We start from the raw sequence: 288,358 nt of genomic DNA on the forward strand, positions 1-288,358 counted from the left end.
CTAGTAGACTTCTTTTGGTCAGGAATAACCACTTTGACGGATATAGCCTAATTTTCATTTACTTTTCGCATCGTCCGTCCCTATTATTTTGCTTCCAATGTACCAGAATGCGTAAACTTCTAGTCTGTGTTCACTGTTAATCTCCCTAGTCTCATTTCTGACAGTTTTCTTTATTATCGTGTCACTTCAGTTTACTTTAAAAACATTAGGCCGTTCCATTCAACAGGATACGCAGTTATTCTTCACTTTCACTGAGGGTAGCAGCGCCAACAGCGAATCTTATTATTGGCATCCTTTCATCCCGATTTTTAATCGTACACGTCAGCCTTTCTTCCGTTCCCGTCATTGCTTCTTCGAAAGTATAGATTGAACAGTAAGGCGGAAGACTGCACGTCTACAACATGCCCGTTTAAATTCGACTTCTTCTTTCTTGGTCTTCCATTCGTATTGTTTCATTTTGATTGTTGCACATATTGTACATCATCCGTCTTGTAGCTCACTCCAACTTTTCTCAGAATTTCGAATATCTTGAACTATTTCATATTCCACGATGACGCACTGCATGAACGTGTCTTGATTTCTGATAAACCTTGATTCGAAGCGCAACGTCAGAAGTGCCTCTCTTGCGCCAATACCGTTCCTAAAACCAAAGTGATCATCTTCTAACAGATGCTCAGTATTATTAGTCGAGTTAGAAGCAGCCTTGAAAATAAATCCATGAAAATCGTCGGTCCATTTAGCACTTTAGACTGAGCTGCGAACAAACTGCGGCTCAAACCTTACAAAGTGTTGGTAGTGCATGCACTGGACAATTTTGGTACGTCTACTGAACTGGATATTGCAGTCTGTGTAAGAGAGAGATGTTCGTCATGAAATGTCTTTTCTGATGAGTCATGGCATACATAAGAAGAATGTTCGACATCAGACTTCTGAAACTCATCATCACAATTTGAAAGCAGCTGTGTAGTCTGCAATTAGTGCCACAAAAATTATTGGAAACATCTTTCTCCACTAACCTCGGATAAGGGTGTGAACAACGTACTGCAAACCTCTTTCAGTGGAGCATACACTGCTATAGCGTCCGTGACTGTTATAAGGTCGAATGGACATAAAATGGATAACCACAGGAGAGGCGAGGCTAGCGAGACTGGAATTCACTAGAAGAATCTGAAGACAGTTAATTCATCAATGGCAGAGACACCATACAAAGCGTTCTCCTATCAATTAAGCATTGCATGGAAATCTTTCTACTTTACCAGATAATGCCAACAGGGCAGCTAAAGAAGATACAGAGAAGAGGTGCTTGGTTCATCACCGGTTCGTTGAGTAAGCGAGAAAGCACCTTCTACATCCTCGTCGAACCTCAGTGGTAGAATTTACAACAGTAGCCTGCTCGAAATAAGGAAAAAATTATGTAAAGCGATCCTGTAATTCTGAAGTACAGCAATACTGCTGTGGTACTTGATACAGTCTCGTCGATTAAATACCTAAGCGTAACGTTTTAAAGCGAGAAGAAGTGGAAAGAGTACGCTGCAGGGAAAGCGGGTGGTCGATTTCAGGTTACTGAGAGAATTCTAGGAATGCAACTCGTCTAGAAAGGACATATGTCAGAGAAAATTTGTGCGAGTCATTATTGAATACTAATCGAGTGCTCTGGACCCCTAGGAGATCGAATTAAAGGAAGACATCGAACCAATTCAGAGAAGCGCTGTTAAATTTGTTACCGGTGGATTTGATCATTACTGGAGTGTTACAGAAATGACACGTGAACATAAAGGATTTCAGAAGTGCGAAGACAATCTTTCTGAGAAACGGTACTGAGAAAGTTCATAGAATTGGTGTCTTGCGATTGCAGAATGATCCCACTGCCATCAACATATATCTCGCGTTAAGTACTTCGAAGAGTTTAGAGGAATAAGCGCTCGTATGGAAGCATGTAGTGTGTCTTTTTCTCTTGTTCTCCTAGCGAGTGGAACTAGAAAGGAAATGACTAGCATTAGTAGAAGGTAACCTTCGTCATGCACCGGTGTATACACCAGAGTTGGAACTTAAATAGTGGCAACTATTTATTGACAAGCGCTACAAAAGAGTTACATGTTTTCACCTGTTACTGCCTTTCAATGTAGTCTCCAGCGTTGTGTAGAATCCGTTGCCAGCGATGTGGAAGGCGTAGTATACCGTTAGCAGAGCCTGCTCTGTTGATGGTGTGAATGAAGTGGTCTACTGCCTGTCGAATCTCTGGAACAGTCCTGAAGCCAAAAATGAAACGCCAATCCAACAAATGGCGTCATTATGGGTCGGAGCGAAAGTCGAAAGCGTGTCACAGCCCCAGTATACCGAAAGTTATGGCGATTCTCGTGTACGACTGTGATGGTGTTATCCTAACGCATTACTTACCTCCACGGCAGACCGTCAACGCACAGTATTACTGTTCGTTTTTGGAGCATCACCTGCGGCCAGCTTTGCGAAAGAGGAGACGAAACTTACTGCGCAACCCAACCATCATTTTGGAGGACAATGCGCGGGCGCATACAGCGCAAGCCGTGGCTGCTCTGTTCGGTCGACGGCACTGGGAAGTACTGTACCCTCCACCATACTCCCCAGACTTAAGTCCTTGTGACTTTGATTTGATTCCGAAGATGAAGAAACGACCCCGTGGTATTCGGTTCAGAAATGTTCCACAGATTCGATAGGCAACAGGCCGCTCATCAACAGAACAGGCTCAGCTAACGGTATACTACGCCTTCCACATCGCTGGCAACAGGTTCTACACAAGTCTGGTGACTACTTTGAAGGACAGTGACAGGTGCAAACATGTAACTGTTTTGTATCGGTTGTGAATAAATAGTTGCCACTATTTAAGTTCAAAAATGGTACAAATGGCTCTGAGCACTATGAGATTTAACATCTGAGGTCATCAGTACCCTAGAACTTAGAACTGCGTAAACCTAACTAACCTAAGGACATTACACATATCCGTGCCCGAGGCAGGATTCGAACCTGCGACGGTAGCAGTCGCGCGGTTCCGGACTGAAGCGCCTAGAACCGCTCGGTCACTGTGGCCGGCTATTATTTAAGTTCCAACCCTCGTATGTAGATGTAGATATAGTTCAAGATGAGAGTAGATGTACGCCGCTACAAATGTTTCTATTAAAATTCTGTTAGCGAACGTTCCAAAAAGCATCTAAAAATATATTGTTTGCTTCTGTATTAATCTCGCAAAAGGACAACGACGATAAAGTTAGAGAAATTAGAGCTCATACATAGACTAACAGAAGGTATTTATTAACGCGTGCCGTTAGCGAATGGAATAAGCAAATGGCAAGGGACATAGGTACGAAAAGTACAAGGTAAGATGACTTGCTGAATGTAGGCGTATATTTGAACCGAGTAATTCTGAACAGCACGTGGAAGCCGTATGCAGCAATGTGGAACGGTGGTTTCGATAAAGAAGAAAGGGATTAAGTTTCAAGGACAGCCATTATGATTTGATCTGTATGACTTGCTTAAAGCATTACCTGAGATTACTAGGACGTTTTCTTCAAACTGGCAAATGGCAGCTGCCGCTTTGCTGCTCTCAGTCGGTGCCATAATGTGTCGTTGGACCGGCTCCATTGATCGCGTTTGAAAGGAAGGTCAAATGATGGTCTAGTGTTGCTGATCTCTCAACATTTTATACAGCCTTATCATAAAGCTTGTACTCGAGGCCGACGGAGCAAGACCGTATTCTGCATATGTCCTCCTCTCGTCAATGACAAACCTGACAGCGGCCTGCAGGCTTTCTCTGCTCCTGTTTGTATGTGATAAAATACCTGCATACAAACACTAAGCGGAGCCTGTAGTTGGGCGTGGCCCCGAAGGACAGCCTGCTTGTGGACAAATGAAGGGCTTCATATCAGCGCGCAATCTACCAGGAACATTGCGTCATATAGGACTGTGATGGACAATGGGGGCGGGCACACCAAACACAGTATGCACTCTGAGAATTGCTGTGAAATGCGTGGCAGAGGCTACTTTTTATCGTAACGCAAAATTTACAGACGCGCGAAATTTGACAGATGCCTTTAATAGGTTCCACAACGAAACATTGTCTCGAAATTTGGTAGAAAATCCGAAGAAATTCTGGTCGTATGTAAAGTACACAAGCGGCAAGACGCAGTCAATACCTTCGCTGCGCAGTGCCGATGGTACTGTTATCGACGACTGTGCCGCTAAAGCGCAGTTATTGATGGCAGTTATCCGATATTCCTTCACCAGGGAAGACGAATGAAATATTCCAGAATTTGAAACACGAACATCTGCTAGCATGAGTTTCTTAGAAGTAGATATCTCAAATCGCTTGATACGGGCAAGTCTTCAGGTCCAGATTGTATACCGATTAGGTTCCTTTCAGATTACGCTGATACTATAGCTCCCTACTTAGCACTCATATACAACCGCTCACTCACCGATAGATCTGTACCTACAGATTGGAAAATTGCGCAGGTCGCACCAGTGTTCAAGAAGGGTAGTAGGAGTAATCCATTTAACTACAGACCTATATCATTGACGTCGGTTTGCAGTAGGGTTTTGGAGCATATACTGTATTCAAACATTATGAATCACCTCGAAGGGAACGATCTATTGACACGTAATCAGCATGGCTTCAGAAAACATCGCTCTTGTGCAACGCAGCTAGCTCTTCATTCGCACGAAGTAATGGCCGCTATCGACAGGGGATCTCAAGTTGATTCCGTATTTCTAGATTTCCGGAAAGCTTTTGACACCGTTCCTCACAAGCGACTTATAATCAAGCTGCGGAGCTATGGGGTATAGTCTCAGTTGTGCGACTGGATTCGTGATTTCCTGTTAGGAAGGTCGCAGTTCGTAGTAATAGACGGCAAATCATCGAGTAAAACTGAAGTGATATCAGGTGTTCCCCAGGGAAGCGTCCTGGGACCTCTGCTGTTCCTGATCTATATAAATGACCTGGGTGACAATCTGAGCAGTTCTCTTAGATTGTTCGCAGATGATGCTGTAATTTACCGTCTAGTAAGGTCATCCGAAGACCAGTATCAGTTGCAAAGCGATTTAGAAAAGATTGCTGTATGGTGTGGCAGGTGGCAGTTGACGCTAAATAACGAAAAGTGTGAGGTTATCCACATGAGTTCCAAAAGAAATCCGTTGGAATTCGATTACTCGATAAATAGTACAATTCTCAAGGCTGTCAATTCAACTAAGTACCTGGGTGTTAAAATTACGAACAACTTCAGTTGGAAGGACCACATAGATAATATTGTCTCGAAGGCGAGCCAAAGGTTGCGTTTCATTGCCAGGACACTTAGAAGATGCAACAAGTCCACTAAAGAGACAGCTTACACTACACTCGTTCGTCCTCTGTTAGAATATTGCTGCGCGGTGTGGGATCCTTACCAGGTGGGATTGACGGAGGACATCGAAAGGGTGCAAAAAAGGGCAGCTCGTCTTGTATTATCACGTTATAGGTGAGAGAGTGTGGCAGATATGATACACAAGTTGGGATGGAAGTCATTACAGCATAGACGTTTTTCGTCGCGGCGAGACCTTTTTACGAAATTTCAGTCACCAACTTTCTCTTCCGAATGCGAAAATATTTTGTTGAGCCCAACCTACATAGGTAAGAATGATCATCAAAATAAAATAAGAGAAATCAGAGCTCTAACAGAAAGGTTTAGGTGTTCGTTTTTCCCGCGCGCTGTTCGGGAGTGGAATAGTAGAGAGATAGTATGATTGTGGTTCGATGAACCCTCTGCCAAGCACTTAAATGTGAATTGCAGAGTAGTCATGTAGATGTAGATGTAGATAATATGCTTTCTGACCCTTCCTTTCACTGACGTAGCTGGAATAACTGCCCGTACGACTCTATGCTAGCCGCCATTAACCTACTTCAGTCTGTCGTCTATATGGAGCCTCACGTGTAGGAAGCTGAAGAATACTCGCGGCTTATGTACTGAAAGAGAGTTTTTCATGTTTTATAAGCGAGTTTTTTCGGGACGTATAATATTTTTCCTCGAGTGTCTGCCAGTTAACGTTTATTCAACAATTCTTGTAATTTTTCCCCCTATCTATGTAGTTCTCAACTCGTTCGAGCAATCAATCATTCATGATAGGAAACACAGTCATAGCTCAGTCACTCAAAATGATTCTGAAATTTTACTTGTTAGAATGAAATCAGGCGATGATTCTTCTTCTCTGCAGGTAGTCGGGAAACCTCAGATCAAGCGCATATTTGGCTTTGATGAAGTTTAACCTTTCGAAGAAGTAATGGAGCTCTTGGATTATTAATTGCAGGTTCGTATCCAGTCTTTCGGAAGTTCCCTTCTGATTAACAACTACGCAATATATCGACGAATATCATTAATTCTCAAATGTCAAATACACACCTTTTGTATGGAGGAGCAATATATATATATATATATTTCCCTTTTAATAGTACAATTTCGTATCAGTTATCTCGTGTCATAAATCTCAATAATCAGATTACAGTTCTTCAAACAAAGCTCAGGGTAATCTGCACGAAGACAATCTCGGAAGCTTTTTTTTTTCTAACAACCACCAGAGAGACTACCACAAAGAATAATTATGCGCTCATGGCATAGCCACTGCATGAAACTATTTTGCGCATAGATTCTGCGAGTATGAAGACAAAAAATTTGTAAACGTCATTCAAGGGTAGAATTGTATCAGAATAATTCATCGAATATAAAGAGATATTACATTCTGTTAGACTCTCTGGTCAGAAGAACAAGCCAATCACTGATGAAGTTTTCAAGTGTAAAAGACTATGTCCATAGCAGAGTAAACTTCCACATATTACTTATAGAAGCTACTTCAGCAAGTTGTTTAACGTAGAAATACGTCCACGAAGTCGACATTCACAGTTTTCATCAGCATTTAGAAATGGCTTCCACAAATGAATGGAAAAGTATTTTGTATCTTGCTGCAATTAGTTTCCTAACTTAACAGTTGCTGGAAGTTTTTCTTGAACTTGACATTTTCTCTGTTCAACACCTATACGAAAACGTCAGTGTCGAAAAGGTGAATGGCTCGAAGAAAGGTAGCCCAAAACCAATGTACCCTTGGAATTCCTAAACATACATAAGTGCCTAACCGTCTCACTCTGTAACTGAGTGGTCAGAGTGTCTGATCGCAATGCAGCAGGTCCGGATTCGATTCCCAGTTAGATCTGACATTTTCTCCCCTCATGGACTGGGCGTGGTCCTCATCATCAACTAATTATCGTCGACAGCCAAATCGCCCATTGGGGCGTTACCTGAAAAGACTTGCAACTCGGAGGTCGAACTTCCGCAGGTGGGGACTCTGGGCATCAATGCCAATCGATCTTCCCAATTTTTTCGTTATACAGTCAGTCAAGGAACTGCAAAATTAATTTACTGATTACATTATTTCACTACAAGCAGAAGTAGAATAGCAACAGATGTTCTTCAGTATTAGTAGATATTTTTTATTAATCTCAAAAATTGTTACCAAGGCGGAATTATGTGATATTAGTTCATTGAACAGTATTTATCGACAACCGAAATATGTATGTCTCTATATCAATTACTTCACATTAACGCTTTTTCTCTTTAGTTTTTGTTTCCCACCAAACATTTTCTTTAATAAGTGTGCTTCAACAGCGATGAAGTTGCTTTGATTTTCAAGAGCAACACTGTAAATTTCTCCTCACCAGTCTCACGACTCGACTCTTGTGGAAACATTTTTCCAAGTGCATGCAGCAAGTTTCTGAAATTATGCCCAAGTGACTTGCAGAATTGTAGTTGGTCCAGCAGCTGTTATAACGTAACCACGTCAGTATGTAGATGCATAAGTTACCTTTGGATGCCATACGTGGAAGTTAAATCAAAATGTTGTTGTTGTTGTGGCCTTCAGTCCTGAGACTGGTTTGATGCAGCTCTCCATGCTACTCTATCCTGTGCAAGCTTCTTCATCTCCGAGTACCTACTGCAACATACATCCTTCTGAATCTGCTTGGTATATTCATCTTTTGGTCTCCCTCAACGATTTTTACCCTCCACGCTGCCCTCCAACACTAAATTGGTGATCCCTTGATGCCTCAGAACATGTCCTACCACCCGAGCCTTTCTTCTAGTCAAGTTGTGCCACAAACTTCTCTTCTCCCCAATCCTATTCAGTACATCCTCATTAGTTATGTGATCTACCCATCTAATATTCAGCAATATTCTGTAACACCACATTTCGAAACCTTCGATTCTCTTCTTGTCCAAACTATTTATCGTCCATGTTTCACTTCCATACCTGGCTACACTCCATGGAAATACTTTCAGAAACAACTTCCTGACACTTAAATCTATACTCGATGTTAACAAACTTCTCTTCTTCAGAAATGCTTTCCTTGCCATTGCCATTTTATACCCTCTCTACTTCGACCATTATCAGCCATTTTGCCCCCTAAATAGCAAAACTCCTTTACTACTTTAAGTGTCTCATTTCCTAATCTAATTACCTCAGCATAACCCGACTTAATTCGACTACATTCCATTATCCTTGTTTTGCTCTTGTTGATGTTCATCTTATATCCTCCTTTCAAGACACTTTCCATTCCGTTCAACTGCTCTTCCAAGTCCTTTGCTGTCTCTCACAGAATTACAATGTCATCGGCGAACGTCAAAGTTTTTATTTCTTCTCCATGGAATTTAATACCTACTCTGAATTTTTCTTTTGTTTCCATCACTGCTTGCTGAATGTAGAGATTGAATAACATCGGGGAGAGGCTACAACCTTGTCTCACGCCCTTCCCAAACACTACTTCCCTCTGATGTCCCTCGACTCTTATAACTGCCATCTGATTTCTGTACAAATTGTAAATAGCTTTTCGCTCCCTGTATTTTACCCCTGCCACCTTCAGAATTTAAAAGAGAGTATTCAAGTCAACATTATCAAAAGCTTTCTCTAAGTCTACAAATGCTAGAAACGTAGGTCTGCCTTTTCTGAATCTAGCTTCTAAGATAAGTAGTAAGGTCAGTATTGCCTCACGTGTTCCAGTATTTCTACGGAATCCGAACTGATCTTCCCCGAGATTGCCTTCTACTAGTTTTTCCATTCGTCTGTAAATAATTCGCGTTAGTATTTTGCAGCCGTGACTTATTAAACTGATAGTTCGGTAATTTTCACATTTGTCAACACCTGCTTTCATTGGGATTGTAATTATTATATTCTTCTTGAAATCTGAGGGTATTTTGCCTTCTTATATCTCTTGCTCACCAGATGGTAGAGCTTTGCCAAGACTGGCTCTCCCAAGGCTGTCAGTAGTTCTACTGGAATGTTGTCTACTCCTGGGGCTTTGTTTCGACTCAGGTCTTTCAGTGCTCTGTCATGCAGTATCGTATCTCCCATTTCATCTTCATCTACATCCTCTTCCATTTCCATAATATTGTCCTCAAGTACATCGCCCTTGTATAGACCGTCTATGTACTCCTTACACCTTTCTGGTTTCCCTTCTTTGCTTAGAACTGGTTTTCCATTTGAGCTCTTGATATTCATAAAAGTAGCACTCTTTTCTCTAAAGGTTTCTTTAATTTTCCTGTAGGCAGTATCTATCTTACCCCTAGTGAGATAAGCCTCTATATCCACACATTTGTCTTCTAGCCATCCCTGCTTAGCCATTTTGCACTTGCTGTCGATCTCATTTTTGAGACGTTTGTATTCCTTTTTGCCTGCTTCATTCACTGCATTTTTATATTTTCTCCTTTCATCAATTAAATTCAATATTTCTTCTGTTACCCAAGGGTTTATACAAGCTCTTCTCTTTTAACCTGTTTGATCCTCTACTGCCTTCTCTATTTCATTCCTCAAAGCTACCCATTCTTCTCGTACTGTATTTCTTTCCCCCATTCTTGTCAATTGTTCCCTTATGCTCTCCCTGAAACTCTGTACAACCTCTGGTTCTTTCAGCTTATCCAGGTCCCATCTCCTTAATTTCCCACTTTTTTGCAGTTTCTTCAGTTTTAATCTACAAGTCATAACCAATAGACGAAAGTGACGAAGATGGAAGAAAGTTAATGAACTACAGTGAAGCGTCAAAGAAACTGGTGTAGTCATGCATAGTCAGATACAGAGGTATGTAAACAGGTAGAATACGCTGCTGTCAACGTCTATATAAAAACTGGTTCAAATGGCTCTGAGCGCTATGGGACTCAACATCTGAGATCATCAGTTCCCTAGAGCTTAGAACTACTTAAAGCCAACTAACCTAAGGACATCACACACATCTATGCTCGACGCAGGATTCGAACCTGCGACAGTAGCGGTCGCCTGGTTCCAAACTGAAGCTCCTAGAACCGCTCGGCCACTCCAGCCGGCCATCTATATAAGATCTTCTAGCTGTTTTCGGCGCGGGTCGGCCAAGACATGAGCCGTTTGCGTTAGCATAATTGCCACGTGACTGCTGGCACAGAGGAGGAAAGACTACAGAATCGTAATGTGAAGCATTTTCAGTTTTTACGTTACGTACAGTGCTAATAAAGCGAGCTAATGCTCAGTATATTGTGTTTATTAATATTGTCATAAGACATGAATAGGAAAGTAAAAGGAAAATTTCGAACTGCAAATAAATTTCGATGGAGTGATTGTAAGGCATACGTGAGAACTTCAAATATAAAACTGCATACCTTTATTACTGTACAATTGACGATTTACACTTTCTGTGGTAATATCCATTGTATAAACAGGGAAAGTAGTAATTTTCTCTGCATCTTACACACGCTATAAACGCCGTATTTCTATAATTAGGTGGTTGTTTTAAAATTTGTTTATAAAAAGAAACATGTTTTACATTCATAAAAGAACTCTATCGTCCCACTGTTTGGCATCACGATTTCGCTAAAATAATATTGGTGAAGATGGCTTGTGATACACACTCCTGGAAATTGAAATAAGAACATCGTGAATTCATTGTCCCAGGAAGGGGAAACTTTATTGACACATTCCTGGTGTCAGATACATCACATGATCACACTGACAGAACCACAGGCACATAGACACAGGCAACAGAGCATGCACAATGTCGGCACTAGTACAGTGTATATCCACCTTTCGCAGCAATGCAAGCTGCTATTCTCCCATGGAGACGATCGTAGAGATGCTGGATGTAGTCCTGTGGAACGGCTTGCCATGCCATTTCCACCTGGCGCCTCAGTTGGACCAACGTTCGTGCCGGACGTGCAGACCGCGTGAGACGACGCTTCATCCAGTCCCAAACATGCTCAATGGGGGACAGATCCGGAGATCTTGCTGGCCAGGGTAGTTGACTTACACTTTCTAGAGCACGTTGGGTGGCACGGGATACATGCGGACGTGCATTGTCCTGTTGGAACAGCAAGTTCCCTTGCCGGTCTAGGAATGGTAGAACGATGGGTTCGATGACGGTTTGGATGTACCGTGCACTATTCAGTGTCCCCTCGACGATCACCAGAGGTGTACGGCCAGTGTAGGAGATCGCTCCCCAAACCATGATGCCGGGTGTTGGCCCTGTGTGCCTCGGTCGTATGCAGTCCTGATTGTGGCGCTCACCTGCACGGCGCCAAACACTCATACGACCATCATTGGCACCAAGGCAGAAGCGACTCTCATCGCTGAAGACGACACGTCTCCATTCGTCCCTCCATTCACGCCTGTCGCGACACCACTGGAGGAGGGCTGCACGATGTTGGGGCGTGAGCGGAAGACGGCCTAACGGTGTGCGGGACCGTAGCCCAGCTTCATGGAGACGGTTGCGAATGGTCCTCGACGATACCCCAGGAGCAACAGTGTCCCTAATTTGCTGGGAAATGGCGGTGCGGTCCCCTACGGCACTGCGTAGGATCCTACGGTCTTGGCGTGCATCCGTGCGTCGCTGCGGTCCGGTCCCAGGTCGACGGGCACGTGCACCTTCCGCCGACCACTGGCGACAACATCGATTTCATGTGGAGACCTCACGCCCCACGTGTTGAGCAATTCGGCGGTACGTCCACCCGGCCTCCCGCATGCCCAATATACGCCCTCGCTCAAAGTCCGTCAACTGCACATACGGTTCACTTCCACGCTGTCGCGGCATGCTACCAGTGTTAAAGACTGCTATGGAGGTCCGTATGCCACGGCAAACTGGCTGACACTGACGGCGGCGGTGTACAAATGCTACGCAGCTAGCGCCATTCGACGGCCAACACCGCGGTTCCTGGTGTGTCCGATGTGCCGTGCGTGTGATCATTGCTTGTACAGCCCTCTCGCAATGTTCGGAGAAAGTATGGAGGGTCTGACACACCGGTGTCAATGTGTTCTTTTTTCCATTTCCAGGAGTGTATAATGTAATATATATTGATGCTGTGTTCTTGGGATGTGGTTTCTATTCTCTCTCGGGAAATAAAGAGTAGTTTTGAAGCGTTTTGATCAAATTCTCTAGCTGACTATAAAAACAAACGTCAGCGGTTTGCATTAGCGGTGTGGTTTTGGCGGCAAGAGGGGGGGGGTCACTTTAATACTGTACAATGACAATTGTACCACGTCTTGAAAAATGATGTGGTGTAGTTGGATATGTTTGCTCTCCCCAAGAGTCAAGTAATAGAAGAAATTTGTTGCTCCGCATGTAGGCTTTCAACACATCAACTACACTACAATGAGCATTGTCACGGCTTACTTACAGGTGTGAAGAAGAGTTCAGCAGCGGTGACCTGTTCACTGCTGCCGGAGGTTGTCCTGATGAAGTGCTTTGCGTAGCTGAAAATTCTGACTGCACACAAGACGTGAAAGAGCATCCGAAAAACTGGTAGGGCAGGAGCTACTTCCTTACAATGGCGGACACGAATCAAGCATCCTGCCTGCTCAGAAGCCAGGATCAGAAACTTTACTCAAGTATGCCGTCGTAAAGAAGCGTATCGGAATGCCTCAATCTCTACAAAGGTGCACAGGTTCGTATCCCTGATCACAGAGACAGACGAATGATGCCGTTCCTAGTGGCGAAATGAGTACTTTTTCGAATCTAATTGTGAGACTGTTGACTGACGTCTTGCCGGTAATGTCTCTAAACAGTATCCAGCTAAGTGTGTCCTACGGACATCCACCAGAGAGTCCTCTCACCGCAAAGAGCCCATTTTAAAGAAATCTCGCCCCGTTAGTTCGAACTCTCCCTGTGGCCTCCGTTACAAATGGAATATCTCCCACTTTCCCAGTCATGAATCTGCCAACCATCCTCCTTCATATCATACTCAGTTCGGTTGAAACTTCTAGAAGAAATTGTGACCCACTCCTGCGCCTACAATTCAGCCACGTTTCTTTGTCTTTTGGCGAGAACGCGTCTTGGCATCCATCCTGAGAACTTCTGCGACCGTTAGCCCACACCTGCGTTAGACATGCCACGTGCATTCTCCGTGCTAAAAAAGGCTGGTCGCGGTGCTTGTAATATTCTATATCTACGATCTTCTCGTCTCTCCCCTGCCTCCTTTAGCTACCTCAGATCCGTCGAGAGAAGATCCTTTCCACTGACCCCAAGACGAGGTGGCAGTCTTAGGCTTTTCAGAGCCATAAAATTGCCCTCCTACAGCCCTTGTGTCGTGTCGGTCACGGGGACAGCAAAGGCCAGATTACATTCAAAGCATGCACCTCTGTAGGTTAGTATGAGGTTATCCGGTATCAATCAATAAATGATTAATAATTCGATAACCCCACCTAAAAGCTACGATTCCATACAAAGTAGAAGAAACATGAATTGTGATAATTGTTCATATATGACAGCAAAATCAAGCTGCCTTAAATACGGTAAATAACGCAAAAAACGGAAAACTAAACGAAAAGCTTCTTCATAGTGACTCCACCCCACGACAAGGGGATTTCTGTTCTGTACTGTTTCGGCTGCACCAACTGTTGCCCGAAAACCCGCTAACATAAATTACTCATGCCTCACCTGACTCACACCCAAAATGCTATATTTTTTGGACTCTTGTTCATCTAGAGCTCCTAATTCTGTCACTTGCGTTTCCGGCCAAACCACGGATATACCCTAAATTTGGACGAAATACGAGTAGATGAAGACGAGTAAGCGCGGTCCCATTGTTAGCTTTAATCCTGTATGCTGTACTCAGTATCTGCCCAATTTATTCTGTATGACTTTTACTGTGGCCACAGTTATCAGTTGTTTAACGAGCCATCGACAACGAGGTCATTGGAGACGGATCGCAAGTTCGGGTGTTGCAGATGGTTCATTTTCAGAACCACACGCATACCGGACAGGGCGCGCAGAGTGCCTGCGGGGTTTGAGGCACCCTGCCACGGATTGCGAGGCCCGTCCTCCCGGAGGTTCGAGTCCTCTCTCGGACGTGTGTGTGTGTGTGTGTGTGCTGTTCTTAGCATAAGTTAGTTTAAGTACTGTGTAAGTCTAGGGACCGATGATCTCAGCAGTTTGGTCCTTTAGGAATTCGCGCACATTTCAACATTTGAACAACGTCTCACCTGCTAGTTCGTTGATGTCGTCAGTATTAAAAAATTAAATTTAGTAACGAAGTTGTCGGGGCCATCAAACGTTGTTTATCAGCGTTGATTTTTCCCTTTCGTCTAAGAGTAAATAGAACGAACTTTGTGTTCATTTGCTGCCATCACCATAAAATCTGAAATAATTTTCGGTTCCTTCATTCCTTCTGTTATAATACGAAAACTATGTTTTAGGCTCTTACTCGAAAAAGAACATTAATGGGTCAGCCTGAAAGACGGAGAACTAGAGAGGCACAATTTTTTACATAGACTAAGTAATGGGAATAATGTGGACGTTGATAACGATAATCCTACAGCTGTTTTCGAAGATATATTGAAATGTGGAGTGACCGTAATTCCAAATAATTTTGAGAGTTATAACTGTGGTTTAACGAATTTATAGTGCAGGTTTTGTCATGCAAATAAATGAGCATTTGAGGTTACTTTACGCGATACAACGGCAGTCTCGTTGTGTTTGTCATAAGTTAATCTGCCGCCGTTAACACTTAATTTATTTTTCAACATACAGTATCAAGGACTCATATCAAATGGTGGAAAAGTTAAAGAGAAATCGAAGAATTATTTGAAGAATGAAAATTTCCCGCACATTAAAACTGCGTGCTGGACCGAGACTCCAACTCGTGACCGTTATATTCCGCGCGCAAGTGCTCTACCATCTGAGTTACCCAACCCCAACTCACGAGCTTTCCTCACAACTTCAAAAATATTCGTAGCCACAGTGCAGCATTTGCTATGGATCAGTTCTGAGGATAAAAGTTTGTGGGTTGTATCACTTTAAGATAAATGACAGTTTTTTATCACACAGATCAGGTCCACTGACTCAATTGATCGACTTTCGACCACAGGCAACGCGCCGCTAGTAATGAAACAAACCGATTGCCGAAAATAAATTATATCCAGTACTTAGAAGCCGACCTCGGGGAAGATCAGTTTGGATTCGGTAGAAATATGGGAACACGTGAGGCATTACTGACCTTACGACTTATCTTAGAAGAAAGATTAAGGAAAGGCAAACCCACGTTTTTAGCTTTTCTAGACTTAGAGAAAGCTTTTGACAATTTTGACTGGAATACTCTCTTTCAAATTCTGAAGGTGGCAGGGGTGAAATACAGGAAGCGAAAGGCTATTTACAATTTGTACATGAAACAGATGGCAGTTATAAGAGTCGAGGGGCATGAAAGGGAAGCAGTGGTTGTTATTAAATCTGTATATTGAGCAAGCAGTAAAAAGAACAAAAGAAAAATTCGGAGTAGGTAGTAAAATCCATGGGGAAGAAATAAAAACTTTGACGTTCGCCGATGACATTATAATTCTGTCAGTGACAGCAAAGAACTTGGAAGAGCAGTTGAACGGAATGGACAGTGTCTTGAAAGGAGGATATAAGATGAACATCAACAAGAGCAAAACAAGGATAATGAAATGTAGTCGAATTAAGTCGGGTGGTGCTGAGGGAATTAGATTAGGAAATGAGACACTTAAAGTAGTAAAGGAGTTTTGCTATTTGGGGAGCAAAATAATTGATGATGGTCGAAGTAGAGAGGATATAAAATGTAGACTGGCAATGGCAAGGAAAGCGTTTCTGAAGAAGAGAAATTTGTTAACATTGAGTATAGATTTGAGTGTCAGGAAGTCGTTTCTGAAAGTATTTCCATGGAGTGTAGCCAGGTATGGAAGTGAAACATGGATGATAAATAGTTTGGATAAGAAGGGAATAGAAGCTTTCGAAATGTGGTGCTACAGAATAATGCTGAAGATTAGATGGGTAGATCACATAACTGATGAGGACGTACTGAATAGGTTTGGGAAGAAGAGGAGTTTGTGACACAACTTGACAAGATGAAGGGACCGGTTGGTAGGACATGTTCTGAGGCATCAAGGGATCACCAGTTTAGTACTGGAGGGCAGCGTGGATGGTAAAAATCGTAGAGGGAGACCAAGAGATGAATACACTAAGCAGATTCAGAAGAATGTAGGCTGCAGTAGGTACTGGGAGATGATGAAGCTTGCACAGGGTAGCGTAGCATGGAGAGCTGCATCAAACCAGTCTCAGGACTGAAGACCACAACAACAACAACGCTGTACTATTACAAGAAGATGAGGGAATGCCTTGAGGTGCGATGGTCGAGATAGCTGCATGCGACAACGACGGAACGGCGCAGGTGTTGGCGGAAGTGATGTGGTCACCTACCGCTGTGGTTGCCTACCGCTGCCGGCGTCGGCCGTGTGTTCCCGTGTTGCATCACGCCGGCGGCAAGGGGAGAAGGAACCCGAGCAGCGGGCGGGGCACCGCCCATCGGCCAGAGCAGCCCAACCCAGCCCGTGATAGGACGGGGCGGCTCAGCATGCCACAGGACGGTCTTGGACGAGACCCGCCGCCGCCGAGGCCGGCGCGCCAGGTCTAGTATATAAGCGGTGAGCGCGCCGCTCGGGGCAGGCACAGTTCATTCCGCAGCCGCAGACATGAAGGTCCTGGTGAGTACCGGCAGCCACGCAGGACTACGCACGCCGCCACGCCCCGGGCGAACACGCCCAGAGTCCCTTTCACCTGGCGGCGGCCGCAGCTAGGCCGCTACTGACCTTGTCACGCCGACGCGTCCGTTCACGGACCACTGCACCACCTTGCAGACGGGTCTCTCCTGCGGATTGTTTTTAACACGTCATCTATCCCCTGATACCTGTCGAGTCTCAGTTTCTGCATATAAGAATCACCATAGGACATTTTCCCAGTGCAAACCACTAGTAGACTACTCCAAAACTTCTACTTGGCAGTTTGGAGTAAGGTTCTAAGGGACCCAACTGCTGAGGTCATCGGTTCCTAGGCTTACACACTAATTAAACTAACTTAAACTAAGGACAACACTTACACCCATTCCCGAGGGAAGATTCGAGCCTCCAACGGGGAGGGGGAGCCACACGAACGGTCAGAAGGAGCCACAGATCGCGCGGCTCTTCTACTTTCCCCTTTCGGGTACATCCTTATTGATGGCATTGTCTAAAACCTTCTCTATTACCACGAGGATTCCAGCAAGGAAATATTTTCGTCCACTTTCTCTCAACCGATAAGGCTGAATGTCATGTGTACAAATGTTCAAATGTGTGTGAAATCTTTTGGGACTTGACTGCTATGGTCTTCAGACCCTAAGCTAACGCACTACTTAACCTAAATTATCCTAAGGACAAACACACACACCCATGGCTGAGGGAGGACTCGAACGTCCGCCGGGATCAGCAGCACAGTCCATGACTGCAGCGCCCTAGACCGCTCGGCTAATTCCGCCCTGCTATGTTGCGTGTACCTCCATTTGTGTTTGCCCTCTTCTTCACCCACCAGGTTAGCCGAGAGTTCTAATGCGCTGTTTCCTGGACTCGAGTACGCGCGCCGGCCCCAGGTTGAATCCGCCCAGCGGTGTGCTGGCCAGCCTGGTTGCGGTTTTTAGGCGGTTTTCCACATCACACTAGGTGAAAACCGGGCTGGTCCCCACGTTCCGCCTCAGTTACACGACATGTAGACATTTCACACATATTCGCACTATTTCATGGTTTACACTCAGACAGCTGGGGAACACTGACTCCATCCCATGGGTACAGGGTGGCGACAGGAAGGGCATTTGACCACCCCTTCAATTAACATTGCCACAAAATCCGACCATAACACCCAGACCTCGCGGTAGCTCGAGCGGGTTTTAGATACAACAACAACTGCGATAGTTCAAAAATGTTGTCTCTTGACCACAAGTTTGTGTTTCTCCGCCTCCCAGCTAATCCCAACTTCCTTCTTTTCTGTTGCTTGATTCGAAATTCTCCTTAGACTGTGATAAAACTATCTATAATTTTCTACTCAACGCTAATGACAAATTCGTTTTACAGCATTTTATTTCGTTTCCCAAATTAATTCCAAATTATTCTTATGTTCTGTCAATTTAATTTCCAACTGTTCATTGGCGGCCCTAATTAAACGAAATAGTCAGTCGATTCGTTTTCTTTCTTCGTATTGCCTACATATCATTTACACATTCCTGTAATTACTTTAATATTTTGTGGTTTTTTATTTCTGTTTCTCCTATTATGTTGTTAGCCTCCTCCTGCAGCCGAATCAGAGAAAATAGAATCAAGAATCAACCATTCACATGCTATCAAAGGCAACAGTTCCGATTTCTCTCGTGGTATGAATCAGCATCTCTCTTTCGCTCATAATTCTGAGGTATTGACCGACTACTTGGATTGTTTGAAATCGCAAAATCAAGATAGATGTACTAGCTAGGAATAACGCTGAGGAGAAAGAAATTTGGTTAGCGTATTGCTGCATTATTTGATCTGCCTCTCGCCTCCTGCGAACTGATGGTCTGCTAAATTGGACCAAATTAGAAAAAGGGTTTGGAGCATACTGTCTTGATATTCTGTTCCAGAAAGTACCAACTGATTCGTCAGGAATAGGAAATAGGAAGGGCCAGGAACAGATATAATAAATTCGGAGAAATTCATAAACTGTTTGTGTGAGTAGCTAGAAAGAGATTTGGGTCCTGCTCTGTCTGAGTATGTTGTGAACTACATTGTAAACAACAGTAAGGAGAGGCGGGGTAAACAGTGGTGCAGCAGCTGTCGTCTGAGGGAAGCTGGACAGGAGCAGAAATCATTAGCGAACATGTAAATTCAGTAAACAGCAGTTTCACTTAACTCCAGTTGTTGCGAAGAAACATTAGACTCGCGACGCGACAGCTGACAGAGTCTACTGTGACACCGGTTGGGGTGGTATCGATCTACCATAACACAGAATAGCGCTGTGTTCCCTCATATCATAATATTATGATGCAGGCACAGGAGAACTCTTCACGAACTGATAGCTTCCCTTCATGTCTTTTGGCGTACTTCTTCGCGCTCTCTCTGATGGCCCGGATGTCGACAGGACCATCAATGTCTATCTCATGTAGCATTCCTAGACGCTTTAGTATTAAATTCGACAGAGCATCCACTGCCAGTTTCTTTCTACATCTACATCTACATCTACATTTTTACTCCGCCAGCCACCCAACGGTGTGTGGCGGAGGGCACTTTATGTGCCACTGCCATTACCTCCCTTTCCTGTTCAAGTCGCGTATGGTTCGCGGGAAGAACGACTGTCTGAAAGCCTCCGTGCGCGCTCGAATCTCTCTAATTTTACATTCGTGATCCCCTGGGGAGGTATAAGTCGGGGGAAGCAATATATTCGATACCTCAACCAGAAACGCACCCTCTCGAAACCTGGCGAGCAAGCTACACCGCGATGCAGACCGCCCCTCTTGCAGAGCCTGCCACTTGAGTTTGTTAAATATCTCCGTAACGCTATCACGGTTACCAAATAACCCTGTGACGAAACGCGCCGCTCTTCGTTGGATCCTATCTCCTCCGTCAACCCGATCTGGTACGGATCCCACCCTGATGAGCAATACTCAAGTATAGATCGAACGAGTGTTTTGTAAGCCACCTCCTTTGTTGATGGACTACATTTTCTAAGGACTCTCCCAATGAATCTCAACCTGGTACCCGCCTTACCAGCAATCAACTTTATATGATCATCCCACTTCAAATCCACTTTTAGGGATCCATGAAGAGTTTGGTCCAGATAGTTAGCACCGCCACAATCCGTGGTGTGTTGTAGAATGAGTTCGATAGTGCAGACACTCGTGTGCGTAGTACAGCTGAAATATAACCACCTACGTCGAGTGCCTTGAGGAATTAATTGCGACTAGGAATACTTGTCAGGAAAAGTCCTCCAACGACTCTGAATACTGTCGGAGTTTCTGTCGAAAATCCCTCTCTCTCAGCCATTCCTTCCACAGCAAACCTGAATTGTAAATTTTAATAGCCACAATCACGCCATAGTACCGTCCACACTTAACTTCAGCATCCCTTGCCAGACCTTGCCAGATACAACAGCAGCAAGACAGAGCGAGGTGGTGCAGTGGTTAGCACAATGGACTCGCATTTGTAAGAACGACAGTTGAAAACTGTGTTTGGCCATCCAGATTTAGGTTCTCCATGATTTCCCAAAATCACTCTAGGCAAATACTGGATATTTCCTTTGAAAGAGCACATACCGAGCGAGGTGGCGCAGTGGTTAGCACACTGGACTCGCATTGGGGAGGGCGACGGTTCAATCCCGCGTCCGGCCCTCGTGATTTAGTGTTTCTGTGATTTCCCTAAATCACTCCAGGAATGCTGGGATGGTTCCTTTGAAAGGGCACGGCCGTCTTCCTTCCCCGTCTTTCCCTAATCCGATGAGACCGATTACGTTGCTGTTTGGCCTCTCCACCTAAAACAATCCAATCATTTGAAAGAGTACCGCCGTTTTCCTACCCCATCCATGATACCATCGAAGCGTGTGCTCCGTGTCTAATGATCTCGACGTCTATGGGACGTTAAGCTCAGTTTTCCTTCTTTCCTTCCATTACCAACAGCAAGTGATTCATGAGGTTCTCCCGAGCAACATGCATACTTAAGGGGACTGTGCTCGGCTCCCTAGCGTTTACTCACCTTAACGTTAATTGCCTCTGCTCTTAGCGGAGCCTTCGGTATTGTTGTGGCAGATGTGCACGTATCCGATGATATGTAATGTCCTGAACACTGACCGATGCATTGCGAACAGTTCGGCCTACAGTCCATCACACTTGTGTTTTCTCTCAATAGCGTGGTCAAGTAGCAGGCATTTTCCCCCCAAACTCTGAAGGTCTGTAACATGGTAGTACGACGAATCCTGTCCTCAGTTTGTTCCTCATCACGCCCTCCTCAACTCCTCGAAGTTCCTCAATATACTTTTGTTGCGCTGTGAACAGTTGTGAGAAGAGCGTTCGCTCCCTGTGTGCCTGCAGGTTATCCTGAGCGCCGTCGTTGCCGTGTCGGTGGCCACCCCCGGCTACCTGGGCCTGGGCGTCCCCGCCGCCATCCCGGTGCCCGCCGACGCCCCCGACGTGGCGGCCGTGAAGGCGGCGCACCTGGCGACGCAGGCGGCGGAGGCGGCGCGCAACACGCTGGGCATCCCCGTGCCGTCCGTCGTGCCCGCCGACGCCCCCGACGTGGCCGTCGTCAAGGCGGCGCACCTCAACATCCAGGCCGCCGAGGCCGTGCGCAACACCCTGGGCGTCCCCGTGGTGCCCGCCGCCGCCCCCGTCGCCGCCGCCCCCGTCGTCGCCGCCCCCTACGCCTACGCCGCCGCCGCCGCCCCCTACGGCCTGGCCGCCCACCTGCACGCCAAGGCCGCTCTCCTCGGCTAAACCTGCCTGCTCTCCGTCACTCAATCTGTCGATACCTTCCCCGCTGTACAAAAATAAATTATGTACAAATTAATTTTTGCAAATAAAATTGTCTGCAAAAATTACAAACTGGGTTCTGTGTCTCCCATTCCGACTACTTTTGTTTTCATGAGATACATGAAATATGACAGGACACAAAGTAACACCGTTAAAACCATTCTATGCTCGATAAACAGCAATTTCCAAACGTCATGTTCACAGTTTTAAAATGGCTCCAATGACTCTGAGCACTATGAGACTGAACTTCTAACGTCATCAGTCCCCTAGAACTTAAAACTACTTAAACATAAGGACACCACACACATCCATGCCCGAGACAGGATTCGAACCAGCAACCGTAGCGGTCGCTAGAATCCATATTGTAGCGCCTAGAACCGCTCGGCCACCCCGGCCGGCTCACATTTTTTGCACCTAGATCAAGGAAATGACTTAACTGCTACAAACCCCAAAGGATCTTTGACTTCTGGCTAGCCAGTATGGACAGACATTCCTCTATAAGCCTGCAGACTTTCGCAGCATCATCATTAATGATAAATATATATATTTTTGAATGGGGTCCACGTTTAGCAAACACAATTTCGTTTTTTATCCCAAACATGTTTCACTGCAGTACCATCAGCTTCAGTGGGCTTTTATTTTATGGCTTTTTACCGCGTGGTGTGGTTTTCCGAATGTACCGGGTGATCAAAAAGTCAGTATAAACTTGAAAACTGAATAAATCACAGAATAATGTGGATGGAGATGTACAAATTGACTCACATGCTTGGAATGACATGAGGTTTTATTAGAACCAAAAAAACACAAAAGTTCAAAAAAAAATGTCCGACAGATGGCGCTTCATCTGATCAGAATAGCAATAATTAGCATAACAAAGGAAGACAAAGCAAAGATGATGTTGTTTACAGGAAATGCTCAATATGTCCACCATCATTCCTCAACAATAGATGTAGTCGAGGAATAATGTTGTGAACAGCACTGTAAAGCATGTCCGGAGTTACGGTGAGGCATTGCCTTCGGATGTTGTCTTTCAGCATTCCTAGACATGTCGGTCGATCACGATACACTTGCGACTTCAGGTAATCCCAAAGATAATAACAGCACGGACTGAGGCCTGGGGACCTGGGAGGGCAAACATGACGAAAGTGGCGGCTGAGCACACGATCATCACCAAACGACGCGCGCAAGAGATCTCTCAAGCGCCATCTGTCGGACATATTGTGAACTTTTTAATTTTTATTTTTATTTTTTTTTTGTTCTAAGAAAATCCCATGTCATTCCAAGCATGTGTGTCAATTTTTACCACTCTGTCTACATTATTCCGTGGTTTATTAAGTTTTCAAATTTATACTGACTTTTTGATCACCCTGTATTATGTTTTTACAGTGACACTGAAACTTCCCCGTTGAATGTAAAGAATGACTGTGTTGGTAAAACTTCTACGTTACTTCATTTACAAACTCCAGAGTGCAACTCAACGTACTCAGACAGTTCTCCCTTTACTTGTTCTGATAATCACTAAACTGACACACAATATTTTTAGAGCAACGCAATATCACGTTCAATAAGCCCTACAAAAGAAAGACCCTGACTAACAATAACCTATACCTTTCATGAATCATTTACCTCACAAAAATCTTTGTTACTCGAACTACTGCAATACAGCAAGATTCTAAGTACTGAAGGCACTAACTACTGATAGGCTTAGTTAGTAAATGAAAGAATTTGATAAAGAACAAACAATGTATTTACTTTAATAACGTTAAAAAGTCATTATATATATATATATATATATATATATATATATATATATATATATATATATATATATACCAGTTCATGACATCCGGTCTTCCAAATTTCCTTTTTCTGACGGACACACGTGCAGGTCGTCCGCTTATAGCAAACTCCCAAAACTCCGCCATCTCTCTCCCCACATCCACCACTGCTGTCGGCTCACCTCCAACTGCCCAACGCTACGCGCTGTTCACATCCAACTGCACAGCACTACACTATCGAATATTCCAACAATGACTCCAACCAGCCACAGACTGCACACAGCACAGTCACCGATTTTCATACAGAGCGCTACGTGGCGTTACCAACATAAAAATCTAGACAGCCTACTTACAACACCATGTGGCAAAAAGCTATAATATAAAAGCCCATTGATGCTGCTGGAACTGCAGTTAAACGCGTTTGGGATAAAAAACAGAATTGTGATTTGCTAAAGACAGACTCTTCCAAAAACATATCCATTGTTAAACCAAACACAGACAAAAGAACTTCAACCCCAAAATGATTATTAATGATAAAATCTGAGTCATTAGGCTTGTGCCACATCCCTCTTCATACTTTTGCAATAGTTGACGTTTCGATGCATCTGCTGGGGTGTCCTTCAGTATCCCACTGGTGTCCCTGGGTGGTTGAACAGGAACATCGCTTGAAGCCTGAAGAAAACTCCAACAGAGGCATCTAAAGGTCGAGCGAGAAGAAGGTTTGACGAATATTCCTATCTTTTGGCCATTCTAAAGATCAGGAAGATTTTATCATCAATGGTTCCTGGTAGTTCCCAACAGCGAGCATCTGCAGCTTTTAAGCTGTGTTCCATAGAAATAAGGTGGAACTCCACGTGAGGGATTCTAACTTAATGAAAAGAAATGAATGTATGGCATTGACAGCCAGGAGTCACCACCTGGGGAAGTTCGGAAGCCAAGTTGCAAGGCTTTGCAGTTGAACCGCACTTGACGACTTGCGTGTCAATAATGACGAAATGATGATGGGCACAATACAATAGTACAGAGAAACTCTTCGATCCACTGCGGAATCGAACCCAGGACCACTGCAAGGCAGTCAAATGTGCTGACCACTCAGCTATGGCGGTGGACTGTACCTTGATGGCTCCTTGGAAAAAAGGAAAAAGAATTGTCTAGGTGACAGGTTACAAACCTACAGGTCCCAGTTTAGATGCCAAGATTTTTGTCTATCACTTATCACTTCTCTTATCTCTGACAATGTTTCTTTGAACACGCTGAGCTCCATTATGGTCCGAGCTCACATTATACTTTATGTCCTCCTGAACGTGCTAGGTCAGTGGGTTCAAAAGTAGGAGAAAGCCAACGGTATACAGGGCGGAGAAAAGTTGCGTCACAAAATTTCAACCCTGGATGGCTGATGCCAGTAGGAATCAAAATTACTGATGTTGTGTAGCGTAGGTGGACAAGGCACCATTTTCAAACTACGTAAACTTTGGCGCCAAGCGCTCCGATTCGCCGCGGGATTGCCTGTTGCCAGATGCTCTGCATGACCGTGAATGCTTTGCCTGCCGAAATCAAGATGTATCCAAGGTCGGCGCACACTCGGTGGTAGCGCGCCAGCCTTCCACTCTGGGGGCTTGGCGGTGAATCCGCCTGGGTCGTGACACATCCATTGTAGTTTCATGATAAGGCGTACCGGGAAGAAATCTGTCAACAGCTGTTAGTTCGCGTACAGTACGTCTTTTACAAATTTGTCGGCCCTGAAAAGGGCCTTTTTTGTAGCTAGGACATTGTTTACTTAAAGCAGGTGTTCGAACTGGGGACCTTCTGACACAACACAAGCTTAACGTCGAACGGTGTGTTGCCGAACTCTTAGAAAGATTCCTGGCACTGCCCTAATGTGATTGGCTGCATTTTTGATGGGAACCATTCATTCCCCTTCGTTTCTAGGTGGTTTGCGTCCGGGTGTGTGAACCAGAACCGTGGAGAAGTCCGGTGGCGTGAAGTCTGGTGATCGCAGGGGGGCATGTCCGACGAACACCTCTGCCTATTACCCTGCCGTCAAAGATTTCTTTTAAAAACCCGCCTGCTAACGACTGTTATGTGAGGGCGTCCCATCATGCTGCAACTACATGCGTAGCCGTATGTCAAGGGAAACGACTTCCAGCTGGCTGGGTAGAATTTCTTGCAAAAAGTGAAAGTAATTTGCCATGATAAGTCGAGGAGGCAGACGGACCGGCCCAATCAGATGGTCACCCACAATGCCTGCCCAAGTGGTGAGCGAAAACCGTTCCTGGTGTCCGTGGACGTACGTGACGTGAGAGTTTCCCCTTGCCCAGTAATGAACGTTACGAGTATTGTACAGGTCATCCCGCTGGAAGGTGCACTCGTCGGTAAACAACACAATGGCGGGAAAGTCGGGATCTCGTGCATTACGTCGCAGAAACCAGCGGCAAAATCCTAGCCTGTGTCCGTAGTCCACCACAGGATTTAGGTCTTGGACAGGGTGGAAACTAAATGGACGCTAGCCGTCATCCCTCAAAACCGCCTAGACTAACGAATGAGTGACCTCCATGTCGTGTCCAACCGCTCGAGTACATCTCGTAGGGGCTTTCTCGAAGCACTCGAGATCTCTTCAAATGCAGTATCCCGTCGTATTCGAGATCTTCCAGCATCACTATGGTATCCTGCTAACGAGCTTGCTTCTCCAAGTCGCCGTGAATTGCTGTAAACGTTTGCGGGTGTGGGTGGCGTCTTGCTGGGTACCGTTCCTCATACACCCGTCCAGCTTAATGCGCATTACCGTCGCCTACTCTCGTTGCTCTTCAAAAGAATACTGTGTGGTCATACTGTATGACTAAATCGCAGGTGACGTGTGAATGCTCCGGAGCGAAGCTTACGTGTGCCACTGACGTGAGCTGTAGACAAACAGAAAGACCTATTCGACACGTGTGCGTATCAAGTTTGAGTAGCGACGGAGCGAGGGGGGTTTGTATGTGTGAACCGTAAACCATAGCTCTGCCCGTCAACTGACGAACGGCAATAGGGCAACAAGTTTCCTTGGTTTAAAAGTGGTGCGTTGTCGGCCTACACAACACTAGTAATTTTGGGTTCCCCAGGCATCAGCTATGCACGGTTAAAATTTCATGACACAATTATACAGGGTTTTACAGAAAGGTACGGCCAAACGTTCAGAAAACAGTCCTCACACACAAATAAAGAAAATATGTTATGTGGACATGTGTCCGGAAACGCTTAATTTCCATGTTAGAGCTCATTTTAGTTTCGTCAGTATGTCCTTCCACCTACGTTCAATGGAGCACGTTATCATGATTTCATGCGGGATACTCTACCTGTGCTGCTAGAACAAGTACGACGCAACATGCGGTTCATGCACGATGGAGCTCCTGCACATATCAGTCGAAGTGTTCGTACGCTTCTCAACAACAGATTCGGCGACCGATGGATTGGTAGAGGCGGACCAATTCCACGCTCTCCTGACCTCAACCCTCTTGACTTTCATTTATGGAGGCATTTGAAAGCTCTTGTCTACGTAACCCCGGTACCAAATGTAGAGACTCTTCGTGCTTGTATTGTGGACGGCTGTGATACAACACGCCATTCTCCAGGGCTGCATCAGCGCATCAGGGATTCCATGCGACGGGGGTGGTTGCATGTATCCTCGCTATCGGAGGACATTTTGAACATTTCCTGTAACAAAGTGTTTGAAGTCAGCCTGGTACGTTCTGTTGCTGTGTGTTTACATTCCATGATTAACGTGATTTGAAGAGAAGTAATAAAATGAGCTCTAACATGGAAAGTAAGCGTTTCCGGACACATGTGCACATAACATATTTTCTTTCTTTGTGTATGTGGACTATTTCCTGAAAGTTTGGCCGTACCGTTTTGTAACACCCTGTATATTCACACATGAGTATATAAAGGGTTACTAAATTAGATCCTGTTTGCTTACAGCAGGTCACAAGTAGAAAAATGTCCTATAAACGTTTGTTAAGAAACAAATACCTGTTGAGAGACCAATTCTGTACTATGATACAGTCTGGCTGTCGAACTGATGAGTGACAGATTATTTCACAAGGTTATACCCACCCTTTTTAATCTGTCGGTACGCAGCACGCAGACAATGCAGCAGCAATTATTTTTTACCAAATGTCTTGACACCATACATAATACATAAACTGTTAATTAATAGCTAACGCATGAAACCAATTTGAACATCCTATACTCACTAAAGGAGATTCTAAATATCGTTGTTACTAATTCTGCCACTCTGCCGACTCTTTGACCTAGTTCGCACCATATTACCAACTCTTTTCGACGATTCCTAGCTAATTTTATCTCTTGACAATGTCACTTCGGCTCTATTTAATGACGATATGTTTTAAACAGATCTGAAGATGATCGCTACGTACCAAAAGCGATAGTCAGACGGCAATGTTTTGGTTCAAATGGTTCAAATGGCTCTGAGCACTATGGGACTTAACTGCTGTGGTCATCAGTCCCCTAGAACTTAGAACTACTTAAACCTAACTAACCTAAGGACATCACACACATCCATGCCCGAGGCAGGATTCGAACCTGCTGTAAGTAGGCTGTTTACATTTTCTTATTGGTAACGCGACGTAGCGCTCTGCATGAAAAATCACTGGCTGTGCTGTGCGCAGTCTGTGGCTAGTTTGCATTGTTGTCTGCCATTGTAGTGTCGGGCAGCGGCAGCTGGATGCTAACAGCGCGTAGCGTTGCGCAGTTGGAGGTGAGTCGCCAGCAGTGGTGGACGTGGGGAGAGAGATGGCGGAGTTTTGAAATTTGTAAGAATTGATGTCACGAACTGATATATATATTATGACTATTAAGGTAAATACATTGTTTGTTCTGTATTAAAATCTTTCATTTGCTAACTATGCCTATCAGTAGTTAGTGTCTTTAGTAGTTTGAATCTTTTATTTAGCTGGCAGTAGTGGCGCTCGCTGTATTGCAGTAGCTTGAGTAACGAAGATTTTTGTGAGATAAGTGATTTGTGAAACGTATAGGTCAATGCTAGTAAGGGCCATGCTTTCGTAGGGATTTTTGGAAGTCAGATTGCGTTGCGCTAAAGATATTGTGTGTCAGTTTAAAACACAGTCGTGTATAATTTTTCTAAGGGGACGTTTCACTGCGACCGCAGCAGTCGCGCGGTTCCGGAATGAGCGCCTTAACCGCTAGACCACCGCGGCCGGCGGCAATGTTTTGAACATAGTCTGGAATAAAAGGAACAAATTCTATAGTTCTTAAACATTCTTCAGCGCTGTTTCTCAAAAAATCATGAAATCTTATGAGCATATCCGAATGCCCTAAAATTCGTTAACACGGACAAGACAGACTGTTTTACAATGTGTCGATTGGTGTGAAGAATACGAGTGTATTTAAATGACTCCGTAACAACAAATCGAAGTGGTTAAGGTCAATTGAACGTGGAGCTGTTTACCGCGTGGAACAACGAAACTCTTTTCTACAGTTGACGTTGTTCACCGTCAGTGGTAAAGATTCTATGCTGCGCAGACCCAGGAAAAAAAGATATTAATTTGTCCGTCGAATGCGTTTTAAAATATACAGCTTTTTAAAACTAAGCTACAGTGAATAGATACAAGTATTGCTATTTGTTAGTAAAGTGATATGCAGGATCGATTCCTGTTGATGAACTGGCGACATTTTCATCTACATCGATACTCCGCAAGCCAGCATACGGTGCGGGGCGTGGCGGAGGGTACCCCGTACCACTACTGGTCACTTCCATTTCTGTCAGCATCAAACGCCGGTTCTCTAAATTCTCTGAATAGTGTTTCTGAAGAAGAACGTACAGGGATTCCCACATGAGCTCCCGAAGCATCTCCGTATTACTTACGTTTTGTTCGAACCTACCAGTAACGAATCTAACTGCCCGCTTCAGAATTGCTTCGATGTCTTCCTTCAATCCGACCTGGCACTGACCTCAAACACTCGAGCAGTACTCAAGAACAGGTCGCACCAGACATCTCCTTCACAGGCGAACCACTCTTTCCTAAAATTCTGCCAATAAACCGAAATCGACTATTCACCTCCCGTGCCACAGTTCTCACATGCTCGTTCCATTTCCAATGCTTTGCAACGTTACACCCACATATTTAAACGACTTGACTGTGTGAAGCAGGACAGTAGCAATACTGTCTTTTTTTTTTTTTTTTTTTTTTTTTTTTTTTTTTTTTTTTTTTTTGCAGTCAGTGGGCCGTCTTCAAGAACAGAGCATCTCGTACAGTGACACGAGTGAGGCAATAAATAAACTCTTACTCAAGAAAAATAAATACGTGCGGTTAACAGTGGCGAAGTTCTGCAGAAGCTTTGAGGCTTAGCCTACCCAAAAATTTGCAGAATAGGTACAGTTAGAGTTACAATACAACAATGTACTTGAAACAGCGTACGTTTGCTTTGTAAGATGTTGATACAGTTCCATTCGACCCAATCGAGAGTCCACTGTGTTATGCTTGCTATCCAGTAAAGAGTTCACTGGAGACTTCTGCAAACAGCCTCTTCTTTCTTCGTGGCCGCAGTCACGTGGCAGTGAGACAAGGCTCGGCCGTGGATGTGTGTGTTGGTTCGCTCACTGTTCAGTCCTGGTTTAACAAAACTTGCTTCACTAGTATAATACGCGAGTGCAGGTGATTAACTGATTATCTTATGGCTTTTGCAGAGGGGGCACATCTGTCTTTATTAGACGAATTAGATGCAAATAATTTTCTAGCAGGATTTACGAAACAAAGACATGCGATTTGCGCCACACTTACACATTAAAATAGTTGAGGGTACAAATCAGAAAAATTCAATGTTCTTGATATAAAAAGGTACCCTTGGGATACAGACTGCTCTGTAAGAAATAAATTGTATTGTTACACAAGTATTTTGTTTGGTGGGTCTGGCATCGAAAAAGAACAGGTGTCGGCTTCTTCTGCAGCACGTGTGACAAAAAGATTGACAGAAAAGCGGAGAAACAGCAGAATTCGAGAAGAGATCTTCAGAATCAAGGACGTTTTTACTTGTTGGGTCATGGATGAACTGAGTATACAGTTTCTGGAGCAGTCATATAATATAGCGTCAAACGTGTAATACACTCTGGAATGTGGTTGTGAAACAAAATAGATTCGTAATCGAGAGACTTACTGATGTTGTTTGTTCCTTACGTAAGAGTTTGCACTCCGAGGACACTTTGAAGACGTAAGTTCTGGCAAGAAAGCCAATTATTTAGAATTATTGGAACTTTTGTCTAAACAGGTACAGTTTATTCGTCATCACTTGCAAAGCACTTCTACGTTCAAAGGAACATCAAACACAATTCAATATGAACAAATTTATATGGTTGCCGATGTCATTAAAATCGCATATGACTTTTCTGCAGTGCAAGCAGATGAAATGCTGGTTGTTTCTTGTAAGTCACGGATGAATGTTATTCTCAGACTTTGTCCACAAGACGGTCCCTTAGAAATATGTATTGGTTTTGACAAATGTTTCTATTGACAAAACTGCTTAGGGTTTATCAGGAAATACACTCCATGTACTTGATATTTGGGGTCTTACCGACAAAACTCTTACAGAGACAGATAAGCGCGGAGTTCAAAATTTTGTTAAACAAAAATGTCTGTGGGATAAATTTCTACATTGTGAAACTCATTTACTTAATCTAGCCCTTTTACATTATTCTAAAAATAGCAGTGTAGTTATACTTCTCATTTACAGTCTTGCAACATTCTATAAATTTTTAGCAATAACTCAAAGAGAACAGTAGTCTTAGAAAATAAAGGATTCACATAGTGTCAGACATGTAGTACACTCTGGAATTTCAGTTCGCGAGCTGTTCAGGAAATATATCTTAAATACCATGAGTTGATAGAAATTTTCCAAAATATCACCACTGATCATAAGGATTGGAATGCAGAGTCGTTCAGTAGGGCTTCCGGCTTACTTAGAGCTCAATACCTTTTTCTGCTGTGTCTGTACAAAAAAATATTAATGTATATGCTGATCATTTCTCTGCACTTCGTCAACACAAAAGTGGAAGTGACCCTAGTATGTGGATTGCTAAAATCAAGACGATCGTCAGTTTGTTAAAGGATATGTATTTAGAAACAACTGTGACCTCTCGTAGGGAAAACTGAAATAAGAATCTTCACAGTGAAATAAGTGTTAATGAGAGTGAATTCCAGTCCCTTAAGATGTTGTCTTACAGATCATAGATGACACAATAGTGCAAATGGTCATGCATTTTGTAGATCTTCAGAATACTTAGTTCATAAAGTAGGTTGGCAACAATGAGTGTATAAATTATAAATCAAATTTCCCAACAATGAAGCTGAATAGCCTTGTGACAATTTGCTCATTCTTCCACAATGGACGGCTGCAAAATGAGTTAGGAAACATTTACGTTGATAAATATAAGTATTTACTACCTACAGACCTTCTTAAATTGATAATGGACAATGACCTTCACAATATTTATAACGAAGTTTATCAAACTGATTTTTTAATTACCTGTCACTACAGCTTCTTCTGAATGAAGTATGACCACCCTTAAAATAGATAAGAATTGCCTTCGCAATTCTATGACAAATAAGGTGTTCTTTTCGCACATCTGCCACACAAAAAAAGACAAGGAATCAGAAATTTCAAGATAATGTGATTGATAGCTTTGCTACCAAGAAGAATCAACGCATGGACCTCCTCAATAGAAAGATATAAGGTAAACCTACCCACAATTAATCCATTAGCTTCAACACTGGCCGTTAAAGGGAAGTTCAGCAGAAAGGCAAATTCAGTTGATTGTAATAGCCCCTGACTACACCTATTGATAGAATTAAGTTGTTCACAACTCAGATATTTCATTAACCATTTCACACATCGTAACTCTGTTTTGACCCAAGTTAAATGTGGAAAATTCCTCACTAAATAACGTTTACTATCTTTTCATATCTATTTTAATCACAGAGATATCGATATCAACTTCGCTCTTTTAAATGGAACTACAGTACTTTCTTTTGTTAGTATCGTTATTTTAAAAGAGAAGAATACAAGGGTGTTTCAGTCTTCAAAATAATGTTACTAGTTCCAGAGCAATTACAGTATTTCGAACAAAGAATTTATATGTTTTGAACGTGAAATCGATTGATATCTTGAGCGGAAATTCGTGGATTTAGTTGATGTAGCCTGCCATTAAGACACGGCTATGGGTCACGTAGATGGATATAAATCACTTGTTTACGCAAAGAATCAGTGAGGAATTTAATTAGTGTGTAAGCTATAGAGTGGCCTGGGAGGAAACTCAGGAAGACACCAAACGTTTTCCGGTTCAGTACAGAATACTTAGTTATTACTAGGCATTTTAAGACTCAGGAAAGTACCATTGTCTGGTGAAGTTAAATGCAAAAGATAAAGGATGATGTATTCATGACAAAAATGAGAGTGGAACAGCCAGACAGGAAACAAACCTTTTTCTTTGTAGGTGAATATGATGGACAGATGAAAGCAGAGTAATGCCATCTGTCTCTAATGACTAAAATATTGCTCTATTAACGTAGGTGGGGTGCCACTGAAATAAACATATAATGAAGTTTAAAGAACATTTTTTGTAGTTGGTAACGGAAATCAGCGTAACGACACTTTATACCAAAGATGTGGTTCAAATGGTTCAAATAGCTCTGAGCACTATGCGACCTAACTTCTGAGGTCATCAGTCGCCTAGAATTTAGAACTACTTAAACCTAACTAACCTAAGGACACGACATACATCCATGCCCGAGGCAGGATTCGAACCTGCGCCCGTAGCGGTCGCTCGGTTCCAGACTGTAGCGCCTAGAACCGTACGGCCACTCCGGCCGGCCCAAAGGTGTGGACTGACGCGCTAAAGACCGGTGTGTCAGTTCGAGATAAATGGCAGACAGACTTTGGTTCGACATAGGAGGAAAGAAAAAAGATGTCTTGAGACAGTTTCGGATTTCCTTTGTGGGCTGCACAATGTCTGGCAGAGAAATGAACACTTCGGCTATGGTGTTCAAAACACCTCTGACAAACAGGGTTTAGTCAAGATTACTGTTTAGTCTTTGCATACTTCAAGCCACAAAACTCCTTGTCTGTCAATACTGTAAGCATGATAGAAATTTCCAGTGTCGCTCGACGCATGATTAATACACTAGTTACTCATAAGTTAGTCTGTTCCATATGTATGGCTCAGAACGATAGAGAATTATCGTAACCGTACTCAGGTATCCAGAAATATCATTCAAACGTCAATTAATTTTAAATATACTTACGTTTTCTGCATTTAAGCTCCGCAAACCACTTTACGGTGTGTGGCGGAAAATACTTTATGCACCACTGACACTTCCTCGATTTACCATTCCTGTCGTCAGTGTTGAGTGGAAACACTGTGCGCTGATTAGCCTATAATCTCTAAGATTTTACCTTCACGTTCTTTTCGTGGGATGTATGTAGGTGGAAGTAATGTTGGTTGACTCATCTATGAAAATAGGCACTCTTAAAAGTAAAACACATCGTGATTGTTCAAGCCTCGGCCTTGGAGTTGAGTAAGCGTGTCCATCGCGCTTTGGCATTGACTAAACACATGGAAAAATGTGTTGCTGTTTCTTGTATCTTATCTGTTTCCCCTATGCCCTACCTGGTAAGAGTCCTGCTGGACAAGTATTTACTTCTCAGTTAAACGAGGGTTTTGCGAGCTCTTCTCCCATCGTGGGAGAACTCTTCTCCTACGATTAATTTGTGTTATCGTTTTACTTTAAATCGCTCTGCACACATACTCACTAACCGTTCCAGTGACTTCTCGGAGACTGTATAATTAAAACCATTATTTTCAGCACCAGGATTTCCTTCCACCGACTCTGATAGGAACTTTGTGAATGATATACCTCCTTCTCTCTCCATTGCATCCCACGTTACTTCTTTCCTCTTGAGATCTTCACTAATCTGGCTTTTGCATCTGTTCGTAGACCACAGAGCCGGTCTATTTCCTGGTTGGTCCAAGTATTGAGTCAGATGCATTCCCTTTACATGACCTAATCAGTACAATCTTGCAACGCTAATTCTTTCTTTCCTCCATCGTCAAGGACAAGTGATGATATATATATATATATATATATATATATATAGAGAGAGAGAGAGAGAGAGAGAGAGAGAGAGAGCTGACCCAAGAAACTTCATTTCACATGCCTGTATCTGACTCTATTCTTTTCATGACACAGGACTCCTGACTATACGTCGTCATTGAAAGGAGATAGGTTTTATATGTAGTCTGTTTAGCTCTTAAAGGAACTCGGTTGCCCCAGATTAGGTTTCGTACTTGGTGGAAGAAGCTGGATCACTTTACTGCTCTGTTTAAAACTTTGACACTTCCATCACTTGATATGACACTACAGATATAATTGAAATTTTTCACACATTCAACCTTCTCTCTTCCAAAATGATGTTATAGTACAGGTGTCCTACTCATCTTCAATAACTTGAATTCTTTAAATTTGTATTCCATTAATCCAGTCTCCTCTGCACCTCCATTTTCGTCTCTTCTCAAAAGGCGATGTCATCAACAAAAGCAAAAGCACTGAGGCATTCATTTCCTAGTTCTTTAATTTCTTTCAGTATTGTGATCATAAGTGTAAGGAAGGGTAATGCTGAATGTGAACTGCCTTGCTGAACACATCTCTTTGACTTAAATAATTGAAAACGATTGTGATCTTCCACCTCCTACTTGTAAACTACTTTCACAATCTTCATACATCATCTGAAATTTTTTAATTAATAGATCAGGATCGTTATATTTTCTCAACCATTCCCATATTTCACCACATGGTACACTGTCGTATTCCTTATCCAACTCCTGGAACACTATTATCAGACCCTTTTCTTTATGCCAATATTTCTTCATTAACTGACGGAGGGAAAAAATAAGGTGTATCGCACCCCCGTTACTTCTGAATCCAAGCCATTATTCCCAAAACTAATATTCTAGGATTTTTCGCCGTCTCGTTTCTATGATCTTTTCTCTGATCTTAAAGCAATTTGATATCACTGGGAGTCATAGTTAGTACACTTCTTACTAATTCCTTCTAGCACAATGGTAATATAAGTCCCTTTCTCCAATCATCCTGCACTTCGCTCTCTTTCCACATCATCCCCAGCATACGATGTAGCCATTGTATCCCTTGGATTCCAACTGCCTTCATCATATGCGCTATCAACTTATTTGCTTCTGCCACCTTCACGCCTCTCATCTGTTTCTAGGCATTTTCAATTTATGCTTAAGACATTGTATGCTGTTTCTTCTCTACTTCAATGACTTCTGTGGCACTTCGTTGTTCATTTTCCCCATTCAGTAAGATTTCAATACAATTCTTCATCACTTCCCTGATGCATTCCATGTCCCTGATAATATCCCCATCTTTCCACATGTCTATTAATAATACGTATAATGCAAATAGACTAAACCTTTCCACTCTACTATCGAAATACAGTAAAAATAACTAATCTAGGTATTTTTGTAATCGTAACAGATTTTTCCCTACAACCACTACCGCAGGGATCAGGACTTGTTGTTCTGCTGTCAGAACGGCCTGACTCCTCCCACTCGGAAATTTCGTGCTCGAACGACGGTCGTGGATCTCAGGAAGCAGTCAACAAGAGACCAATAGTTGAGCAGAACACATTTATTAGGCAGATTTGTGGGGACGGTATGCGCCCACGTCCGCGACGATGTTTGCCTCCTGCAAGTCAAGGCTGTGTTGCAGAGCTCAGTCTGAGCAGCAGCTTTAGCCATGTCTGCGGCTGACTCAGCGGCACGTTAGACCCAGCTGAAGCCAACTTGGCGGCGGTGGTGGCTGGCTGCCGTGGCTTCACAGTCCCGGGAAGCTTTCTGTGCAAACGGCGTCTGTGTTACTCATCGGCAGGGGTTTGGGGAACCTGCGAGGGCAGTGGAAGAAGGAAGGAAGAAGAAGGTTTGATGTCACATCGACACCGTGATCATTAGAGGCGGAGAATAAGCCCAGATAGTTTCATGGACATGAAGGAAATAGGAAGTGTCCTCGCGAAGGAAACATCCAGCAATCTGAAGTGTCTTAGCGAAATCGCAGAAACGCGAACGAATATGGTCTGATGCGAATTTGAACCGTCGTCTTCCCAAACGCACAACGCCACCTCACTCGGTCGGCCCAATGGAGGCCGAACAGATTGATGACCTGGCCGCACGGCGGCAGAATAACTTGAATGTGTGACCCATTTTGTGGATTCCTAGGCTGCACTGCAGCCATCCATGTGGGACGAGTGCCGATTTTCCCTTCTGGCTACATGTGCGGCGTGCGTCTGCGGAAAATTTTGGATGAGAGTGCAAGATTCAAGGCCAGCCAGTTTCGATTTTTGTTACAACTGATTCTGTAAGTTTTGCAAGTGTCGTGCTCCAAGAACTAAATTCGGCAAGAAGTGAATAAAACTTATTATATATTAAAAGGCGGATAATTATCTACATAATATTTTTAAGGTAGACTATTTTGGTGCCTAAACGGTTTGCATATTTCAGCTGCTGACGCAAGGTACATCTTTCTATGTTATTAATACGAATATGGGTACAGCAGTAGATGCAAAGTACACCTGCTTATGTTATTAATAAGAATATGAGTCTATTCCAAAGATCTGAAATTAAATCCTCATACAGTTAAATCTAGGGTATCCCGCAAATTATGAAACGAAGGTAGAAAATATTCATAAAATTATTTTTTGTACTCCAGTATCAGGCTGAAATTAAAAATTAAAAAATCTGAAACAGGAAAAAATAATTACTCAATGAAATCGAGCTATGTTTCAGCAGAAATGTCACATTAATACCTCTAGAAGTAGAGAAAAATGGAATAACCATGTACAGCACTTTTATTAAAAAGAAAGAAAATCTGTTAATGTTAACGGATTTATTGTATTACTTCCCGGATTCCTATTTTTAAGTGTCGACTGCATCGTAAGCTACATTTTCCTTGATTAGTTAGGTAAAGTGTAGACTAGGTTTTGTATATGGCTAGATGAATGAGGAGAACATCCCAAAACCATCGTCAGATTGGTTGGTGGAATCAAGTTTCAGGTGTAGAACTGCACCAAGGTAATCCTAGTCCCACCAATTTGACAAATTATTGTGCTACATGCCAAAAATCACACGGAATTCGTAGCTCTATGAATGCATTTGGCGCTGTGTTGCAGCCATCGACTTTGAGAAGTTTCTAATCCTGGAGGGATTCGCAACCTTCACCTCCCTTCTGGCACAGAAAATATTTATTTTTCAGACTGATTTGTTTGAAATAAGTATAGATGCACATACCCACAGTACAGCATGGCTGTGCTCTTCCGAGTGTACTCCAATAGATCTGTGGCGTAAAACAGAATGCAGAATCAGCAAGCCATCATGGTTTTTCTTGTTCCACAGACAAGTCGTAAACTATTTCTTTGATTCGATTGTGCATCAAGGGTAGAGGGCGTCCTTAAGGGAACTGGGAACGGACGACGCACGTATACATCTGCTAAGCTTATATCTTGGGAAATGATGACAAAATCCTTGCACTTGAGTGTTAAACCAGTGCGACAAAAAAAGGTGGATGACATTATTTCGGCGCCGTCTGTTAAGGTTCGTATCCATATTGACTACGGCCCTGAAATCGCAGCCGTACCATCAAATCGGCATAACTTCTTGTGAAAAAAGTGATAACTAAGACAAAAATAGATATTTTCTGGTTGCTAAAGCGCTATTTCTCGTCACGCTCGGCAACGCTAAATCTGTATTTTAGTGGAGTATCAGACAATAACCGCTAGAAATTTTTAGAATTCTGAACAACAAAAACAGGGGTCAGACGGACCTCAAGTACTGATGGACAGGGATCGTCTAGCACTGCGAAGCGTGGTTGTAATCCATCTCTTAAAATCAGGGGAAGATATTACTGTTGAGTCGTGGAGTCCTGCCAGCAGTCCAGCTAGAACAGTGATAGCAAATAGGGATTTAAAAAGAATGAGGTGCAATTGTATATCAACTCCTTATAAGCTACACATTTCTGCATTCAGTGGTAAGCGGCGCTTACCACTGGTGTTAAACGTATCTGGACTTAAGATGACTGGAAACGTCTGATCTGGAGTGATGAATCAGCTGTACCCTGTGGCAGTACGAAGGAGGTGCCTCAGTTAGGCGAGTGTCTGGAGAACGTCAAGTGCCATCATGTGTGGTGGCAACAGTGAAGTGTGGAGGAGGTGGTATTACGATATGGGGGTGTTTATCGTGGTTACGATGTGGCCCCCTAAATATAGAAAGATATAAACACGTTTTGGCTCTGAGCACCATGGGAATTAACATCTGAGGTCATCAGTCCCCTAGCACTTAGAACTACTTAAACCTAACTAACCTAAGCAGATCACACCCATCCCATGCCCGAGGCAGGATTCGAACCTTCGACCGTACCAGCAGCGCGGTTCCGGCTGAGGCGCATTAAACCGCTCGGTCACAGCGGCCGACTAAACACGTTTTGCAGCTTTATCTACTGCGTACAGTAACACTTCGGAGACGATGGTTGATAGTATCAGCAACTGAGGACGTTTAACTGAAGAGCACAACACGCTTCAATAAACAGAACACAATTATTAACTATAAGCTGGGCAACAATGGACTAGAAAAAATTAGGTTAATGAAGAAGAGTGCTCCTTATACAATTTAAAAGTTGTCAAAAGGATTTTATACACGAATTCTATAATCTGTATGGACAACTGGAGAGCAAATATCCGGATGCAGTCTCAGACCATACGATCAGACTAGGTGGCCTTCTATTACCGAATTGATGTACCTGCAAAAAAAAAATTGGTCTGCAGGAGGAGAAGAAAAAAAATTGAAATTTTCACTGCCAGTATTTGGTCTGCAAGAGGAGGAGAGGTGGTTCCTAATCACGTCTTGTATCCTGGATTAAACACCACACTTCTGAACAGTGTCTCATGATGTGAGCGCACGTGACACTGTTTACGATAATCCATCTGTCATATGGGAACGTTAAGCTTGGCCCCCTCTCCTTGCTATTCGAAAGCAGTAGGCTGGGTGCAGGCACCGGGTTTCATCCTCTCCTTGCCCTTCTCAGCATCATCATACGAAGCAAACATTACACTACACCATACATGTATCCATTAAACCCACCTGCACTCCACAAGTAAACATAAGACACTACTGAAATACACTATATGATCAAAAGTATCAGGACACCTGGCTGAAAATGATTACAAGTTCGTGGCGGCCTCCATCGGTAATTATGGAATTCTGTATGGTGTTGGCCCACCCTTAGCCTCAATGACAACTTCCACTCTCGCAGGCATACGTTCAATCAGGTGCTGGAAGGTTTCTTAGTGAATAGCAACCCATTCTTCACGGAGTGCTGCACTTAGGAGAGGTATCGATGTCGGTCGGTGAGACCTGGCACTAAGCGGGCGTTCCAAAACATCTGTAGAATTCAGGTCAGGACTCTGTGCAGGCCAGTCCATTGCAGGAATGTTATTGTCGTGTAACCTCTCCGCCACAGGCCGTGCGTTATGAACAGGTGCTCGATCGTGTTGAAAGATGCAATCCGTCCCCGAATCGCTCTTCAACAGTGGGAAGCAAGAAGGTGCTTAAAACATCAGTGTAGGCCTGTGCTGTGATAGTACCACGCAAAGCCCCGTCCGTCAAAAACTTGACCACGCCATAACATCACCGCCTCCGAATTTCATTGTTGGCACTACACTCGCTGGCAGATGACGTTCAACGGGCATTCGCCATACACACACCCTGCCATCGGATCGCCACATTGTGTACCGTGATTCGTCACTCCACACAACGTTTTTCCACTGTTCAATCGCCCAATGTTTACGCTCCTCACACCAAGCGAGGAGTCGTTTGGCATTTACCAGCGTGATGTGTGGCTTATGAGAAGCCGCTCGACCATGAAATCCCAATGTTCTCATCTCCTGCCCAACTGTCACAGTATTTGAACTGGATCTTGATGCAGTTTGGAATTCTTGTGTGATGGTTTGGATAGAAGTCTGCCTATTGCACATTAAGACCCTTTTCAACTGTCGGCGGTCTCTGTTAGTCAACAGACGAGGTCGGCCTGTACGCTTTTGTGCTGTACGTGTCCATTCACGTTTCCACTTCACTATCACATCGGAAACAGTGGACCTAGGCATGTTTAGGAGTGCGGAAATCTCGCGTACAGACGTATGACACAAGTGACACCGACTCACCTGACCGCGTTCGAAGTCCCAGAGTTCCACCGTGCGTCCCATTCTGCTCTCTCACGATGCCTTAACGACTACTGAGGTCGCTGGTATGGAGTATCTGGCAGTAGGTGGCAGCACAACGAACCTAATATGAAAAACGTATGTTTTTGGGGGCGTCCGAGTACTGTTGATCACATAGTGTATGTAGCTGTAGGCGCCTTCAATACAAAGATGCAGCTATCCTTGCTACTCCATCTTGTGCAAGCGTCTTCATCTTCGAATAATTACTGAGCCTGTGTCCGTTTGTATCTGCTTTCTGTATTCTTCTCTTTGTCTCCCTCTACAATTTTTACCCTCCCACCCTTCCTCACTTCCCTCCAGTAATGAAGTGATGATTCCTTAATATCTCAGAATGCGCCCTATGAAACTATAGTTCTTTTAGTGAGGTTAGAACATAAAGTTTCTCCAAATTCTATTCAGTACGTCTTCATTAGATACGAAATCTACCCATATAATCATGAGCATTCTCCTGTAGCAACAGGTGTCAAAAGCTTCGTGTCTCTACTTGTCTGAACTATTTGCCGTCCACGTTTCAGTTCCGTGCAAGACCGCACTCCAGACAAACACCTTCAGAAAGAGTTCCTAACACTTAAATTTACATTCGGTGTTAACAATTTTCTGTTCATTAGAAATGCTTTTCTTGTAATTAACAGTATACATTTTATATCCTACGCTGCAGCAGTTATTTTACTGTCCGCATAGCAAAACTCATGTACTAGTTTTAGTGTCTCGTTTCCTAATCTAATACCCCTAGCGTCGTTTGCGTTAACCCAACGTATTTCATTATCCTTGTTTAGCTTTTGTTTATGGTCGTCTTATATCCTCCTTTTAAGACAACGTCAATTCCATTCAACTGCTCTTTGAAGTCCTTTGCTAACTCTGACAGGAATATTATCTCATCGGCGCAACTGTTAAGCTCTTATTTATTCTCCCTGAGCTGTGATTCCTTCTCCTTCTTTGGTTTCCTTTACTGTTTGCTTAATGTATACTTTGAGTAATATCGGGAATGGGATACAACACTGCTCCATTCTCTTCTCAATCACTACTTTCCCCTCACGCCCTTCCACTTTACAAATGCATTAAACGTATGTTTCAGTGTCTTTAACCGATCTTCTAAGATAAGTCGTATGGGCAGTACTGCCTCGCGTGGTCCTACATTTCGAAGAAATCCTCCTCCGTGGTCTACTTCTACCACTTTTTCCATTCATCTGTAAATAATTCGAGTCAGTATTTTGCAACCATGAACTGAATGGTTCGGTAATATTCACGTCTGCCAGCACGTGCTTATTTGGAATTGTCATTATCAAATTCTTCTTGAAGTCCGAGGGTATTTCGCCTGTATCACACGTTTTGCACATTAGGTGGAATAGTTTTGACATAGCTGGTTACGAACGATATCAGCAGTTCTGAGGGAAAGTCCTCTGCTCCAGGTACAAGTACCTTGCTTTCAGTGCTCTATCACGTTCTTCTCATAGTAACATATCTCGCTTCACATCTTCATTTAATTTCCCCCTTACAGTAGAACTGATTTCAAGTTCAGTTCCCTTGTGTAGCCTCTCTATATTACATTCATGTTACTTTTCTAATTATTCTTGTTTCTTAGAACCGTTTTTCATACAGTTACTGGTGGTCTCCAAACGCCTCTTTAGTTTCTCCATAGGCGGTATCTGCCTTTATTCTAGTTATAAATGGTTCTACAGTGTTGCATTTGCCCTTTGGCCTTTTGTGCTTAGTCATTTCACATTTTTCGCTAATAATATTCTGGGAGGTCTGTATTCCATTTCGCCAGCTTCATTTGCTGTATTTTTGTAGTTCCTCTTTTTTATCAGATAACTTCAGTATCTCCTGTGATACTCAAAAATATCTGCTTGGCGTTCTCTCCTTGCCTATTTGATGTGACGATGGCTCCACCGTTCCGTTTCTTAAATCTATCCTTTCGTCTTGTCGCCTCTTTCAGTCAATCGTTGCCTAATGTTCCTCCCTTTGAAATTTACAACCTCTGTTTCTTTTAGCTTATCCAGATCCAACTCTTCTTAATGTCCTATTATTTTGCAGCTTCTTCAGTTTGAATCTATAGTTCATAAAACATAATTTACAAGAGACTCAACAAGTTTTAAAATCTTGCTAAGAAATCTCTGCCTTACCATTATGTAACCAGTCTGAAACCTTCCAGTTTTCCAGGTCTTACCCACGTATACATCCTTGTTTCATGATTCTTAAATCAAATGTCGATCTCAGCAAAACTCCACGAGGCAGCTTGATCTTTCATTTATTTTCCACACTACATATTCTCCCACTATTTTTTCTTCTCTTCCTTTTCTTACTAGATATCCAGTCCCCATCACAATTAAATATTTGTGTCTTTTAACTATCGAATAATTTCTTGTATCTCATCATACATTCTTTCAATCTCTTTATCGTCTGCGAAGCTAGTGGGCGTATAAATTTGTACTGTTATGGTGTGTTTTGACTTCGTATCTATCTTGGCTACGACAATGTGCTCATTATGCTATTCATAGTCTCTTACTCGCATTCCTATTTTCTTATTAATTGCACCTATTCCACTTTGTATTTATAGCCCTGTACTCACCTGCCACCGACCTTCAGTAATTACCACCATATCTAATATCGACCTATCCAATTCCCTTTTTAAATTTTTATAATTTACCTACCTGATTAAGGGATCTAACATTTCACTCTTCGAGCTCTAGAACACCAGTTTTTTTTCCCTGATGATGACATCCTCATGTGTATCCCCGCCCAGAGATTCCAATACAGGACTATTTTACCTCCGGAATAGTTTACTCAAGAGGATGCCATCATCATTTAACTTTACAACAGAGCTGTATACCCTCGGGAAAAACAAGCGCTGTAGTGTCCCCTTTCTTCCAGTCATTCGCAGTACCACAACAGCAAGGCCATGGTGACCTGTGGTGTAAGGTTACATCAGTTAATCATTCCCTGAAACTACCGAAAAGGCTGCTGTCCTATTCCAGTAGCCACATGTTTGTGTGGACTCTCTACAGATATCCTTCCACTGTGGTTACACTTTTGGCACCACTATCTGCATCGTTGAGAGGCACAAGCCACTCCACCTCGGAAGGTACGTGTTACATAATGGAGTGAAAATCCGCAAGGGAATGGATCAGTGTACGTGGAAAGAGAAAACCCTATCAGATAGGTAGCTGAATCCATCCCGTGGATATCCCAATCAACTTCCAGATTACATCTGCGCTTTGAACTCTTTAACTCAGTTTTAAAGGTATGACCATGAATGTCCTTCAACAAATCCATTTATGGAGAAATATTCACTCTAGAACTGTAATTGAGAACAACGTAATCGAGCACTTTAGCGTCCAACACAGGCCAGTTTTACTCTTCTGTTCATTATACTGACCATACAATATACAATTATTTGCATCTGGTCCTAAATTCAAATAGTCACCGGTTAGTTCTACGACTTCATAATAACATTGATTTATGTAAAATTTGAGAGTCTATAAAATCAGAGACCTACAGAGTCTTTTCCCATGTTCAACTTGAAAAACCAATTTCAAGGCATCGTTTTATGGTGGATCTTGAATATTCAGTGATATTCAAGAACTGAACTTGACATATGGCACCCTGTACTTGTTACAATCCATAAGCACATAATCAACAAGTAGTTTCTAAATTCGACCAAACGCTGTACACCCAAATTAAGCTGAATAATGTAGAACAACGCCAACTGATACTAACTACATGACACCTATATTAGATTATGTTGACGATGATAAACATCGGTATGATCGCCATGTTTTTTTTCTTTTTTTTTGTCATCAGTCTACTGACTGGTTTGATGCGGCCCGCCACGAATTCCTCTCCTGTGCTAACCTTTTCATCTCAGAGTAGCACTTGCAACCTACGTCCTCAATTATTTGCTTGATGTATTCCAATCTCTGTCTTCCTCGACAGTTTTTACCCTCTACAGCTCCCTATAGTACCATGGAAGTCATTCCCTCATGTCTTAGCAGATGTCCTATCATCCTGTCCCTTCTCCTTATCAGTGTTTTCCACATATTCCTTTCCTCTCCGATTCTGCGTAGACATTCGTCTATAGCACCACATCTCAAACGCTTCGATTCTCTTCTGTTCCGGTTTTCCCACAGTCCATGTTTCACTACCATACAATGCTGTACTACAGACGTACATCCTCAGAAATTTCTTCCTCAAATTAAGGCCGGTATTTGATATTAGTAGACTTCTCTTGGCCAGAAATGCCTTTCTTGCCATAGCGAGTCTGCTTTTGATGTCCTCCTTGCTCCGTCCGTCATTGGTTATTTTACTGCCTAGGTAGCAGAATTCCTTAACTTAATTGACTTCGTGGCCATCAATCCTGATGTTAAGTTTCTCGCTGTTCTCATTTCTACTACTTCTCATTACCTTCGTCTTTCTCCGATTTACTCTCTAACCATACTGTGTACTCATTAGACTGTTCATTCCGTTCAGCAGATCATTAAATTCTTCTTCACTTTCACTCAGGATAGCAATATCATCAGCGAATCGTATCATTGATATCCTTGTATTTTAATTCCACTCCTGAACCTTTCTTTTATTTCCATCATTGCTTCTTCGATGTACTGATTGAAGAGTAGGGGCGAAAGGCTACAGCCTTGTCTTACTCCCTTCTTAATACGAGCACTTCGTTCTTGATCGTCCACTCTGATTATTCCCTCTTGGTTGTTGTACATATTGTATATGACCTGTCTCTCCCTATAAGCGTACTCCTACTTCTTTCAGAATCTTGAAGAGCTTGCACCATTTTATATTGTCGAACGCTTTTTCCAGGTCGACAAATCCTATGAACGTGTCTTGATTTTCCTTAGCCTTGCTTCCATTATTAGCCGTAACGTCAGAATTGCCTCTCTCGTGCCTTTACTTTTCCTAAAGCCAAACTGATCGTCACCTAGCGCATTCTCAATTTTCTTTTCCATTCTTCTGTATATTATTCTTGTAAGCAGCTTCGATGCATGAGCTGTTAAGCTGATTGTGCGATAATTCTCGCACTTGTCAGCTCTTGCCGTCTTCGGAATTGTGTAGATGATGCTTTTCCGAAAGTCAGGTGATATGTCGCCAGACTCATATATTCTACACACCAACGTGAATAGTCGTTTTGTTGCCACTTCCCCTAATGATTTTAGAAATTCTGATGGAATGTTATCTATCCCTTCTGCCTTATTTGACCGTAAATCCTCCAAAGCTCTTTTAAATTCCGATTCTAATACTGGATCCCCTATCTCTTCTAAATCGACTCCTGTTTCTTCTTCTATCACATCAGACAAATCTTCACCCTCATAGAGGCTTTCAATGTATTCTTTCCACCTATCTGCTCTCTCCTCTGCATTTAACAGAGGAATTCCCGTTGCACTCTTAATGTTAATACCGTTGCTTTTAATGTCACAAAAGATTGTTTTGACTTTTCTGTATGCTGAGTCTGTCCTTCCGACAATCATATCTTTTTCGATGTCTTCACATTTTCTGGGCAGCCATTTCGTCTTAGCTTCCCTGCACTTCCTATTTATTTCATTACTCAGCGACTTGTATTTCTGTATTCCTGATTTTCCCGGAAAATGTTTGTACTTCCTCCTTTCATCAATCAACTGAAGTATTTCCTCTGTTACCCATGGTTTCTTCGCAGCTACTTTCTTTGTACCTATGTTTTCCTTCCCAACTTCTGTGATGGCCCTTTTCAGAGACGTCCATTCCTCTTCAACTGTGTTGCCTACTGCACTATTCCTTATTGCTGTATCTATAGCGTTAGAGAACTTCAAACGTATCTCGTCGTTCCTTAGAACTTCCGTATCCCACTTCTTAGCGTATTGAATCTTCCTGACTAATGTCTTGAACCTCAGCCTACTCTTCATCACTACTATATTGTAATCTGAGTCTATATCTGCTCCTGGGTACGCCTTACAATCCAGTATCTGATTTCGGAATCTCTGTCTGACCATGATGTAATCTAATTGAAATCTTCCCCTATCTTCCGGCCTTCTCCAAGTATACCTCCTCCTCTTGTGATTCTTGAACAGGGTATTCGCTATTACTAGCTGAAACTTGTTGCAGAACTCAACTAGTCTTTCTCCTCTTTCATTCCTTGTCCCAAGCCCATATTCTCCTGTAACGTTTTCTTCTACTCCTTCCCCTACAACTGCATTCCAGTCGCCCATGACTATTAGATTTTCGTCCCCCTTTACATACTGCATTACCCTTTGAATATCCTCATACACTTTCTCTATCTGTTCATCTTCAGCTTGCGACGTCGGCATATATACCTGAACTGTCGTTGTCGGTGTTGGTCTGCTGTCGATTCTGATTAGAATAACCCGGTCACTGAACTGTTCAAGGTATCACACCCTCTGCCCTACCTTCCTATTCATAACGAATCCTACACCTGTTATACCATTTTCTGATGCTGTTGATATTACCCGATATTCATCTGACCAGAAATCCTTGTCTTCCTTCCACTTCACTTCACTGACCCCTACTATATCTCGATTGAGCCTTTGCATTTCCCTTTTCAGATTTTCTAGTTTCCCTACCACGTTCAAGCTTCTGACATTCCACGCCCCGACTCGTAGAACATTATCCTTTCGTTGATTATTCAATCTGTTTCTCATGATAACCTCCCCCTTGGCAGTCCCCTCCCGGAGATCCGAATGGGGGACTATTCCTTAGTCTTTTGCCAATGGAGAGATCATCATGACACTTCTTCAACTACAGGCCACATGTCCTGTGGATACACGTTACGTGTCTTTAATGGAGTGGTTTCCATTGCCTTCTGCATCCTCATGTCGTTGATCATTGCTGATTCTTCCGCCTTTAGGGACAATTTCCCACGCCTAGGACAAGAGAGTGCCCCGAACCTCTATCCGCTCCTCCGCCCTCTTTGACAAGGCCGTTGGCAGAATGAGGCTGACCTCTTATGCCGGAAGTCTTCGGCCGCCAATGCTGGTTATTTATCAAAATTTAGGCAGTGGCGGGGATCGAACCCGGGACCGAAGTCGTTTTGACTATGAATCAAACAACGGGCACCTAGAGCCATTAAGGAGCTGAAACAACGGTTCAGTAGTGACGCAAATGCTGGAGAAAATTGATAAAGAAAATAGTAAACAAAGCTATCTATGGAAAAAAAATCGTTAGAATTCCCTTTTAGATAAAAGAAGACAAGAGGGTGCAGATGAAAGACAGACGAAGAGAGAGAGAGAGAGAGAGAGAGAGAGAGAGAGGGAGAGAGAGAGAGAGAGAGAGAGAGAGAGAGGACGAAAGAGGGGGAAGGTGAAAGGTGACGACACATTTTATGCAGATTACAATCGCGAATTCACAAGCAGGTAATAGTAGAACAAGACACCTCAGTATTGCTTGTGTGGACTTATTTACGACACATGTTAATCCACATCCTCACTTTCTATGAAAACGTTTGACGGATCAAGTAAGTATGCATCACACAGAAAGGAAGAAGGAATTGAGATTAGAAAAATCACGTCACCGATTGTTTGGCCAAAGGGAAGTAACTACTAATGGAATATTCCAGTTTGAAGTAAGACTACAAATTATGTCATTTTTTGCAGCACTGCTGGATTATTTCGCAAAAGAGCACCATCCTTGCAAGATTTTTTGCTGTGCAACTATCGGAAAGACTTGGAATAAAGTGCCAAAGTATCTAAAACTGTTATCGAAGATTTAAGTTCTTAAAAACAATTTCCTTGTTCAATCTTTACAATAGCGCGTTGCCCATGGCGGTTAAACTTCGGATTACGTGCACAGTTCGGACCCAGCATTAATGAAACAGGCAGACAGAGATACTTCTGTTGCGGAATCTACATAGCTGTTGTGACATTTGTTCCACAGGAAACTATCTCGCCAAGTCATCTCCTCTCAGAAATACCTTGTCTGCTAACGATTTCGCAGTCCTTCTCGTTTCGAAACGGTGTCCGTGAAACTTTTTCTGTAGATGTCCAAAAATGTGAAAGTCATTCGGCGAACGTTCCGGACTGCAGGTCTGGTGATGAAACCATGTGGAATGTCACGGAACGACATTAACCTTCTGCATGATAAAATCTGTCCACAGTTTTCGAAACTATTGCAGGATACGCTTCAGATATTTTCGTGAGAAACACTCGTTCCGTACACAGAAGATACAAAGAGCAGGCAAACGGATTCAGTTAGGTAAGGAGTATTAGAAGTGTGGGAGTTTCATGATATAGGAAAAGTCAATAACATAAATATATTACAGTGTTTCACATGTCTGGACTAAAAGAGGCGTCGCTAATAACCAGAGGGACGCGATGTTTCTAATCTGTCTACCAATATACGCAGCTACCTCGCTGTTGTTTCTCCGCAGTTCCCTTACAAGGAAGTTATAATCATCAAGTAATATTACTCAAATAAGGTAAAAAATGCTATTGGTGATGGGACTAGAAGTATAGCCCTGTATTGTCTGCTATTGAAGTTAACGACATTTGATGGAAGCTTTCTGAAACATGCTATGCATACTTTCAAGGCCGGCAGTTTCGTTCCTGGCGAAATTTGTTTAATGGACGGTAGGCTTTGGTCCAAAATATAAATTTCTGTGCTTAATGTTCCGTCTTACAATCTGGAGACATCGTCAGAGACTCGGAAGAGATATAAGACAGAGAAATATGCAGAGCCGAATGTCCATAACACTAAAATTTCCGGAAACAGTACGGTAGGCTCTGTCAAGGTCATTTCTCCTTAATATCTTCTCTTCTGGGAGCGCTAAAGCCGTATGATAGGAGAGCAGGAAAGCCTCTTCTAAGTTTGTGAAGCAGAGGAGTGAAGTGTGAGCCTGGATAGTTTAGTCGATAGCAACATTACCCTAGAAAGTGAAAGTTGCGAGGTTCTATCTCCGCTTGGGACGTAATTTGAGGTAATGGTTACGGGAAAATAACCGATTGTTTGACCCTAGACGTGTCTAACCGTATGCGAATTAATTTATGGTAATATTTGTGGCCGGAGGAAATGCTCTTTTTAAAAAAATTCTGTCATTCTTCACGCTTGCTTAATGAAAGAAGTACATGACTATTGCTTGCGTTAATCGCTGTTGGTTCCACCAGAGTTGGATTCGTGAGTCCTACGTGCTTCAGCAGGAATAAAAAACTTATATAAAGCAAGCAAACCACTGTTCATAGAGCTTCCCAATACGTGGTTCGATTTCAAAGTATTGGCTTCGCCACTGTCCACGGTCAAACTACGCATATTTCGCATATAACCCTAAATGAAAGCAGTCAGAAATTTATTAAAATTTCACACAGGAATCTGCGGTGAAATAATGTTCACTTTTCACAGACTGAATTTATTCCAGAAAAAAAAAACGAAATACGTTTTCACGCTATTCACAACAGTTGCTTAGCAAAATAATATCTGTCAGTAGGAGAACATAAGTAACTCGACCAGCATCAAGTGCTCGTTAAACCTTTACAAATCCACGAAAATTATTCGAAATGCTTCAGCACACTTTTAAGTTCAAGTTTTGCAGTTGCGAGCTAACGGTATCTCTAATTGCAGATCACCATGAAACTTAACTGCAGAACAGTTCATAGATGTTTAGACAAAGTCGCCTAACTCAGTATTGTTCAGAGTCCAAGCGTTGAGCAATGTTCTCAAACTCTTTTGGATGGAGACTCGCGATAAAATTACAAGTCACAACTAACCGTTCATGCGACCTGAATTTCTTCTACGTACGAACAAGCCAAAATTACTTTTACTAGTCCCAACCGAGAATTTAGGAAATATTTCGGTTTCACACATGAGGCGACTTCCAGTTCCACATACGACCGGTCTCCAACTGCATATCGAAATCCAAGTGTCGGGCGAAAATGGCGATGAATGTGAATCAAACTCAAATAATTCCGACTTTCGAAATCATATATAACTATAAATTTAATTTTAAATAGACATATTACAAATGAATTTAGATGCAAATTTCATATGCTTTTCAATGCTGCTCATAGTTTTTGTGTAGTTCTCATGGCCTTCACAAAAATAGTGGTTTTGCTTATACGGACGTGTCGATGCATCACAAATGAATATTAAAAATTGAGCTAATTACAGTCATACATCTCTGATTATCCCTATTTACTAATGCAGCCACTACTTTTCGATTTTAGTTGTCAGAAAGTTCACTTTTTCATGCACGGGAAATACATTCCGGACTCTAATTTCAAATATGGAATATTTACAGAAAATCTGTTTAAACGATTCAATAGTTCTCATTGAGACCTATCCATTAACACTATATTTGCCCGAAGCGCCTAAGGTGTTAGTGGGTTATTAATTTTTAAAGATCATTTGATATCCAAAATATTTAACATTTAATACCTTTTAAACTAAATAGCGTAGCTAGAGCGCGACTTTACTCACGCACTCTTCTAATTTCTCTCTTTAATGCCATGCGACTGGTTTCTCTCTCACTGCTTTGGTTCAGTTATTAATTAGAGGATTGGGATTTCCCCTCCACATTTTCCGAGCGGCGGGCTAGCTAGCCCGCAGTTAGTATTTCTCATACTTGTGCGTCAAAGGTAATGCCATCTATTGACTACGCCGCAAAGCTCGTCCGGCCTAGCATGGCCCATAACTGTCAAACCTCGTTGTCCTGTCCCTCAAAACACCTGTCAATTCAGCTGCCAGCGGTATGATAGATAGAGCACGCACGGCCCCGTATGTTAAAGTTCTACATACATATTTCCGGGATGTGCCACTTCACGGTCCAGCTAACAGTTTTAATTTGCAAGAAAGCTACAGCCGGCCAGAGTGGCAGAGCGATTCTAGGCGCTACAGTCTGGAACCGCGCGACCGCTACGGTCGCAGGTTCGAATCCTGCCGTGGGCATGGACATGTGTGATGTCCTTAGGTTAGTTAGGTTTAAGTAGTTCTAAGTTCTAGGGGACTGATGACCTCAGATGTTAAGTCCCATAGTGGTCAGAGCCATTTTAACCATTTTGAAAGTTTCAGGACTGCACACACTCTTCTATCGAGTGAACGATCCATTCCGAATAATTGGAAACTGTTGTTTCTTTGAAAATTGTTGTATGTATGAATTCCTAAGGGACCAAACTGCTGAGGTTATCGCTCCCTAAGCCTACACACTACTTAACCTAACTTACGCTAAAGGCAACAGGCACACCCATGCCCGAAGGAGGACTCGAACCTTCGACGGGGGCAACTGCCCGGACCGTGGCTAGACGCCTCAGACCATGCGGTCACCCCTTGCTGCGAAAATTGTTAATAAATGAATTTTTATAACGATAATTATAATAAACAATACAAAGTGTTGGTCCAGTGATAAAGCACATGTCTGGAAACAGAGCTCGCTGGATCGGATACCAGTCAGACACGGAATTTGTCAGTATGTCTTTAACATAGCTTTCACGTCTCAACTATGCGAGTAGTCACAAGGAATGACATATGCTTCGCATTACACCTTAGGCCGAGGGCTCCTTTGCCTGGTTAGATAGCTGGGTTTCATTAGGAACACGCAAGTCGCCGAAATGGCGGTCAAACTCGAAAGAGCTGTAGCCTGCCGTTGACCCACACGAAACAACAATGAGGATCAGTAGGAAAATCAACCCGTAATGTTCAGATACAGCATTACTAGTGTAGTGCCTGACACAATCGCGTTGAAACACCTGAGGGCAAAGTTGTAGGCGGCATGAAATGTAACGGGCATCTGAGGACTGTGGTAGGGAAGGCAAATGGGCGACTTCGCTTTATTGGGATAATTTTAGGAAAGTAAAAATCCATGCAAATAGAAATGGGAAAAGATGAAAACCTAAAGAAAGCGTAACTAGCGTAACACTAATTACGTTGAAGACAATACGTGATCTGTCTGGTATCCATATACAATCAGCCTGATATGCACCGTTAGGAAGAACCACGAAGGCCGTGTTGAGGTCGTACGCGCTCCAGAGTGTGTGTGCAGCTCCAGGAAATCACGGTCACCAAGGTCGTCTTGTTGGACAAGCTTACGTGGGCAGAGATCTGTTCCGAACATTCGCTCTTACTGCTAGAATAAAAGCAAACATGGACGTTTAACAAGTTAATTAAATAGTGTGAAACGAAACAAATGGACATATGAGGATGAAGTGGATGATCACCGAATGATATGAAATGACACGTGGAAGCCGTTCGGATATACTGAACCTGCGAAGTAATGTGTAATAGTAACAACCGAACGTTTGTGGTAGACTGGGAACCGAATTAGTAATTCCTGCTCACCATGCGCGATGGCTCTTTGAGCTCGCTTTCAGCCCCGGCTCAAACTTTCATTCCCACTTATGATTTCGCCTATGTTTTCCGCACACTACCAGGGGTTCTCTCATCAGGCGAGCCACTCGTGAAAAGCAGGAAATGCTTGTTCCAGTCCGTGACTTTCACAACTGCCGCTACCTGCTCATAACAGTATGGCTTCACGTGTTATAATATCCAGAGCTACTATGCCGTAGTCGCACGAATTTCTGGTTCAAATCCAAAGTTTCGTACCCGTCTGCAAAGGACATCTTCAGGGATGGTTGCACATCCTGGCTGTCGTTGTACCACTTCACATTCCCATCCTGTAGGCCAAATAATGTTGATAAGAAATTGTTAATCCTTCAGGATTGGACCAGCTACAAGTAACACAAAATGAACCCTAAAGACCTAGGCTGCACTTCACTCAATAGAGTTAGTCTTCTGCATAAAAACCGTCTCTATCAGTACAACATTTAGCAGACTCCCTGCCAGTTACGAAACTCTTCCGTAAAGCACCTGTAAAGTGGTCTCGTGCTTAAGTGATACACCGCTTATACTGGTAAGGAACAAAAATTAATCCGACGATACACAGGATCAGTCGTGCTATCATAAGCGGTAATACTCGATATACTGCATCTTCTCCTTTTCCTTGTTCCTTTGTCTCGCGTCGGCACAAGGTCGGCATGGCTATTAACGGATTAGACATGTTTAGTCTATAGAGTGGACGGATGTCCTTCCTGTCTCCATCCCGATACCTTCCGGGACGGAATACGTGTGTTTAATCAAGTGAAATTGTGCGAAAGTTTTCTAATTGTTTGCGAATCGTGTAACTGTGGCTCGACTTCGGTAACAGCTCGGTACTCGTCTAGAGGGACATGGAAACCACCTAAAAACCACAGACAGGCTCGTCAGTACACTTAAGCTCGTCATTAATCAGCCGCACAGATTCGATCTGGGGACTTGGCAATTCCCCGTGCCGGAAGCGGCGCATTACGAGGATGCGGGGCTTTAGCCGGTAGTTGATAACAAATAGTGGGCATCTGAAAATGTTACTCAGGAATGATCAAAAGTTATTTAACTAATCAGGACTGAAGTCTCGTAGATCTGAACAGACATTTTTTATGCACTGCTGCGTTCACAAGAAACAATGACACCCCCTCTGTTACGCCAGGAAATCGGAGCACGATATCAGAGGATACCTAGAACACATGTCCTGGAATCTTTTGTATTCTGGTGTTCATATCGAATAAAAAGATGAACTGGATCATCAGTTTATACTATGTATTTTTTGACTTATACTTGACTACTTTGTACCTATTTGAGAATATATAAAAAAGAAAAGAAAAAGTAATAGTTTTGTTACGCAGTAATTTATTGAATGTTTTTTAACTTGTTTCTATATCGGCACAATAGTAAATTTCAGATTTATTATTTAATAGTAAATTAATATATTGCGATGTAGAGCCAAAGAAACTCGCATACCTGCCTTATATCGTGAAGAGCCCCTGCAAATATGCAAAAGTGCTGCAACATGACGTGGTATGGACTCGACTAATGTCTGAAGTAGTGCTGGAGGGGAAATGTCACCTAAATCCTGAACGGCTGTCCATAAATCCGTAAAATTATGAGGGGATGGAGATATCTTCTGACCAACATGTTGCAAGGCCTCTCAGACAATCTCAATAATGCTCGCGTCTGTGCAGTTTGGAGGACAGTGGAAGTGTTTAAACTCAGAAGAGTGTTCTTGGATCCACTCTGTAGCAATCCTGGACTTGTGGGGTGTCGCATTATCCTGGTGGAATTGCCCAAATCCGTCTGAATGCACAATGTAAATGAATGGATGCAGGTGAACAGACAGGAAGCTTACGTACGTGTCACCTGCCATAGCCGTATCAACGGTCCCATATCACTGCAACTGCACAAGCCCCACGCAATTACAGAGCCTCCACCAGTTTGAACAGATGGATTCACGAGGTCGTCTCCATACCCGTACATGTCCATCCCCTCGACATAATTACGAAAGATACTCGTCCGACAAGGCAACGCATTTCCAGTCATCAACAATCCAACTTCGGTGTTGACGGGCCGAAGCGAAGCTTAAAGCTTTGTGTCGTGAAGTCATCAAGGGTACACGAGTGAGCCTTCGGTTCCGAAAGCCCATATCGATGACGTTTTGTGGAATGGTTAGTGCGCTCACATATGGTGATGGCCGTGCACTGAAATCTGTAGCAATTGTACTTCTGACTCGTTGAACTATTCTCTGCGGTTGTCATTGGTCCCATTCTGGCAGGACCTCTTTCCGGTCGCATCAGTGTCGGAGATCTGATGTTTTACCGGATTCCCGAAATTCACGGTTAACTCGTAAAATGCTCGTGCAGGAAAACTCCCACTTCAACGCTACCGCGGAGATGCTGTGTCCCATCGCTCGTGCGCCGACTACAGTACCACGTTCAAACTCTCTCAGATCTTGAAAACTTGCCATTCGAGCATCAGTAAACGATCTAACAACTGTGACAGTCATTTGTTGCCGACCGCGGCGGTATATTGTGCCTGTTTACGTATCTCTGTATTTGAATGGGCATGCCTTTACCAGTTTCTTTGACGCTTGAGTGTAGGTGAGTGAATAAAAGCTTTACTTCTATTTGTCCTGCTGTTACTACATAATGCTTAATGCCAAAGGATGGCCAAAATGGATATAAACTTTTTGGAAAAGTTTCAGATGTCATTCACTTGTGTAATTTGCTACAGTCGATGTAGATGTAGATGTATTTGAGTCGTAATGTATCTGATAGTGTAACCCATCATATTATAAATAAATAAATTAATAGTCATTATATTCTGACGATTCTATTAGTTATCAATCACGATGGGGTTAAAAAGGCCGGCTGCTATGGCCGAGCGGTTATCGGTACCCCTGTCCGCAACCGCGCTACTGCTACGGTCGCAGGTTCGAATCGTCCCTCGGGCATGGATGTATATGATGTCCCTAGATTGGTTAGGTTTAAGTAGTTCTAAATCTAGGGGACTGACGACCCTAGCTGTTAAGTCCCGTAGTGCTCAGAGCCTTTTTTTTTATTTTTTTGTTTTTTCTTAATAATAAGTTACGCGAGTCTCATTGGAAGAGTGTGTGTGGAGGAATCTTAAGGAACAGTTCTCCATCTAGGGATCTCTTAGAAAATTCTCTGTCGATGTATTCTTGAGTATTGCTCGCCACACTACGAGGCTCGAGAGCGTCGTTATAATAATATTCAAGGAAATCTAAAGTGCAACGTGTGAGGAAACGGATATCTAATTAACAAAACTTCTATCGAAAAATGACCGTGGATGCTTGAAAATTTTGTTGAAATGACCTTTCAGATAAGAAAAAAGGACTTTAAATGAAATAGAAACAGTTGTAATGACGAAGAAAATAACGAAGAAACCTGGTTCACTAGCACAACTGACTCCCGACTGCCTGAAATTAACTCAGCTTAATGGCTGATTCAGTATGTCACAAGCGTTCTCCTAATACTTCGCGTAAATATCACAAAAGCTTCACATCCAGAATGAGATTTTCAATCTGCAGAGGAGCGTCAGCTGGCAGATTAAAACTGTGTGCAAGAGCGAGACTCGAACTCGGGACCTTTGACTTTCGCGGGAAAGTACTCCAATACCTGAGCTACCCCAAGCACGATTCACACCCCGTCCCCACAGCTTTACTTCTGCCAGTACCTCGTCTCCTACCTTCCAAACTTAACAGAAGCTCTCCCTCGAACCTTGCAGAAATAACACTCCTGAAAGAAGGGACATTGCGGGGACATGGCTTAGGCACAGCCTGGGGGATGTTTCCAGGATGAGATTTTCACTCTGCAGCGGAGTGTCCGCTGATATGAAACTTCGTGCCAGATTAAAACTGTGTGCCGGACCGAGTTCGAGTCTCGGTCCGGCACACAGCATTAATCTGCCAGGAAGTTTCAAAAGCTTGACATGTTTGATTTTACTAACATTTAGAACAGTAACATTACAAGCAATTAAAAACATATACTTAGAAATAAAATGGCAAAAAGCTGCAAATTAAGTGTATTCTACTAGAAATTTCGAGAAAGCAAATGACACAAGGAAGAAAGGACGTTGATAAGGAATTATATCTGTAAAACGGACTTAGATGAGTGAGAAGGTGCTTGAAGAAAATGAAAATGACTTAAAGAATCGTAGTTCAAACGACATATGAGGATATAGCAACGAGAAAGTTTACGATAACAGAAAAAGTTTCGTATATTTGGTGATTAAGTTTATATATAAAGATATTTCTTAAAGGCACGGTGAGCGTTTAAGTAAGTTACAGCATTGTGTAAGGGACATGTTTAATAGTAGCGAACATTTTCAGTGCAAATCAATTAGCTGGCTCAGTCAGCGTACCAATTTCCGATTACGGCGTACAGCATATTCTAATGCATTGTGCGTGTCCGTAACAGATACTATGAACGAAGGTGACCTATGCTGTAGGAAGCTGACATCTGAAGGTGCAGTAGAAAAGGTTTGTAAGTTTCTGGTAGGTTGCAGTCATGTGCTATTAACGGTGAGCAACAAATGCGCTCGGCGCAACTAACGAAATGTTTGAAACTTCCTAACAGTTTAAAACTGTGTGCCGGATAGAGACTCGAACTCGGGACCTTTGCCTTTCGCGGGCAAGTGCTCTACCGACTGAGCTACACCAGCACGACTCACGCCCCGTCCTCACAGCTTTACTTCTGCCAGTATCTTGTCTCCTACATTCCACTTGCCTGCGAAAGGCAAAGGACCCGAGTTCGAGTCTCGGTCCGGCACACAGTTTTAATCTGCCAAGGAGTTTCATATCAGTGCACACTCCACTGCAGAGTGAAAATCTCATTCTGGGAACAAGCTGCTTATCACTAGTACGAAAAGTTGATTTGGAGCATTCAGTACTCCGCAACATTACTCACATAGTTTTTGGTCTATACGTCACACCAAAAGGAAAGTAACTAGTGTCCAAAACTTAAGGATGAAAGTAACTTTCGTATAATGTGTCACTGCCAAGTAACACAGCTCGATGAAACTCGGACCGTGCACAGCAAGAACTGCTACCAGTATATTACAGAAGGTAACTGAAAAATGTACGCAGTGACATGGACTCAAGGACAATAATTACACTGATTACACAGTGCTTCATGATGATTCCCAGACATCTCAACAGGCGGGGCATGGCTTTTAATAGTGTGTGTGATCACCACGGACGGCAATGCATGCACTACGACGTGCTCCCACACTGGCGGCAAAGTTGGTAGGGATTTCTTCGGCTAGAAAGTTCCGTTCCTCCACCAGACCGGATGTCAACCCCTGGATGGTCGTTGGTTCACGTTGACGTGCTGTAGTTCGTCTCCCCAACGCATTCCACACGTGCTCGATGGGATATACTTCAGGGGAAAGAGCAGGCCAATCCAATCACTGATTATCCTCTCGTTATAACAGCTCCTCCGCTTGTGCCATTCGATTCGGTCGCTTATTGTCATCTATAAAAATGATGTCAATAGCGAGTGCACCCCTGGAAGGACGCACATGCGGAAGGAGTACCTTGTCCCATCAACTTAGACAGGAGAGTGTGTCGTGTTCACAGAATTGGAATTCAGTACGCAAATGCTACATTACGCCTCCACACACCACAAAACGATAATGTTCGGCAATGGTCCCGGATTCATTGCGTGCAATCATACGGCGAGATGTTGAAGTACGTGATGCATCGCGTATAATACATGTTTGTCTTATGTATATAATTTCTGCCTTACATACTGATTCCAGATATGTTACTGTGTTACAGTTTCTTGTTATTCACATATTGTTATCTGAGCAACAATATGGAGCGCATTGTTGCTACTCGGTTCTACTTACGGTTTTTGGGATCTATGTTGCCACATGTGTCATCGTGAAGTTGTACTTAGTTGGCCGATTTTCGGTGATTTCGAAGGAATTTCAATTGGTCACATCTCCAGGAATATACACTGACGAGCGAAAGAAACTGGTACAACTGCCTATTACAGTGTAAGGCCCTACGAGCAAGCAACGCGTCATGGCATGGACTCTACCAATGTTTGATGTAGTGCTGGAAGGAGTTGTCACCATGAATCCTGCAGGGGTGTCCAGAAATCCGCAAGACTACGAGGGGGTGGAAATCTCTTCTGAGTAGCACATTGCAAGGCTTTCCAGACTTGGTGAATAATATTCGTATCTGGGGAGTTTGGTGGCCAGCGGAAGTGTTGAAACTCAGAAGAGTGGTCCTGCGACCACTCTGTAGCGATTATGGAAGTGTGGAGTGTCGCATTGTCCTGCTGGAATTGTCAAAGTCCGTCGGAATGCACAATGGGCATGACTGCATGCAGGTGATCAGACGTGATGGTTAAGTACGTGTCACTCGTCAGAATGGTATCTGGACGTATCAGGGGTCCCATATCACTCCAACAGCAAACTCACCACACGATTACAAAGCCTCCACCAGTTTGAACAGTCCCCTTCTGACATTCAGGAACCAAGGATTCATTTAGTTGTCTCCATATACGTCCACGATACCATTTGAAACGAGACTCTTCCGACCAGTCAACATGTTTCCAGTCATCAACAGTCCAATGTCGGTGTTGATGGACCTAGGTGACGCGTAAAACCTTGTGTCATGGTACGCTAGTGGCCTTCGGTTCCGAAAGCTCTTATCGATGATGTTTCGTTGTATGGTTCGCACACTGATGGCCGAGCATTTAAATTAGCAGTAATTTGCTGAAGGGTTGCACTTCTTTCACACAGAACGATTCTCTTCAGTCGTCATTGGTCCGTTCTTGCAGGATCTTTTTCCGGCCGCATCGATGTCTGAGATTTGATGTTTTGCCGGATTTCTGATATTCACGGTACACTCATGGAATGGTCGTATGGGAAAATCCCCACATAATCGCTGCCTCGGACATGCTGTGCCCGATCGCTCGTTCGCGGCTATAATACCACGTTTAAACTCACTTAAATCTTGAAAACCTGGCATTATAGTAGCAGTAACCGATCTAACAACTGCGCCAGACACTTGTCTCATATACGGAGTTGCCGACCGCAGTGCCGTATTCTGGCTGTTTACATATCTCAGTATTTGAATACGCATACCTATACCAGTTTCTTTGGCGCTTCAGTGCATGTTTCCATATGTGTTGTCGTGAATTTGTTCTTAGGTGGCCAATGTTCGACGATTTCGAAGACATCTCACTTGATCATATCTCCAGGAATATAGAAGCAACTAAGGAACGACAGGAAACATTAAACTGGCTATAAGTGTAAGCTTTTAAACGTCTTGTCGGCAGAATGGTACAGATGGAATATCAGTTGAATTCTAAAGGGGTTGGGTTAAGTATCTGCACTGCGCTATCGAAGAAAATTCCAGGGATTTCTGATGAAGCGATTGATGACGTGGTTCGCGATGGCAAAAAGATGACTAGTACTGTGTACTTTCGGAATGTACTTCAATGCCTTAACAAGTGCGTGACCTCGCTTGACGGCTATGCCCAAGCGACCCAGAGGCGTTTTGGAGGTAATGGAAGACGACATAAAGAATGAAGATTCGACTTCTTTTTCGAGTTTCATTTTCGACACCGTTCAGGAATCGTTGGAAAAACAAACACGACGAGAGGACAGTACGAGTAGAGGGAGGTGGAGTTGTAGTAGTAAGTGGAGAGCAACGACTTTGGCGGGCGACGCCCATCGCCGATGACCGGGCGGTTTCGTAGGGGGTCCAGGCGGCGGGATGTGGCGGGGAAGACGAGGCCGGCCCGCGCTATATAAGCCGCTGGCCAGCCACACACTGGGCAGGAACAGTTCAGTCCGACGCAGCAGCAGCAGAAGACATGAAGGTCCTGGTGAGTAGCCGCCAGCGCACAGTGGCGGGGGCGTTGACGCTCCGCAGGCACGGGTCACATGGCCGTGCGTCTACCTACATGGTCCACAGACAATATTAAGTGTGTGGGAGCGTGAAAGGCAAGAGAATGGTAGAAGGATTGCTATATTTCAGTACCATCCGCAGATCATATTCAAGTGCATGGATCTCATCTGGGATGCAACAGTATTTCAAAATTCATATTACTTACCGCTAGTGATTCTCACATAGATAGCTTTAGAGCATGAAGTTCCGTTCAAAAATTTTAGTCTGTGTAATGCTGAGGCGTTTGTAGTCTTAAGTAAAGACAAGAGTAGGAAATCGTTTGTCTCTCCACCATTTACGAGATTAGCAACACTTCCGTCTGAAAGGTAATTTTATTTCACAGTGGATGACAAGTGTCACCATGAAAGTACACACTGTGAAATCGCGTGAACTGAAGCAGTAAAAGAACGACCTAGACACACCAAAGTAGAGAAATAGTTTAGTACTTATGAAACTAAGAGTAACATTCAAATGACAACATCAAAAGCGCCTTATGGTAGAAACCCAAGCATTCCAGGCGGATAACCAGAGAATACAAGCTATACATATTTAGCTGCTGACGATTTATAAAAAAAAGTAATTGTCCTATCCAGTCATTAATTGGTTTCTTATCGAGTTTTGAAATAAATAGTATGATTGATACTCAATGGAAGAAAAAATTGTCATGATTGCAACAATGATATTGATCAAATGAGATCACTATTACTTCCCTGGCGAATTTCGAGGGTATACAGGTGTAGCGTTACCGTCAATCAACTCAGTCAGAAAGCTGTAGCACTTGAGAGTCTAAGGGGTACTAATTATTTGTTTCTAGGAGTATACATTTATCACGGAATAGGATAGATACCTTTTACACATCTCCAGTATCGCTGAAGAGAATGGCATCAGTAATGAAAGATCTGGACAAATCAAAATTATGTGTTTCTACATTAGTTACGGGCTGTCCCTCCACACTCGTGAGTATACATCTCACGTACTGAAACCCAGGCACTTATAAGAATCTCATGCAGACTGTAAATCGCATAGCGATCCTTATTTAATAAATTATGTAAAACAGTTAGAAAGGGGTACTTTGTTAAAAACAGAAGACCTTGTATTTCTTCAGTCCATCCTGAACAGTGTCCTGTATCGATGAAACTTCCTGGTCGATGAAAATTGTTTGCCAAATTAGACTAACTGGAACCTTGTCATTCACTCCAAAAAACTTCAAACCATTTATTGTATTAGAATTTTGTATATTAACGTGCCAAAGTTAGGACCATCAGGTCATCATACCTAATCAGGCATTCTTCTATATACTTCTATATACTTCGTACCAATGAGCTGCTACGACATAAAAGTCGACACAGAAATAAAATGGATTCCTGAACGCTCATTATACAGATGGTGATCTTGAAATGTGGTATGTATTTGCAGCAAGGGGTATGAAATTAGATTCAGGCTGTCATAATTTCACACAGTAAGAAGGAAAGAGACATTCAAAATATTTGATAAATAACTGAACATGTCTCACCTTGCATGATACATGTAATACATTTAATAGAAGTACACTCCCACAAACAGCACAACACTTCTTCAGGCGACTACACTGTCACAACTTCGGGATAATTGAGGGTTCAAATGGCTCTGAGCACTATGAGACTAAAACCTAGGTCATCAGTCCCATAGAATCAGAACTACTTAAACCTAACTAACCTAAGGACATCACACACATCCATGCCCGAGGCGGGATTCGAACCTGCGACCGTAGGAGCAGCGCGGTTCCGGACTGAAGCGACTAGAACCGCTCGGCCACAGAGGCCAACTTAACTGAGGGTGGCAGCAGTCTGAAACAGAGAACAGACGACATGAAGTGTTGGAAATGGTAGTAGGGAACTGTCAGGAAATATATGACAACCTTAATGTAGCTGATCTATTGCGGTTTCAGAATGTACTACTTTGTATGGCCATCAATTGACTCTTAATAAAGCTTGACAACGACTAAAGCTGAAAAATAAAAATTTCATTAGAGGAACAGATTAGACATTTTGTTAGCCATTGCTGCGATAGTGTTCATTCAAAACAGCAACACAATATATGCCCAGCTTCTAGAGAGTTCGGCGATGTCTGATGCACACGCTGCCTGCAGGTGATCCTGAGCTCCGTGCTGGCTGTGGCGCTGGCCAAGCCCGGCTACCTGGGTCTGGGGGTCCCCGCCGCCATCCCGGTGCCCGCCGACGCCCCCGACGTGGCCGTGGCTAAGGCGGCGCACCTGGCGACGCAGGCAGCGGAGGCGGCGCGCAACACGCTGGGCGTGCCCGTGGCCTCCGTCGTGCCCGCCGACGAGCCCCACGTGGCCGTCGCCAAGGCGGCGCACCTCAACATCCAGGCCGCAGAGGCCGCCCGCAACACCCTGGGCGTGCCCGCCATCGCCGCCGCCCCCGTCATCGCCGCCGCCCCCGTCATCGCCGCCGCTCGCTACGCCGTGGCCGCCCCTGTCATCGCTGGACCCGCCAACATCGTCATCGGACCTGGCGGCGTTCCCCTTGACACTCCTGAGGTATGTGCTTCTACACCGTTTCCTTTACCCCCTCCAGAACAGTACACGTACCATGTAGTGAGACGGTGTTACTGACAAGGCGCTCCTCCCTTCACAGGTGGCCAGCGCCAAGGCCGCCCACGCCGCCGCCCACGCTCAGTCCGCAGCCCTGGCCGCCGCCACCCCCGCAGACCCCGTGTCTGGGCTGCCCCTGGCCGCCGTCTACGCTGCCGGCATCCCCGCCATCCACCACGCTGACGCCATCGCCCACCTCCAGTACAAGGCCGCCCTCCTCGGGTAGAGGATCACTGCTACAAAAAGTCATGTATAGCTCACACACTTGTAAATAAACTATACTTTATATAAACCTCTCTGTGGTCATCTTTTCACATATCCTTCAAGAACCTAAATGTCGAAATGAATTAATGAAAAGGTTGAAACGTCCCCTTAGAAAAATTTATACAAGACAGTGCTTAAACTGACACACAATATTTTTAGCGCAACGCAATCTGACTTTCAAAACTCCCTACAAAAGGATGACCCTGACTAACATTAACCTATACGTTTCACATATCACTTACCTCACAAAAATCTTGGTTACTCAAGCTACTGCAATACAGCGAGCGCCACTACTGCCAGCTAAATAAAAGATTCAAACTACTGAAGGCACTAACTACTGATAGGCATAGTTAGCAAATGAAAGATTTTAATACAGAACAAACAATGTATTTACCTTAATAGTCATAATATATATATCAGTTCATGACACCAATTCTTACAAATTTCAAAACTCTCCCCCCCTACGTCCACCACTGCTGGCGGCTCACCTTCAACTGCACAACGCTACGCGCTGTTAGCATCCAGCTGCCGCTGCCCAACACTACAATGGCAGACAACAATGCAAATCAGCCGCTGACTGCACACGGCACAGCCAGTGATTTTTATACAGAGCGCTTCATGGGGGCGGCGTTACCAATAAAAAAACCTATACAGCCTACTTACATAGCCCCCATGCTCCTCACAAAAAAATTTAGAAATTGTTTTGGGCAGTGGCCAATAGAGATTTGAAAATTTTTTTTTCATAATTACAATGACAAAGAAATGAAATGCACACAGTTATCGATACAATGTTGGTCAAAAGCTAAAATTTTCTCACAGTCCATAAAGACAGTCCTGATCATTCATCAAAGTATAATTGCATTGTTTTTCTCAAAGTCTGGGTAGAAAAGAAAATGCACACGGAAGTAGTGGATTTCCATGCAGTCTTGAAGAAGTAGTGTTGTCCTTCCAACGGAAAGACAGTGCTGTCTCTTGACATGCAGACAGGTAATGGGCCACAACAGAGCAAACCCACAGCAGAGTCAGTCGAAGTTTTGAAGAATATTGGTAGGTAGTTGATCACAGAGTAGACCCCTTGTAGTCCTGGTAGAGATTACGGTATTGGTGGGCCACCAGAGATGCAGACCCACTGTAGACCTTGTAGAAATAATGGTATTGGTGGGTCATCAAAGGTGTAGACCCACTGTAGTCCTTGTAGAGATAGCGGTATTGGTGGGTCATCAAAGGTGCACACCCACTGTAGTCCTGGTAGAGACGGCCAGCAGCCATCTGTTGCAACCGTGCAGGTGCACAATCATCATCGAAGAGTCTTGCAGAGAAAATAGCAAGTCCATAAACCACCACTTGTCCACTCACAAAGAATTTGTTTGAAATGTCCTTAGAACCAGCAATGCTGTTATCCAGTCCCTTGCTGAATTATTAACACACGTGCAAACACTATCAGTCCCTACTTCTCACATATTGTCCATATACTATGACCAACAGAAACGTCTGCAGTGAAATGTAATTTACAAGTTACTTAATTTGATGAACTGGTGTCAATTACAATTTTATAACATAAGAATACAATAACAAAGGTACAAAATATATCATTAAAGAACATAATAGTACAGATAACATTTGCAGTAATACAGGCTTTACAAAAGAATCGAAACAACAAATAAATCAGTGTTACAAAAATTATGACATAAGTACAGACATAAAAGATCAGAATAACTTTTGAAACATCAACTTCACACATGAGCATTAAAACAAAACAGAATAAATAATATCTAAACATCTTTACAAAGTAAATAACATATTATCAGAAAAATTCTACAACATAACTATCATCATATAAACACATAAAGAGAGGAAGAACACAAATATCCAAGGGTACACAGACACATAGTGGGATAACACAAGGAAAGGGCAGGGTTTGTTTTACTGCAGTATTTTGCAAACAAAACTTTCTTTACTTCTCGGAGATCTCCCTTCGCTCTTAATTATTTCCAAAAAGTCCTATCTATACCTGCTTTCTGTACTTTTCTCATATAACCTCTCAGTGCATTTCTTCAAATCCATCGCAACTCATTCTCTTATATAGGCTACCCCCTCTTAAGCTAACTTAAATCTACTGAGCTCAGACGCTTAACTAATGGACGAGGCAATGCAGCAGCACACAATGATTAATACAAACAACAATGAAATAAAATGGAAGTTGTCAAAGAAGCAGCAATATTAAAACTAATATAAGGCAATGCACAGCAAGCAAGAAAAATAAATCCGTAGTAAAACTGGCTTAACAGAGTAATACAAAGTGAAATTCAGTAGCACTATGCCTGGCAAACAGCAGCAGCAAATGAAGTAACTTATATCTAAACATGACAAAGCTGAAGCAGAAAAAATTTTACAGTAAAAATGTTTAATACCTATGTCACATCTTAACATTAGAGTGATGCATCACGAGAACATACGCTAGCAGATAAGTTACCAAATCGTAAAAAAATTATTTTTGCAATTCCTGTGAAGGGAAATGTCTATTTGTGCTCTCTTTTCTAAGAAAGTACATCATGCCCACTATACGCCCTCGCTCAAAGTCCGTCAACTGCACATACGGTTCACGTCCACGCTGTCGCGGCATGCTACCAGTGTTAAAGACTGCGATGGAGCTCCGTATGCCACGGCAAACTGGCTGACACTGACGGCGGCGGTGCACAAATGCTGCGCAGCTAGCGCCATTCGACGGCCAACACCGCGGTTCCTGGTGTATCCGCTGTGCCGTGCGTATGATCATTGCTTGTACAGCCCTCTCGCAGTGTCCGGAGCAAGTATGGTGGGTCTGACACACCGATGTCAATGTGTTCTTTTTTCCATTTCCAGGAGTGTAATTATATCCTCAGGTGTTACAGATAACAGCAATGGAATGAAATGTATCACGGAAAACCTTTGTATCATAGTACTTCATATACAAAATTAATCACTCAAATACGTGTACTGTAGCGCTAAACTGTGCGTCTTGTTGAAAGATAATCTCTGTGCTGTGGAAGTGTCGTAGTTATCGTCCTCCGAAAGCTAAGTTCTGCAGAAGTCAATGTACTTACCTCATGATGAACAAAAGTGAAATGCTTTGCGTATAGATATCGTAGTTACTACGCTTATTGCTGTGATGAAGTAAGTACTGTACTATAACGTATTGTTGTGCTACGGAAAATGCTGTTTTACTTTCCAGAATAATATATAAAACTGTGCAGACGTAAAACAGAAACACCGCAAAAGCAACATTGTAAATTGTCACTCATTAGTAGCGTCGTGATATAATCGTGTAGATGTCACATAAACTAACCACTGTGTCATCTGGTATCTTGCAGAAAGTACTTTAAATTCAGAATGTATTTTCAAGTAAACCAAAATGTTGCATTAAAATCTCATTAGCAGTATATGTTCTAAGTATGTAAGCCTTATAGTCGTTACGTAATCGTGCAACTAACAAGGCAGAATGTACAAATAACAACACTGTGTCGTCTGTTCACTATAACAAAGCATTCGTAATTTCTGTTAAAATTGTTCCCTAGGTTCTAGACTGGATAGTTAACTTCAAAACATTGTTACATGTTAACAGTTTCTCAGTGTGACAAATTGTTCTAGTAGCGTGAAGTGAAAAATTTTATGGCAAAGACAAAGTTAAAAAGCAGATTATCTTTCAATAAACGGTTTTACATGTGAAATGTGGTGTAAACCTTTATTCTTCCTAGTACGCAGACTGTCAACTGAAAAGCAATTATCGTGTGATTACGTCGGTAAGGAACACTGGAATTCTGCTCAAGGTTAACTTATGTTATTTTTCTCTGAGCCAGCCGGCGCACGCGGCTGCCTGCGGTGCGAGTCATTGTTTCTTTGTTGGCGTGCGTCGTTATTGGGATTAGGAGACCTAACTTCTACCAGTTCACCTTGCCGAGAGGGCCCTGCTCTGTTTGAATCCCGCCAGTTCTGATGCAATTCAGGTCTGTCGTTAAGATCATATCGTCTGTCGTCATGTCGGTAATTTCTGTAATTAATTTCTTGTCGGTCACGTGGTGGAGAATTTCTCCCTGAATCGTAACTTCGCGCTGGACCGTTGCGTCTGAAGTTATTCCGTCTCCCTTGATAATAATTATTTTGGTTCCCGTACTGTCTGTTTCTCTGATTGTCTCTGTGATATTCATTACTACGGAAATGCGATCTTTCTCTGTAACTATTATTACTCCGCCAGTGGTTGTCATATAGGTGGTGTCTGTTTTGGTCACGATTTGCGTTATAAGAAAAAATGGTTCAAATGGCTCTGAGCACTATGGGACTCAACTGCTGTGGTCATATAGTCCCCTAGAACTTAGAACTACTTAAACCTAACTAACCTAAGGACATCACACACATCCATGCCCGAGGCAGGATTCGAACCTGCGACCGTAGCAGTCGCACGGTTCCGGACTGCGCGCCTAGAACCGCGAGACCACCGCGGCCGGCCGTTATAAGAATAGACTTGTCGTGACCAGTTATCGTTTCTGTTTTCACGGAATTGTGACGGATGTGAAATGTAGTGATTGTTTTCCTGTTTTCGCATCCCGCGACTGTCTGTGTCAATTTCTAATTCTTGTAAGAGTCCCTCAAAAGCTTCAATGTCGTCTTTGCAACGCCCTGCCAAAATAATATTCCTTAAATGTTCAGGCAATTTCATTATGCAAATGCGGATGAGTTCTGAAGGGCTATGTGGGTCTTCATGCAACATGTCTTCAAAATATTTGACGAGACTGGAAAATTCAGATTGTTCAAAGTGTTTCATCATCATGATGCTATGTTTTACTCGGTCTTGTGTGGCTTGAGACCAATATGCTGAGAGGAATGTCGTTGCCAGAATTCTTAAATGTTTTGAATTTACGTGCAGTAATGAACAGCTTATAGTCAAAATCATCGTGTCGGCGAGTAGCATATCGGTCATTGTTACGTCGTGTCGGCGGTTCCATCTCAAAATTCGGTGCACCTTGCCAATTTCTTTCATGATTTTCGAAATGCCCTGTGTTATTATTTTGTGGCTTTTCCGTATTTCTAAGTTCCTCTTCCCGTGTTGGAGCGCAAGTGTCCTCTGAAATATGTAATTTTTGTATTACCTGCGTCAACTGATCTTGTACTTTCCGGATTTCTCTTTTGTATTGCGTATTAATTTGATTCTGATTTTGTTTGAATTTCTTAATTTTTTCATACTCTTCTGTGTCAGTGATGGATACAGGTCTTGTGTCATTCAGATCATCACCTACCTTTGCAGATAAATTAGTGAACAGATCCGAAAGTTCGGCTACTTTCTCCGATAGTGAACACATTTCCTCAGTGTGTTTTTCTGAAACAAGTTTCAGTGTGTCCATTTGTGTTGAAATTGAATCTACTGTGTGCTTTACGTTTTCCTGAGTTCTTGCAAGTTACGTAACCGAATCGGTGGATGCAACTGAGTCCATTTTAGCTTGCAAGGTGTCGTGATTTTCACGAACAATAGTTTGTAATTCTTTTATGGCTGCTTCGTGATTCTGTAATGCATTTTCATGCCGCGAAAAAATAGGTTGGAAATGCTCACAAATTTGTGTTTTTACATTACAGATTTTTTGACATTTCGATTCAATGTTATGTAACTCAGTAGTTAAATCTTCACGTGTTTGTTCAAGTGTGGTGTCTAACTTCCGAAGATTTTGTTCCATTGTGTCTAACTTTTGAAGATTATGTTCCATTGTGTCCAACTGTTGCTGTGTTTGTCTCTGGTGTTGTTCCATTGTGTCTAATTTTTGAAGATTTTCTGTGTTTGTCTCTGATTTTGTTCCATTGTGTCTAACTGTTGCTGTGTTTGTCTCTGGTGTTGTTCCATTGTGTCCAACTTTTGAAGATTTTGTTCCATTGTGTCTAACTGTTGCTTTGTTTGTCTCTGATTTTGTTTCATTTGTTGCATTAATTGCAATAATAATGTATTAGTGTCTGGAATCTGTTCCACTATGCTTTTCGGCAGTGCATTTGCACCGGCAACATTCACATTTTGACAAGCAGAAAATGTGTGTTGACTTATTTGAGAAAACGGTGAGGACGCAAAACCTGAATGTACAGTATTTGCAAGATTGTGTCCTGTCATTTCGGATTCCTGACGCGAGCTGTTGCGACCGATCGATCGATAATGCTTCCCTGTTCACTAATTGTTTCACTGCCTACACCATTATTTGCAGCCATTTCCCTATGCACTATTACCAAATTACTACTTTGAACGTTAGTGAATTCATTACATGGTGATGCTAACACACTGCTTTCGTCTTCACTGTCATTTCTCAGTTTACTTTGGAGCCTAGTATTACGTTTTTCACACGCCATTATTGTCACAATATTTCACACGACAACACAGAAAAGCACAATTTCAAGAGCAAAAATAAGAGAACACATTAACGTAGCACTGAAAATAATATCTAGTCAATTGCAAGCGCAGCTGCGAAATAGTTGGCGCAACTCTACATGCATGCCACAACTGTTGTACTGTACAACAATGAAATACTACAACTACAAAGGAGATTCTCTCTACAATTACGCGCTAGCTATAAACAAAATCTACACTAATTACACGAACTACTAGAAAAAAATCTGAAGATTCCAGTGAGGTATCCTCCGCTAAGGGTCGACATATGAAACGTCCCCTTAGAAAAACTTATACAAGACTGTGCTTAAACTGACACACAATATCTTTAGCGCAACGCAATCTGACTTCCAAAAATCCCTACGAAAGAATGGACCTGACTAGCATTAACCTATACGTTTCACAAATCACTTACCTCACAAAAATCTTGGTTACTCAAGCTACTGCAATACAGCGAGCGCCACTATTGCCAGCTAAATAAAAGATTCAAACTACTGAAGGCACTAACTACTGATAGGCATAGTTAGCAAATGAAAGACTTTAATACAGAACAAACAATGTATTTACCTTAATAGTCATAATATATATATCAGTTCATGACACCAATTCCTACAAATTTCAAAACTCTCTCCCCACGTCCACCACTGCTGGCGGCTCATCTCCACTGCGCAACGCTACGCGCTGTTAGCATCCAGCTGCCGCTGCCCAACACTACAATGGCAGACAACAATGCAAACCAGCCACAGACTGCACACGGCACAGCCGGTGATTTTTATACAGAGCGCTTCGTGGGGGCGGCGTTACCAATAAGAAAACCTAAACAGCCTACTTACAAGGTTAATCTCTCAAATGCCCAGACAGACTCTCAAAGAACGGATACTGTCTATGTATTCTGCTTAAGACGCCCGTTAAACCTGCTGGGCAGAACAGGTGATTAGGATAGTGGAAAGTGCCAAATAAGGTGTCGGTCAGGTTCACTCAAAATTGTAACTGACTGTAGTTTAACAACACCTTTAACCAGAACGGCACATAGCCTAACCTTTAGAACTACGAGTTTGAAAAAAGGCAATTATTTCACGGCTGAAGGCCTTCAAACAAGAAATCTTAAGGCAACAAGATCAATCTCAGCTTGAAGAAACATGCAGTTAAAACTGCAAATAAAATAATTAACATATGTATACACAGCGAGGCTCAGAGCCTCAAGGCAATGGTGAATAGACAAACATAAACAAGATGCAATGCAAACAGATGAAGGCCAACTATAAAATTGTCAAGATTTTGAAATAAATTACCATAACCTTTCAAGGCAAAAGGCCGCATGTTTTTCTTTTTAGAATAAGGATTTAAGTGGCTGAAGGCCAACAACTGATTTTCCAAAATTCAGAATTACATAAAATCCAGTAAAATCAAGAATTTCTTAAATCATTGGCTATGATAGATTATAAACATACAATTAAAGACCGGTGAGAAGGACAATAAAGAGAACGGTAGTTAGAAGCCTTGAGGGAGGTCGGTCTGCCCTCGTTCAGTTAGGCGAGACAGGTGGTGAGCCCAACTACACTTCATCCATCGGAACCCAACCAGGGGATCGCCACGGACCGACCGACAAAACGACTTGCTTGCCACCAATCAGTACATGAGAACTGGTTCAAATGGTTCAAATGGCCCTGAGCACTATGGGACTCAAATGCTGTGGTCATCAGTCCCCTAGAACTTAGAACTACTTAAACCTAACTAACCTAAGGACATCACACACATCCATGCCCGAGGCAGGATTCGAACCTGCGACCATAGCAGTAGTAAGACACTGAATTTGCATTTGGGAAGGCTCCAGTTCCAGTCCTAATCCTGCCGTCCACATTAGGATTTGCTTTATTTCTCTGAGTCAGTTAAATGCCAAGATGGTTTCACTGAAAAGTTATGGTCTAATTCCTTCCTCAACTTTCCTCAATGTGTGCTTGTGCCCTGTGTCTATTGACTAATGAAGTCATTGTTGATGAACTGTTAACTCCTTGTTTTCCTTTCAAATTAGTCTCTCAGGCGATTTATTTATTGTGTATATTTGTAGACGATACTTGTTTGTCTTCATGCCACAGTGATAGCTATTACTGATAGCCCACCTGCCTTGCGAAAGTTTCCTGCTGCTCTCCATATTCTTATCCCTTAACAACCATTTTATCTCTTGTAACTGCTAGACTCTACCTCTTCTGTAACCTTATTTTATAATTCTGGTCTTTGCCCGCCCAACTATTTCTTTCACTCTTCTGCTCTTTCCTGCGCCCAGTATATAATTTCCGGTATTTTTGTAGTTCAGAACCTTACTGTTGCCCAAACGTTTGAACTTTCTGCGGTAGTACTAAATTTCAAATTCTCCAGCTTTCCGATTGCCCAGATTTCCCTAACATACAATGTTGTACTACAGTCATACACATTTAGGAATTTCTCCTTACCTCCATAACTGTTTTCATGCCAGTATGATGTTTTTACTGAAGAAAGCTTTCTTCCTTCACCTGTGGGTCTACTTCAGAATCCTTATCCTTGCTCGTCCTACCATGTTACCTATTTGAGAGTATTATTCATTTCTTCCTTTTTTTGTCATTTTTTACGGTCGTTGAACTGGGACCAGAACAGTTCGAGAGACCCAACCTGTCAGAAGCATAAGAAGAAGAAGAAGAAGAAGAAAACCAAGTCGTCAGTTTCCTTTATAATATTCACCATTTCAGTTTTTCCTCTGTTTGTCCTCAGGCCATATTCTGCTCTAAGTTATGTTGGCCCTCCCTTTCTGTAGAGTTAAATCTTCCTAAGGGCTTTTGCATATACATAATTCAACATTGCTGTTTGTTCTCTTTGAAATTTTTTTGCTCTTTTAATATTTCACTTCATTTCCTTTACTGGTAGTTGGATGTTGAAGTTGAGCTGCAATGCTAAAGCCTCCCTTACACTTATACTAATACAAATTTAGTTTTCTTAACATCCCACTGTCACTATTCTCACTTCACGAATTTCTCATCACTGTAATTTTGTACTTGGAGTGGTGCAGAGGAGCTTCGTGATGCAACAGTACCAGTACAGTTGAATACGTGGATAATTTTCATTTGCCTTCCGGATATATCTTCATACTAATTACCACATAACGCAACTACGTAATTTTCGTCTCCCTCTTGCAACAGTTCGATTCAATAATCTTCTTCTCGGTTTTCAATGAAGTTTTATGCTTGAATGGACAGACTGAAACTAGTGACACATACACATCCGGAGAATTTCTTTGGTGTTAGCGTGGAAATCGGTTCTGTGTGCATGTACATTATTATTATTATTATTATTATTATTATTATTTACATTTTGTGGCCTTCGTTGGACCACTCTGGCCAACTTTATACGAAGAATTTTCCAGTTTTCTGTTAGCCCAGTACTTCTTCATTCTTTCAGATCTTATCCTTCTTTCTTCATTGGAAATCACCCTTCTCATTGGCGCGAAATCCTGTAGATGACTCAATAACACAATAACCTCAGATCACGGTCACATCCCACTACAACACACATGCACAATACAGCAATCTTGGGAGTCTTCCTCAACAGAGATATGATATCTTTTCGGCACATCATAAACAGATGTTCTTGTTGTTGTCCATACCATCCAAAATTGCAATACAATAACCATAAAATATTATTAATGAGATTAATATAATTGCGCGTCCAGCAGATATGCCAAAAACTATAAATCTGTTCTTCAGGTAATTTAAAATGAAGTAAGTTTTGTGTCTGCATTATCATAAATTTATGTTTTTACGAAGGCTGCTGCTCTGTAAACAATAAACCATTTCTTGAACAGAACTGCGCAACTAGTAGCTGGCATATAGCTATACATAACTTTTGATCTAAGCTGTTGCAAAAATGGCAAGTTCTTCATCACAAGATTATGTTAAGAATATGATATATGGAAGATTTATTTCTATGTTGTGTCTACGAGAACTGGCAGTTAGCTGCTGACATGCAGCAATAAATAAATTTTAATCGAAACTGTTGCAAAATGATGTGTTGAATTAGTATCTGTATAACATTTGTCGTATGAGAACTGTGCAAATAACTGCAGACGTACACTGATCAGCCAGAACATTATGACCACCTACCTAATAGCCGGTATGTCCAACTTTGGCACTTATCACAGCGGCGACGCATCGTGGCATGGAAGCAATGACGCCTTGGCAAATCGCTGGAGGGATTTGTCATCACATCTTCACATACAAGTCTCCTAATTACCATAAATTTCTGGGAGGGTGGAGATGCGCTCTGACGCCACATTCAGTCACGTCCCAGGTATGTTCAATCGGGCTCAGATCCGGTGAAATGGGGAGCCAACGCATTAATTGGAACTCTCCACAGTGTTCCTCGAACCACTCCATCACGCACCTGGCTCTGTGACATGACGCAGTATCTTGTTGAAAAATGACAATGCCGTCCGAAAACATGACTGTCCAAAGGGGTGTACGTGGTCTATAACCAGTATACGATACTCCTCGGTCGTTATAGTGCATTGCACGAGCTCCACTGGACCAATGTATGCCCACATGAATGTTCCCCACCCACCAATTTGTCTAAGTCCAACAGTACAAGTGTCAAGAAGCTGTCGCCCTGGAAGCTGACAAATTCGCGCCCACCCATCGACATAATAAGAACGCCCAGAGCCAATATTCAGGTTCCTAATTCAGTCGTATTTGCCGATGTCGTAGTGTTAACATTGAAAAACGCATGGGTCGTCGGCTGCAGAGGCTCATCGTTAGGAGGGTTCGGTGCACTGTGTGTTCAGACACACTTGTGTTCTACTCAGCATTTAAGTCTGATGTTAGTTCGCTGCCTGTCCTGTTTCTACCAGATTGCACACCCTACTACGTCCGACGTCTGTAATGAGGGTCGGCCGCCAAAACCCACGACGTCTGGATGTGGTTTCACCTTGGTTTCACCACATCTTGAATAAACTCACCACAACACTCCTCGAACACCTGAAAAGTCTTACAATTTCCAAAAGGCTTGCGCCGAGCCTCTGGGTTACCACAATTCCGCCCTCGTTCAAACTCAGATGGATTGCGCACCTTCCCCGTTGTAGACATGGACAGCACGCTGATTGATACTCCATGCACTGTGCTTGTATCTAAGTAGCCATCGTTCCTCGTCAGATTGTCGCCTGGGTGGTCATAATATTCTGGCTGAGCAATGTTCATTTTAATCAAAGGTGTTGCCAGAATAAAAAGTTCTTCATTTAAATTATGTTAATATTGTGATATGTGTAAGTTGTATCTATACAAAATTTGTTGCATCGACGTTAAGCTTATAAGCAGCTCAATCTAGAAGGAAATGTTTTACGTAAAAAAAAAATCCTAAATTCATTGTCAAATAATTGTGCTACGGACTCAGTTCCTTTCAACAGCTTTAATGATTAGTGCGAACTGTCCTCCCACTGTAAAGTATTTACATAACGGAGAAGATACGCGTCTGTGTGAGGGAGGTATTGCAGTGATACCAACATCCTTGTGAGCAGAGTGAAGTTAATGGTATCTTAGTATTGTATGTAATAACAGATCAATCATGGAGGAAATATCTGAATTTGTTACTATGTGTAGGCTCTGAGCACTATGGGACTTAACATCTTACGTCATAAGTCCCCTAGAACTTAGAACTACTTAAACCTAACTAACCTAAGGACATCACACACATCCATGCCCGAGGCAGGATTCGAACCTGCGACCGTCGCAGTCCCGCAGCTCCGGACTGAAGCGCCTAGAACCACACGGCCACCGCTGCCGGCTTACTATGCATAGCATTAATTATATGTTAACTAACGTTTATCACAGGGGGCAGAAGCAAAGTTATTCTAGGAGCACGCTCAAACTCGATATGGGCACATATTACATATGTTGGAGACAAACAGAGCTGATCTTTTAGACAGAAAGTTAATCTAGAAGAAGGTATTAGCGACCATAACTTCGTTGTGGTTTCTATATCAGTGGAAGTTGCAAAAAAGATAAAAATAAAAAATAAAAAAATGGCGTTATGTTTTATTATTTGGGAAAGCAAATCAAAGTGTCACTAATGAATATCTTCATAGTCAGCTTCAAGCTTTCATCGCGGGGCACAAAGACATTGAGCACGTTTGGCTGGAATTTAAAAGTATTGTCCACCACGTGCTAGAGAAGTATACCCCTAGCAAAAGTATAGGGGAGGGAAAGATCCACCTTGGTACAAGAGACACATTAGGAAGTTGCTGAGAAAGCAGAGAATTTTGCACAGTCCTTTTAAACGTAGTCACTGACCCGCTGACAAACAGAAATTGTACGAAATAAAAGCTGCTGTCAAAAGGAGGATGAGGCATTCTTTTAACAAATTTAAATTAGGAAATTAGGAAGCAATACTTTTCCCCAGCCCGGGTTCCCGGGTCCGATTCCCGGCGGAGTCAGGGATTTTCTCTGCCTCGTGATGACTGGGTGTTGCGTGATGTCCTTAGGTTAGTTAGATTTAAGTAGTTCTAAGTTCTAGGGGACTGATGACCATAGATGATAAGTCCCATAGTGCTTAGAGCCTTTTTTTTTTGGTAATGTAACCGATGATGATAAACAGAGTGGTAGAGGACTGCAGCACCATTCCCCCTTTCAATTATCAAACAGACGCAAGGATGGCTGACGTACTGTTTAGTGTATCTGGAATTGTAAAACAGTTAAGATCCTTAGACGTCAGGAATGCATCTGGCCCAGACAGTATCCTCGTAAGATAATATGTTGACTATGCTACAAATATAGCACCGTTGTTATCCATTATCTATCAGTGATCACTGAAACAGCGGAACGTTCCACGGTACTGGAAGAAGGCCCAGGTCACAGCAAGCTATAAGAAGGGCGGAAAATCGGATGCACATAATTACCGACCATTTTCACTGATATCGATTTGTTGTAGAATCATGGAACATATTTTGTGTTCAGACATAATGACCTTTCTAGACTCTGAGAAGCTCATCTGCAGAAACCAGCACGGTTTTAGAAAACAGCAGTCATGCGAGACACAGCTGTCCCTCTTTGTACATGATATACAACAGGCTCTAGATAGCGACTCCCAGGTTGATGCCATATTTGACTTTCTAAAGGCGTTTCACTCAGTTCTGCACAGTCCCTTTCTCCAAAAAGGTTTCGAAAAAGAAGATCGTGAGAAACCCAGCTCGCGCTAATCGTCCACGAGACTCAGAGGGCCACAGACACTGGTTCCCAGGTAGATGCCGTGTTTCTTGAGTTCCGCAAGGCGTTCGATACAGTTCCCCACAGTCGTTTAATGAACAAAGTAAGAGCATATGGACTATCAGACCAATTGTGTGATTGGATTGAGGAGTTCCTAGATAACAAAACGCAGCATGTCATTCTCAATGGAGCGAAGTCTTCCGAAGTAAGAGTGATTTCAGATGTGTTGCATCGAGTGTCGTAGAACCGTTGTTATTCACAATATACATAAATGACCTTGTGGGTAACATCGGAAGTTCACTGAGGCTTTCTGCGGATGATACTGTAGTATATCGAGAGGTTGTAAGAGAGAAAAATTGTACTGAAATGCAGGAGGAACTGCAACGAATTGACGCATGGTGCAGGGAATGGCAATTGAATCTCAGTGTAGCGAAGTCTTCCGAAGTAAGAGTGATTTCAGATGTGTTGCATCGAGTGTCGTAGAACCGTTGTTATTCAAAATATACATAAATGACCTTGTGGGTAACATCGGAAGTTCACTGAGGCTTTCTGCGGATGATACTGTAGTATATCGAGAGGTTGTAAGAGAGAAAAATTGTACTGAAATGCAGGAGGAACTGCAACGAATTGACGCATGGTGCAGGGAATGGCAATTGAATCTCAGTGTAGCGAAGTCTTCCGAAGTAAGAGTGATTTCAGATGTGTTGCATCGAGTGTCGTAGAACCGTTGTTATTCAAAATATACATAAATGACCTTGTGGGGAACATCGGAAGTTAACTGAGGCTTTCTGCGGATGATACTGTAGTATATCGAGAGGTTGTAAGAGAGAAAAATTGTACTGAAATGCAGGAGGATCTGCAACGGATTGACGCATGGTGCAGGGAATGGCAATTGAATCTCAGTGTAGGGAAGTGTAATGTGTTTCGAATACATAGAAAGAAAGATCCTTTATCATTTAGCTACAATGTAGCACGTCAGTAACTGGAAGCAGTTAATTCCATAAATTATCTGGGAGCAGGAATTAGGAGTGATTTAAAATGGAATGGCCATATGAAATTCATCGTCGGTAAAGCAGATGTCAGACTGAGATTCATTGGAAGAATCCTAATGAATTGCAATCCGAAAACAAAGGGAGTAGGTTACAGTACACTTGTTCGCCCACTGCTTGAATACTGCTCACCGGTGTGGGATCCGTACCAGATAGGGTTGATAGAAGAGATAGAGAAGATCCAACGGAGAGCAGCGTGCTTCGTTACAGTATCATTTAGTAATCGCGAAAGTGTTACGGAGATGATAGATAAACTCCAGTGGAAGACTCTGCAAGAGAGACGCTCATATGTCGGTAAGGGCTTTTGTTAAGGTTTCGAGAACAAACCTTCACCGAGGAGTCAATCAGTATATTGCTCCCTCCTACGTATATCTTGCGAAGAGACTATGAGGATAAAATCAGAGAGATTAGAGCCCACACAGAGGCATACCGACAATCTTTCTTTCCACGAACAATACGAGACTGGAATAGAAGGGAGAACCTACAGAGGTACTCAAAGTACCTTCCACCACACACCGTCAGGTGGCTTGCGGAGTATGGATGTAGAAGTAGATGTAATTGAAGTTCTTCATATTAAAGTTTTGTGATCTCTTAAAGTTACTTGCTTAACCTATCTTTTGAAAAGTAAACAACTGAGATGATAACAAACATATAACAAACCATTTTGAGCTCAGTTTGAAGTAAATATTCTTAATGATTGGTTTAAAAAGAAATACCTAGTGAACGTATTGACTGTAGAATCAGTTAAAAATTCACACAAGGTGAGTCAATTTACAAACAACTGTTTTACTAAGTTGGCGTTCTTTAGATTGTTCATGAAAGTGTTTTTAGTTTTCTTTTCTATAGTCGTCAAGATTAGCCCCCCCCCCCCCCCCAGTGAAATATGCTCAAAATGCACAAAGTCACTTTATTACAAGATGTTCTAACTGCCCTTGAAATTTATGTTGAGTTTTGTGCACATTGTGTGTTAAAAAATGTCATATCAGTTTATGAGCACCCACTTACCGTTTTATTCTCACTGAACGTAAAGTTACTACGAATTCGATTATTCATGAAAACATTTACTTTTTTGCTTTTAAAGAATAGTGTGAATCTTACTGCATATGAATTTTATTTAAATTTGTACTGTGTACAAATTATCTGACAAAATAAAACTAGACGCATGCCCAATTTCCCGTTAGTATCGGCTTGGATTTGTTGTGTTGATGAAGTTACTCAGGTTTGACAAAGTATTTAAATTGATGAGTGTAAGTGTCTTTTGTGTTTGTGAGGACAGACATGTTTTACAATAACTGTTAGTATCCATTTTACCACCCTTTTTCTTGCTTGTGATTGGTTTCATCGCACTTTCGTAGGAAAAAAGTGTAGATTGTATTCTTCCACCAAAATTGTTTACTTTTTATTTAAAAGAAATGTTACACATTTCTATGCCTAATTAGATTTGTGACCATATTCTATTTAATTTGAGTAAGTTTGAGTAGTTAAAACAGTTTATTAATTAAATCCGTTACTATCTGTGTAATATCGTAAATTTAATTTCAAGTCTGATAAGCAAAATCTTTAGGTATTTCACGGTAAAATCTGTTAAAATCCTCTCAGATGGTAACATTAGCTGCATCCAAATACCAAAATTGGTTATAAATATTATACGTGTATACTGAACGGTGCAGTATAGTGTTATAGGTGTATGTGTTCAGTAATAGAAATTGGACTAAAAATTAATCATTACGGAAAGAAATTTTTCTTGACGACTAACGCCCAGAAGAAAAGAAGGAAACAGACCGAAAAGGAAAAATCTGCACAGATAGAAATGGGAAAGGATGATAACCTAAGGAAAGAATAAGTAGCGTAATGCTAAATGCGTTGGTGTTATCGAAGAGAAAGTATGTAATCTGCCTGGTAAGCATGTATAATCCGTCTTGTACGCACCGTTAGGAAGAACCACGAAGGCCGTGTTGAGGTCGTACGCGCTCCAGAGCGTGTGTGCAGCTCCAGGAAATCAGGGTCACCAAGGTCGTCTTGTTGGACAAGCTTGCGTGGCCAGAGATCTGTTCCGAACATTAGCGCTTACTGCCAGAAGAGACGCAGACAGGGAAGTTTAACAGATTAATTAAATGGGCTGAAATGAAACAAACTGACAGATGAGGATGATATCGATGATTATCAAATAACGTGAAATGACATTTAGAAGCAGTTCAAGTATGCTGAAATTACTGTGTAATACGTATGAGTGAAAAGTACGTTTGTAGTAGACTGGGGAACGAATTAGGAATTCTTACCTACCACTTGCGGTGCCTTAATCACTGGGCTATCTTTCAGGCTCAGCTCAAACTTTCATTCTCAGTGATAGTTCCAACTATGTTTTCCGAACTCTACTACCAGTGGTTCTCTCATTAGGGGAGCCACTTGCGAAAAGCAGGAAATGCTTGTTCCAGACTCTGACTTGCATAACTGCCGCTACATACTCATAACACTGCAACTTCACGTATGATAATATCCCGGGCTGCTAAGCCGTGGATGGACGCATTTCTTGTTGAAGTCCAGCGTTTCGTCTGATCTGCGAGGGACATCTTCAGGGATGGTTGTAGCTTTTTCAGACTATCGATGCACATCCTGGCTCTCGTTGTGCCACTACCGATCATCATCTTGCAGGCCAAATACTGATGATAAGAATTTGTTAAACGTTCAGGATTCAACCAGCTACCAGTAACACACAAAGCACTCTAGCGACCTAGGCTGCATGTTACTAAACGGAATTAGTCTTCTCCATAGAAACGCACTCTATCGATACAAAATTCAGCACATCCGCTCTCTGTTATGGAACTGTTCCTGTACAGCACCTGACCTTAAGGTGGTCTAATGTTTAAGTGATACACTGCTTATATATGAAAGGAACAACAATTAATGCGACGCAACAGACGATCAGCCGTGATGTCATGAGCGATAATAGTGCACATATATTCTTCTTCTTTTTCTTGTTCCTTTGCCTCGCCTCGAAGCAGGATTGCCATAGCTATTAAAGGATTACACATGTTTAGTCTAGGGGTGGCCGGATGGTCTTCCTGTCGCCATCCCGCAAACTCTTTGCGGCGGAATATGTGTAGCTATTCATGTGAAAGTGTGAGAAAATGTACTAATTGTCTGGGAATCGTGTAATTGAGGACCGACTGCGGTAACAACCTGGTATTCATCTAGAGGGACGTGGAAACCGGCTAAAAACCACAGACAGGTTTGCCAGTACACCAAGCCTCGTCGTTAATCAGTCTGGCGGATTCGATACGGGGACGTCGCATCTCCCCCTCCCGGAAGCGACTTTAGCAAGAACGAATGTAGGTGTACCTGGTAATAGTAGGCACATGAAAATGTTTCTTAGAAATGATCAACAGTTATTTAACAAATCAGGAATAAAGTCTCATAGATCTGAACAGACCTTATCTACCCACTATTGAGTTCAGAAGAAACAATGACACGTACTCTATTACGCTAGGAAATCGGAGCACGATATCATAGGATACCTACAATACATGACCATAGGTAATAGGCTGGAATCTTGTATACTCTACTTTTTGTATCGATAAAAAGAGGAACTGAATCATCAGTTTATATTAAGTCGGTGGTTTTTGACTAATACTTGACTACTTTACACTTCTTTGAGAACATATAAAAACAAAGAAAAAGTAAGAGATTTGAAATGCAGTAATTTATAGAATCTTTTTAACTTGTTTCTCTATCTGCAAAGTAGTAAATTGCTGTTTTATTACGAGCGCGAGTCAAATGAAAATATTAAATATTATTTATTGTGCGGAAGTGATACAAAGCTGACCACTTCTCAACATAATCTCCCCCATGCTCAATGCAAGTCCTCCAGTGCTTACAAAGTGCATAAATTCCTTTCGAGAAAAATTCATTTGGTAGGCCGCGCAACCACTCATGCACCCCATGGCGTACCTCTTCATCAGAACGGAACTTCTTTCCTCCCATTGCGTCTTTGAGTGCACCAAACATACGAAAATCACTTGGGGAAAGGTCTGGTGAGTATGGTGGATGAGGAATACATTCAAAATGCAGGTCTCTGATTGTTGCAGCTATTGTACGGGCAGTGTGGGGCCTTGCATTATCATGTTGCAAAAGGACGCCCTGCTGACAGAAATTCGCGTCTCTTTGATATGATTGCAGGCCCCAGATGATTACCAAAAGAGAGTCAGCACAAACTTGGCGCCATTCCTTGCTCGCTCTCTTCGTTTCTGGTTGGTGGAAGTGAACCCAGGTTTCGTTCCCAGTAACGATTCTTGCTAGGAAGCCATCACCTTCTCGTTCAAAGCGCCGAAGAAGTTCTTCACAAACATCAACACGTCGTTCTCTCATTTCAGGAGTCAGCTGCCGTGGCACCCATCTTGCAGACACTTTGTGAAACTGGAACACATCATGCACAATGTGGTGTGCTGAACCATGACTAATCTGTAAACATGCTGTAAACATGTCAGTCGGCGGTTTTCTTGTACTATGGTTTCAACTGCTGAAATGTTCTGACCTGGAAGAGGAGCATCTTCCTTTCAAGTCACACCATTTGGGAACTTCCTACTCCATTCGTAGACTTCCTGTTGTGGCAAACGTGCATCACCATACTGATCCTTCATTCGTCGATGAATTTCAATAGGTTTCACACCTTCACTACGCAAAAACCGAATAACAGAACGCTGTTCTTCCCTGGTGCAAGTCGCAGGTGGGGCGGCCATCTTTATACTGATACTGCGACGGTATGTGTGCATCTGCACTATGCCGCTACCTACACGCCATTCTGCACTCTGTTTGTAGCACACTTAACAACTTACAGGATAACGGGGCAAAATTTCGATTTGTTATTACAAATTTAAGGTTTTCATTTGAATCGCCCTCGTATTTAATAGTACATTAATATATTACACTGAAGACACAAAGAAACTAGTGCACCTACCTAATGTCGTGTAGGACCACTCTGAGCACGCAGAAGTGCTGCAACACGACGTGGCATGAAGTCGACTAATGCAGGGAACTGATTCCATGAATCCTGCAGGGCTGTCCAGAAATCCGTAAAAAGTACGAGAGGGTGGAAATCTCTTCTGAACAGCATGTTGCAAAGTATCCCAGATATACTCAATAATGTTCATGTCTGGGGAGTATCGTGGCCACTGGAAGTGTTTAAACTCAGAACAGTGTTCCTGAAGCCACTCTTTAGCAATTCTGGACGTGTCGTATTGTCCTGCTGGAATTGCCCATCGAAATTCACAATGAGCATGAATGAATGTAGGTGTTCAGATAGGATGTTTACGTACGTGTCACCTATCACAGTCGTATCTGAACACATCAGGGGTTCCACTTCACTCCAACAGCACGCGTCCTACACCATTACAGTGCCTTCACCAGTTTGAACAGTTCACTGCTGACATGCAGGATCCATGGATTCATGAGGTTGTGTCCATAACCGTACACGTCCATCCGCTCGATACAATTTGAAACATGTTTCCAGTCATCAACAGTCCAATCTTGGTGTTGACGGGCCCAGGTGAGGCGTGAAACTTTGTCGTGCAGCCATCGAGGGACGTCGTCTGCGAAAGCCCATATCGATGATCTTTTGTTGAATAGTTCGCATGCTGACATCTGTTGATGACCTATCATTGAAATCTGTAGCAATTTGCGGAAGGATTCCACTTCTGTCACGTTGATCGATTCTCTTCAATACTCGTTGGTCCCGTTCTTGCAGGACCTTTTTTCTGCAGAAGCGATGTCGGAGATTGGACGTTTTACCGGATTTCTGATATTCACGGTACACTCGTGAAATGGTCCTGTGGGAAAATTCCCACGTCGTCACTAGCTCGGAGATGCTGTGACCCATCGCTCGTGCGCCGTCTGTACCATCACGTTCAATCTCACTTAAGGAGAGGATCCACGCTAGGAAGTCAAAAAAAAACCCGATTTTTTACCTCATCGAACGTTAGCTTAACTATCAAAGAATACGCTGTCACAATTTCAAAGGGGACTCAACTCCGAAACACGGGAAAAATAAAAAGTTTGGTGGAAAAGGCAAACTCTCAGAGTCATTAGTGAAAAAGCTCAGCATTTATTATGGACTAGTGATTCGAAAACATATAGATACTGTGGAAGACATGCAAAAAGCAATTACGGCGGCATAATATCATACGATTTCCACGGATGAAAGTCCTCGACACGAGTATTGCCCAGAGGGAGAAAACAGCCCTTGGTACAGAACATGAACCACAAACCGCACTCTAACCCATTGCACCCCGACGTACAGAAGGAAATTCTTCCAATATATGAAGATTTATCAAGGAATGAATTACTCGAGAGATGTTTAGGTGGCCACACACAAAATGCGAATGAAAGTTTTAATTGCACTATCTGGCGATTAGCTCCTAAACTCATGCACTACGGTGGCCGAGCGGTTCTAGGCGCTACAGTCTGGAACCGCGGGACCGCTACGGTCGCGGGCTCAGCTCCTGCCTCGGGCATGGATGTGTGTCATGTCCTTAGGTTAGTTACGTTTAAGTAGTTCTAAGTTCTAGCGGACTGATGACGTAAGATGTTAAGTCCCATAGTGCTCAGAGCCATTTGAACCAACTTGCACTCCGGACTAAAAGTCGTTGAATTGGCATCGTGTTTAGCAGCGGGCTTATTCAATGAAGGAAATTCATCGCTTGTGATGGTCATGAACGAGGCTGGGATTTGAGTAAGCATGTGAAGCTTCAAATATGCCGAACAAAAGGATAACCAGGGCGTGAGCCGGCAGAATCGACGTAGTTCATTGGAATCGAAGGAAGGTTGGAAAGTCGGGAAAGCACTGCTGCAAACGCAACACGAAGTCCATGAGGGAGACGGATCACTATATCGTGTTGGAATCGCAGATTAATGGCTAAGCATTTTACATAATTGATAACTTCCTTGAATTTCTAGTTTCCAAAATTTATTTTTAAAACTCGTTTATCTCGAAATGACTTTTTACACAAATGGGTGCAGTCTAACTCAAAAAGTTAGAACCGATCATTATGATAATTGACAGTATGATTATTTATAAAATTACAAATTATAAGAACCATCTTGTGAGTTGTTGTTGTTGTGGTCTTCAGTCCTGAGATTGGTTTGATGCAGCTCTCCATGCTACTCTATCCTGTGCAAGCCTCTTCATCTCCCAGTACCCACTGCAAGCTACATCCTTCTGAATCTGTTTAGCGTATTCATCTCTAGGTCTCCCTCTACGATTTTTACCCTCCACGCTGTCCTCCAATACTCAATTGGTGATCCCTTGATGCCTAAGAACATGTCCTACCAACCGATCCCTTCTTCTGGTCAATTTGTGCCACAAACGTCTCTTCTCCCCAATCATATTCAATACTTCCTCATTAGTTATGTGATCTACCCATCTAATCTTCAGCATTCTTCTGTAGCACCACATTTCGAAAGCTTCTATTCTCTTCTTGTCCAAACTAGTTATCGTCCATGTTTCACTTCCATTCATGGCTACACTCCTTACAAATACTTTCAGAAACGACTTCCTGATACATAAATCTATATTCAATATTAACAAATTTCTCTTCTTCAGAAACGCTTTCCTTGCCATTGCCAGTGTACATTTTATATCCTCTCTACTTCGACCATCATCAGTTATTTTGCTCCCCAAATAGCAAAACTCCTTTACTACTTTAAGTGTCTCATTTCCTATTCTAATTCCCTCAGCATCTTGTGAGATGATATCATAATTTTAAGGTTTTTTTTTCATAACTAGAGAAAAAAATCCTGAAAATCGAAGTAAATTGTTCCAACGCCTGCAAAATTTTTAATTTTCATTACTCTCACATGCATTGAGGTTCATTTCTTACGAAATAAGTCATTAATGTCAAATCAAAACCTTTTTGAATTCAGATGAAAATTGAAATGGCTACACTGCACGCAATTGGAGAACTATACTCACAATCTTCATCCAAAATGACAGCGTAACTTTTTTATTTTCGGCTGAAATTATTCAAAAAAATCTGTTCGAAATATGAATGATGTCAAAATATGATTAAATTCTAATTAATTCTTCCCACCCACTGACCGGAGTGGCCGAGCGGTTCTAGCGGCTACAGTCTGGAACCGCGCCACCGCTACGGTCGCAGGTTCGAATCCTGCCTCGGGTATGGGTGTGTCTGATGTCCTTAGGTTATTTAGGTTTAAGTACTTCTAAGTTCTAGGGGACTGATGACCTCAGATGATAAGTCCCATAGTGCTCAGAACCATTTTTGAGTAAGCATGCCTATACGAGTTTCTTTCGCGCTTCAGTGTATGTTTCCATATGTGTCGTCGTGAAGTTGTACTTAGCTGGCAGGTTTTCGGCGATTTCAAAGACATTTCAATGAACCACAGCTCCAGGAATATAGAAGAAATTAAGTGACGGCTGAAAACCTTAAAGTGACGATAAATGTTAGCCTTTAACATCATGTTAACTGAAAGGCACAGACGGAATATCATCAGAGTTCTAGAGAGTCTGGGGTTAAGGATGCGTGGGGTTTTATCGAAAAAAATAAAAATAAAATAAACAACATAGATTTCACCTTAAGTGACTAATGACATGACTCACGATGACGAAATGACGACTCGTACGGTGAGATTCGGGAATATGTTTCAATGCCTTAGCAACTACGTGACCTCGCTGAACTGGTATGCACCAGCGACTAAGTGGAGTTTTGAAGGTAATGGAACACAACATAGAAAATGAAGATTTGAGTTATTTTTCGGTTTTGATTTACGACAACGTTTCGGCAATCGTTGGAAGAACAGTACGAGTAGAGGGAGTTGGAGTTGTAGTAGTAAGTGGAGAGCAACGACTTTGGCGGGAGCCGCCCAACGCCGATGACCGTGCGGTCTCGCAGCGGGTCCAGGCGGCAGGATGTGGCGGGGAAGACGAGGCCGCCCCGCGCTATATAAGCCGCTGGCCAGCCACACACTGGGCAGGAACAGTTCAGTCCGACGCAGCAGCAGCAGAAGACATGAAGGTCCTGGTGAGTAGCCGACAGCGCACACTGGCGGGGCCGCTGAAGCCAAGGGGCCAGGGGTCACATGGCCGTGCGTCTACCTACATATTACACAGACAAAATTAAGTGTGTGGGAAAGTAAACGGCAAGAGAATGATAGAGGGAGTGTTATATTCCAGTACCACCCGGAAATCATATTCAAGTGCATGAATCTCATCTGAGATGGAACAAATACTTCAAAATTCGTATTACTTACCACTAGTGATTCTCAGAGAGATGTAACGACAGTATATCTCGCTTTGGAACATGAAGCTCTCGTCAGATATTTTAGTTTCTGTAATGCTAAGGCGGTTGTAGCCTTACGTAAACGGTAGAAGAGTAGATAACTGTGTTTGTCTCTCCACCGTCTGAAACGTAATTTTCATACACAGTGTTGCTGATATACGGTCGAAACGTATCACTATACAAGTATACACTCTCTGATATCGTGTAAACTGAGGCAGTGAAAGAACGAGCTACAGACCAAAATAGAGAAATAGTTTACAGTACTTACGAAACTAAAGGTCACATTCAAACGATAACATGAAAAGTACGTTATAGCACAAATCCAAGCAGTATAGGTGGATAACCAAATACTAACAGCCTACACACATTTAGTTGCAAATATTAATTGGTTTTTATCCACTTTTAAAATAAATAATATGACAAACTCGTTGGCAGCAACATTTGTAATGTCTACAGTTATTATGTATGTAAAATGACATTACTGTGACTTCTCCGGCCGAATTTCGTGTGTGTATATAGGGATAGTGGTACGGCCAATCATGTCAGTGAGAAAGCCACAGCATTTGAGAGTCGAAGCAGTACTAATTATTTTTACACATTTCCAATATTGGTGTTTCTCGCTACAGTAGAATGGGATCAGTAATGAAACATAGGATAAATCAAAATTATGTGTTGGTACAGTAGCCATACGCTGTCAGTTTACACTCTTCAATACAATTCTTATCTACTAATACCCAGACACATATCAGAACCTGATGCAGACTACATATCTCCTAGGTGACTCTTATTAGAAAAAGAAATGTGCTAAAGCAAAATTAACGAAGGTAGGAGAAAGGAAACCATTTTAACAATACTACAGAATGATTTAAATTGATTAATAAAAGGAAAAATATAAAATACTGTTTATAATACACTACTACCCGTTAAAATTGCTACACCACGAAGATGACGTGCTACAGACGCGAAATTTAACCGACAGGAAGAAGATGCTGTGATATGCAAATGATTAGCTTTCCAGAGCATTCACACAAGGTTGGCACCGGTGGTGACATCTAAAATGTGCTGACACGAGGAAAGTTTTCAACCGATTTCCCATACACAAACAGCAGCTGACCGGCGTTGCCTGGTGAAATGTTGTTGTGATTCCTCGTGTAAGGAGAAGAAATGCGTACCGTCACGTTTCCAACTTTGACAAAGGTCGGATTGTAGCCTATCGCGATTGCGCTTTATCGTATCGCGACATTGCTGCTCGCGTTGGTCGAGATCCAATGACGTTTAGCAGAATATGGAATCGGTGGGTTCAGGAGGGTAATACCGAACGCCATTCTGGATCCGTAGCCCTCGTATCACTAGCTGTCGAGATGACAAGAATCTAATCCGCGTGGCTGTAAAGGATCGAGCAGCCACGCCTCGAATCTTGAGTCCACAGATTGGGACGTTTGCAAGACAACAACCACCTGCACGAACAGTTCGACGACGTTTGCAGCAGCATGGAATAACAACTCGGAGACCATGGCTGCGGTTGCCTTTGACGCTGCATCACATACATGAGCGCCGCGATGGTGTACTCAACGACGAACCTGGGTGCACGTATGGCAAAACGTCATTTTTTTCGGATGAATCCATGTTCTCTTTACAGCATCATGATGGTTGCATTCGTGTTTGGCGTCATCGCGCTGAACGAACATTGGAAGCGTGTATTCGTCATCGCCATACTAGCGTATCACCCGGCGTGATGGTATGGGGTGCCACTGGTTACACGTCTCTGTCCTTCTTGTTCGCATTGATGGCACTTTGAACAGTGGAAGTTACATTGCAGATGTGTTACGTCCCATGGCTCTACACTTCATTCGATCCCTGCGAAACCCTACATTTCAGCAGGATAATGCACGACCGCATGTTGCACGTCCTGTACGGACCTTTCCGGATACAGAAAATGTTCGACTGCTGTCCTGGCCAGCACATTCTCCAGATCTCTCACCAATTGATAACGTCTGGTAAATGACGGCCGAGCAACTGGCTCGTCACAATACGCCAGTCACTACTCTTGATGAACTGTGGAATCGTGTTAAAGCTGCATGAGCAGCTGTACCTGTACACGCAATCCAAGCCCTGTTTAGCACAATGCCCAGGCGTATCAAGGCCGTTATTACAGCCAGTGGTGGTTGTTCTGGGTACTGATTTCTCAGGATCTATGTACCCAAATTGCGTGAAAACGTAATCACATGTCAGTTCTAGTATAATATATTTGCCCAACGAATACCCGTTTATCATCTGCATTTCTTCTTGGTGTAGCAGTTTTAATGACCAGTAGCGTATTTTTTTTGAGCTGTTATATGAAGAAATTACTAGTAATAGAAAGAGGAATCGGAAGTGCTCTAGTTTATGATTGGTGATCTAGAACAGCGCTCGTGGAAAGGCCGCCCAAGGGCCGCTCACGGTCCGAATCAAGCGTTCGTACGGTCAACGATTATCGGCCTTAGTTTCCAATACTCGTAGTGTCCATTCAGCAACTATTACTCGAATCCAGGAACATCAGTAAAGGTATTGTTAAGTGGGGGGGTTTTCATGACCAGCAGGAAAGACCAACTACTAACAGAGAAAGTAATTCTTTAGGTACGCTCAATTTTAATGAAATTGGTGAATTCGTCCAAAAGCTAAGTAAAGTTGGCTACTTACTTCAGGGACAGAAAGGTAGGTTGCACAGCAAATGTGGGATTAAAGGATGTGGGGGTGGGGGGGGGGGGTGTTTTATTGGTAACGACAGCTGAAAGGCGTTCACAATTCGTACCAATGAGCTGTTGTGGTATAAATGTTGACACCGCAATAACAGGGATTCGTGAATACGCATTACAGAGGTTGTCATCTTCAAATGTGGTATAAACTTGAAGAAGGAATATGAATTTAGATTCTGGCACTTGTAATATCACACAATAAGAAGAAGGAAGAAGACCTTCAAAAAGTTTGATAAATAATTTTGATCTGGTCTCATATTGTATAATACATGTAATACTGATACAGACAGCACAACACTTCCTAGACAGTTACAGTCACGACTTTGAGGTAACTGAGGATGGTAGCAGTCTGAAACAGAGAAAGTCGCCTTGAAGTGTTCGGATTAGTGCCTAATTTTAACAGTCTGTACTAGAGGGTTGTCAGGCAAGTTACTACCCTGTTTTGCTGGCCGCGGTGGTCTAGCGGTTCTACGCACTCAGTCCAGAATCGTGTGACTGCTACGGTCGCAGGTTCACATCCTGCCTCGGTCATGGATGTGTGTGATATCCTTAGGTTAGTTACGTTTAAGTAGCTCTAAGTCTAGGGGACTGATTACCACAGCTGTTAAGTCCCATAGCGCTCAGAGCCATTTGAATCATTTGAACGAACTAGTAACACGATAGATACATATACGGCGCAAGATACCACCCCAAGATGTCAGTAGTGATTCTTAAGCGATAAAGTTTGATGACGACTAATGCTGAAGAATAAAAATTTCATTGGATGAACAGATTAGCAATTCTGTAAGCCACGACTTGTGATAAGCAGAATTCATTCAAAACATAGCAAGTACGACAATGTCTAATGCACACACTGCCTGCAGGTGATCCTGAGCTCCGTGCTGGCTGTGGCCCTGGCCAAGCCCGGCTACCTGGGTCTGGGGGTCCCCGGCGCCATCCCGGTGCCCGCCGACGCCCCCGACGTGGCCGTGGCTAAGGCGGCGCACCTGGCGACGCAGGCGGCGGAGGCGGCGCGCAACACGCTGGGCGTGCCCGTGGCCTCCGTCGTGCCCGCCGACGAGCCCCACGTGGCCGTCGCCAAGGCGGCGCACCTCAACATCCAGGCCGCAGAGGCCGCCCGCAACACCCTGGGCGTGCCCGCCATCGCCGCCGCCCCCGTCATCGCCGCCGCTCGCTACGCCGTGGCCGCCCCCGTCATCGCTGGACCCACCAACATCGTCATCGGACCTGGCGGTGTTCCCCTGGACACTCCTGAGGTATGTGCTTCTACACCGTTTCCGTTACCCCCTCCAGAACAGTACACGTACCATGTAGTGAGACGGTGTTACTGACAAGGCGCTCCCTTTTCAGGTGGCCAGCGCCAAGGCCGCCCACGCCGCCGCCCACGCTCAGTCCGCAGCCCTGGCCGCCGCCACCCCCGCAGACCCCGTGTCTGGGCTGCCACTGGCCGCCGTCTACGCTGCCGGCATCCCCGCCATCCACCACGCTGACGCCATCGCCCACCTCCAGTACAAGGCCGCCCTCCTCGGGTAGAGGATCACTGCTACAAAAAGTAGTCATGTATAGATCACACACTCTTGTAAATAAACTATACATTACATAAATCTCTCTGTGGTCATCTTTTCATATCTCCTTCAGGAACCTGAGTGACGAAATCAACACATAAAAAGATCCTAAATGCCTAAAAAGATTCTTGAAGAACTGATACAGTCTGTGTCTTACGCTGTAGAATACTTTAAAGTTGCAATGAAACTGCATACAGGTTAGCTTCCATTCGGAAAGTGGTGCACTCAGCGGCTGTTATGTGACATAAATTATAGAGTGCAGCAATGAGACGTATTGTTTTTTTTTTATTTTCTTACGCAAATCCAGGTTTCAGCTAGTAGCTAACTGTTCTCAATGCACTATTTTCTATTCTCAATGCATGTAAGTCCCTGTTGTTCGGGCGTCAGTCATAGTTCTTTGAATCTGAATCAGCGTTGAGCAAATGTGATACGTATGCATTGTTGTTGTTGTTGTTGTGATCTTCAGTCCTGAGATTGGTTTGATGCAGCTCTCCACGCTACTCTATCCTGTGCAAGCTTCTTCATCTCTGAATAACTACTGCAACCTACATCCTTCTGAATCTGCTTAGTGTATTCATCTCTTGGTCTCCCTCTACGATTTTTACCCTCGCTGTCCTCCAGTACTAAATTGATGATCCATCGATGTCTCAGAACATGTCCTACCAACCGGTCCTTTCTTCTTGTCAAGTTGTGCCACAAACTCCTGTTCTGCCCAATTCTACTCAGTACCTCCTCATTAGTTATGTGATCTACCAATCTCATCTTCAGCATTCTTCTGTAGCACATTTTGAAAGCTACTATTCTCTTCTTGTCCAAACTATTTATCGTCCATGTTTCTCTTCCATACACGGCTACACTCCATAGAAATACTTTCAGAAACGACTTCCTTACACTTAAATCTATACTCGATGTTAACAAATTTCTCTTCTTCATAATATATGTGCATAGGTACCTAAACAGTCTGCCATTCTCTCCTTTAACCAAATGTTCTTGCTGCACCACTGTAACCATTCTAGCCTCGTTTGTTTCAAACGCACACTGTCACAGTCTGTTTACCTCTCGACGTTAGCATCGTCTATGGTAAGGTCATGTTTGTGGTAAGGACACGGAATTAATGACGAAAGCCTACAGCGAGTTAAGTTACTTAAAAGGAAAATTTAATGAACCTTTACGCTTTTGTGTACATTGGGAAGAAAATGAAATTTTTGTTGAAGTCAAAGTGGCCCTCAGTATGTATCACAAGTCTGCGGTCACAGTGACAGCGACGAAGTTCGCCATACGTCTTTGCCAGAGGTCATCCGGTGACTCCAGCCGAAAGCTTGGTCACACGGCATCCGATCTCCTTAGTAATTTCTTGGCGGGATGAATTCTATGACTCTCTTGAAACTAATGTGGGTTGCACCATACACTCTTTCTTCAGTTATTGGGAGACGAGAGACGCTTCGTTAATATACACTGACGGAAAAAAATCGCAGCATCATAAAGTAGTAAACATTTAGCAATGAAATTCGAGTATGCATGGGCTACTTAACATATTTAAGTGATTAACACTGCAAAATCACAGTTTAATACATGCACGAGACAAGGCATTCCAAATGTGAAATGTTGCTACATTAAACGGTGTAACTGTCAGAATGCAAACATGCAGACGTGCATGCACTCCGATGTACAAGTGCTGGATGTCAGTTTGTGGGACGGAGTTCCATGGCTGTGCTACTAGGTCAGTCAGTAGAAGGACGGTTAATGTGTTGTCGTCCGACAATGTCCCGTATGTGCTTGATTGGAGACAGATCTGGTGATGAAGGAAGCCAAGGCAACATGTCACACTCTGGAGAGCATGTTGGATTACAAAATAGTTATGTGAGTGACCGTTATCCTGTTGGAAAACACGCCCTGAAATACTGTTTATGAATGGCCGCACAACTTTTCGAATCATCAGATCGGCGTACATATTTGGAGTCAGGACGCAAGCGATAACCAATGGGGTGCTGCCGCTGTCATACGAAATCGCAACCCAGACGTTAACTCTAGGTGTAGGTCCAATGTGACTAGCACGTAGACAGGTTGGTAGCATGCCCTCAACTGGCCTCACACTGTCATCACTGGCACCGAGACAGAACCAGCTCTCACAAAAAAAACGCAACAGACCTACACCCTTCCCTCCAATGCGCTCTCGCTTGACACCACTGAAGTCGCAAATGGCTGTGGTTTGGGGTTGGTGGAATGCACACTACAAGGCATCTGGGTCGGAGCTGTCGTTGAAGTAACCGATTTGTAACATTTCGTTGTGTCACTATGCTGTCAACTGTTGCTCAGATTGCTGCTTCAGATGCAGTACGATTCTCCAAAGCCATACACCAAATGCGATGGTGTGTTGGGGCATGTGGCTCTCCATAGCCCAATCTTCCTCCAACTGTACCTTCTCGTGATCACCGTTGCCAACAATCATGTACAATGGCTCGATTCCTGCCACATCTTTCCTCAGCTTTACAGAAGCAACATCCAGCTTCTTGAACCCCTGTTACAGGACCTCGTTCAAACTCAGTGAGGTGTTGATAATGGCGTCTGTCCAGCAATAAAGGCAGTCCAAATTAACGCTCACGATCGTTACAGCGTGTGTTTAATGCAAAACTCCGCCACTCTTATGCGATTGGTGCAAAATTTGAATAGACATCATCTTTCAGATGTATAAACATGCGAACTATTTTTTTTTATATCGCACAACTTCTTGGTGCTGCGACTATTTTTCCGTAGTGTATTAGATGAAGTGAGTAATGTTCTATTACATACTCGAGATGATTTGTCGTGACACAGAAAGGAAAAATACAAACACTCTGTTGCAATATCAAATAAATTCAGAAAAACTGGCATATGGTAATTAACCTATAATGACTGATATACGGTTTAGGTGTGAAAGGCAAACAAATTTTAAAGTAAGGTACCCTGTACATCTAAACATAGAAGAATCGAAACACATACTCGGCTTTTTCAAACCACCTCATATAACAGAATCACCACCCTATTGGGTTAGAAGTACCAGAAGGCACAAATGACAATTCGTAGGAAGATAATGTCCCGTACCATAGCCTCTACTATAACTTTGAGCAGCAAAATGAAAATACGCCATTTTTCTCACTTGCACATGTCACTTAGGAGCTTGTATTATAGCCCTAAAGTTTCTGCCAGAGATTTTGCCTGCGTTGCATGAGGTGCATTAAGTATAGACACGAGACGGAAATAGCTTGCCACAGAACAAGCATAACGTAATAAAAGGTAACGTACAATTAATTATTGTAGCATTTTTAAGTTGCTAGAAATTTGTCCTGTGTAGTAAGTAGGAATTTCGGGTCTTGGCATATTCCTATTATATTTCTCATCCTCAGGGTCTCATAAACTCCTTTGTTGTACTTAATTTATAAGTTTCTTAGAATCCATGCTACGTATGCATGGTGTATCATAGCTTTATTCGACCGAAGAAAACGAATTGATCTGAACTTCCTGACCGTCATCCACAGTGTGTGCGTACGAGTGTTGTGGTCGGCTGCTCTGAGCCCGTGCACCGACTGTCGCACTGCTCCCAAAATACCGGCAGTATTCGGCTGACGGCAATCGACGGCGGAATTCCCTGACATGGGTGCCTCTGAGGCCACAATCTCACATCACAGGGGTCCAGGCAGTATAGAGTGAAACCCTATTTTCTACTACTTCGTGAAAAAGTAGTCAGTAATTTCAGTACTGAAGAGAGGAAAGCCATACTATCGAGCTGAGATAGAGGAAAGAGAGAGAAGTAAGTATACATGTGCACATATGTGACATTATTTGAAAATATCGTTAGTGTTAGTAACACATTACGAAGTTTTGATCTCGATATTAACTATTGCATCCGAAATAAAGGATGAAAATCAGAATTTATATAATGACGCTGCAGCGAAACTGAGCGATCACATACCTCTCAGAATGGCACGTCCTTTGAACGATGAAGAATTTGTGAAACAATACTTCGTTTGTTAGTTAGTTTACTGGTTTGTTACATTTTCCGTAGATCATTTTAATGATTATTCTACCGAAATGATGCGGAAAGAGTCAGTTTACAGAAGATGTATACAATATTAGTATTAACACTAACGAACACATTACCATTTTATTCCTACTCATGCAATTACACTTAAAAGCTCGTACTTTTTTTACCAGATACCAGTTTTTAAGTAGAAATTCACGAACGGAGTATAAGGGTTGTCCAGGGGAAATTATTCTGAATTAGATTTAAAACTTGCTTGGCTACATGTCAGTCATTTTATGTTATTGGGCAAATGAACAAAAGTTTTTATTGCTGCATATTGAACTTCTCCCAGAGAATCACTCCATAATTCTTTGGAAAATAACGTTTACTAATTATCCTGTTGCTTCCTCGCTAATGGGATTTATTGTAACACTAGTATCGCCTGCAAAAAGTACCAATTTCACTTGTTTAATTTTAAGTGAGAGGTCATTCACATACACCCCAATAGGAGTGGATACAAAATTCAACCTTGTGGGACTCCCTTTGTGGTTTTATCCTAGACACTGAAATTTTCTACTGCAATAGTTTTATGCCCAGAAGAAATTCCTGTTTTGTTAACAGTTCCTCTGTCAATGAGAGCAGTTTTCAAACGAACTGAAGAAATGTTGAAATACAGGAATAACAATATTTTTTCCTCTTCGACTGAGGACAAAATTACTAAGGAAACCAATGTTGTTCAACGTACCGCGCTTCAGAGAGGAGTGTTGACGCAAAGTTCAGTGTGATGGGAGAATTCCTTGATTTGGTTCCAGTTACAGTTGTGGAACTAATACAGGTGAACGAAACCTATCACAAGTGAGAGTAGATTGCAGTAGTTTTGCTGGCAGCTTTCGTCAGTCAGTTACCTCATTACCTGTACATCAGGTGTGTTGCAAATCCATTGAGCGTTACCTCCTCTCGATATCTTTGTTTGCGTATGCGATCAATGTCTTACTATACTATCCTAAAAACCAGAAGCGGTGAACAGTACAGAAAGTGAGTGAGGATATATATAGGGTCGTGTACTCTCAGGAACATTTTTGTTCTACATAGTTATCTTCCTGCCTGTTATTTAACAATAAACAGTATTTATAGCAAAATTGAAATTTTCAATTGTTAAATCAGGATTTTTTCGGAAATTGTGGATTTTTAACTTGAAACAGGGGGATTTTGTAGTAAAGATAAAGGAAACGAATACATTTATTATATAGCAATAGAAAACGCGATTTCATTAAATAAAATTATACAGAAACATTTCAAACGTCGTTTCAATATTTCCTCGAGCTTATACAAAACATATTTCTGTTAATCATATGCAGCTTTCGTACTTACCAACAATATAAGTAAGTTCTTGCCTCTGATAATAATGAAGAACGTTCTAGTGAGTAAAAAGTAACAATATTTATAGGGGTATTTTATGCTTGTGGATGTAAACTATACTTGCATCAAAAGCAATTGCATTGATTACTTTAAATGCGCAGAAGTTACAAGATGAACTACTTTTTGTTACTTGTAAAACCAAGTTTAAATTTTGTAGAGAAATTAGATACAGAATAGACTAACACGCCACGAATGCGGATTTAATTGTGCGTAAAACAAAGAAACAAAAAACGAAGAGATGTCGTCAGCTACTAGTTTCTCTGGTACACATTTATGTTTCTTTTCCTACAACTGCTACCTATAGTGTTGGTAATCTTACCATTTACTACCAGACGGCCGTTTTGGTACAGAGCAACTCTATTCCCAATGTATGGCAAAAATCCTGCCGACAACTTAATTTCTTGTTTAGAGAAGTTAATCAGCAAGCATGATCTTTGTTAAGAGAAACTTTCGTCGATCATAATGGATGGAGTTGTTGCAGTGATCGTTCACGTATCTGTTGTGATTGCTGTCGTGAGAAAAAAGCTAAATCACTTGGTATCAGGGAGGATACAACAGTAATAAACTACATTCTACATGGCGTTAATCTGTCTGCTGGCAAAATGAGCCAGCGTGAATCGTGTTGTTGACGTGGCTATCATTGACAAGCATTATACTCAGAGTTCACTGTTGAGACCATCGTCAGGTCACATCGTTCCTGGAGCAACCAGACTGCGACTGTAGCAACCCGCCTTATCTTTGTGAATTATACTGGTTTCAACATTTTTACAACCTCTGTCACTTAAATCCCACAGGTAACTGAGAACTTTGGGCTCAAGTGCCACTCAAAGATGAAGAGGTTGGCATAAGAGAGGAACTAGTGGCAGGCTGCATATCATTCAGAAGACTGTCGAAAAAATCCGGTCTTTGAGTAGAGGTGTATTCGAACGTTTTTTCTGTAGGCTTTAAGTCTCCGTACTATTCATTGGTATGAGAGGAAAGCTGGTAAACCAGTTTGAGAACTCACGGTACCATTATATTTTGAATTTTTGCAGTAGAATAAGTAAATGGAAGGGCTAAGTCGAGGTGGGTATGATAAATGTCTTTCAAATTGCGTTTCAATTTTATTGCATCGAAGACTCCATTGAAAATTGAGAAATGTTAATAACAGAAAGTGTCATCCATTTACAACGATATCGCAATTCAAGACCACATATAGTTTTAACCGCTTAAATCAATACACCTCAAAAACTTCTCAGCAAAGAGAACACAAACTACGATAATTTTAGAAAAACCACCCTAATGAAACAATATGCTTAAAACTCATAATTTATAATTCCCATTAGCCAGGCTTGGAAAGTACTGCCGTCACATGAATTGCATTAAAACTCCATAAAACAAATTTTCACACAGAAGAAACAACCATTATCACCACAGTTAATGAAAGTTAAGTAATGTGCCACATGAACTGTGATTTATCGGAGCTATGATTAAATACAGCACACCGGAAGGAGCGGAGCCACCGTCCTCATGAACCTTTGAGACAATCGGTTTTCCTTAGGCCGGTGACGTCAGCTGTTTTCCGAACAAAGGCGATAGCCTTTGTGGGTAATAAACAAGTCTACCTAGTACGTCGCCGCCTCAAGCGATGTATACTTGGGCTCACAACCCGGAACAGACAACCATAAATACAATGGATCACCCGTTGGCAGTACAGCCGTTGACGACACGGGGTAAGGAAAGCAGCAGGTCCAGGGTGTAGAAACGCTGTCCTCCGGCTAGAAAGTCCCATCGACGGTCGTTAAAGGTTGAGAGCTGGAAGTGCAAAAAGTCAGCTGTTGTCAGCCACAGCAGTCAGTTTCGCGTAGGAGGCGTCGCAGTTGCACTGACCACACGTGGTGGAGGTGAGCACGGGAGTTCAAATGCACGCAACGGTGAAGGCTTTTGAGTTTCAACCTGAGCTGACCAAACACCTGGTGTCTTAAACGCTGCAGTGCAAACAAAAACAAATTACCGACGTACATGACAAACATTTTCTTTTTAAGAGGAAATTACTGTTGTGAGTAAAACAACTTCGAGAAACTTCAAGTGTATGGATTCCAGACATGTGACTGTAAGTAGAAAAACATTTGGAAAAGGAGACACTGAACGAAAATTTCTGTGGAACTGCTACTGCGCTTCAAGCTATGAGTAAGATCTGGCATTATATCACTCAGGCTTTCGAAAGCACCATAGTACAGCAACTGCATTAATCAAAGTAACTGATGACATTAAACATGCTATGGACAGACGTGAAGCTACCATCCTGCTTGACTTTAGCAAGGCTTTCCATACAGTTGACTTTGGTATATTACTAATTAAAATAAAATGAAACAGCTGAATTTCTCAAACAGCGCAATACACTGGTTCGACAGCTATCTCAAAAACAGAAGTCAACAAGTAATTTGTGGGTCGGAAAAGTCATCATGGAAAAACGTGCGCTCTGGAGTTCCCCACGGCTCCGTCCTTGGTCCATTACTCTTCTCACTGTATATTAATAATATCTCTTCAGTTATTCACTCCTGCAACTACCATCTATATGCCGACGACATCCAACTGTACAAAAGTGCAAGACCCAAGATTATTGCTGACGCAGTAGCGAGTATGAACGCAGATCTCCGCTCTGTTTCTCCATGGGCACAGAACCTAGGTCTGGAACTAAAACCCAAGAAATCACAGGTCATACTTATATCTCATCCAAAGTTAATCAGCCGGTACTTTCGTGAAACAGTCCCTCAAATACTCTTCAATGGTACCCAACTACCAACCCAAAAACAGTAAAAGACCTTGGAATAATCTTGGATGAACACCTAAACTGGGAAGAACAAACAGTCACAGCTTGCCAGAAATCGCTCTCCTCCCACCATGCAATTCAGAAGTTTAGAAAAATATTTCCAACCCATGTTAAACAAAAATTAGTCCAAACACTAGTTTCGCCTAATCTTTACTACTGTCATGTAGTTCAACACGGCACAAATAGTGAAAATTCGAGATGCCTCGAGCTAGTGATGAATGCTTGCGTTAGATACGTGGACAATATACGGTTATATGATCATATCAGTCCTTCATACGCCCAGCTAGGTCGGATACGACCACATAAGGCATGCGATCTCCACACGATGTGCTTACTTCATTGATTTCTTAGACACTGTAGCCCCCAATACTTATCTTCTCACGTTAAACACCTATCATCATTCCACAACCGCAATAACAGATCGGATGCGTCTAGCACCTTGCCTGTACCTTTCCATAGCACAAAATCTTTCTCCATGTCATTCTCCATCTCAGCCATACGACTATGGAACGCGCTCCCCTGTGATCTGCGTCTTAACCAGAACCACTCAACATTCAAGAGGGAACTCAAAACCTACATATTAGGGACGGTAAAGCCACCATTGTTGTGCCCCTCTCATCTCTCTATTTCTCCTCTCCATCATAGCTTCGAATTTGTCCATTCTATTTCTCTTCCTCTAACCTAATCTACCTCTTCTATATCTCTTTCACCCCATTCTATCGTCTTATGTCTCTGCTCGAGGAGAATAACTCACAAGCTGCGAGAACATAACGAGAAAATTCCCAACTTGCAATAGGACTGACATTCGTAAAAGAAAAATTTGTTTACTTTCATATACATAGTCATTACTATTATTATTATTATTATTATTATTATCATTATTATTCTAGATTGTTGTAATTATTTTTTGATTGTTATATTTATCATTGTACTACTGTTATAATTTCTATTTTTTTCTTTAACATTAATTTTGTATAACACTTTATATGTCCTTAATGTTCTGTAGAAACTGTAATTCGTTCGATCTGAGTATGCCTGGTTAGGTGTAAGAGAGGGCTCGAAGGCCCTAATCTTGTCAGATAAAATAAATGCATAATAAATAAATAAATATTTCATGACCTAAATGAGTTTCAATTTGATTTACAAATTTTGGAACTTCTTTTCCAGAAGACATTTAAAAGTGGCCTGTTGAAATCATGTTGGGGCTCATAGACTTCCAATATTATCGTGTGGTGATGGAGAGGCTTCCTTCTGGAGAAAATGTGGAAATCTTTTGTAAGAATATTCTTTTGCAGAGAGTACCCGAACTTCTTTGAAATAGCTGCTCGAGTCTACAACACGTTCAGAGAAAATAAATATATGGAGTTTTGGAATAGTCTCACTTACCTTCATCGGGCTGGAATAATCCGTTTGATGACAAGTAGTTTCACTATCAACATCGAGTTGTTCTCAAAAAGATATTACAAATATGTTCAGTGATATAAAACAGTGTTTCGATCTTTTAACATCTGACACGAACTATTTACAGAAAAATGAAAAAAACTGCTAGTAAGAGATGTTTGGCGAGATCAGATTGGGTTTAGGAGAATTGTAGGAACGGGCAAAGCTATACTGATGCTATGACTTATTCTAGAAGATAGGTTAAAAAAGACGCTCCTACGTTTATAGTATTTCTAGATTTAGAGAAATATTTGACAGTGTCGCCTGGGATACAATATTTGAAATTCTGTAGGTATCAAGGATAAAACAAGCGACCGAAAACTTAGCCAAAACCTGCAAACAAACCACATTTGCAGTTATCAGTCTAAGAATATGATACTGAAGCAGCAGTTGAGAAGACAATCAGAGAGGGTTCCAGTCTATCCTCAATGTTACACAATAAATAAATTGAGGAAGCGGCGAAGGAAATCAAGAAGAAATTTGGGAAAGTATTCACAGTGAATTTGATTAGGAAATGCCACATTAAAAGTTGTAAATGAGTTTTATAGGACGCAAAACGAGATGACGGACGACCCAGAAAGCATAAAATATGTAGATTAGCAGTAACAAGAGAAGCGTTTGCGAAAAAGAAATTAGATAATTATCAACATACACACTACGATAAAAATTAAAACAGACACACCACGATTGTATTATCTGAATGGGACGGAAATCGATAGATGTGATCTCCACGTACAGACAAACAAGCGATAGCAATTTCAGAAAAAATAGAGGATTTATTGAAGAGAAAGAGCTTCACAAATCGCTGGTCCACCTTTGGCCCTTAGGCAAGCAGTAATTGGGCTAGTCATTGATTAATAGTGTAGTATAATTTCCTCCTGACGCATATCGTGTCAAATTCTGTCCACCTGGAGCGTTACATCGTCAAAATACCGAGGTGGTTTGAAGGCCCTGACCAAAATGCTCCATTTTTCCTCAAATGTGGAAAGGCCCTTCTATTTTTCTGGCCAAGGTAGGGTTGCCAAGCGCGAAAACAAGAAGTAGAAACCCTCAGTGACCGGAAACCTAGGTTCTTAGCTCTTTTTATTGCTCATGAAAACCACACATGGCATGTTATACCTCCATACACGGAGACTTTCAGATGTGTCGGTGCAGACTGCTGTACGAATACTCACTAGCACGTCCTCTTGCATTGATGAGTGCCTGTATTCGTCGTGGCATACTATCCACAAGCTCATCAACGCACTGTTCGTCTAGATTGTCCCACTCCTCAACGGCGATTCGGTGTAAATACTGCACAGTGGTTGGTGGTTCCTGTCATCCATAAACAGCCATTCTCAATCTATCCCAGGCATGTTGCATGGGGTTCATATCTGGAGAACATGCTGGCCACTCTAGTCGAGTGGTGTCGTTATCCTGAGGGAGGTTATTCACTAGATGTGCACGATGGTGGCGCGAATTGTCATCCATGAAGACGAATGCCCCGTCAATATGCTGTCGATACGGATGCACTACCGGTCGGAGGATGGCATTCACTTATCGTACAGCCGTTACGGCGGCTTCCATAACCACCAGCGGCGAACGTCGTGCGCACATAATGCCACCTTAAAACAGCAGGGAACCTCCAACTTGCTGCACTCGCTGGTCAATGTGTCTAAGGCTTTTAGCCTGACCGTGATGATTCCAAACTCGTCTCCGACGATTGTCTGGTTGAGAGAACATGCAACACTCATCGGTGAAGAGAACGCGATGCCAATCCTGAGCGGTCCATTCGGCATGTTGTTGGATCCATCTATACCGCGCTGTGGATGCAAAAATGGACTTCGACATGGATGTCGGGAGTTCAGCTGCGCATCATACAGCATATTGTGCACAGTTTCAGTTGCAACACGACGTCCTGTCGCTGCACTAAAAACATTATTCAACATGGTGGCGTTGCTGTCAGGCTTTCTCCAAGCCATAATCCACGGCAGTAGTAGCCCTTGGGCAGCCTGAGCGAGGCGGGTCGTCGCCAGTTCCTGTCTCTCTGTATGTCCTCCATGTCCGAATAACATCGCTTTGGTTCACTTCGAGACGTCTGGACACTTCCCTTGTTGAGAGCCCTTCCTGGCACAAAGTAACAATGTGGACACGACCGTCCTTGGTATTGACCGTCTTGGCAAGGTTGAACCACAGACAACACGAGCCGTGTACCTCCTGCCTGGTGGAATGACTGGAACTGATCGGCTGCCGAACCCCTTTCGTCTTATAAAGGCTGGTCATGCATGGTTGCTTATATCATAGGGCGGGTTTAGTTACATCTCTGAACAGTCAAAGGGACTGTATCTGTGATAAAATATCCACAGTCAACGTCTGTCTTCAGTTTTGGGAACCAGGGTGATGCAAATGTTTTTTCTATGTGTGTATAAGCCCAGGACGGCTTGTCAGAAGTGGCATAGAATACCGTCGACGCACCGATGAGCTGTAGTGGCGTTGCGGATGACAACCAAAGAAGTTCTGCTACGATAAGAAATGGCAGCCCCCCACCATTGGTTGTTGGACTGTATGGCGGGCGACAATAAGGTTGTATCCCACCGCTGTCTGCAGACAGGGCATCGGTCTGGAATCTTAGTGACTGGAGTCGAATTGTCTTCAGTGATGAGTCCAGCTACGAACGGACTAACCAATTTTTGTGAAATTATAATGATTTGTTAGTCTGTACATATACATGCATCATATTTAATCATCTCCGTCTCGTTCGTATCATACTTTCGTTGTTGCAACTTTTTTGGTATCAGAGTGTAGACATAAATGCTAGGAATTGTTTTCTGAAGCTATTTGTGTGGAATGTAGCCTTTTCTGGACGTGAAAAAATTACATCGTATAATTCCGTCAAAAAGAGAATAAAACGATTTGAAACTTGATTTACAGAATAACAAAAAACAGTACATGGATAAATAGAGCAATGAACGAATATTCTATCGTATTATCGAAAAAAAGAAATTTATGGAGAACCTGACAAAAGGAATGGATTTCTAGACAGGAAACTTCCTGAGACAACACATATTCGTCAATTTGGTATATGAGGGAAGTGTAAAAATAAAAATTGTAGAAGAAAACCAAGAGTTGAGAACGGATGTACGCTGCAGTTGTCATGCAGCGATGAAAAATATTAATACAGGATATACTGCCGTGGGAAACTGCATCAAACCAGTCTTCGGCCTGAAGGGAACATCAGCTTCATGCTTCAATTGTTACATCACAAATTGTGCATTTCCTTTTTATGTGAACAATAAGTACCTTTCGAATAGTTCATTTACATCCTTCATTTTTATTCCTATTTTGAACACACCCCGATAGGTGAGTTATGAAACCCCAGCTAACGGGCTTCAGTTGCTCCATTGCCCCGTTAGTGTTCCGTGCAACACAGTTTTGTGTGGCGACTGACCGAGCATCGTCATTAGAGGGTCAGTCGCCTTCTCTTCCAGTTCTACTACCCTTCGTAATCGTATTTTACTTGGCAGTGACAGGACATTTGAGAACTTCTAGAAACCAGACTAGTTTATGGGCAAAGTATTGAATCCTTGGTGCAAATGTACGAGCAACATACGTCCTTCGTCACTTTATTAATAAGTTACAAGTCCAATTATTGACTAATGTTAGGAACTCTGTTTCATGTTATACCTACGTTGCAGTAATGAGATAATTTTTTTTAATGTATTAGAGCTCCCGTAAACAACAAATAGAGGCCGAAGAATATGAGAAGTGGATGAAAGATGGAAGCAAGTTAAGCGTTTAATGTCACGTCGATGACGAGATGACGAGCTCATTAGTGATATAACTGGAGATCCGTTTGCATAATGGTCCGAGACGATTGTGACTATGTCCTTTGTAAAGGAACCATCGGAATATTTCCCTTGTGCGAGTTTAGAAAACCACAGAAAACCTACAATCTGGAGGGCAACAATTTAAATCTCCGTCATTGCCAATGCAACTTTTGGTGTCTTAGCTTTGCTACTGCGCTCAGTAATAGGAATGTAAAAGATGGTCGTTATTCTTAATATCAAAAGAATATGTTCAGTTTTTTATTTCTTATGGTGACAACACAACTGATATACTAGTTTCTCATTTCATGGGACAGACTTGGTGATGGCAACTCAACCAACTATTGTCGTGATGTTTCGGTAACATCGCAGTGTGCGAGCAAAAATGTACCTCTGTCGTGATTAGAATAACAAATTGAACCATTTGTGATAGACTTACTCAAATTTATTTGTGAAGACTGAAAAGTATACATTAGTGGGCCACCGTTGGATTAACGTTACTCACCGTCGCAAGTATTAACGAGTATTTGGGGTAGGCAAGACCCCTCAGTAATTTTCAGATGTCTTAAATAAAAACTGGAATGGAACAAGTTACAAGCTCTACTCGTCCTTCTACAGCTTTTTTTTTCAAAAAAAAGTTATTCCGTTTACTAAGAGAATCAGAATTCTATTATAAGGGGGTCTCTTAAAATTTTGAAAGTAAGACTCTTTTCAGAGCATTCCGCTTAATGCTTCTATTAATCATTTTCATAATTTCCTTTAATCGAGCTTGATAAGGGTCCTCGACAGATTACTGTACTAATTAACATGTTGAACACCGTTTTCCTGTTGATTTCCGTCACGGATAAATTACACTAAATTACAGACTGGTATTAGCATTCCAATGACCTGTTTTTATGTACTCGTCCCACATTGAATATGTCTGAGCTGATACACCTAGCTGCATTATATTTCTGACTCGCTTCAGTCCCAAGGAATCTAGTCTTTTAAACTATAGGGAATTAATAAATTAACTTTTTTGCAATGTTTTAAAGGTTACACCTTAAGCTGTAAAGTTATTGTTGGCCTATGTAAAGTCAGCGTCCCAACCCATAGGTGGACATCCCGAGCTACACATTCATGTTTTAAATACATCGTGTATTCCATCTTCTCGATAATATTTTAGAGTAGAGGTTACAAACAGTAGTGGAGCTGCAGTTCGAAGAGCGCAATACGTGTTCAGGCCAGAAAAGTGAACAACAGACCAGAACTTCGGTGTCTGTGTGTTGAAGGAGGAATGCAGACACTGAAGATTAGGTGTGCAGTTCGGATCTTAGTGTTCCATAATATCGAGAAGGCAAAAGACTGCGAGAAAAGAGGAAAGACCTGGGAGTGCATGAGGAAGAGAAGAGTGACCGAAGAGTTATGAAGGAATACGAAAATTTTATATGAGCACCATCGTAGCTGTGTGAAATTTGGAGAGCGTGCAAGCTGGTTTCCGAACAAAAGTGGGTGTCCAGCACTGTAGTGGACCATTGCCACATTTATCACTATCACAGATGATATAATAAATTAGAGCATAAAGAAACCCTTGGCTTTCGCTAACAGTCTTGTGAAACGGGAGAAACAAAATTGGAAATGTAGCTGAGGATTCTGGACAAATGGGTGGACAAGTTCTAGAAATATAATCCCAAAACAAGTGAAGAGAAGACAGTAGTAATGGCAGTCAATTTGAAAGGGTGTCCAGGAACCATATCAAGTCTGGTAATACTCCTACCTCCCGTGGAAAAAGTGGAAAATTTAGCTTCCTTTGACAGAGCATCTCGCAGCAGCCATGAAAGTGGTAGAAAATAGGTTTCACAAGTGCTCCTGCTTCTATCAACATGTTACACCGATCCTATGGGATCACAAGGCGCCCAGAGAGGCAAAATGAACGATGTACAGGAACTACTTCAGAACAGTCCTAACATATGCCTTAGGAACATGCACTCTCATAAGGGGTGACTCAACATGGCTATTGGTATCGGAGAAGAAGTTATTCATCCACGACACAAAAAACAAAACCGGGCAAATTAAGAAATGCAGAAGGGAGAAAGAAGGCTGTGGTTAAGACAGCAGTACCAGAGCTAGTCAGCATATTTAAACTCAAATCATTTGGGTACAAATTAAGGAAGGAAGGGACGAGGAGAGTTTGCCTAACTCTGGAGAGAGAAGCTGAGGGAACCCGGCGAGACGTACGACAAAGGAGAACACGTTGAATGGACACTGTAAAGGTGGACACGGCAGCGGCAGGAGGACCACTGGAAGACATCATGAAAAGTATGATTTATTTTGAGAAGAATATATGGAAGAGGCTTGTACACAACACCTGATGACGCGTCTTTTGTACATTTAATATAAGGAAAAAAGTTAATGTTCTACTAGACCTTCCGTCCATTCGTGTCCTGAACCGTCAAGTTATCGCCTTTGTACTTAGAACAAAGTGAATATAAGTTCTACTGTAACAGAACATTCTGTGATGACCACAGATACGATAAACGGACAGTTGTCAATTAGTTTTACATTAGGTAATTATATTTCTTATAGCTCATAATTTTGTGATTGTAATTATGTAATAGGCGTATTTAAACTGTTTTAGCATGTAATTATCTGAACTGTTTCTTATTTAAATTGTTTTGTTAATTAAATTGCATTGTGTATTATTGAGAAAGAGCGGGAAACCGCGCATAGATACATTTTGAGAAAGAGCGGGAAACAGCGCGCAGTAATACATCTGTAATGGTAGCAGGGATTGTCTGCACCAAAAACCATTGTTGGCGGCGAGACCGCACTTTTGTAGCATTGAGCGTTGGAAGCGAGCAGTTGCGAGTAAGATGTGAGACGAGGCAGTCGTAGCTAGCGAGACATGAGAGGAGGTCGCTGTAAGCGAGGTATGAATTAACACTTTGAAAGAAGCGGTGTGCTCGCCAGCCACTCGCTATATGTAGCGCAATGCTAGTTTTTAAGAATTTTTGTAAAGAACTATGCCCCTTGTAATTGTTTGTCAAGATCGTTCTCAGAATATAGTTAACTTCTACCAGATTAAATGCATTAAGAATTTTCTATCCCAAAATCATTCACGTAAATGCTTTACGGAATTTATTGTTATCTTAAAAGAAAAGTCTAAACTGAGCTTCAGCTTTTATCAAATCTAAATTAACTTCAACTTAAAGAATTCCAGTCACAAAGTATTATGAAACTCCACCAGCAGCTTATAATTATGTTAAAGAGAAGTAAGTATATTCATTCCACAGTTTGCTGTAGCAGTCAGATGGCGATCCAGTATAAATAATTAAAGGTAAGAATCAGTCTTAATAATTTCAGGTAACGACTGAGGGCCACGGCGACAACACATTTTATGTTTCGTCGTAATAATCAGCAGGTAGTCTTGACAGAGCAGCAGTTAAAAGATTTTAAGAGACGCAGCGTTCAGTCAGCAAGCAAACGTTCATCCAATATTAGACGGGAAGGTTTCATGATAAATCACTTACGTATTATTTTATAGAGCTGATGACGTTTATACAAACCGAAAATGAGCATCTTCTAATCGACATGCAATCGTGAAGACATGCAAACTGATATTTCACATAAAATGTGTTCCTTATTTCTTCTTCTTTTTCTGTTGCTGCTGCTACTACTACTGCTACTACTACCATAACTATTGTACCATCTATCGAAATGGTGACTCAGGTGAAGCCATCATTAGTGATCCCGCGGGTGATAGTTTATTTACTTTTGGTGTCCGATAAAACTGGAATTGCTGCTGTGGGAAACTTGCAAGTAGTGATGTTGATGCTGCACGTTGGGGGTTGTTCAGTGGCCATGGAGTAAATCATACAACTCCGGGCCTGTTCTCATCAAGTGTACTATAGACGTTCAAACGGTTCGCATAAGTCTCACTGTCCCCCATTGTTTCTCCATTCTTACTTCGTCTATGACAAATTCGACGCCGAGCTTCTACTTCCCCCCTCCCAAGACGATGAAACTCAACTCTGGGCAACTGTAACATCTCCATCCTACATCACTGCTGAGAACGTGAAGATGTGGACTCGTTGTGACAGCACAAAATTTCCCTTGAGCGGTGTAGCTTGGCTCTGAGCACCACGGGACTTAACTTCTGAGGTCATCAGTCTCCTAGAACTTATAACTACTCAAACCTAACTAACCCAAGGACATCACACACATCCCTGCCAGAGGCAGGATGGGAACCTGCGACCGTAGCGGTCGCGCTGTTCCAGACTGGAGCGCCTAGAACCGCTCGGCCACCCCGGCCGTCACGGTGTAGCGGGAGATGTACAATTCAAACACAAGTCGCGGAAGTTCGGACTCATCTTGCATCCTCTACAGCCGTGTTCCTAGTGCAGAAGATTTCCCACGGTCGGAGATTCATTGACTTACATTCATAGTGTCTGCAGATGTTACGAATCTCCTTACAGCAGGCCACGAATAATTACGTATATTTTTGAGGACTGCGCAATATTTTTATTTGAAAGGTGCAATGTGTGCCACACTTCATCACAGTTACAATTAAATGACTACGTACAGTTCTAATTGAATAAAGACGCATTGTTTCACTATGTATTTCTTTGTCAGTGGCCACTCCTGCTTACGCCGGCGTTCGTCCTCAGAACTAACGACATCCTTTGGTGTTAACTCATTCAGAAGCCTCTATCCACGAATTCTTACCAGTCAGCGACCAGAAAAGGTAACACATTTATAGCCGTTAAATTCGACATCTCGTGGACACCGCACTTGGACCAGGCACGTGGTAGACTCGATTCATTAGAAGGACAATGAGGAAATGCAACTTTTCTTCGACGGAGGTAGCTTACAATACTTCCGTGTGACCCATCCATTGCTCAAGCATGTGGGATTTACACCAAACAGGACGACAGGGAATATTAAATGCAAACATAACAGGGCAACATGAGTGACCACAGGTTCGTTGGACCCATGGAATCGGTGAAAAACCTGAATTGGCAAAAATCTTGAAGATAGACTCAACTTAACCACCAAAACCTGCAGATCAATAGCTAAAGAACTTACGAATATACTACAGCCTGCCATGTATCGTTCAGTTAGGGACCGTAGAGAAGAGAATAGAATAATCGGAATGCACACACAAGCATTTAAGCAATCATTCTTCCCGCACACCATTCCCGAATAGAACGACACTCTGGCATGTAGTTTCGCAATGGTTTGCACAGTGTGGATGCCTATGTAAATGGAAACAGTTGTAAAATCTATCCGCCTACCTTCCACACCACAATAATTTGGACCTGAACAAATATTTTAGTTCTCCTTTGAAGCTAAACTTCTTCTTATTGAACAGATCATCGATGAACGTCTCACGACTTCTTGATGAGCAGTTTCGTATGTCGCAAGGTTTATGAAATGGCCATAGCACAGTGACCACTCAGTTCCCAATGGCAGATGTCTTAGAAACGGGGAACTAATGTCTTGTAGCACAGAGACTAGTTTTGTATCTGTACTGTATAGACGTGATTGTAAAATGGTTCCCTAAACAGATCATGGCAGCATGCCTCCTTCCCACATATTCTGTTATGTGGTTTCATCTAGAAGCCGTCGTTGAAATTTTTACTCTTCCAAATCTTACCATTTTGCGACTCGCTTCGTTATGTAGGGATACCATCATATTCTGCTGTAAATACTTCACATCTTTCCCCTTAATAGGAAAAATGGTGACCTACCTACCGTAATTGGACTGTCAGTCTTAAAACGGGTTTTTCTGGGTTGTAGCTAAATAAAAGACGGACAGGGTACTAAGATGCCGGATTATTGTGTTTTCCAGAAGTATCGCGTGAAGCGGGCTGCCAATCAACAACTCAAAAACACTGAAAACGCCTTTCTAGTTTGATGGCTACGAATAAACGGACCTTTCAGCTGCTTGTGCTGGTACCTATTTTACGACAGTAATGTTGCTTTGCCCTTAATATTTTACCCCATATAATTGTTGTTCGTTTCTTGCGCAATATTTTGAACTTTATTCCCACTTTCTTCTAGTTTGCACCTTCAGCGTGTTGTTTCTACTTACATAACACGTTTCGGAATATCCCAGCGTCAGTTACAAACCTTCATATAATGTGTCAAATCATAACACTGACAACTGTGTCACAAACGAAAAACATTCTCCATAGTTTCCGATGACTGATTAGCAATATTGCCATGCTTTTGGCCCCAACTCGTATTGGTATTGCTCCTAAATTATAATGAATTATGATGCTGTGGAGACAAATAAATTTGCAGACTAGCTTGATTTGTTACGTGGATTATTTGGTTTTTTAGTAATAACTGAGCAACACCGAAGTAATACAAAGATGCCAATCTGCTCGTGGAAGAAGTATAACCCAAACACAGAGAACATTCGCTTCACACAACTGAAGACATACACGAAAATCTGATAAAAATCAGTAGAATACCTCTACCATCTTAACTGGTGATGTAACTTGTGCGTGCGTAGTTTTATTGTCGTTTGCAGACTATGGTGTTGCTTTGTTTGACTGTCAGAGTCTTTACACATTTTCATAGGACGTCTTCTGTTTCGATAGTATTAAGCAAAACATAATAACAAACTAAGACAATAGTAAGTTCCCTGTGAAACAGACACGAAGTTTAACATCGTTTGAAGCAGCACAACTATACAGAGCGTTTCAAAATGAATGTACAGGTTCTAAGGCTTTGTAGCATTTATTACATTCAGCTTACAGTTATAAATAATACATCACATGAAAGAGAAGCTGAAAAAGTTTTCCTTACAGGTGTTCACTTAGGTGAAATGTCAAGTCATCACTGAAGACGACAAGATCCAGAATATCTTCTTCATCATGCAGCAACATTTCATTTGCAATGTTGACACACAAACCGTACGCTGTAGGCTTTCTACAGCTTGCAACAACTGCAGATGGTAAGGACATAGTTGTAAGCATCTCCTTAAAGGTCTCCACAGAGATATCACTGGAAATGCTAAATCATGACTATCCAACTGAACTGATTTCTTGGTGCTATGTGTGCAAGGATCTTACTCATTCAGCACATTTTGCAGCCACTCTTGGCCATTCAAGTCTCTCCCCTTTGGGTATAGGTATACAAAACAAAACTGTTTGAGTTGCTCTCATTTGTGATGTATTATTTATATTTGTAAGGAGAACGTAATAAATGCTACAAAGCCTTAAAACCTGTATATTCATTTTGAAACACCCTGTACTTCCGTTTCAGTATTATCTTTTGTAGAATGTAAATTCTAGAAAAGTGATGGAGTTACAAGGATACCTTGTAGCATTTTCAAGAGAGATGTAGAGTGAAATTTCGTGAATACATTGAAATCCCTCAGTTCATGTCAATTGTTTTTACCTCAAAAATCTCTGAAACAGTAGAAATCTCTACAGCAAAAATTAAACTCACAGATTTTTACAGTACTAAAATTCCTATCGTTCCCATGGACAAAAGTAAAACATTTGAAAAGGGATGTCAAATCTTAACAGTCTATTATCAGCAGTGTTGCCGGGATTAGACTACCGGAAAAATAGTACCTAGGGCATTATAGCAGCTGCCGATCACCCAGACACTCCTGCTAGTTCCGTCCTCAGAAGATCGCCGAAAACGTCACACGTTACTAGGTTGGTATGTTCACAAGCTTGCTTCAAGTTACGTTTCCAACCTGCTACAGATATCTTTCAGTAGCGTCTCTAATGACCCAAATGACGACGGAACGTTAATCTCTAATCTAATTACTTCTTTCTTTCCGTCTGGTAAACTCTTCCCTCTGGTCCTGATCCCTCAACAGTCATGTAAGACTCATCCCCTTTTGATCACTAGGTAACTGACCTGCCACGATATCTCTGGTAAAGGGCCTGTAAAATTTGTTCCTTATTAATTGAAAACTGTAACATTTCAGTACGTACGCAAGTCAGGTGCGTCAACGCATTGATTTTCTGATGTGTAGAACCTCTTTTAGGTCCATAGTAGATTCATATGCATTGATTACACTAACAAACAAGAATACTGTGGGCCGATATCTTTGTATCCAGTTTGCTAAGAAAATTGAAGATCGTTGATTCATAGTATTCAAGCCACTTCTATTCATCATCTAACATTTTGAGATATGATATCAACCATTTATTATGTTTAACTTAATATCAACTCAAACGACATATAGACAGTAGCTTCACTAAAGCATTTATTACTGTACGGAGAGTTAAGGAGCATAATAACCTACAAAGATAGCGAAAATTCAACATACGCTATATATACTGTCCAGTGATACACTTGCAAGTGTAATACAGAAACAAAATACAAACACAAGTGGATAAAGCCCCACGAGCTTACGGCCAAGTGCTCGCGGGCCATCTTCAACAGGTGACTGTTGTGAGACTGCTTCTATCGTCCTTAAATATCTACATCTACATACCTACTGCGCAATCCATCATACGGTGGGTCGTGGAGTGTACCTCGTACCTCAACTAGCATCTTCTCTCCCTGTTCCACTCCCTAACAGAACAAGGGAAAAATGACTGCCTATATGCCTCTGTACGAACCCTAATCTCTCTTATCTTTGTGGTCTTTCCGTGAAATATAAGTTGGCGGCAGTAAAATTGTACTGCAGTCAGCCTCAGATGCTAGTTCTCTAAATTTCCTCAGTAGCGAATCGCGAAAAAAACGCCTCCTTCCTCCAGAGACTCCCACCCAAGTTCCTGAATCATTTCCGTAACACTCGCTTGATGATCAAACCTACCAGTAACAAATCAAGCAGCCCGCCTCTGAATTGCTTCTATGTCCTCCCTAAATTCCCAAACGCTCGAGCAGTTCTCCATAATAGGTCATATTAGTGTTTTAAAAACGGTCTCCTTTACAGATGAACCACATCTTCCAAACATTATACCAATGAACCGAAGACGACTATCCACCTTCTCCACAACTGCCATTAAATGCTCGTCCCACTTCATATCGCTCTACAATGTTACGCCCAAATATTTAATAGACGTGACTACACTACTAATGGAGTATTCAAACATTACGGGATTCTTTTTCCTATTAATCTGCATTAATTTACATTTATCTATATTTAGAGTTAGCTGCCATTCTTTACACCAATCACAAATCTTGTGCATCCTCCTACAGTCACTCAACGACGACACCTCCGCATACACCACAGCATCATCAGCAAACAGCCGCACATTACTATCCAGCCTATCCAAAAGATCATTTATGTAGATAGAAAACAACAGCGGACCTACCACACTTCCCTGGGGTGCTCCAGATGATACCCTCACCTGCGATGAACACTCACCATCGAGGACAATGTACTTGGTTCTATTACTTAAGAAGTAATAGCCAAGCTCCTGCTTGTGAAATCGCTGAAAGCCAGTTCAGATTCAAGTAAGGTAATATTTTCGTTTTAAGATCACAGTGCCAACTCCTACTTCCAAGTGACCGGGTTGCTGGCTGTGTTTAGCCACAAGCTACCGTCTATAGAGCGTGTTCTCAGAAACTTTAATCTCGATCGTTCCTTTGATAACGCTATCCCAGAAACCTGTTGTTTGTTTAACAATAGATGTCTCGGCGAATAAAATTCTGTGTCTGTTTTCCAGAGCACGCTCTGCTGCCGCTGATTTCTCAGCATACCGTCGGAGGAAACACCTCTATACAACGTTGTGTTGCGCACAGTCTGTCCGACAAGGATTGTCCACACGAACTGGGAATTCGGTAGTACTCTACCGTTATGAGGCCTACATCATCTTTCACAGGCCTTATGAGGCGTCTAATTTTTGCTGGAGAACTAAATTAAAGTAATACCAGCTAATCGTTCGTTTTACGTAGACACAGAACAGAAAAAGATACAAATAAACAAATACTTTCTGGGTATTCTACTAATGAGTCGATGTTGAAATGGCTTCCGATATTTGTAGGATTGTTGTACCCATTTTCTTCCAAACATTTTCCTTAAGTTGCTCAGTTTCCTTAGCAGGTTTTAAGCGTTAGAAATGGCTTCCGCTCGGTTCTAGGCGCTTCGGTTCGGAACCGCGCTGCTGCCACGGTCGCAGGCTCGAATCGTGCCTCGGGCATGGATGTGTGTGATGTCCTTAGATTAGTTAGGTTTAAGTAGTTCTAAGTTCTAGGGGACTGATGACCTCAGAAGTTAAGTCCCATAGTGCTCAGAGCCATTTGAATCATTTAGCTTCCGCTCGATGCACCTATGTCCTCGCAACAAAGCGTTCCTGCCCTGGGTGGAGAGTGTGTGTGTTTTTAAGTAAGGTCCGTTTTGTTGTAGACTCTAGTAGTCCACGCACATACCTCAACGACCGCGTGCGTCGTGTACCGGTATGCCTCGTGAACAACTGCGCTCAGTTTTGGCTCTCTGGCTAAACTGTACGGTCCTGTTCTGTGACTTCAAAAGGCTTAACACTATCAATTCGCCCGCCGTGTGTGAGCTTCGACAGTGATTCGGTTTTTCTCAGCAAGGGACCTGTCAGCTGCAGAAATTCATCGACAGATTTTCGAAGTGTACGGTGATATTGTTATGAGTGAAAGCAAAGTGCGTAAGTGGGTGCGAGAATTCAAAGATGGCCGTGACAATGTCCATGACGCTCCGGTCGCTCTTCTTTGCTTAGAGGCGATTTGGTGGCTTCAGTTAATGCGAAGATTCGTGAGAACAGGCGCCTCACAATAATAGGTCTCTCAAACGAATTTCCTGACGTGTGCTTTACAACATTGTTTTTGAACACCTAAAGTTTAGGAAACTCTGTTCCCGCTGAGTCCCGAAACTCCTAACAGAGGACCACAAAAACTAAAGATCTGAGTGTGCGATGAAGTTCTTGACTCGTTATCACGAAGAAGGTGACGGCTGCTTGAGTCAGATCGTAACTGGAGACGAAACATGGGATTCGCATATCACGCCCGAAACGAAGCACCAGAGCGTGGAACGGAAACACACACACTCGCCTATAAAGGTGACTGCCAAACAGACTATGTCCCAGCGCAGAATCATGGCGTCGGTGTTTTGGGATTGGGGCGTGGTGTTTTGTTAGTCGACTTCATGCAACGAGTAACCACTATCAATGCAGAAGCATACTGCCAAACCCTGAGAAAGCTACGCAGAGTGATTCAAAACAAGAGACGTGGCATGCTGACAAAGGGAATTGTCCTTCTCCATGACACTGCAAGACCTCACACTGCAGGTCAGACCCGCGATTTATTGGCCAGTTTTGGCTGGGAAGTCTTAGACCACCCACCCTACAGTCCTGATGTTGCGCTCAGCGATTGCCATCTATTCCTCCACCCCAAACAACACCTCAGTGGCAACCATTAACAATGGTGGCGACGACGTGAAAACGGCAGTGAACTCTTGGTTATCGGAGCAGGCGGCAAGTTTTTTTGAAGAGGGGGTATTTTAAAATTGGTTGAGAGGTATGATACGTGTTTGAACAAACTTGGCAACTTTGTCGAAAAACGGAGTGAAGTATGTACTTTCTGAAAATCAATTTACTATTTTGAAATAACCTTTAGTTGTGTACTTATGTTCAAACGAACCTTTCTAAACGAACACGCTTCGTAGTTGCGTGCAGATACCTGTCCATGTGGGTAGGCTTTCGGTAAACTCTATGGCTGCGACGCCGTATTACTTCTAGGCGGATTTAACATTTTTAATGTTCGGATAATAAGTTGCCGTCTCTTTATCTAAGAATAGATGATGAAAGCAGCTAGCCGCTGTCTCTGTGTAATGTCTTGTTTCTATAGGCGTGTATGTGTTGCCTTTAAGATCCCTTCACCTTCACACACAAATCTATCCAGTAAAGTTAGGCCCTCCCAGTTCTTGGCTGATCCGTGATAAGACAGGCGAAAAATTAGACTAATGGAGGATTATTAGTATTATCTCTATCTTCATTCGCTCTCTCTCTTTCTCTCCTTTAACTATGTACAGTTTTTAATATAATATTTCATTACGTGAATTCAGCCAAATAGGATCTTTGGTGGAGTCCTTCGTCTTGGTAATCAGCGGCTGGCTTGCTATAAGAGATCTTTACATTTATTATTAATGTTAAACACTGCAGTCAGTCGGGAGAATCAATCGTTTGGACAATTTGTTCCTTTTACGAAAGATTGCGAATTCCAGATGTGTACGAAGCCTTTTTGGACGATTTGACACAGACTCAGTGATTGCAGGTTCTCTTCGACACAGCTGAAACTTCCCCACTGATTACAGGGCCAAAGTGATCATCAAATGACTCAGAAAAAACTCATTCGTTCATTCACTCCAGAACAAAAAAGTCACAAACCTTATTTATGGAGGAAATTGTGTATTAAATCTATCTCCATTACATGTCCAGATCTCCGATGATTCCACGCCTTAATTATTTTCCTTATACAGTCTCTTGCTCTTCAAACAAACCGTTAGCGGCACAAATGTTAATTGGCTCGCTTTAGCGAGAAGAAAAGCACAATATGTATCTCTCAGAAACACATCAATCCCTCAACAGATACTCCAGAAGCTGTCCTCGTTACCACTCTAACAACCATGGAGAATGCATATATGCATCTCCGTTATTTCAAAGAATAAACGCACTAGAAAATACTTTGGCGTCGACGAGCTGTCGCCTCATATATTACGAGAAAATCAGATCAGATAACTTTTCCAAAGTGAATGAATGTGGATGGTTTGATTGAAAATGATTAATTGGTGCGTGGTAGAGGGTATTTGCTGTGGGGACATTACACGGACTAGACCGCCTATCTCCTACGTTGGGGCGATGTGTTCTTTCTTGTTACCGATGTGGTTCTGCTCTCCCAGTTTTACGTCCTTGAGGCCAGAAATGAATGAGGCGTCGATGTACTATAAACACAACTAGGCTTTGCAGGAAGTGTGTCCAGGTCGATGTCGTCAAAATATTCCATAAAAGGAAATGAAATTATGTAGGAACCATTTTATGGAAGACAATAGTTAAAAATTTGGAAAGCTATAGAAATACCATGGAAAACAGATCTTACGGGAGCAAGTGAAATGAGAGAAGAAAAAAATTGTTTCCCTTGGAATCTGATAACCTCGTCTCAGAAGTAAAGCACCGTTAGGAGGAACCACGGACGCCGCTGCCGAGGTCACGCTAAGGCTGTATGAGCCCGACAGCAGTGGACATGGCACGTAATACGTTCAGGGAAATCACCAAGGTCGTCGGGCTGGGCGCGTCCGATATGAGCGACCATTGACCCGATGCCAACCGAGGCCCCTTCGGGCAGCGATGACGCGGTCTCCTGTCTACGGTTACCACAGCCCAAGGCTACCGAAGGCCACATCCATTACTGGCCAGCCGAGATGCCAAAACCATGCCGACATTCAGCCAGTAGTCGCGCACTATCGTAACCATCAGAGAAATATGATGCAGAAGATCCCACTTCCTATCGTCTCCTTCTCTCCCCGCTTCTTGGTCTGTATCTTCCTTTCCTCCTTTCTCCTTTCCTACACTTCTCTCTCTCCCTTCTCTGTCTCTCTCTCTCTTTCTCGATCCTCCCTCAGTTTCCTCCTCCCGTCTCTCTCTCTCTCTCTCTCTCTCGTCCTCTCTCTCTCGTCCTCTCTCTCTCTTTCTCTCTCTCACTCTCTCTTTCTGTCTATCACTCTCTCTGCCTCTTACTCTTCCTCATCCCACACTATTCTCTCTCTCTCTCTCTTATCATATGGTTTGGAATCAGAATGTGTTTTTAGGTAAATTAACCACATTATGAAAAGGTAGACATACAGTCAGATTACCAGAAAACTGATATCGTGCCAATATCAAAGAAGAGATAAGAGGGCTTGATAACGATCAGATTAGGCTTGTCTACTGACCGCTGCAAATATATTCAAAATAATGCACGCAGCAATTAAAGAAATGCTTAAAGTGTCACTTGGATTTCTAAAATCACAATGAAACCACAGAATCAATGTAATGAAAAAAAGTAAGGAATTAAACTGCGACCCTATAAAATGCTTTCGATATTATGAGGCGCAGAACTTCATATGGTTGTCTTGAGTATAATGAAAATGAGGTATAAAGATAAGAATCTAATCTACAATACCTATGAAAACCAAATGAGGTTAATAAATGTGATAGCTCCAGAACGACAAATATGTCTTAGAAAACCTTTAAAGCAAATTTAAGGATCATATTTTATTGTGTCTAATATCTTCCTATGCTTCCGCCGAGGCCAAGGTAGGAAAGCGGGTGGGGGGGAGATTATGTGGGGGAGGGGAGGGGGGACGTGCTCTACCACCAGCTCTGATACTGCATTGTCAAAGAGTGGTTCCTCCACATCCCACTGTGAGTTGTCTTGGTGCCCAACTTAACGTCTGTTCTCAGCCCTCACGTCGGAAAAAATTCTATTATTTTTATCCAGCGTTTGAAGTCTTTGTGTTTTGGTAACTCTTACTGGCTTGTGGGCGTTGATGCAGTGTCTCTTTTTACCGGGGCTCCTCTTGAAAAACCTTTGATTTTAATTAATGAAAACCTGGAGATGAAAAGGCGTAGTTTTGCCACCATGTGTTGACGTAGACATATTCTTTACTGAGTGACAATATACTCAACAAATTAACGGAGTGGCTTCTTGGAGCTCATTGTCCCCCATACTCATCAGTTAAGCTATGAACGTGCTGAGACCGGCATTTTTAAATGCTATCAATTCTTAGAGAGAGGTCCACGATATGTGTATTGTTGGGCACATGGAATAGGCGCTCTGAACCGTTTCCTAGATCATTATAGTTACCTTCATACCAGCATCAGGTTCACGACGAAAGTCAAAAGGGATGGAAATCTTCTTTCGTAGACATTCTAGTTTCCAAAAATGACGTTGGGGCTCTGAGACACAATGTTTATCGAAAACTGAATTATGTGGACCAGCATATGCGTCAAACAAGTGGTCATCCACCGTACCAACACACGGGTGTTCTGCGGATATTGGCAAAGAGGACTAACGGCATCTCAGGCACAGAAGAACTGGAACATCTTAAGAACGTGTTCAAACAGAATGTCTACAAAGGGTAGACAGGTTCATCGTACCTTCGAGTTTGGATCTTCGCCATAACCGCTAGAGCATATATGTACATCGGCAACTTTCGCACCTTATTCTGGTGACGTATCTTCAAAAATAGGAAGAACTTTAGAAAGATATAACATCAAAAGAATGTTTCGCCCTCCAGCCAAGATTAGAGCTCTCCTTGGTTCGGCAAAAAATGACCTAGGACTGAGGGAGTTCACAAAATCCCTTTACACGGTAGAAAATCGTATATTGGCGATTCAATTCACGTTATTCAACACAGGATCTATTCAGCACCATCGCCACCCACGGTTGATGAAGCCTGACAAATCTGCGCTGGCAGAGCACCGTCTACAGAGGTGCACAGAATGTTGCACGATAAGACACAAATGGCTACCCCGGCGTCTCGCCATTGTGAGTGCGTCTTAAGGGAAGTTATAGAAATTAGACTGGTAAATAACATTACAAATTGAGACAAGGGTTACCTTTCAAGCAAGATCAGGAACCCTTTTACATCTGACAACGGTCGATCACTCGGGCGGCAGAATATGTTGACAGTGGTAGACGCAAACGGTTCATCCTTTTTGCCGGCTTTCACCCCACCTGTCACTGTATTTTTCACTTGAGTTATGGGGGAAGCAACGCGTGTTTCTAGCCCACGCGCTGTTGGTCTTCCGCAACGTTTAAAGGGACCACTGTTCACGGTATGAATTAGTCCCAGTAGGATTATCATAAAGTGTTCTTACATGAACAAACGGCCAGGTGGAACGTGCCAATACTGTTTTCAGATGACTTACTGAACCGGCAGCATACCCGAGAAGAATATCAACCGAAACGTGATATTCAAGAACTATGTTTTAAGTAAAGTGAACACAAAGACGTATTAGCACACATTACTGTGTAGAAAAGTCTAATGGTGAATGTGCAAAGGCATTTTAAAACTACTTCTTGTGACATGAGGGCGGAGCAAAGCTGTAAATAAATGGTATACTGTTCAAATGGCTCTGAGCACTATGGGACTTAACGTTGGAGGCCATCAGACCCCTAGAACTTAGAACTACTTAAACCTAACTAACTTAAGGACATCACACACATCCATGCCCCAGGCAGAATTCGAACCTACGACGGTAGCGATAGCGCGGCTCCAGACTGTAGCGCCTAGAACCGCTCGGCCACTCCAGCCGGCTTGTGTACTGTGTATAACTGGATATCGAGGATATACACCGTCTGGCCAAGAAGTTCCAATACTGATTTATTCCTGGCGTATAAGCTGTGTTAAAGCAGTAACTAGAGCAGTAACTACGGCGGCACCTTAAACCAACAACTGTAAGCATCAGGTGTGCAGTCTCGATACCACTTTTCGAGAAAGTAGTGGTAAGCACTGGACTTGTGGCCGTAGTTTCTCAACGTTGTTGTGGCACAAATCGCAATGGAGCAACATTCTCCAGCATGTTTTGAAGAAGGAAAAAGTGTGTGTTTCTCTCACACACCTTGACTACCGAACAAAAACGATATCGTGTGGGCACCTACCCAGTACTATTCTTTTCTAGAAAAAAATCACCACAGGTGTTATCAAACCGAAAAAGAAGTGCAGAAATTCACATGCAGATTCAAAGTTTTGAGGACATAACCGACATTCAAGCCCGCATTACCCCCTAGTACGAAAGAAGGATCTTTCTGACAGTTTGCCATGACTGTATGAACGTTTTTTACTCAAGTGGAGAGAGACTATGTAGAACAAATGGTTCAAATGGCTCTGAGCACTATGCTGAGGTGATCTGTCCCCTGTACTTAGAACTAATTAAACCTAAATAACTTAAGGAGATCACAGCCAACCATGTCCGAGGCAGAATTCGAACATGCGACCGTAGCAGCAGCGCGGTTCCGGACTGAAGCGCCTAGAACAGCTCGGTCACGGCGGCCGGCTCTGCAGAACAAATGAAGCGTTAAAACCATAGTCTTAACTTTTCTCTATTATTCGCTAACCCAACCTCGAAACATTTTTGGCTGACGACGTAATGCATAGTGCATAAGTCGTAATGTATAAACTAGAAACATCGTGAACAGCGAATTACTACACCCTCTCTCCCTCCCATCTCTAAACCAAAGACAAGCAGATAAAGAACAAAGCAAAACGGGTTGGGGATAAAAGTAGTTAGAAAAGAGGAATCTTATTGCACACCATAACTTAAAACGGTTCGATTACACATCACTGATAAACCAACAGATAGGGACATTTCACCAGACATACAAACGTAAGTGAACAAAAATCGACTTATCATTAAGCATGCCATTGTGACATTTGATTGTAAAAGATATCAATTTGTCTGGCGAATCATGATAAATATTCTCATCCGTGGTGAAAATGCACTGCTCAACCAGATCACTATGATCACTACCCACCACCAAAGTGAATGCCGCTTGGTGCCGTTGCGGACTCGTAAGGTGCGAGGAAAATATACACATATCCAAAAAAGTTTGGGATCACCCCGGTTCTCAGAATATCTGGATGTTGTATCGCAGACACAGTCACTTTGTCTATTCAGAGATGCCACTAAAACTGCCCAGAGACGTAAGCAACCACGTATGAGCAGCGCCTATTAGACAGAGGGGGGGTCCGACAGCCGATCAATTCCAGACATTCCACCAGGAAGGAGGCACAAGGCTCGTGTTGTCTGTAGTTCAACCATGCCTAGATGGTCAGTACCGCAGTTCGATCGCGTCCACATTGTTACTTTGTGCAAGAAAGGGCTCTCAACAAGGGAAGTGTGCAGGCGTCCCGGAGTGAACCAAAGTGATGTTGTTCGGACATGGTGGAGATACAGAGAGACAGGAGTTGTCGATGACATGCCTCGCTCGGGACGCCCAAGGGCTACTACCTACGGATTTGGCTCGGACAAACCCTGACAGCAACGCCACCATGTTGAATATTGATTTTCGTGCAGTCACAGAACATCGCGTTACGACTCAAACCGTGCGCAGTAGGCTGCATGATGCTCAACATCACTCCCGACGTCCATGATGAGGTCCGTATTTGCAACCACGACACCTTCCAGAGCGGTAAAGATGGGCCCAACAACGTGCCGAATGGACCTCACAGGATTGGCATCATGTTTTCTTCAATGATGAGAGTCGGGTATGCTTTCAACCAAACAATCGTCGGAGACGTGTTTGGAGGCAACTCGGTCAGGCTGCACTTCTTAGACACACTGTCCTGCGAGTGCAGCAAGGTGGAGGTTACCTGCTGTTTTGGGGTGGTATTATGTGGGGCCGACGTACGCCGAGGGTGGTCATGGAAGGCGCTGTAACGGCTGTGAGATACGTGAATGCCATCCTCCGACTGATAGTGCAACCATTTCGGCAGCATACTGGCAAGGATTTCGTCTTCATGGACGACAATTCATGCTCCCATTGTCCTCATCTTGCCAATGACTTCTTTCAGGAAAACGACATCGCTCGACTACAGTGGCCAGCATGTCCTCCAGACACGAACCCTATCGAACATACTTGAGATAGATTGAAAAGGGCTGTTTATGAACGACGTGACCCACCAACCACTCTGAGAGATCTGCACCGAATCACCGTTAAACGTAAATGTAAATGTCGTGTGACTAGGGCCTCCCATCGGGTAGACCGTTCACTGGGTGCAAGTCTCTCTATTTAGTGACTTGCGAGTCGATGAGGATGAAACGATCATGGTTAGGACAACGCAACACGCAGTCCCTGAGCGGAAAAAATCTCCGACCCAGCCGGGAATCGAACCCAGGCCATTAGGACTGATATTCTGTTACGCTGACCACTCAGCTACCGAGTTCGGACCGAATCCACCTTGAGGAGTGGGATAACCTGGACCAACAGTGAATTTATGAACTTGTGGATATTATGCCATGACGAATGCAGACATGCATCAACGTAAGAGGACGTGCTACTGGATATTAGAGGTACCGGTGGATACAGCAATCGCGACCACCAACCCTGAAGGTCTCGCTATATGATAGTGCAACATGCAATGTGTGGTTTTCATACGCAATAAAAAGGTCGGAAATGATGTTTATGTTGATCTCTATTCCAATTTTCTGTACAGGTTCCGTAACTCTCCGAACAGAGGTGATGCAAAGCTATTTTGATGTGTGTATAAAAGGAGCCGAGGCAAATGGGGAGTCATTTTAGCGATGACATCGGCTACAAATGGCGAAATCCAGTGACAGAAGCGACGTTGACGGAGGGCAGGTTTTTATGGTCCGGCGGCAGGGATCCAGCATCTCGGTAACGGAGGAGTTGGTCTTGTGCACGCTTGCTGCTGTCGTGTTGGAGCACTGTGAAATCAAGAGAGGGCGACATGGCACGGACGTCCACGCTATCAGGAAACGACTCCTGTGTGTCCCACGTTGATCCAAAGACATAGCTAATTACGATCTCAGAAAACATGGGATTAACGATATTGCATCGTGGGTCAATGTGTTACTTGTCGCTTGGGAGGATGAAACAAGTTTCTTGTCATACTCCGGTCCAGAAGCGCCCTCGTCCTGCTCACGGCTTCGGTGTTATTCTGTGGGGCACTAACAGGGGATTCCATGGGATCTACAGCAACAATCGAAGGTAACGTGACAAATGTGAACCATGTGAATATTTTTGCCGATCACCTTCATTCCTTCATGCTTGATCCCTGATGATGTTGGAGTCTTCCAGCGGGAGAACTGCCAGTGCCAAATGGCCTCAACGTGTTACAGTGGTTTATGGAGCGTGGTGGTTAAATCAAGTTGGTGTCTTGGCCACCGAATTCGCCTGACCTGAACCAAATGGAACACGTGTGGGACAGTATCAGGCGTCAGTTCCTTGCCCACAAGTTACGCTCCCGTAATTTAAGGGAACTGTATACCTGTGCGTAGGCATCTGGTGCCACACACCTCTCTGAACGTACCAAGGACGTGTTAAATTAATGCCAAGGAAAATAATTGCAATACTGCGTTCAAAACACTGACCATAATGTATTCTCTCAACAGTTTATGTAGTCTATGGTATTATGGTCCAACATCGATGCTGTCCACTATTTAGTTCAAAGGATTAGATTCTTTTGTGCAGAAAAAGTATACACTTCAAGAACTATGATCTCTTAGGCTACTAATGAAAAATATGTCTGTAAATTGGTTCTGTTGCAGAATACTGTATACTTTTGCAAATGGTAACAGAATCTAGTCATCATACTCTTCTTTTTCAGCAATTCTCTAACGATCTGAGAACTACTTTCGTCATATTTTGTGGTCCCTAAATCCCACTGTGCACTTCTCATAGAACGGCACTTAGTGTCATTTCCCTCTCACCTCCACATCGACTGTGAATTCCACGTTTACACGTTGGATCTCTTCTGCACGAAAGTTGAAAGGAAAATCTACGCACTAGAGGGAGGGGTTTTGAAATCTAATAATAAACATTGAAGAAGTTACAGCAAAGAAATAACGAGACATGAACAGTGAGACTTACCGAGATCAAGAGCACGCAACACATTCACGACCACAGATGTGGATTTTAAACCGTTTCCTGTGTTGGTTTAGGCAATTGCTGAGCTGGTCTGCAATCTCCATCTAATAAAACTTGACTCGCCAACAATAATAATCCTACTGGAATGACTGAATCACAAGCAGCACAGACTGAAGAGTGGAAGTGACAGGAGTTTGTGCTGGCTTATGCGTTTCTTAGGAAAATATGCTAATTATGAACAACACAAACACCAAAAACAAATCAAACAGGCAACAAACTCTTCTGTTAACAAATGTATTCATTAATCATAGAACTTTAACAGAAAATCTATTAAAGAACTTCACCATGAACAGAAAAAAACCTTCAGTGAAAGAAAAGTCTACACTTGTGATTCAAAAAACAGCAATTAAAAGCATGCATAACACACAATCAGTCGTAGGAAGACTTGTAAGTGCAATGTAAACACCTGCGATTCTCATAACAGTAATTAAAAGCTTTCTCAATGAATCGGCAATGACCACAACAAAGGGTTTAACTTGAAAGATTATTACACTTTCAGCTGAAACTATATAAGCCACAAAGTAACTGAGCTCTAGCTGACACTCTCAAAAGCCTCACAGACAAAATGCAACAATGAAATTATAACTCGAATGAATAACGTAACCACAGGCGTCCACAAGAGGCACTTGCCCTTCCCCGGCTTCACCTGGAATGTGAAGTACAGAACTTTTATTCATTACATAAGATTTCACACACATCTGAACATTCTGTAACCCTGTATACTAGTTCTTCCCGCGTATCTACGTCTACAACCACACCCCGCAAGCCACCTGTCGGCGTGTGGCAGAGGGTACCTTGAGTACCTCTATCGGTTCTCCTTTCTATTCCAGTCTCGTATTGTTCGTGGAAAGAAAGATTTTCGGTATCTGTGGGTGGGCTCTAATCTCTCTGATTTACAATTTAGCACATTATGAAAGTTTTCTCAGAAGAAAAACATTTACAATCAAAAGTCACGTTATGCACATGACCACGTCCGGTTATGTAGCACTCACAGATGATTTTTAAAGCTTTCAAAATCACTGTATATAGTACAATGTACGCTATCACATCTGTTTAGGCCGAGCGGTTATAGGCGCTTTAGTCTGGAACCACGCGACCGCTACGGTCGCAGGTTCGAATCCTGCCTGAGGCGTGGATGTGTGGTGTCCTTAGGTTAATTAGGTTTTAGTAGTTCTAAGTTCTAGGGGACTGATGCCCTCAGATGATATGTCCCACAGTGCTCAGAGCCATTTGAACCATTTTTGAACATCTGTTTACGTTAGCTTGGCATCTTCCACTAATATTGATTATCTACCTTATACGGCGTATATGGTGAGTTGTCCCAATAATATTGATGATCTACGTTAGAAGCCGTATATGGGGAGTTGTACAATATACGCCGTCTACGGTGAATCATCAATATAGAAAGTTTTTTATCGACTAAAATAGATTACTCCTTCTCATTTTCAACGTGAGAAAATTCAACAGACTTCCTTAACTTCGCCTAGCTTGAAGTCTCCAACTCTTATATGCTAACTGCTACCCTCATTACTTTCCTCATTACTTTCATCTTTCTTCAGTTCACTGCCAAACTAGTTATATCTATACTCCTTACTCTGTTCATCCCACTCAACACTTCCAGTAATTCATCATTACTGATTTATAAAATTTCAGTATCCAGAGATGCAGAAAAAAATTAAAAACTTACAGATGCAAATTTGCTTATGCATATGCATATGCATTTGCATATGTGATGTGGATGCGAATATCATACCCTTATTTGCGCAAACGTTTATTCGTGGAGTCTAAACATATATGTAGAGAACCCACTAATTTCAAATTATTGTATTACGTTGTGTTTCGAGCGACATCGATGACAACTACATAAAGCTTCACGATGGATAGCAATCCATTTCCCATAAAGTTCTACACTCGACGAAAAGTATGCAAGATGAAACCGAAAAGTGGTGCACGATAAGGAGGTGGAAGGAGGGGGTAATGTGTAGCGGGTTCGGCGGGCACCGCCCATCGCAGGAGACAAGCCGTTCTTGGAGAGCGCCGTATGGTCGGATGTGGCGGGGAAGACGAGGCCGGTCCGCGCTATATAAGCCGCTGGCCAGCCACACACTGGGCAGGAACAGTTCAGTCCGACGCAGCAGCAGCAGAAGACATGAAGGTCCTGGTGAGTAGCCGACAGCGCACAGTGGCGGGGGCTCTGAAGCCCAGGGGCCAGGGGTCACACGACAGAGAGCACGACACGCCTGCCTCGTCTACCGCCGTTACAATACACAGTCTATCACCAAGTCTATTCACACGACATTACATTTGTAGTTCTGTCATAGAAAAGAACCGAACTCAAAGAAAACTTGACGTAGAATGTTCATTGAATCAGCCACGAACCACACATCTGCTTCCAGTTTGGAGAATGTTTCTACGCGAATATTTCTACATTTTACATCCAATCAAACGACCTTCATAGTTACATACTCAGTTGCACTTGCAATAAACAATTCGCAGAATAATGCTGCCTTCCTCCGTGAGTTTAATTGATGAACCGTTCTGAAGTATTTTTCCCATGTGTAAATAAGCTAGGGACAGTGAATCAAAAGTGTTCTCTTTGTCACGAATACTGTATCAGGACGGCAAAATATATCACGAAAAATAACACGTCTTTTTTAACGCTTAAAAAGAATGATTCCTTCGCAGCTTATAACCATGTCGATAATCATAATGCAACTTAGGGATGTAAAACAGTGGTGGTAATAGCGATGGTGGAATTCAAAATTGGAATTACAAAATTGATCGACAAAAAAAAATCTTCGTTCGTAATAATTATAGATTCGGAGAAAGTTTTCGACAACTCTTTAGAATTTTGGAGTTATCCGAGAAAAAAAAAAGTACTCCGTCTTCAGGCCACGAGTGGCATACCGGGACCGTCTGACCGCCGTGTCATCCTCAGTGGAGGATGCGGATAGGAGGGGCGTGGGATCACCACACCGCTCTCCCGCTCGTTATAGTATTTCTGACCGAAGCTGCTACTAATCGGTCGAGTAGCTCCTCAATTGGCATCACGAGGCTGAGTGCACCCCGAAAAATGGCAACAGCGCATGGCGGCCTGGATGGTCACCCTCCCAAGTGCCGACCACGCCCGACTGTGCTTAACTTCGGTGATGTCGCGGGAACATATGAGATAAAATATAGGGAGAAAAAAGTACTTCGCAACTTTTTCAGAAATCAGATTGCATCCAAGTGTCTAAGAAGGTGAAATGTGGGCTGTAGTTGAGAAGCAAGGTAGACAGCGTTGTACTCTATCATCCATTTTGTTTATGCACAGAGCAAATAGTAAAAGGAACCATGACACAACCGGATAAGTAATTAAAGTTTCTGGAGAGAAAAAGAAACCTTAAACCTTGCCAATGACACCGTAATCCTAAGAAATGCATTTTCTTGGCTCATCAGTGAACTGTGTGTATAGCCCCTTGAAAAGAAGATACAAGGTGGACATTAACAAAAGTAAAGGAAGGGCAATGGAGAATAATAGCGTTGACAAGATCCAATGTAATTTGTTAAGAAGTCTTTTCTGAAGTTCTCTGGCATTGTACGCATATAAATCATGCACGTTCAACAGTACAGTACAACAACACTTTACCAACGACTCTCGCCTGTATCTCTGCTGATGCGCTGGGCGCACGTCCCTTTTCAGTGTACGAGACGGATATAATCTACAGACTTCAGAAAGTTGTGCCCTGTAGTTCAGATCTTCGTGTTTACTGATTTAAGTTTCATAATACGTTCTCCAGTTTAAAGCCTTGTTATAAATGTAGTCATTCCTTCCCCACTACATCTTCCAAGTGTTTGCTTTATTCATAACTTCTCTTACTTGGGTTTCAATTTCCTTTGCATTGGTCATTCAGCTTTTACCTGAATAACTTTTACAATTCAATGACCAAATGATTGCATAATGAATCTGTAGGTACCATCCTGTCACTTATCCGACTGCTGTTGTCCTTTGATAACACTCTTGTGTGCGACCCTTAATTTTCTATTTTTGTGAGTTACACTATCTACACTGTTTAACGTATTTTTATTTGTCGGGATATATTATGACTAGTGCTATCATCAAATCTAAAACTCAGAACTCACGAAACAAGGTTGAGTGTCAGTTTCGAAAGTTGCCAATGAACTTTTTTTCAAATGCTTAAAGTTTTAGATCTAATGGTAACACTATTCAAAACATGTACTAAATAAAAGTATACTAAGTTATTCGCAAAAGTTCATTATGCCTAGAGCCTTATTTCAGGAAATTGTTTTCTTTATTAATAAATATTCTCATGTCACCTACTATTCAGAAAACTCGTCCCCACACAGTCAGAAAGTTCTTTCTTGGCATTCTCCTTTCAGTGTCTGTAACTGATGATTTGCCTGTGGCAGCATTCATAGTCTAGAGTCGCTGCACTTCAGTCGATGTTGATTCGAATGCTAAGAGTTAGCCACACAGCCAATATTCGAGTATTTCATTATTGAAATTCGAAAACTAGAAACCAAATTTACAGTTATTTCTGGTGCTTTATGGTATAGAAATATAGAATAATACTTTGAAGTTTGGGTGCTGTGGTGCTCTGACATATGTGATGAAAGTGATTTTTTGACATGTATCATCTAAAGCTGCTTGTATTAGTTCTATTTATTCAATCACTTTTACTTCACAGGATTTAGGTATTAGCCACCATTCATCTGTGGCTAGAGCATATATAGTCGATAAGTATAAAAATAAATCATCTCTTATTATAGGTATAAGCTCTTATGTACAGCTTCATGAAAAGGGTGTTTGAAAAAGAACTCACTAATGTTAGGTATAAATTTAATGGGAAAATTAATGAAAAATTACTTCAGTGAGTAGATGTCATGAAAGAGAATTTCTTCAAGTTTTGTTTAGTGTTAGTAGACTTCAACGTGGGATCCATTTGTTGCCCTACACACGTCGAGACGATATTCGACTTCTCGCCACGTATTTACCAACATTTGAGGGGTAACTGTCCTATCCGCTGCGACGATTCTTTCCCGTATATGATTGATGTCTATGATCTTTTCACTGTACACAACATTTTTTATGTGGCCCAAAAAGAAAATCTCCAGGGGGTTAAGTCTGGGCTTTGTGGTGGCTAGCACTACCTAAGTAACAGTTGCAATTTGTAGGCGAGCAACGTAAGTCTTTTACGCACATCATACACCTTTAGGCACCCCTAATTGCAGACTAAGTCTGGCCAATTATTTGTCAGGCTCTTCAGAAGTTCTCGGTCGACCCAGTGATTTTGCTTTTAAAACACTACCGGTTTCCTTGAAATGCTTTAGCCAATGACGGATAGTTTTTGCTGTAGGTGGTTCACCACCATACTGACGTTTCAAATTGCGTTGCAATGTTATAGCTGACTCAGTTTTCACAAGGAAAATAACACACTGCACTTTCTGTTGCAGAGTACATATTGTTGCTAAGTTGCTCTGCAATTAACTGCAAGCACGACTGGACTGAACTGAGGGAGCAGAGGGGGGAAAAGAACATCACTGGTGTCGTCTGAGGGTGAAGTAGACCTGCCAACTGCAGGGGAGCCAAACTTGGAGAACTGATGACCCAAAAACCACAAACTAGAAAAGTGTATATCACTTTGTACAGATACTAGGACACATTAAAACTAGGAAGTCCTTTTTCAAAGACCCTGTATTTAGTTGCACACAACAACATACTGCAAAGTGTCTGGACTACGAACGTTATTGACTTCCACTGACATTTCATAGCACGTCATTGTGAATATCTCCCAGCCATAACAAACACATTCAAATCACTTCATAGCAGTTTCTTCCACACATGAAAACAATAGATCAGAAAGTGTACATAGAGGTTACAGTATAAGATTAATAGATTATGCATTTTAATATCCTTTGACGATGTTTGATATAGGCCACAGATGGCAAGTGTGAATGCACCCGCCAGGGTAGCCGAGAACGCTAACGCAAAGCTTCCTGGACTCAGATAGGCGCGCTGACCCCAGATCGAATCCACCTGGCGAATTAACGACGAGGGCCGTTGTGCTGGATGTGATTTTTAGGCGGTTTTCCACATCCCGCTAGGTGTATACCAGGCTGGTCCCCCTGTTCCGCCTCCATTACACTGTTCGCAGGCATCTGAAAAATTTCGCACTATTCCCTGGCTTACACTCAACGCAAACAGTTAGGGTGAACCAATTTCTTCCCAGGGGGTGCAGGAAGGGCATCCGGCCACCCCTTAACCATAACATGCCAAATCCGATTAACGATGGCTGACGCTGCATAACTGCGGGACAAGGCTCAAGTGATAGAATGGTGCTAATGCCTGTAACTGTCTTAACAAACAATTTTGACCAAAACATCACAAAGTAAATAGAAACAAGTTTTGTTGAGAGTTCTCCAACAAAAAATCTTCGTCATTGCGTACAGCAACACTTTTTCACAGTATTATTTCTCAGAAAGTAGTAGCCCTTCAGAGTTCATTTTTCAATATCCAGGTCTATCTACTTCAGAGCTCATTTTTCAATATCCAGGTCTATCTACTCTTAACATCCGGCGCATTGTCTAATGCGTACGCTGCCTGCAGGTGATCCTGAGCTCCGTGCTGGCCGTGGCGCTGGCCAAGCCCGGCTACCTGGGTCTGGGGGTCCCCGCCGCCATCCCGGTGCCCGCCGACGCCCCCGACGTGGCCGTGGCTAAGGCGGCGCACCTGGCGACGCAGGCGGCGGAGGCGGCGCGCAACACGCTGGGCGTGCCCGTGGCCTCCGTCGTGCCCGCCGACGAGCCCCACGTGGCCGTCGCCAAGGCGGCGCACCTCAACATCCAGGCCGCCGAGGCCGCCCGCAACACCCTGGGCGTGCCCGCCATCGCCGCCGCCCCCGTCATCGCCGCCGCTCGCTACGCCGTAGCCGCCCCCGTCATCGCTGGTCCCGCCAACATCGTCATCGGACCTGGCGGCGTTCCCCTGGACACTCCTGAGGTATGTACTCCTACATCGTTTCCTGTACCCCCTTTACAACAGTATACATACCATGTAGTGAGATGACGTTGCTGATGTGCCCTCCCTTCACAGGTGGCCAGCGCCAAGGCCGCCCACGCCGCCGCCCACGCTCAGTCCTCAGCCCTGGCCGCCGCCACCCCCGCAGACCCCGTGTCTGGGCTGCCCCTGGCCGCCGTCTACGCTGCCGGCATCCCCGCCATCCACCACGCTGACGCCATCGCCCACCTCCAGTACAAGGCCGCCCTCCTCGGTTAGAGGATCACTGCTACAAATGACAGTCATGTACCTTTCACTCCTGTAAATAAACTGTAATTTTATGAAAAGCATTTAATATTCATTTGCCCTTTCCATTAGAAATAACTAAACAAAGAACCTCGATGATGAAGCCCAAAGGGCCACACTATGTCGCTGGTTGCCACATCTCCTTTTGCCATACAGCACCATTTGGATTCCATATGGGGAGAGAATGGATCATCACACTCGTCTCCAAGCCGTAGTTGGGGTTCCAGACTTCCAAACTGTTACATCTCGTTCAAGTAATTACTCAGACGAAATTGTGAGCCTCAGTGGATCCCACTCCAGTCCTCCCACTGAGAAAAATCCCTTTTATAACTTAACTGAATACTCCACATGGTAATCAAGGCACTGAACACTGAGATACAGAGGATTAACTGTAACAATAGCTCACAGGAAAAACATGAAAAAGAAATATCAGTTTCATTGTTTTACATCATTTGATTCCAAAACCAAACTGACATTAGAAAGAAAGCAAAATGGTTACCAAGAAAGCTACGAATTTGCCCCCAGTGGGGCATAATAGAATATTTCCAGAACGAGAATTTTCACTCTGCAGCAGAGTGCGAATATGAAACTTCCTGTCTGATTAAACACTGTGCCTGACTGAGACTCGAACTCGGGACTTTTGCCTTTCACGGGCAAGTGCTGTACCATCTGAGCTACTCAAGAACTACTGATGACCCAACCCTACAGCTTCAGTTCTGCCAATACCTCGTCTAGTGGCTTCCATACCTCACAGAAGATCTCCTGCGAACCTTGCAGAATTAGCACTCCTCGAAGAAAGGATATTGCGGTGACATGTCTTAGCCACAACCTGGGGAATGTTCCAGAATGAGATTTGCACTCTGTAGCAGAGTGTGCGCTGATATGAAACTTCTTGACAGGTTAAAACTGTGCGCCGGACCGCGAAAGGCAAGGGTCCCGAGTTTGAGTCTCGGTCCGACACACAGCTTTAATCTACCAGAAAGTTTCATAATAGAATGTAGTCGACTTTATACTTAAACGAGAAATATAATATTTAGTTCACATCTGACAAATGCAGAACTACCCTGGTTAAAGCTCTCGGAAATGTCTTTGGACACCCTGTATAAGGATGCAAGAAACATGGATGGGAAAGTGAAGGCCATATATCACAAGTAATTTGTTTCTTCCCAAAGTCCAACAATCTTTTATTGCACAGATACAATAAACGTTGATTAGCTACAGATGATTCAGACGGATACTGCAAAATTTCTTCAACTCAACGAGTTGATGATTACTTAGTTAATTTAAAAGAATAAAATGCACCAATTGTGGAAGGAACACGTATTATGTTCAAGTATAATGACTTTTCTGGAGACTACAAATCTACTCTGTATGAATCAGCATCGGTTTGGAAAAAGACGATCGTGTGAAACGCAGCTCGCGCTATTCGTCCACGAGACTCAGAGGGCCATAGACACGGGTTCACAGGTGGATGCCGTGTTTCTTGACTTCCGCGAGGCGTTCGATACAGTTCCCCAGAGTCGTTTAATGAACAAAGTAAGAGCATATGGACTATCAGACCAATTGTGCGATTGAATTGAAGAGTTCCTAGATAACAGAACGCAGCATGTCATTCTCAATGGAGAGAAGTCTTCCGAAGTAAGAGTGATTTCAGGTGTGCCGCAGGGGAGTGTCGTAGGACCGTTGCTATTCACAATATACATAAATGACCATTTGGATGACATCGGACGTTTACTGAGGCTTTTTGCAGATGATGCTGTGGTATATCGAGAGGTTATAACAATGGAAAATTGTACTGAAATGTAGGAGGATCTGTAACGAATTGCCACATGGCGCAGGGAATGGCAATTGAATCTCAATGTAGACAAGTGTAACGTGCTGCGAATACATAGAAAGAAAGATCCTTTATCATTTAGCTACAAAATAGCAGGTCAGCAGCTGGATTCAGTTAATTCCATAAATTATCTGGGAGTACGCATTGGGAGTGATTTAAAATGGAATGATCATATAAAGTTGATCGTCGGTAAAGCAGATCCAGACTGAGATTCATTGGAAGAATCCTAAGGAAATGCAATCCGAAAACAAAGGAAGTAGGTTACAGTAAGCTTGTTCGCCCACTGCTTGAATACTGCTCAGCAGTTTGGGATCCGTACCAGATAGGGTTGATAGAAGAGATAGAGAAGATCCCACAGAGAGCAGCGCGCTTCGTTACAGGATCATTTAGTAATCGCGAAAGCGTTACGGAGATGATAGATAATCTCCAGTGGAAGACTCTACAGGAGAGATGCCCAGTAGCTCGGTACGGGCTTTTGTTGAAGTTTCGAGAACATGCCTTGACCGAGGAGTCAAGCAGTATATTGCTGCCTCCTATGTACATCTCGCGAAGAGACCATGAGGATAAAATCAGAGAGATTAGAGTCCACACAGAGGCATACCGACAATCCTTCTTTCCACGAACAATACGAGACTGGAATAGAAGGGAGAACCGATAGAGGTACTCAAGGTACCCTCCACCACACACCGTCAGGTGGCTTGCGGAGTATGGATGTAGCTGTAGATGTAGACTAACAAGCAGGTAGTACAATGAAATTTAACTCAAACAAGAGCTTAGCGCTGGGCAAACAATGACTGCAATGATGCTATAGAGTACAATTCCAACATTTGGCCGGCCAACGGGGACGCTTAGAAATAACATTAATGAACATAGCTTACAAAAAGTAATATAAAAGTACACAAGTGTGGTATAAACACAAATATCCAATATTTGATTCATCGGAGAAGCCTATTGGGCATAATCAAGATACTGGCGTGGAAAAAGAATAATATACCTCTTAACAAATTGAGCACATACCAATATTGAAACTATTACGTTATAGACCAATATTAAAATTGTTAGTTAAAAGCATCTTCAAACAGGAAAAACATGGAAAGGGCAGGTACAGGCAGCCAGGTCTGAGTAAGATGGTTTAGAATAGTGATCATTACTGGTTAAATTAAAGCCTGATAGCTACGAGACAGAAACTCAACTTATGAGGGATACAAACCAGGAGGCTGCAACGTCTCAGAGGCTACGTTGAGCAGCGCGGAGTGGCCGTGCGGTTTGAGGCGCCATGCTCGGATTGCGGGATCCCTCCCGCCAGAGGTTCGAGTCCTCCCTCGGGCATGGGTGTGTGTGAAGTTAGTTTAAGCAGTGTGTCAGTCTAGGGACCGATGACCTCAGCAGTTTGGTCCCTTAGGAATTCACACACATTCGCTACGATAAGACGGGATGCGGTGCACCGCCCGAGCACACATACACAGCCCGCGCGGTCAGGCTGCGCCCGAAGAAGCGGCGGGTGACATAACATCCCGGGGAAGCGCCTCCAAACGCTGCGAACAACTCGGACAGCCGAGAGCAAACATATAAATGATGCGCAATAATCCTAGAACATATTAAAAACATCAGACCAAGACAAGAAGCACAATGTGAGCGTGGCCCCAAGCCCCAACCAAACCTTACGTATTACAACAAGAATTTTACAATAAGAATAACTACGAGGATTAACCGGTTAATCTCACAATAAAAATGCAACAACACGTTAATGTAATAACCAAGAAATCACAGAGTATTCAAACACAGTTACTTAAGTGACTTAAAAGGTAACAGGCAAATCTCAAGGTCCAACACTCAGACAACTGTAATAGTAGTTATATTTAAAACAATAAATATAAATTTTCTGCAAAAGGGCCAACTCTTACCCAAATGAGCCAAGATTCGTTGGGCCGCTAGTGTTTACCTACCGTGGCCGTAGGCAATTGTACAGGGTGGTACATTGATCGTGATCAGGCCAAATATCTCACGAAATAATCGTCAAACGAAATGCATGTGCAAACATTACGGAAGGCGAACTACTCGCTGTTGAGAGGAATGTAGTTACATGTATTGCCAAATGCACTGAGGTTGACGGACTTCATTTTGAGCATTTATTGCATTAATGTGGTGTTTACAGGTAATCATGCTTTAACAGCATGCTTTCTCAGAAATGGTAAGTTCGCAAAGGTACATGTATCATATTGGAACATCCGAAATAAAATGTTCAAACGTACCTATGTTCTGCATTTTAATTTAAAAACCTACCTGTTACCAGCTGTTCATCTAAAATTGTGAGCCATATGTTTGTGACTATTACAGCGCCATCTATCACAAAGCGAAAAAAGTGGCCCAACTAAAACATTCATATTTCTTTACGAACTACACGAATATGTAAAAAAATTGGGGTTCCTCTTTAAAAAAAAACGCAGTTGATATCCGATTGAACTATGGCAGCGCCATCTAGCGGGCCAACCATAGCACCATCTGGTTTCCCCTTTCAAGCTAGACGAGTTTCGTTTATTGTAGTTTTTTCGTTTGATGCTTATTTCGTGAAATCTTTGGCCCGGTCACTATCAATGGACCATCCTGAATAGTCGCTACATTAATCACCGAAGCAACAACTTCCAATACATATAAGAAGCAATCTCGACCTCAGTGGTCACTAATACACTTGCCGGCCCAGAACATATGACACTTAATTTCAGGCCCGAATGAAAAGATAATCACATACTGAACAAGCTACCATTAAAGAAAATTTTAAAACACATCAGATAATTGGAAACAGAGGCAGCACAAGGTAAATTTAACACCTAAGACAGGGTGATGTAGAACCATAGGAAATCCAGCGCAGCGGGAGAAACTTCAACATAGCGGTTACCTTATACCTTATAGACGGCGCCATAAATGAACAGCAGTCCAACACCCACATCTGGAACTATGCCTTTTTAATCCAGGGTAAATCAGCTGCGTCGACATTGGGCCCAAGTTTTGCCGACCACCACAACTCTACCGACCACCGGCTGCCTAGGCAATCGTGAGCCCGTAAGCTCAGTGAAGAGCTCACCGTACGTCACATGTGCCTCTTGTGTCTCTTTCCCTGACTGCGACCGACGGCCCATTATTGTGGTCAACAAGCAGCTCCAAATTCTGCAACCAAAGACCCAACTAAAAGGCGACTAAGTGCAAACTGGCGACTAGACAGAGACGGATAGCACCAGTAGGGTGCAAAACATAGAATGAGCCGACACGGCTCACTCATGCACATCAGAAATGAAGTAAAATGAAAATAATGCCAGGATCACCCAGCTCTTGTTAAAATTATAATGTTGGATTTTGACAGATGAAACGTGGTGGTGACTTACACATCCAACTATACATGCCCTGTATAACAACCGCCAGGTTTAGATAGCAGGAAAAGATCAAACAAAAAATCCTTGGAAATTCTGGTCATATCTAAAGTCAATGAGCGGAACCAAAGCATCCATAGCACCTCTGGTGTGTCAGTCTTGTACTGAAACTGAACACAGTAGCCACAGATAGAAAATATTACAATTTCAGTTGAGGATTCTACCATAAAGTCGCACATTCATAAATCTAAGCATTTTGAAATAAGCATATCCGGTACAGAAAAACAGTTGGGGATACTCAAAGTGGAGAGGGCTCCAAGCACTACAAAATTCTTAGTAGATTTTATATTGAATACGCTACAGAATTAGTACCTTTAGGTTATATTTGAAGTGAATATCTTCTGAAGAGTAGCAAACCCATGTTTCTATCGAGGATGAAAGAACAGGTGTCAATAATGACAGACCAGTATTGGTTACGTCGGTCGTAGCACACCAGAGCATGTTTCAAGCTTGAAGACTGTGGAATTACTGGAGGGTAACAACCAAGAGGAAGGGAAGGTTACGTTCTACCACTGCACCATCTCGCTCAATACTATATGAACGGTCTCGCAGGATCACAACTTTTTCCGTAGAAAACCACTCACATTAAATACTACCTACTTACGCTGTGAACAGATATATTGTCTTCTAAGATTCGCGGAATGGATGACATATTGTAGACTAATAACCAAGATCATATACAATATCTTTGCAATTTTGCTCGATGGCTTGTGCTCAATGATAGCTTCCCTTCGGATTGGCCGAGCGGTTATAGGCACTTCTGTCTGGAACCGAGCGACTGCTACGGTCGCAGGTTCGAATCCTGCCTCGGGCATGGATGTGTGTGATGTCCTTAGGTTAGTTAGGTTTAAGTAGTTCTGACTTCTAGGAGACTGATGACCTCACGAGTTAAGTCCCATAGTGCTCAGAGCCATTTGAACCATTTTGAACCTGAATACTTCGGTGTTATTTAATCTCTACACAGCAGACGTTCCGAAACTCACCTGCCATAAATTCCAGTACACAGATGACGATAAAATTTTATATCAGAGTGAAGATCTAACAAACAGCTTCGCTAAGCTTCATGAATGTTGTAAGACATGACGTCTTAAGCCTAAAGTTTCTAAAACGTACGTACACTTCTGATCGTTTCCGGCGGGACGTTTCCGCCAGAGTTCAGGCCGGATGGCGGGGTATGGCCGGAAACTAGACGTTCCCTGCAGCCACAGCAGCCGGTCCATCAGAGCGTCCACGCTACTGCATCCCCCACCATGGTCGCACTCCACACACGACAATGGTGTGTCGCTTTGGGGGGGGGGGGGGTGAAGGAATGTTCTGGCGTAACCACAAGCCCAACGGTATGCGGAATTGGACCGCGCCGCGCCAGGAGCGGCACCTGGAAGTAGGGGGTATAAACGGCGTTCCTGGTAACCTCCGCCGCACCTATCGGCACGGGGTCGCGGACGTTAGTTGGCAGTGACGTGTGTCAACTTGCCTGAATAGTTCACATATCAAGGACTCTAAATTAGAATGCAGTGCCCCTCGTTTGCGATTACTATTTGTAAATCTCCAAAGTTAAGTATTGTCAATTGTTTTCTAGAAATAAAACTACTAATGTATATGTTTGAATTGTTGTATATCATTCCGAGAACGCTGCATCCCATAGGCACCCTATTAGCGACGAGTGGGCAAGACCCCACAGAATCGGTAAGTAGGGTAGAATGCTCCAAATTTTTTGGAGTACATATTCATGAAAACTTGAAACGGAAGGAGCATATCACTGAGATGGTCAGACAATTAACTTCAGCTAGATTAAAACTGTGTGCCGCATCGAGACTCGAACTCGGAACCTTTATCTTTAGTGGAAAAGTGCTCTAGCAACTGAGCTACCCAAGCACAACTCACACCCCATCCTGACAGTCTTATGCCGGCCTGTAGCTCGTCTCCTACTTTCCAAACTTCACAGAAGCTCTCTTGCGAACCTTAGAGGACTAGGATTCCTGGAAGAAAGGATATTATGGAGACATGTGAGGAGGAGGCGTGAGTCGTGCTTGGATAGGTCAGTTGGTAGAGCACTTGCCCGCGAAAGACAAAGGTCCCGAGTTCGAGTCTCGGCCCGGCACACAGATTTAATCTGCCAGGAAGTTTCATAGCAGCGCTCACTCCGCTGCAGAGCGAAAATCTCGTCAATTACCTTTAGCTACCTCTGAACATTTCAGCTCAATAATGTCGTACGAAATAGTTTTCTGGTGAAACTCATCACTCAGAGAGAAAGTATTAATTGTACAAAAGCAAGCAGTAAGATTAATCATTTAGTGTTCCTCCACAGACGTCATGCAGGTACCTATTCAATGAGTTAGGCACATTAACTGTGCCAGCACAATACATTGTCAACGGCCTTGCTGTAGTGGTAACACCGGTTCCCGTCAGATCACAGAAGTTAAGCGTTGTCGGGATGGGCTAGCACTTGGATGGGTGACCATCCGGTCTGCCGAGCGGTGTTGGCAAGCGGGGTGCACTCAGCCCTTGTGAGGCAAACTGAGGAGCTACTTGATTGAGAAGTAGCCGATCCGGTCTCGGAAACTGACATACGGCCGAGAGAGCGGTGTGCTGACCACATGCCCCGCCATGTCCGCATCCAGTGACGCCTGTGGGCTGAGGATGACACGGCGGCCAGTCGGTACCTTTGGGCCTTATTGGTCCTGTGTGGGAGGATTTTAGTTTAGTTTTAATCACAACACATTTATTCGCTATTGATGTTGGTCATTAATAACCCATCACAATTTGAGAAGAACAGCGATGTACATATCTACAACACTAGATGGGAAAAAACCTCTATTGCTCATTGTTAAAAGTGTTAGTGGCTCATACAGGAGATCATTATGCAGCAACGAAAATTTTTTGATCATTTACCCAATAACATAAAATGTCTGACAGGTTCTCTTGGACTACTCCTTCTACTCCACTGACTAATTTCTACTTAAGAACTGGTAACCAGCACAAAAATATTAGTGTAATTGGCTAAGTAGGACTAAGAATAATAATGTGTTCGTCGATGTTAACACCAATCATGTATAAATATCCTGCAGACTCATTTCCACATCATTTCGACAAGAGAATCGTTCGGATGATCTACGGAACATGTAACTAACTGAGAAACTAACAAATAAATACTGTCCGTTCCATCCCGCTGGGCATGTGTCGAACCATCGAATCATTGAGCAATCAACCCTCATAATGTCAACTCCACGCGTAAGGCTGCCACGATTCTACCGCCATCGTGACTGAACGGGTCCAGAAGCCACAGGATGGGCCGAGAGCCGAACTCAAGCCCGGCCAGCCCTCAGGCGTGAGCGGGTTTCGGCCGCCTCTTTCGCAACATAGGAACACCAGACCACCGTGAAACTTCCTTGGGGAGCACCGTCGTAGCACGCCGGTAACGAAAGCGCACCGTACCGCTGGCCACGCGGAACGTAGCAGCTGTCTACGTCTTCACGAATACACTCGCCGCCGCGGTCCGTGAGGTCAACCCTGCGGGTCGCGGACATCGTGGATCGATGTCAGGTTGTACTGCCTCATAAAGAGAATGCACACCTGCAGCTGCTATAAGCTGGCTGAAACAGTAAAAAGTTTTCTTGAAGGCTGCCATTGGCGCTGCATTTACGTCACTCGTCTCTGACGGTCTCCTGCGGCCCGCAGCAACTCACCAGACCCATGACGCTCAGGCAAGATCACAGAACATGCTGCCACTAGAAGAACGGCTCTTTCACCACTTTGTAGCAGTCATAGCATACTATGCCGCTGAAGTATCGTTATCAGGTAGGCATGATAGCACATACCAACAACAAAATTAGAGATGCGCTGTTAAGATGACATGTTCTGGGAACATATGTGTCAAACTTCGTTCTTGAGGAAAGCTTTTAGGAAAATTTTGCTTATCGGTACCTTGGAAGACGGTGCATAAATTTTGCTGCCGCTCTCGTAAATCCTGCATAGTAATCTTGACAGTAAGAGAAACAGGCACGTACAGTGAAATGCTGACAATTTTCCCTTTCACTAAATTGATGGAATAGGATTGAAAATCGCTGACGCACATCACCATAGAGGCTTCAGCAGGTTTCGTAGTGCTTATGTGGATGTACAGATGTAGATAGTCTGGGTGATACAAGCTGAAACGCCAAAGAAACTGGTGTAGGCATGCGTATTCAAGTACAGAGATACGCAAACAGGCACAACACGGCGTTGCGGTCGGCAACACCTGTAAGAGAACAAGTGTCTGGAGCTGCTGTCAGATCAGTTACTGCTGCTGCAAAGGCAGGTTATCACGATTTAAGTAAGTTTAAACTTGGTATTGTAGTCCGCGAACAGGCGATGGAAAACAGCATCTCAGAGGTATCGATTAAGTGGGGATTTTCCTATACGACCATTTCACGAGTGTACCGTGAATATCAGGAATCCGGTGAAACACCGAATCCCGACATCGCTGAGGCCAAAAAAAGATCCTGCAAGAACGGGACCAACGACAACTGAACAGAATCGTTTATCGTGACAGAAGTGCAACCCTTCCACAAAATTGCTGCAGATTTCAATGCTTGCCCATCAACAAGCGTCAGCGTGCGAACTATTCAACTAAAGATCATATCAGCCGAAACACTGCTGCAGAATGAAAACCTCATTCTGGAATCGTCGATATGGGCTTTCTGAGTTGAAAGCCAACTCGTGTACCTTTCATGACGGCACGGCACAAAGCTTTACCCCTCGCCTGGGACCGTCAACACTGACATTGGACTGTTGATGACTGGAAATACACTCCTGGAAATTGAAATAAGAACACCGTGAATTCATTGTCCCACGAAGGGGAAACTTTATTGACACATTCCTGGGGTCAGATACATCACATGATCACACTGATAGAACCACAGGCACATACACACAGGATACAGAGCATGCACAATGTCGGCACTAGTACAGTGTATATCCACCTTTCGCAGCATTGCAGGCTGCTATTCTCCCATGGAGAGGATCGTAGAGATGCTGGATGTAGTCCTGTGGAACGGCTTGCCATGCCATTTCCACCTGGCGCCTCAGTTGGACCAGCGTTCGTGCTGGACGTGCAGACCGCGTGAGACGACGCTTCATGCAGTCCCAAACATGCTCAATGGGGGACAGATCCGGAGATCTTGCTGGCCAGGGTAGTTGACTTACATCTTCTAGAGCACGTTGGGTGGCACGGGATACATGCGGACGTGCACTGTCCTTTTGGAACAGTAAGTTCCCTTGCCGGTCTAGGAATGGTAGAACGATGGGTTCGATGACGGTTTGGATGTACCGTGCACTATTCAGTGTCCCCTCGACGATCACCAGAGGTGTACGGCGAGTGTAGGAGATCGCTCCCCACACCATGACGCCGGGTGTTGGCCCTGTGTGCCTCGGTCGTATGCAGACCTGATTGTGGCGCTCACCTGCACGACGCCAAACACGCATACGACCATCATTGGCACCAAGGCAGAAGCGACTCTCATCGCTGAAGACGACAAGTCTCCAATGGTCCCTCCATTCACGCCTGTCGCGACACCACTGGAGGCGGGCTGCACGATGTTGGGGCGTGAGCGGAAGACGGCCTAACGGTGTGCGGGACCGTAGCCCAGCTTCATGGAGACGGTTGCGAATGGTCCTAGCCGATACCCCACGAGCAACAGTGTCCCTAATTTGCTGGGAAGTGGCGGTGCGGTCCCCTACGGCACTGCGTAGGATCCTACGGTCTTGGCGTGCATCCGTGCGTCGCTGCGGTCCGGTCCCAGGTCGACGGGCACGTGCACCTTCCGCCGACCACTGGCGACAACATCGATGTACTGTGGAGACCTCACGCCCCACGTGTTGAGCAATTCGGCGGTACGTCCACCCGGCCTCCCGCATGCCCACTATACGCCCTCGCTCAAAGTCCGTCAACTGCACATACGGTTCACGTCCACGCTGTCGCGGCATGCTACCAGTGTTAAAGACTGCGATGGAGCTCCGTATGCCACGGCAAACTGGCTGACACTGACGGCGGCGGTGCACAAATGCTGCGCAGCTAGGACCATTCGACGTCAACGCCGCGGTTCCTGGTGTGTCCGCTGTGCCGTGCGTGTGATCATTGCTTGTACAGCCCTCTCGCAGTGTCCGGAGCAAGTATGGTGAGTCTGACACACCGGTGTCAATGTGTTCTTTTTTCCATTTCCAGGAGTGCATGTTACCTGGTAGAAACAGTCCCGTTTCAGACTGTACCGAGATGATGCCCGTGTACGAATATGGTCACGAATCCATGGACCTTCAATGGCAGTTGGAATGATATGGGACCCCTGATATGTCTATATATGAATCTGACAGGTGACACGTTAGTGAGTACTCTGTATGATCACCTGTATCCATTCATGTCCATTGTGCATTCCGACGGACTTGCGCAATACCAGTAGGACAATATGATACCCAAACGTCCCTAAATGCTACCGAATGCCTCCAGGAATACTCCTGTGAGTTTAAACACTTCCCATGGCCACCAAACTCCCCATACATGAACATTATTGAGCATATCTTGGATGCTTTGCAACTTGCTGTTCAGAAGTGATCACTACCCCCTCGTACTCTTACGGATTTGTGTACAGCCCTGCAGAATTCGTGGTGTCAATTCCCTCCAAGACTACAGAAGACTTTAGTCGAGTCCATGCCTCGTCGTGTTGCAGCACTTGTACGAGCTCACGGGGGCCCTGCACGGTATTAGGTAGGTGTACCAGTTGCTTTGGCTCTTCAGTATAAGTTAAGCTCATAGAGGAAGAAAATGACACAGCAGCCTACCAGAATTAAGTTATAAAATGCTGTGTTACCTATTCGTGTCACAGATTGAGCCATATGACAATAAAACGGTTCTCATAGATCTACTTTGCGTTATTTAGGCCGTAAATTTCGATTATGAACCATGGACCTTGCCGTTGGTGGGGAGGCTTGCGTGCCTCAGCGATACAGATAGCCATACCGTAAGTACAACCACAACGGAGGGGCATCTGTAGAGAGGCCAGACAAACGTGTGGTTCCTGAAGAGGGGCAGCAGCCTTTTCAGTAGTTGCAACGGCAACAGTATGGATGATTGACTGATCTGGCCTTGTAACAATAACCAAAACGGCCTTGCTGTGCAGGTACTGCGAACGGCTGAAAGCAAGGGGAAACTACGGCCTAATTTTTCTCGAGGGCATGCAGCTTTACTGTATGATTAAATGATGATGGCGTCCTCTTGGGTAAAATATTCCGGAGGTAAAATAGTCCCCCATTCGTATCTACGGGCGGGGTCTAGTCAAGAAGATGTCGTTATCAGGAGAAAGAAAACTGGCGTTCTACGGATCGGAGTGTGGAATGTCAGATCCTTTAATCGGGCTGGTAGGTTAGAAATTTAAAAAGGGAAATGGATAGGTTAAAGTCATATATAGTGGGAATTAGTTAAGTTCGGTGGCAGGAGGAACAAGACTTTTGGTCAGGTGACTACAGGGTTATAAACACAGAACAAATAGGGGTAAGGCAGGAGTAGGTTTAATAATGAATAGGAAAATAGGAATGCGGGTAAGCTACTACAAACAGCATAGTGAACGCATTATTGTGGCCAAGATAGATACGAAGCCCACACCTACTACAGTAGTACAAGTTTATAAGCCAACTAGCTCTGCAGATGACGAAGAAATAGATGAAATGTATGATGAAATAAAAAAAAAATATTCAGATTGTGAAGGGAGATGAAAATTTAATAGTCATGGGTGACTGGAATTCGAGTGTAGGAAAAGGGAGAGAAGGAAACGTAGTAGGTGGATATAGATTGGGGCTAAGAAATGAAAGAGGAAACCGTCTGGTAGAACTTTGCACAGAGCGCAACTTAATCACAGCTAACACTTGGTTTACGAATCATGAAAGAAGGTTGTATACATGGAAGAACCCTGGAGATACTAAAAGGTATCAGATAGATTATATAATGGTAAGACAGAGATTTAGGAACCAGGTTTTAAATTGTAAGACATTTCCAGGGGTAGATGTGCACTCTGACCACAATCTATTGGTTATGACCTGTAGATTAAAACTGAAGAAACTATGAAAAGGTGGGAATTTAAGGAGATGGGACCTGGATAAACTGAAAGAACCAGAGGTTGTACAGAGTTTCAGGGAGAGCATAAGGGAACAATTGACAGGAATGGGGGAAAGAAATACAGTAGAAGAAGAATGGGTAGCTTTGAGGGATGAAGTAGTGAAGGCAGCAGCGGATCAAGTAGGTAAAAAGACGAGGGCTATAAGAAATCCTTGGGTAACAGAAGAACTATTGAATTTAATAGATGAAAGGAGAAAATATAAAAATGCAACAAATGAAGCAGGCAAAAAGGAATACAAACGTCACAAAAATGAGATCGACAGAAAATGCAAAATGGCTAAGCAGGGATGGCTAGAGGACTAATGTAAGGAAGTAGAGGCTTATCTCGCCAGGGGTAAGATAGATACTGCCTACAGGAAAATTAAAGAGTCCTTTGGAGATAAGAGAACCACATGTATGAACATCAAGACCTCGGATGGAAACCCAGTTCTAAGCAAAGAACGGAAAGCAGAAAGGTGGAAGGACTATATAGGGGGTCTGTACAAGGACGATGTACTTGAGGACAATATTATGGAAATGGAAGAGGATAGTGATGAAGAAGAAATGGGATATACGATACTGCGTGAAGACAGAGTACTGAAAGACCTGAGTCTAAACAAGGCCCCCGGACTAGACAACATTCCATTGGAACTACTGACAGCCTTGGGAGAGCCAGTCCTGACAAAACTCTACCATCTGCTGAGCAAGATGTATGAGACAGGCGAAATACCCTCAGACTTCAAGAAGGATATCATAATTCCAATCCCAAAGAAAGGAGGTGTTGACAGATGTGAAAATTACCGACCTATCAGTTTAACAAGCCACAGCTGCAAAATACTCACACGAATTCTTTACAGCCGAATGGAAAAACTAATAGAAGCCGACCTCGGGGAAGATGAGTTTGGATTCCGTAGAAATATTGGAACACGTGAGGCAATACTGACATTACGACTTATCTTAGAAGCATTTGTAGACTTAGAGAAAGCTTTTGGAAATGTTGACTGGAATACTCTCTTTCAAATTCTGAAGGTGGCAGGGGTAAAATACAGGGAGCGAAAGGCTATTTGCAATTTGTACAGAAAACAGATGGCAGTTATTAGAGTCGAGGGACATGAAAGGGGAGCAGAGGTTAAGAAGTGAGTAACACAGGGTTGTAGACTCTCCCCGATGTTATTCAATCAGTATATTGAGCATGCAGTAAAAGAAACAAAAGAAAAATTCGGAGTAGATAGTAAAAGCCATGGAGAAGAGGTTCGCCGATGACATTGTAATTCGGTCAGAGACAGCAAAGGACTTGGAAGAGCAGTTGAATGGAATGGAGAGTGTCTTGAAAGGAAGATATAAGATGAACTTCAACAAAAGCAAAACGAGGATAATGGAATGTAGTCGAATTAAGTCGGGTGATGCTGAGGGAATTAGATTAGGAAATGAGACACTTAAAGAGGTAAAGGAGTTTTGCTATTTGGGGAGCAAAATAACTTATGATGGTCGAAGTAGAGAGGATATAAAATGTAGACTGGCAATAGCAAGGAAAGCGTTTCTGAAGGAGAGAAATTTGTTGACATCGAGTATAGATTTAAGTGTCAGCAGTCTTTTCTGAAAGTATTTGTATCGAGTGTAGCCATGTATGGAAGTGAAACATGGACGATAAATAGTTTGGACAAGAAGAGAATAGAAGCTTTCGAAATGTGGTGCTACAGAAGAATGCTGAAGATTAGATGGGTAGATCACATAACTAATGAGGAGGTATTGAATGGAATTATTGAATTTATGGCACAACTAGAGTAGAAGAAGGGACCGGATGATAGGACATGTTCTGAGGCTTCAAGGAGTCACCAATTTAGTACTGGAGGGCAGCGTGGAGGGTAAAAATCGTAGAGGGAGACCAACAGATTAATACACTAAGCAGATTCAGAAGGATGTGTGTTGCAGTTGGTACTGGGAGATGAAGAAGCTTGCACAGGATAGAGTAGCATGGAGAGCTGCATCAAACCAGTCTCAGGACTGAAGACCACAACAAGAACAAGTTCAAAAGAACCCGTTTCGCTTCCAAAGTTAACGAAACTAACCGCATGGCTATAAGTTCGTTAAGTCATAACTGTAAGAGCCGTACAAACTCGAAACAAGTCATATGCACGTCGTAATAGAGCGTGTTATTGAATATAAAAACGTAGCTGTTAGCTGTCGTATTAAATTTCCCAGCTATGGCGTACCTCGCAGGTCTTCCTGCATTGCACAACAATTTTCCAACGTTGAGACCTATCTCTACACACTGTGAAAAATAATGGCCCTATAAGACTTCCTTGGGGCATTCCCGTACACTCCTTTCGGTTCAGAATGACATGCCGTGTTCTGTTTGCTAGAAACACTTCAATGCAATCATACAGCTGATCCATTATTTCGTAGTTTCGTATTTTCTTAATCAAACCTGCATTGCGAAACTGTATCGAACGCCTTCCGGAAGTCAAGGGACACGCCACCTATCTGGGCGCCCGGTACATACTGCTGTCTAGGCCTCGTGAACGAAGAGAGCGAGATGGGTCTCTCACAGTCGTTACTTCGGAACCCAATTTGATTCCTGCAGAGGAGAACTTCATCTCCAAAAAATGGCTCTAAGCTCTATGGAACTTAACATCTGAGGTCATCAGTCCCCTAGAACTACTTAAACCTAACTAACCTAAGGACATCACACACATCCATGCCCGAGGCAGGATTCGAACCTGCGACCGCAGCAGCAGAGCTGCATCTCCAGAAATGTCATAATACCCGACGTAAAACATGGTCGAAAATTCTACAACAGACCCACGTCAGACATATAGGACTATTGTTTTACGCGTCTATTCGAAGGCTCTTCTTAAAAACGGGAATGATCTGTGCTTCGCTCCTCTACAGAATTGCGTTACACGGCTACTATAAGAGGTCAACTTCTTTCGCGCACTCCTTGTAGAATCCAGTTGGTATTTCGTCAGATCCTGTTGACTTTTCTCTGCTTTACTGTCCCTTAATACCTTGCTTCGGTACTTGTCATTTTATCTTCTGTGTTCCGATTTATAGAAGGAACTACATTGCCACCTTCTTTTGTGGAACGTTGCTGGAAACAGACGTTTGGTATGTCGATCTTTTCTATAGCATCCTCTGTTTCCACGCCAGTATGGTCAGAGAGTGTCTAAACAAATGGCTTCGACCCGTTTACTGATTTAACTTATCATCAAATCTTCTCAGAATTACCTTTCAATTCGGTGTATAGAATTTTACTTTCGAATTCACTGGAGACTTCACTACTGAAACAAAAATAAATAAATTAATAAATAAAATAAAAAAATAAAAAAGAGACCGATTAACAGAAGTGTAAAGGTAAGTAGAAAATATATGTTGCTATGTTACCAACACGGGGGCCATTTCGGAAGTCGCCATCTTTCCAAAGTCCGCTCCCACCGCCTCCCAGACGTCGGTTACTACTTCGAAACGGAGCAGTGACGTCACACAGTCGGAAAAGTAGTCATGTGACATGCCAAACAGAGAATTACAAGAGAAAAACAACGGTACCTATAATGTAAACAGGGCTTAATCATTCTCCAATTATGACTGATGTTTCCTCCTTACAGGTAATGTGAAAGGTGAAGGCGTCAGTACAAACCGAAGGCACTGAGATCATCCTGATATCGGGAGAGAGGAAGCCTATATTATCGCAAAGGATTTCGACCAATGCCACACAGACAGACCACCGACCACTAACTGAGTGTCGGTGAAACATCCACCGAAGTCCTGTGAAATTGGCTTTATTTCTAATAAACCGAAAGCTGGATGATCGAAAACGCTACGAATGAAGGAACAGCGACCAATGCTATGGCATCGTTCAATTAGAGTCCACTGCACACTACTCGCAGTATCTCGCAGTAAACTGGAGTCAGACATCTGCAATGAGCATTTTCACCACACATAAATGCCATCATTACAAACTGCAAATATTACATCTGACCGACGACGATCCAGATCGTCGCGTTCAGTTAGAAGAACAGATCACAAGCAAGCTGGACGAAAACCATTGTTCACCTTGTAGTGTTCTGTTTACGGATGAAGCTAATTTCTAAGTGAACTGAGGGGTAAATAAGTAGAACCACAGATGCTGACCTAATGTTGGTCACAGTGGATGGATCCATCGAAGGTAGTGAGTGCATTGAAAGTGATGGTCTGGTGTGAATTATGAGGATTTCGTATTGTTGGATCTCCTCCTTTTTTTCCTCCTTTTTTTTCTTTTTGACTTTCTTCATTGAGGGCGTACTGACAGCCGTTCACTAACTGTTGTTGTGCGTAAGGTCCAGTGCCACCGTCCTTCGGTTAGTCAGTTGACAATGTCCCACTAGCACCACAAACTGACAGAGCAGCAAAGGAGAGTACATACGAGACACGATACGCCACAAATTAAACGTCTTGCTTCTGCAACATTTATTTATGCAAAATATCTTTATTTTTACAGAAAGTATTCGCAATTATCTTTGGCGTCTGGGACACGGATATGATTGTTTGATCCTGCCAATAATGGTATGCTAGTAACGGTTTGTTCAGCACAAGGCGTAAAGAGAAATAAAAGTGCCGTGGATACGCAACGCTTATCGATGTTGCGTAGCAGGAAGGACATTTTAAATCCTTCCTAAAGTGGCAGAATGAATTATAGCTCCCGAAGCCTTAAAGAACGCGGCCTGAAAGGTACATTAAAATGCAACCCACTAACGTGGTTGATTTTGGGGCGGACTCCATTAGGCAGTGGATAGCCATGAAAGCGGAGACAGCGGTAGCAGCGGCCGAGGCCAACGCTGCGGGCTCCGCGTTTCGGACGTCCTGCCAACTTTCCAGAGGCCACCGACAAGGGGACGGCAGCCTCTCTGGTGAAAGTTGTCCCCCCAGTTGCCGATCAGCCTAGCTTTTCGCCTTTGCCAGCCAATAATTAATTTTCACGGTCGGCGTCAGTCTACTTTACACATGTCGGAACGACACCCAAGAACATTACTGTGATATCGTATCAGTATTTGCCGTTATTTGAATTCTATTCGTTCCATTTTAGGAATGTAATATCTTTAACGCCTCTAGAAGAGCGTAACCTTCCAAAAGATTGGAAAAGAGCACAGGTCATCCCCGTTTTCAAGAAGGGACGTCGAACAGATGTGCAGAACTACAGACCTATATCTCTAACGTCGATCAGTTGTAGAATTTTGGAACACGAATTATGTTCGGGTATAATGACTTTTCTGCAGTTTAGAAATCTACTCTGTAAAAATCAGCAAGGGTTTCGAAAAAGACGATCGTGTGAAACCCAGCTCGCGGTATTCGTACATGAGACTCAAAGTGCCATAGAAACGGGTTCCCAGGCTGATGCCGTGTCTCTTGACTTCCGCGTTTGATACAGTTCCCCACAGTCGTTTAATGGACATATGGACTATCAATCGTGTGGTTAGATTGAAGAGTTGCTAAGTTGCTAGATAACAGAATGCAGCCTATCATTCTCAATGGAGAGAAGTCTTACCAGGTAAGAGTGATTTCAGGTATACCGCAGAGGTGTGTCGTAGGACCGTTGCTATTCTCAATGTATATAAATGACCTTGTGGATAACATCGGAAGTTCACTGAAGCTTTTTGCGGATGATACTGTAGTATATCGAGAGGTTGTAACAATGGAAAACAGTACTCAAATGCAGGAGGATCTGCAACGAATTGACACATGGTGCAGTTAATGTAAACTGAATCTCAATGTAGACAAGTGTAATGTACTGAGAATACATACAATGAAAGATCCTTTATCATTTAGCTACAACATAGCAGGTCAGCAGCAACTGGAAGCAGTTAATTCCATAAATTATCTGGTAGTAGGCATTAGGAGTGATTTTAAATGGAATGACCATACAAAATTAATCTTCGGTATAGCAGATGCCAGACTGAGATTCATTGGAAGTGTCCTAAGGAAATGCAGTCCGAAAACAAAGGAAGTAGGTTACAGTACACTTGTTCGCCCATTGCTTGAATACTGCACAGCAGCGTGGGATCTGTACCACATAGAGTTGATAGAAGAAATAAAGAGGATCCAATGAAGAGCAGAGTGGATCGTTACAGGATTATTTAGTAATCGCGAAAGCGTTACGGAGATGATAGATAAACTCCAGTGGAAGACTCTGTAGGAGAGGCGCTCAGTAGCTCGGTACGGGCTTCTGTTGAAGTTTCGAGAACGTAACTTCACCGAGGAGTCAAGCAGTATATTGCTCCATCCTACGTACATCTCGCGAAGCGACCGTGAGGATAAAATCACAGAGATTAGAGCCCACACAGAGGCATACCGACAATCCTTCTTTCCACGAACAATACGAGACTGAAATAGAAGGGAGAACCAATAGAGGTACTCAAGGTACCCTCCGCCACACACCGTCAGTGTGGAGTGTGGTACATGTATAAACGTGGAAGATCTCGTATACGGGCTACAGAAGATCAGAGGATGGAAGAACGCAAGAAGACGTATGACAAGCTCTTGTCGTTCATTGTTAACAGCATAAGGAAGGAAAACTGTGAGTATAGGTTAACTGTTTCATCAACTGTGCGGTTACACTGTAACGGACATACAATGGTCGTATTTCTCAGTAAACAACCAGTCGTTCCACGCTAAGACCACTATTCAACAGGAATGTCGAATAATCAAATGGTTCAAATGGCTCTGAGCTCTATGGGACTTAACAGCTGAAGTCATCAGTCCCCTAGAACTTAGAACTTGTTAAATCTAACTAACCTAAGGACATCACACACATCCATGACAGAGGCAGGATTCGAACCTGCTACCGTAGCGTTCGCACGGATCTAGACTAAAGCGCCCTAGAACCACTCGGTCACACCGGCCGGCTGTCGAATAGTGAGAAGATAGGTCACGTTTCGCGTTTCCTGCCGACAAAGTTCATTGTATAAGAGGGTGCGAGTGAAATGGAGCAGCAACTTCAGTCAGTCGTACTCCATAGTTGAAGATCATGGGACAGAACGATTATTGTCGGGAAAACGTCTAAACTGCACACATATCCACTGGAAATCTTGCTGTATGTAAACCAAATGGAGTGTCGAGGCCGCTCGTAGTGAAACGGTGCTAACAATTTGGCCAAGGACGCAAAAACATAGTGCTGTGGCATCTGAACAAGACACCGTCAGGTCAAAGGCACCACAGGCGCAAAGATTTGAGTTGGTGCCAGTGTCCTAGAGTCTCGCCACTTGCTCGAGTTCCACCAGCGCCACGGGCAGCGCTGAGGATGAAGGTATCGACTTCGTCCCGGCCAGTTTGCGGCCGAGTACAATCCGCCAATGACCGGACGACAACGGACAGAAGTCTAGCCGCAAGACAGAAGAGCAGCTCTCGCCGACTTGATTGTAGATCATCGTCCCGGGCTGACTTGGACAGGGAATGTCGTTTAGTGAATTCTTAGAAGTGGGCAGACAGTTGTTAATTGCATTTGCTGTGTACTGTGAAGTTTACCTATGATTATTTGCACGTAGCCATTGAGGGCCTTCTTTGTGTTATAATGCGAGCAGTGTTACAGACTTAATCATTCAATGAATCACAAAGATAAGCAAAACTTTTAAACTCATTTTTGTGACTTTGCTACTAATTTGTTGGAGTGTTGTAGAACCTTCGCTCTCCTATTCTGTTACCTGGCCCCGAGGGCACAGGTGTGTAACAGCGGCAGGAAGAAATTGTGTTAGCGGTGTAATACACCAGAAGCCGTTTCACGAACTTGCAAACTCTTACCTGCAGTAACAAAAAGTGGCAATTCGGCCTCCGCAGCAGTAGCGACAGCCTTTACCAAACTGGAGAAAAGTTTTTACAAATCATAGGTTATATGTAAACTCGAGGTGGAGGGGAAGAAAGGAAGCGAAAGGGTAAAGACGAGTAATGCCAGCTGCATCGGGACATGAGGCAGTATCAGCGGCGACGTGTGAAAATGTGTACCAGAGCGGGATTTGATTTTCACTCCTCGCCGCTGATTCTGTATCGCGCTCCGATGCTGCTGACATCACTCGTCTCTTCCCTTTCGCTTCTTTCTCCTCCTCCACCTTGAGTTTACATATAATGTATCACAGCTGTGGATTCCGCCACCATTTCATACAAACGGGGGTGACGCAGATCTTGTACCGAGCGATTTCCATCTTTTTGACAAGTTGAATGAATACCTGGAGCTAAGAGCTTTTCCAGCGATGAAGACATTCAGACAACTGTTCTCGCATGGCTGCGTGACGAAATAGCGAAAGTGCCCAGATTAGAAAGTATATATGACAGGGCTGTAGATCTTCACCGGAACCGTTCAATCTGTACATCGAACAAGCAAAGGTGGAAACAAATGAGCTGAAGAAGGATTGAAATTCAGTACTAAAAGATATCAATGTTAAGATGCGATGAAGACAATCGTGCCGGCCGGAGTGGCCGAGCGGTTCTAGGCGCTACAGTCTGAAACCGCGCGACCGCTACGATCGCAGGTTCGAATCCTGCCTCGGGCATGGATGAGTGTGATGTAATTAGGTTAGTTAGGTTTAAGTAGTTCTAAGTTCTAGGGGGCTGATGACTTCGGACATTAAGTCCCATAGTGCTCAGAGCCATTTGAACCATTTCAAGACAATGGTATTATCATTGAAAGTGGTGAAGAATACCAGGGACGAACAGTTAATGAGCGTACACTATGGACTGAGAATAAGTCGAAGGTAATGAGGCGAAGTAGAAATGAAATCAGCGATAAACTTACCATAAAAATTGGGGACCACAAAGTAGACGATGTGAAGAAACTGTGCTGCCTTGGAAGTAAAAATGTAAAAGTGACACATGAAGAATGGTGCAAGAAGGACACCTGAAAACCAGACTAGCACGAGCAAAGAGGTCATTCCTGGCCAAAAGAAGGCTACTAGCATCAAATTTCGGCGTTACTGTGAAGAAGAAATTTCTGAGATTGTACGGTCTGAATTCAGCTTTGCATAGTGAACTGTGGGATATTAGGAAAAGAAGGGATGTACTGCTGTGGAACGACGTTGAAAATTGGATGGACTGATAAGAAATGAGGATCTCTGCAGAATCGACTCGGAGAAGACTATATGAGAAACATTAATAGCTTCCGTGGTAGTTGAGCGAGCTGCAGACCTTGAAAACTGTAGTGGCAGACGTAGAGTGATTTATATCCAAGCAATAATGCAATAGAGGATGCTGGGTTCAAGTGCTACTCTGAGATGAAGACGTTGACAGGAGAGGAATTCGTATCCTCATCAAACTCGTCAGAAGACTGATGACAAAATAAATCATATGGCCGCAGTTAAGTTACTTAAACCACGTGATTATCCGAGACTTGGAGCTGCTGTGTACTACCGTGAGGTACCCGTCACCAACTGCAGTATCTGGTGTTGGGTTCCTTCAATAGCAATAAATATTTAATATTGACTACGTAAAACTCTTTGGATTAAGAGTCAAATCGATTTGAAGAAGAAAGCATTTATTTTTACAGAACGATACTTTTTCTATTTTTCAACGTATGCATTTATGCACTTGTTCCAACGGGCCACAAGCTTTTTTATTACGCCTGCAAAGAACTCTTTATCTTGATGTTTCAACCAATTTCCCATAAACATTTTCACGTCCTCGTTGTCCTGGAACCTCTTCCCAGTAATGCCTCCTTCAGAGCACCAAACAAATGCAAATCACTAGGTGCTAAATCACAATTGTAAGTGGGATGAGGCAGTACTTCCGAGCCATTTTTGTCGACTGTTTCAAGGGTTAGTTGAGCAATATGAGGACGTGTGTTGTCTTGCTGGAGAAACACACCTCTCCTCTGAGATCCACGACGTCTCTCTCTCTCTCATGGTTGGCTTCACCTTGTTTAAAGGAAATCAGAGTAATATTTGCTGTCCACTGCACGTTGCTCTTGGAGATAATCACAAAAAACTGGACCTTCGACACCGTCAACGCGATTTTTCTTGCTGATGCTTGGTTTTTGAATTTTTTCATGACAGGTGAGTTAGTGTGCAAGTTTCACCACAACTTAAAATTTTGTTGAGGAAGTGCTCACCTTCTCTTTCATAAAGTTCCTTTAGCTCTGTGCATACTCTCAACCTTGTTTCCTTGAGTAGCCGCGTCAACTCCTTTGGGACCTATCTTGCACACGTTTTGCGGTACTTCAGCTGGTTGCAGATAATGTAATAAACTTTACCAGTACTAACTTGAATCTTATCAACTATCATTTCCACAGTCACACGTCGGTCGGTACGAAGAAAGTCATCAATTCGACTTTCAAGTGAGGGAGTTGAAACTGCAACCGGTCGGCCAGAACTGTGTACGTCAGTCACTGAGTCGCCACCATTTCTGAACTGCTCTACCCACTTACAAAAATACAAACTTCACCAATAAATTTAGACATTCCATAGTATATATTCACTAGTTTCTGGCAGCCAGCAAGAAAAAAAAAAGAATAACGGAACCTTGTTCAATTAATGTGGAAGTTTCAAGTGGGTGTGGCCGAGCGGTTCTAGGCTCTTCAGTCCGGAATCCGCTGCTGCTAGGGTCGCAGGTCCGAATTCTGCCTCGGGCATGGATGTGTATGATGTCGTTAGGTTGGTTCAGTTTAAGTAGTTCTAAGTCCAGGGGACTGATGGCCTCTGACGTTAAGTCCCATAGTGCTTAGAGCCCTCGCCCCCTTTGTTTTAAGTGGACTCGTCATCTTGAATGCCTTTTTGAGGTTATAAACAAAACAATGTTGATACATAAGCCGATGAAGGTTCAACCCAGTGATGCCAACGTAAAGCTATAAAAGTACCAAACTTGGCCTACTATAAGTTTTTCCCCCTTCGAATTTTGTTTTTTAAATTATTGATTGACCCTCGCAGTTCAAACATCGTACGACTTGCAAAATCGAACATTACCATCAGAAATTCAGAAAATCATTTCGTTGCAAGTGTGAGAACTACAAGATAATCAGACATATGGTGTAAGAACCAAAATTTCCGAGCTGCTGGCCGAAATTCATTTTGGATACACTAAACGTAAATACACAAAATAAGAATTCAGTGAAGGAAACTTGACTAAACGATTTCCGGAATCCAAAGAAATATACAGATAAATTAAAATTTTGCTAGCTGAAACATGTCAGTTCAATCCGGCTCATAAATTTACAGTGTGTCTGGCAACTTCCTTTACATGGTGGCAACGCTTAGCACGTTTATTATTTCACTCTGAAGCAACTCATAGTAGCCTCTGGAAAAGGGAGGAGCGGCTTTGTTTCGTTTATTCACATCTGCATGGCCAGCTTTCTTCCTACTCTTCCGTGTCAATGTGTATGTGAGTGAATGGTAGTGTGGGAGTATTTTGATAATGCCTTCAGCAAGAGCAAAACTCACAATGACTATCCAGAAAACCGCGAGTGTAAAGTCACCGTACGCTGGAACTGGTTCGACACCACTCAGCGGATTGACGAGTGTCATTTACCGGCCACCATTCCCACCGTTCGCACGACCTTTTCGGTGAACACCAGACCGGTATTGAAATCCGACCTCGGTTGCACGATGTGCAAACATTTACATACCCTTTTCTCATTTTCACATGAAGAGCACTGCTCAGAGAGAGTTTGGATGCACATATTCTATGCCGGAAGGGGAGAGGAGGGAGGGTAAGGGATGGTGACAGGAAGGGCATCCAGCCACCCCTTAAGTTAACCATGCCAAATCCAGTGCCGATGCTTAACAAAGGCACAAGAATAAGAAAAGAAGAAGAAAGCCGGAGCTCATGGAGATGTGGACTAGTGTAACCAACCTAACTCAGTAGTTAGAATGGATGGAAATCAGAGAGTTGGGATGATATGATCGTAGGACATTATTGACCAGGAGACCCGATCGGGGTCAAATGAACCGATCGGGGGTTCATCAGCAACCTGTTGCAAGTGTGTCTATTGGATTCGGCTTCGCCGATGTGCGTGTTAATGAAGAATGAGATGAAATAATGTGGATATCTACATCATCACTCCGCTAGTCACCAAGCGATGTGTGGCGGAGGGCACAATTCGCGCCAAAGTCATATTTCCTCCCTCTGTTCCACTTGCGGATCGCAGGAGGGAAAAACGACTGTCTGAACGCCTCAGTACGAGCTCTTATTTCCCTTATCTTTGAATGATGATCATTGCGCAATTTGAAAGTTGGTGGTAATAATATATGCTCTACATCCTCAGCTAAGATCGAATTTTGGAATTTAGTGAGCAGCCCCTTCTGTTTAGTGTGTCGCCTATCTGCAAGTGTGTCCCACTTCAAACTTTCTATGAGATTTGTAGCGCTCTCGCAATGGCTAAATGTACGTCACTAATCTTGCCGCTCTTCTTTGGACCTTCTCAATCTCTTGAATCAGACCGAACTGGTAAGGGTCTCATACAGACGGACAATAGTCTAAGACTGGACGAACTAACGTATTGTAAGTTATTTCCATTGTTGAAGGACTGCATTGCTTCAGGATTCTACCAATAAACCGCAATCTAGAGTTCGCCTTACCCGTTACTTGTGTAATCAGATCATTCCATTTGAGATCATTTTGAATAGTCACACCGAGATACTTGACTGATGTTACCGCTTCATTTATTTTGTCCTCATACATTAATGATGATTTTCGCCTTGTTACACGCAGTAGGTTACACTTACTAATATTGAGAGATAACTGCCAGTCACTACACCACGCATTTATATTCTGCAAATCCTCATTGATTTGTTCACAACTTTTGTGTGATACCACTTTCCTGTAGACTACAGCATCACGGCAAACAGTCTAAGGCCGCTCTCAATACCATCAACCAGATCGTTTATGCAGAGGACTCATTACGTTGCCCTGGGGCACACCTGAAGTTACTCTTGTTTCTGTTGAAGTTACCCCGTTCAGGACGACATACTGCTCCCTGTCTGTTGGAAAACTTTCTATATAACCGCATATGTCATCGGGTAGGCCGTAAGCGAGCACTTTTTGTAACAAGCGACAATGTGGAACTGAGTCGAACGCCGTTCGAAAGTCGAGAAATATGGCATGAACCTGGCAGCCGGCATCTAAAGCCTGTTGTAAATCATGCACAAAGAGGGCCAGCTGTGTCTCGCATGGCCGCTGTTTCCTAAAACCATGCTGGTTTCTGCAGATGAGCTTCTCAGAGTCTAGAACGGTCATTATGTCTGAACACAAAATATGTTCCATGATTCTACAACACAAACATCCAGTCCCCAAGTGAACAAAACCTCCGAACCACCTGGAATAGAGTGCGGGACCCCTCTATGTAGGTACTTCAGACATTCCTAAGTTTCGTCGCCCAAATCAGTACTGTCTTCTCGTCAACGAAGTACTACCGTTCCATCACTAGTTACTGTCATCCAAATTGACTGGGCCATAGGTGTAATCTTGCACTTTGTTATTGCCTTACTCCATTACTCCCTTAATCTGTTACTGATTTCATGTAACCCATGGCTGTACCTTTACACTCTTCTCAAGAACCGTTCTTCCACTCAGACCAGGTTGCACTTGACCCGCTTCATTATATTTCTGCACCATTCCGTATCAACGCGATGGTCATAATTATCCATCTACTGGCCAACATTCGGAAGTGTATTACTTCTATGGCGTGCTTGGCCTTGACCGGACGCCTCTTTCGCGTGTTGACCAGTATTAACTACGGGCTATAGCCTTGACAGGCCTTCAAATGATATCAAACACTCAGCTGCTTCCAAATGCGTTATTGTGTACAAATATTCTTGTTTGCCTCATTGTTGTGTCGACTGTTGGTACACACACGTGTGTCTGTCATGAAGCTCTGTTGAAACTTTTCCAATTATATTCTGACAATTAATTAAAATATTCCTCGGTCGTGAAAGTGTAAATCTCACGCACAAATCCACCTCATGCTTCATGAGATTCTGGTACGGTTAAATGGTGTTTTCAACCTGCAGATCATACAACATAGTATTCAACGAATATCTGCAAGTGCCCTGAATATCCCCTATTTTCACAAATTCTGAAATTACTATCGTGTAAATCTCGACCCCATCACTTTACATGGCTCATCTTCTTTAGTAAAATGCCTGCCTATTTTAGTGAGGAAAAGTGCTTTCAATTGCTGATCTTTTTGTATGTTGATTATGGAGACACTTCCTAGATTAGATGCATGTCCCTGACATTCTTCATTGCTCTCTCGTCATTGCAACAACAGTAAATCGTGGTGTAAATTTTGTTGGGCGTCTGCATCTGTTCACATATAAATGATATGAGTGCTCTCCATTCTCTCCATCATGTAGCTCCCCATTTCCTAAAACCGGGCTATGATATTTTCACCAGTTTACCTTACCCTAGTGCCTAATAAGGGACATTTATGAAAAGATTGATTATAGAGCCCAGACGTCTGACAACAACCGTACCTCTCGACGCTGTAAATATATGATACTGGTATGGGAGAAGTGCTTTTGATATTAGCGTGTTTGATAAATTAATATTGATATTATCTAACCTCGCTCTATTGGAAAGTCCTAATGTGCGTGACACCTCACTTGCTTAATTTGAAAGTCACGTATCCTCTATAACGTCACTTTCTTCCTCCTCCCCTTCACACCTCTATACACCTCTATCGCAGATTAAGTCACTTCCACCCGAGTTATCCGATGCATGTAAGAATAGTAACATAATTTTAAGTATTGTGACGGTTCTCCAACATAAACCTAATTAATTTGGAGGACATGCGCGGTTATGAATGTGACGTAGAACAGTGCAAATGCAATCCCAAACGACCCAAGAGGTTTGAACAGAGCAGCAAAAGTAACCTCTAACGAGAAGTGTATCTTTAAATCTTAAATAAAGCAAATAAATGCGCTGCAAATAAAACAATGATGGAAGAGTAACCTACAACATTTAAAAGAACTAAATGACACTAACAACAGTATAAAACTTAAAAATATATCAAGAGCGAACTAGAGAACTACCGCTCCTTCTCATGCGACCTCTATATCGATTGTTAGCTGCAATCTAAGGCCTTTTTCTTCCTTTTCCTTATATTTTGCTTTCAATATTTACGAATATACATTTGTAAGTCTATAATGTTCTGCACGTGAAAGGTTAGGAAGCTTTACTTTCTTAGATACAAGATTCGTAGATAGTCTGAAAAGAAACTTTTTCCCGTCTTTGACGCAGTTTGTGTAACTTGGCTGTATGTTTTCTTAACCTCTTTTACTCGAGAAGATAAGAGGGACGCCAATGCACTGAGCCATCTGGCACAATCCTACCACAGTGTCTGTCAAATTATGCCGTCCGTGAATATTTATTCTTGTAATGTTTGCTCGCTTTTGTTTTAGACGAGATACAGTACGTTCCATACAAACTACAGGCATATTCTCTCCTCCCAGAATCACAGCCGAAGCCACAATATTTGGATAAACACTGACGTATGAAATACCTTCGAATCCCATATTTTCCGGTAGACATACCGTTATAACGCCATTTATCAATCGGCATAGAGACTGTCAGTTGTCTCCGACACTGTTCTCATGTTCTGCAACGCCCTCCCAACATGTGATAAGTATCTCAGCTTCCAACAGCGACTGACACAGGGTTTCACTGAGATATTCACAATTGTTTATGATGAATAGTGAGTGTCAGGCAACACCTTACTGTCCTTGTTACTCCACTGTTCAAGATACCTATCAAAATTTTTTTATGACAACGAAGCTCATAGTAAGTAATACGGTAAACATGTAGATGGTTGTCTTTCTTACAACTAATAATTTGTTATACAAAGCTTCTTATGTTAGATAATGAATCTGGTTTCAATGCCAACTCTGAAATTTTGTGACTTTAAAGAACAGTACAGTTCATCAGATAAATTTTCTGTTCCTAAACGGCAAACAGCATTACCTTGAGATAACTTGTTCCAGTAACATCAATGCTCGTACGGATTTAGGAACGCATTTAAAGTGATCTCCAACCATAAAGACTAACATTTAATGTATATATTTTCGACGAAGGACGACGTTTAATGCTTGCGGACAGTGTGAAACTATTGGGATCAGTTTGTCGAATAGATCTGATATCTAGTACTGTACATGGACTTCCATAGAAAAGAGTGTAGCGCAGCATAAATGAAATATTTATTGTTTTAAGGCTTGTACGTAATATAATGATTTCCCTCCATAGCAGTCGTTATTTAACAATTATTATTTGTATCTCCCCTATTAAAGGTTCTGTAATTTAAGAGTGTTTTACATCACTCGCATTTCGATTTCACTTACAAAGGGTCATGAATGATCATTCTGTAAATATAGTACAGATAATAAGTATCTACATTTTCCTGTTTGTACATTATAGCGAGATTTTCTTTACAAATTTGATGTGCAAACTATTTACGTCCTATATTATTCTTTTCTTTTTTATATGTTGTGAAATCGAGACGTTTTTAACACGTTGTTAGCGTGGGATGAAGTAGGAAAAACCTTGGTTCCACTTTCAGCCTGCACGTTTTCTTCGCTTCTAGAAACCCACTTTTTCTATTGCAACATTTGCACCTCATTTTTATGAAGTTTAAAAAAACTTCATTCCTGTGGCTTCATTTTCCCGGCCCTCAGCGATTTTGCTTATGTGTATTCATTTCTCTTCCGTGTAGGTCATGAGTACTTCGAACTTAACACCTTAGATTTCATGGCTACTTCGTAATGTTTACTAGTCATGCAGATAAATTTCATAAATGAAGGTGCAAAATAGGAGTGAAAGACTAAAAGAAGTAGAGTCCACATACGGTACTGGAAACTGTACAAAAAAAATTTGCCTTTCTACCTATTGATGAGTTTATATATGTGGGTCTATTGAAGGTAATGAGCGTATATGCAAGGAAAAAAATAATAACTGAGGAGAAGAAATGACCGCAAATGTTTTTGGTAAACTTCATAGAATTTTTAAAACCGATACCTGTATGTTTCAAATAAAATTTACAGAAGAATATGTCATAGAATTTCTTCACTGGATTCTCAACGTTAAGTAAAGGCTGAGGCATCCGGGACCAGCGAAGCTGAAAACCGTAACAATGGACGTGGAATGCATAATTATAATGATGAAGGAGCAATACTGGGAAAAAGTGTCATAATTCTGTCGTGTTCGAAAATGACGTGCCCTAGCAGCAAGGGCGCCCGAACTAGATTTCGCAGTTGAGGATAGCGTTTTTCAACGCCATGAAATGTATATTACTTACTTTCAGCATTTATGTTACAAATTATTTAATTTGAAGCTGCACTTCCAAAAAAATCAGACCTGTAGCAGTGTAGTGTCGGTGTCTTTCACGAGTAAACCCGAAATCTAGTGGCTTATTTGTAGTGTTAATTATAGCGTCAGTGAAGATAGAATGCCAAACATGGTCATACAGCAGTCTATTCTACTCGATTACTAGCTATGGGGCACGAAAGATTGTGGTTGTAATTCGACAGATGAATTGTCATTGTGTTCCATTACTCTACAAGGGGTGTAAACTTTAAGTTGACAAACCAGAATAACTCGAAAAATAAGCTTCACACGAAAAAATGTGTAGAATCCAAAGTTGATCATTTCAGAGGGGAACATCTGCTAGTGCTAAAATTAGCCCACAACCACAGCCCCCTGGGGGTGGAGCGGGAGGCAACTTTAAAATTTCAAATGGGAACCCACATTTTTTATTGCAGAATCAGATTCTACATAAAAAAACTACGTACATTTTGTCTTAAATATTTGTTTTGATTCTTGGTAGTTGGCACTATAATTGAAAAAAATCCATGTTCTCATTTTTGCGCGGAAAATGGTTACGGATAAATAAAAAATACTTATTTACTTCGCAGAATGTTTGATTAGCTAGTTAGCTTGTCAGATGATTTGTTTGATACTTAAAAGTTGTGTGGCCTCGTGATCACGAAAGAAACAAAACCTATCCGAGGCTGCGGAAAAAAATTAATATATGGTTCAGCATTTGTAAAACTCTAATTCCTCTCTATCAAACCCCACACTAAGGGGGGATAGGGAGAGTTTTAGTCTTCGCGAATCAAGTAAATAAATAATTGGGAAACATGTTAATGTCAGCAGCAAAATTAAATTCGTTGGTCGCGGCACACGGAGCGTAGTGTTTTTCGTCTCCCATTTCCAAAACTTCAGTTACAGGGGTTGGACATTTCCGTGTCCAAAACGGAATAGGAAAACCATTGGCACTCAAAACAGCTCCCAGTCGGCTCTCCCGTATGGTTTTTACGGAAATGTTACAGCATTCATCATACCAAATGTGGCACGATCAGGAAACGATGATGGAGGTGGATACAGATCACGAACGCTTCTCTCCAAAGTGTACCACAACGGCTCAATCATATTTCCATCTGGTCACTGTGGTGGCCAAAGCAGGTGCGACAATTCAACCTCATGCTCACTAAACGAGTTAGGGACCATGCAAGCTGTGTGGATAACAGCTCCGTCGCCTTGAAACACAGTGTCTCCGTTTGCGAACAATCATTGTACCATGGTGTGGACCTGATCAGCCAAAATGGCCACATGATCGTTGGCTGTGATGCGAAATTACAGGGTAACCGTGGGGCCCATGGAATATCACGATATGGCATCGCAAATCATCACCGCCATGTTTCAGTCTTCGGAGTTACACTCGGTCAGTGGTTGACACATTGTCCAGGCTTTATGGTGTCATTACCACTTTCTCCTATTGTTTACGTCACTGATAAGTGGTTTTGGAATTCCAGCTGACCCTGCCACTCGTTGCTTATAAAGTTCCCTCCGTCTTCAAAATGTTCAAATGTGTGTGAAATCTTATCGGAATTAACTGCTAAGGTCATCAGTCCCTAAGCTTACACACTACTTTACCTAAATTATCCTAAGGACAAGCACACAGACCCATGCCCGAGGGAGGACTCGAATCTCCACCAGGACCAGCCGCACAGTACATGACTGCAACGGCTAAGACCGCTCGACTAATCCCGCGCGGCTTGTCTCTGTGTTGTTCTTGGTGATAATCTGAGCAGCCCCCTTAGATTGTTTGCTGATGACACTGTAATTTACCGTCTAGTAAAATCATCAGACGATCAGTTCCACTTACAAAATAATCTACAGAGAATTTCTGTATGATGCGAAAAGTGGCAATTGGCACTAAACAAAGAAAAGTGCGAGGTCATCCACATGGGAACTAAAAGAAATCCGATAAATTTTGGGTATACGATAAATCGCACACATCTAAGGGCTGTCGATTCGATTAAGTACCTAGGAATTACAATTACGAGCAACTTAAATTGGATAGACCACATAGATAATATTGTGGGGACGACGAAACAAAGACCGCGCTTTGTCGGCAGAACACTTAGAAGATGCGACAAATCCAGTAAAGAGGCAGTCTACATTACACTTGTGCGTCCTCTGCTGGAATATTGCTGCGCGGTATGGGATCCTTACCAGGTAGGACTGACGGAGGACTTCGAAAAAGTGCAAAGAAGGCAGCTCATTTCGTGTTATCGCGCAATAGGGGTGAGAGTGTCATTGATATAAGAGTGTCACTGATACGAGAGTTGGGGTGGCAGTCACTGAAACAAAGGCGGTTCTTTTTGCAGCGAGTTCTATTTACGAAATGTCAATCACCAGCATTTTCTTCCGCATGGGAAAATATTTTGTTGACACCCACCTCCTAAGGGAGAAATGATCATAATAAAATAAGAGAAATTACAGCTCGAACGGAAAGATTTAGGTGTTTTCATTTTTTCCCACGCGCCTTTCGAGAGTGGAATGGTACAGAAGTAGTATGAAAATGGTTCGATGAACTCTCTGCCAGGGACTTAAGTGTGAATTGCAGAGTAACCATGTAGATGTAGACGTAAATGTAGATGTTTTGGTGGTAACTCTGTTCGTAAATGCGACATTCAGCTATGCACTGAATTTTGCAACTGTTGGACCCTAATTTTTCGTTACATTCCTCTTCAATGACTGTCCGTAAGTAATCACTCAACACACATTTTCATCAGCTTTGTAATTTAGCGGATAGCGTTTTTCCGCTTTCCCAATAAGCGGTACAAATCTTCCGTATGGTACCTCTTGAAACACCGTACACCGTTATGGAAGCATCCAGCAGACGAGAACAAGTAATTTTCCAGTGTTCTAATCAATCAGCTCCGAAATAAGCACTGACAACTACATACGACTTTGATCTGATCACAACTGACACTTGCAACCTATTGCACGGGTGTCGTTCGTGGAAAAAAGGCAACAGCGCAACCTGCAGACTTAGCTCGCATCAGCCTTCATGTTCAAGCAGGTATTTCCCGTGGTGTTCACATATTTATGTTCAACCCCTCCACATAATCACAGTTACAAATAACCGATATAATTCGAGTCTTCTAAGTGCTGCATGACGGCATCCGTGATTTCGCGATTCCCGTTTCAACATACTCTTAACTTTTCGTATGAATACTTAATGAAGGATTTACGTGCGTTTTAAATATGTCTCGTACTACCAACTATTAAACATAGACGGGCGGTGTGGCCGTGTGGTTCTAGGCGCTTCTGTCTGGAACCGCGTCACCACTGCGATCGCAGGTTCGAATCCTGCCTCGGGCATAGATGTGTGTGATGTCCTTAGGTTAGTTAGGTTTAAGTGGTTCTAAGTTCTAGGGGACTGATGACCACAGATATTACGTCCCATAGTGCTCAGAGCCATTTGAACCATTAAACATAAATAAATATTAATACTTTGTAGTAGCTCATCTGGGAGTAGATCACTCAAGATTTTAGTACACCACAATGATAGAAGGCTTGCTCAGTACTCATGAAACATTCTCTCTTTTGATCAGTCTTGTATAAAACGTGAACACTATCATTTAAGTTATGAAATAGGCAAGCTTTCTGTGTCGTCTTTCATTTTCTTGTATTGTTATTATTAGATATTATTTAGACATTCTGTTTATGTCTGAGTCCCACCAGAAGCCATCATCAGATATCTAAATAAACATGCAGCAAGCGGAATGTAACGTTCGCGTTGTGCAGTCATCATAAGTAACATAATGACGACTAGCTTGTCGAAACCAGTAACTGAACATAGAGTCACTTCTGTGATGTGAGATTCAAGTTTCTGCTGATGACATCCTGGCCGGCCAGTGTGGTCGAGCGGTTCTAGGATTTTCAGTCTGGAACCGCGCGACCGCTACGATCACAGGTTCGAATTCTGCCTCGGGCATTGATGTGTGTGACGTGCTTAGGTTAGTTAAGTTTAAGTAGTTCTAAGTCTATAAACATCCTGGTATAAAACATTCTCGGTTTTCTTGACGGAGCATATTTCAGCAAACTCTAACTTTCTACGAAATTCTGCTCCGTCATCGTGAGGAACAACTGACAGTCACTAGCTCTTGACGAAGAGCATGGAGTATTTCGTCGAAAACTGAAAATTTTACACTGATTTGACGTGGCAAGAAAAATGAGAAGGTTTTATACCTCAATAATGGTTGTCGCTAGAGAATAATGATGTTAATTAGTGAGTCACATAGTCTCTGCTGACAATCTGTCATTTTTCATTAGGTCTCCTTTACATTGATGAAGTAATGACAATACATAGTAGATATATCAGATCGTTTCTAGCATTTGAGACTTAGAGAAAGCTTTTCACAATGTTGATTGGAATACTCTCTTTCAAATTCTGAAGGTGGCAGGGGTAAAATACAGGGAGCGAAAGTCTATTTACAATTTGTACAAAAAGCAGATGGCAGTTATTAGAGTTGAGGGGTATGAAAGGGAAGCAGTGGTTAGGAAGGGAGTGAGACAGGGTTGTAGCCTATCCCTGTTGTTATTAAATCTGTATATTGAGCAAGCAATAAAAGAAACTAAAGAAAAGTTTGCAGCAGGTATTAAAATCCACGGAGAAGAAATAAAAACTTTGAGGTTCGTCGATGACATTGTAATTTTGTCAGAGACAGCAAAGGAGTTGGAAGAGCAGTTGAACAGAATGGACAGTGTCTTGAAAGGAGGGTATAAGATGAACATCAACAAAAGCAAACGAGGATAATGGAATGTAGTCGAATTAAGTCAGGTGAAGCTGAGGGAATTAGATTAGGAAATGAGATACTTAAAATAGTAAAGGAGTTTTGCTATTTGGGGAGCAAAATAACTGATGATGGTCGAAGTAGTGAGGATATAAAATGTAGACTGGCAATGGCAAGGAAAGCGTTTCTGAAGAAGAAAAATTTGTTAACATCGAGAATAGATTTAAATGTCAGGAAGTCGTTTCTGAAAGTATTTGTATGGAGTGTAGACATGTATGGAAGTGAAACGTGCACGATAAATAGTTTAGACAAGAAGAAAATAGAAGCTTTCGAAATGTGGTGCTAGAGAAGAATGCTCAAGATTAGCTAAGTAGATCACATAACTAATGAGGAGATATTGAATAGAATTGGGGAGAAGAGAAGCTTGTGGCACAACTTGACTAGAAGAAGGGATCGGTTAGTAGGACATGTTCTGAGACATCGAGGCATCTCCAATTTAGTATTGGAGGGCAGCGTGGGGGGTAAAAATCGTAGAGGGAGACCAAGAGATGAATACACTAAGCAGATTCAGAAGGATGTAGGTTGCGGTAGGTACTGGGAGATGAAGAAGGTTGCTCAGGATAGAGTAGCATGGAGATCTGCATCAAACCAGTCTCAGGACTGAAGACCACAACAACAACAACAACAACATATCAGCAGCGAGTGTGGTATGAAGTCGTTTTCCGATGATAACGAAAATAAATGAAGAAGATGTGGGATTAACTACTTCCTTTGTTAGCTATTATAAGGTTCCATATAAAGTATGTTTCAAGATTGGAGCACTGTTGAAGGTAGTACCGATCTACAACTATGCCCTTGTGTGAGGAAAACTTCATTTCAGACGCCGTGAACGTAATTATGTGCTGGAACTTTGCTTAGTAAAACGACGATCCCTGTAACATGGAAGCTGCGTGTGGCAAGGCAGAAGCAAAAGCTGTTGCACTGCCGAGTATTGCATCAGACAGATTGAAGAGGGGATGCCGCCGTGGTAGAGGGCACCGCCCATCGCCGAAGACCACGCGGTCTCGTAGCGGTCCGAGGCGGCAGGATGTGGCGGGGAAGACGAGGCCGGCCCGCGCTATATAAGCCGCTCGCTGCCACACACTGGGCAGGAACAGTTCAGTCCGAAGCAGCTACAGCAGTAGAAGACATGAAGGTCCTGGTGAGTAGCCGCCAGCAAGCTACCCACGTGGTCGTGACACCTGTCAGAGATTCGATCATACGGAGTACCTCCGCAAGTACGTACTGGCTTGACGGATATTCGACTAATAGGACCCAATACAATATACTGGAATGCGGAAGTTCCACAGAAACGAGAGTAACGTCGTGTATGCCCCAAGGCAGTGTACACCTCCTCCTCTGTCAGAAGAGGCCTCGGAAGAAGCAAGGTACCGACCAACCGCCGTGTCATCCTGTCTACTGGTTCCCAAGGCAGTGCACTGGGACCTCTAATGTTTCCAAAATTATAAACAGCTTATCAAATAGGATCAACAGCATGGTAAGACTGTTCGGTGAGGGTGTGGCTAAACACAGGTAGTGTAGTTGGACGGCCATAAGAAATTGCAGAACGATTTGGAAAAAAAGTCCACTATGTGTAGTGAATGGTAGCTGTCTTTGAACGTAATATAATACCTATGACAAAGAGGTATTATTTGATAACAGGATGAATATCTGGAGCACGTCAGATCTTATGAATACCTACTTTCGAGTATCACTAAATGGGACGAACATGTTCATTCAGTGTTAGGGAAAATGAATGAAGTACTTAGATTAGTTGGGAAAATAATCACTGCATCTGTAAAGGAAAGCACACATGCGCCGCAAAAGTGACCAGTTCTAGAGTACTGTTCCAGTGTCTGAAACCCTTATCAAATAGACTTGACACCGCACTTACCCGGAAACATGCTGCAAGGACCATAAAAGGCCGGTATAGTTCATATGAAATTGTAAAAGAAATGCTTGGGGAACCTGAATAAGAATTCTTGGAAGAAGTCGACGTCGCTCACATGAAACCCCCTTGGGTAAATTTAGAGATTCCGTTTTCGAAACAGACTACACGACCATCATATTGCCGTCAAAGTAGGAGAAAAAGATAAGAGATATTAGGGTGCGCAGGGAGACATACAGACCGCTGTTATTCGCTCGCTCAGTACGTAAGTGAATAAGGAAAGGAGGCAATAAAGGTAAGATGTGCTCCTCGTCATGCACTTCACAATGGATTTCGGAGGACACACGTGGATGTAGATACAGATAACAGCGGAAGTACCTTCTCCATTGATGAGACAAACAGATTACATTCCGAAATACTAGTGTGTAATTTGCTCTGCGTAACGTACAACGCTGCTACTGTATTGTTAAATGGAATAACAGTTTCTTTAGTATCACAATGGACAGACAATAGCACGTAATAGACGTGATTTTAGTCTCATGAGGAATTTTATTAGGCTTGAGCACTCCGTTACCATTAGGTAGACATAATGTCCTAATAACAACAGTGTTTTATTTTTATATTCGGCCGTAATGGCTACGTTAGTCAACCGCGACTGTGTGGGATAAATATGTATTTGTAATTTCTGCTTCCAGTCACTCTCTTGGCTAGTAGCAGAAATTAAAAATAAATAATGTTTCTTTTTTTGTCTCGCTCGAGTCTTATGAATTCAGATTGACGCAAACAGCTTCAATAATAAAATTACGGCACAACGTAAAATACTCCAACGTTTCAGATCCATATTTTTATCATCGTGACGATGATCTGTGTTCCAAGTCAGATAGGAAGAATTTATGTTACATAAAACGAAATCATGTTGTTGTCGAAGAATTGTGCTGTGATACTATACAGGAGTAATCACAACGGCGTACTACATCTACATACATACTCCGCAATCCACCTTACAGTGCGTGGCGGAGGGTACCTCGTACCACAAGTAGAATCTTCTCTCTCTGTTCCACTACCAAACAGAAGGAGGGAAAAATGACTGCCTATATGCCTCTGTACGAGCCCTAATCTCTCTTATCTTATCTTTGTGGTCTTTTCGCGAAATATAAGTTGGCTGCAGTAAAATTGTACTGCAGTCAGCCTCAAATGCTGGTTCTCTAAATTTCCCCAGTAGCGATTCACGAAAAGAACGCCTCGTTTCCTCCAGAGACTCCCACCCTCGTTCCTGAAGCATTTCCGTAACACTCGCGTGATGATCAAACCTACCAGCCCGCCTCTGAATTGCCGGTCTCCTATACAGATGAACCACATCTTCCCAAAATTCTACCACAGTTATATTAACACTGTGGTCTTGCGCTAGCATTCTCGCTTCCCGCGCACGGGGTCCCGGGTACGATTCCCGGCGGAGTCAGGGATTTTCTCTGCCTTGAGATGACTGGGTGTTGTGTGTCTTTCACCATCTTTTCATCCTCATTCACTCGCAAGTCGCCGTAGTGGCGTTAAAGAACTTGTGGAGCGGAGGCCGAACCGCCCCGCGAGGGGTCACCTGGCAACCAATTCCATACGCTCATTAGTATTACTGTATAACTATCAGTTTCGAAGGATACTATTCCGAACGTATCACGCGAGTCACACGTTGTACCAATAATTATTTCTGTCACATTAAAGATGACAAGTATAGGTGGTAGGCACTATTAGGTGCAGAAAGGCAGATCCGAAGTTGTGCTATTACAAATTTATATGGTCAGATCCGTGTAGTCTGCTTGCCCATAAATCTAGGGCACAGATAGCACATAGGAAATTTTAAATCTCTGAGTAGACGAAATTTTACAAAACTGATGAAATGTTTTAAATATTTTCTTACTCAAGAGGCTTGTTTTTTTCAATATTCTAGGGGTTCAGAGTGTTTGTTTTCCTTATAGAGCATCCTAGTTCGAAGCCTCGTATTATCAAGGAGTTTTAATGAATGAAAAATCTAGAAGGAAGATTCTGAAACGATAAACACAGCAGTACATTAAGTACCTGGCTTCCAGAGAGTTCGACCATAACTAATGCACACACTGTCTGCAGGTGATCCTGAGCTCCGTGCTGGCTGTGGCGCTGGCCAAGCCCGGCTACCTGGGTCTGGGGGTCCCCGCCGCCATCCCGGTGCCCGCCGACGCCCCCGACGTGGCCGTGGCTAAGGCGGCGCACCTGGCGACGCAGGCGGCGGAGGCGGCGCGCAACACGCTGGGCGTGCCCGTGGCCTCCGTCGTGCCCGCCGACGAGCCCCACGTGGCCGTCGCCAAGGCGGCGCACCTCAACATCCAGGCCGCAGAGGCCGCCCGCAACACCCTGGGCGTGCCCGCCATCGCCGCCGCCCCCGTCATCGCCGCCGCCCCCGTCATCGCCGCCGCTCGCTACGCCGTGGCCGCCCCCGTCATCGCTGGACCCGCCAACATCGTCATCGGACCTGGCGGTGTTCCCCTGGACACTCCTGAGGTATGTACTTCTACACCGTTTCCTGTAACCCCTTTAGAACAGTATACATACCATGTAGTGAGACGGTGTTACTGACAAGGCGCTCCTCCCTTACAGGTGGCCAGCGCCAAGGCCGCCCACGCCGCCGCCCACGCTCAGTCCGCAGCCCTGGCCGCCGCCACCCCCGCAGACCCCGTGTCTGGGCTGCCCCTGGCCGCCGTCTACGCTGCCGGCATCCCCGCCATCCACCACGCTGACGCCATCGCCCACCTCCAGTACAAGGCTGCCCTGCTCGGCTGAAGGACCTGTCCTACGACTGTCTCAGTCTATCAGTCGAACCCAGATGTTGTACAAATTATTTTTGCAATAAACTGAGTTCCTAAATCACATGTACTTTATTTTTATTCTCTCCTTTCCACAGATTTTAGTAGCAATACTAGTAGTGACTAGTCTGGATAACATGAATGTGAGTCAAGAAGTACTGTATTATGAACCAAAAAAGGTTTGTCTAAATCTTCATAACAGGTCTGCCTGACACTCACAATGAATTCTACATCTTTGTTATCTCTGAATAGCAATTCCACCACATTATCCTCCTTGGAAAGAAACTGATCATTTTGAACGTCATCATGGATATTGGTTTATTTATTTATTTCAGATTCAAGAAAATGGCTCTGACCACTGTGGGACTTAACTGCTGGGGTCATCAGTCCCCTAGAACTTAAAACTACTTAAACCTAACTAACCTAAGGGCATCACCCACATCAATTCCCGAAGCAGGATTGGAACCTGCGACCATAGTGGTCGCGCGGTTCCAGACTGTAGCGCCTAGAACCGCTCGGCCACCCCAGCTGGCATTTCAGATTCAGTTGCCACTCTTGCATCAACACGCAGAACATATTGAAGTTGACTCTTCCTGTCCCTCATACCATGGAGCCAAAGACACTTATAAACAATGCGACATGCTCTCGTGGTTATCGAACCACAAACACTCGAAAAGTACGGCACAGTCCCAAGTGTAGTGTATTAAAATGATACTACAAAGCACCCAAAAGGATTTCCATGGGACTGACAATGGGTGTGCCGGCCGCTGTGGCCGAGCGGTTCTAGGCGCTTCAGTCTGGAACCGCGCTGCTGCTATGGTCGCAGGTTCGAATCCTGCCTCGGGCATGGATGTGTGTGATGTCCTTAGGTTAGTTAGGTTTAAGTAGTTCTAAGTCTAGGGAACTGATGACCTCAGATGTTCCCATACTGCTCACGGCCATTTAAACCATTTGACAATGGGTGTACAAGCTTACATATTTATATCGGAGTATTAAACAGTTTTGCTGAGACTGAAGATTAAACCAATGTGGTCTTCATATGCAAACAATAATCATTTACAAGTGAGAGGGAAAAATAAAGACTCTGATCAGGCACCAAAGCATCGACCACAAATCTAGGTAACTTTACACTGCATAGTACAAAGGTCTTGTTCAATAGAAACTAGCTTTGCATGCTGATCCTGATAAGGTTGTTCAGTTCTAGTTACTGCTACGTTATCATATGCCAATGATATCAATCACATGTAGTATATACTGGTTTGGGTGTCAGCACATAACTCTCCAGGTCGTTATCTTCTTCCTGTGCCTTGGAGTCACAACTTCTCAAGCCATGCCGCAAGTGTCTGAGAAGAATGAGTGAATCTCATTTCTGTTCTGGTACCAGTAAATTCAGTAGCAGTACTGAGAACTGAAACCGGGACCTCGGCATTGCAATCAGGTGTTCTGCACACTCAGTAATGGAAGTGGACCCTATAGAAGGTAATTTATTGTTTTGTGATGGGAATCAAAACAGTGCAGAATAATCCCACTAGTCTCATTTTCTGTGTCAATCAACTTCTCTTTTGCGCATTAAATATGAGGAAGTGTTACATTAATGACTCTTATTCAAAACTTCCTACAATATAGGTTCGAGTCCAGCCACTGTTTAAAACTTTGAATAAAAATCATCAGCAATTGCAGCTGAAGACTCCCCTTATAGGGAGTCACTCTCTTTCTGCCAACAGCCAGAAAATCTTTCCCTTGGAGTGGGAAGTTGCCCCTAAAAGGTAGAAGAACAATCAATGATCAACGGGATGAGGTTGCAGAAGTAAATTAAAACCACTGCATTAAAGACACAATGTGTGTCCTCAAAGCATGTCGCTTATAATTATAAAAGTGCGTGATGATCACTCCATTGGCAACAACCCCCAGTAGGCACTCGTTCAGAACTCTGAGATGGGACTGCCAATAGGGAGGTAACTATAACAAAAAGATAGAATAACCAAGGAAGGGATAGGTCTGAGCCGTGAATGTCAAAAACTTGAACGAAGTAGCGAAGCCACGAAATCTGGAAAAGGAAATGCAAAGGCTCAGTCTAGATATAGTTGAGGTCAGTGAAGTGAAATGGAGAGAAGATACGGAGTTATGGTCAGATGATCATTGTGTAATACCAACAGAAATAGAAAATGGTGTAAGGAGTAGGATTCATAACGAGTTGAAAGGTGAACTTGATAGTGAGGTACTGAAAATAGTTCAGTACCAGAAACGACAGAAAACCAGCGCCAATAACAGTATTTCAGATGTACACATCAACGTATCATGGAGAAGATAAAGAGACAGAGAAACTATTCCAGAGTATTTAACAGATAATTGGATACACCAAAGAAAACGATAACCTAATAATTGTGGGCAATAGGAACGAGGTAGTACGGGAAAGATCAGAAGAAAGAGATATGGACGAATCTGGACTCAGCAATAGGGATGAGAGAACAGAAATGCAAACTGAGTCCAGCAACAAATTTCAGCTAACAATAGCGAATACATTGTTCAAAAATCACAAGAGGAGGAGGTATACTTAGTAAAGATTTGCAGGTACAGGACACTTTCAGCTGCGTTTTATGATGGTAAGACAGAAATTCTGAAATCAGATATTGGTTTTTAATGTGTTCCCAGGAGCAAGTATAGACGGACACCTCAATCCAGAATGAATAAATGTAGGGTAAAGCTCAAGAGACTCGTGCAGAAGAACCACTGTGGAAAGAATTGGGACATTGTAGTACTGAGGAATGATGAACCAATAGATACTGCGACAATGCATACGACTGTTGGTAGTTCAGTTAATGAGGAACGGACATCTATAAAAAGGGCGATCACAGAAGCTGGACGTACAAAGATACGCACAAGGAAGATAACTGCGGAGAAACCTTGGGTACTTAAGTAATCGAAGAAAAAATAAATTACACAAATATTCATGCAAATATTGAGATACGGAAATATAAGTCACTTAAGAATAAAATAAAGAGGAAGTGTAGTGCAGCCAAGGAGAAATAGCTGCAGGAAAAATGTGAAGAAATCGAAAAGAAATGGTCTCCTAAAAAACTGATTCAGCATGTAGGAAAATCAAATTAACTTTTGGAGAAATTAAAAGCAAGGTCGTCAACATTAAGAGTGCAATGGGAATTCCACCGTTAAGCGCGGAGGAGAACACCCTCTGCCAGCAGAGTAGTGACGTAGATGTAGATAAGGGGTTAAGAGTACACTGAACGCCTTTGTGGGGGAGGGAGGGGGGAGGGGCGAGGAATCGTCTGATTAAGTGACTAAGGAAACAGTGGGATTCGATAAGGAAGACAGAGGGGATTCACTATAAGCCTCAGAATGTAATTAAGCTTTGTAAAATTAATGAAGCTTTGGAAAACTTGCGATATGATAAGGAAAAGGACCATATAAGTATCCTTCGAATCTTCTTAAATCACTGGTTTAAGTTGGTGTGTAAAATCTACGAATCTGGAGACACATGACCAGCTTTTCTGAAAAATATCAACCTACGCCGTCTTGAAGCAAGGACATATTAGTGCGAAAACTAAAGCACAATCATTTTATACATGCCAATGATGCATGTCCGAAAGAACACATACTATTGATTCGATTAGCAGCTGTGTGGAATACATAACGAAAGAAATATTCGGCATTAGATGCACTTGGGCATTGAGCGAAACCAACAGCGACAGATGAAAATTTGAGCTGTACGGGAGTCGAATTTTCTGCTTTAAGTGAGCAATCGTCTTAACCACCTTTTTAAGGAATAGTGGAACGATGGGGCTCAGGGAACAAAGTGGGCAGGGTCGAAACCAGAGGACCCTCTCACAACCACCGGGCCTGTGGAGCACAGGAAAGTGGGAGACACAGTAATCAACAGAAGTAGAAGGCATTGCTCTTGTTTATTTATCTGCATTTTTGTTTTTGTAATATTCACTATCATTATGAAATTATGTGTTACATCCATCAGCGACAGAGAAAAAATATAAATGCTGGGTTAAGGAAAAGAAAAGAAAAAGGAAATGAAATAAAATCCGCGCAATCTACAACGTGCTCTCCCTTCCACGCAGGCCGGAGGTAGAATCGATCATAGGCCGCTTAAACTCAGACACAGCCAAGGGGGGAGGCGGGGAGGATGGATGGTGCCCCAGCTCCAGGCACCCCCCCAACTTAGTGGAGATCCAATGAAGACCCCTCGAAAATAGTTAGCAAATACTGTTCGTTAAAGTGACGTGTTGTCGAGTGCTGCATGGGCCAGAATTCGAGACGGGATTAGGTCCCTCATGAAAGAGGTAAGCGAAAGCCCAACCCTTGACCCACTTAGTGACCTGGTATTTGGCGGCGGGAAAATGTTTGTCCTCCGGGCTTCCAGGCGGTTCGATCGTGTCTGGTGGCATTCCCAGATAGCAGGCCATAATTTGGTGCACGAAACGCCAGACATCTTGCGATGAGGCACATGTCAGACGGTGGTCATTAGTGTCGAGTTGCTGGAAAATAAGAGAAAGAGGGGAATCCGACAAACCAACGTTGTGCAGTCGCTGTTTCGTGGCATATTTCTTTTTGGCTATGTGATACCACAGTGCCCGGACATCTGCAGGAAGTTCGAAAATGCGTATCGTACACGCACCTAAGCCCGCGTGATCGAAGGTTACCACCACCACACTGACATGAGCATGACAGAAGAGGAGCCCCAATTACGTCTCACGAAGGATGCGTTCGCACGCCACGTCCTTAACGATTAAACATAAAGATGCAGAAGGTAAATATGCAACAGAGACTCCCTTCTCCCTTGACCGCGACAGCTTCTTAACGGAACTTCACGCACACGATTCCGGTTTAACAACTGTATCTCAGATGATCCGTTAAATTACCTCTTTCAATAAGAAAGAAAATGTCGGCACTCTTTAGAACAGCAGATGAGACAATGCACCCAACTTCTTCACAATTTAGTGACTCTACGGAATCTAATCATCGATGAACGGCTTCAACTGGGGATGTCATAAGTGAAGAAACTTGTGGAGTCAGCAATTAAAGTACAACGGGTCCCAGCTTTGTGCCAAAACCGGAAAGTGGGAATCTGTAACAACGATAAGTCGTTCATTTTTATAGCTAATGCGAAAGTGACTGTAGACTTCTGGATTGAATAGACGTGTCTTTAACCAAAAGTAGGGAGAGAGCGTTTGTAATGACAAGATAGAGTGGTGCATTACTTGTCAGCAAATCACTCATCCTCTAATAGCACAAATTTTCAGAATGTATGTAATGAGCCAAAATATTTTGACTCCCTGCTTAACAGTGCCTCGAAAACAGTGACTTAGCGTAGCATTGTTTTGACGAGTCCTTGATAGGTTTTTGGAAGTATGTTGCATCACATCACGCGATTCTCGTAAATTATGGGCCCGATGGCTTTTAGGGGCTGATTGCCGCCCGATATCATACTGGATGTATTCCACGGAGTTTATATTAAACAAATTTTGTGGCGAAGGTAGGAAAGCGAGTTACTAGCATGCTCCACAAACCACCGTAGCACGATTGTGCCACGGATAGCTGTGATGCTGGAAGGTGATATCGACTTCCGGGAACACCTCAAGCAAGATGCGATCGATACGTACGATACGTACAATAATACGTACATCTCCACACCTGTCATGTGTCTTTAATTACTGTCGCATGTTCCGTGGAAGCCCAGATAAGAGTCCCCCATAACATAAAACTGGTCCACAGCTTTGCGACCACGGCGCGGTGCCTGTTTTGAACAGCCGTTCTCACTGGTTGTTGAAATGCAGAGGAGGAATGGTATTTCGAAGTAACTGCAGGTAATCTCAAAATATAGCCCCGAAATACTTTCGCAAACAAAATTATGGTTAGAAATAAATTGATTTGTTAACTCGCCAAGTTAACTCACAGTAACAACCTTCAACTGCAGATGTCAAGCTGCCAATATCCAATAATATTCGAAGAGTACTACATAGCCGAATAATGTAGACTAATTAAGATAATGACAAATATAGACAAAACTGTTTTTAGGGTTGATTTTGCCAGAATAATTATTACTTAGAACACGTTAACATTTTACAAAACTGAATAAAGAATACCAACTGACATGAGCACATAGTTTATAAGAAAACCAGTTTGCGTAACAGGTGGATATGGCATGCAGTAATTTTGCCTAGAAACAAGGCTTCTGCAAGAATTGTAAAACCAAATGATGAATTAGATTTTTTCTTACACTGGACTGCTAGTTATTATAACAATGCACCCAGTGTTCACACTCAACATACTCGTATGTTTGCCATAATGTTTTCATTTAACACAGATCATTCCAGAAGGAACACATTCCAGTTATTCTGCCAAGATACTGCCTCAGAAGTCAGTATCCTTGAAACCCGTTGGCAGCCAAATACGGTGCGTTGGGTGGTTTCGCTGGACCAGAGAATCAGCACATAAATATGAAGCTAATGTTTTTAAATTGGCTCTACATTGTGTGGGTTTTGTCTCCGAACGTAGAAGTAGCTTCTTAGTTGTAGAAACCTGTCTAAGCGTCGTTCGTTAGCTGCGTGAATGATGATTCAAGAATCGAAAGTCTACGCATTATTACTTCAGTCACTGTAGTCTCTTATATATGTTTGCAGTTCGTGTGTCGGTTATGTTTCCTAATTGGTACTTTCGGAATGTGTATACCATCGTACAGTTCGCGTATAGAAAGAAAAAACGTCTTTGCAGTAGGAACGTGAAAAATCGACAGGTTAAAAGCGATACCGTCAGTTTACTTCCGAATAACCGGTATTTTTCGCTATTTATTTGGTCTCGGTTATAAGAGGTGTTTCTCGCTTTTTACTAACAACCCGGTAAAAAAGCGGGATATCAAATTGTCATAGCAGCAGTGCTAAATTCTTTTGTTATTAAATTACACTTCTTTTAAAAACGTAGTCAAAGCTTTACAGACAAACAAAAGTTAAACAAAGCCAAAATTAGCTTAAGGACATCCATGCGTAAGGCGTTCAACGAATCCGAAAGTACAATTGTCAAACGAAATGATAGAAAATTCTAAGACGTTTTGGTCTTACATTACATCATTTAAAGGATCGAAGTCATCTGTCCAGATTCTCTGTGGCCAAAATGGTAGAGAAACGGAAGACGATATAGAAAACGCCGAAATATTGAATGTCTTTTTCCCGAAACTCTTTCACAGAGGAAAATCCCACTTCAGTGTCTCTTTTTGTACCGTCGCATACACGACAAATTGGCTGATGTTGAAATAAATCACACGGGATACAAAAGAAACTAAAATTCGTCAAAACGGGAAGGCGATAGGGCCTGACGGAATGCCATTGTGATTTTACATAGAGTATACAAAAGAACTTGCCCCCTCTCCAGCAGCAGTGTATGGTCGGTCTTTGGAAGAGCTACGTGTTCCTGATGATTGGGAAAAAACACACGTCATTCTAGTTCTCAAGTTATCGAACAGAAGCCTCTATTTCTGAAGTCGATCAGTTTTACGATTTTCGAACATGTTCTACGCTCGCGTATTACGAGATTTCTGGAATCCGAAAATCTCCTCTGTAGGACCGTCATGGGTTCCGAAAACAACGGTCTTGTGAAACCAAGCTCATTCAGTTCGCCCACGAGATCCAATGATTAGTAGATACAGACGGCCAGGTAGATGTCGTTTTCGTTGAGTTCAGGAGGCATTCGATACATTTACGCGCTACCACCTAATGAACTAATTACTAGCGTTTAAAATATAAGACCATCTGAGTGTGGTTGTATTGAAAAGTTAACAAGCAATATACAGCATGCCGTTCTGAAAGGGGAGTATACGCTCCGTAGGCATATTCCTTGGAATATTATGGAAGTGCCTGCTTCCAATCATGCGGCAATTATGTAATCATACAATAAAGGGTCTTTGTGCCTATGTATTTGCCATAAGTGATATTTGTTAATGTTGAGGGTGAATTGCAACTTTCTGCACCAAGAGTCTGTCCTCTGTAGGTACACCTGCCTAATATCGTGTAGGGCCCCGCGAGCACAAGTGCCGCAACACGACGTAGCGTGGACTCGACTCTCGAGTGATGTCTGAAGTAGTGCTGGAGGGAATTACAATGAAATGAACAGCCTTAGCTGCATACAGGCGTTGATATAAGTCAACGGGCACAGTTGACAATGTGTGCCGCGACCGGGACTCTAACCCGGGATCTCCCGCTTACATGACAGACGGTCTGTCCATCTGAGCCACAGAGGACACAGAGGATAGTGCGACTGCAGGGACTTATCTCTGGCACGCCTCGCGTGAGACCCACATTCTCAACTTATTGTCCCGCACTATATTCATAGTTCCTCTGCCCATCATACTCATTACTCGCGGCGTGTTGACGAATCCCGTAAGAGTTCGGGCACCTTTTGTGCATCTGCACAGAATACGATGGTCAACTGGCCGGTGAGTCTTAACTATATATACAAGGTGTCCCAGCTATCTTGTCCACCCAAAATATCTCTGGAACAATAACAGCTACTGGAAAACGACTTTCACCGGTATCAATGTAGGGCTGGGGCCCATGAATGTACATATTTGGAAACATTCTAAAACGAAAGCATATGTGTTTTTTAACACAAACTTATGTTTTTTTAAATGGACCTCCTACAGTTTTTCTTCAGCAATCCATAGCATGACAAAGCACATACACAATGGCGTTGATGGCATCGTAATATTCCCATTACATCCCGAGATATTAAGAAGCGAAGTTGACGCTTGAAACACCCGACATGCGCTGCTAGCGCACGTCCTGAGGCTCAGGCGTGAACCCCATGCTGCCCGTAATCGCGATGTGATTGACATGTGTAATCACACTTCCATACTTATCAAGAGGTCCGAAAAGAATAATACGGTCTGCTGCCATCCTGCATTAACGTCGTACTTTCCTGCAGGTATTTATCCCATAGACTAGGGGTGATGCGGTTCTGTAACATATCTGTGTACCGCAGCGTTAGTCACAAAGTTAACTTCGCTTATCGTTAATCCGTTACTAAAAAGGTAATGCCATTCATCGTTAAAACTTTACTTTACTATAGATCTAGCGCAAGTGACAGTTAATCATTCACTCGTAATAGTAAAATTCATGTTGATGGTATTAGTGAAACGAACAAGTGGACTAAAAGTCTTACCGTTGTTTAGGTAAAAATGTTTTGATTTGGGAAGCTCAGGTAGGACATAGAAGATGAATGTAAACATGTTTAACCAATTAGTTTTATTATCACATAATTATCAATGTTATGTTTATCTAATGCGTTAAATGACAAATTGTTGCAAACAAATGTTTCTTAACATCAGTGGGTAATATGACCCTTTGGAGAAACTTCCACTGTGATACGAGCGCTACATACTGAACATAGCGTTCACAGCTCATGCTCAAAGTGATGCCCATTGGCTTGCATACATAGGGTCACTCTGCGGATGAAGGATGCCCTACTTCGTGCTACTGTTTCCTCTTTGATGGCTCTACAAGCATCAATAATGCGTTGCTTCATGCCCTTTGGTGTTGTTGGTACATGTTGGTAAACAGCATTCTTCACTGCTCCCCAAAGAAAATAATCCAGCGGTGTAAGGCCCGGAGACCAGGCAGGCCTCCTAACTGGGCCACCTCGTTCAATCCACCTATCAGGGAACTTATGGTACAGAAATCGTCGTGCTCGTAAGGCGTTATGTGCAGGGCATCCGTCATGCTGATACCACATGACCATTCTGCGGTTCAGATGTGCGGTGTCCAAGAGAATAGGAAGATTGTGTCGTATAAATCTGGAGTATAGTCTGCAATTTTGGATGCCATTCATAAAGAAAGGTCCGATAATGGTATCTCCAATAATCCCACACCAAACATTAACTTTCCACGGACGTTGATGCTCTACCTGTTGGAGCCATTTTGGATTGTCTGCGGACCAATAATGCATATTCCTCATATTGACAATTCCTTTGTTGGAGAATGATGCCTCGTCGGTAAAGAGAGCATATGCAAAAAAAAATTGGATTAGTCAGAAGTTTTTGCCGAGCCCACCGACAAAAGGTTACCCTATTGCGGAAGTCATTTCGATGAAGACCCTGGTGTAAATCAACATGGTAATGATGAAATTTATGACGTTTAAGAATATGCTGTGCACTTGATTTCGACACACCAACTTCACGTTCAATTTGACGTGTGCTGATCTGAGGTTTCACAGCTATGGTAGCGAACACAGCAACTTCAGCACGTTAATCTGTGCGTGTTCTAGGACGATGTCGAGGTCTTGGATTTAAGCTTCCCGTTTCACGTAGACGAGATGTGAGACGACCAAACATCTGGCGCGAAGGCGACGGCTTGCCAGGGAATCGTCTTCTGTACAGTCGTTCTGCCTGAACAGCATTTCGTCCACCTACAACAGGGTACAGTACAGGTACGTAGAGTAGGGTAGAAAACAGACATAGTAACTTAATAATCACAATGTTCGCTAACAGTACTATCAAAAAACAAGCAATCTCAAAACGTATTTCCCGTCAACGTTGTCCCGTCTCAGTTGTGCGACTGGATTCGTGATTTCCTGTCAGGAAGGTCGCAGTTCGTAGTAATAGACGGCAAATCATCAAGTAAAACTGAAGTGATATCAGGTGTTCCCCAGGGAAGCGTCCTGGGACCTCTGCTGTTCCTGATCTATATAAATGATCTGGATGACAATCTGAGCAGTTCTCTTAGATTGTTCGCAGATGATGCTGTAATTTGCCGTCTAGTAAGGTCATCCGAAGACCAGTATCAGTTGTAAAGCGATTTAGAAAAGATTGCTGTATGGTGTGTCAGGTGGCAGTTGAAGCAAAATAACGAAACGTGTGAGATGATCCACATGAGTTCCAAAAGAAATCCGTAGGAATTCGATTACTCGATAAATAGTACAATTCTCAAGGCTGTCAATTCAACTAAGTACCTGGGTGTTAAAATTACGAACAACTTCAGTTGGAAGGACCACATAGATAATATAGTCGGGAAGGCGAGCCAAAGGTTGCGTTTCATTGCCAGGACACTTAGAAGATGCAACAAGTCCACTAAAGAGACAGCTTACACTACACTCGTTCGTCCTGTGTTAGAATATTGCTGCGCGGTGTGGGATCCTTACCAGGTGGGATTGACGGAGGACATCGAAAGGGTGCAAAAAAGGACAGCTCGTTTTGTATTATCACGTTATAGGGGAGAGAGTGTGGCAGATATGATACACGAGTTGGGATGGAAGTCATTACAGCATAGACGTTTTTCGTGGCTGCGAGACCTTTTTACGAAATTTCAGTCACCAACTTTCTCTTCCGAATGCGAAAATATTTTGTTGAGCCCAACCTACATAGGTAGGAATGATCATCAAAATAATATAAGAGAAATCAGAGCTCTAACAGAAAGGTTTAGGTGTTCGTCTTTCCCGCTCGCTGTTCGGGAGTGGAATAGTAGAGAGATAGTATGATTGTGGTTCGATGAACCCTCTGCCAAGCACTTAAACGTGAATTGCAGAGTAGTCATGTAGATGTAGATGTAGAACGTACATTCTCCATAGATCAGCAGCATTTCTACCATATCTTCATGTGTGTACATTATACTGTACAGTATAAGTTCCACAACACAACGTTTATTCACAATGTGTACTACCTCCGTGCCGTCACTAGATTACTCTGATGCGCGACTACACTGGCAAACGGTGTACTGCACGCCAAAGCAACAACAAATCGGATGCCTGGAGGGTGGTGGAGTACAGGAGTTTGCATGGGTCGCAAACCATAAACAAGGCGAAGTGGTAACTGTGGCAGTAGTGGGAACTACGTTGGGCACTTGACTAGGTAGAGCCAGGCCCTGCGCGACAGGCTCAATGGGTCATATAACGCATTAGATAAACCTTATTTTGGGTGTGCAGGGTAAATAAGACAACCTGACGGGTTTACACCGATCGGTACTGGTTCATATTATGTATGTAGATACGTAAAACGTGCAAGAGGGAAACCATTATGTGCTTATGAGAGTTGGTGGCAGCAGACCGTATTATTCGTTTCGGACCTGTTGATAAATATGGAGGTGTGATTACACATGTCAATCACATCGCGATTACGGGCAGCACGGTGTTTACGCCTGAGCCTCAGGACGTGCGCTAGCAGTGAATGTCTGGTGTTTCAAGCGTCAACTTCGCGTCTTAATATCTCGAGATGTAATGGGAATATTACGATGCAATCAACGCCATTGTGTATGTGCTTTGTCATGCTATGGATTGCTGAAGAAAAAATATAGGAGGTGCATTTAAAAAAACATAAGTTTGTGTTAAAAAACACATATGCTTTCGTTTTAGAATGTTTCCAAATATGTACGTTCATGGGCCCCAAACTTTCAGGAAACATTCCTCACACACAAATAAAGAAAAGATGTTAGGTGGACATGTGTCCGGAAACGCTTAATTTACATGGAGCTCCAGCGCATTTCACTCGAAGTGTTCGTACGCTTCTCAACAACAGATTCGGTGACCGATGGTTTGGTAGAGGCGGACCAATCTCATGGCATCCACGCTCTCCTGACCTCAACCCTCTTGACTTTCATGCATAGGGGCATTTGAAAGCTCTTGTCTACGCACGCAACCCCGATACCAAATGTAGAGACTCTTCGTGCTCATATTGTGAACGGCTGTGATACAATACGCCATTCTTCAGGGCTGCATCAGCGCATCAGGGATTCCATGCGACGGAGGGTTGATACATGTATCCTCGCTAACAGAGGACATATTGAACATTTCCTGTAACAAAGTGTTTGAAGTCACGCTGGTACGTTCTGTTGCTGTGTGTCTGCATTCCATGATAAATGTGATTTGAAGAGATGTAATAAAATGAGCTCTAACATGGAAAGTTAGTTAACATATTTTCTTTCTTTGTGTGTGAGGAATGTTTCCTGGAAGTTTGGCCGTATCTTTTTGTAACACCGTATATATGAAGATGGTATCCTTTCGGACATGTTCGAAAGAACAAATACCATCTTCGTATATACTGGAGGGAATTGACACCATGAATCCTGCATGGCTGTCCATAACGCCGTAAGAGTACGACGGGGTGGAGATCTCTTTAGAAGGACGTTGCAAGGCATCCTAGATATGCTCAATAATGTTCATGTCTGGGGAATTTGGTGACGTTCAACTTTCATAAATGTTTAAACTCAGAAGAGTGTTTCTGGAGCCACTCTGCAGGAATTTTGGAATTGTGAGGTGTCGCATTGTCCTGCTGGAATTGCCCAAGTACGGCGGAATGCACAATGGACACGAATGGATGCAGGGGATCAGACAGAATGCTTATATACGTGTTACCTGTCAGAGTCGTATGTAGACGTATCACGGGTCTAGTACCACTCCAACTGAACACGCCCGACACCATTACAAAGCGACCACCAGCTCGAACATTCCCCTGCTGACATGCAGGGTCCATGGATTCATGAGGTTGTCTCCATACACGTACACGTCCATCCGATTCGATACAATTTGAAACGAGACTCGTCCGACCAGGCAACATGTTTCCAGCCATCAGCAGTCCAGTGTCGGTGTTGACGGGCCTAGGCGAGGCGTAAAGCTTTTTGTCGTGCAGTCACAAGGGTATACGAGTGGGCCTTCGGCAGCGAAAGCCGCTATCGATGATGTATCGTTGAATGGTTAGCACGCTGACACTTGTTGATGGCCCAGCATTGAAATCTGCAGCAATTTGCGAAAGGGTTGCACTTCTGTCACGTTGAACGATTCTCTTCAGTCGTCATTGAGCGAGTCCTTGCAGGATCTCTTTCCGGCCGCAGCGATGTCGGATATATGATGTGTTACCATATTCCTGATATTCACGATACACTCATGAAATGGTCGTACGGGAAAATCCCCACTTCATCGCTACCTCGGAGAGACTGTGTCCCAACGCTCGTGCGCTGACTGTAACACCACGTTCACACTCACTGAAATCGTGGCAACCTGCCACAGTAGCAGCAGTAATCTACCAACAACTGCGCCAGACACCGAATAAAAATCTGTTCATTCGTCCTGTATCCTCCTAAAGTCATTTAAAGACGACACTGTTGCGTACACAACAAAAATCTTAGATTGCAAGTTTCGTTTTAAGCGAATCGAAGATTTTTACTACGCAGTCAAAAAGCTTGAATGTATGTAGAACATATGGAGTTTAGCTTCCTATTCTTAGTTAGTCGTTCGTTTCATCTTATGGTATATATATATTAAGTTAAACATTTTCTTTCCCCACAAATAACTTTATGATTGCAACTTGAACGTAGATGGATTGTGATACAGTGTGTTTCGGTGTTAGACGATCTGCAATAGAGATTCAAGGCGACAACTCTTCATGATATGTAATAAATGTACAAAAGATATAAAAGACTTCATGTGAAAATGGCCAGTACACTAATACACGTTACCAACTTCTGCTGTCCTGAAATCAGTAACATTAAAACAAGGAGTGAGTTCTGAAGCTTTTCGCATATCAAAATAAAGGAAATAAGGTTGAAGTTTAACGTCTTGTCTTAACCTATGTCACTGGAGGTGGAAAAGGTGTTAGCAACAAAAATTCAGTAACCTGAAACCCCTCATGCACCCTACCGATAGACAGAAAAAGTGTCCACATAACTGAGTTTATAGAGTTTGATTGTATTCGCTTAAGTACCGTGATATATCTTCGTGAAAGCTTATAACTATATTACCATGATGCCGGATACTTCTCTCAGGACTGCGCGGCCCTTCCCGCCGTAGGTTCGAGGCCTCCCTCGGGCATGTGTGTGTGTGTGTGTGTGTGTGTGTGTGTGTGTGTGTGTGTGTGTGTGTGTGTGTGTGTGTGTCTTTGTGTGTTGTTCTTAGCATACGTTAGGTTAAGTAATGTGTAGGCGTAGCTACCGATGACCTAAGCAGATTGGTCCCTTAGGAATTCACACACATTTGAACATTTGAATTGCTCTCAGGGTGAGATAAACAAATCTGTTTACTCTGAGCAAACGCAGCACGTATCTTAAAATACAGTATCAGGAATGAATAGCTATCTTAAAAAACAGTACATGAAATGAATAGTTATCTTAAAATAAAGTACATGAAGTTAATAGTTCAGAGTGGTTGGCTAGGGAAAAAAGACCAGCAAACATCAAAAACAACTGGAGATGGGCGGTGGAGGCGAAAGAGTAAGGTTTTAATATGTTCGTTAACGACAACCGAAAGCAAGCGAAAATGGTATCTGTGATAAACGTGCCATCGACGTCGACGACGAGATCGTTAGAGCTGGAGAGCAAGCTTGGATTGGGGAAGGTTGGGAAGGGAATAAGTCGTTTCCTTTTCCAAGGAAAATCACCTTGCCAATTGCCATAAGCGATTTAGGGAAACCACAGTAAACCTAAACCATCTTCTGAAAGTCCATCCTTCTCGTGGACGTGGAACAGCGGCTGACAGTACGAGTAATAGAAATGGAACACCATAACTCTAATTTCATAGCATTAATTACTCAGACGACTAGTTACAATCATTTGCGTTATCTTCAGGTCCAACTATTAACCAAATAAGTACTTAAAACCACTGGCCCATGTATCATAGGATCCATATAAAAACTAGGTGGCGTTGACCGTTATTCATCAGAATTATGTATTCCGAACGTGTAGTCACTACTGACACGTTCGGAATAAACACGCTCGGAATGAACAATACTGATGAACAGCTGTCTACGCCGCGTAGTTATTTAATGGCTCCTATGATACATGTCAATGGAGACTACACGTTCGAAATATACAATCCTCATGAATAGGGGTCCACGGCAACTAGGTATTGTATGGACCAATGACGAAGTACTTGTGTGGCTAACCGGTGGACCTGAAGAAGATTCAAAAGTAGTGTTGAAACTAGTCGTCTGAGCAATTAACAATTTGAAAATACGGCTGTGGTTGAGCTGTATTGCTGCTCAAATTACGTGCTAGAGAAACCAAAATTGCAATTTAACCACAGCTACTCAAAGGACATAGGAAGCTAGGTTCAAATGGCTCTGAGCACTATGGGACTTACCATCTGGGGTCATGAGTCCCCTAGAACTTAGAATTACTTAAACCTAACTAACCTAAGGACATCACACACATCCATGCCCGAGGCAGGATTAGAACCTGCGACCGTAGCGTAGGAAGCTTTGCTGATGAACCAACTTGTGGTTGGTACATAATTTTAATTTCGACTAAAGAACAAATTTCATTATTACAGAATTACAGAATCAGAACAACAATATAAAAATTTAATTCGGACCTTTGTCCCTTAAGAGAATATACAATCTGCGCGCCCCCTTTTTTTTAGACAGTCACCCCCATAAGCACATTATCGAATTGACTGCTTAAGTAACCAAAATTTACACGACACTAATGATTCAGGCTCCAAGGCAGGACAGAAAACTCGCCGAACACACACACGATCTCAGCCTGCCCGACAAGGCGACAAACCCCACCTGCCCCACATACCAGACCATTTCAGCAACAGCAAATTACACTCGTGGCAGACAAATTCAACTCGTGATTCACCTTTCTGAAGACCATGCAGGGCTTACTAACTACGTGACTGTAACATAACTGAAAACCAAACTGAGACGTTTAGCGAATAAAAGGACAATTAAAATTTCACTAACTTGACAAAAGCTCACCCTTCGTATTAAAAGAAATAATAAAACCAAAACTGGGCGAAGAACACAGTACTTAACACATTACATCAAATTAAAAGTGCAAGGAACCTTTAAAACAAGCAGTAAAACTCTATTCCCTTTTGAATTTGCCGAAGTAATTAGACTCTGCTCCGCGGAAACACTTCAAAGCCTTAGACTTCGTAAGTTACGTATAACACGCTCTTATTCAAAACCATCCTTAACTGATCTCTGGTATATACAACGTGCCACCATAAGTTTCACAAATCTTCACAGGTTAACAGCAGAATATGAATCAGACGTAACTTCATGCTTCCAGTTACGCGATGAGAAGATGTCCAGCCTGAGATGACGGACCCGCCACCATTTCGCACTCAAACGTGTCGACTAATCAGCACCCTACAGCCGGCGCGCGGCAAAACGGCGAGGACGGCGAAGACGGCGAGGCCCAGGCACAGCGGATCGAGACGAGGGCCCGCCTTCAAAACATGTTGCCTCGTTGGACGCCGACCGGAGGGAGACCCCGGCCAGACCCCAACCCGGTAAACCAAAGGCGAAACAGTCAGAGATACTATACCAGACGAGTGTCGGTATCAGTGACGCAAGTGGAGCATAACTAGCGCCAGTCGCCACGGCTCAGTGGCGTTCCACTTCCATTACGGAGAGTAAAGCACCCTCCTGTGGATGCGTCTCTTAAATCTGTATCACCTCGCTTTGTTGCAAACCTGATTTTCAAGCGGCAGAGACATTTGAAAGGGTATGATGAGTCAGCACTGAGCAGCACAAATATTTTAGTGAGAAACAGGGGACCCTTAAGACGTCCAACGAATGGGTAGACAGGCAACAGCTCTGACTAGAGTCAACATTGTAAGTAATGCTAAACAGGTTGAACACGATCGGAAAATGACATCTCGAATGATTGTAGAAGCACTATACATTCCCTGTGCAGTTTACATTTGGACAGGTGGAACCTCTGTATGAGGTTTTTCTCGTTTTTCTCAGGTAGTGTGTAGCGGGAAATAATAAACGATCATGTTTAGTCAAGACATGTTATCCATTATTAACGGCGAAACGAATTTCTTAGAAAAAATTGTTGGACATTTCACACGGTGTGATGCGTAAGACCCTCTAAGTTAATCTTAGTGTTTTGGACATGGGGGTGAAACATCGGCTACGCTGAAAAAATGCGCTTATAAAAATCAAGGCAGCCAACGATGCTGATCTTGATTTTAGAAAAAGGTTGTCCTATCTACAAAGACATCGGGTTAGTACTATAAACCAGGAAGTAATAAAACGGTTGCTAGCTCGAATCTATGGAGTTCGCCGATTTATCGTTTAAAAGCAAGGCCGAAGTCCGTGTCATGGTCACCACGTTCTTATCTCGGGACTGTTTCGTTTCTCAAAACTGAAATTCATCTCGACTCAGCAGATATCAAGAGGTCAGATGGAAACCCAGTTCTAAGCAAAGAAGAGAAAGCAGAAAGGTGGAAGGAGTATATAGAGGGTCTATACAAGGGCGATGTACTTGAGGACAATATTATGGAATTGGAAGAGGATGTAGATGAAGATGAAATGGGAGGTACGATACTGCGTGAAGAGTTTGACAGAGCACTGAGAGACCTGAGTCGAAACAAGGACCCGGGAGTAGACAACATTCTATTGGAACTACTGACGGCCTTGAGAGAGCCTGTCCTGACAAAACTCTACCATCTGGTGACCAAGATGTATGAGACAGGCGAAATATCCTCAGACTTCAAGAAGAATATAATAATTGCAATCACAAAGAAAGCAAGTGTTGACAGATGTGAAAATTACCGAACGATCAGTTTAATAAGCCACAGCTGCAAAATACCAACGCGAATTCTTTACAGACAAATGGAAAAACTAGTAGAAGCCGAGCTCGGGGAAGATCAGTTTGGATTCCGTAGAAATGTTGGAACAGTTATTCAATCTGTATTTTGAGGAAGCAGTAAAGGAAACAAAAGAAAAATTTGGAGTAGGTATTAAAATCCATGGCGAAGAAATAAAAACTTTGAGGTTCGCCGATGACATCGTAATGCTGTAAGAGACAGCAAAGGACTTGGAAGAGCAGTTGAACGGAATGGACACTGTCTTGAGAGGAGTATATAAGATGAACATCAACAAAAGCAAAACGAGTATAATGGAATGTAGTCGACTTAAGTCGGTTGATGCTGAAGGAATTAGATTAGGAAATGAGATACTTAAGGTAGTAAAGGAGTTTTTCTATTTGGGGAGCAAAATAACTGATGATGGTCGAAGTAGAGAGGATATAAAATGTAGACTGGCAATGGCAAAGAAAGCGTTTCTGAAGAAGAGAAATTTGTTAACATCGAGTATAGATTTAAGTTTCAGGAAGCCATTTCTGAAAGTATTTGTATGGAGTGTAGCCATGTATGGAAGTGAAACATGGACGATAAATAGTTTGGACAAGAAGAGAATAGAAGCTTTCGAAATGTGGTGCTACAGAAGAATGCTGAAGATTAGATGGGTAGATCACATAACTAATGAGGAAGTGTTGAATAGGACTGGGGAGAAGTTTGTGGCACATCTTGACCAGAAGAAAAGATCAGTTGGTAGGACATGTTCTGAGGCATCAAGTGATCACCAATTTAGTATTGGAGGGAAGCGTAGAGGGTAAAGATCGTAGAGGGAGACCAAGAGATGACTACACTAAGCAGTTTCAGAAGGATGTGTGTTGCAGTGGGTACTGGGAGATGAAGAAGCTTGCACAGGATTGAGTAGCCTGGAGAGTTGCAACAAACCAGTCTCAGGACTGAAGACCACAACAACAACAACACAGAAGATACAAGCGTTTGGTGAGAAACGCAAGACAATGACAGAAGAATACTTTTCTGTCACAAGAAACAAATTCCTAACGACCAACCTATGGTATTAAATGGATCCTGTTTTCCATAACTAAACAGTAACAACTCCTTTGGTTTTGAACTATTTTAAACTGCGCTGTAGACTGTGTTGAGCCCTCACTGTAAAAGGATCACTGGTATCTTAACAGCGGGATTTTTAGAGAAGAAAAATTGCAAGGAAAGACGAAAATGACAGATAATTGTGAAAGGGGGCAAGAGTGAGTAACAGATATGAAGAGTTAAGAAATGGCACACAGATACGAAGAACAAACAAGCTGAGACTACATTTTCATCTACATCTACATATACATCTACATGGATACTGTCCAAATCATATTTAAGTCCTGGCAGAGGGTTCATCGAACCACCTCCACAATTCTATATTATTTCAATCTCGTATAGCGCGCGGAAAGAATGAACACCTATATCTTTCTGTACGAGCTCTGATTTCTCTTATTTTATCGTCGGTCCTCCTTGTGTAGGTCTGTGTCAACAAAATAATGTCGCATTCGGAGGAGAAAGTTGGTGATTGGAATTTCATGAAAAGATTCCGTCGCAACGAAAAACGCCTTTCTTTTTAATGATGTCCAGTCTAAATCCTGTATCATTTCTTTGACACTCTCTCCCATATTTCTAGGTAATACAAAACGCGGTGCCTTTGGACTTTTTCGATGTACTCTGTCAGTCCTACCTGGTAAGGAATAACGAGTTCCTTTTAGCACTCATGTGGATGACCTCACACTGTTCCTTATTTAGGGTCAACTGCTACTTTTCACACCAATCAGTTTGCAGTTTGTTTAGATCTTCTGATGGCTTTATTTATCGATAAACGACAGCGTCATCTGCAAACAACCTAAGACGGGTGATCAGACTGTCTCCCAAATCCTTTATATAGATAACGAACAGCAAAGGGCCTATAACACTACCTTGGGGAACGCCAGAAATCACTTCTGTTTCACTCGATGACTTTGCGTCAGTTACTACGATCTGTGACCCATCTGACAGGAAATCACAAATGCAGTCACATAACTGAGACGATATTCCACAAGCACGCAATTTCACTACGAGCCGCTTGTGTGGTACTGTGTCAAAAGCCTTCCGGAAATCCAGAAATACAGAATCGATCTGAAATCCCTTGTCAGCAGCACTCAATAATAAATGAATAATTATAAAGAGATACTTGTGTTTCACAGAAACGATGTTTTCTAAACCCATATTGACTGTGTGCCAACAGATCGTTTTCCTCGAGGCAATTCATATGTTCCAAAATCCTGCTGCATATAGACGCTAACGATATGGGCCTGTAATTTACTGGATTACCCCTACTCCCTTTCTTGAATATTGGTGTGACCCGTGCAACTTTACAGTCTTTGGGTACAGATCTATCGTCGAGCGAACGGTAGTACATGATTGTTAAGTATGGAGCTAATGCATCAGCGTACTCCGAAAGGAACCTAATTGGTATACAGTCTGGACCAGAAGACTCGCTTTTATTAAATGATTTAAGTTGCATCACTACTCCGAGGATGTTTACTTCTACGCTACTCATGTTGGCAGCTGTTCTCGATTCGAATTCTGGAATATTTACTTCGTCTTATTTTGTGAAGGCATTTCGGAAAGCTGTGTTTAGTAATTCTGCTTTGGCAGCACTGTCTGCGATAGTATCTCCAATGCTATCGCGCAGAGAAGGCACTGATTGTTTCTTGCCGCTAACATACTTCACATTCGGCCGGAATCTCTTTGGATTTTCTGTTAGGTTTCTAGACAAACTTTCGTTGTGGAAACTGTTATAAGCATCTCATATTGAAGTCTGCGCTAAATTTCGAGCTTCTGTAAAAGATCGCCAATCTTGAGGATTTTGCGTCTGTTTAAATTTGGCATGTTTGTTTTGTTGTTTCTGCAACAGTGTTCTAACTCGTTTTGTATGCCAGGGAGCGTCAGCTCCGTCGTTTGTTAATTAATTTGGTATAAATGTCTCAATTGCTGCTGATACTATTTCTTTGAATTTGAGCCACATCAGGTCTACACTTGTATTATTAATTTGGAATGAGTGGAGATTGTCTCTTAGGAAGGCGTCAAGTGAATTTTTATCTGCTTTTTTGAACAGGTATATTTGATGGAAACAGGAATAGTTAAAACCGCAAGAAGAACGGAAACGCTTTGTGCTGTTCGTTCTCAGTAGAGTCACATACAAGTTTTCATTCACTGTGTAACAGAACAGCAGTAAGAAACGCATCACATAAAATTTGCGTGAATTTACTTTAGTACTGAGCTATGTGTTGTTCGGTTATTGCAGTATTAAATATTTCAAACAAATATTCTTTAAAGAGGTGCTGTGTTCAAAAAAACAACGACGCAAAAACTAGCATCTTTCAAGAATTTTCATATTTTAAAAGGAAATTTTACTAACTCCACTCTGTCAAGCACCCTGTCCAGAGCACGATCTGCACTTGGCAATAATTATTGGCAGGCTTTTGGCAGCGAAATCTGTTCACGTCCTTCCCATTACCCATAATGTATTCATTCTGGAAAACAGCCAGAGAGTTGTTGTGCGCCATGTCTATTTATAAAGCAATGGTTTTGTTAAAATATTTTTCGGAAGCTGTGCTCTGACGTTTTGATATAATTAATGAATAACGTGTGACACACAGTAATTTTGCTCAAATGTTTTATCGCGCAGTTGGGCCTTCAGACGACCAAAGAGGTAAAAATCAGACAGGGCCAATTCCGGACTGTAGGAAGGATAAGGACCAATTTTCCAACACATTTTACTGATTTTTCCCCTGCGTCATAAGGGCTGTATGGGGTTTGGCATTGTGATGGTGTAGTCTGATGTGCTGACCCTGAAGCTGTGGTCCGTGGGTCTTGATGGCACATAGCAGCTGGTTCAGTGATAATCAGTAATGGTCCCTGTTAATTGTGGAGCCAGGTTCCAAAATGTCAATGAAACTGGCACCACACTGATCCCAGAAGGAGGCGGCCACCGCCTTTCGGCCTGTTGTTCGTGAAAGTCTTTGTTTCTTCTTCCGAGGGGAACCCGGATGAAACCATTCCCTGGATTGGGTTTTACTCTCAGGTTCGGACAAAAACAACCACGTTTCATCCTGGGTAATGACGCCGTCAAAACACTATTGACAATCTTCAGTAAAGGCCTTCATGAGACCCTCGCACACATTCTTCCTCATCACTTTCATTTATCTTGTCAATAATCTAGGCACCCAACGTGCAGAGAATTTTCTATACCCTAGGGACTGTACCAAAAAAAATGGCTCTGAGCACTATGGGAATTAACTTCTAAGGTCATCAGTCCCCTAGAACTTAGAACTAGTTAAACCTAACAAACCTAAAGACATCACACACATCCATGCCCGAGGCAGGATTCGAACTTGTGACCGTAGCGGTCTCGCGGTTCCAGACTGGAGCGCCTAGAATCGCTCGGTCACCCTGGCCGGCTGACTGTACCATCGATACCACACTACCCTTTGACAAACGAGTCATTTCAGCAAGCTCTCATGTCTTCACATGTCCGTCGTTTTGGATAATTTGATCAATGGTTTCCTTATTCACATCACTCACTGCCGTCGATGGTCTACCGCATCGTGGATTGTCCAGTAGAGATAAATCCCTTTCTTTAAACCTCTGCAACCACCGCTGGATACTGCTGCGATACACTGTGTTCTCCCCACAAAGAGGTAGCAACTTCCTGTGAATCGATGTGGCAGAGTCATCGCCCGTCTTGAAGTGGAACTCCATCACCGACCGTTCTCGCAACCTGACATCTACTTCACGGTCCATTAGGGCTCACCTGTAAATAAAATAAAATACTTTTACATACTAACTTCTAGCTAAATGTTTCAAGTATGTTCACAAAATATTTTTCTCCTTCTGCAAAAAATACAAAATTAGAGACGACAGTGCTAAACTTTTTGAACACCCTTTGTATTTTAAAAAAAGTCATTAATTTTATTGTGACATCGTTATTAAAAATATTAACTTCGGAACTCTACTGATGTCTGTTGGATGGCAATGTTAAGCTCGGCGACGTCTTTGATGTCTCATTCCACAACAGGAGGTTGTTATGGCGACACCCGGTTTTACCCTCTCCTTTCTCTCTCTCTCTCTCTTTCTCTCTCTCTCTCTCTGTCTACGATCCTCGACAACACAAATACGCCACTAAAACTTTAAGAGCACTCGCAAAGGTAGCCAACACTTGACAGCTAAAGCTACGACACAACACATACACACTAGGCAAAAGAAAGATGTTATTGCGTACGAGAAAAGGAAACCTTTCCATTTAAGTGACTGAACGTACCCCTGGAGATTTTCTAGCCAACTATGTCATATGACCTTAACTTTTAATGCGTTGTGGTACTAACGGTGTTAGCTGAATCATATTTTACCCAAATATTACAATTTTGATGAATTTACGTTATCGATACTAAAGATTGATACGGGAGAAGGAGACACTGCCGGGAGAATGGAAATTGGCTATAAAATGCCCAGAATACAAGATGGGAAGCGAAATGGAATCTACATCTACATCTACATGACTACTCTGCAATTCACATTTAAGTGCTTGGCAGAGGGTTCATCGAACCACAATCATACTATCTCTCTACTATTCCACTCCCGAACAGCGAGCGGGAAAAACGAACACCTAAACCTTTCTGTTCGAGCTCTGATTTCTCTTATTTTATTTTGATGATCATTCCTACCTATGTAGGTTGGGCTCAACAAAATATTTTCGCATTCGGAAGAGAAAGTTGGTGAGTGAAATTTCGTAAAAAGGTCTCGCCGCGACGAAAAACGTCTATGCTGTAATGACTTCCATCCCAACTCGTGTATCATATCTGCCACACTCTCTCCCCTATAACGCGATAATACAAAACGAGCTGCCCTTCTTTGCACCCTCTCGATGTCCTCCGTCAATCCCACCTGGTAAGGATCCCACACCGCGCAGCAATATTCTAACAGAGGACGAACGAGTGTAGTGTAAGCTGTCTCTTTAGTGGACTTGTTGCATCTTCTAAGTGTCCTGCCAATGAAACGCAACCTTTGGCTCGCCTTCCCGACAATATTATCTATGTGGTCCTTCCAACTGAAGTTGTTTGTAATTTTAACACCCAGGTACTTAGTTGAATTGACAGCCTTGAGAATTGTACTATTTATCGAGTAATCGAATTCCAACGGATTTCTTTTGGAACTCATGTGGATCATCTCACACTTTTCGTTATTTAGCGTCAACTGCCACCTGACACACCATACAGCAATCTTTTCTAAATCGCTTTGCAGCTGATACTGGTCTTCGGATGACCTTACTAGACGGTAAATTACAGCATCATCTGCGAACAACCTAAGAGAACTGCTCAGATTGTCACCCAGGTCATTTATATAGATCAGGAACAGTAGAGGTCCCAGGACGCTTCCCTGGGGAACACCTGATATCACTTCAGTTTTACTCGATGATTTGCCGTCTATTACTACGAACTGCGACCTTCCTGACAGGAAATCACGAATCCAGTCGCACAACTGAGACGATACCCCATAGCTCCGCAGCTTGATTAGAAGTCGCTTGTGAGGAACGGTGTCAAAAGCTTTCCGGAAATCTAGAAATACGGAATCAACTTGAGATCCCCTGTCGATAGCGGCAACTATAGAGGAATCAGCTAGTTGAATGTAACGTATAAAGTGCTGAGACAGGCCTCAGACAAGAGGATACACTCGCATGTGTTCTGTTCAATATCATCTTAGAGAAAGTAACAACAGAGTGTAGGCAACAGGAGTGGACTGGAGTAGAGATGGATGGTAACTTCAATTGTCTCGCATATGCAGATGTATAGTACTACTAAGTGAATCACAGCACGAGTAGAAAGAAATGTACCAGAACATGGACAACGATGCACAGAAATTAGGGCTCAAAGTGAATCAATACAAAACAGAGTTCATACAAGTAGGAAGAAGATAAAAGCAGGTAGAATTTCTTGAGGTAGATGACAAGAGGTTCAAGAGAGTTCACCAGTTCAAATACTTGGGATATTGGTTTACCACGGACAACATAAAAATGGACATCAAGGAAAGAATAGCAGTGGGAATGAAATGCTTGCATTCCCTCAGAGAGACGCTCTAAATCGATCTCAGTGAAAACTAAGATGAAAATCTACAACACAGTCATATGCTCAGCAGTAATATACGGTTCAGAAACATGGAACATGACTAAGCGAGAAAGGGAAAAACTATTAATATTTGAAGGAAGAGTAATGAGGAATATATAGGGATCTCTTTTAGATAACGGAATATGGAGGAGGAACAGCGAGGAAATCTACATTCTGTGGCGACAACCAACTATCCTACAGAAAATAAGGAGCAAAAGAATACAATGGGTGGGCCATATAGCCCGTATGCCAGATGGATGACAGGCGAAGATGGCACTAGCGGGGAAACCAAACACCAAACGCCCCATTGGACGACCAAGGCAACGTTGGATAGACGACCTGGCAAAGGATCTGGAAGTCATGGGAATCGAAGAAACCTGGAGAAACCGGGCACAAAACAGAAAGGAATGAAGGCAGTTTGTAGAAGCAGCGCGTGATCTGCAGGGCCTGCAATCGCAGAGTATCTGTCTATCTATACTAATGGCGGTGGTGTTGCCAAGCTGTATAGGAGCGATAAATACAAGGTGCGTGTCAGTTCGATGAGTTGGCTCTTAAAGTAAAGGAAGGAAAGTTACAAACAAAATACCTTTACAGTCTCCAAGGTAATCATCATTAGCCATAACATACTTCTGTGATCGGTTGCAAAGCTGTTGGATGCTGTCAGGGTTGTTGTGGAATCGCTATAAGCACCGCGATCACGCGTTGTTGGATATCCTCAACGTCTGCGAATGCTCGTTGACAATAATGGTTGCAAGATTTTAAACATGGCTGCAACAGCAACTGTTGAAATTCTTCACGATAAAGGATGACAGCCAAAAACAGTTGCAGGATAAAAATTTATTAAAATTCTTGACCAAGGTTTCGGTACATATAAATATACCTTCATCAGAAGTAAAAAATCTGAAATTACATCATGCAATGGAGATTAATAAAACAATTGTGCCAAAGGCGTCGTCAATAATTAAGACATCTTCTCTAATTGTGCTGGTCACGTGCCCCTCCATATCTGTATCCAGTGACGCCTGTGGGCTGAGGATGACACGGCGGCCGGTCGGTACCTTTAGGCCTTCAAGGCCTGTTCGTACGGAGTTTGGTTTGTGAAACAGTAATTGATATCTTGACCTCATATGAAACTGTACTTCACCTAACTCCATCTTGTTTATGAGTAACGCAAGTTGCTTTTTATTAAACAGACCTTATAAATCGCTCATTCTTGAGAAGACGTTTACTTGTAACGCCGGAAATGTATATCCTCCTATTTCCATCTGTTGTACTATAATTTTTTTTCCTTATTTTGTTACCTGAAGATGTGACATTTCTGTGTCTCGAACGATTACATCGATAGGTCCTGTGGAGAACCAAAGTGTTTAGGGTCTTTGGTAGTGTTAACTCTGCCGCGTGGAGCGCGGGCAGAGGGGAGTCTGGCTGGAGTAGGGTGGTGGAGCAGGTGTGTTGTGTGACGCTCGCGCGAGTTGTCGCGCTCTCGGGGTTTGGCAGCATGTAATTGCGCCCGACTTGCTATGAAAGTTTCTGACATGGTGTCGCGGACGGGAAGTATTAGCTGCACACATCAAGAGCCCGTTTCGCCAGGTGACCGTGTCGAGAAGGAGGCGCGCCAACATCCAGCTTCTACAACAGCGACGGCCGACAATGAGTGACTGCAAACCAACAAGGAAGACTAAAAGCACGTCAAGTTTTAGAACTGTATGCAGACCTCAGCTTTTCAAACTATTGCATCACAAAAATACAGCAGCTTAGCATGAACCTTTGTTGCTCATTGTCCCAATTGCATTACCAAGCAGGGTCCCTTCCTTTTCTGGAATGAACCTGAGTGTAGTTGAAATTCATACACCAGCATTAAATTAATATCTTTCCATTTCACTGCTTTAATTTCAAAGTTCAGTTAAAGTATTAATAGCTGGCTACAATATTTAGATTACAAAAGCACAAATTAAGAGTGCGAGTTTTGTTACCATATTTTAGCTGACCTGTGACTGCAGCTCAGCTTGGTACGTACTAGATTTTACTATTGTTAATTGTTGAGAATCATTTAATTCAAGCTCAAAGTTAAATCTCTTATTTCTAAATTGCGTAGATTCAAGTAGTTTTTGAAATGATTTTTGAGGTAGCCCAAGACTAACCTTATTTTATTGAATTTCGTAGTGCTTCAGAAACAAAGCTCACTGTTAATTTCAGTCACTAAATTAACTTTCAATTTTCCGGTTTTATTAATTCTTTTGCAAAATTAAGTCAGAGTGTAGCGAAATTTATTACTTCTGACAAACATTCAGTTTTCACATAGCACGTGTCAACCTTCAGTTGCCACGATTTTAGTGCTAATTATATTTTCATTAATCTTTCATTTACAGTTATTATAGTAGTTGTGCATAGGACTAGCGACCGTAATTGTTCCCACATCTCAAATATCCAGTTAACGCCAATTATCTGTTAACGTAACGACCGCACATTTACTTTCTTTATTAATTTTACCCTTTTCTCAACATTAATTTTCACCAATTTCATTTGCATTTTTCCTTTCATTTAGATATAACCCCTTCCTCCCTCTTTGCCGACAAATTAACTTCGGTGGCGATTGCTTTTTCCTAATTTCCATTAGGCGCACGCGGTTTAATTTTTCACCGTCATTAAGGGCGATAAGTGAGGGGGAGGTTGCATACTGTGGTATTAGCCACACGTAATACAGGAAACTCACACCAGCAAAAAGGCTGCAATTGCATGGTCTTAATTTTATTTCACTATGACAAACTGAAGACCATTTAATTGCACTCTGTGGCAATTTTTATATCCTAGTAAACCATACGACGGCGGTCCCTACAGGCCAACGCCTTCTAGATAAACAGGTGGTGGTGCACAGCCCCTTCAACGACGGAAAGCTTTAATAAAACTCTCATCACTTATCTAACGTAACTTAGCTTTTTCTCGACGAAGCGTTTTTCACAGAACTGACGCCCGCGGAACAATAGTATTCTCACTGTTTGTGCTTGTTCCACATCGTCTTCCAGCTATAAGAAACTATTGAAGCCTACAACCTAACTTCTGGAAGTATTTCTTCACAATGAATGCATAAAAGACATCAAGTATATCCATTTACGGTAATTAACGTCATTCGAATCATTTGGAGCAAATGAATTTAACATCTTTACATTTAGATTGACGTATTATACATAACTAATGAGGAAGTATTGAATAGGATTGGGGAGAAGAGACGTTTGTGGCACAACTTGACCAGAAGAAGGGATCGGTTGGTAGGACACGTTCTGAGGCATCAAGGGATCACCAATTTAGTATTGGAGGGCAGTGTGGAGGGTAAAAATCGTAGAGGGAGACCAAGAGATGAATACACTAAGCAAGATTCAGAAAGATGTAGGTTGCAGCAGGTACTGGGAGATGAAGAAGCTTGCACAGGATAGAGTAGCATGGAGAGCTGCATCAAACTAGTCTCAGGACTGAAGACAACAACAACTTGGTCAAGAGGGTATACAGGAATAACAAGATGAGGATTATCACTCAAATGGAACAATCCACCACTTGTGTTACGGAAACCTTAAGTATTCCAAGACAGACTGGGGCGCGTTGCTATCTCGAAAAGACAACGGAAGCTCCTCATCCGTAATATGGATCGGTTTCGGAGCACATTTACCTTGTCATCACGGTAAGCCACGACGATCAAAGAAGATTCTATGGTGTTGACGCAGATAAACGTAAAATCAAGAGCAGAGGTGCCACCGGACGAGTACGGGCAGGAATAGCCACATCACGCACTTCCGTGGGAGAATTCCACAGAACATCCGTGGTTATACCATGGGTTACGCTGCGCTCACAATGGCTCCGACATCGGTGCATTCCACCGACGATCGACATCGTCCGAAGGCGGCCGATCTTTTCAAATCCGCCAAGTCATTATGGGACCAGTCACAATGTAGACCATCTCATTGCCATAACATACAGATTTCGGGCGATAATCGGTGAGACAGAAATCACTTTGTTATTTTTGGGCATAATGGTTGACACGATACTCAACATTGACTGTGAAAAGCTGATAAGCTTAGTCAAAGCAAGTTTGTGGCATTCTGAGGATGAAAAATATCAAAATCGGGGTAAACTTCGGAAACTATGAACTGAAATCACAAATTTATTGGAAACCATAAGCAGGCCAAATGTTTCTCGGAAATTTTAGGTGTAGAGTATAACTTAAAAAAATTATTTGTTCAAGTGACAAGGATGACGTATCATGTGATTAAAGTTATTGTAGCGAATCTTTTAGGGTTATGGTAGATGGGCATTAGCTGTTTACAAATTATTATTACTGCTTACTGGCGTTGTTATCTCATTAGGCTGCTATGAAGTTCTTTGCAAATCTGATGTACGTATGTGTTTCCACTTTACACTGCTTTAGCTGTTCCGGGTATCTTATTCCAAACTCTGTGTTTGTCTTCCACAAGTATGCTGAATGAAAGTGATTGGAGGTTAATTGACGTATGTCTGCACAATTTCAAATAAATTCAGCATGACGGGTTTGAGTGTTTTTAGAGGTGTGACTTGAGCTCTATTAAAATCTCCGGTACTCGCATTAAAGATTCAGTTCCGAATCAAGTAAAACTACAAGTGGCACCTGGCGAGTATATCTTTCCAATAATTAGCATGTATCACGTTCTGAAAAGTACAGTTTCAAAGTTTTGTGTTATATGTTTGATGCTTTTACCATGCCCTAGATACTAATTTGAAAGCTAATATTTACACTCTTGTACCGCAAATACTACGAAATTTGTAATTTATTCTACATTGAATTTTGGAGCTATGCTTCGTGGAGGTGCCCTAAAAGACTCTGTAATATAGTTGATTTTTCTTATTAAAAGCTACACTTAATATGAAATAGCTATGCCACCAGAAATATTGTTACGTCCTCTCTCGAATCCACTTGAAAAGTGTTTAACGAGTAGTAAAGTTTCCAGTTCTAGCATCTGATTACCTGACTATACCTAATGTTAGTATTGCATTAATATTCACCATTTTTAGAATAAAGTGAGCTGCAGCGAAAACATTAAACTAATTTTCGTTCATTAAAAAATGCCTGCTCACTCAAAAATGGTTCAAATGGCTCTGAGCACTATGAGACTTATCATCTTAGGTCATCAGTTCCCTAGACTTAGAACTACTTAAACCTAACTAACCTAAGGACATCACACATACCTGGGACCGTAGCAGTCACGTGGTTCCGGACTGAGGCGAATAGAACTGCTTGGCCACACCGGCCGGCTACCTGTTCACTCACAAACTAATTTTAGCCACTCATTATACACTCCTGGAAACTGAAATAAGAACACCGTGAATTCATTGTCCCAGGAAGGGGAAACTTTATTGACACATTCCTGGGGTCAGATACATCACATGATCACACTGACAGAACCACAGGCTCATAGACACAGGCAACAGAGCATGCACAATGTCGGCACTAGTACAGTGTATATCCACCTTTCGCAGCAATGCAGGCTGCTATTCTCCCATGGAGACGATCGTAGAGATGCTGGATGTAGTCCTGTGGAACGGCTTGCCATGCCATTTCCACCTGGCGCCTCAGTTGGACCAGCGTTCGTGCTGGACGTGCAGACCGCGTGAGACGACGCTTCATCCAGTCCCAAACATGCTCAATGGGGGACAGATCCGGAGATCTTGCTAGCCAGGGTAGTTGACTTACACCTTCTAGAGCACGTTGGGTGGCACGGGATACATGCGGACGTGCATTGTCCTGTTGGAACAGCAAGTTCCCTTGCCGGTCTAGGAATGGTAGAACGATGGGTTCGATGACGGTTTGGATGTACCGTGCACTATTCAGTGTCCCCTCGACGATCACCAGAGGTGTACGGCCAGTGTAGGAGATCGCTCCCCACACCATGATGCCGGATGTTGGCCCTGTGTGCCTCGGTCGTATGCAGTCCTGATTGTGGCACTCACCTGCACGGCGCCAAACACGCATACGACCATCATTGGCACCAAGGCAGAAGCGACTCTCATCGCTGAAGACCACAGGTCTCCATTCGTCCCTCCATTCACACCTGTCGCGTCACCACTGGAGGCGGGCTGCACGATGTTGGGGCGTGAGCGGAAGATGGCCTAACGGTGTGCGGGACCGTAGCCCAGCTTCATGGAGACGGTTGCTAATGGTCCTTGCCGATACCCCAGGAGCAACAGTGTCCCTAATTTGCTGGGAAGTGGCGGTGCGGTCCCCTACGGCACTGCGTAGGATCCTACGGTCTTGGCGTGCATCCGTGCGTCGCTGCGGTCCGGTCCCAGGTCGACGGGCACGTGCACCTTCCGCCGACCACTGGCGACAACATCGATGTACTGTGGAGACCTCACGCCCCACGTGTTGAGCAATTCGGCGGTACGTCCACCCGGCCTCCCGCATGCCCACTATACGCCCTCGCTCAAAGTCCGTCAGCTGCACATACGGTTCATGTCCACGCTGTCGCGGCATGCTACCAGTGTTAAAGACTGCGATGGAGCTCCGTATGCCACGGGAAACTGGCTGACACTGACGGCGGCGGTGCACAAATGCTGCGCAGCTAGCGCCATTCGACGGCCAACACTGCGGTTCCTGGTGTGTCCGCTGTGCCGTGCGTGTGATCATTGCTTGTACAGCCCTCTCGCAGTGTCTGGAGCAAGTATGGTGGGTCTGCCACACGGGTGTCAATGTGTTCTTTTTTCCATTTCCAGGAGTGTATAATAGAAACCTTCTGGGCGCTGCAGTCATGGACTGTGCGGCTGGTCCCGGCGGAGGTGCGAGTCCTCCTTCGGGCATGGGTGTGTGTGTTTGTCCTTAGGATAATTTAAGTTAAGTAGTGTGTAAGCGTAGAAACTGATGACCTTAGCATCTACAAGATTACTCTACAACTCACGTTTAAGTGCTTGGCAGAGGGTTCATCAAACCACAATCGTACTATCCCTCTACCATTCCACTCCCGAATACCTAAACCTGTCTGTTCCAGCTCTGATTTCTCTTCTTTTATTTTGATAACATTCCTATCAATGTAGATTGGGCTCAACAAAATATTTTCGCATGGGGAAGAGAAAGTTGGTGACTGAAATTTCGTAAATAGGTCTCGCCGCAATGAAAAGCGACTTTGCTTTAATAACCTCCATCCGAACTCCCGTGTCATATCTGCCACACTCTCTCACCTATTACGTGATAATAAAAAACGAGCTGCCCTTTTTGGCACCCTTTCGATGTCCTCCGTCAATCCCACATGGTAAGGATCTCACACCGCGCAGCAATATTCTAACAGACGACGAACGAGTGTAGTGTAAGCTGTCTATTTAGTGGACCTGTTGCATCTTCCAAGTGTCCTGCCAATGAAACGCAACCTTTGGCTCGCCTTCCCCACAATATTATCTATGTGGTCTTTCCAACTGAAGTTGTTCGTAATTTTAACACCCAGCTGCTTCGTTGACAGCATTGAGAATTGTACTATTTATCGAGTAATCGAATTCCAACGGATTTCTTTTGGAACTGATGTAGATCACCTCACACTTTTCGATATTTAGCGCCAACTGCCACCTGCGACACCATACAGCAATCTTTTCTAAATCACTTTGCAACTGATACTGGCAGTTGATAAGATTTCACACAAGAGATCCTTAGTGCCGCGTATCACTAAAACTACAGATTTACTTAATACACAGGTATTTCGAAGAAACAGATACAGCTCATTAGGCATCTTTTCAATAGCAAACGCCGCATTGCAGCGTTCGTCTTCAAGCACACAGGCGTTGTGGTATCCACCCTACCCTTGGAGGCTGAATTCTAACTCAAACTCCGCCAAAAACTGACGAATGAGATCGGATGCACCCTGACCAATCTGTCGTCCCATGTTATCGGGTGAATCTCTGGCGACGTTGTCTGACAACCGTTGCCCGCGCCACTGTGAGTGCAGCCATTAGAGACACGGGCCCAGACGGAGCAGTGAGGTGTTTGCGACAGCCGGACTCTCCCTCATTAGCCCCGCCGGGGCGTTGCGCGCGCCGCCGTGCACCGCCAAAGGGCCCCTGCAAGTGTCGAGCAAGCGGAATGTTGCGCTATCCAGTTGCTCTCCACGCAAGTCGACACGCTTCGCTCTCCAAACAAAGAAACCCGTCAAGCTACCTTTGTCCAGCCGCCTCGCAACCTGCTGATGGTATGTGTAATCCAGTGGCACTGGAGGAAACTGCATACGTGGAGTACCTCAAGCCCTTATTAGCTCTTTCCGAACAGTGACTCTCTTCTCAGTTCATCCTCGCCTTTCCAACCAAATTAACGACTTTCACATGGATTATGTGTCCTCATTTGCATAACACCGTACAGTTCCTGAGCCGTAATATGCTATAGTGTACGAAAACGCATCAACAGAGTTGCACATAACATTTTGAAGTAAGTGTGGTGGGTTATCTTACACTATTAACAGAACAACGAAAATATTGCAGTCGTTACTGTGCACTTGCGACAGATGAAGCTGTAATCGTTAACAATAAAATGTTCGGTGTGCACTTCACAAGATTTTGTCTTAGTATAAGCAATGTGCTTGGGTCGCTACACATACCATAATGGCAGAAATTATTAGATATCGCCAAAAGTAATAACACATTGATTTTTAAAACATATGTAGTTCGACTGACTGAGGAAAAAAGCGTCATTGTTTTTCACGGGTGTATTCGTCTAAGACAATTTTCAACAATCGGAACTAAAAGTCTTTGGAAGTAAGGTGGGATTTATTCCGCAAGCTTGCCTCAGTTTCAGAACCAAGGTTTCTACAGAGGGTCTGACCCCTTGGGGATTTCTGTATCCTCGTCGTGCTATATAATGGACAACATACTCCAACACTGTACTTTATGCTTTCAAAAAAACCATTAATGATACTATCCATGAATATTATTTAGTATAGATATCATTGAAACTTGTACACTGTTAGTGTTAGGATATTACAAGCATCAGAACGACTGAACGTTGGTTGTTGTAAATAAGAGAAATCTCTGTTAAGAAAAAAATGCTATGAAATATCTGCTTTTGCGGATCGAATGTTCACTACTCCGCGCTGTTACAAACCTACTCGATTTGTGTGTACTTATCTTGAGACATTCATGAAATGTTCAATTTTTAATGAGTGGCTGAAAATTTATGTCTTGCTAGGATGGTCGTGAGGGAGAAATAACAACGCATTAATGTGCTAGAATAAGATGTGGAGTGTGTAGAAGACACTACCTGTCTGATGGTGGCTAGTCGGAATCGTGCCTAGCCAATCAGGAATCATACTCCTAGGACTGTTTTTGAGTTAGTAGAAAGGTGTGAAAGTGTTATGTTCCATTCTTTTCTTTGGAGGGGGAATTGAACAGGCATGGTGCCGTCTCTCGTCCAGTTGGTTTCAAGCAGCCCGTTACGACTTTATCTTCTGTGCCAACCTCTCAGAGTACTGAGCAGCACTTACTCCCAACTTCGTCACTTGTCTAAACCTTGTGTTCCTTTACAATATTTTACTTATTCGGTTCCTTCTAGTTACGTGGCACTTCTTTTCTTATGTCTTAACATATACTTCATCATCTTATTAGCTCTAGATAATAAAAAAGAACGGATGCAGTACGGAAGAATTACCCAAATTGAACGGTAATCGGTAGATGAGATGTAGATGTACAGACCAACAATGATTACAATTGCAGAAAAATTGGATGTTTTCTCAAATTGAGCAAGTGAGTAAAGTGTTGGTCCACTTCTGGCATTTACTCAAGCACTTATTAAGCTTGATTGATAGAGTTGTCCTTCTGCAGGATATCGTGCCAAATTCTGTCCAATTGATGCATTGTTGTCATTGTGGTCTTCAGTGCAGAGACTGGTTTGATGCAAGCTCTGCATGATACCCCATCCTGTGCAAGCTTCTTCATCTCCCAGTACCTACTGCAACCTACATACTTCTGAATCTGCTTATTGTATTCATCCCTTGGTCTCCCTCTACGATTTTTACCCTCCACGCTGCCCTCCAGTACTAAATTGGTGATCCCTTAATGCCTCAGTACATGTCCTACCAACCGATACCTTCTTCTAGTGAAGTTTGATACAAACTCCTCTTCTCCCCAATTCCATTCAATACCCCCTCATTAGTTATGTGATCTACCCATCTAATCTTCAGAATTCTTCTGTAGCACCACATTTCGAAAGCTTCTGTTCTCTTCTTGTCAAAACTATCTACCGTCCACGTTTTACTTTCATACATGGCTGCACTCCATACAAATACTTCCTGGCACTTAAATCTATACTCGATGTTAACAAATTTATTTTCTTCAGATTAGGTCTTCAAAATCCAGAGATGATTGGAGAAGCTGCCAATAATGTTTCAAATTTTCTCGCCTGGGGAGAGACCTGGCGACCTTTCTGGTCAAAGTAGAATTTGGCAAGCGCGAAGACAAGCAGCAGAAATTCTCGCCCTGTTTTGGCGGGCATTATCTTGCTGAAATGTAAGTGCAGGGTAGCTTGCCATGAAGGGTAAGAAAATGGGATGTAGAACGTAACTGACATACCGCTGTGATGTAAGGGAATGACAACGAAAGCGATCCTGCTATGAAAAGAAATGGCATCACAGACCACCACCCGTGTTTGTCGAGCCGTACCGCACGTGACAGTCAGCTTGGTATCCCACCACTCTCCGGAGCGTCTCCAGAAACGTGTTTGCTGCTCACAGCGACTCATTTTGAAGCGGAACTCGTCACTGAAGCCATTTCTACTCCAGGCCGTAGACGTGTGTGGTGACGCACCTGACAGTAACAGGGTTGTGGCTCTCTATATGGCCCAACAGCGAGGAATGATGGGCTCCATTTCTTTTGACAGCAGGACCCCATTGGTTGTCATCTGCGGTACCCTTACAGCAAAGAGATGAGTCAACGATATTCTTATAACCGGTTTATTGCCCTTTGTGGCAAGCCATTTGGCTTACATTCAGCAAGATAATGCCCCCCCCCCCCCCACACGGCGAACGTTTGGCAGGCCACTATGACCGAGGGGTTCTAGGCGCTTCAGCCCGGAACCGCGCTGCTGCTATGGTCGCAGCTTCGAATCCTGCCTCTGGCATGGTAGTGTGTGCTGTCCGTAGGTTAGTTAGGTTTCAGTAGTTCTAAGTCTAGTGGACTGATGACCTCAGATGTTAAATCCCATAAAGCTTAGAGCCATTAGAACCATTTTTTTAACGGTGAAAGTTTCTATTGCTCTTTTGCTGCCTGCGAGTCCCTACCTTGGCCAGTGAAAACGCCGGATCTCTCTCCAGTTGAGAATGTTTGGAGCATAATGGGTAGGGTCTGCTAAATCTCGGGATTTCGACAATCTAACCCGCCTGGACTGAATTTGGCTCGGTATCTCACAGGAGGACATCCAGAAACTCTGTCAATCAATGCCAAACCGAATAACTGCTTGCATAAGGGCCAGAGGTGGACCGACATGCCTCAATTTGAGAAATCATCCAATTTATCTTCAGTTGTAATTATTTATCGGTCTGTACATATACATCACATCTACCGATCTGCGGTCTATTCGGCTAATTCCTTCGTGGTGAATCGGATTCTTTTGTTTCTTTCAGTATACTTTTCTTCATGATCCTACTGAGAATCTCCTTCTTTTTCCTTCTACTTTCCTTAATTTCCGCATCCTTTTGTGATCACGTCTCAGACGATTCGTTTCGCTCCTTCTCCGGGCTTCCCACAGCTCAGAATTAACTGTCAGATGTCAATAAAATTCTTCTGCGTTAGAGACCGCATTGTCATTTATAAATGACAATGCGGTCTCTAACCCAGAAGAATTTTATTGACATTGACAACGGCCGCGGAAGCCTACGGTTGCATTTAACTGTCAGATGTTTGGTTATTTACTTCTCAAGTTACGCCTGTTTTTGATATTATGAGACTTGCTTCAACCAGGAATGCTTCATTTGCCTGCTTATTATACCCTTTGTCCTTCGATCGTCATGCGTTGTTTAGCTCTCAAGATAGCAGAAATCCTTTGTTTTCTGTGGTACAAGGTCCTCAATTTTGATGTTAAATTTATAGCTAATCTCTTGTTTGTTGCTCCTCAATACCTTCGTATTTCTTTTATTTACTCTCAATCCACAGTCTAAGCTCACAACACTGATCGTCGCCTTCAACAGATCTTGTTGTACTGGCTCGTTTTCACAGAGGACGGTAATGTAAGTAGCGAACATTGTCTCCGTCAACTTTCCTCCCTGAAGTACGACGTATGTCTCAGAACTTCATTGAATGGTCTCAGAAACTTAAGGAAACAACAGTTATAAACAAAGTACTGGTTGTCATCTGACAAAAATTCATCATAGATCAAGTCCTTGCTGTCGAGAAAGGCGATCAACACTTTATTGACCTTGAATTTTGTCAGCTCAATTTGTTTTTGGGAAGGCGGGGAAGACGATGAACACCATCTCATTGACTGCCGCTTAGTCTCAGGATCGTATTTGTAGCAGTGGGCCTCAGCTTCTGAAGTGGTGCGGATGTCCAACAACGCGTAACATCGGTGCAGCATCGTGCCCGTCGTTTCTTCGATATATAGGCAGAACACTACAGGAGAAAGACGACACCCTCGCCTGATTCCCTCTTTAATCCGCGCCCACATCTATATACCGCCCTTGTTATTCGCTGTTGGTTATTGTGCAATTGTATAGAGCCCTCTTTCCTGCATACCTAGTTCCGTAAGAACTGTGAACACCTTGCACCATTTCAAATAGTTGAATGCTTGTTTTATTTCTCAAAACTCTTGAAGGGGTCATGATTTTTCTAGAATTTGCTTCCACTATAAATGGTAGCGCTAGACTCGCCTCTGCTAGTTTCACTTTTCGTAAGATCGTCACCGAACCGACCCTCAGTGCTATTTTACGTTGTTCCGCTCAGCAGTTCGGATGCACGAGCCATCAAGCTGACTGTAAGACAGTTCTCGCATTTATCTACCGCTGTGTTAATGATGGACGTAACAGTGGATGTGGTCTGCGCTATGATTGTACTCAACTGCTATCTGTCTCACAAGTTGCTGACATCCGATATATTTCATAATACTCGGTATTGAAGCAACTCGCCGTTAGCGAGAAGTTACACCATATAACCCTCGTCTTTAATTTTTTTATTTTATTGTATTTTACGCACTATAAGACGCACCTTCATTTTTAAGCAATTTAAAAAAAAACCATTTGTACCATTTTATTACTACACTGCAAAGCAAGATTAAAAAAATTCTTGGCTTATGAAAACGAACTGACTTTCAAAATCCCAAAAATCATTATTTTATAGTTCTGGGCATTTTGCATTGAGTCCTCTATTTGCAGATTTAGTTGTCCCCATTCTTTTCCGTTCTTCTTTCCTAGCCAGCCAATCGCAAATAGTTTTTTCTGTTGGAGGGTCGAAATGCTGCTTGGATGCTCTGTTTCCATGTTCTTTTGCATATGCTATTACTTACGATTTACGGCCTGCATCATATGAGCAACTTCTGTTTATTTCCATTACGAAACTAGCTACTATCAAAAATACTGTACTCTTACCAATAAGACAAATCATCACTTTCAGTTCAAGTTCACTGGCACCGTAGACTGCAGTGACGCATCATGGGCTAGATATTGTTCTGGGTTTGTGATGGCGGGCGGAAAGTAGACAGTGTTACTAAGTTCGCGAATCCTCGAAACTCATGTTCGTCGCATCGGTTTACGGTTACTGCCTGTTCAATCCAATGTTTCCAGACAGATACGTTACCTGCGGCATCGAATATATGGCTATTTTTAAGACTGAAGAAAATTTTAAATCAAACGCTGGACATTTTTATATTAATTTCGGGTTTAAGACGCACCTGAATTCTGGAGCCAATTTTTAGAAGAAAAAAGTCCGTCAGAAGTCCGTGCAATACGGCAAGTATCCGTTCAGAAAGGACTTTCCGTGTTACTGAGACAGTGTGAGCAGCTGCGTCATCTTGATCCTCCCCGTGGGTCCGCCGTGGTGCCTCTGAGATGCCGCCGGCATTCCCTCGCGGTCTTCAGATCCGGGAGGCGCGGCGGCTGTGCTCCTCGAATGAGCTACCGGCAAAGAGCCCGATACAATCACCGGTCGCCTTCGTGGACGAGACCGTTCGACTGCAATCCAGGATCTGCCTATCCAGCTTCTGCCAGGAGAACAGTAAAATCAGGTCTATATTTTTAAAAGGTGTTGGTGCTTCTAAATTGATATCCAACTGTTTCTTGTCTTTGATATATTGCCCCAAAAAGTTGTTTCCGGCACGTTCCCCGAAGGATTCGATGCAGCTATTTCGTTGCACTTAAAGGAAAAGAAACTTTTTAAGTTCTTCCCTTTAACTCCATGAGGCTAACATTTGTAGTTATGGTGACCCACAGCATTCTAAAACGCAACTCATTTGACATAGTAAGGTAAAATAAATTTCTTTTATGTACATCAATGACCACAAAACTTTTGTTCCTTATTCATCCGGTTTCGCTGAGCAAAGACCGTTTACAGATCTGCAGCAAAACACAGGAAATGAAATGCAACTAGTGGAGATATTATATTTTAAAACAATGAAGCATGACATAAAGAAAAATTATTACTTTCATGGATGTGGAAACACGCGCTTAAAGTATGTACGTACATAATGAAGTCACAGTGGCAGCATCTCACAGTATGCACAAAGTCAGCTTAGCATAGTAACAATTGCTTAAAATATGCACAGTGCGACGGAGTCATATTGTCAATAGCACTTCCTCTCGTTACAGACTGTCGTATAGTAGCCACAGCATATGCTTGTACCGTAAGGTCGTTAGATGCCGCTGCTGCCGATCTACACATATTAGTCCATTATAAAATTGTACTGGATGCAATAAATGAAGAGTCCAATAGGTACGGAATTGGAAGATTTGTAGGTTATTACAGCGATCATTAGACCTACTGATAGTCTTGGGAGAGACAGTCCTGACAAAACTCTACCATCTGGTGAGCACGATGTATGAGACAGGCGAAATATCCTCAGACTTCAAGAAGAATATAATGATTCCAGGTGTTGACAGATGTGAAAATTACCGAACTATCCGTTTAATAATTCACAGCTGCAAAATACTAAAGCGAATTCTTTACAGACGAATGGAAAAAACTAGTAGAAGCCTACCTCGGGGAAGATCAATTTGGATTCCGCAGAAATATTGGAAGACGTGAGGCAATACTGACCTTACGACTAATCTTAGAAGAAAGATTAAGAAAATGCAAACCTACGGTTCTAACATTTGCAGACTTAGAGAAAGCTTTTGACAATGTTGACTGGAATACTCTCTTTCAAATTCTAAAGGTTGCAGGAGTAAAATCCAGGGAGCGAAAGGCTATTTACAATTTGTACAGAAACCAGATGGCAGTTATAAGAGTCGAGGGGCATGAAAGGGAAGCAGTGGTTGGGAAGGGAGTGAGATAGGGTTGTACCCTCTCCCCGATGTTATTCAAATTGTATATTGAACAAGCAGTAAAGGAAAGAAAAGAAAAATTTGGAGTAGCTATTAAAATCCATGGAGAAGAAATAAAAACTTTGAGCTTCGCCGATGACATTGTAATTCTGTCAGAGACAGCAAAGGACTTGGAAGAGCAGTTGAACGGAATGGACACTGTCTTGAAACGAGGATATAAGACGAACATCAACAAAGGCAAAACGAGGATAATGGAATGTAGTCGAATTAAGTCGGGCGATACTGAGGGAAGTAGATTAGGAAATGAGACACTTAAAGTAGTAACGGAGTTTTGCTGTTTGAGGAGCAAAATAACTCATGATGGTCGAAGACGAGACGATATAAAATGTAGACTGGCAATGGCAAGGAAAGTGTTGCTGAAGAAGAGAAATTTGTTAACATCGAGTAAAGATTCAAAAGTCAGGAAGTCGTTTCTGAAAGTATTTGTGTGGAGTATAGCCATATGTGGCAGTGAAACATGGACGATAAATAGTTTGGACAAGAAGAGAATAGAAGCTTTCGAAATGTGGTGCTACAGAAGAATGCTGAAGATTAGATGGGTAGATCACGTAACTAAAGAGGAGGTATTGAATAGAATTGGGGAGAAGAGGATTTTGTGGCACAACTTGACAAGAAGAAGGGACCGGTTGATAGGACGTGTTCTGAGGCATCAAGGGATCACAAATTTAGCATTGGAGGGGAGCGTGGAAGGAAAAATCGTAAAGGGAGACCAAGAGATGAATACACTAAGCAGATTCAGAAGGATGTAGGTTGCGATAAGTATTTGGAGATGAAGAAGCTTGCACGGGATAGAGTAGCATGGAGAGCTGCATCAAACCAGTCTCAGGGCTGAAGACCACAACAGCAACAACCAAGTTCAATTTAAAATTATTAAAGGAAAATGGTTACGTGATGAGAAGTGATTCTGAGAAGCTCTTGTGGCCATTTAAAATAATAATAATAATAATAATAATAATAATAATAATAACGTACACAAGAAGTATCTTATGGAGCTTCTAGTCATTATCTTCGCATTGACATCCCGCCCTCGATGCTGATCATCGCCAGCCCTCGTCTTCACTGCCAGTCTTCGCCTCCATCAGTGTCACCATCGTTTCGTCTCCTGTTTCTCATCGCCGCCGCCTCCAAGTGTTGAACTTCACTACCACACCACGCCTAATACTCCTGGTTCCATCGCTGTATCATCGCAGACATTCTCATCGTGCCCAAATTCACCACAGCTCATCGCCATCGTCACAGCGCCGCTTCGGCGGCCGCTCACCACTGTCGACGCTGTTCATCACTTTCCGCCATCATGGACCATCTACACCTCTCCATCTCTTCCTCTCACTGTCACCACATTGAGCATGTCTTCTATCCCGCCCCCTACATCTGTGCCCACTTACCTACCGTTTCCTGTACTACTGCAGCAGTTACCCATCGAGCCTCACTGGACCGACCAACGCAAGCCGTGCTGAAGGACCTGCACAACGCCCAGGTAGCCATCACCAACGTCATATCCCGCCTCCTCTAAACAAACCTTCCCTGCAAAAGCCGTTAAGAAACCTGCTAAACGTCAACCGACTGACATCTCTCTCGCTCCCAGACCTAAAAACCGTAAACTGAACCTGTCGACACTTAGCATATGCATACGATTCCTCCTCTTACAACTTCTTCCCTACCATCATCAGCTTCATCCTCTCCAATTCTGAGCCGAAGTTCCTGAAACCCAAGTCCCACACCCTCGAAACAGACTCCATCTTCCTGAAGTCCCTAAACCGCAAGTTCCACACTGCCCTCCTTTCCAAAATTTCTCCATTACCTTTAGCCCCAAGCTTTCTTAACATTTATCACCACGATACCCAGGGCGTGACTCCCATTCCCCTACTCTGGGAAATGCAAAGTTAAGCCACAATCTACCAGACCTGAGCTCTATCCCAGTCTGTCCCTGTGATACCCTCACTCACCACAACAATTGCCCCCATCCACTCCCACTGCTGGAGATATTATAAAATTCACTAAAATACCTCTCCAAAACATCCATTCATTCCAACGTCCACACACCCACCAACACATCGCCCACTTCATCTTCCATCTCAAAATCCAAGCCATTTGCTCCAACAACCAGGTCCATTTCGTCTTCACCCACTTCCGCACCCTTGTCTAAGCCCCTCAGACCTCATCCACACAAACCAATCCTATCCAATATAGTGGCGCGACAGCACTGAAAATCCTGCACCAGTCTCTCCCCACCAATAAACCACTTGTAATACATACCCTAGCCAACACAACGTCCATACATTTATCCTTAATAAAACATTCCTCTAAAATTTATCCTTAATGAAACATTCCGTCAAAATTTTCACACCATCGAATCCTTTCTCTACGCCCTTCACCACACAGATAACACTACTCACGTGGCCTGAAGCGGAGTTGCAATTGGTCACAACAAGAAAATCTATGTTCGGCCAGAACCCTTATACAATACCCCCAAACTCCTTATACTCACTCTTTTTTCCAGACCGTAACAATTGCCTTTGCCATTATCTGCATCCGACCTAAACAGACCATCCCCTGTGGCTTCCTCACCCATGCAGATCGTACCTACTCCACCTATATTATTGCTGCCACCTCAAAATCCATATTATATCATCCGCAGAGCTCCAGCAGTGGCATTAGTTTATTGTCTCCCAGCCACCTGACACTGTTACCACCCTACGTCCAACTCCTAATCCACTGCATATGGGAACATTTCTATATGTTTTCCTTGCATTCACAGCGCCAAATTCTTACCTTATGGCAGAAATAGGAACTAATTTGTTCCAGCGTAAATAGGTTCCAAATGAACGCAGTGGAATATGTACCAGTAGCTGCACTTTAATTATAACCACTTGGTACTTTGATTTCCGTGTCCCGTTCCCTCAACGAATTTGCAGGTGGAATATGCCCAAACAGTTTCCTGAAACATATACTGGGACTAATTATCTGCAACCCTAAGCAGAGGAATAACAGGGTTGCGATATCAACAGACATCTCAGACCTACCTCGTTCTGTACATTCGTAGCCAATCCGCCCGTCCTCTACCTTTTGAAAGCTGACTGTCTATACCAAGTACGCAGTCGTTCTTAAGTTGAGCTCCAATTCGCTTGGCTCATCACAACGCAGAAAGAGGTTGACCCACCACATCAAATAAATAGCACACCACTCTGGTAAAGGCACACTACATTGTTGAGGTCGTCTCTTCTACAATTGGTTTGGTGAACATAACAACAAAAACTTATGCTTAAGAATTCCAGGGGGTATACAGTAGACTATAAGTACGATTAGCAAAAAACACTTCAGATTTAACTCACTAGTGACTTTCATTTGAGATCAAAGTTATACAACTTGCCACGCGAAACGTGATGATAGTTTTGATTCCGCTTTACAATAAGACGCATGATATTATCGAAGGCGATGAAAATATTGACCATCGCAGTCCCTACCTATGTAACTCTTCATATGTTGATTTTGTCAACGTAACATAAACAATTAAAAAGCTTACTGTGTCATTCAGGTTGAACTGCCCTTAGCTACAGGTCCTTTCTCAGCCAACACATGATTGTTATAAATACCAATCCTGTTAGGAGTGGAGATAAACTGCAGAGACTTCGAAGCCTGGAACCTGTGGTACAAGTTTTTGACGGCACTGTATATAACACATATTCTGAAGTAAAGGGGATGTTTCACGTAACGGCATTAAAGTTACTGAAAAACTGTTGCTTATAAAGAAACCGTGAAGAACATTCCGCAGAAGAAAATTTTGTACCTACCAGTTTTTATATAAACTTCCAAAACACTGGATGTAACGCATTTTACTAGTAGCGTTGAAGTCACCACTTCCTATCATACTGGCTCAGCCAGTGCACGTCTCCAAAACTACGAGCTAGTGTCTACGCTGTGTTAAACGTACTCATACTCCCGTGACTGACTAACAACTAGCTGTCTCATTACAAAGAGGCTTGGTAATATTGTGCAGAATGGTTCTAGCGACATTTACTGGATTGACAAGAGATGTAACGCTATTATTGATGTTACCTATGTTTGTCTTCTCTAACTTCTTTGTCTGTTATTAGTTAATGTGACTTATGTCTAACCATATTCTCTGTTGTGACGTCTGTATTAATGTTTTATTCAATATATATGACGATTTGTTTTTGTTGTGGTCTTCAGTCCTGAGACTGGTTTAATGCAGCTCTCCATGCTACTCTATCCTGTGCAAGCTTCTTCATCTCCCAGTAACTACTGCAACCTACATCCTACTGAATCTGCTTAGTGTATTCATCTCTTGGTCTCCCTCTACGATTTTTACCTTCCACACTAGCCTCCAATGCTAAATTGGTGATCCCTTGATGCCTCAGAACGTCCTACCAACCGATCCCTTCTTCTAGTCAAGTTGTGCCACAAACGTCTCTTCTCCCCAATACTATTCAATACTTCCTCATTAGTTATGTGATCTACCCATCTAATCTTCAGCATTCTTCTGTAGCACCACATTTCGAAAGCTTCTATTCTCTTCTTGTCCAAACTATTTATCGTTCATGTTTCACTTCCATACATGGCTACACTCCATACAAATACTTCCAGAAATGACATCCTAACACTTAAATCTATACTCGATGTTAACAAATTTCTTTTCTTCAGAAACGCTTTCCTTGCCATTGCCAGTTTACATTTGATATCCTCTCTGCTTCGACCATCATCATTTATTTTGCTCCCCAAATAGCAAAACTCCTTTACTACTTTAAGTGTCTCATTTCCTAATCTAATTCCCTCAGCATCACCCGATTTCATTCGACTACATTCCATTATCCTCGTTTTGCTTTTGTTGATGTTCATCTTATATCCTTCTTTCAAGACACTGTCCATTCCATTCAACTGCTCTTCCAAGTCCATTGCTGTCTCTGACATAATTGCAATGTCATCGGCGAACCTCAAAGTTTTTATTCTGTTGCTCAATATACAGATTGAATAACATCGGGGAGAGACTACAACCCTGTCTCACTCCCTTCCCAACCACTGCCTCCCTTTCATGTCCCTCGACTCTAATAACTGCCATCTGGTTTCTATACAAATTGTAAATAGCCTTTCGCTCCCTGTATTTTACCCCTGCCGCCTTCAGAATTTGAAAGAGAGTATTACAGTCAACAATTGTCGAAAGCTTTCTCTAAGTCTACAAATGCTAGAAACGTAGGTTTGCCCTTCCTTAATCTAGCTTCTAAGGTAAGTCATAGGGTCAGTATTGCCTCACGTGTTCCAACATTTCTACAGAATCCAAACTGATCTTCCCCGAGGTCGGCTTCTACCAGTTTTTCCATTCGTCTGTAAAGATTTTGCGTTAGTATTTTGCAGCTGTGACTTATTAAACTGATACTTCGGTAATTTTCACATCTGTCAACACCTGCTTTCTTTGGGATTGGAATTATTATATTTTTTCTTGAACTTTGAGGGTATTTCGCCTGTTTCATACATCTTGCTCACCAGATGGTAGAGTTCTGTCAGGACTGGCTCTCCCAAGGCTGTCAGTAGTTCCAATGGAATGTGGTCTACTCCGGGGGCCTTGTTTCGACTCAGGTCTTTCAGTGCTCTGTCAAACTCTTCACGCAATATCATATCTCCCATTTCATCTTCATCCAGATCGTCTTCCATTTCCATAATATTGTCCTCAAGTATATCGCCCTTGTATAGACCCTTTATATACTCCTTCCACCTATCTGATTTCCCTTCTTTGCTTAGAACTGGGTTTCCATCTGAGCTCTTGATGTTCATACAAGTGGTTCTCTTATCTTCAAAGGTCTCTTTAATTTTCCTGTAGGCAGTATCTATCTTACCCCTAGTGAGATAAGCCTCTACATCCTTACATTTGTCCTCTAGCCATCCCTGCTTAGCCATTTTGCACTTTCTGTCGATCTCATTTTTGAGACGTCTGTATTCCTTTTTGCCTGCTTCATTTACTGCATTTTTATATTTTCTCCTTTCATCAATTAAATTCAATATTTCTTCTGTTACCCAAGGATTTCTACTAGCCCTCGTCTTTTTACCTACTTGATCCTCTGCTTCCTTCACTACTTCATCCCTCAAATCTACCCATTCTTCTTCTACTGTATTTCTTTCCTTAATTCCTGTCAATTGTTCCCTTATGCTCTCCCTGAAACTCTGTACAACCTCTGGTTCTTTCAGTTTACCCAGGTCCCATCTCCTTAATTTCCCATGTTTTTGCAGTTTCTTCAGTTTGTATCTACAGGTCATAATCAACAGATTGTGGTCAGAGTCCAAATCTGCCCCTGGAAATGTGTTACAATTTAAAACCCGGTTCCTAAATCTCTGTCTTACCATTCTATGATCTATCTGATACCTTTTAGTATCTCCAGGGTTCTTCCATGTATACAGCCTTCTTTCATGATTCTTAAACCAAGTGTTAGCTGTGATTAAGTTGTTCTCTGCGCAAAATTCTACCAGGCGGCTTCCTCTTTCATTTCTTAGCCCCAATCTATATTCACCTACTATGTTTCCTTCTCTCCCTTTTCCTACACTTGTATTCCAGTCACCCATGATGTAATGTCACCCATTGTAATGTAATGTAATTCTAATCAATGTAAGGATGAAATTTTAAAAGTCTTGTAACTGATGGAAATGTTGGAACTTCACCTCTGATACTGGTTTACGCAAAGGGAAGCTCATGTAAAACTTCGAGAAAAGTCCGTCAGCCACAAAACTAGCTTTTTGCGAACAGCAAAGGCGGATTTGGCAGCCGAACTGCAAGATTCCTTTGTGATAAGAATTAGTCGGTGGTTAATAGGCAAAGTGTTCCCATCTTGTGACCTAAACGACTCAAGAAGAACAGTAAGAGTATTTAACATTGCCTCGGATGCGGAAGTAATTGTTACACAGCAAGAGTGATGGATACTTTTGCCGCCTTTTTTGAATAGCCACAGGAGATCGACACCGCCATCATCTTCTTCTCAAGTTGTCGCTTGAGTACTTTATAACGGCATGGACCAGTTATGCAATTTCTTTTTCATTAATAATTTTTTTTTCTGTAAACTACTTGTTGAGCACCTATATTTTGTCCTTAACCGTTTACCTAGACAGGGTCCTATTCCAAGTACTAGTTCGTTTTCGAGTATCCTCCTTTATTGAAATATAAAGCAGTTACCTCCCTTAACAAGAATGAGTCAACTTTGTGGAGTCGTAAACTACAGAATTACTCAGTGGGCCTCATGATGGAATAATTCCACGTAATATCCATAAAAGGGTAGTTAACGTTTCACCAAAGTAAATTACAGAGACAAGATTTAAAATATTCCGTTTAAATTTTTTTATTATTGAAATCTTAGTACTGAATAATAGTTACCTACAAAAACTGTGTTGCTTCATCATAGTTACTGGCTAGTAGACTTGAAGGGTTAGCATAAGAATTAATTACTGTGCAGGTTTGGAAATAACACTGTTTACAACTTCATGTGTACATAGTCAATAATGTTTCTTATATCGTGTGGTGACTAAAATATTCAGCATTGGTCTGAGTCTACTGTTAGATACGTTTCTGGGTCCCTGTGTCAAAAGTTGAGCCAAATTTAAATTTCATATTACAATAACAGTACTCAAGGAGTACAACTCCTTGTGTTTATAACTTGTGTGAATTACAGTACGCAAATAGCTACAGTTATTCAAACTGTACAAGATCCGGGTATCACATGTCCTATTTGAGATAAATAGTACAGAGGAAAGAATAATCCTTGAGAATACAAATACTAATTAGTACAAACGATATACTTACCTGAAAAACATTTCAATAACAGTATTTTCAAATAATTGAACTGTTAAAAGAACCTCAACTCCAAGTGAGTAGTGCTCCACCATAAGTGAATCATCTACTTGTAATGATCTTTACTTGCTGCTTTATTACACAGACAGTAAGTGCTCTTGCCAGCCGGTAGTTGACAAAACATTTTAACATCCCTTTTAAGATATTCATGCCAAACCACCGGTATAATGCTTGCTAAATTGTACTACTGTATCCTATAAGCAAAAATATTATTTCATTATCAAGTAATGTAAGTACTAATAGTTAACTTTCTTTATGAACAGAGCGAGTAATTGGTGCAATTTCGCCTCATTAGGCCAGCGAGCGTTTTCCTTCTACGTCATTACAGCTTAATTTATAACTTATAGAATCTTCGTTCGAAACCTGTTTGTTCTACTATTGTTTCCTTTAAATGTTAATCTTTTGAAAAAGGAAAAATTGTCCGATACCTTATTCATAACACACAGTCACGTCAAAATTAAATCCTTTCACACGAGTAACATTATCTGTTAATTGTTAGTTTAGTACTAGCCGGTAGTGTTATATTTATCTTTTGCCCCTTGACAGGACTAATATTAATGTTGGGGAAGAACCGCTATAGAGAGTCCGGTTGTAAAAATACCTTACTTTTCGATGTTACTGGTAAAGATTATGATTATGATTACTATTATTATTATTGTTATTATTATTATTATTTTGTCTTTAGGTCCGTTTGATGTGGCCAACCACGAATACCTCTCCCCTGTCAAAATTTTCATGTACATCCTCAATTATTTGCTGGATGTATTGGTTCAAATGGCTCTGAGCACTATGAGACTTAACATCTTAGGTCATCAGTCCCCTAGAACTTAGAACCACTTAAACCTAACTAAGCTAAGGACATCACACAACACCCAGCCATGACGAGGCAGAGAAAATTCCTGACTCCGCCGGGAATTGAACCCGGGAACCCCGGCGTGGGAAGCGATAACGCTACCGCACGACCACGAGATGCGGGCACTGGATGTATTCCACTCTCTCTCTTCCTCTACAGCTATTATGCTCTACAGCTTCCTCTACTGACATGGAAGTTATTCCGTGATGTCTTAACTAATGTCCTATCATTTTGTCCATTCTTCTTGTCATTGACTTCCATATAGTCACTTCCTCACCGATTCGGCAGAGATCCTCCTCATTCCCTACCTTATCAGTCCACCTAACATTCTTCTGTAGTTCCACATCTTACCTCAAGTGCTTCGATTCTCCTCTGTTCCGGTTTTTCCACAGCCCGTGTTTCACTACCTTAGAATGCTGCGCTCCAAACATATAGTCCAAGAAATTTCTTCCTCATATTGACGTCTATATTTGATTCTAGTACTATTCTCTTGTAAACGAATGCCTGTGATAGTCTGGTTTTTATTTCCTCCTTACTCCGTATGTCATGGGTTGCTTTGGTGCCTAGATAGCAGTTGTGGAACTGCGCCTACTTCGTGATCTCCAATTCTGAAGTCACAGTTTCTCGCTGTTATATACACTCCTGGAAATGGAAAAAAGAACACATTGACACCGGTGTGTCAGACCCACCATACTTGCTCCGGACACTGCGAGAGGGCTGTACAAGCAATGATCACACGCACGGCACAGCGGACACACCAGGAACCGCGGTGTTGGCCGTCGAATGGCGCTAGCTGCGCAGCATTTGTGCACCGCCGCCGTCAGTGTCAGCCAGTTTGCCGTGGCATACGGAGCTCCATCGCAGTCTTTAACACTGGTAGCATGCCGCGACAGCGTGGACGTGAACCGTATGTGCAGTTGACGGACTTTGAGCGAGGGCGTATAGTGGGCATGCGGGAAGCCGGGTGGACGTACCGCCGAATTGCTCAACACGTGGGGCGTGAGGCCTCCACAGTACATCGATGTTGTCGCCAGTGGTCGGCGGAAGGCGCACGTGCCCGTCGACCTGGGACCGGACCGCAGCGACGCACGGATGCACGCCAAGACCGTAGGATCCTACGCAGTGCCGTAGGGGACCGCACCGCCACTTAGCAGCAAATTAGGGACACTGTTGCTCCTGGGGTATCGGCGAGGACCATTCGCAACCATTTCCATGAAGCTGGGCTACGGTCCCGCACACCGTTAGGCCGTCTTCCGCTCACGCCCCAACATCGTACAGCCCGCCTCCAGTGGTGTCGCGACAGGCGTGAATGGAGGGACGAATGGAGACGTGTCGTCTTCAGCGATGAGAGTCGCTTCTGCCTTGGTGCCAATGATGGTCGTATGCGTGTTTGGCGCCGTGCAGGTGAGCGCCACAATCAGGACTGCATACGACCGAGGCACACAGGGCCAACACCCGGCATCATGGTGTAGGGAGCGATCTCCTACACTGGCCGTACACCTCTGGTGATCGTCGAGGGGACACTGAATAGTGCACGGTACATCCAAACCGTCATCGAACCCATCGTTCTACCATTCCTAGACCGGCAAGGGAACTTGCTGTTCCAACAGGACAATGCACGTCGGCATGTATCCCGTGCCACCCAACGTGCTCTAGAAGGTGTAAGTCAACTACCCTGGCCAGCAAGATCTCCGGATATGTCCCCCATTGAGCATGTTTGGGACTGGATGAAGCGTCGTCTCACGCGGTCTGCACGTCCAGCACGAACGCTGGTCCAACTGAGGCGCCAGGTGGAAATGGCATGGCAAGCCGTTCCACAGGACTACATCCAGCATCTCTACAATCGTCTCCATGGGAGAATAGCAGCCTGCATTTCTGAGAAAGGTGGATATACACTGTACTAGTGCCGACATTGTGCATGCTCTGTTGCCTGTGTCTATGTGCCTGTGGTTCTGTCAGTGTGATCATGTGATATATCTGACCCCAGGAATGTGTCAATAAAGTTTCCCCTTCCTGGGACAATGAATTCACGGTGTTCTTATTTCAATTTCCAGGAGTGTATATATATATATATATATATATATATATATATATATATATATGGCCGGCATCTTGGCTGCATTAGTTGTGAAGCTGAATTTGCAATAATTCTCGCACTTGCGGTTTCGGAACTGTGCCGATGATGTCTTTTCCGGAAGTCTGATTGTATATCGCCGGTCTCATACATTCGACACGCCAACGCGAGTAGTCTTTTGGTTGGAACTTCCTCCAACAATTTAAGAAATTCTAATGGAATGTTATAAATCTCTTCTACCTTATTTGATCTTATGTCTTCCAAAGCTCTTTTAAATGCTGATTGTAATACCGCACCGCCTATCTCTTTCCTGTCGACTCCTGTTTCTTCTTCTACGAGTACCAGCCTTCGATGTACTTTTCCAGTTTTCAGCTCTTCCTCTTAACAGTGGAATTGCCGCCCTTATTTTTAGTTTCATTGAAGGTAAATCTGATTTGTAGTTGGAAGCTGCCGAACTGAGACGCCCGTGCTCGCTTCTCACGCGACGCGCCTCGGCATGCTGTGTTCACTGAGCTCAACTTCGTTCTATAGCAAAAAGGTAGAAGGCGTGACAGGGCGGAATAAGATCACGAGAAACCAGATCGGCTACAAGAAGACTGTGGCAAATGAAGGAAATTACGGAACGGAACTGTTTACACTACAAGAAAAAAAGCGGTGATCAAAAGCGGCACAAGAGAGAGACAGAGAGAGAGAGAGAGAGAGAGAGAGAGAGAGATAGAGAGGGAGACGGAGAGGAATAGGGAGAGGGAAAGGGCAGAGATGAGAAGCCGAGAACAAAATTTTCTTGTTGATACACGCGGGACTCTTTCACATGCTGTGTTTTCGTACAAAAGCAAAGATTCTAACGTCTACTGCTACAATTGTTTATTACAGTCAAACTTACGATTTATTACAGCCGATGACTGGCTGCGGCGACAGTTGTGGGATATCTACAGAGCTAAAAGAAAAAAAAAACTCTTTTTCAATGAATGACTGAGCACCGTCTGAATCTTAATTTCTTTTATTAATGACTACCGATTTCGCTCTGCCCAGCAGATCATCCTCAGATTTAAGTTGGCAAAGGAAAAAAAGAGACAACAACATAAATAATTATTTAAATAAATGTGATCGTTAATGTAACACGTCTTTAAAAAGAAAAAAAGTAATGGACCCATTACAGATACTCCTGAAAATCTAAGGTTGTGAATTTTTAATAGCTATGAAAGTACCCGTAAGATCTGAAATGAAAAACGTGCGTTGCATGCAATAGATAACGGTAAGGAGGTGAACAATTCATGCACGGTTTATGTATTTGATGCATCCCACATTTCACAGCTTACAACTATTTTCGTATTTGTTAAAAATTCACAGTCATAATATTTTAGGGAACTCTGTATGGCGTATACGTGGCTAACAGAAAATGTTTTATACTTTTTAGTCGATTTCAATAATGAGGTATAATCAAAATTCATTTTTATTTTATAATTTTTAGCCGATGCTGTGTGAAAGTTTTCAATCAATTTCAAACGTTCTGATGAGATTACAACAGTGACATGTGGTAAATTTCAGGTTTTGTTCAGATCCTGTTAATCTGACTCAATATAATGATTCCTGCTACCTCATATGTCGCGAGAAGATCTTGAAGCTAAAATTTAGAGAGATTCGAGTTCACATAGACACTTACCAACAACCGTTTTTCTCGCAAATCATTCGCGACTGGAAAAGGAAAAGGTGGTAATGGCCGTGGTACACACAGTACCCTCCGGCACACATCACGTAAGAAAACGAGTTGGAATGCACTATGTTTTGTATAACATGTTAATATTTTGTTCATGACACCTCGTAAGAAACAAGATATTTTGTTTTAACAAGAGAACGTTTACTGCACGAAACGAAAGATGGTAATGGGTTCGATTACACAACCCAGACAGTGTTTGTTTACACAAAAATGTGCTGTGCTGTATGTGTCAGCGGTACCTATGATTATTACATTTCCGAACGAAAAGCATATCTTGTTGTATTACTACCGCGCTCAGGATGCGCGCATACGTAATCGTTTGTTCAAAGGGTGTATGACCAAAATCTGCAAGCCTCATGATGACTCATAGTAGCTGTAACACGCCGTTTTGTAAGGTAGCACTATGTAATGATATACTAGCATTATATATAATACTTCCGTCTACGATTATTATGTTTATATAATCTGTGCAGAAATGAGGTTTGGCTTTGAATCCAGCGTTGACAATATGAATGATGGTTGCGTCGGATGATACTCAGATGTTTATTTAATGCATTACTGTTGGTTTGGTACTAAAGGTTACACTAATATTGTAATTTGCAAAGCTGTAACTGTTTTACGTCTTTCACCTTTTTTTTCATTTTATACAGTATGCGGCTAACATGCAATAATGAAAAGCATATTTTAGGCTTTAGCATTGACTCCCTGTATACAAGTTAGTAATGTTTGATACTTCCCTACTACAAAAATATAGGTCTATATACAGGAAGGCTCGCTATGTCGTCGCTTTCTAGCTTTGTATGTTCCGTTTGGACGCTACGATATTTTGTAAAAATTTGTTTATGTCTCCTGTAGTGTAAAACTGATATTTCGTTCACATGCTACATTATTTTGTAAAACAAAATTGTCAGCATTTTCTATAATGTAAATTCGATATTTCTTTACTTTTAAAATCTTACCGATAAACAGACAATCGTTGCGGCAGCACTATAGAAAACTGATAGGCAGTCACATAAGTATGTGCATATGTACGAACGTGACACCGACAAAGTTGTCCTGTTTGTGCTGTAGGTAGTATTTTTCAGTTTGGTTCTGTCAGTCAGCAGCAACGGAGACGTAGGCTAAGATCAATGACGGTACTTGTTGCCCTCTTTGCCGTGCCTTTTGGCACCTTATTGTATGAATAATTACAGTTAATACGAGGGTATATCTATAAGCAAATGAGCGCCCATAGTATGGATATACATACTGTTTGTACACATTATTGTAAGACACGTACCTCGTAATTTTTAGATATTTGGATTACAAATGCGTGTGTGAGCCCGAAACCGGTGACCATTACAGCTGAATTTTGTTATCAGTGCAACTGAATCAGACGAAATAAAAAATTATTCAATTTACTCAGAAATCTATTAGTATCAAGAGCTTTGATTTGAAGAAAAGATTGCTGAGAAATTGCGTCTGGAGCACAGCATTATGTTGTCTTTACTGTGCTCTTCAGTTCGAAGTCTCTTTTAATGCAGCTCTCCACGCTACTCTACTCTTTACAAGCCTGCATAACTACTGCAACTTACATCAGTTTCAACCAGGTAGCCTAATTGTGCTTTACAACTTCCACCCCCTGCTTTTTTCTCTATTACCATTTTGTCGGTTCCTTGACGCCTAACAATGTCTCCCAACAACCAATGCCTTATTTTAGTCAAACTGTATATAAACTGTATATAAACATTCTTCTCTAGCACCACTTTGAAAAGGTCTGTTCTCTTCTAGTCTGAAGTGTTTACTGCCCATATTTCAACTCAGTTAAAAGCTACACTACAGAGACATCCTCAGAAAAGACTTCTTAACAGCTAAATTTAAAACAATTTTCTCTTTTTCACAGATGCATTTCTTGATGCTATCGGTCTGCGTTTTATGACCTGTCTACGTCACTTATTTTGCTGCCTGAATACCAAAACTGGACGAAGCTTTTAGTGTCACGTTTCCTCGTATATTTCTTTCCGGTTCTGGTTACTGTAAAAGCAGTTCCTAAATTCTCGAAAATAAACTTTAAAAAGCCTTCAAAATGTGTTTTGAAAATGAATGAAAATTCTTCAAGGCCGCATTAGCTGTGTATAAGATCCTTTATTAGGAATGGGTTAGTAAGGAAACCTGTATATAGCTAATGGAGCGTTGAAGAATTTTTACTCATTTTCAGAAAGCTTTTTAAAGGATTTAGATGAATTATTTTGGAGAACTTTTGGAAATTTTCTAACAGTCACAATGTATAATCTGAGCTGCGCTTGCCCTATCAGCAAAATGGTCTATACAATCTGGATCTCTAGAATTAATTCGACAACATGTAATCACCCTTCCAATCTTTTTATTCATTTAAAAATTTCTTTCAAGCCACGATTAATTTCGACCAAGTACACTTGTTTTTCTTTTTTCGGTGTTCTTCTTTACTCCTCCTTTTAAAACACTGCCCACTACATTCAACGGCTCTCCCAAGAACTTTACTGTCTCTGACAGAATTGTAATGTCAACTGCAGACTTAAAGATTTTTTTTATTTCTGCTCCCTGCAGTTTAATCCCCTATCGGAATATCTACTTCGATTCATTTCCTTGCTCAATACAGCCTTTAAGTAACATCGGGGAAAGGCTACAACCCCCATTACTGCCTTCCGAACCAATGATTCCTTCGTGCCCCTCTATTCATATAACAGCACAGCGGCAGTTAATAATGCTATAAACAGTACACACACGCAGTCAACACATGCTTTTAAGAAATACACATTGTAATAGTGAAGTGTTTAGCGGAAATGTGCCGGAAAGCCCCAAACACTGGATTTCGTTGAGTACGCAGAACCATGAGTTACAATTCGATAGGAAAGTGTATGTGATAAAAAGATCCCAAGAAGTCGTAATCAGGATGAAACAGCCATTTAACCTAATGAAACACTTTTTTCTGTTCCTTAGTCAACTATAAGAGACAACAAAATATCTGTAAGAATCACTTTTATTTTAAAGTTATGTGCAGACACCATACGCATATTGTAGGTTACTGAGGATGCTTCTCAGGTAAGAAGTGGCGAAATGCACAGGAGTCTGGTATAAAAAATTAGCTTTCATTTAGTCGCTTCAACGGACCACATCTCCAAAAAATGGTTCAAATGGCTCTAAGCTCTATGGGACTTAACATCTGAGGTCATCAGTTCCCTAGAACGTAGAACTACTTAAACCTAACTAACCTAAGGATATCACACACACCCATGCCTGAGGCAGGATTCGAACCTGCGACCGTAGCAGCCGCGCGGTTCCGGACTGAAGCGCCACATCTCCAATGCCAATAAACAACAAATGCACCAATCGCGAAGAGCCAGATGGAGTTTATGAAGCTCTCATTTACATATATAATGAACCGTAATAATATTATGTATGTCAAAAACATAGCATCCACTGGTCGTCGCTACCTACTGCCGTCTCGTGGACGGACTGACCGAGATGATATTCAGAAACTGTTGTTTCAAGATTCCTTGGTGCTTCCAACTACTTCCATAGTTCTACAACAGATACGAGTGATACGAGCCTAGAGTTTTGTGCGTCCGTTCTATGATCCTTCTTGAAAACGGGAGTGATCCACGCATTTTCCAGTCACCTGGAACACAAAATTCCTCTGGCGACCTATGGTAGACTGCTGCTGCAGTAGGGGGAGTTATTTTGTAGCACTGTTGAAGAACAATCAACTGATGGTAGTTTTTCGGAGTTATTATGATCTCCTTCCTTGTTGTTGTTTTTGTGGTCTTCAGTCCTGAGAATGGTTTGTTGCAGCTCTCCATGCTACTCTATCCCGTGCAAGCTACTTCATCTCCCAGTACCTACTGCAGCCTACATCCTTCTGAATCTGCTTAGTGTAGTCATCTCTTGGCCTCCCCCTACGATTTTTACCTTCCACGCTGCCCTCCATTACTAAATTGGTGATCCCTCGATGTGTCAGAACATGTCCTACCAACCGATCCCTTCTTCTAGTCACGTTGTGCCACAAGCTCTTCTTCTCCCCAAATCTATTGAATGCCTCCTCATTAGTTATGTGATCTACCTATCTAATCTTCAACATTCTTCTGTTGCAGCACATTTCTAAAGCTTCTATTCACTTCTTGTCTAAACTATATATCGTCCGCGTTTCACTTTCATACATGGCTACACTCCATACAAATACTTTCTGAAACGACTTCCTGACTTTTAAATCTTTACTCGATGTTAACAAATTTTTCTTCATCAGAAACGCTTTCCTTGCCATTGCCAGTCTACATTTTAGATCATCTCTACATCGACCATCATCAGTTATTTTGCTCCCCCAATAGCAAAACTCCTGTATTACTTTATGTGTCTCATTTCCTAATCTAATTCCCTCAGCACCAACCCACTAAATTCGACTACATTCCATTATCCTCGTTTCGCTTATGTTCATGTTCATCCTATACCCTCCTTTCAAGACACCGTCCATTCCGTTCAACTGCTCTTCCAAGTCCTTTGCTGTCTCTGATAGAATTACAATGTCATCGGCGAAGCTCAAAGTTTTATTTCTTCTCTATGGATTTTAATACCTACTCCGAAACTTTTATTTTGTTTCCTTTATTGCTATATACAGATTGAATAACATAGGGGATAGGCAACAACCTTGTCTCAATCACTTCCCAACCACTGCTTCCCTTTCATACCCCTCGAATTGTATGACTGTCATCTGGTTTTTGTACAAATTGTAAATAGCCTTTCGCTCCCTGTATTTTACCCCTGTCACCTTTAGAATTTGAAAGGGAGTATTCCAATCAACGCTGTCAAAAGCTTTCTGTAAGTCTACAAATGCTAGAAACGTAGGTTTGCCTTTCCTTAATCTTTCTTCTAAGATAAGTCGTAGGGTCAGTATTGCCTCACGTGTTCCAACATTTCTATGGAATCCGAACTGATCTTCCCCGAGTTCGGCTTGTATTAGTTTTCCCATTCGTCTGTAAAGCATTCGCGTTAGCATTTTGCAGCTGTTACTTATTAAACAGATAGTTCGGTAACTTTCACATCTGTCAGCACCTGCTTTCTTTGGGATTGGAATTATTATATTCTTCTTGAAGTCTGTGGGTATTTCGCATGTCTCATACATCTTGCTCAGCAGATGGTAGAGTTTTGTCAGGACTGGCTCTCGCAAGGCTGTCAGTAGTTCTAACACAGCTGAATTACTTGGTATATTGTCCAGGAGTAGTGCTTTATCTTCGTTCTCCAGTAAGTTTTACTATCCGGAGCTCCAGAAACGCCGAGTACACCTGCTTCTGCTGTCCAAGGTGCTCGACATACCGTGCGTGAAGGACAGTAGTGCCCAATTCGGATGATGGGAAGAGAGCCGCGGAGTGACCTTGGCTCCGGAGTTACGCAACATGCGGACCGCGGCCACGCCGTCGCCGGAGGCTGCGGAGCTTCCAGCGGGCCCGGGCCGGTCCAGCTGCGGATGGGCGGCGGGGCGGCTGGAGCTGGAGGCGGCGTGCGCGAGGACGACTCGCCCGGCCGGCCCTGGCTGACGCGGTGACGCGACGCCCGCGAAGCGACGGACGCGCCCCGCCGCTATATAAAGCCCGGCCCGCGACCGCGTCCACACGCACAGCCGGCAGTTCTCTCTGACCGCATCCGCAGCAGACATGAAGGCCCTGGTGAGTACCCGCTGCACGCTCTACACCCCACACTCTACCCGAACTCTCCCATCCTCTTCGACTGTTCAACTTTTCTCACCTGCATTCAGCATTCAGTAGCATGTGCTACCATTTTCACACTTAATCCACAAAACTTCAGTTGTCTTTTCCTCCCCTTCTTACTATTCTTACTTCATTCCTTCTTCACCATTTGCCACTGTAGCTTCTTAGTTTTAAATAATGCTTGCTGGTGGTATCTTTTACAGTGATTCATGACGTTTTTCTGTCAGTTTTCATCTCCACTCAGCACAGATGCTGTTTTCCTTTCCCACTTCCTGCGTACTCTGTTACTGTACTTCCTCCCTACAATCTTTCAAGGTATTTTGACCAAATCTGTATTTACTATTCAGTAGTATGTGCTGATATCATGACTAGTCCCTTTATTTTGATGTTCCCTTATCTTCCTGATCTTCATCATCATCATCATTTTCATCATCATCTTCTTCTTCCATCTTTCCCATAACGCTGTTCTACTGTCATCACAACTTGTTCGTTTTTGGTAATATTAACTGCTTTCATCTGGTGCTGTAGTCATCGAATTTTTGCCTTTCGATTTACTCCTCATTCTCCGACTGATCTTCTTTCTCCATTTCCCTGTTCTACTTTGACAATGTTTCAAATCCTCAATTGCTGTTTACATTTAGTATTTGCTGACACCATGTTCATACCAGTCCTTCGAATTTGCTGTTCCCTTTTCCTCCATTTATTCTTGTTCCTCTTTCTGTATTCCCCTTACATTCCTCTTTAGTTTGTTGATTTTCGATGTTGGCCTTTATTTGCAGTAATTTCCGTCTTCACTTACTGTTTCTGGTGTTTCTCTGCATGTGTTTCTGTGGTTCTCTTCCGAGTTTTCACGTGTAATGCTATCAATTGCATAAAAACATTAAATTTTTACTAACAGACACATAATCCATAATTCTTCCTACCCATAGGTGTCTATTTTTGTGTGAAAAGTGATTAATTCTAGTTCTCTGGCATGTTCCAGCCAGAACAACACCTGTGTTCCAGTCTGTTATCATACGTACAACTCATTATTTTATTCACTTTTTCGTTCTGCTGCTTACTCCGATACGTTTAGATGTAAAAAAACCTATTTTCCTGGTCTTTATGTTTCTTCTTCCTTGACTTCGGCTCTTATAACTTCACCTGCTTTCTGCTAACACGCAACTTGTATACTATGTGCTCCTCCTGTTTTCCATACTTTCGACTCTCACATCATCTGAATATTTTTTCCTCCTCTCTAGAACTTCTTTGAGCTAAAAGGGGTTCCCTTACTACTTCCTACATACTTCATCGTTTTCAACACTTTTAATTGAACATCAACTACCAAGTTTTGTCGTCGCTACCAAAGCAGTTTCCTTTCGACATATCGTCGAACAAGCGAACTACAGACTACTATTATTCCCCAGATTCAAGTAAATATCACCAGGTATCTTCTGTTTGACTTAACATTGGAAAGTATTTAAAGCCCATTTGGTCACTGAGCGGTGTACGTAGCTAAGTGAAATTTGCAAAATACGTCAGTCAGACAATATGTCAAAGAAAGACCTGCAGAGAAAAGCGTTCTCTTTCACGTATTTATGTATAATTTCTAATATCTGTTTCTCACATATTCTGTTATTGTGTAGTACTCCTGAGTGCATAAAGGAACTACATTGTAATTTGTCTAAAGTTCGTACACAAATTGATCTTATGGTTATCATTTTACACTCAAAAATTGGACTAGCAGGCATTCTAGAGGCGGGGCAGCCGTCTCCGTTCTAGACTGGCACGATACGAATAAGCATTAGGGTTTTCTGGTGATAATATTTTTAAAAATGTTTACTATCAGTTTTATATTATGTATGAGAGAATTGTATCTGAACAACACCATTGACGATAACGAGCGACCATCTCTCAGAGTTTTACGGAGCACAGATATAAATGTCCTCAAAAGTTGATGTTTCCCCTTTCCATGAAATACTGTCAGTGATTTCCTGTCAGTATCAGTGGAAATGATACTTCAAACGATTGCAGGTGTATTGGTGCCACTCATTGTAGCTCTTGGTGTAGTGTTTATTATGCCGCGATCGGTCCCGCTGACGACAGCGTTCACAACGCTGAAGAGCATTGCACTGTTCGTCTTTATACCTTCATTCCAAAGATCCACGAAATTACTGACCTAATATGGGCACATTTCATTTTATAAAGGAAAGTAATCATCGAATTATTTAACGTTTGGCCTTTACCTCTCATAGCGAGTTGTAGCAATTATTTTGAGGTGTTTATAAATAATCGTGTAAAATCAGAATCATGTCCGTAAATTTTGGTAGAATTGGTAGATCCGCTGCCAGGACATAGAAGAAATAATTTGCCTGATCCGAATGGGCTCGTCAGAAAGGACGTGGTGCAAACCTCAAATAATTTCCACCTGCCGTTCATTCATACAAAACGTTAATTTATATAAAACGTGCATCAAAAAGTTACAGAGTCGTGTAATAGCGATACTATGTGTCTCATGCTCGTCACTCCACCACATTTCCGCAGCAGTGAGCTTCAAACAACACACACCAAGATATGTAATGATGCATCTGACACTTGAAACTCAGAAATATTACCTCACTACCTCACTCACTAATTAATGAAAAGTAGATGTAATTAATCAGAAATGAGTGAGAACGTGTAAGATTCCAGTAAATGTATATCTGCAAACATCAAGAATCATCAAAAATTTAAATCCTCGAAAACGGAGAGCGGTTCTGTGGAACCAACTTGCACGTTGTAGAATTGTACAATTACTTATCTACAAATAACTAGTATGAACAACACGCTATCGCTTTGAAAGCACAAGAATTTCGCCTATGAGTATCCACAGTCTGGCAACCGATCTCCCTGACACAAACTGTGAGAAACTGGGACATGAAGTCAGATTGTTCTCTTGTGTTGGAAATACTCTTGCTACAGAAGTACCTCACGACACCTCGGTGGCACCTCTCAGGATCAAGCTTCCAATTTTTCTGCATGCCACAGAGGCATTCCCCACGACTACTGCAAGCCAAAGAAACAGCATTTCTCTAACGATCCTAAGCAGTTTCCAGAAGCTAATTCCATAATGAGCACAGCGTTGTTAGCAGAAAAAAAGATGTTTGACTTCGTGAACTTTGAACGACGTCTTTCTCAACAGTCGCGACGATACGTTTCAGCAAACACTCTTCTGAAGAAAAATTTCGCTGCCTCAATGACCTCTTCTGATATTTACTCAATGTATTTTTTACATCCTGTCTCTTACTTGTTAAATTAGCGACATTAAACGACGATGAGTCTTTCCTCTGAAGTATATACAGCGCGTTACATTGGTTTGTGTTTAGAATTAAATGCCCTTTTTTATTTTTATTTATTTCTTTACTTTTTTGTGTTGTGTGTAATCTCCCTCTGACGCTCTTTGCCTCCTGTAGTAGCGCTGCTTGTAAGCGTTCCTGATATGCAACAATCAGTAGACCTATCGTTTTGTAGGCAACGTCCTGATCTTCTGCTGGCCCTCCTCCAACTCGATATCTTTCTCTGCTTTTGTGAATTCACTGTAAACAACACAGTCATCAGCGAACGGGCCTACAGAGATGACGTCACGCATCAAATCTTGTATTTCTGTCGTCAACAGTACTGGTCACATAACGCTACCTTGAGTTAACCTCGAAATTCTTTCACACAAGTGACAATTTCTCCATGATACATAGTCACAATATAGCTTAAGTTACGCAACGCATATAGGAATACAACTTCCAGTAATCGGCTGTAATTTAAGTATCCTGCCAATATCGTGTAATAATACAGAGTGGTTTGATCGACCAAGTGAGTGTCTATTGTTGAACGGAGAGCGGCGCGGTGGATTATGTATCTAAAGCTCCATGCGTTATTAATGTTTGTTAGCTAACTATGGGTGACAATGATAAGCACATAGAACAAAAACTCACTCATCTCCATACAGTGAAACACCCCATATCCTTGATAACAGCTTCAATTTGCCGAGAAAGAGTCCATAAGAGAGGCATAAGTAGCTGAAACCACTCATAGATTATTAGATCCCTTAGAGCTACCACACTGAATGTTTCTCAACTGCTATGTTTCTTCCACGGTTCTGATTAGTACCAACTATTACTTATAGTTTATTCTTGGGTGATTTACTATACCAAACGAGGTACAACGGATTTACTAAGTGTATGTCAAACCATAAATCTGTACGCCCAGCTCGTGGACAAGGCTGTTGTGATCTTGGAAGATGGGACTCTCCACAGCTTACCATTAACATGTAAAAGAAAGTAAACACATTGTTACCGAAATTGTTGAAATAACTAAGCTTGTTCACGTTTACAGTCACTTGCATGAGTAGGCCCAAATCCAGATACCAAAAACATCTACGGCCTGAACTTTACCCTCCATATACTGTGAGCTAAAGGGCTTAATTGACTGTCGATGCGCTAGACCCATTGCATCACTTGTAAAGAGGCGAAAGTGTTACTTGTCACACATCAATACTTCCTCCAGGTGGCTATTGTCTAGTTTTTGTGTTGTTTGGTCAGCTGAAGACATGTAGCTTTGGGATGAATGGCCCACTCAAAAGTCCATTGCAGGCAGTTTTCTTCTCAGTGATTGCTGTGAAACTCCTTGAGACAGACTTATAAAGTAGTCCGGTGCCAGGCTTGGAAGTGTAGAAATAAGAGATCACCGTGGCTACATCTGTTTTCAACTTTCCGCAATGTCAGCAGTGTTACCACCACAACAGCGATTCTTGCTGGCCTGACTGAGTCCGCTTGAGCTACATGAGATAGTCCGCCCTGCTAGCTTCCACCTTCTTCCCTGTGGTGAACATTCCCTGCTCACCCGCCAAGTGACAGAAGCGGTGGCGTAACACTTGTCAAGGACTTTTTCAACAATGGAAAGTTGCATAACCACCTGGTATCACTACTACACAGCCAACAGCGATCTGGGGATGACTAATACACTACTGGCCATTAAAATTGCTATACCACGAAGATGACGTGCTACAGACGCTAAATTTAACCGACAGGAAGGAGATGCTGTGATATGCAAATGATTAGCTCTTCAGAACATTCACAGAAGTTGGCGCCTGTGGCGACACCTACAACATGCTGACATGAGGAATGTTTCCAACCGATTTCTCATACACAAACAGCAGTTGACCGGCGTTGCCTGGTGAAACGTTGTTGTGATGCCTCGCGTAAGGAGGAGAAATGCGTACCGTCACGTTTTCGACATTGACAAAGGTTGGATTGTAGCCTATCGCGATTGCGCTTTATCGTATCGCGACATTGCTGCTCGCGTTGGTCGAGATACAAAGACTGTTAGCAGAATATGGAATCTGTGGGTTCAGGAGGGTAATACGGAACGCCGTGCTGGATGACAACGGCGTCGTATCACTAGCAGACGAGATGACAGGCATCTTATCCGCATGGCTGCAACGGATCGTGCAGCCACGTCTTGATCCCTTAGTCAACAGATGGGGACGTTTGCTAGACAACAACCATCTGTACGAACAGTTCACCAACGTTTGCAGCAGTATGGACTATCAGCTCAGAGACCATGGCTGCAGTTACCCTTGACACTGCATCACAGACAGGAGCGCCTGCGATGGTGTACTCAACGACGAACTTGGGTGTCATTTTTTTTTTTTCTTTGATGAATCCAGATTCTGTTTACAGCATTATGATGGTCGCATCCGTGTTTGGCGACATCGCGGTGAACGCACATTGGAAGCGTGTATTCGTCATCGCATACCGGCGTATCACCCAGCGTAATGGTATGGCGTGTCATTGGTTACACATCTCGGTCACCTGTTGTTCGCATTGACGGCACTTTGAACTGTGGACGTTACATTTTAGACGTGTTAAGACCCGTGGCTCTACCCCTCATTCGATCCCTGCGAAACCCTATATTTCAGCAGGATAATGCACGACCGCATGTTGCAGGTTCTGTACCCGCCTTTCTGAATACAGAAAATGTTCGACTGTTGCCCTTGCCAGCACATCCTCCAGATCTCTCACAAATTGAAAACGTCTGGTCGGTTGTGGCCGAACAACTGGCTCGTCAGAATACGCTACTCTTGATGAACTGTGGTATCGTGTTGAAGCTGCATGGGCAGTTGTACCAGTAGACGCCATTCAAGTTCAGGCGTATCAAGGCCGTTATTACTACCAGATGTGGTTGTCCTGGGTACTGATGTAATCACCTGTCAGTTCTAGTATAAATTATTTGCACAATGAATATCCGTTTGTCATCTGCATTTCTTCTTGGTGTAGCAATTTTAATGGCCAGTAGTGCATTTTGCCTGGTGAGCTTTAGCTTTGAAGCGTTTTACGCCGTGGGTGTTTACGTATTGCTGTGTCCCTGCAGTTGATCCTGAGCTCCGTTGTGGCGATGGCGCTGGCCAAGCCCGGCTACCTGGGCCTGGGCTACCACCACGCCTACCTGGGGGCGCCTGTGTTCGTGGGCGACGCGCCCGACGTGGCGGCAGCCAAGGCGGCGCACCTGGCGACGCAGGCGGCGGAGGCGGCGCGCAACACGCTGGGCGTGCCCGCGGCGTCCGCCGTGCCCGCCGACGAGCCGCACGTCGCCGTCGCCAAGGCGGCGCACCTGGCCACGCAGGCGGCGGAGGCCGCCCGCAACACGCTGGGCGTGCCCGTCGTGCCCGCGCCCATCACCGCCGACGCGCCCGACGTGGCCGCTGCCAAGGCGGCGCACCTCAGCATCCAGGCCGCCGAGGCGGCGCGCAACACCCTGGGCGTCCCCGCCGTCGCCGCCCCCGCAGTCGTCGCCGCCCGCGGCTACTACGGCTACCCCGTCGGCGGATACGCCAACATCGTCATCGGACCCCAAGGTGTCCCTCTGGACACCCCTGAGGTTTGTACCGCAAGTACTGCTCTTTTCCGTAACAACGCGCACTGATAGACAGGGTGTTCCGCAAATCGTGTTATACACTTCTAGATACAGGGTGATCAAAAAGTCAGTATAAATTTGAAGACTTAATAAACCGCGGAATAATGTAGATAGAGAGATGCTTGGAATGACATGGGGCTCAGAACCAAAAAAAAATCACAAAATGTCCTACAGATGGCGCTGGACAGCAAAACGTCAGTGACTGCGCATGACAATCGTGTATAATAGGAGACGTAATGAGAGAGAGAATCAGATGCGCCAGCAGTCGCAGCATGTTGACGTTACCTGAAAAGGCGCTTTTAGTGAAGCTGTATTATCAGAATGGGGAATGTGCTAGTTCAGCGTTACGATCCTATCGCCGTAGGAAGGGGATTCGAACGGGTAATGGTACGTTGACGAATGCAGTTGTGGCGAGAACCGAAGTTCGAAGCCACGGGCTGTTTAGACGATAGACCCCGTAGTGGCCGACCGAGCACGAGGCGTAATGTTGCTGAGACAGTTCAGCAAGAAATGGAGACAGTAGCGGGTTCGTCTATGCACGGCGAATTCAGCGCTCTTGCAGTCGCACGTCAAACTGGCATTCCATACACTACTGTTTGGTTGGCACTGAGGCGTACCCTGCGATGCTATCCGCACAAAATCCATTGGCATCATGAACTGTTACCTCGCGATTTAGTGCAGCGGAGGGCATTTGCGGTGTGGGCGTTTCAAAAGATGGCGGAAGATGACGATTGGTTGAGTAACGTGTTGTGGACCGACGAAGCTCATTTCACGTTGCGAGGGTCAGTCAACGCCCATAACTGCAGAATTTGCGCTACCGAAATTCTTACAAGTGTCGTGGAAACTCCATTGCATGACGAGAAAGTCACGGTATGGGTTGGATTTACCACATCTACAGTTATCGGGCCTCTTTTCTTCGAGGAAATGCGTAATTCTGGTTTTGTAACTCCTACCGTGACGGGTGAGAGGTACGCCGATATGTTGCAGAATCGCATCATCCTCAATCTGGCTGATAAACACTTGCTGGAACGTACGATGTTTATGCAGAATGGCGCTCCACCCCGTATTACTAGACGCGTGAAAGACCTCTTGCGCGCGTCGTTTGGTGATGATCGTATGCTCAGCCGCCACTTTCGTCTTGCTTGGCCTCCCAGTTCCCCAGACCTGGCTTTAGGGTTACCTGAAGTTGCAAGTGTATCGTGATCGACTGATATCTCGAAGGATGCTGAAAAAAAAACATCCAACGCCAAAGCCTCACCATAACTCCGTACATGCTTCACAGTGTTGTCCACAACATTATTCCTCGACTGCAGCTATTGCTGAGGAATGATGGTGGACATATTGAGCATTTCCTGTAAAGAACATCATCTTTGCTTTGTCTTCCTTTGTTATGCCAATTATTGCTATTCGGATCAGATGAAGCGCCATCTGTCGGACGTTTCTTGAACGTTTGTATTGTTTGGTTCTAATAAAACCCCATGCCATTCCAAGCATGTGTGTCAATTGGTACCTCTCTATCTACACTATTCCGTGTTTTATTCAGTTTTCAAATTTATACTGACTTTTTGATCACCGGGTACTTCAGGGGGGGCAATTTTGCATAGGAAACCATGTCAGGAAACGTCTTCCAACGACGCCACAGTACGTCAAACCTATAGACGCCGGCGCCTGTAAATGTATATACAGCGTGATTCCGTGATTGTGTTGCACATCTTGGTAGGACAATGGAGAAGGATAAATGCATCAATTTGAGGTATTGGTCCATGTATCCTAAACAAACGAGTCGAAAGTTACAAGCGAAAATCGTTCTGATACGTTTGACAGATGGGGTTGGGTTGTTAGGGAGAGGAGACCAGACAGTGGGGTCATCAATCTCATTGGGTTAGAGAAGGACGGGGAGGAAGTCGGCCGGGCCCTTTCAAAGGCACCATCCCTTCAATTTCGTGGAACGATTTACGGAAATCACGGAAAACCATGAAACATTCCCTTAGAACCAGAAATGCTGTTAACCAGGCCGTTGCTGAATTATCAACACATGTACGAGCACTAACATTCCACTTTTTCACATATTTTGCGTATACTATGACCAACAGAAACGTGTGCAGGGAAATGAAACGTAATTTGAAGAACTGGTGTCTACACAATTATAAATTTACAACATAGAATACAATTACAAAGGTACAAAATACATCATTAAAGAATATAATAGTACATTTGTAGTAATACCGGCTTTACAACACAATAGAAATAAACATACACATCAGTGGCTCGTTCCTTCGTGATTTGGACTGCAGCGAGTTGTCTGCGCAGGTGGCCGCCGCCAAGGCCGCCAACGCCGTCGCACACGCCGAGGCCGCCGCCCGCGCCGCCGCCTCCCCTGTGGACCCGGCGTCCGGGCTGCCCGTGGCCGCCTACTACGGCGTGCCCGCCGCCTACCGCGTGCACTACGACGGCACCCTGCTCACCCCAGAGGGCGTGCCCGTCGACACCCCCGCCGTGGCCGCCGCCAAGGTCGCCGACGCCGTCGCGCACCTTCAGGCCAAGGCCGCGCTCCTCGGCTGAGCCGCCCACCCCGACCACAGCTCTGACGACGACCGCCGCCTACGCCAACGCCACTAGTCCTCTACACTACTTCTAGAACTCTGCCCTTCAACAGATACCCGTAATTTATGTACAAATCCTCTTTTTTTGCAAATAAAATCAGTTGCAAGTGTGTTTTTATAAATATTTCCAATCTTTTTATATTTGCTCTAAACCACAGAGCATCAGCTCCTATGACTACTACAGTGCCACATTCCTCTCCTGAAGTATTTCCTTACTTCGTACCAAGAATGACTTTAACCTCCTCAGTTAGCGTTAGGAGCGGTCTAACGTCCAAGTCACACAAGTGCCCAATTAATTTTTTTAAAACTTATCTACCCATGTCTATTGAAGTTTATACTCCATCTTCAGGCCACGAGTGGCCCACCGGGACAATCCGACCGCCATGTCATCCTCAGTGGAAGAGGTGTATAAGAGAGGCATGGGGTCACCACACTGCTCTCCCAGTCGTTATGGTGGTATTCTTGACCGAAGCCGCTACTGTTTGGTCGAGTAGCTCCTCAGTTGGCATCACGAGGATGAGTGCACCCCGAAAAATGGCTACAGCACATGGCGGCCTTGATGGTCACCCATCCAAGGGCCGACCACCCCCTACAGCGCTTAACTTCGGTGATCTCACAGGAACTGGTGGATCCACTGCGGCAAGGCCGTTGTCCTGAAGTTTATACTGCTAGAATGTTTTTATTATGCTGCGGGATACAAGGGCGTTATGTCAATTGTAAAATCACAACTGGGTTTCACAACAAGTGTTGTATATGTGTGAATGTTATTTTCAAAGATTACAACATTTTTAAATTGTCACACTCCAATATTTCATTCTTATACTAATTCTTATTCTTACGTATCATTTATGTTTATTATTCAAGAAGATTTGGTGCATTCTCTCTGATTACACCGTTTAGAAACAGGGAAATTCAGAATACAAAAAGTATCGTGCGAAGGCAAATTTCCCAAAGCAACATTTTCTTCGTATGAATCACACTCCAGAAAGAACCGTCATTAATATTACTGACAATTTCACGCGTTGGCAAGAATTTCGTGGCAAGCAGCAATAACGAAAAACGTTCGTTTCGTTATCTTCTACAGACTTGGATAGGTAAATGAGAAATAAAAAAAAAAATAAAACATGAGGTGCAGAACTGTGAGCCGCGATGCTAACGTTTGTGCCAATGCCCCAGCCGGATTATTTTGTCGCTAAAAGGCACATAAATTACGTCCGAAACTTCGACCATCGTTTTCTCAGAAGCGGTCGAGTACCTATGGATAAGCCGAGGCACTTGTTCGCTTACTTTGAACCCTCTTCCAGTAAGTGAAATTTCTGGGAAATCAGGACATGGCACTTGCAGTGTTCTCCTCATGAGAGGGGTGTTAGAGGCACCACAACTTGAAGGGTTTTGCTCAGTACATATCACAGTGGAGCTGGGAGTGCAAGATATCTACACAGTGCGTGACACAATTAGCAACGTAAACTGACACAGGTGAAAATGTATGAAGGAAAAGGGGGATGTAAAATCGCTTCTAAGAAGCTTTCAAGTTCTCTACTACTTCCCCACCGGAAAGCACACCTTTAAATCTAAAGCTACCGTGATCGATATCTTTGCCAGCGAGATACACACAATCAGGCGCTAGTTGGCGAGTGTTACGTTCCAGAATTTTCTTTAGTGTCCCGCCTTTTCCAGCAGACAGGGCATTGTCCAATTGCGTCGACAATGCGAGTTAGTAACGAACGCCCGCGGAGCGTTGCCAATCTTACGATCTGGTTCGTACCTGTATTGTCCACAAGCCTGTATGGTCCACAAACCTGTATGGTCCACAAACACACGATCCATCTATCGGATGGCACGTCTATTGTACGACTTTTTGAAACGCTTACTATTGTTAAGTTTCATCTTTTTCATTATTTTAATTTCTGTCGTTTATTTTATTTTTTCGATTTATTTCTCAAATACTATTCTGAGCAGCCTACATGTCAGTCCGTCCAGCCGCGAGATTCTTCAATTTCATTACGCTGCATCTACATAAGTCAACTCAGGTTACTCTCCGAGGTGAATCGCCTGGGGAATTCATCGTACTGACTGCTTTGCTTCTGCATGGGGCTCATATATAACTAAAAACGATTACAGTTAACTTTTTGGCTCAGGTGAGGACAGTGAGCTATTTATAAGGTGTCAAGAATGGCAAAATTGGATCAAATGAAAGAAAACTTCTATTGAGAAATCTACAACGTGCATGTTTAAATAGTAGGGGTGAAAACAAAAATGCACATAAGTCTGGGAAACTAATCCTGAATTTAAAGGTTGGTTGTGCGCTGATGAATCGACCTCTGAAAGTACTAGAAGTAGAATCTGTAAGGCAACATTGTGTCTCAATTGGAGTGTGTTAGAAAACATTTTAGATGTTAAAATCATGTAAGAAAAAGGTGGTGTCATATAAAAGCCAGACAGTTCTGTGTACATTTGTGAAATCCGCTACAAATAAAGCGTCTTTAAATAATTAGGCTCATATTGTTGAAATTAAAATGACAAGAATCGTGACAGAACACAATGTTCCTTTCAGTGTAGTAGATCATCTGAGGGCGCAGTTAAGAGTTGGTTTCCTGATTCTAAAATCGCCGACACTGTGCATTTTCGTCGCACTAAATGTTCCACATCGTAAAAGAAAGTGACAGTAGGAGAACCTTGCAGAAAAACTGAGATGTACAAAATTCAGTGTTCTTGTTGGTGAGTCAACAGACGCAGCATCTGTTAAAACGTCGTGTGTCGTGGTTAGATGTTTTGATAAAGAGACAAATAAAATTGAAAGCAAATTTTGGAATCTTTATGAAATTTTATGAATGATGAACACGATAAGGCAAAATAAGGACCAGCAAGTAAAAACTTTTATTCTAATCTAATGTTTTCATTTTCTAAATACAATGTTTCTGAAAACAGTATTATAAGATGTGTTTCTGATCGTTGTAATCCTATGATGGGGTCAAGAAACTTTGCTGCTTCTCTGTTAATTGAAAAATGTCCTGGGTCAATTATTCTCAAATGTATATGTCACTCGCTTTACATATGGGCCACTTAAGGCTGTAAATGTCTTTCCAGACGTTTTGAATACCTAGCTAGGAATAATCACGACAGTTTTAAGAGATAGGCAAAACTGCATGAATTTAAAAAGGTATTCGATATTAAAATTCATAAACTTTTACATCCATCACAGTCAAGACGGCAATCTTTCCGGGTCGTTGCAATGAGGATTTTAGAAGAGTGAAATGTTTTGCGTTTCTATTCTGTTTCTAAATAGCTAGAGGAGATATTGATTGCGACAGAGGAAATTCATCTATCCCTCAATTGCAATTTTTTTTAAATGATTTAATTTACTTTTGGCCTACATTTTACCGAGATTCACAGATTTCAATAAACAATTTGGGAATGGTTGTTATTGTTGATTTACAAGAAAAGATGGTTGAAGGATACAAGGAAATGTTGCTTTGTGACATGGACCGGCAGTGTGTCGTAACCTATAAATTGATTGACACTGAGCCGAACAACAGGTCTAAGAACCTTCCTGAGAGCAGTTCCGAAGGCAATTCAGAAACCAGAAATATATAATAAACATAATGCTGTGAAAGACATTTATCACAGATGTAGGGATTTCATGGAGACAAGATGCTCGGAACTAAAAAAAGAGATATAATTCTGATGATGTTTTATTGCCATTTCTTGTAGTTTTGACGCCTAAAGGGGAACTTTCAAACTAAGAAAACCAAACATTCCCTCTCTTGTAACTATTACGTCAAAATTAGCTGAGAATAGTCTCACTAGATGATTATAAGCATCTAGAACAAATCGATGATCACTGGAGGAAACTTTCTATCGTAAAAATAGACGAAAATTTTATGAACTGTTCAGAAGTGGACATATATTCGGGGAACATACTCAACGTGAGAACGTTACTTCGGGAGAGAGAATTTCCAGCACTACCATAGTTTGTGCTCCACTTTCAAATCCTGACTGCGAAAGAGATTTTAGTAACATGATTCTTTTAAAAGTGAAAAATAGAATTGGGCTAGTTACTTCCAGAGTGAATGACGTTTGCTTGCCAGGCCAGAGTGTGAGGAGCAGCAACTTGTGCAAAAGTTTTGTTCCTATTGAAAATATGCTCAGTACCATGAATAAAACCCAGTTAAATTCACGGCCATCCACTTCCAGTTATTCTGTTCCTGACCCTTCAGTCGACGTAGGTGCCGATTTTTAAGTCCTCATCCAAGGTAAGAAAATAAGGAAGTCATTTTTATATAATTATATGAACGACATTTAATTTTTGTAAATTGTTTCCTGGCAAAAAAATTAAATATCAATAGCATTAAAAGGTAGAGAACTTATCGTTTAAATAATCGGACGTGCCTATTTTTCTGTGGTACCAGTACCAAGCTCCACCCGAGTTCTTCCCAAGGCACTGCAATAATCATAATAGCGCTCTAAATCCGTTATTCTTGACAATAAGCATGTAAGTGAGAAAAGGTTTAGAAAAGGATTGAAATTATGCTTAAAATTTGTTGGAAGTCGCTAATTGCTTTCATTATGATATACTGGATGACTATCGGATAGATAATTTTCGCTACATTTTAAGCAGAAACGCTTTTTTATGTATCACATTGTATCTGACATCATATGTCCTGAACATATTTGCTGTAAAGCGATAGTTGCAGCTGCGTTCAGTAATATATGTAGATACTACATTTAAAATATGTTGCGAATGGCATTAGTAGTAAAGAAATGATAAATGAAAACTTAGCGCCTGATGTTGGAGTTTTACTGCACGCCAATCTAAGCAGACGCCAGTTTTTGGTACATGTAAGTGTCTGTGACGTCATGTCCTTCTAAACCACATGCCATTCAGTGATATGTGTAAATACTGTGTGCAAAGACTGTTGCGAATAGCATTAGAAGTGAAGAAGTAAAAAACTAAAACGTTGTGGCAGATGCTGAAGTTTGAGCAAATGAACAGAGAAAATATAGTAAGCGATGAAGGTTTGAAGTTATATGTGAAGCTTGTTGGAAATCGCTGTGTGTTGTTTTCGAATAACGGATAAACAAATTTGAAATACTTGACCGCCATCAGCTTCATTACGAATATTTAGTTTCTAATTGTAATACTTTTAAACTTAACTTACTCTCAATGAGTTGATTATGGTAGCATGTTAAATTTTTAAATTCGATCAGTAATTACCATAAATACTGAAAATGAGCTTTTTGTTGCCCCCAAAAGCAGTTAGACAGGCAAGTGCAAAAAAAAGTCCAGCACAGACACATAAAAACAGATTTTCTATTATAGTCTTTAGATATGTACGATCCATTTACGAAATGTACGATAATTTTGGTGCAGTTATGAGATCCAGTAACATGAAAGTTTGGCAACGAAGCACCCAAGGCACATAGTGGGTAAGACAACGCTGACTGAACATGTAATGAAAGACTTGTTAGCCCAAGGACGTTGCCAAATGGGGTAGACCTCCAAACACCTAATTGAAATTACACACGAGCTAGCTGTTGTGTAATGAAGTTGAAAAATTTTTAATTTTCTTCGGAAAACACTTTCGGTCGCTAAGATCGCATAAATTGAAACTTAGGCCTACTTTTTGATTATATAAATTTTATTAAGTTGTTGTCTGTGTTCGTATTTCTTAGTTTCTTGTAGCCCGCTCAGTTCGCAACTATACGTTTCGTTAAGATGCCTGAGTTTTGGAACTGAATGTTTAAGTAATGGAGACACCAGAACTTGCAACTAATTTCCAACGTTTACGAACGCGAGGGATCCTAGTGACCTATTGTATTAGTTCCACCTAGTACAAAAAACTAATTACATTAATAAAATAAATGTGTTTGAATTTTTTAAAACGTGATTTTAGATACTGGTCTTTGTGTCAACGACAATACGTTACAATTATTTTTTCCTTACTTGTAAACTATAAGCTGATGGCCTCTTTTTGGCATCTTTACTGTTGAAAAGAGCATTACACTTTCTTCCAAAGGATCCAAGCAATACTTTCGAGTAACGTGAAAAAGTTGCAAATTTTATTCATCTACAAACATCGTCTACTTGATATTCCCCAGAATACATTAGCCAATCCATTTCTCTGTTCGTGATGCTAAAAATTATCTAAACTAGACGACCGTTGATTGAACTAAAAATCCGCTGCAGTTGTAAATAATGTATGTTTTATTGCACAATTGGTTTCGAAGCTTACTGCTCCATAATCACCACCAGGTAATTTACTGATACATGGAAACTTGGCGGGAGCGCCAGTCAGTCATTAAAAATACGGCGGCACTTGACATGGGGAGACGATAAAGTGAACAAGGTGTCTGCTTCGCCACTCAACAAGGACAGCTAGAGGAAACACAACCATAAAGCGACTGACTTCTCATTGGAAATCATATTAACAATAACCAGTTTCACGGCCAGGAGATGATGGGGAACCAATGAAATTATTCAACAAAAACTTACAATGGCTGTAGGTAACTGCGGTATATGTTACATATTACGTGTGTTTGCCATTACTCCATATCGGATGTAGCATTTATTGTTTTCAGTTGTCATGTAGCATAGTAACACGACGATCTATACCAACTGCTATATGTTTCCCAAAATGTCCATTCTTGGAGACTCAACAGCAAGTCTTCGCGATAATCCAGTCGAATGGGACGATATCTGAAGTCATCGCATGTAGGAAAAATTAATCCACTTCACTTTCAGTACGGAGGCAACTAACTACCAACTAACGCTAGTGATGATTATCGAATTAATTAAGACGCTCTATAACGGGAGCGTGCTATCTCACAGCGTGAAATTAAAAACGTCAGCCCACAAAACTGGTTTTTCTCGTGCAACAGGAACCGGTTTCCGCATTTCGGGAACGAATGAGTTAAGGAGAAACGCCTCTGGAGGCCGTCTGCGGACAATGGTAGTAATTAGACGTTTCAGTTTTCCGCCTAATGGCTGGAGTGGCAGTTCTCACATTAGGAGCAAATAAATTGTTGCTGAGCTCGCGGTAGCTGCGAAGGAATAACAGGGAGCCTCTGGACAGGACGAGAAGGCATTCGTGACATGCTGTGAGTTTGTTATTGCTCATGTCTTCAGTCCGTAGACTGCTTTGGTGTAGCTCTTCATGGTGAACAATAGTATGCTAGTCATGACCTCCGCTTAACTAAGGCAACCTAAATCCATTTGAATCTGCTTATTGTGTTCAAGCCGTGTCTCTCTGTAGAAAGTTAACCTCCCTCTCCCCCTCTACACATAGAAATTATTCTTTTTTCCGTTCCATTATGTCTCAGAAAATGACCTAGAACCCTATTTATCCTTTTAGACAAGTTATGCTATAAGGCTATATTTTCTCTGATTTGATTCATTGTCTTTTCTTTGGTTATCCGATATACTCATCTAATTTTCAGCATTAGTTGAAACGTCATGTCTGAAAAGCGTGGAGTGGAATCTTTTCTGGTTTATTCTGTTTATCGCCATTATTCTTCTTCCTGGTGCTCCGAAACGTTACAGACAAATAAAGCGTGATTCAAAGAAATGGGAAATTTTGAAAATTAAATAATTTCATGAAAACAGTATTTCAAAAATAATTATTTATATCATTTAATAGTAAACACATTCCCATTTTAGAATACATATGGAACAATTTATTTTTTGAAGATGATTTATTTTTTGAAGATGATATTTACAGGTGAGCTCCTTCTCTACGCAATCTTTCCTGCAGTCTCTTCGTTACATTGTTCATTTTTGTCCTAATATCACAACCGGAATTCCGGCAATTGCTTCTCGGGTCTTGGCTTTCAGTTCTTCCTTTGTCGCCATTTTTCGAAATTATTCGTCCCCCAAACAATTGGCGTAGAGCAGCCATCGATATTCGTGCTGTGTGTAACGCTGATCCATGTGTTTAACCCTGCATTGCTATTGGTGGGTATTCCGCCCTCGGTAGCTAAGGGCCCGGGTTCGATTCGTGGCTGGGTCGCAGATTGTCTCCACTCAGGGACTGGGTGTTGTGTTGTCCTAATCGTCATCATTTCATCCCCATCGACGCGCAAGCCGCCGAAGTGGAGTCAAATCGAAAGACTTGCACCCGGCGAACTGTCTACCCGACGGGAGATCCTATCACACGACATTTACATTTTCCTGGTGGGTCTCCCGGACCCTGACTGTTGTGAGCGATTCGTTTTTGTAAGTTGACAACACTGCACACTAGCAGCGTTCCTTGTAGCTTCCTACCTTACACAGCTGCGCCATTTGCTCGTCAATCGACGGCGGAAATCCATTGTCTAGGAGTGCTTGTAGTGTATTTGGGTCTGCCAGACCGATCACAGCTAGTAGGTAAGTACTTGTTTGGGCTCTATGACCCAGAGCAGCTATGATGATATCTTTTGTCCCGACAGCAATACGTTTGTAGCACACATTCAAATTGATGAATCAGCTTATTTACTTAAGACGACGGCTATAATGGATGGAGCAGAAGATCTGTGCAACGATGCCTCGCGAAATGAAGTCGTTAATGACGAACCAGGTGGATACGGATACGTCGAACTATATGGTGAACACGATACGGAAAGCGACGAAAGCAGGGATGACAGTGATAGATATCAGAGCAATAAGAAATACTTTGTTGCTAAGGACAAGCCAACTAAATGTATGAAAGACATGCCTACTCCTGGTATCAGAACGAGGTCACATAATATTGTTCACATATTCCTAGTGCTAGGGGAATGACAAAGAATAAAAGGAGAGATGCCGAAATATGGTGGCTGTTTTTCACGGATCAAATAATGGATGAAGTAGTGATACATAATAACCAATGTGCCGAATCCGCTAAAAGTCGAGATACTCTTCTTCTCAGACCTTCAATTGAAGCATTTTTTCGCCTGTTGTAGTTGGGTGGAATCTACGAAGAAGTCTGGGACAGAGCTGGAACAGGATTGGAATTATTTTACTCTACAATGACTGTACAGAGATTGAGGTTTCTGACACAGTGTCTGAGATTTGACGATTATTCAACGAGGTCTGACAGGCGAAAAGTGGATAAATTGGCTCCTATACGAAATATATTTGATTTGTTCGCTAAAAACTGCATAGCACACTATTCTCTTGGAGAATATGCCACTGTAGATATAATCTACATTGATTCCAAACCTGGTAAATATGGAATAAAAGTGTTCAATCTAGCTGGTGCAAGAACGACATACACGTCAAATTTTGAAGTTTGTTTAGTTGAGCACCCAGATGGACCATATAAGTTGAGTAATCGTGCAGCTCATGTCTTCAAAAGATTGTGTAATCATATTTCCGAAACATCAAGGAACATAACGATGGGTAACTGGTTTATGAGCTATGAACTGTCGCCATCATTTCTGAAAGACCATAAACAATAAGGAAGAACAAGACGGAAATTCCCCCACAATTCGTGAACACAAGAGGTAGAACTGCTTTTACAAGCATCTTTGGCTTTCAGAAGACGTGCACATTAGTGAGCTATGTACCAAAGAAAACAGGTGCCTACTTCTAATGAGTACTATGCACCATTACATCAAAATAGATGCAACAACTGGGGACGAAATGAAGTCGGAGATGATAACTCTGTATAATGCTACTAAGGGTGGGTTAGGTTTAGTAGATCAGATGTGTGTAGCAAGAACCACTAGAAGGTGGCCGTTGGCCTTATTCTTTTGCTTACTGAATGTAGCAGACATAAATGGTCTCGTCATCTTCAGAGCTAACAACCAGAGGGAGACCACGAGGAGAGACTTTCTGAAATCCTGGTGTGGTTAAACGACATGTGGAAACAATAGGTTCAAAAGACATTGTGGATACTCTCCGTTTGCTTACAACGTTTTCGTACATGTTTTCTACTCATTTGTTCATACCTGAGTTTGGCTTTCGGAGTTTTCATTGTTCCACTTCGTGTGCTATGACACACGACAGTCGCATTGTGTAACCATTTTTATCCTGTACGGTATGTAAATGTTATAATGACTGTCTAATTTGCTTGCGTAGTAATAAATGACAACAATTTACTCAAACCCAAAGCAAAACGTGTTTGTTTACTTCATCTAAACAACATACGTGAATGTGAAGCCCTTTTGTGCTCCCTATCCTTAACAAATCAGACTGATTCGCACGTCGGGTCTCTGAGACGCCTCGTAGCAACGGTGGTGCTAACGATTACCGTTGCAACGCAAGGTTAAAAACAGGCTATGTTAGCAATGTGTGAAAATTTCTGTAGTTGTTGCTCAACAATGGTTTCATGCATGACAATGTAACGGTTCGATGTGACTATAATCATATGGTCTATCTCGTCCTCAAAAAATTAAGGGTCCATCACATAGTATGATGACGTAGCACACCAAACGGAGACTTTGTTGCTGTGCAAAGGCGGAAATGTAGCTCCGTAGGATTGTCTTGTGCCCAATATGAAATATTTTGTTTGTTAACAAAAGTACTGAGGTGGAAGTAGGTTTCATCTGACATCCGCAGTTTTTTAATAGACTCCTCCTCCTCGATTACCTTCTGAAGCATTAATCCACAGAACTGTCGTAGCATAACATGACCGTTGGGTTTTAGTTTCTGGACGATCAGCAACTCGTTTGAATGGCACTACAAGAACTGTAGTAACATTGTTCGATCACTTGAACTAAGCAACTGTAAAGTTATTATTTGGCGACTGTCAATGTTCTTGTAAAACGCTTTGATCGCAAATGCACCTTTTGCATAACTCCAAGCATCCATGATTACTTTATACTAGGGTGTCCTTTTTTTTTTTTTTTTTTTACGTGCTGTCGCACGACTAACAACACAATCTTCTAAATGCCACGTTTCTTTCAATCAGTCTGTACCTTCATAAAAACCTTCTTAACTTCTCTTTTTCTGTAAATTTTACATTGTTAACGCCAATTTGAATGTTGTATCCTCACTACTTGTGACGGCGTCAACTATTTTACTGTCCAAATCAGAGAAATCTTATGCTACTTTTGTGTCTAATTTCCTAATTTCCTAATCTCTTTCATCCAGGACTGCTGTACTTATCTGTTTTTTACTACTCAACCCATACTGTTCAACTGATATTTCTGTCTGTAACAGAATAATAATCGTATCGGAAAATTTTTCTCGGTGGATTTCAAAATCCTTTCCCAAATTTCTCCTTCTTTTCTTTTACTGATTGTTCTACATTCAGACTATGACTCTGTCTCATTTCCTTCGCAATTACTCCCTCCCTTCAATGTGCTCTGACTCTTCGAACTACAGTATGGCTTCCGTACAAATCTTAGATTGGTCATCGCTCTGTGCATTACGTCCGTGACTTAATATCAAGAGTTTATTGTAATAAGCATAGGAAAAAAATCTAAAAATCACATAGATGATGGCTGCTAGAAGGTGATATATGACAAAATAGGCATTTAGAGTAAAGGATTTGATTAAATACGCAAATAAAGTGCTGAATTTAATTGTTGAAAGAAATAAGATGGACTTACGTTGCATCCGGCAGTGTGTCTTGTGAGCTTGTAGACAGCAAAATGGTTGAAAAATTCCATTCTGAAACAAAGCCTAGGGAAGTACATGGTTGGAGTGCATGCCGATAATGGCTCAAGGAATTAAATGACGCCTTTTAAATTAACGATGAAAGGTACTACTTAATGGTTTACTGTAGTGCTAGCTTGTATTTGCTACGCCATTAGCTTTATACAAAGTAATTATTTGTGTAGTGTTTTATATATCTCATCATTGAGATTATGTTATCTGAAATATTAAAAAGCTATGTCAATATTAATATACATGGTCACGGCTTTAATATTAAGTAAGAACAAATATCGCATAAATAAAGGCTATTCGGTTAGAATCACTAGGTACATTCCCACAGATACTTTTAGGAGGCAAAGCTTCATCGTTTTTTGTATCATGAGAAGATTCTAAACGAAGTCTCTGTACTCACTCTTGTGCAGTTTTTTACCGAGGAAAACGGATAGTAGTGTGTGGTGTAATTCTGAGCTTATTAGCAAGAGTAGCCTCGGATGGATGAGATATTAATGCTTCTTGTATTTCAGCAATGTATTTGAGCACCGATAATCAGCGGAAGAAGAGGTGTCTATAATTAACTGTCAGTTCTAAGCTAATGTGTACAGGGCAATGTAATGCATTATGCTACATCAAGACACTTTATCCTGGCTACGAAAGACTACTGAACTAACGACGTTATTTCTAGCAAAAAATGTCAGCTGCTAATTCTATGGCTGGTGATATTTCTCGCAGGAATTTTGACGACAGCTCACCACCAGTGCACAAGATGATAGTATATTTTTTATTTGTATAATTACTGTAACGTGGACTTCGTATCAGGAAGACGTATTGTTCTGTTAAAGCATTACTATAACTGCTGCGTTTAAGTTGAGTGAAATGGCTCTGAGCACTATGGGACTTATCATCTATGGTCATCAGTCCCCTAGAACTTAGAACTACTTAAACCTAACTAACCTAAGGACATCACACAACACCCAGTTAAGTGATATACTTGTCGCTATTTTTTTTTTTTTTGCTTCTCTTCATATGTGTTTATTTATGTACTACGAAGGAGTGCCCTTTTTCCTGCCAAACGTGTATTACAAAACTTATGATTTTCAGTTATTAAAGCTGGTATTTAGTAATACACTGAAGAGCCAGAGAAACTGGTAAACCTGCCTAAGCCGCGCGGGATTAGCCGAGCGGTCTCAGGCGCTGCAGTCATGGACTGTGCGGCTGGTCCCGGCGGAGGTCCGAGTCCTCCCTCAGGTATGGGTGTGTGTGTTTGTCCTTAGGATAATTTAGGTTAAGTAGTGTGTAAGCTTAGGGACTGATGACCTTAGCAGTGAACTCCCATAAGATTTCAGACACACACAAACCTGCCTAACATTATGTTGGGTCCCCAAGAGCACGCAGAAGTGCCACAACACTACAAGGCATAGGCTAGACTAATGTCTGAAGTGGTGCTGGAGGAAATTGACATAATGAATCCTGGACGGCTATCCATAAGTCCGTGAGAGTACGAGAGGGTGTAGTTCTCTTTAGAAGAGCACGTTGCAAGGCATCCCAGATATCCTCAAGTCCTGGGAGTTTGGTATCCAGCGGAAGTGTTTTAACTCAGAAGAGTGTTCCTGGAATCACTAATAGCAATTTTGGAAGGGTGGGCCATCACTTTGTCCTGCTGGAATTGCCTAAGTCCGTCGGAATGCACAATGGAGCTGAATGGATGTAGGTGATCAGACAGGATGCTTACGTACGTTTCACCTGTTACAACCGTATCTAGACGTGTCAGGGGTCCTATATCACTCCAACTGCACACACCCCACACCACTACAGAACCTTGACCATATTGAGCAGTCACCTGATGACATGCAGGGTCCATGAATTCATGTGGTTGTCTCCATACCCGTAAACGTCCATCCGCTCTACACAATTTGAAACGAGACTTGTCCGACCAGGCAATATGTTTCCAGTCTTGACAGTACAATGTCGGTGTGGACGGGAGAGGCCTAAGGCTTTATATAGTGCAGTCATCAAGGGTACACGAGTGGGCCTTCGGATCCAAAAGCTCATATCGGGGATGTTTCGTTGAATGGTTCGCACGCTTGTGGATGGCCGAGCATTGAAATCTGCAGCAGTTTGCGAAAGGGTAGCACTTCCGTCATGTTCAACGATTCTCTTCAAGTCGTGGGTCCTGTTCTTGCAGGATCTTTTTCCGGCTGCAGCGATGTCGGATATTTGATTTTTTACCGGATTCCTGATATTCTCGGTACACTCGTGGAATGGACGTACGTGAAAATCCCTACATTGCTACCTTGAAGATGCTGTGTCCCATCGCTCAGGCACCGGCTACAGCACCACGTCCAAAACCACTTAAATCTTGATAACCTGCCATTGTAGCTGCAGTAACCATTCTAACAACGGCGCCAGACACTTGTTGTCTCATAAAGGCGTTGCAGACAGCAGCGCTCTGTTCTACCTGTTTACGCATCTCCGTATTTGAATACATATGCCTATACCAATTTCTTTGGCGCTTCAGTGTGTATGTTATTGTTCATTACATGCTTGAAAACAACTTTGTACAACCAACCATAAATATTTTCCCGATAAATTCTTTAGAAAAAGTAATATGCAGCAGATTCTGGACACCAGGAACAGGCGTAGAAAGGTATTGTGACTTTATATTATTTTCAGTAGGTAATACCGTAGTGGATTTGGTCTACACAATTTCATGAGTTATAGCGTTTGTGATTGACGTAATTCTCAGTTCACTTGCAGTACCGGATAAGGGAATAATTTACCTTGAAGGTGTAATATCTGCTTTGAAATTGACAAGTGTTTTAAACGCAACAAGTCTTTTACTTTAAAGAAATCCGAATTTAATGTTTATAGATACACATTCAGAAAACAACCACCACAGTAGCTTAGCATCCTCAATGCTTAGCAGATTTTCTTTCTATAATATTTGAGGAATACGTTTTTGTAGATAGTTAATGTGCATGGAAGTGATATACTGTGAGGATATAGGTGCTAAAGTGCCCACTAGGTAATCTTATCATGTGTTGTCTTGTTAGTGCATTAAGTTACATAATCGTCACCTCCAAATGTCGACCGTATACAGTGTTCCACTATCATCTGCATTTTATTTATATAATAGCAATTATTTCATTTATTTAAAATTCATTTCGTGCGATACTGTGCATGCCCTGTGTACTAAGAGAGCGATCAGAAGTGTAGTTGTCTAGCACCTACTGCACGCGATTTTCCGTCCAAATTAGACGAGTCCGATTGCCTATTTCGGTCATTTGCAGAAATTAGGTATTCCTTGTTAGAATAAATCGGAATGGGACATCGCAACTGCTTCACAATGCAGTGCATAAGTGTTTTTATTTTGCCATTTGTTATTTACCGTGTTTCATGCTAATCAAAAAGGACCGTGTTTTCCTACGACACTTGGGTAACCCTGCACTTCATTAATGGATAACTGAACTACGTAGTGTAGTCTAGACTGTGTTTGACAACAGAAGTTTTACTGTCACGTTTCGCCTTTTTTGCTATATCTTCAGAATTTGTTTAGGAACTGCGGGTTACGCATTAGTCATAATCAGCTAAAACTTTTACTACGCACCTTCAGCGAAGTCATGCAGTTAGCATTAGTCGTAAGTAACCAAAACCCTTGGTATGCACCAACGCGATGGTTTGTTTTTTCCTACTGAAAATTCTATTTACTCATTTTCCAGTTCATCCAATCTCCTGCATCTGTCTTAAGTACAAAAATTCGTCAACTATTATAAAACTTCATTGCTAATTTGTATAATTTTCTCTTCAAATCGTAGTTCATTTTCCGGCTTACTTTTAACTTTCCCTTTCAAGTTATTCCATTAGTTACTGAAATTCATCCGCGTATAGGGATCTGAAAATTTCCTCTAACAGTGATGAGAATGTTTTTGGTCATAAGAAACTCCCCTGCCGGACTCATTTTTCAATTCTCAATTCTTCAATTCTCCCGGTCTCCTGGTGACTGTTGCATTGAGAAATGTATTCTACAGCACATTAACGTACGATTAATTCACCTATTCGTATAACGTAACACGCAACGCACTATTTTGAGAGAAAGGAACGTAAGCTACACCAGAATCGAAAACACACGACTAACTAATGATTGTGGCTGGTACAACGGCCAACATGAGTGTTGGTTTCACGCTGTTTCCCACACTCTTCTGGGCACGTAATGGGGTGGTCAGAAATTCCGCTCCAGAAAATACGATACACAAACAGTTAAAATATGATGACACACAGACAAAAGTTCACACAGTTCGCAAACAGGTGCGGTATACGATTTCCCTCCCTTATTTAACCGGCGGCTGCGGCAACAGGGACTGTATGCGGCCGCGAAGTCAAATAAAAATTATAAAACTGTCAAATCTTTTAGTACAGTAGACCCCGCATTAGGCGGCATTAACGCAGAGTAAAGAAAGAAGTATTAACCTGCGAGTAAACGATTCCTTGTTTCAAAAGAACTGTTAAGACAACAAAATTTATCAAACTTAGTTAATTCCTTTGTCAAAATCTATAGAACCTTCGGGAAGTAATTTATTCATACTTATGGCTCCTATCCATCATTTTGCTAACGATTTGCGAATAGTCTATTGCATCTGAAGCTAGGGTGATTAGTCTTAAGTCGTTCCCATCTTCCCCTCCCCTCTGTGTCCTTCCATCTTTCCTGCCACCTCTCCCTTCCATCTCGTCCTCACCGCTATCTATCCCTATTTCCTCCTTTTTCTCTACCCATGTCCTCTCCGCCCCCCCCCCTCTCTAGAGCCTTCTTTGTTGTTATTTCATGTTCAGATTCTGTAGTAGTATTCTAATCATAAGCTGCGTTTCTGATTCATCAATTGACCTACACAAACAGTTAAGTAAATCTTCCAAAGCTATACCGGCTTCTACAGGTATATCATCAGTCATATCAACCAACTGAGTAGCTTGTCTGCGCTACAAGTTTCTATTTTGTTTTATTGATACTTTTATTGTTTTCAGTTCCAATTTAATTTTCTGTTAGTTTCTTCCTGGCAGAATGTGTTAAGAACAAACATGCTATTCTCGACAGATTCTGTTAACAAATGCGTCCGACATGTTTCATGTCTTATATGATTGGGTATTTGCCTGCACATATCAGTTTCTGTAACTCTCCTAAAAGGATCTTCAGCCTTCTTAGCATCTCTGACAATACGTCATGCTTCAGAGGAAATTAAGTAACTGACGCAGTAGTAGGAACACAAATGTTTCAGGCTTAGTAACTACGGTATTGAACCAATTTCGTTAACGACTAAACACCAACGAACTATCATATCCGCGAGGACGGAGTTTTATAAAAGGAACCATGTGATGTCAAGCAGTTTTATCTAATAAATTTTCAACATAGATAGCAGACAACAGACGAGTACAAAATTACATAGTAAATAATATTCATGCTTCGAAGCAGGACATTTTCGGAGACACTGGCATGTTTCATGGTGAATCTGTATTTGCTTAGCTCCGTAAATACTGACTAGAAAGGTGTAGTTGTAGAATAGTTAGTAGCTAAAAAATGGTAAACTGCACCTAGGCGTGGAGGCTACAGTGAACTGTACCTCTACTTTAACTGTTTGTATAAATGAGTTTACAATTCCGAGGAAAGGATGGTCCCGACACTTCTATAAAGCAATTTTCTACTGAAGCACAAAAGAAATGTGTGTGAAATCTTATGGGACTCAAGTGCTAAGGTCATCAGTCCCGAAGCTTACACACTATTTAACTTAAAGTATCCTAAGGACAAACACACGCACCCATGCCTGAGTGAGGACTCGAACCTCCGCCGGGACCACTGAAAGACAGTTTTACTTCTTTTATGACTTAAAGTATTAAAGAATGCCGTTTTTGACATCAAGAAAGATTTAACTAGATAATGCGAAATGAAAAGATGGAGACGCTGTAGAGATTTTGAATTATGCACAGTGACAATAATATATATAAAACGAAGTTAAGAGTAATAAAAGGCAAATTGGAGAAGCGTTTATGGTGCGATTACTGTTCATCCCCTTGGCTATTTAACTGTGTGCCGAAAAACAAAGACGAATAAAATTACAGTATAGGGATAAAAGTACAATTTGAACAAGTAGGTGACCATTAAGCATATAGTGATTTACTGCCAATTCAACATTTTCATTAAGCAAGTAGAAGAACACTTAGAAGATATATCGACGAGAAGCTGCAGATTTTGAAATGCTAACCAAAACATACACAATGTGATCAAAAGTATCCGGACACATGGCTGAAAATGACTTACAAGTTCGTGGCGTCCTCCATCGCTAATGCAGGAATTCAATATGGTGTTGGCTCACTCATAGCCTTGATGACAGCTTCCACTCTCGCAGGCATTCGTTCAGTCAGGTTCTGGAAGGTTTCTACGGGAATGGCGCCCATTCTTCGCGGAGTGCTGTGCTGTTAAGAGGTATCGATGTCGGTCGGTCAGGCCTGGCACGAAGCCCGCGTTCCAAAACATCCCAAAGATGTTCTATAGGATTTAGATCGGGGCTCTTTGCAGGCCATTCCATTAGAGGGATGTTATTGTCGTGTAACCACTCCGCCAGAAGCCGTGTATTATGAACGGGTGCTCGATCATGTTGAAAGATGCAGTCGCCATTCCTGAATTGCGCTTCAACAGTGGGAGGCAAGAAGGTGCTCGAAACATCAATGTAGGCCTGTGCTGTGACAGTGCCACGCAAAACAACAAGGGGTGCAAGCCCCCTCCATGAAAAACCACACCATAACACCACTGCTTCCGAATTATATTATTGGCACTACACACTCTGGCAGATGACGTTTACCGGGCATTCGCCATACCCATACCCTGCCATCTGAGCGCCACATTGTGTACTGTCATTCGCCACTCCAAACAACGTTTTTCCATTGTTCAATCGTCCAATGTTAACGATGCTTACGCAAAGCGAGGCTTTGTTTGGCATTTACCAGAGTGATGTGTGGCTTACGAGCAGTTGCTCGACTATGAAATCCTGGTTTTCTCACCTGCCCCCTAACTTTCATAGTACTTGCAGTGGATCCTGATGGAGTTTGGAATTCCTGTGTGATGTTCTGGATACATGTCTGCCTATTACACATTACGACCCTCTTCAACTGTCGGCGGTCTCTGTCAGTCAACAGACGAGGTCGGACTGTAAGTTTTTGTTCTGTACGAGTCCCTTCACGTTGCAACTTCACTATCACATCGGAAACAGTGGTCCTAGGGATGTACGTGAGCTCCGCGGAACCCCCCATTCTGCTCTCTCACGATGTCTAATGACTACTGAGGTCGTTGATATGGAGTACCTGGCAGTATGTAGCAGCACAATGCACCTAATATGAAAAACGTATGTTTTGGGAGTGTCCGGATACTTTTGATCACATAGTGTAGATGGTAATGATAAAATATAATAGAATAAATGAAAATTGGAGAAGGTGCTTCAGAAGAAGTAAATAGCTCCGACTTCTAGGATTTGACTAAATGAACGAATTTTTCTGCCTTAATATATTTACCAATTTAAAATTCTAAACCACAATTAAGGAAGAATTTTTATAGTATTTTGGAAATTTAATATGAGATCTGTGAAAACTTGTAAAGGTGAAACTTAAAGTAGTGGAAACGAGGAGCACCAGTAGTCTTTCCAGCTTAATTAAAGTTGTTGAGACATACCCTGAGCCAGAAAAAAAGTTGTTGACATATCAATTGGCAAAATCATAGTCAACATGTAACACAATGTAAGACCGACTACTGACGGCACTGAGTGATACACTGTAAATGTCGTCTGATTAGCCCTCCCGTTGGTAGACCGTTCGCCGGGTCAAGTCTGTCGATGAGACGCCACTTCGGTGACTTGCGCATCGATGGAGATAAAATGATAATGATTAGGACAACACAACACCCTGTCCCTGAGGAGAAAATTTCCGACCTCAGCTGGGAATTGAACCCAGGCCCAAGAATTAACAGTCTGTTGCACTGATCACTGAGCCACCGGGGGCGACACTTAGTGATATATGCATAGAGACATGAAGAGATTTGCGGAAGACAAAAATGAAGAATTCCATTGCATCAGAAACAATTAGGGTCTCCAAGAAGGAAGAGAACAGAATTGAGAATTCGAAGAGAAAAAACTAGATTTCCCTTTAGGGAGAAGTGGACCCAATCATCAAGTTAGAAATAACTTATACACGAACGTATACATGCAAAAGGAATCTTTGTTGGAAAAAATTATTAAATGAACTGTAAACCTGCATTAAATTAGTCAACGTGTATGTAGAGAAAAATGATGTCAGGTGTAGTCGGCGTTAGTTGGTTCGAAAATTATACCTGAAAGGAGACGTTATAATAAATTAGTTTTATTTGAAAGGAGGACATTTTCGAGTTATCGTGTGCAGATGACTTCACTGCTGAAGAGTGTGACAATCTGCAGACGTAATACTTAACGAAACAACAATGAATGAAAAGTCTACCTTGAGCTTAGCAAATCGAAATGACACGACAGGCTATAAAAAGAAAACAGATATTGTAAATCATGTTAATGAAAAGGGGAAAGAAGTCACCGTTAAAAAAAGTAAAAAAAAAAACATAGCGATGAGGGCTTGGAGTTCTAGATCACCAAATTATGTGCGAGAATTCTGGATCAATGTCCAAATCTCTTCGCAGTGGGTTACTAAGAGAAGGGACAGTGCAATATGACCTTTACGTCACGTCAAATGAGTACATTAACTTTGTCGACCCAACTGGAGCTTTCTTGAGAGAAAAGAGTAATATAACCACATCGAAAGCGTCGTTTTCAGCCTCCGACCACAATATCTCCACCACACCCACAGTAACATATTATACTTGTTTTCATTGCAAACTCATGCTGTAGAGAGTTAAAACTGAAATACACAATTCAAACTTCGCAAGATAGGGAATTAATGTGGGAAAATTTTGGAAACTATTCTAGCTAGACTGCTCGATGTCATACTTCTTGAGCTGCGTGTCTTCAGGATCTATAATGTTGTAAACAAAGAAATTTTTTATTACATCCACATTACGATAAATTAAATATTTTACACAAAACATTTACAGATACTGTGAGCATTTAGTCTTTTGTGAGTTCATACTGCAAAGAATGCACAATTCGCCTATCACATCCACACAAACATTAACAATGACAGAAGTAAGAAATATCTTAACTTCCAGGTGTTCTCTGCTTCGTCACCTTCTGCAACGAAAAGCTGTAGATGCCAAGAAACAAAGAGAACATGTTTCTAGACATGTTAACCAAAGGTCTGAGGTACGTCCCAGTTCATTCAATGTTTTAAGCCATTGCAGTGAAGGGCCCCTATACTTGTAGTAGACCCCAGGGCCTGTTGGCTGGATTCTGTCATGAGTGTTTGAAAACTGCCGCGGTTGTAACAAAAACTGTGCGTGCCCAGGAGCGAAACACAGAGTCCAGGGCGCCATACCACAGGACACTACCATAAACATCAGTTTCCGGCTGTCGATCTGCAGCGTAACGGTCCAACGCCTATTACACGTGTTTAGCTTCTTTCACCCAGATAACAGCATGTCGTCCATATCATTTTCAATATCGTTTGGTATTGGGCGTAACATACTCCTTCACCACACTGACGTTGTGTTGGAGTATCCCGCTGCTTCGGGAAGTAGTAATAACGCCGTAGTTGTCTTTTAAATATAGAGAGCGACTTGTACTAGTAATGTTGTACCAGTTATACTGGAATATTGTTCTCGTATTTGGATTACGCAGCAACACTTCCCCCACATCAAGTAATCAGCGGAATGAAATCATACTACAGGGTGTCCAGCAAAGAACTCCCTGATTTCAAAATTAAATATCACGAAAACAAAGATCGATAGAAAAATGCAATAAACGGTATGTTTATCGTGAAAGCTGTAAGAAGTTTATACAGCAGTTTGAAATAATAGTTACAAAAGCTGCTAACAGATAGCACTGTATGCTGTACAGCTCATATCAGCATACATAAGTGAAATAATCGTATGAAAACAATCTTTGCAAACAATCACATCACGTCGCTGCGGTCCGGTCCCAGGTCGACGGGCACGTGCACCTTGCGCCGACCACTGGCGACAACATCGATGTACTGTGGAGACCTCACGCCCCACGTGTTGAGCAATTCGGCGGTACGTCCACCCGGCCTCCCGCATGTCCACTATACGCCCTCACTCAAAGTCCGTCAACTGCACATACGGTTCACGTCCACGCTGTCGCGGCATGCTACCAGTGTTAAAGACTGCGATGGAGCTCCGTATGCCACGGCAAACTGGCTGACACTGACGGCGGCGGTGCACAAATGCTGTGCAGGTACCGCCATTGGACGGCCAACACCGCGGTTCCTGGTGTGTCCGCTGTGCCGTGCGTGTGATTATTGCTTGTACAGCCCTCTCGCAGTGTCCGGAGCAAGTATGGTGGGTCTGACACACCGGTGTCAATGTGTTCTTTTTTCCACTTCCAGGAGTGTACTATAGGTTCTTGTAGACACTTGTCTCACCCGTGGAATCTTCGACCAGCACTCGGTAGGGATCGCTGCTTCAGAACTCTACGGATAACAGTCACTGAATGCTGCCCTCTATTCTGACTGGACTTCCTACACTTCGGTCATGATCATACGTTCCTTTGTCTTCTCTGGCTTAAGGGCTACTTGACGTATGCTAGGACATGGAGATGGCGTAATGTAGCTCCGAAATTGTATCAAGGTATAAGTGTATATTTTTATTTTTATAATTATATATTTTATGATTTTGGTTGGAGTGGCTTTAAATATTGTGGGCTAGCATGAGACCTTTAATTAACTTATACCGGGATAACACTCGTACAGACATCGGCTGCCCCGAAGTACGTACGATATAATATTTTTTAAACACAGCGCGCGACTCACCGCCTTCTAATAAATAGTTTGCGTGAGCGCTGCTATTTAGAAAAGAAAATATGCGTATTCTTACGCAAACTGTAATTATTAATATGGGTCTAAGGGGCTACTGGTTACTTATGTACGAAATTACATAAACATTAACTGAGATATTGCGGAATATAATGATTTTCAATATTTCTTATTCATCATTTGCAAGGCAAAACTGGAGAGAATCTCGTCTGCCGTTAGGCGGCCAAAATGAAGCTAACTGAACTCATTCAGTGCTGTGAATTTTGGTAACTGAAATTAATTTTAACTTCGAAATTAATGAAAGATCGAAATTGAGGTCTCTCGCATTTCCATTTAATATTATGATATGAAATTTTAATTAAATATTACAGTCAGCGTAATGGCCGACTACCTCCTGCTAGGGGAGATGAGCTCCCTGCACTACGAAGTCCTTTAAAAACTTTGTTAATTATAATTAATGGTTGCGATCATGAGAGGTGACAACTAAGTCAATAATAAACACTTTCTAATAACAATTTCTCTTATATTTTTCAAAATACAAATAAAACTTACGTTAATTATCAGACAGCACTATAATGGCGGCCAACCGCTAGACGAAACAAAACAGCAGAGATAGTTCAATCAAAGCATTTTCTCTGATCTTCATGACATATGTTTCACAGGGATTATACCAAGAAAACTGTGTTTTGTTAATAACATCGATATTTGTGTTTTGATAATAACTTACGTTCTTTACTATTTGTTATACATCGCGCACACGTACACAGTGTTGAAATAATTTATAATTCACAGGTCTCATGACAAAAACTTCTTATCCTTTTGTCCAAATGTCCATTTATGTGACGTAACGTCATAACTGGTTGCTCAAATAAAATGACAATTGGAAATTTCGGCGGCTGAAAGATGTTTTGATTAGAAATTTTTATAAAATTAGGGCCATAAGTTTTAAAAATTAAGTTCTTATGTACTAATTCCAGATGAGTGGCAGTGACTAAAATGAGAGTAATTGCGGAGCAATACAAGATGTATGATGAATTGACGCGTGCTTTCATCGAAGAATGCTGTTCAAACTGAGCGCTAGAACAGATGAAAATGGGAAAGATGATGACAGAAAATTAAGTAAAGTCGAGATGGCTGAGTGCCGTTCAGTTTTTGAAAGATATGGTAGGGGCGTACCAATTTTCAGACACAGTTTATGGAGCAAATAGTTCAAATGGCTCTGAGCACTGTGGGACTTAACTTCTGAGGTCATCAGTCCCCTAGAACTTAGACCTACGTAAACCTAAGTAACCCAAGGGCATCACACACATCCATGCTCGAGGCAGGATTCGAACCTGCGACTGTAGCGGTCGCGCGGTTCCAAACTGTAGCGGCTAGAACCCCTCAGCCACTCCGGCTGGCAGTTTATGGAGTAGCCTAAGTCCTATACCTTCGCTTGAGGAAGCTCTCACAACAAATTCAGAAAAAGATCAGGATCTGTGGCAGAAAGAGGCAAGCTATTCGCAGATTCCAGCATCTGTTGCACGAACTGGGCTTTAACGGAAGTGGAGATGCGATGCCACCAGTACGCTTCAGTCAGACGTACTTTCCGCCGGTAAATCAACAAACGAATATTCAGAAACAGAGATCAAGGGCACCACCATGATGGTACGGAAGTAGATGGGATAGGTGAAATGATAACCGACGCTAGGGAGCTCACTATCGGCCAGATGACCGAAGAAACAATGGAGACGTGACGATCGACCGAACAGTGAAAGACAAGATGATACACAAGAGGGAAGAATAGAGGTTGTTGAAGTATTTGTGCCACCCTTAAGAAATAACAGGGGAAGTGACGAACGAGGAAACGTACCGAGAAGTTGACTAATGGAACCAGGGTGACGGCCAGTCTGCCGACAGCGTTAGTAGTGATTTTGAGCAGTTAAAGGAAACAGTGCGTGATGGAAATAAACAGTTAAGTAAAAATAAAAATAACAGAAGTTGTCGTCTCCCCGATTTTAAGCTTATCACTGGGGGAGGGCAGGTGCAATGCATACTCGACTCAGGCACCCAAGTCTCGGTACAGGATGGACTTCCTGAGAGGGAGAAGCAGTGGCCATTATTTAAAATGCAGAACAAGAAGATAAGAGGGTGGTGTACAGCAAATCCGCGGAATTTTAGGAAAAGGTCCCGAGTGGATTTCGAATGTCAGTCGCACATGCTTAGTGCGGCCTTTTTGATAGCAAAATTTTGACAATGAAGGCTATACTTGGACTCACAACGGAGGCGTAGCTCCTGTTGTGATAGCAAGAGGCAGGATTCGATGGATGACGTGACCTCGCATTCTGTTGCAGCAGTCTTGAAGAGAATAAATGAACTGAAAGAATGTGTCAAAGACGACGACGGGTGGAAAGGTGTATGGACTAGTTGATCCAAAGACGAAGAGGCAGAGTATGTGGGCTGTAACGTAGGAGAAAGGGACTTTCCGGTCTGTGACTTAAGAGGCTTTGTGGACGACTGTTGAACCTACCAGAAGAAGAAGAAGACACGAGTGAACATGAAGAGATTTCAGACATTAGGGAATGTTGAGATTTGATCATGGTCGGAATAGAGAAGAGTTATTACGAAAAGATCGGGAACTTTAGGAAGGTGAAGGGCACTGTGTGGTCAAGCCAGGCAAAATTTTGTGTAATGAACGGGAGGGAAGCAAGTTGTGAACGATCCACTTACTATAAAGGAGAGAGACAATCACTGTAGAAGATAACGTTTTTACTAAGGTCAAAGAAAAGATAGACGAAGAATCAGCATTCAAACAGTAATTTTTTTTACATTTTGTTGGCTTTACCTACTACGAAAAATTATCTACCATTGTCGTGAAAATGGGAACTCCACGAAGTTGTAAGTCGGCCATAAACCAACATATTTCACACGTCAAGGCAATTAGCAAATGAGAAGTGTTGGAAGAAATGAACAGAGACGCAATATCTAGTCTCCAGTCTGTTATGAAAATATGCTGCGATAATAACATGAGGTGATCCCAGCCATTATAAAACTTATGTAGTTGAGGAAGAAAGCTTCGGATGGAACAAGAGCAATTATCAACAGAGGGAGTCATGGCGATGGCGCAGGAAATATTGGAAGAGGAACATTAAAAAGATCTTTGGCTGTAATTGCCGTGAGGAAGAGACAGATACTAATTGACGTTTTTGTAGGTACAACAGATGTAATATCACATTGAGCAGGAAGCCATGGAGCTTAATGATTTATTAGCAAACTGAAGGAACGGTGCAGAGTTAAGGTGCAACAATTGTGAGGGGATGCAGCAGAGTGAGGGTTTACAGACGTGGATGGAGGCTGCCATATGTCAGTGACGAGTCAGAGTTTTGGTATACTAATTTAGACGAGTATTTTGCGAGTTGATGAGAGTGTGATGTAATGATTTTATGTATGTGTATGGACTGTTCGCAAGACAGAGAGTTGGATTACAGAGAGTAACCAAGTCGAATCTAAAAGCAGAGCAGAGAATAAAAGGGATTACGACCCATGGTGAAAAAAGATATACTTAAAATTTTTGATCTACTGATAAACAGAGAGATATACTACGATCAATGGTAAATAAGGTTTAAGGTGACATTCAGGAGTCGACAGAGAGAAGGCAAGGAGCCACTGTAGTTTGAAGACGTAGAAAATAAAGGAAACCGACACAGAACAATTTTCGTATGCGTTTAGAGCAAGATTATGATTGTGCATTTTTTGTTACACATGAGGGATCTACAATTTTAAGAAAATCCACAATAAGACTAGATAATGAGTTGATACGATGGATGGATGTAAAATGCAATTTCGGAGGCAAACTAATGAACTGAAATAATAAGAACTGTAAGAAATAGTTGTGGTACAGGGTACATTCCTCCACGTACCAAACAGTGGCTTTCGAAGTTTGTACGAAGATGTAGAAATGTATTTAGTGTGGCAATAGTGGTCTTCTAGTGAAGGACACTATACAGCAATGTGCAAGTAACTGAGAGAAAGTTACTGTGTATTGGTGGTACACCGAAAATGCAGATAAAATACCTTGTACACCATCCAAAATTTTCGCCGTTTAATACCCGTTGATAACTTGCGCTGTTCTTCTGATTCTGACGCTGTAAGCTGTGTTACAGAAATTATAATTAGTTAGTAATCGATGTACTAGTGTATTTATTTTTGACTGTATATAAGTGATTATCATTCTAATGAAATATTGTAAATTGTTGGGTAATAGCCAAGGGCTCTTTATAGGAATGTATCGATAGCCACGACAAAATCATGTCCGCATCTCGTGGTCGTGCGGTAGCGTTCTCGCTTCCCACGCCCGGATTCCCGGGTTCGATTCCCGGCGGGGTCAGGGATTTTCTCTGCCTCGTGGTGGCTGGGTGTTGTGTGATGTCCTTAGGTTAGTTAGGTTTAAGTAGTTGTAAGTTCTAGGGGACTGATGACCATAGATGTTAAGTCCCATAGTGCTCAGAGCCATTTGAACCATTTTTGACAAAATGGTAGTAGCTATGTCATTGTTTATCTATGCGTGTAGAGAGTCTCTGTCGCATTGCGGGCAGAGATAAGGCAGAGAAGCTTGAGACAAGAAAGAGTGCAGAAGTATTTGTTGGTCGCTCCTGCCGCCGCGGTGTGCAGCTATACTCGCGACAATGTAGACGCACCTGATTTGCTGACCACGCGACTATTGAGCGCACGGTGGGAGTGGACTGGTGGAAGATGCAGCAATCGCAACTATTGCCTGTCCAATAATTATCCATGGCTCTGGAGACGACTCGGGGTTCTTCGCACCGAACAGCAGCAGCAACAACAACGGCGGCTCAGGTTTGTCATCGGCTACATTCTTCGTCTTCCGCACATCATAACATTTGTTAAGTGAGAAATTATAAACTCACGTTGCAATTGCCGACCAACGTTTCGTTCACGAAATATGAATGTTGTTGTTGTTGTTGTGGTCTTCAGTCCTGAGACTGGTTTGATGCAGCTCTCCATGCTACTCTATCCTGTGCAAGCTTCTTCACCACCCAGTACTTATTGCGACCTACATCCTTCTGAATCTGCTTAGTGTATTCATCTCTTGGTCTCCCTCTACGATTTTTACCCTACACGCTGCCCTCCAATGCTAAATTTGTGATCCCTTGATGCCTCAGAAGATGTCCTACTTTCTATTTGTCAAGTAGTGCCACATATTCCATACAAATACTTTCAGAAACGACTTCCTGACACTTAAATCTATACTCGAGGTGAACAAATTTCTCTTCTGCAGAAACGCTTTCCTTGCCACTGCCAGTCTATATTTTATATCCTCTCTACTTCGACCATCGTCAGTTATTTTGCTCCCAAAACAGCAAAACTTCTTTACTACTTTGAGTGCCTCATTTCCTAATCTAATTCCCTCAGTATCACCCAACATAACTCGACTACATTCCATTATCCTCGTTTTGCTTTTTTTGATGTTCATTTATATGTTCCTTTCAAGACACTGTCCATTCCGTTCAACTGCTCCTCCAAGTCCTTTGCTGTCTCTGATAGAATTACAATGTCATCGGCAAACCTCAAAGTTTTTATTTCTTCCCCATGGATTTTAATCCCAATTACCAATTTTCCTTTTGTTTCCTTTACTGCTTGCTCAATATACAGATTGAATAACATCGGGGAGAGGCTACAACCCTGTCTCACTCCCTTCCCAACCACTGCTTCTCTTTCATGCCCCTCGACTCTTATAACTGCCATCTGGTTTCTGTACAAATTGTAAATAGCCTTTCGCTCTCTGTATTTTACCCCTGCCACCTTTGGAATTTGAAAGAGAGTATTCCAGTCAACATTGTCAAAAGCTTTCTCTAAGTCTACAAATGGTAGAAACGTAGGTTTTCCTTTCCTTAATTTTTCTTCTAAGATAAGTCGTATTGCCTCACGTGTTCCAGTATTTCTACGGAATCCAAACTGATCTTCCCCGAGGTCGGCTTCTACCAGTTTTTCCATTCGTCTGTAAAGAATTCGTGTTAGTATTTTGCAGCTGTGGCTTACTAAAGTGATTGTTCGGCAATTTTCACATCTGTCAAGACCTGCTTTCTTTGGGATTGGAATTATTATATTGTTCTTGAAGTCTGAGGGTATTTCGCCTGTCTCATACATCTTGCTCACCAGATGGTAGAGTTTTGTCAGGACTGGCTCTCCCAAGGCAGTCAGTAGTTCCAATGGAATGTTGTCTACTCCGGGAGCCTTGTTTTGACTCAGGTCTTTCAGTGCTCTGTCAAACTCTACCCGCAGTATCGTATCTCCCACTCCATCTTCATCTACATCCTCTTCCAATTCCATAATATTGTCCTCTAGTACATCACCCTTTGTATAGTCCCTCTACATAATCCCTGTACCTTTCTGCTTTCCTTTCTTTGCTTAGAACTGGGTTTCCATCTGAGCTCTCGATGTTCATACAAGTGGTTCTCTTATCACTATTATTAGGACAATAACAAGTAATTAAATCAGGTATCTAACACTTGACAATTTAGCAGTCTACGAAAGAAACATTAAATTTCAGTAAAATTAAAGTCAAAATCATAATAAATTTCAAAATGAGCATAAATTAACATTAGTAAAGTAGAACCAACGATCCCAAAGAATACTCCGTGTGAGTACTCTTTGGGAATCGTGAGTAATGACTAAGTATTATTCAATGCATTGTCACTACGTTGCGATAGTTAGCCGAAGCAGGTCGTATATCTGAATGCTCGTACATGTAGGCGCGCTTAGATTGTTTTTGAGATTGAATAATTGCAATCTATTATGACGCAGTAATACGTTCTTCTGACTTCAAATATCGCGGCATTAGAATTCGAACGGAGGACTTTTACCTACTAGAATAAAGAGAACTTTTAACTAGATAATTGAACTAAACATTACTTTTTTGATTTTTATTTCTCGTCCGAGGAAGTGACATTAACGGCCAATGACGCCAAACGCTTATTTTCATATTTGGTTTTGAAACATATATACAAAAATACATACAATTTTATAATTTGTATGGATTTAGGGGCTGTGGGTGCTCACAGTAACAAAATTTTACTAATTTGTGTAATCGTTTTTCACTGACTCGAGGGCACAATTTTGTCAGTTCTGGTAGCGAAATCTACCCTCACACTGCCAAGAAGTAAAATATTGTGAGGGTCACAGCTGTCTGTCCGGCGAGTTTCCTTTTGTAAGAGCTGTTCCTCGCTGGCACGCTGCAGTTGTTTGCGCAACCTATGGGCTCGGCCTGCTGAGACCTGAACCGGCAGCTGACGCGTGGCCAAGGAGTTCTGTCCTGCCGGCCCCGCCTCGGAAATCACGCGATTAACAGAGCGCCTCACGTAAACTCAGCGGCTCCCAAATGGCCCTCCACGGTCAGCCGTTCGGAGGTCGCTCTTATTGACGTTAACGGCGACATATTGCTACCTCGAGACACCGTAAACACCCCAGAGCCCGTAATGACAATTATCTACTTTTCTTGTTGATCTCGTCGCTACTGTGGTAAAATTGCTTTGACATTTGCATAGGACAAAGACATAGTTGCCTAGAAATGAAAAATTCTGGAAGTAAAGCTCACAACGATTATTATGACTACCGCATAGTCAATCATTTACTCTCTATCGTGCAAATTGTTGGAAAAGTTAACAATTATAATTACTGTAAATCAGGGTTACTTGGACGCTGTTTACCTATTTTTGTGATTCAAGGTCTCGTGAAAACATAATTATAAAAATGCTGGTACTAGTAACTATTTTTCTCAATCTATAACTTCTATGGTCGGCCGCTTAGGCCGAGTGGTTCTAGGTGCTCCAGTCCGGAACCGCGCTGCTGCTACGGTGGCAGGTTCGAATCCTGCCTCGGGCATGGATGTGTGTGATGTCCTTAGGTTAGTTTAAGTAGTTCTAAGTCTAGGGGACTGCTGACCTCAGATGTTAAGTCCCATAGTGCTTGGAGCCATTTGATTTTTTACAACTTCTATACTTCCTTCGCCCTGTTAAAGAAATGGGATAAAGGCCACGAAAAAGAAGAAATAAGAAGGCGTGGAGAGGCCATCTGTCTGTGTTACACCTGTCTTCATTTCAAAACTTCTTCAAAGTGCTCCTCAGAACTCTGTATCTGATGCACCGTTTTTAAAATCCGCAGGACAAGATTATGCGTCTAGACCCAGTTGCTGCAGGCTCTTGATGAGAGTAGGAGTGTCTGTCGAATCATATATATCCTTAACGTCAACAAGGACGGTGACATGCTTCTTGCCAGCCATAATCACTTTTTGTAGGACTGAATTCAGGTTGAGTGTCTGTTCAGTATAAGAGCATCGTTTTCTGAATCCACACTGGTATTCTCCTGGTTTTGTATCTAGTTGGCTCTGTTTAGTTTGGCATCGGAGGAAATCTTGAACGTGGCAGGTATCAGAAACTTCCCTCGATAATTACTAAATACAGTCAGCTATCCACTCTTTTCCATGGGATTAATCGAAGCAAAAGTCCAATCAATACGAAATTTTTAAGTCTTCCAAACGGTTTCCTGTATTCCGTCAACTTACCTGGTGTTGTGTTGTCCTCATCATCATTTCATCCCCATCTACGACGCGCAAGTCGCCCAATGTGGCTTCGAATGCAGTAAGTGCTTGCTCACGGCGGCCGAACTTCCACGAATGAGGGACTCCCGGACCGCAATGCCGTACGCTCATTTCCATTTTCCTACCTGCAGCTTGCTTCCACTTTTGAAATAGTCCTGAGGCTTCCCCGAGAAGCTTTGCTGCTTATGAAAACTGGATGCTGTCTATCACTTCTTCTTCGGTCGGATGGTGGGAATTTAGTTGCTTGATGTTATGTTGATAGTAAAAGGCTGTATCAGGTGCTTCATAGCTATGGAGATTCTCAAAATACACTCCTGGATATTGAAATAAGAACACCGTGAATTCATTGTCCCAGGAAGGGGAAACTTTATTGACACATTCCTGGGGTCAGATAAATCACATGATCACACTGACAGAACCACAGGCAACAGAGCATGCACAATGTCGGCACTAGTACAGTGTATATCCACCTTTCGCGGCAATGCAGGCTGCTATTCTCCCATGGAGACGATCGTAGAGATGCTGGATGTAGTCCTGTGGAACGGCTTGCCATGCCATTTCCACCTGGCGCCTCAGTTGGATCAGCGTTCGTGGTGGACGTGCAGACCGCGTGAGACGACGCTTCATCCAGTCCCAAACATGCTCAATGGGAGACAAATCCGGAGATCTTGCTGGCCAGGGTAGTTGACTTACACCTTCTAGATCACGTTTGGTGGCACGGGATACATGCGGACGTGCACTGTCCTGTTGGAACAGCAAGTTTCCTTGCCGGTCTAGCAATGGTAGAACGATGGGTTCGATGACGGTTTGGATGTACCGTGCACTATTCAGTGTCCCCTCGACGATCACCAGAGGTGTACGGCCAGTGTAGGAGATCGCTCCCCACACCATGGTGCCGGGGGTTGGCCCTGTGTGCCTCGGTCGTATGCAGTCCTGATTGTGGCGCTCACCTGCACGGCGCCAAACACGCATACGACCATCATTGGCACCAAGGCAGAAGCGACACTCATCGCTGAAGTGGACACGTCTCCATTCGTCCCTCCATTCACGCCTGTCGCGACACCACTGGAAGCGGGGTGCACGATGTTGGGGAGTGAGCGGAAGACGGCCTAACGGTGTGCGGGACCGTAGCCCAGCTTCATGGAGACGGTTGCGAATGGTCCTCGCCGATACCCCAGGAGCAACAGTGTCCCTAATTTGCTGGGAAGTGGCGGTGCGGTCCCCTACAGCACTGGGTAGGGTCCTGCGGTCTTGGCGTGCATCCGTGCGTCGCTGCGGTCCGGTCCCAGGTCGACGGGCACGTGCACCTTCCGCCGACCACTGGCGACAACATCGATGTACTGTGGAGACCTCACGCCCCACGCGTTGAGCAATTCGGCGGTACGTCCACCCGGCCTCCCGCATGCCCACTATACGCCCTCGCTCAAAGTCCGTCAACTGCACATACGGTTCACGTCCATGCTGTCGCGGCATGCTACCAGTGTTAAAGACTGCGATGGAGCTCCGTATGCCACGGCAAACTGGCTGACACTGACGGTGGCGGTGCACAAATGCTGCGCAGGTAGCGCCATTCGACGGCCAACACCGCGGTTCCTGGTGTGTCCGCTGTGCCGTGCGTGTGATCATTGCTTCTACAGCCCTCTCGCAGTGTCCGGAGCAAGTATGGTGGGTCTGACACACCGGTGTCAATGTGTTCTTTTTTCCATTTCCAGGAGTGTAGTTGGCTAGAGGGGGGGCAGTTTTGTACATCGTTGTAGAATATCTTTCACCTGATGCTCTGAACTGAAGGCCCTGTGGCCTATAGAGTGACAGTGGTTTTGTTCAGAACTACTGTAGAAATTTCTGGTGTTTTTATTCTTGAGATCATGGAGTTGGAATCAATGTACTCGAATGTAGGTGCTGAAAAAGTTTCACAAATTTTTAATCACTCTACCACCTATATTTCAGATAATAAGCCCAATTTCTAGCACAATGCACTTTTTCCAGTTATCAGCAAGTATGACTAGGCTAATATATTTCCCTACCCTCTTTTCAGCTTGATTTTGACCTTTATCGTAATTAACGAAACACTTTTTGTAGCCCCGTTTCGCAATATTTACATTTACTGTAAGACATAGGTTTCGGATTATAGCCCAATTTTCTAGGCCCTTATAACACGAAACCTAGGTCGTAGATTGATAATAAAGCTACCACCAATTGCTGAATTCTGCTCGCGGAGTGTAAAAGGTGCATCTTAAGTGTAACTGTATAGTAAATTGTAGTTCGGTTGCACACAGCCCGTAGGTGACTTCGGACAAGATCTGGAGAAGAGATTATGGTGTACAGATTACGATCGCCAGACTATACGTAATAGCCAGTTTCCAAGTCTGTACTTTTACAGTGTCTGTGTAGTACTATGCAATGTCCTTCAGACCCACATGTGGTAGGATCCCAAATTGACAAAAGATATTCAAATACTGCTCGAACGGGTGTTTTGCTAGCTACTTCCTTTGCTGACGGTCTGCGTGTTATAACGATTATTTCAAAATGGTTCAAATGGCTCTGAGCACTATGGGACTTCACTTCTGAGGTCATTAGTCCCCTAGAACGTAGAACTACTTAAACGTATCTAGCCTAAGGACATCACACACATCCGTGCCTGAGGCAGGATTCGAACCTGCGATCGTAGCAGTCGCGCAGTCCCAGACTGTAGCGCCTAGAACCGCTCGGCCACCCCTGCCGGTAAGGATTATTTCAATGAATCTCAATTTGCCATCTCCCTTACACAGCATTAATTTTATGACCTAGTTGCACTTCTAACAGCTCCGTACGCATACTCGTAGATATTTTATTTGAAGTAACTGTACCCAGCAACTTTTATCCAATCGTACAATAACGCAGTCGGCGTTTGTGGCCGAGGAGTTCTAGGCGCTGCAGTCTGGAACCGGGCGACCGCTACGGTCGCAGGTTTGAATCCTGCCACGGGCGTGGATATGTGTGATGTCCTTAGGTTAGTTAGGTTTAAGTAGTTCTCAGTTTTAGGGGACTGATGACCTCAGATATTAAGTTCCATAGGGCTCAGAACCATTTGAGCCATTTTTTTTTTGTGATAAAGAAATAAATCATCTATCTGTTCGTGTACCCGCAATGCGTTGCGTTTCCTTATGCTGAGGATAGGTTTCCATTCCCTGCACCGATCGCAGATCGTATGGTGGTTTTCCATCACTTTGCTGCTGTTATCTAGTGTTGACACCCCTCTGTATACAACACTGTCATCCGTGGAGAGCTTCATGGAACTTCCGACGTTATTTACTAGGTGATCTGCACTTACGATATATATATATCATTGGGAAATACTGCTAGCAAAAGTCTCGACAAGATCTAGACCGTTTTACTTGGATTTTTTACACTATACTCTAATAAACGTTCCGAGGGACATAGGACATTTATTTTATTAATCTGTACAATATATAGCTATCCATGTAATACACAATGAAGAAAAGTTGTTACCAAAAATCTCGAAAAGTTGTGGACCGATTCACATTTTTTCATTATACTCTTGATGATGCTTGGGCTGATTGCGACAAAGAAAATTCTGTGCTGTGCTGTGTAAATGAGCGGTTTCTCCAAAACACTCGTATACTCTTTCTGCTTATGTACATTTTCAAACAAAAATGTATGGACAGCAACACATGTTTTCTTTCCTTCCTCGCTGTCGGGTTTATAGAAAATAGAAAGGTTGTTCGAACAGTCCACAGGTGCACTGCCGGTCCATAGTGCCCAACGGGCACAATATTTTCGCGATCAGACATGTCGCCATCGTCTGGTGCGCAGAAGAACTGAGCTCACGAGGGCAGATGCTCATCTTAAATCCCAGTTCGGGCGACTAGTGTGGACGAGGCAGTTACACCGACGCCACCACAGACTCCGACGCCAGCGTCTCACCGACCGCTGACGCGCGGGCGCAGAGAGAACGCCTCGCGAAGGGAGGAGATTTAAGACGACCCCCGGCCCTCAGGAGCTCATCTCGTCAGCGTACCTGACGGTGGCGACATGTCTGATCGCGGAAATATTGTGCCCGTCGGACGCTATGGACTGGCAGTACACCGTGGACTGTTGGAGCAAGAAATACGCCGGGAGAAACTGAAGAATCACATCATAAAGGTTTTGTTTATGGCTTATTAGCTTAGGATTAGAATACTGCCACGAAATGTTAAGTATCCGAAACTCTGTAATCCTTCCGATTCACAGATGAGAAGTATGTGCAATACTGTCAGTGGAGCTATTGTCCTCACTTATCCAGCAGCTGTAAAAGTCTCCCTCAGAGACAATACACGAATGATTCCAATCTATTTACCCATTCATTTGGAGCTACTTCAGTATCAAATGGAAGTTTCACTTGTAGTAACAATAAATAAGGCTCCAGGTCAGAGATAGAGCGAAAAGACAGGGAGGATGCGGGAATGAAATGGTCAGTGAGAGGGAGGGAGGGGGGGGGGGAGGGGAACAGATAGACAGAGGATGAGGCAGCGATGCGCATGGAGAGGAGAAGGAGGTGGTAGACAAGGAGAGCTAGTAATATATAAGAAAACAGTTGGGCAGACATAGCTTGGGACATTTGAACATGTTTATGTTGCAAATATCTCAAGAATTTGGTGACCGATTAGCTTTAAATTTTTACAGTATACCCAACTTACGAATAACAATTTCGGGAACATTACTCTTTAACTGACTTACCTCAGACTTAAATACATTACCCACAAGCAGCTGAGATTTCTGTAAACAATAATGGATAGGTTTTCTGTTAAAACCGACTACGAGAAAGAAAATGTTGTGTTCCATTTTGCTCTGATAATGTGTGGTTTAGTTTTTCTCTCTCGCAGGCAATTTGAATCATGATAGCAGGCCTTCAAGCCAGTAGACAAATTGTGTCTCCCAGTTACATTATTTTCCATAAGCATAACCGAAAAGAATTATTTACACAACTATGCGCTGTCGTCATCTCAGTTGGTTAGAACAGAGAAGAGGAACATTGCATTTATGGCTTATTGGGCTAGGATTAGAATATCACTACGGAATCTGAAGAATCCAAAATTTTTGTAATGCTATCCGTTACAGATGAAAAACATGTGCAATACGGTCATTGCATCCTCACATGTTCAACAGCATGAGCTATCTCTCACATCCTGTGTACTAAGTATACCAACAAATTTACCCATTCATTTTAAGCGACTTCAGGTTCCAATCAAGGTTAAGTTGGCTGTCACTGAACAACGCTGAAGATCAGACAAAGGGGGAAGAGGAGATGGACGGAGAACAGGGTGGAGTTGGGGGGGGGGGGGGGGGGAGATTCAGGGTAGGATGTGGACACAGAGAGGGAGAAGGAGAAGATCTACAGAGAAAGAGGGGATTAGAAAGTGGAGAAAGATAAGGGGAGATGGGAGGGATACATGGAGAGTTGGACAGTGAGAGGATGAGGGGGGGCTGATTGACAGAGAGAGGGTGCAGAAGGAGATTTGGGCGTATATCCAATTTCCATACTTTGTATTTAGTTACTGTGAAGCATTGCCAGATTCGCTAGTTTATATACTGTGTACGGGACGCTCAAATGAAAACGAGACAGATGGCAAAAAAGTAAGCAAACTGTTCATTATTTCTAAAGTAATCGTCATTACTTTGAATCCCCTACTGTAAGACAAGAAAGTTAGTGCCCTCAAGGAAAAATGATTGTACCCAGGCCAGCACTTCTTTGTCCAAAGCAAATCGAATGCTACGTTTGTCTTTTGTCAGGACTCCAAAAATATGGAGATCGCATGGAGGGAGATCGAGACTGCATGGAGGATGTCTAAGAGCTTGCCAACGAAAATTCTGAAGGGTAGTTGAACAACAGGCGCGACGTCTCTGGGAAAGTCATGATGACCTTTTCCTTTGATTGCAAGGGCCCGCAGCTCATTGATTTTCTGGAAAACGTTACCTCAATTAAAGTGCAGGTGCACGTGGGCTCAATGGAAAAACTGAAACGTACCGTCACGTCCAGACGCTCGCGAATGCTGGCCTTCCATGTATTGAGCGACCTCAGACGTTTTTCTAGCCCTTGGTCACTTATTTCGATATCTTTGATTTAGTCGTTCGTGCGACGATTTAAAGGATGGATTAAAGTCCTATTCTCCTCTACGGGACGGTTATGCAAAAAACTTTAGAGTTTCGGCGTTGTCTGTGTCATCCTATGTTTCTGTGCCATTATGGTCTCAGAGTGCTTGGACAGACGGCTTCGATTCTTTTAATGATTTAATATAGGAATGAAACTTCTTAGGATTTTCTGTCAGTATTACTTTCGAATTCCTTGAACGTTTCACCCATGGCCCTTCTTACGCTAAATTTGGCTTCGTTGAGGTTTTTTTTTTTTTTTTTTTTTTTTTTTTTTTTTTTTTTTTTTTTTTTTTTTTTTGTCTGTTGTGCTCTGGGTGCGTTTAAATTGGCAGTGAAGCTCTGTTTCCTTTCTTAACAACTTTCTAACAGGGTTGTGGAACCGTGGTGGCTCTTTCCCGTCCCTCACAACTGTGCTCGCCACATACCTGTCTAAAGTGTACTGTACAATGACCTTGAAATATGTCCATTGTGGCTCAACATTGTCAGTGTTGCAAGATAAAATTTTCATGGTGACCTGTCAAGTAATATGAAATCTGTTTGTTTGACACTTTTGGTAAACAGAAAGATCTTCATACCCTTCTTCGAATTCTTGTTTACAGCCGTATTTAGTAATGCTGTAATGGCTAATTGAGTACAAACGTGCGGGTCTGTTTGTCGTTAGCAGTTCTTAGATGTTACCTTGTTCTCTGATTAACTGCTCAAGATAATTTTCGGATAACGCATTTAAAATAACTTCAAATGCTTCCCTATCTCTACTACATGCCTCTATGACTTCTGTCTCCTAGTCTACAACGGCAACTTGAAATCTCTTTATTTAAATCTATAACATTACTAGGAAGATATCAAACCACAAGTATTTTCAAAGTGAATTTTTTATGCGTAGCCATCAGCCATGTGTTGCCGGTTCAGTATTCGTGTCGAAATCAACACATGTGATAAAAGTAACTATTTTGAGGTCATGGGCAGCACCAATGAATAGACCCAAGTATTCTACTCACAACGGTCCCATCTTTCTGTGGCGGAAAACCGATGTAAATGAACATACTGAAATTAATTAACTTACGTTTGCAATGTCTGATGTTGAATTCCATCCACAGCACATCGTCCACTTCGTCTTTTGCCTAAATGGTCTCAGGGTATTGGAATAAGGTCCTAAAGTTCTTGCAGCCTCTATTGGCACTTGATGGCGTGTATGAAAAAAACTGAGTTATTCTCCGTTTTGTGAAGTCTCCAGTTTCATATTCACGCCCTTGCAAGTCACACATGCCACCGTTCCTACTCAATCTTGGCTGTATGTACTAAATAGATACGTTAATGGACCATTTTTCTTTCAATATCGATTAGATAATGTCTTTGTGTGGGTATTCAGATTATTCTAATGAACTCATATTTTGATCATAATTGACTGGCAAATATTGGAGCGCATCACACATTTTATTATTCAATGAAATTCCTGGAGTGAACAGTCTCTATTAATAAAACGTATTATTTGCTGTGTATTTCGTCTCCTTGTGTTCATACGACATCTAAAGCATTCGTCCGCCGTGTAATCTACGAGTACATTCAGAGCTTAATAAGTAGGTCACACTGCCAGCAACAGACGACACCACATACACTGTAGACACGAGCAGTATGCAAATAGTAAATAAATTACTAGCTTCCCCTGCCTCATTTTCCGATTACAGGGAATACAAGAAGTTCAAGATTATACGGCAAAAGGTGGAACTACAGAACTAATGGTAAATTCGACAAATAAAACTTGAAGAAAATGTATTCGGAAAAGGAAGCAGAAGGTTTGTATCTGCCAGTGTGTTCCATAATTACTTGAAACCATGCGTTTCATGATTCTAAATGAACACGCTTGCAGATCAACTTTTCGAAATAGCGTTTGACACGATTAAAGCTTTATAAAGTGATATGCCTGTGGCTAAACGAGATAAAATTCACGCCAAAATTCTACAGCAGAGGTCAACGGCCTCTGTGTTACAGCATCAGCGTTCAGTTATTTAAATTTAAATAATGTTCTGAAGCAATAGAAAAAAAATTTGTAATTACTCCGGTAGTATTAATATAACAAATTTTATTTAAGTGTCTCTTACGTATCAGTTTATAAGAGCAACATATCTGTCTATAAGAGATGCCCAATGACCACCACATTTTTATATTACAAAGATACTCGATTAAGTATTAAAATAATTAGATTTTGGCTTTCATATTTTTCTGAATGAACGTTTTGATGTCTGAACTTGTCATTTTCATCCAACGAAAACTGCAAATTCGTGTGCCTTCTGGCTATTCTAACCTGAAGAAAAAGAGAAATAACTGTAGAACGAAAATGTGTTAGGAAGTAACGGTGATGTTTATTACTTACTTATGTTATATTTTTTATAACAGCCTGTGCATACTTTCTAAGTAATCCTTTCTTCAATTGCTCAACATGTTCCTGTTAATTAGTGTAATCTCTCACAGGATATCAATGCGTCGCATAGCACGGAAGATTCACAAAGCTGAGCACCGTGAACGGCCACAGACTTGTTTAACAAACGGCAGAATGACATGGAAGCTGTAAAACAACTGTACTGACAGACACTTGGAGAAAGAAACAACTATCCAGCCAAAAGCAGGTTCAAATTGTTATGGGCAGCAGATGATGCAGAAGACGAACAGATTTTCACGGATTAGACTACTGTGGGGAGCCCCACTGATCTCAGATCTGAGGACCACAGCAACAACATTCAGCGAAACCATACCACAGAGTTTGAAGAAGACAGAGTAATCTGATGAATCTAGGAATATACTAAAACTCCCCAACGCATCACTCCCATAGGGAATACGAAACCAGATGAGCTAAACTCTAGCACGCAAAAATACACTATGTGGTCAAAAGTATCCGGACACCTGGCTGAAATTTACTTACAACTTCGTGGCGCTCTCCATCGGTAATGCTGGAATTGATGCAAATGGTTCAAATGGCTGTGAGCACTATGGGACTTAACTGCTCTGGTCATCAGTCCCCTAGAACTTAGAACTACTTTAACCCAACTAACCTAAGGACACCACACACATCCATGCCCAAGGCGGGATTCGAACCTGCGACCGTAGCGGTCGCGCGGTTCCAGACTGTAGCGGCTAGAACCGCTCGGCCACTCCGGCCGGCAATGCTGGAATTCATTATGGTGTTGGTCCACCCTTAGCCTTGACAGCTTCCACTCTCACATGCATTCGTTCACTCAGGTGCTCGAAGATTTCTTGCGGAGTGGCAGCCCATTCTTTACGGAGTGCTGCACTGAGGAGAGGTATCGATGAAGGTTTTGTGAGGCACGGCTCGAAGTCGGCGTTCCAATACATCCTAGAGGTGTTCTGTAGGCCTCAGGTCAGGACACTGTGCAAGCCAGTCTATCACAAGGATGTTATTGTCCTGTAACTACTCCGCGACACGCCGTGCATTATGAACAGTTGCTCGATCGTGTTGAAAGATGAAATCGCCATTACCGAATTGCTCTTCAACAGTGGGAAGCAAGAAAGAGTTTAAAACATCAGTGTGGGCCTGTGCTGCGATAGTACCACGCAAAACATCATGGGGTGCAAGGCCCCTCCATGGAAAATACGACCACACCCTAACAGCACTGCCTCTGAATTTTGCTGTTGGCACTACACAAGCTGGCAGATAACGTTCACCGGACATTCGCCATACGCACACACTGCCACACTGTGTACCGTGATTCGTCACTCCACACAACGTTTGTCCACTGTTCAATCGTCCAATGTCTAAGATGCTTACGCCTAGCGAGGCTTTGTTTGGCATTTATCGGCGTGATGTGTGGCTTACTAGCAGCTGCTAGACCATGAAATGCAAGTTTTTTCTCCTACCATCAGAGTTTCATAGTACTGGCAGTGGATCCTGAAGCAGTCTGGAATTCCTGTGTGTTTGTCTGGATAGATGTCTGCATTACTACACATTACGACCCTTTTCAACAGTCGGCGGTCTCTTTCAGTCAACAGACGAGCTCGGCCTGTACGCTTTTGTGCTGTAAGTGTCCCTTCACGTTTCCATTACACTACCACATACGAAACAGTTGTGCTAGGGATGTTTAGGAACGTAGAAGCCTCGCGTACACACGTATGATACAAGTGACACCTGACCACGTTCGAAGTGCATGAGTTCCCCATTCTGTTCTCTCATGATGTCTAATGATTTCTAAGGTCGCTGATATGGAGTATCTGATAGTAGGTGGCAGCACAATGCATCTAATCCGAAAAACCTATGTTTTTTGGAGAGTCCGGATACGTTTCAACATATAGTTTTCAATCATTCTTCCCGGCTCGAAAAGCAAATGAAATGAGAAGAGACAATATGTGGTAGACTTGGGGGTACTCGCTGTCACGTATTTCACGGTGGTTTGTGGATTATAGAGGAAGATGTAGATATAATGGCCTATTTTGAATACATTTTAAAAGCTGTTTTTCATTTCTGATTGCGTTAAATCCTGATAGGTACTGGAGAATAAAAGTCTACTACTAACCTCTCCGATTTCGTCTTCTACCAATTATGGTTGTCTAATTGGCCATTACGTTAGTAGACACAGATTTTGCCGTATGACTATGGACTTTTATTGTTCACCTTGAACTGAAAAGAGGGTGGGGCGATAGTTAGTAACTTACTTACTTACTTCTAGCGTACCGAACCGAGCGGCGTAGCGCAGTGGCTAGCACACTGGACTCGCATTTGGAAGAACGATGGTTGAAACACAAATTCGGTCATCCTGATTCAGATTTTCCGCGATTTCCCTAATTCACTTAAGGCAAATGACGAGATGGTTTCTCCGAAAGAACGCGGCTGCTTTCCCTTCTCCATCCTTCCCCAATCCGAGCTCGTACTTCGTCTCTAAAAAATGGCTCTGAGCACTATGGGACTAAACATCTCAGGTGATCAGTCCGCTAGACTTAGAACTACTTAAACCTGACTAACCTAAGGACATCACACACATACATGCCCGAGGCAGGATTCGAACCTGCAACCGTAGCAGCAGCGGGGTTCCTGACTAAAGCGCCTAGAACCTCTAGGCCACTGTGGCCGGCACTTCGTCTGTAAATGACCTCGTTGTCGCTGGGACGTTAAACACTGATCCTCTCCTCATCGTCTACCATGGATAGTTTCGTCCATTCCTTTTAGCACGTTTTTTTTTAAAAAATTAGGTTCTGAATACATATTGTGCAATATGTGGATGCTGCCGAAAAGATTCAGACACACAGAGACGAAATACACATAAAATATAATTTTTGTTCTTGATAGGGAATATTTGATAATCTACTAAGTTATCTCTTGAAAAGCACAGATTTTTGATCATTCGGGGAATTTAATAGGATAAGTAAATGTGTGATGGGCTTAGACGTTAGGAAGACAGTTAAGATCAAACTAGCATTTTATCACAATAATCTGAGTGCCTACATAATGCACATCAAACGTTATCAGAGCGACATTGACATAAAAATTACACTAGGGGCAAGACTCAGTGAGAACGCTGGCATGTACGACTTGTGAGGATGTGGCTACGAAACCAGAAAACTTCACATAAGGGTGAAAAACTCAGTGTTTTACACGCATGTCACGACACCCGTAAAGGTAAGAACATTATGACCTTACTCCAAGAGCACGACGCCACTCAGGCAGAAGACACACGGGGTGAATTACGTTGGGATAGAATCCGAAATCAGAGCTTTTCTCCAAAAATCAGTGAAGTAAACACCCTCATTTAAGTCGAGTTTTCATGAAAGAAATCTGAGTTCGTTCTGCATGAAATACTTTGGTCTATTCGTTGGTACCATCCATAACCAAAAAATAGTTACTTTCATAAGACATGGCGGTGGCGCAACATGAAAGTTGAAGCTCGAATCCAAGGGAACCATTACAAAATCTACCATAAAATTAAGAGAAGCACGTGTGAGAACCGTGGGCGAATCACTAAAGGCAGTTATCCAATTAAACGAATGCAAAATTTACTGGACAGGGATATTAGAATGAAATTCACTACTCAAGATCACAAATTTCTTACACCCCAAAAATTGTGTTTAAAATACTTGATCTAATGACGTATGCCTAGGAATTAGACAGTGAATAAAATCAAAATCATAGATGTATTCTTCTCGGGTTATCAGCCGAGTGGTGGCGTCGTCTTGTCGCAACGTTTCAATGAGTCTCGTACCCATCACCTTCTGGCTTATCATCTTCGCCAGAAGACTGAAACGTTGCGACAAGACGACGCCACCACTCGGCTGATAACCAGAGAAGAATTCATCAGTGGAATACGCCGAGACAGAAATCGCATATATCAGAATCATATTCGAACGTGTAACTGCAATAGCTGAAGGATTTCTCAACAAAAAATAACTGTTAAATCTAAATTAAATGATATCACACCCAGTCATGTTCTGGAAAACAAGGACATACTCACCTCTCGGAGGTGATTCCCAGAGCAACTTAGAAAAGCGTTGGTCAATAGCCATTGCCACGAGGACTAGATTTTTCAGTAGGGTGCGAACAGCGAACGGTCTTGTAGCCACTTGTTTGGACGTAAAAAGCAGCAAACCTCAGGATTGAGAGGTAACTACTTTACCAGACAACTTTGGAGGAACTTCAAAACATTGACACTGCTCTTCACCAGAAAATAGCTTCTGTGTCCCACTACTAGCATTTTTGAAAACTCGCTTCCTGGCACATTCACATGTACAGATATTACTGAGGGACAAGATGAGAATGGAAAATTCCCTTTTCAAGGACGTTACCTAATAGTACCGAAAATCTTTCAGTAAGTCACAAGCGTAATGACACAGACGAAAAACGAGAAAAAATGAAGAAGGCCTGAAATGGGCCTCTTTCAGTATTTTTTACAGAATGGTGCTGCAGAAGCTGCGCAAAGAAAACATTTTTATTTAATGTTATTACCGAATTAGGTAATGAAATGAAAAAAAATTACCGAATTGGGTTATCCAAAATAATTTTTTACTTTGCAGGAGAGCGTGCGCTTATGTGAAACTTAATGGCAGATCACAACTCTGTGCCAGTCACTATGTGGAAGACTGAGACTCGGGGACTTTACCTTTTCGCGTGGAAAGCGCTCCACCGACTGCGTTATCCGTCCTCAAATTTTTATTTCCGCCATTCGTACCTAGGTAGCTCAGCCCTCGGCTGCGAAAGATAAAGGCCCAGAGTGTAAGATTCGTTGCGGTACACAGTTTTAATGAGGCAGGAAGTTTCAGATTAACGAACACACAGCTGACTTGGAGACATCTCTGAAGTTCGGGAGGTAGGCGATGTGGAACTGGCGGAAGTAAATTTGTGAGGGCGGATTGTTGAGGTTTGGCTTTCACCCGCCTCCTAAGATAAGTCGTTGGGTCAGGATGGTAGGATGGAGGGCCTCGACTATTCCTACACTTTTGCGGAACCCAAAGTAATGATCCGCAAAGTCATCTACTACCAGTTTTTCCATTGTTCCGTCTATAATTCGTCTCGGTATTCTGCTGCCCCGTTTTATTAAACCGGTTGTTCGGAATTATTATATTGTTCCTTACGTCTGAGGGTAATTCACCTGTCTTACATATCTTGCATACAAGGTGGAAAACTTTTTCTCAAGGAGCCTAATACTTCTGAGGGAATGTCGTTTACTCCAGGGGATTTCTTTCGAAGTACTTCTTTCAGTGCTCTGTCAGTCTCTTCTCGCAGTATTATATCACCATCTCCTATTGATCTATTCATTCATTTCTACATTATTGCCTTCAAACTAAAATTTCCTTCCACCTTTTAGCCTCCGCTTCTTTGTTTAGTAAAGGGTTGCACTGTAAGATCTTAATAATCAGACAGGTGCATTGCGGTTCTCCAAATGTCTCTTTCAGTTTCCCTGTTTTAACTTGTCATTCGCGCTCCTACAGCCTTGCGTTTCTGTCCAGCTGTTGCTGATTTGCTGTTCTCCAACGCCTCCCTCAGGTAGAGAAGTACCTACGTAAATTATTTTTTTCATAGTGATCATTAAAACTTTATTACTGTCGAACGATGTTGAAATCTTCTAAGTCGTTGCTCTGCGTCGTATTCCTCTTTAAATTTCTTGCTCGGCGTTTGGATACCTCTTCGTTCTCTCCCGGAACTGCACATATTCTCTGGATGGCTCAACACTGTCGAAAGGATATTTTGCGGTGTTTTTACGGAAAATTAGACTTACTGGGTAAAAGTCTTCAGGCTGCTTTTGACGGACTGTCGTCATTGGGTAAAACCTCAAAGCATATACGGAAAGAGTGGTAATCCACAAGACTGTTGTGGTTTTTTCCTGATAATTGCTTATGTTTCTTGCTCGCTTGACTGGATGGTTACTTCTGTGATGACAGCCGCCAAGATGGAAACTTGTGC

The 288,358-nt window shown here is 42.6% G+C and overlaps 2 protein-coding genes across 7 annotated transcripts; both read left to right on the forward strand.

Annotated features, from left to right (window-relative positions):
* Positions 1 to 16,951: 16,951 nt before the first annotated feature.
* Positions 16,952 to 173,822, forward strand: LOC126355446 (cuticle protein 18.7-like). 6 transcript variants are annotated; one of them, XM_050005760.1, is made up of 3 exons: positions 16,952 to 16,992; positions 63,262 to 63,672; positions 63,770 to 64,010. In XM_050005760.1, the coding sequence occupies exons 1-3, from the start codon at positions 16,981 to 16,983 to the stop codon at positions 63,950 to 63,952; spliced, it is 606 nt and encodes a 201-aa protein (XP_049861717.1). In that variant the 5' UTR covers positions 16,952 to 16,980; the 3' UTR covers positions 63,953 to 64,010. The 6 variants fall into 6 exon arrangements, with proteins under 6 accessions (XP_049861717.1, XP_049861716.1, XP_049861713.1 ...); XM_050005759.1 differs by lacking the exons at positions 63,262 to 63,672; positions 63,770 to 64,010 and adding exons at positions 173,046 to 173,456; positions 173,553 to 173,822 and having other exon boundaries at positions 16,966 to 16,992; XM_050005756.1 differs by lacking the exons at positions 16,952 to 16,992; positions 63,770 to 64,010 and adding exons at positions 60,974 to 61,071; positions 133,385 to 133,635.
* A 59,241-nt stretch (positions 173,823 to 233,063) lies between these two features.
* LOC126355449 (cuticle protein 18.7-like) lies at positions 233,064 to 242,861 on the forward strand. The gene is made up of 3 exons (XM_050005764.1): positions 233,064 to 233,165; positions 239,592 to 240,098; positions 242,445 to 242,861. The coding sequence occupies exons 1-3, from the start codon at positions 233,154 to 233,156 to the stop codon at positions 242,694 to 242,696; spliced, it is 771 nt and encodes a 256-aa protein (XP_049861721.1). The 5' UTR covers positions 233,064 to 233,153; the 3' UTR covers positions 242,697 to 242,861.
* Positions 242,862 to 288,358: the final 45,497 nt, after the last annotated feature.

The sequence above is a fragment of the Schistocerca gregaria genome, chromosome 3, assembly GCF_023897955.1.
Source record: "Schistocerca gregaria isolate iqSchGreg1 chromosome 3, iqSchGreg1.2, whole genome shotgun sequence".
In the NCBI taxonomy this organism is placed as follows: Eukaryota; Metazoa; Arthropoda; class Insecta; order Orthoptera; family Acrididae; genus Schistocerca; species Schistocerca gregaria.

Coding starts and splice junctions, on each gene's coding strand:
- LOC126355446 (XM_050005760.1), top strand. Junction 63,673..63,769: donor TTCCCCTTGACACTCCTGAG/GTATGTGCTTCT, acceptor CTCCCTTCACAG/GTGGCCAGCGCCAAGGCCGC.
- LOC126355449 (XM_050005764.1), top strand. Junction 240,099..242,444: donor TCCCTCTGGACACCCCTGAG/GTTTGTACCGCA, acceptor TTGTCTGCGCAG/GTGGCCGCCGCCAAGGCCGC.